General features: G+C 45.4%; 2 protein-coding genes across 2 annotated transcripts; one reads left to right on the top strand and one right to left on the bottom strand.

Moving 5' to 3' along the window:
• The first annotated feature begins 13,127 nt into the window (after positions 1–13,127).
• PARP12 (poly(ADP-ribose) polymerase family member 12) lies at positions 13,128–52,275 on the top strand. The gene is made up of 12 exons (XM_070616623.1): positions 13,128–15,030; positions 19,213–19,348; positions 22,133–22,433; positions 23,682–23,783; positions 27,261–27,384; positions 34,757–34,952; positions 38,618–38,759; positions 41,555–41,651; positions 46,725–46,800; positions 48,638–48,768; positions 49,663–49,814; positions 51,108–52,275. The coding sequence occupies exons 1-12, from the start codon at positions 14,252–14,254 to the stop codon at positions 51,428–51,430; spliced, it is 2,559 nt and encodes an 852-aa protein (XP_070472724.1). The 5' UTR covers positions 13,128–14,251; the 3' UTR covers positions 51,431–52,275.
• A 3,552-nt stretch (positions 52,276–55,827) lies between these two features.
• TBXAS1 (thromboxane A synthase 1) lies at positions 55,828–198,451 on the bottom strand. Its single transcript, XM_008528330.2, has 13 exons — positions 198,187–198,451; positions 169,122–169,215; positions 166,339–166,391; positions 136,263–136,359; positions 123,941–124,057; positions 111,809–111,897; positions 109,932–110,080; positions 108,055–108,185; positions 103,659–103,973; positions 63,963–64,054; positions 60,048–60,185; positions 58,433–58,595; positions 55,828–56,073 (listed from the first exon to the last, which is right to left on the bottom strand). Exons 1-13 carry the CDS (start codon positions 198,273–198,275, stop codon positions 55,999–56,001), a joined length of 1,602 nt encoding a protein of 533 aa, XP_008526552.1. The 5' UTR covers positions 198,276–198,451; the 3' UTR covers positions 55,828–55,998.
• Positions 198,452–208,635: the final 10,184 nt, after the last annotated feature.

The following is a 208,635-nucleotide window of genomic DNA, read 5'->3' as shown; positions in this document are numbered from 1 at the left end:
AGTGTACCAGTGCTGTTCTAGTGCTGGAGCTACGGAAGTAAACAGAACAAAGCCCCAGTCCTCCAGGAGCTTCTGGCAGAGGTGAGAGGTGAGGGAGAGTAAGGTGCTGCCATGACCTGGCCACCTAGAGTGGAAGTGCAAGTTAGGTGAGAAAGACGAGTTCTGTTGTGGACTTGGTGCCTTGGAGGGGCCCAAGAGCCAAGTCTGGTATGATCTGAGTGTGGCGAGGCCTTGCCTTGGGCAGGCGAGAGAGGAGCCGTGGACCAAGGAGGAAGGAGCACGGGGGCAGCACCTCTTGGCAGGAGAGGGCCCTAAGGGGGCAGGGAGTGGGCAGAGTCCACTCTGGAGGAACCCAAGGGCAGATTCATGGAAACCCTGGTGACAGAAGGACCAGAGGCTTCTGCTCTTCCTATACCTAAATGCACTCAGCTCTTCCCAGCGTGTTACCCAAAGCACAGTTAACCTCCTCCTCCTCCTTACTGGACTGCTTTCGTCCAGCTGACTGAATCTAAATCGGAACGAGTCTGTTCTTTTGTAAAAATCCATGTACTATCTGTAAACCAAAGGGATGCTGACCCTTCTTCAAGCTCGTCTGTTATAATGCATTAATTTTCAGGACCTGACTCTCCTCAGACTTTTGGCCTGATTGTTTTGTTTCCACCAAGTAGTGAGACTGAGCTACATCCGTCACTGTGGGATGTGGGGTGTTCCCCACCCCTCATTTTAGAGTGGGAAGAATCGGGCTATGCTGCAGGCAAGGTTTTGAACAGAAGCCCTCATTTTTTTAATTTTACCCCATTTGAGTACTTACTGTACAAGGCATATTTTCATTTCTTCCTCACAATAACCCAACAAGGTAGGTGCTATGCTCCCCATCCCATAGCTGAGACTGAGGCCAGAGACAGTAAATAACAAGATGAGGTTCACACTGCCAGTAAGTAGAACTGAGATTTTCAGGGAAAGCCTAACTCTAAAGGCTGTGTTATTTCTTCTGAATTGTCTTTCTCTAATTATTTTTAATTATTATATACTTTCAATTATTAAAAAGGAACAGATGACCCTTAGGAATGTTTTCTGTTCTAAAAATTCTTTTGTAAGCACCCATTTTGGATTGAAAATATATTTTCTTACAGAAGTTTTCTGTGCTCAACTGAACTTTGAGTCTGTACTTTCCCAGGGACTGGGCACACAGGAAAGAATGCTGTTCATCGTCTAGGATCCCACTTTCTAGTGAAGACCAGGATGTGAACTAGGGACATGCGATACTGTTAACGATGTGTGAACCTAACATGAACTCCCAGACGGAGTTCACAGAGCTGGCATATGAGTAGAGGCTGTGCCAGCCCAGCCCTGGAAGTGGCTTCCGCGAGCCAGCACAGCCTCCTCTCTGGCTGCCTCTACCCTCCCCACTGAAGCCCCTCCTGCCGTCATTTTCTGCCACTCGGCTCTGGTCAGTGCCTTGGTCCAGGTAAGGAAGGAGAAGGAAGAGCCCTCTTCTGCATGCTGTGCACTGACACTGAGGCTCTGCCTTCCAGAGCCTGGCTCCTCTCCCAGCCCCCAAAACTCCTTACCACCCACCTCCTCATCTTTCACTTCTGGGCTCCCCATTCTTCCCTTCCTTGCTTGGGCTCTCTCCACCCTAGGTCCCAGAAATACCCTATACGGTTTTAAAGTGCTGATTCTGAGGGGCTGGCCAGTAGCAAACTGGTTAAATTTGCCCACTCCACTTCCTTGGCTGGGGGTTTGCTGGTTTGGATTCTGGGCCCAGACCTATGCCTCTCATTGAGCCATGCTGGGGCGGCGTCCCACATAGAAGAACTATAATGACCTACAACTATGTACTGGGGCTTTGGGGAGGGAAAATAAAAAGGAGGAAGATTGGCAACAGCTGTTAGCTCAGGGCCAGTCTTCCTCACCAAAATAAATAAAGTGCTAATTCTGAAACTTTGTAAATTCTTCTCTTTTATGCCAGAGTTGGAAAAGGAAGAAAAAAATGAAGGCCCTAAAAATAGAAAGTAACATCTGTAAATTCCATAAGTTGTTTTTTAAGGCAAATATAACCTGGGACAAAAGATTTGCAATAGTAGTAAGAAATGGCTTTTGACCTTCCCCTAAGCATTTATTCTAGAAGCTGCCCTACCTAGGGAACTTGAGATACTCTTCAGTTTCTGGAGTAATACACGCAAAGTTAGCGGTGGCTGGTGACCTCTGGGGAATGGACTTGGAATGGTGACATCACTGAGGCTGGGCCCTTGCACACACTTCAGTTTTACATTTTTTGGATTTGTTTTCTAATTCAAATAGTGTGTCAATTTTGTAATTTAAAAAGACAAATGCATTCTACCCTCGGGTATGGTTTACTGCCCCAGGGACACACTGCTTACACCATGTACCTATTCACACCCCTCAGGAATCAGGCTGTCTGGCTCACAGTGCTCCATTAGTGGCCTAGCAAGGCGGGGTGGGTCAGGGATGCTGAATGGGACACAGATCAGGTCACCCGGGGCTCTGGCTGAGAAACACCCCCTCCTCCCCTGCTCTCTGCCTTGTCTGTGTTTCCATTGCCACACTGCTCTCTCTGCAGCATGTACTTGTTCCTTGTTCGTTTGTCTGAACCACTAGCCTGAGTTTAGGGCTAGAACTGTATATATTACTCTCCTATCATGAGCACCTCCCAGAGTTTAGCAGAAATCTCACTAAAAATACATTGAATAAACACTAACAAACAAGGATATTCCTCATTGTCATGATTCTTTCTTCCTCTCTCTCTAGCTGTAGGACGAGATAGGGAGGAGGTAGAAGAGAGTAAAAGAGAAATGCAGAACAATGGGAAGAGAACCCTATACGATTTTAGAATCCTGTTTCTGTCAATTATTAAGAACTGTAGAAACTCACTGATATGGTGTTATAATGAATGGATGTTTCAAGTTTCTTTACAATAAGAAAAAGAAGGTAGATGAGATTTTTCTTGAATAAGATAAACTGTGTGATTACATAGCTCACTTAGGACCTAAAACTTAAAATTTTATTGTAATTGCTTTGTAAACTTTAGTGTATATAGGTGTGCCTTGCTTTGAAAATATATAATATAGTAATGGTTAATGTGGAAAACTACAGATTAATCAGGTGGTACCTAAATATGAAAGGATTTTTTTTTTTTTTACCTAAAGGAAAGGAAAAGGTGCTTTCTGAAAGAGTTACTCGATTCCACAAAGATTTGAAGCAGGAGCCTTCATAGTGCTGTTGCTCTGCTTTAATTCCTGAGCAGTGTGATGTTCAGGGAAGGAATCGCTCAGGGGTTCAGCAGAGCACGCCTTGGAAGACAAATCACACAGCTGGCCTGAGAGTCGACAAGCACATCAGTACGCTGAGCAGCGTAGAGTCTTTGAGCTGTAAAGGTTTCCAGTCAGAGAGGGGATCCTGGCCCAGAGCAGGGCGAGTGGAACGGAAGTTCCAGGCTTAGTTCAACTCCAGATCCATGTGTCCTGCTAGCTGGGGCCACCTGGTGGAGACACCTTACAGCTCTATATCAGATCCCAAATCCCCACGTTCTGTCCCAAACATGCTTCTCTGTGAAGGCCTCACAATCTTCACTTGTCCAAACCAGATTCCCATGTGCTGTTCTCCAATTGTCCCTCTCCTCACGCCAACCAATGATTCACAGAGCCCTGTCCATTTGTCCTAACACCTTTAGTCCACCTTCTCTTGATTGCTACCACCAACCACAGCCTCACTGCAGCTCTCATGGGAGCTCTTAGGATTGAGACCAAAATTCTTGACGTGGTATCAGTCAGATGTAGATTCAGCTGCAAGGGAGAGAAAACCCAAAACACGAATGGCTTGGGTAAGATAGAAAGCTGGAGGTAGGCATTCCAAGACTGGTGACTACTACACGAAGTTGTCAGGGGCCGAGATCTATTCTATCCTGCTGGCCTGCCATCTTTGGCATATGGCTTTCACCTCATGATCCAAGATGGCTGCTTGGATCCTCCAGCCAGCAGAGGGGAGGAAGGGTGAACCTGTAATCACTTTATTCTATAATTTCTTTATTCTTAAGAGATCTACAGCCAGGACTTTGGAGGCCTTGAGAACTGAGCCACCTAATGTCTGGGTGACCTTGGGCAAGTTGCTTAATCCCTTTCAACTGAGTGTCAGTTTTTTCAGCTCCGAAATGGGTATAATAGTAGCTTCAACTTCATATGCTTGTTAATGAAAAGCAGACGAGATAACCCATGTAAAGCATTTAGCATTGTGCCTGGCACATATGTGCTCAATAAATGTAGTGGTAATTGTTATTATTGTCTCCTTTTTTTCAAGTCTGTTAATCTCTTAATTACATCAGAATAACCCTGAGGACAGAGACCAGAGGTCCCTGCTTTTGGACCTTGTATGTCTTTGCACAGTGCTAAGCACGCAGTGGGAACTGACTGAGGATGTGCCACTTTTAATATTTGTCACCGTATTATCAGTCCGCGTCCCTTGGAGCTTCGCTGGGCTGTGATTGATCTGGAGTGAAGACATCTGCCTCACGTCTGCTCCTGAGTCACGCCTTGGCAGCTGTTTCCTGTTGCTTCTGTGGTCACCACGCACTTTATGTCAGGTCTCTACCTAGATCCCTAGGACTCTGCTGTGCTCTATAAATGGTTCCATCAGCCCATGCTGCCTCAGCAGAGGGAGGAGAGACATGGGAAAGGCTATACTGTCCTTTACAGACAGTATAGCCTCCCACAGTACCACACCTGGAACTAAGAATGCTACTAGGCATTACCAAAGGGTTTGGGTAGTTGAAAGGAATTAGGAGAAGACTTTTAATTTGTCCGTTAAATATGATTATCCCTCACAGCCCGAGGGAAAATGAACCATTTTCAGGAAGACCCTATTCTCTGGCCTTGCTTCTGTTTCAAGACCTACTTTTTCCACGTCCCTAAGAGGGGACATCTCCTCAGTATGTGTTGTGTTGGGGTTCCCTGGAAGATGTTAATGTTACCCTCAAATTGCATAATTGGGAAGAATTTAATAAAAGGACTATTTACAAATGAGCATGCAGGGATGAGGGAAAGCATCAAGGAATGATAAGGTATCTTGGGGGCTAACATCAGAGAGGAGGAGCCATTACCACTCCTGAAGGATCAGGGAAAGGAGAAGTCACTAGAACGCAGAGGAAGAGCTGTGTGGAGAGGGCCTCCCACAGGAGCTGTGGCCTCTGGCACAAGGATATAGTGAACTACCCAGGGAGGTGAGTACCCCAGCCTCATTCTCTGATCTCTTTCCAGGACCTTCCACTGGTGGGTCCTACTGGAAGCTGGACAGTCAAGAAGCCTTCTTAACTTTGTCCACAGAGGTCAGCCTCTGGGAGCACACAGTAGGGTAGAGGAGAGTGGAAAGTGGACCTGGAGGGGTAAATGGAAACTAGCACAAATCCTCTACTCTTCAAAAATTCCACACCCACCTCGAGAAAAGCAACCCCTTCTACCGAGAAAGGACCAATTTCACCCCAGGAGGTAGCCTTCAATATCACAATAACCACCAGCAGTGATTCTCTCAAAATCTGAGTTATTCTGTCAAGAATAGTAATATTGGGGAGTGGATGGTACAAAGGTGGACTTTGGCTAATCTGTGGGGTTGGGGAAGACTTTTGACACTCTAAAGACTGGTCTCTTCTGAGGTTTTCTTGCCTACGGGAGGTAAAGGTGTGCCCATTTTCTTTCGTTTGGGGGCTACTTGTCTAAGTTTTCTAGGGCTGATGTAACAAAGTACCTCAGACTGGGCAGCTTAAACAATAGAAATTTATTTTCTCATAGTTCTTGAGGCTAGAAGTTTGAGATCAAGGTGTTGGCAGGATTGGTTCCTTCTGAGGGCCAAGCAAGAAGAAAGGCTCTCCTCCAGGCCTCTCTCTTGGCTTGTAGATGGCCGTCGTGTCCCTGTGTCTCTTCACACCCTCTTCCCTCTGTACATGTCTGTGTCCAAATTTCCTCTCCTTATAAAGACACCAGTTATATTGGATTTGGACCCACCCTAATGGGATTGGACCCACCCTAAGTTAAACCCATTTTAACTTAATTACCTCTTTAAAGACCCTATCTCCAAATATAGCTACATTCTCAGGTACTGGGAGTAAAGACTTCAACATACTAATTTTGGGGGGACACAATTCCACCCATAACACTGCTGGATCAAGTCATACACATACAAACAATAACTCTCAAAGAGTAAAGTTTAAAAAACCATTTTTTAAAAAAGGAGAAACATTTTTCTTACCACTACACTATCTACTTAGAGTCCCCTGATCACAATAGTGGTGACCAGTGCATAAGAAATGGGACTTTTTTGGGCGGGGGGAAGATTAGCCCTGAGCTAACATCTGCTGCCAATCCTCCCCTTTTTGCTGAGGAAGACTGGCCCTGAGCTAACATCCATGCCCGCCTTCCTCTACTTTATATGGGGGATGCCTGCCACAGCATGCGTCCAAGTGGTGCCATGTCTGCACCCAGGATCCGAACCAGCAAACCCCGGGCCACCGAAGCAAAACATGCGAACTTAACCACTGTGCCACCAGGCCAACCACAAAATGGGGCTTCTTACAGAGTCATTGGTCTGCTCACAACCCTTGAAATGATCTCTTTACCGTAGGTCAGATGAAGCTTTGGCACCCTACCCCTGTCCAGAGGAAATCCCCAGGCTTGAATACGGTTCCATCTGGGTGGTGGGATTATGGGTGATGAGAGCTGTCTTTATTCCTTCCTGAAACATTTATGGAATATCAGGTGCTGACTAGGCTCTGGGGAGGTCAATGGGAAAAAAACAAGGTCCCTTCTGTCAAAGCAGGGGTGATAGCCAAGGAATAAGCAATGTATTAGTCATTGAGACAGCACTGCAGCCTGGTCCGGGGTCACACGCTGCCCCACGCCTCGTGTTGAGTCTGGTCAGCAGTGCAGACTTCCTCTTCCTCCATGGGGATTATCTCTAACCCTCAGTGATGTTCACATGACCCAAACCACAGAGTGTGCCATGGACACTGACTCTTCTGCCCAGATGCCCTTGGATCCTTTTTCCCCCGTCTGTGCACTCATCTGCAAGCTTTGCTACTGGAGCCACTTTGCCCAGGTGCTGGTGCAGAGACCCAGAGGGCACGGGGCTTTACTCCTGCCCCTGAGCCCATTCCCCACAGGCCTTAGCCAATGCTGGATGGATGATGGTGCAGGAGAATGATAGTCCACAGGAGGGACAAACTCAGAGGAGCATTTATAGTTGACCCTCCTTATTCACAGATTCCGTATTGGCAAATATGGAGAAAATGCATGTTAGGTAAGCTTCATTCAGGCATGAGAAATAGTGCTGTTGGCTACGAGTTCAATGTTAATAAATCAACAATATATATTAGATAAGGTGTCTTTAAACAGAGATACACATAAAACAAGGTTGTGCATTCATCAATTGCCAAAAATGTGAACAGAGGCTCATAGGAACCTAACCCTGTATTTCCCCCAGGAGCCATAATTCAGTACGCACGAATTCAGTGTTCATGTTGACTTTATAGAACATAACTCCCATGAATAATGAGAATCCACGGTGCATTCCAGACTCCCCTTTGTGTTCAGGCTGAGGCTGGCTTCTCCCCATTACCTCTCTGGAGTCTCCCAGTCCTTTACCAGTTTCTTTTGGGAGCACTTCCTTAATAAATTACTTGCACAAGAATCAGTGTCTCAGGGTCTGCTTCTGGGGAACTGGACCTGAAACAGAATGGCTGCACTCTTATCTCTTTCCTCCCTGGCAGTTCCTTAGCCCCTGGGGAAATTGGTCTCCCCTTCCCCGCAGAGAGCAGCTCTGTGTAATGCAAGCCATTGGGAGGGCAGCGTGGTCAAGCCACAAATAAGCAGGTCTTGTCTTGTAGTTGCTCAGACAATGGACTCCCAAATTCCCTATAATAAACACTAGAAAGGCGTCACACGGTGAGTGTTCCCAGAACAAATGTGGTCTGCCCAAGGGGTCTGCTACTGCCCAGAAACAGTATAGGGATATTTCAAAATAACAGTTTCACCTCCTTACGTAAGGATTTAATTTCCACATAAGCAAGCCTCTATTATGTTTCAAGTCACCACTTTCCAACACCATCTTCTCTCCTCCCAACTCTTACTTTCTATGTCTTCACTGTTATTTATATTATTTGTTTATTGTCTGTCTTTATTATGTATGTATTTATTTATGTGTCACATATTCCCCCCTTACACTCCCTTCACCTTCACTTTCCTTCTATACCCAGATTGGTTTCCATGATCTATCAAGACAATTTCTCCTTTGCAGAGGCCCTCAAAAACTTGCCCTGATCTCTCTCCATCGTATTCAAAAGGCAAAACCCCAATCCAAGTTGAACTCAGCTTCTTTGCAGCTCAAAAGCAACGAAACTCTTGGAGAGAACCAATCACGTAACCATGTTGACAGGTTTAAGTTTAAATTTATGATCCTCAAACTTCAATGGGACTCGAGACTGTCTGGCAATCCTGTTTTCCTGGTAAATTTGCTCTTCCATTCTCTGAAACAAGATACGATCCCTAGGTCATATCCCTCCCTAGCCCCTGCTTTAGACGCACCCTCTGCTGTAATCCTCTTCCACATCTCACTGAGAAAATAGAATTTGTGTCCTAGGGCTGCCCTAACAAATTACTGCAAACTGAGCTTAAAACAACAGAAATCAGGCCGGCCTGGTGGCGCAGCGGTTAAGTTTCCACGTTCCCTTTCTCAGCGGCCCGGGGTTCACCAGTTCGAATCCCGGGTGTGGACATGGCACCACTTGACACGCCATGCTGTGGTAGGTGTCCCATGTATAAAGCAGAGGAAGATGGGCATGATGTTAGCTGAGGGCCAGCCTTCCTCAGGAAAAAGAGGAGGACTGGCAGTAGTTAGCTCAGGGCTGATCTTCCTCAAAAAAAAAAAAAAAAAAACACACACACACAACAGAAATCTATTCTCTCACACTTCTGGAGGGTAGAAGTCCGAAATCAAGATGTCAGCAGGGACATGTTCCCTCTGAAGGCTCTGGGAAAGAATCCTTCCTTGCCTCTTCCTAGCTTCTGGTGACTGCTGGCAATCCTTAGTTAGCGTTCCTTGATTTGTATGCATTGTTCCAATTTCTGCCCCCGTTGTCATATGGCTTTCTCCTGTGTCTATGTCACTCTGTATCCAAATTTCCCTCTTATAAAGGCACCAGTCATTGGTTAGAGCCCACCCTCATCCAGGGTGACCTCACTTTAACCTGATTATATCTGCAAAGACTATTTCCAAACAAGGTCACATTTACAGTTTCTGGGTGGACATGAATTTGGGGGAGACACTCTGCAACTAAGTACAAAGCCCCCCCTCATCTTCCCACAAGGCTAGATCCAAACACACCCATGCTACGCCCTTCCTTTCTGTCTTCCCTCCCGATATGAAAGAAGTGTCTTTGTTCCTATCAAACAGATCGCCCCGTTTCTGCACTGTAGGCTCCCTCCTTGCTCCTGCAGTTATTCCCTCACCTGACATCGGCAATCTCCCCACTGCATCATTTACATCAGAATAAAACTATGCATGAACTATGATTATCTTATCTTGAAATAAAGATAGACAGACAAAAAACTTCCTTGACCAGACATCCCCCTCCTCTCTGTAGCAGGGTCAGCTGTGACCACCACCTTCCTCGCTTCCCTTTACAGCAAAACTTCCTATAAATATTCTCTCTGTTGTTGTTTTCACTTCCTCATTGTTCATTCACACTTGAACCCACTCCAATCTTTGTTCTTACCATTATTCTTGACAGGTGGCATTCACGGTGTGCGTATCTTTTGTTTAGGCCTCCAGATCCATCCTTTTCTGCTCTGCTTTATGCCCCTGAAGACTTGTATGGAGTAGATCAATGGGCTTCCTTACCCTTGGCCTCTGAGTGGGTTTAGCCAATGGGGAGCTCCAGGACGTCAGAGGGAGAGAGGAATGTAAGGCCTGGGAGTTAATTCCTCTGGCTTTCTTCCTGCTTCTTCCTGCAAGGCTGATTATGTCCTTTGACTGAAGGTCATTGCTCCTTTCAAGGTGTAGGGAATTACAAATCTTAATTCTTCTGGGATCTAGTAATTGCTGCCTCCTTTCATCCTTACAGATGTTTGAGTGGTAACTCCATTGCCACTGGGCCCAGATTACTGCATTATTCCTTGTGGTTCTCCTCAACTCTGCCCCTACTTTTGTAAATAGTCCCTTTAGTAAATCCTTCTTGTATTTTCCTATCGGAATATTTCCTTTTGGGACTCTGACTCTTATATCCACATCACTGAATCCTTTGGTCACCTGTTGGTAGCCTTCAGTGAGCCATGCCTTCCGGGATTCCTTTGTGTAGTCCCCTTCCACATTGACTCTCGGATTGGTCATGTGACTTTTTTGGCCAGTGGAAGATTTGCAAGCATGATGCAAGCAAAGGTTTGATAAGTACTTGCACATTGGAGCTTGTTCTCCTGGAATGCTCCCTCTTAGAAGCTGGCCACCATGTTGCAAAGAAGCTTAAGCCAAACCTCTGAATGATGAGAGGCCACGTGGAGAGAGAACCTGGAGGATGAGGGACCATTTTGTATGTTTCAGCCCCAGCTAAGCTCCCATTAAATGTAGCCACCTATGTAGGGGCATTAGCTGGCGTGCCCCTTTAACGGCCATGTGTCCTTGAGGCTTCTTATCTGGGCTACACACCAACACTCACGGTGATAGCAGTCCTGGGCTTGGCCGACCCAGCTGCTTTCTCGTGGGATAATTCACACCAAGACCCTCAAGGTCCCGAGGAGGGAGGAGGGGGAGCTCTGGTCCTTGGAATGCAGGTCATACAGGGATGATCTCCCTTGGCAAGCATGCAGCCTTTGTTCCTCCGCCTACTTAAACAAGCTTCTCTTAGGGGCCGGTTGTGGGTGCACACTTCCGTTCAGCCAGCCGCCACTGGACACTCTCCCTGTAAGTCAGTCCCAATAAACACATATGTCTCCTTTGCAGTCTCCAGGTCGTTTCTTCAGGCTGTTGGCACGATACCCCGCCACCCTAGCCCAGCTGGGCTTGCGGCCATATACCTACTCAAGGAGGAAAACTCTCAGCTGAGCCCTTGAGTTAACTCAGAATTACAAGACATACTAAATTGTGGTTATTTTAAGCTACTAAGTATTAGGGTGGTTTGTTACACATCAAAAACTAACTGAAACAGAAGTTGGCATCTGAAAGTGTGGAGCTGATATAACAAAAACCTACAACATGTGGCACTGGTTTTAGCACTTGATAGCACTCAACATAGCTGATCGTCCCTGCTTGAAATATTTAAATAGCTGGCTTTCATACCTCTCTATTTGCCTAGTTTTCCTCCTACCTCACTGGCTGCTCCTTCTTAGCCTTCTAAACTCTAGCAGTCTCTTCTTCTCTGTTAGAGGGGCAGGTCCTTGGAATTCTTTTCTTCTCAATTTACACTCTCTTATCGGGTCATCTTATTCTGTCCTGTAGGTTTAAAAATCATCTATATGTTCACAATTCTAGTAATAACTTCTCTAAATGCCAGACTCACTGATCCGAATGCCTGCTGGGCACTTCCACTGGAGACTTCGTAGGCGTACTCTAACTCTTCTTCTATCTTAAAACCCTTCATGATCTATGTTTTAAAAGGGTACCCAAGATTTGTTTTAATCAGGTATGGTAAGACATGCAGACACAGAAATGACTGTTACGAAGGAAGACATTTTTATACTCACCGACTCCTAGAAACAGGAGGCTGAGACACCATGCAGGCCACACGAGGAGGCATCAAAGTTGGCCAAGCGGCACAGGGAGAGAGGGGAAAATGTGGGGCAAAGCTTTTATTGTGATTTCCGAGGGAAGGAACCAAAGAGGCATGCGTGTGGCCTTCTAGATTCCTAGAAACATGTTCGAGCTTTTCAAAGCCCCAATGGACATCTCTTTCTTCAGGTTTCCTTTTGAGCTTTTTGGTTAGTTTATTGTTTGCTCCAACTGTTATCCAACGCCTCAGCCAGTCCTGATGTTAAGACATTCAGCAAACCACGACTGCCCCAACCCCCACCCCTCCCACCTCCCCCGGGGGCAGAAGCCATTGGGATTAGGCTAGTTCCAGTGAAGTTGGGTAAATACAAGTCTTTTCAGGAGGGGCGTGCAGGGAAACACTAGGCAGGTCAAATAATGACTTATTTGGGACTGAGGCTCTGAAAGAGCTCCAGTCCTGTTCTGCTCTCTTTGGTACAGGTACCAGGAAGGTGGGCTATTTTTCAAGGCTGCCATGCAGCTGGGGAGGAGGAGCTAAGACTAGGGAAAGTTAGAATGCTACGAAGTTTTATGTTCTTACTTCGATTAAGCCATTTTTCTTGACTAAATGCTGTTGCTGCAAGACTTTGGTTAATTTCCAGAGCTCTGAAAGTGTTGATTCCGACCATTTTTGCCAGTTTTTCATTGCTTGTATGGAAGGGCAAACTTTCTGAGGTCCTTATTACACTATTTTCACTGACATCACCTTTCCTTTCTTTTTAAAAAAAGTGTTATTTTATTGCAAGACAACGTTAAAAACATAATTAAAATTAATTATAATTTTATTTTATTTTTTATTATTATTATTATTTTTTGAGGAAGATTAACCCTGAGCTAACTGCTGCCAATCCTCCTCTTTTTGCTGAGGAAGACTGGCCCTGAGCTAACATCCATTCCCATCTTCCTCCACTTTATATGTGGGGTGCCTACCACAGCATGGCTTGCCAAGTGGTGCCATGTCCGTACCCGGGATCTGAACCGGCAAACCCCGGGCTGCCGAGAAGCGGAATGTGCACACTTAACTGCTGCGCCACTGGGCTGGCCCCCTAATTATAACTTTAAATTAAAAACTAATTTTTTTCTTGGTAAAGAAAGTTGACCATGAGCTAACATCTGTTGCCAATCCTCCTCTTTTTGCTTGAGGAAGAGTGTCGCTGAGCTAACATCTGTGCCAGTCTTTCCCTATTTTGTATGTGGGATGCCACCACTGTATGGCTGATGAGCAGTGTATAGGTGCACGCCTGGGATCCAAACCTGCGAACCCAGGGCTGCTGAAGCAGAGCATGAACTTAATCACTATGCCACCAGGCTGGCCCCCTAAAAATTAAATTTTTAATGCAAAATTCACTTTTTACACAATTAAGTCTTTCCAAAAACCACAGTTGAAACCCAAAAGCAAATTCTCCTCACCCCATCCCCTAATTAATTCATTTTCATTTGTCCATGTTACTGTCTGCTCTTCATCCATCCACTTAATAGACTTTTACATTTTTGTAGTCGTATTATAAATAGAATTTTATGTTCATTTTAATATAGTACTCTACGTATTTTTTCCCACAATCTTTCCGCCTCTCATCTTCTCTTTTCCACTTTCCTAGTTCCTCCTACCCCATACTTCCTACAGCCAGTGCTAATGCCAACAGCATAGTCTGTCCTTCCTTAGCTTTCTCCATGCTCATTCAAAAATATCTTGCGACATTCACACACAAATAGCATTCTCTTTTCGCTATTGATTTAGACGTTTCTATACACCTTTCTTTCTTCATTGAACAACACAGCATGGCTTTCCTTCTAGGTCAATAGACAGAGATTTAATACATGCTTGTTAAAGCTGTATTAAAACTCTGGGTAACGACTCACCACGTTGCTCCCAGCACCCAAACTCCTCCACATAAACACTTTTGTACATAACTTATTTACTGTTCCTTTAGTTCTAGAAGATTCCTAGATGAAAGATCGTTGGGTCAAAGGTCACGCACAGTTAACATTTTTATAGCTATTCCGGGATTACTTTCCCAAAGGGTTCTAACAATTCACAATTTCTATCATCAACGTTTCAGAGCGTCCCCAGGTTCCGAACAGTCTTTAAATATCTGTTCAACCTTTATTCAGCCGGGGCGGGGGGGGGGGGGCAGGGGGGAGGGGGAGAAGGAACGGATTTGCTTTTTGAAAGGAACACCCCTGTATATTTAAAAGAAGAGATTCGCTGCTCGCACTGAAGATAAAGCAGCATTTGAGCCCGTTTGGCCATTCGGAGCGATCGGCTTCACCTGGGCGGCCCCAGGTGCCCTGTCCCGGTGGACTGGAGGGAGCCGTCGGGGCGGCCGCGCGGGGCCCGGGCGACATTTTGGCGGGGTCGCGGGTGGGCGTCCCAGCCTGCACCGCACGCGCGCCGGCGGAAGCGCGCGGGAGCTGGCGGGAAGCGCTCCTGCTGCTCCGCCTGAGGAAGATGCGCCGGGCCGGGGCTGCCCCACCTCAGCATCTGGGTGGAGGCGCTCGGGGCCGCGCCGGGCGCTGCCGCCGGGGAAGCGACTGCGACTCTGTCCAGCGCCCAGAGAAGCACTTCTGGGGCCCGGCGGATGGGTCCGCGGGGAGCCGAAGCAGCCCGTGCGGGCTTCCGACGGGCCGCATGACCCCTGCGGCGGGCGGGCGGGCGCGCACAGCTGGCGGCCCTGAGGCCGGAAGGCGCCGAGCCCCGCTCAGCTGCGGGCCCGGGGGCGTGGCGAGGCCGCCCGGCTTCTGTTTTACCCCGAGCCTGGGCAGCTTTCGGTTTCGTTTCCAGCCGGCGTCTCCACCCCTCGCCAGCCGCTCAGCCAGCCCGAGTCGGCCGCCGCCGCCGTCGCTCCCGTCCGCGGCCCGCCGGCCAGCGCCCCCCGCCGCCGCGGCCATGGCCCAGGCCGCCGCGCTCCGCGAGCTGACCCAGGTGCTGTGCGCGGCCGGCGGCGCCCTGGAGCTGGAGGAGCTGCGGCGTCGCGTGCGGGCCGGCGTCGGCGCGGACGCGCTGGAGCGGCTGCTGCGGGAGCGCGGGCGCTTCGTGGTGGCGGCGCGGGCGGGCGCGGGCGCGGGCGCGGGCGGCGCGGCGGCCACCGAGCGCGTGGTGCTGGCCGCCTCGGCGCTGCGCCTGTGCCGCGCGCACCAGAGCGCCAAGCCGGGCTGCGCCGGGCTCTGCGCGCAGCTGCACCTCTGCAAGTTCCTGGTCTACGGGGCCTGCAAATTCCTGAGGGCCGGGTAAGGCGGCGCGCCCGCGGCCCGACGGCCGCCCGCGGGGTGTGGGCCGCGGGACGGGGGCGGGGCCCTTCTCCCCCAGCCGGTTTGGGGCCCTCTTAAATTCTGGCGCGACAGTTAGGTGGCCGTTCCCTGGCCTCTCCGCCTTCATTCCCTTCAGCGAACATTTATTGAGCTCCCGCTGAATACCTGCCACTGTTGGAGCGTCTCAGGGTCGAGCGGTGTTCTCTAGGCTCTCAGAGTGACCTAGAGCGCGGTGCCGGGTGGGACACCCTAGGTGTGGCAGTATCGGGGTGGGGTGGGAGGAGGGAAGGACTCTCCAGAAGAAAAGGGGCTGCGTCTGGCTTCTTGGAGCTCCACGACGCCCCGGTCTCCAGCGCTTCCTTCCAGGGCCGCTGAGCCCAGGGCTTTCCCCGCCCAGCAGCGGGAAGGAATCTTCTAAAACCTCTTTTGTTCACCTGCTTACAAGCCGGCAGTGGCTCCTGCTGCATTTGGGATAAACCTCAAGCTCCTTTCCATTACCCACAAGGTTCCTGGGGAACTGGTCCCAGCCGTCCTCCAGCCTCGCCCCCTCCTTGAGCTCCTGGAACACACTCAGCCTTGGCTCATCTGGCGGCCTTTGCTCTACCTGGAACACTTGTCCTGGTTTGCCCCCGAATCCTGGCCTCAACTCAAATGCCACTTTCCTTTTGAGCTTTCTTCCTCCTCCTCTCCTCACATCTTCCTGTTTACTTTTCTCGTAGCACCCATCACATCCTCCCACTCCCACCAGTGGAACTAGACTCTGCCAGGGCAGGGGCCCCAGCTGTCTTGGCCTTGGCTGGCTGTCTCCCCAGCGCTTACCTCTGTCCTCTGCACTTAGCAGGTGCTCAGGGAGATTTGTGGAGTGGATTGATGAGGCTTATGTTAGAGAATTTGAACCTCACCCTGAAGGTGATGGGGGCCTGTCAGATGGCAGGAGAGAGCAGCTGTCAGGTCTGTGTTTTAAGAAGATATTCTTAGTGGTGTGGATGCTGATTTAGAGGAGGATGGGATGGGGACCTGTTCGAAAGCTAATCTGGTTATCTAGAAGAATTAGCTCCTTTTCTTTTTTTTGGCTTGAGGCAGTATATGTTATTTCTTATTCATGTCAGGTATGACAGTCAGCATGGGGTAGGGGCCTTGATCCATGCAGTCGTTCAGGGGCCCAGGCTGGCTGACCTAGACTCTGCCCTCCTCAACCCATTCTGGGTATCAGGTCCCGGGCGCAGGTGGAGAAGATGCACATAGAGGGTTGGAGGGAGGTTTTTACGGGTCAGGTCTAGAAGTGGTAGATAACCTTCCACCCACATTTCCTGGACCACAAGCTGTCTCATAACCCTGCCTAGATGCGGGGCGGTGGCAGCGGGGTTTGCTGGAGAGGGGCTGGGAAATGTAGTCCCTGGGAAACAGCTGCCCAGAAATGTCTAGATTAGAATATTCCAATGCCCAGATAAGGCTTTAAGAAGAAGAGATATATCTGTGAGAAATTTGGGAGAGATGGGGTGTCGGTGAGATGGTGACAGAGTATGAGAGAGGTGATGACTCACTTTTCTTTCTTATTGTTGATTGAGATGACTTTGTTTTGTGTCTTATTGTTGACCGAGTGATGACTCTTACTTTTCTTTCTTATTGTTGGCTGTGAGAGTGGGAGAGGATTTTGTTTTGAAGCCTGCCCTGGGGGGTAGCTATCTGAGTCTGAAGCTTGAGAGGATGATCAGGGCCCTGAGGTGCTTGTTTGGGAGTTGTTGGGTGGTGTAGGCCATGGCTCCAGGAGTGGGTCAGATCCAAAGAGGAGTCTGGGGGTGGAACCCTGGGGAAATCAGGCCTTCGGGGACTGGTGGAAAGTGGCATCTCAGGGGAGAATGAGGAGCAGCAGCCAGAGAGGAAGGCAGACACAATAAATGGTGGATGGATGGATCTAATGATGAGGATAACTGTTGGATCTTGTTAATGTCCGGATTTGGTAAAATAGAGATGGCAGCCCTATTCTTAGGCTAGTTCCCAAAATTTGGGGGTCAGATTTTATTTGTCTCGGAAGTCTGAGCATCTGGTGTTTACTCACCTACATGATTCTGAGTTTTCTTGTTCATTCTTCGCCTTTCCCTTTTCCTTGTGATTTACACAGGAGAGTTTCTTGAACCTTCCTTCTCTGACTGTTTCTGGGTGGCATAAGGGAGAGTGGGTGTGGTTGGCTGCATTTTCTATGCTTTTTTCCCTGAGACTCTCCTTGTCTTCATGAACCGCAGGGTCACTTGTTTCAGAAGTAGCTCATCACTGTTGCTTTTTGCCCATTGGTGACAGCTGGGAAGGGTCCCAGGTCCCTGACTTCCATCCTGTGCTTAGGGGACAGTAAGCACTGTGATCAACAGCACAACCCAGGACAAGCCTGTTTTCTTTCAACTCTGGCTCTGCTTCTTGCTAGCTGGGTGATCTTGGGCAAGTTACAGTTGTCCCTTGGCATCCCTGGGGGATTGGTTCCAGGATCCCCTCGGATACCAAAATCTGGGGATGCTCAAGTCCCTTATATAAAATGGTGCAATATTTGCATATAATGTACGCATATCCTACCATATGCTTTAAATTATCTCCAGATTACTTATACCTAATACTATGTAAATAGTATGTAAATAGTTATACTGTATTGTTTAGAGAATAATGACAAGAAAAAAACTCTACATTTTCAGTACAGACACAACCATCCTAGTCCTTTCGGTCATCAGTTGCTTGAATCCTCGGATTTGGAGGGACAACTGTACTTTATATCTGAGCTTTAGTTCCATCATCTGCTAAATGGGGATAATAATATCACCCACCTCCTAGGCTTGTTGAGGACTGAATGAGTTAACTCACAAAACATTTAAGCAATCCCTGGTTTGTGGTAAATGCTCAACAAGTTTTAGCAGCCATCATTGTAATGATTAGATATATTTGGCTCTGGCGGCACCAGATTATTAGCCCCTCTGCCTAGAATGTTTTTCCCTTCTCTCCTTGCCTGGATCTTCCTCAACCCTATTTGGCTCAGGCTTTATACATTCCAGGGACCCTCCCTTGATTGCTTCCCCACTTCCGTCAGGCTCAGGTGCCCCTCCTCTCCAGGCTGATGTATTCTGAGCACAGCTGACCTTGCACTTCCCACTCCATTTTAGAGTCATCTCTATGTCCTTCACCTCCACTAGATGAGAGGAGAGGAGTCAGAATGACTCCAAGGTTTTTTGATCAGTCCAGTGGAAGAGGGAAGTTGCCTTTTACTGAGATGAGGGAGCCGGTGGGAGGTGCAGGTTTGAGGAGTTAATCAGGTGTTCGGTTTTCTTTTGAGATGCTTATAATAAGCATGGCATGTGAGGTATGGCAGTGACTGAGTCAAGCAAATGCTATTTGCCTAACTCTTCCCGGTCCTGTTGACCTGGGCGATTATTTCAAGTCTTATCTTTGGATCATTGGGGCATAGTGCCAGGGCCTGGCTCACAGTGAGGCCTCAGCAGGGGCTTATTGATGGAAAAAATGAAGGGGAGGAAGCAGAAAAAAGGGCTGGGCCTCAGAAGTGTGTATGGGTGTGTGTAAACACCTATAACCATAAGGCGTCAACACTCATTTATTCAGCCAATGTTTAAGTGCCTCCGAAGTGCCCAGTGACTGGTATGCTGTGACTCATCTTGTGACTGGTGAGTTTGTAAATAAGCATTATGTTTTATCTTTGCATAGACATACTGCTTTTTCTCTGGTGCTTCTAAACAATGTCGGGAACTGTTCCTGAAAAATTTATCTTAAAGACTGATGTTACCATCTGTTTTAGTTTGCTCAGGCTGCCATAACAGACTGGGTAGCTTAAACAATCAAATTTATTTTCTCATGATCTAGAGGCTAGAAGTTAGAGATCAAGTGTTAGTTATTTCTGAGGCCTCTCTTCTTGGCTGGTAGATGGCTGTCTTCTCCCTGTGTCCTTAACGTTGTCCCTTTGTACATGTCTGTGTCCTAACCCCCTCTTCTTTAAGGACACCCGTCAGATTGGATTGGCCCCTCACCAGTGATCTCATTTTAACTTAATCACCTCTTTAAAGACTGTTTCCAAATACAGTTACTTCTAAGGTACTGGAGTTAGGACTTCAACATAAGAATTTTGGGAAGATACAGTTCAGCTGTGACACCAACTCTGCTTTTTTTCAGGAAGAACTGTAGGAACAGTCACAGCTTGACGACCGATCACAACCTGAGTGTGCTGAGAACTCACGGTGTGGACCACCTCAGCTACAGTGAGCTCTGCCAGCTCTTGTTTCAGAACGACCCCTGGCTTTTGCCGGATGTGAGTGCCAGGAGGGGGTGGGTGGGTGCGCAAGTAATTGAGGAGAGGTCAGAAGGTTGGAAGATGGGAAATATTATTGCATAAGAGAAGCTAGGACCCCATTGTGACCACTGGGGTCTGCCTGATGGAGCTCTGGATTGAATCCTGCACTCTACTAATTTTTAGACCTTTGACCTTGGGCCAACCTTACCCCTTCTTGAAGCGTCCTTTCTGTGTCAGTTGGGCTAGTACCTCGTTTGCAGGGCTTCTGTAAGGTTGAGGGAGTCTGCTTGTCCAGTGGCTGTAGCAAGATGTTATTTACACAGAGCTGAGGGGATGAGAGACTCCAGGCAGCCCCTCCCTGTCCAGCAAGACTTGGAACCATGCAGGTATCACTGGACCCAGATGGGTCTGTGGAGAAGCTTCCCAGAGCTGCTGACAGGCAGGTGATGTGCTCTCTACTAATTCGGTCACACCCATGGAATTTTGAACTTTAGTTGATGTGAATTCTCATATAGCATTTCAGATGTTAACCACTTGTTTTGAAGCTTCCCACAATGATGATGTACTAGTTTGGGTCCTTAGAGAAGCAGACACCAAGGTGGGGTTAGCAGTGCAAGAGATTTATTGGGGATGGAACAGAAGAATGTAGGAGAGCCTTCAGCAGTGATGCAGGCCTGACCTCTGTGGCAGGAGAGAGGGAAAGAAGGGGACTGGGTCAGAAGAGATTCTGACTGCAGCACAACTCCAAGGAAGCTTCCACCTGGCCAACAGGAAGTTCTGAGGTAAAGTTGATGTTGAAGGCATCCTGCATCTCCCCAGAACATTGTGCTTGGTCTTTGCTGGGAGCAGCCTGTGGGAATGTGGTGAATAAGGTAGTGGCTCCAGAGAGCAGCAGCTGGGCTGAGAGTTAATTGTGCTCTGCAGCAGATCTGAGTGATGCATTCCTGTGGCCAGCACAGGTTCTATAAGATGCCCTGGCACTGTTTCTAGGATGAGGTAATGGAGATTAGATTGGCATATTTTAATGAAAATTCTTCCACATTACTCAATTAAAATTGCCTATTTGAGAAAGGTGCTACATAGTGTAGTGACTGGTGCATAATAGGTAGTAACTTTTTTCTTTTGCCTTTTGAAAATGAGTATTGATTTAATTAAGCTAACCTTTATTGAATATCTACGATGGGTTAGGCACTGGTGATAAGGAGATAAAAGACCCCATTTTGCCCTTCCGGGAAACACATTTACTGGGTGAGACAGGTCAGCAGATAATTGCAAGATGCTGTGTAGATGCTCCGATTGAAATCAGTGCTCTGATCTTGGGGGCACAGTGTGGACACTGGAGAAGGCATTCCAGAGTGTGTGGTGCCTGCTCTGGGTGCTGAAGGTTAAATAAAGGTGTGAAGGTCTGGGAAGGGGGAGCTGTGCACACAGAGGAGGGAACCTGGCATGATCAGGGGACAGCAGGTAGATCTGTGCAACCTGGCTTTAGGATGGGAGACAGGGAGAAAGAGAAATAGGTGGTCAGAGGCTCATCCACTCAGCCTTTTGTATCACAGGAAGGAGTTAGAGGGGAGTTGTGTTTGGAGAGTGGACATTAATGTTTTAGAGAGACGGTCTTGTCAGGAGAGTGAGAAATGAATCAGAGGTGACCAGTCTGGAGCATGTGTAGCCTCTGTCTGCTTGGGTCTGCAGGTTGGCTCAGACCATGGTGCCAGCAAATGGGAGCTGAGACCGTAAACTTGGATCCAGTGTGGCTTTCCTGCCAGGATTTCTCCTCTCAGGCTAGTCCCCTATCAGATGACCACTTGGGGGCTTCCACCATGAATCAAATACCCACTATGTTCAGGCATTGTATTAGCCACTTCATCTGTTTCCCATTTAATCCTCACAATAGCCCAGTGAGGTAGGTGGCATTATTCTCATCTTAGGTATTAAAAAACTGAATCTCAGCTGATGAGTGGCTTGCCCAAGGTCACACAGCTTGCAAATGGCAGAATCAGGGTTGGGTCCCAGCCTCTCTCGCCTTTCCCCTCAGGGCTTCCATCTCCAGAGTGGGGTTCCTGCTGTTCTAAGTCTGGTTTCCACAGCCGTCTGCTACATTTCTATATCTTGCTCAAAATAATGCCTGTAAATTGATGGTTGGGCCCCTTGTGGTCTTGGGCCTGGTTCCTATCACCAGGAATTTGTGGTGTAGAGAAGGAGCAGTTGATTCAAGTTCAAGTCCCAGCTTTGCCAACAAAGTTCAACAGATGTGCCAGATGTGGTAGATAGCTCTGTGAGCTAGATCAGGCCGGTTAACTTCTCTGAGTCTCAGTTTGCACTTGAGAAGTGAAAAGGCTGTATTTGGCCTTCTCTCAGATGCTCTAAATCCTCAGAGGCTCTTTGACCCTGAATTGTAGAAAAGAGAGTTGGGAGAAACTGGGGCCTGGGTAGGGGAGAGGCAGAGAATCATTGGGGGAAGTGTGTAGGTAGTAAATAAGTCTTGTTAGGATGCTGCTATGTGATTTACATTAAAATGTCTCATGTGAAGGGAGCCACTCTGATCAGGTTGAAGTTCTTTTGGATTTTGCCGGTGGAGGGGCTTGTTCTGAGCAGTCTGCTGTCCACTCAGTTCCCATTTTAGCCAACAGCATATTAGCAGCCGTCTGTGCAGAGTGAGGGATGTTCTCATAGCCGTGTGGATGACGGAATCACAGCTTTGGCTGGGTCTCTAGAGGAACCTCTTCTAACCAGTGGACTGGTCAGTAGGGATGTGGTGTCGCGTGAGGCCTTCCTAAACCTTTTTCTCTTCTCTGTCAACAGATCTGCCTTCACTACAACAAAGGAGATGGACCCTACGGCTCTTGTACCTTTCAAAAGCAGTGTATCAAACTCCATGTCTGCCAGTATTTTTCACAGGGTGAATGCAAGTTTGGCACTGGCTGTAAGAGATCTCATGATTTCTCTAATTCTGAGAATCTGGAAAAATTGGAGAAGTTGGGTATGAGCTCGGACCTGGTGAGCAGGCTGCCTTCCATTTACAGAAATGCTCATGACATCAAGAATAAGAGCTCTACCCCCAGCAGAGGGCACCTTCCTCCCCCGGACCCACAGGGGACTTCGGGTAAGGCCCTGGATTCCAGCTGGCCATTAAATGGAAGTGTGACTTTGGGCAAGTCTGTGCTTCTTTTAGTAAAACACAGTTGGTGATCCCTTCCTAGGGAGTGGGGGTTGTGACAGGTGATACTAAATAGGGAGGGTTTGTTAATGAGTTGTACATGCTTATATGGTGGTAGGTGTGTGTAGGGTAAATGTAATTACTAGGTAAAGGATCATTGGAGTGCTACTGGTAAAGGTAAACTTGGAAAGCAACTTAATGCCCTTTTTATATTACAATTCCTATAATTAACCTAAAATTAAGGAGGTTTCATTTTGAGATGTAGGCTTTCTACTTATTGCTTTTGTTCTTGCTATTGGTACCCAATTCTAGTAGTTCATTAACAAGTACTTGCTATTAGAATCAAATCTAGTTTGTAAGACGTAGCCCTCCACTCACCCGCTGGGGTCATCACAGCCTTAGATACAGAAGGAATCTCAAGCCATCTCTGGGGCTGGCCCTGTGGCCAAGTGGTTAAGTTCATGTGCTCCACCTTTGGCAGCCTGGGGTTCTCCAGTTTGGATCCCGGGCACGGACTTATGCACCACTCATTGTGCCATGCTGAGGTGGCATCCCACATAGAAAAACTAGAATGACCTACAACTAGGATATACAACTATGTACTGGGGCTTTGGGGAGGAAAAAAAATAGGAGGAAGATTGGCAACAGATGTTAGCTTAGGGCCAATCTTCCGCACCAAAAAGCATACCTTAAAAAAAAAAAGAATCAATTCTAGTTTGTAAAATGTCACCCTCCACTCGCCCTGTGGGATCATCACAGCCTTAGATATGGAAGGAATCTCAAAAGCCATCTAAATGAGTAGGACAGTGGTCCTCCCTTTATTAAATAACAGGTGTCCCAGGTATCACACCTGGAGATTCTGATTGAGTCACTCTGGGGTAGAGCCAGGCACTTGTGTTTTTAAATGGGTCTCCTAGCGAATTGGGTGCACAGCCAGAGCTGAGAAGAGAGCCCTCCATGGTGTCCTGGATTTGGCTTCCTGGCTCCTCCCTAAAGTGCAGAGGGCCCCCCTGCATGTCTGAGGGTTGTTTCATCCCGAACGTTATAGGATTTTGTGAGGTTGCTTTGCCCACTTTCATCTTGTGTAGAGAGATGAACGAATCCTTTTTACTCTCCTCTGCACCTTGAACTACTCCAACCCCATATCAGAAGCTTTGATGGAAGTTGATGTGTCTTTTTGGTGTTTCTTTGTAGAAAAAAGAGATAGTTCAGGTTCTGTGTCCCCAAATACTATGAACCAAGAGGAGAGCGATCAGATCTGCTTGTACCATATCTGGAAAAGTTGTAGCTTTCAAGGTAAGTCAGAGGAAACCCCTTCATCCACTTGTGGGTGGGATAACTGCTTCTCCAGGTCCCCTCCTCCATCCAGAGGAGTCAGGGCCTTCTTAATCCTGAGCTGGAGAGGCACTTTGGCTGCACCAATTCTGAAGCAATTTTGATGGGGAATTGAGGATAGTAGGTATTACTTGAGATTCTAAATTGCAGATGAGTTTTTGGAACATATCTTTGATACATGCAGCAAGTGAGTGTCAAGTGTTGACCCTTGGTCAGCTTAGCATGAGGTCACAGGCCTGCACAAGACATGGATGCCCAGTCTAGTGGGAACAAAGATAAGCATCCCTCATAAAGGTGGTCATAGACTTAGAGATGCCTTAGAAACTGGGAAGGCCCTCCCTGAGGAGGAGACACCCATGTGTGCTCTTAAGGGACAAGTAATTGTTTAAGTTGGGGGTTTCTCGCCACAGTTCTTTATCCAGAGGTAGCAATTCTTGTGTGTGTGTGTTTGTATTTTCACTAAACCTTTGTTTTCTTCTTACTGCTGTCCTGGGCTTTGACTGAAGAAAAATTTCTTCTCAAATTCGGTGACTCCTTAAAAAACAACCACCCAAATTTCTTGTTTTGTTTTCAGTCTTTAAAAGGTACTCAAACAATTCATGAATACTTTCACTTTGTAAAAGAGTCAAATAATACAGAGTAAAGTCTGAAGTCCTCCTTCAACCTTCCCTGAAGGTAAACATGTGCTGTGTGGTCATGCTATTTGTTTTACATATTTTTCAACAGAAGGGAACATGTGATATGTATTACTTAACCTGCTTCCTTTACTTAACATCGTGTCTTAGAGATTTTTTCCATGTTAGTATGTGTAAGTCCACCTTGTTTTTAAAAACAGCTTTGTTGTATTTGATTAGAGTAATGTTCCCTTGAGCATCTGAGTACACATGTGTATTTCCATAGATAGATTCCCGGAAATGGGGTGCTGGGTCAGGGAATATGTGCTGTATACACATATATATGCATGTTTTTAAAGTCGGCATTATTGAGATATGTTATACACAATAAAATGCACCCATTTTAGGTGTGCACTCAAGTTTTGGTAAATATGTGTGCCCATGTAACCATCGCTACAATCTAGATATGGAACAATTTCCTCATTCCAAAAATTTCCCTTGTGCCCCTATACAGTTCATCGTCACCCCCCAATTTCCCAACCCCAGGCAATCCCTGATCTACTTTTTGTCCCTGTAGATTAAATTTGTCTTTTCTACAGTTTAATATAAATTTAATCATAACACATGTATTCTCTTGTACTGTCTTCTGTCACTCAGTGGGTTTTTGAGATTTGGTCATGCTGGCATAGCCATAGTTTGTTCCTTTTTATTGCTGAGTAGTATTCCATTGCATGGATTGATTACAATTTATTGATCCATTTATATGTTGATGAATATTTAGGTTGTTTATAGTTTTTGGCTTTTACAAATAAAGCTTCTATAAATATTCATGTACAAGTTTTTGTTTGGATATATGTTTTCACTTCTCTTGGGTAAAGACCCACAAGTGAATTACTGCATCATATGATAAATGTGTTTAACTTTATAAGAAACCGCCAGACTGTCTTCCAAAATGGATATAATATTTCACCTTCCCACCAGCAATGTATAAGAGTTCTGGTTGCTTTGCATCCTTGTCAATGCTTAGTATTGTCAGTCTTTTAAATTTTAACTATTCTAATTAATGAGTAGTGATATCTCATTGTGGTTTTAATTTGTATCTCCCTGATGATTAATGATATTTAAAATTTATTTTCATGTGTTTATTGGCCATTTGTACCTCTTCTGTGAAGTGTCTGTTTAAATCTTTTGCCTATTTTTTATATATAACAGCTTTATTGAGATATTGAGTATAATTCACATACTATACAGTTCACTCATTTAATAGTTTTTAGTATAGTCACAGAATTGTGCAACCACCATCTCAGTCAATATTAGAGCATTTTCATCACCTCCAAAGAAACCCTGTAGCCATTGGCAGTTACTCCCGATTCTCCCCTCCCCCCAGCTTCTGGCAACCACGAATTTATGTTGTCTCTATGGCTTTACCTGGATATTTCGTATAAACAAACTCATACAATATGAGGTCTTTTGTCACTCTCTTGCCCATTTTTTGTGGATTGTTTGGTCTCTCGTTATTGAGTTGTAACAGTTTTTAGACATTCTTTTTACAAGTCTTTGTCAGAGATAGGTATTGAAAATATATTTTCCCAGTCTGTGTCTTTCATGTTCATTTTCTTTATGGTGTCTTTTGAAGAATAGAAATTTTAATATTGATGTCCATCTTAATAATTTTTTCTTTTTACAGTTTGTTTTTTCTGTCTTAAAAATCTTTGCCTATTCCAAGCCCACAAAAATGTTTCCCCTATGTTTTTTTCCTAAAAGTTTTGTAGTTTTATGTTTAAGTCTAGCTGTTACTCCTGATCTGTTTACTAATTGTCTCCTTAGGTATTGATTCTTCTGTGTGAGTAGCTGCCTGTCTGTGTTATTTTTCCTATGTATTGAGTGACTCTTGGTTGTCTACTCGTGTTGGCTCTTGAGAAGCCCTGTGCCTGATGGAGAATGCTGATTCTGATTCTAGGCTTAATGTCGGGGGGAGAAACAGTACATCTTGCTTGCTGGGGTGGGTAGTTAGTGTGTATCCTAGGACTGGGGTGGGGACTTTGATGGCTCTCATGTGCTTCTCTCTCTCTCCAACCCTTGTATCCACACTCATGTTCCATGGGGCAAATGACAAGGTTGCCCAGCACAAGCAAGGCACTGAAGGAGTGCCTGCTCCAGTGGGTTCCAAGTATCTTTCTAACTAATAGCATATATCTTGGAGGTAGGTCTGTATCAGAATGCAGAGAGCTTCCCATTGCCTGCCTGTCTTTGCTGTCTTCCTTTCTTCTCACAACATTCCTCTGGACGGATGTACCAGAACCTCATATAGGATATCAAAAGGTAGAGAGAGAGTATGGGCGGCATTCCAGGTGAGGGGCCAGCACGAGCCAAGGTGAGGCAGGTGGGAAGTGCAAGGGAGCAGCTGGCTGGAAACCGTAGACCTCAGCTGTTGTGTGTATATCAGCAGGGGCAGAGTAGTGTGTGTAAGTACCTTCAGGCACGTGGGGATTGCTGAGGAGAGGGTGAGTGTGATAGCAGCCAGAAAGATCAAAGTGGGCTGGAACCATGCCGTTGACCCACCTGTGGTCAGATGTTTAGGGTTGGGATGGATTTCTAGTTGAGATGAATCTGGCTCCATTTCTGGTGACCGCTACCCATCCACATGCCACATATATAGCAATAATGCTTAGTCAGACTGCCCCGTGCAGGGGTGGAGCCTTTGACCTTTTCATGAAAACATTCCCAGGTCAGTGGGCAGCACCCACACCCATTGAGAACCATGGGGCTAGGCCATGCTATGTATTACCAAGATGTCTTATACTTCTTTATATTTTTATTTTAGGTAAGTGCAATAAAGTTCATTTCCATTTGCCATATCGTTGGCAATTCTTGGACAGAGGCAAGTGGAAGGATTTGGACAAAATGGAGCTTATTGAAGAGGCATATAGCAATCCCAGGAAAGACAGGTATGAAATACGTCACTTGTGTCTGCTTCATGTCTGACTTTTCTGTGCAGTGCAGGAAGTTTAGACACAGCAGGATTTAGTTTTGATTGCCTACACACACACACGCACACACACTTGAGCAGCCTGGTCTGGAGGTGGAAGCTCTGGGCTGGAAATTGGAAGTTAATGTTCATACTGTCAGTTTGGTGCCTCTGTTCTCCCACTTTCCCTCCTTTCGGGGAGGAGCTATGGGAAAAAGACCTGGTGGTAGCAAGTAAGTTCTCAATTACTTGCTGCTAAGGTTGATCACGTACATATATGCTCACTGATTAGTGCAGAAAAGTGAGAGGCAATCATTTGTGAAATTGTAGCCTTTGCTTGTAAAGTCATACAGTTATTTATTGTTCAGCCTTTAACTTTTTAACTTTTCAAAGTTTGTCCCTGTATTTTCAGAAAGTCCTGAGTAGCCTTATTTTCAAATACTATATTTTGGATTGAACTTGCTTTATGTTGCCAATAAGAGAATTTGAGCCTACTTTTTGAGTGGATAAAATAAATTTGTGCTTAGAGTGCAATTATGTGCAAATTGCTACTGATAAAGTGTCTGAAACAAATTGTCCCCCTTTGGAAGATTAAACGGCTCACACACCACCCCTTATCTTTCTCTTTTTTTTCTGAGGCAAAATTTGCACAGAGTGAAGTGCACAGATATTAAATTCAGTGAGTTTTGACAAATGCATACACTCATGTAGCCAACACTCTGATCCAGATCATTTTCATCACCCTAGAAAGTCCCCTTCTAGTGAGTGCCCACCCCCATAGGCCACCACTGTTTTGACGTCTATCACCGTGGATTAGTCTTGCCTGTTCTGGGACCTCATCTGATGGAGCCATAGCTGTACTGTTGGGCCTGGCGTCTTTCTCTCATCACTCTGTTCTCGAGACTCATGCAAATTGTGCTTGTCTTCTGGTGCACATGCCCACAGGCGTCTGTAGGGTAGCTGTTCAGGGAAGAAACTTCTGGGAGGTAGGCCGGGTCCATCCTCAACTCTGCCAGGTGATGCCAGGTTGTTTTCCAAAGTGGTTGTACCACTTTCCCACCCCCATTAGCAGCCTGTAGTGACACGTCTCCCTAATGTTTGATATTGCCTGTCATCTGAACTCTTGCCAGTCTGGGGTGTACAGTGCTATCTCAGTTTGCGTGTCTCTGATTCCTAATGAGGTAAAGTGTCTTCATGTGTTTATTGGCCATTTGTGCTTCCTCTGCTGTGAAATGTCTTTCCTTGTAGTTTGCCCGTTTGCCTGGCAGGGGAGGTTATGTTTTTAGCTATTTATTTAGTTTTAGGAATTCTTTAAATTTCTGGAAGTTAATTGTGTGTTGAAAATGAACTCTTCCTGTCAGCTTATGGTATCTTTTAATGAAGAAAGGTGTTTAGCCGTCTTTTCCATATGGTTTTATACTTTTTGTGCTGTAAGAAATCCTTCCTTATCCAAAGACCATAAAGAAATTTTCCTGAATTTTCTTTTAAAAGTCTTAACATTTTAAGGGCTGTATTTAATCTCGCCTTGCATGTGGTGAAGTATGGGTCCAGTTTCATTCTTATGCAGATGAATTACCAGTTTTGCCAAAGATGACTTTTTAAAAAATTATTTAAAATTTTTTAAATTGTGGTAAAATATACATAACTTAAAATTTACCATCTTAACCTTTTTTTTTTTTTGAGGAAGATTAGCCTTGAGCTAACTGCTGCCAATCCTCCTCTTTTTGCTGAGGAAGACTGGCCCTGAGCTAACATCCTGCCTATCTTCCTCTACTTTATATGTGGGATGCCTACCACAGCATGGTGTGCCAAGCAGGGTGCCATGTCCGCACCAGGGATCCGAACCAGTGAACCCCGGGCGGCCAAAGTGGAACGTGCACACTTAACTGCTGCTCCACCAGGCCGGCCCCCATCTTAACTATTTTTAAGTGTACAGTTTGGTGACATTAAGTGCATTCACATTGTTGTGCAGCCATCGCCACTATCCGCTTCCAAAAGTTTGTTTTTAAAGCCATCAAGACTGAGCCAAATTTGGCAAAACGTTAACACATTTTATAGTTTATCTTCAGACTCAGTTGCCCAACACTACTTTTTAAAGTAGGCCATCTTTTTTCCACCTATTTTCAGTGCCACCTGTGTCAGGTGCCAATTAGCAAACACACCTGAGTCTGTTTCTGGCCTCTTCTGTTTCATTGGTCCGTTTGTATCAATACCACACTGTCTTACCTTGTAGATCTTTTTAGTAAGTTTTGGTATCTGTTAAGGCAAATCCGCACCTTGTTTTTCTTCACATTGTCTTGGCTCTTCTTGGTCTTTTGCTTCTCTTTAGAAATTTTAAAATCTGGCCTATGGGGGTGGGCACTGACGAGTTTTTCATGAAAAACTTGGTATAATATTTTAAATTGGAACTTGATTGACTGTTGTCAGTTTGGGAGAGTTGACATCTTTATGATGCTGTACTTTCTATTCATATACCTGGTAGCATCTCATTTATTTAATCTTCTTTAGTATCTTTCAATAGTTCTATTATTTTCTCCATTGAAATCTTGTATATCTTTTGTTAGTTTTTTTTCCTTTAGGGATCTGTTACCTTCTTCACTTCCTTTTTCAAAAAAATATTTTTTAAAGTTATATTTTCCGTCTGCTGATGCATGGAAATGCAATTGGCTTTTGTAGAATCTTGTTTCCTGCATGTTTACTAAAACATCTTAATTCAAATAAATTATCAATATTCTTTTGAGTTATCTGTATAGTTATCTATATATTCTTGTTATATAGAAATTAATATAATCTGTGAATAGCGTTTTTATTTCTTAAACATTTGATTTCTTTTTATTGACTTATTGTAGTGCCAGGACCTTCTGTATCATGCTGAATACAAGTCATGATAGCTGGAATATTATTCCTTTTTACTTTCTTTCGTTCTTAATTTTAAAACAAGTAACTGTTAAATGTTTCACCTTGAGCATGAGTAAATGTTGGAACCTTTGGCCTTGTTAAGGAATTCTAATTTTGTCCCTAGTATGCTAGGAGTTGTTTTTTTTGAAATTGTATATGGAAGTTGAATTTTATTGAGTGCTGTTTCTATATTAATTAAGAGCTCCTGTTTTGTTCTCCTTTACTTGTTAATGCAGTGAATTACGATAATTTTCTAGTACTGTCTACCACATTCCTGGGCTTAAAGTCATACTTAGCTGGGATGCACAGACACACAGACAAACACACTGCTAAATTTAGACACCAGTAATTGGTTTAAGATTTTTGCATTTATGTTTGAGTAAGATTGGTCTATAATTGTTTCATATTATCATTGCCTAATTTATATCTTAAGAAGTTTCTAGCCTCGTAAAAAAGAGGTTGGGATGGTTTCTTTTTCTGTTCTCTGAAAAAATTTACATAAAATTAGAATTGTTTTTTCCTGAATGATTGATCATGTATCCATAAGAATATCTAGGCCTAATGTTTAATTTGTGAGAAGATTTTAAACTGCTGACCCAATTTCTTGTAATTGTTATAGGACAAGTCAGCTTTTCTATTTTTCTTTGCATTGATTTTGGTAAGTTTATGTTTTTCTCCAGGAGTTTGTTCATTTTCAAACGAATTGTCATAAAGCTGCTTGTAATATCCCTTTTAGGTCTATGGCATCTTTAATTTTGTCACCTTTTACATTTGTAATATTTTTCTCCCCCCTCCTTTTTTGTTGAACAATCTTGAAGAGATTTATTAATTTTATTAGTATTTTTCTTTTTTTTCATAAGAACCAACTTCTGTCCTTTTGATCTCATATATTAGATGACCCATGGTTTATTTCTAAAAGCATTTTAAAATTAGTTTATTTAATTTCAAATGAATTGCATTGTAGTCAGAAAGTATAGACCTAATAATAACAGGTTCTTTGAATTTTATTGAGATTTGCTTTATGGTGTAGTATGTGGTCAGTTTTGGTAAAAGTTCCATGTGTGCTTAACGTCAGTTAATTTATATTTATTGTCATTACCTATACATTGGAATTTATTTCTACTGTCCATCTTAGTTTTTGCTATTTGACCTTTTTCTATATTTCTTTTCTCTTTTTGGTCTTCTCTTAGGTTTTTTTTCCCCTCACTTGGTTTTTTTTTTCCTTATCTACTAGTTTGGGAGTTGCATACTCTTCTAGTGGTTAGAAATCTAAACAGGTTCTTTAAGTTAGCAACCTTTAGCCTAAAACTTAAGCCAATCATTACTTTTTATCATTCTTTTGAACAATAGAAGAGTCTTGAACTGACTAGTTCCATTCAAACTTATTTACTACTTGTATGAATTTGGGCAAATTACTTAACCCAGCCTCTGTTTCTCCATATGTCAAATTAGATAATAGTTCCTACATCAAAGGGCTATTTTGAAAATTAAAAGAGTTAGTATATGTAAAACACTCAGAACAAGGGCAGGCACATAAGATGTGCTATATGTGTTGCTTCTATTGTTTATTTAATCCCACAAGTTAGAAATTAGTGTCAATCTTTGCTTAAATTTACATATTTATCATTTGTTTTGTGCTTACCATTCCTTTGCTCCTGTTTCCTCCTACGTCCTTTTCCTTCTTTAAGTTCATCTCCTAGAAGTTGCTTTGGTGAGAGTCTAGTGACAGATGTGTTTTTTGTTTGTCTGAAAGTGTCTTTATTTCATCCCCTTCTTGAAAGATAGTTTTATTGAGTATTTTCTTTTAGCTCTTCAAAGATGATTCCATTGTTTTCTGGCTTCCATTGCTTCTATGTAGAAGTTAGCTGTCAGTCTAAATGTGGCTCTATTAGTTTCCTAGGACTGCTGTAACAGATTACCGTCAACTTGGTGGCTTAAAACAACAGAAATTTATGTTCTCACAGTTCCAGAGGCTAGAAGTCAGAAATCAAGGTGCCCGCAGGGCCCCGCTCTGTCTGAAGGCTCTAGAGGAAGATCCTTCCTTGCTGCTTCCCAGCTTCTGGTGGTTGTCAGCAATCCTTGCTGTTCCCTGGCTTGCCTTGTTTTGTAGCTGCATTATTCCACTCTCTATGTCTGTCATCACATGGCATTCTCCCTATGTGTCGTGGTGTCTGTATCCAAATTTGCTTCTTCTTATAAGGACACCAGTCATTGGATTAGGGCCCACGCTACTCCATTATCACCTCATTTTAACTTGATTACATCTGCAAAGACCCAGTTTCCAAAGAAGGTCACATTCACAGGTACAAAGGGTTAAGACTTAAGTATATCATTTGAGGGGATATAATTCAACTAAGTACAGTAGATAATCTGTTTTTTCTCTGACTCCTTTTAATATCTTGTCATTCTTTGGTGTTGTGCAGTTTCACTAAGATCTGTCTATGTGTGGATTTATTTTTATTTAATCTACTTATAATTTGTTGTGCTTTCTGAGTCAGAGGCTTATGTTTAATCAATTCTGGTAGCTCCTTAGCCAAGATCTCTTCACGTGTTTGCTTCTCTGGACTTCTGATTAGATATATAAGATCTTCTCATGTTATCTTTTATGTCTGTTAACTTCTCTTCCATCCTCTATGCAGCATTTAGGGAAATTTCTTCACCTTGGTCCCTAAATTCACTGGTTCAGCCTTGTCTGAGATACAGTGTGTCCCATCTATTGTGATTTTAAAATTTCAATTATTATTTACTTCTAAAGGTTTTATTTCTATTTTTTTTTCAAACTTACTCAAATAGTCTTATAGTCTCTTGATTCTTACTCATACTTTTTTTAAAGATTGGCACCTGAGCTAACAACTGTTGCCAATCCTTTTTTTTTTTCCCCTGCTTTATCTCCCCAAACCCCCACACATAGTTGTATATCTTAGTTGTGGGTCCTTCTAGTTGTGGCATGTGGGACACTGCCTTAATGTGACCTGACAAGCAGTGCCATGTCCGCGTCCAGGATCCAAACCCTGGGGCGCTGCTGCGGAGCACGTGAACTTAACCACTTGGCCACGGGGCCGGCCCCTGATTCTTACTCATACTTTTCATACTCAATTTAGTTGTTTTTTTTTTTAGGGAAGAGTAGCCCTGAGCTAACTGCTGCCAATCCTCCTCTTTTTGCTAAGGAAGACTGGCCCTGAGCTAACATCTGTGCCCATCCTCCTCTACTTTATATGTGGGACGCCTACCACAGCCTGGCTTGCCAAGCAGTGCCATGTCCACACCCGGGATCCGAACCGGCAAACCCCGGGCTGCCAAAGCGGAACGTGTGCACTTAGCTGCTACGCTACTGGGCTGGCCCTCAATTTAGTTTTTAAAACACTTTATATGTATTTTATATTTGCATCCAAGATTGCTAATGTTTGTTGTCTTTGGTGGACTGATTCTGTTTGTTTTTGCTGACTTTTACTCATGGTATCTAATTTCCACATGTGTTTTGTGATTTATTTGATTGTGAGCTCATGTTTGCTGAAACTATCTGTGGAAATTCTTTTGAGGTCTGGGTTGAAGGTGAATTCCTCCAGAGAGAATTTGTGTTTGCTTCTCTGGGAGCTGCCTCTGTGGGGCTTCTTTAAAGTTAATTCTCACACAGGAAGTGTGAATCAACTTGAAACTTTTGTGAGGTCTGAGTGGTTTATAAGTTCTCAGGGCAAGTTTTTTCTCCTCCATCCAGAGCCAACATTGATACAGGCAAGTTTCCTTACTGTCTCCCCTCGTAAGGCAGATCCCCTCCACCCTACTTCACTAAGGATGTGTAGTCTTTAGGATCTTGGTTTTATGCAGAAGTCTCTCTTTACCTTCCCTTGGCTCTTTGGGCAGTACATTATTTGGAAAGGGAGTAGATCCTGGTGGCTCACAGTACATGCCATGTAGCCAAACTGTTTAACTTAAACCTTAGTTCTACTGTCTGTTAGCTGTTTGACCTTAGACAGGTTTCTTAACCTTCCTAGGCTTCTATTTTCCCATCTGTGAAATGGAGATAACAGTCTCAACCTCATGGGGTTATGAAGACTTAATCCCTTAATATGTATAGAACACTTAATACAGGGTCTGGCTCACACACTAATCACTCAATATATGTTAACTTGTTATTTTTAGCTTCTAGGGATTTCACTTTCTTGCTAGCTCAGGAATGCATTTTTAAAAAGAATATTTTAACTAACATTTTCTGCATAGTGAATGTCATGATAATGTGGCTCCATATTACCCTGATTTTATTTTTGCACAGCAAAACTGATCTTAAAAGCAGTCCTCCCCTTCCCACCTTGGAGACTTTTTTTTTTTTAATGTAAATGTCCCATTTACATTCATATCTACCAGCTGGGCATCTAGAAGACCACAAGTGGAAGCTGAGGGACCTGTGTTCATTTGGCTGGTGGAATTTTCAGTCTACTTCTCATGTTCTTTTGCAGGATCCTGTGTGCTGAGTCGGCCAGTAACTTTCACTTTGATTGTCTGAACTTCGACTCCATGATGTTTGGCGCAGCCCGGGCTCGTCGCCTCTCCACAGCCTCCTCAGTCACCAAACCTCCACACTTCATCCTCACCACTGACTGGGTTTGGTACTGGACCGATGAGTTTGGTTCTTGGCAGGAATATGGAAGACAAGTAAGTGTCATGGAAAGAAGGTGAGTATTTCCTCCCAAGGATCAGTACTAGAGGAGCCGTTCCAAACATGAGCACAAGGATTGTTCCGAGGGGTCGTTTACAGCACCAAGAATCCCCAGATCCTTGTATGACTCACGGGTTTTAAGGGAATTATGGCAAAATTAGATCATTTGGAGTTCATTTGTATGAGGTTCCATCTTTGGACGATTGGCTATCTGTTGGCTCATGAGAACTGAATGAATATAAGTTGTAGTGAGATCACCTTTCTTCATTGGTTTTGTTAAATGAAGTAGAAAGATGCCTCTCCTACTGTTGAATGGGTAACTGGAGCAAGTGCTGTGTGTGCAGGAGTGTTTGTGTAGCTGCGGAATAAAGTTTAAGGCTTTTCAAAGTAGGCTCTCTGCCTTCCCTCTAGCAGCAACTTTACAGAAGGGGGCAAGTATAAGAAAATTGACTTATTTCAGGTATTGATTTGGAATCTGGATCCAACAACTGTTACTATCAGTTGTTTGAAGATGTTCATTGATGGATCAGATTAAAAGGAGCCCCCTGGTCACCTGTAGAGGTACAAGTACAGGGAGGTCACCATTTCTATAGGGACAGCCTCTCCAAAATGAAAATTGGGATGCGTGGTCTGATAGACATTTGTACTCTTCTGGGTTGTGAGAGGCTGTATTAAAGCTTTAGTTTCTTCCTCTTATCTCCACTTAGAATATCTTTTTCTCTGGGGATACTGTCATGTGGGCTGCATGAGGGCAGGAGCTTTGTCTCTCTTTTGCCACTGATGTATTCCCATGCCAAGGACAGTGCCTGTGCCTAGCAGGTCCTGAGGACATAGACATTGGCTGATTGAAGGACAGAGATACTGTTGCCCTGTGCCAGCTGGTCAGTTGGACCTGGTTACTCTTGGTGGCCTTGAGACCTCATCCTTCTCCTCCGTTTCTTCCAGCACCAGCCTTTCCTCGTCGGCTGCTCTATCCACCCCCTTCCCCACCCATCTCCTCTTCTTGAGCATCCTGGGATTCCTTCCGCCTTCCCTGCCCTGTAGATTTGTTTAGGGAGGCTCTCTAGCCTTGCTCTCGGTTTGGTCAGGAGCAGGAGGGGAGAGGATGACGGGCTGGTCAGGCTCCATGAATCAAGCTTAGCTGGTGACAACATGGCAGGCGAGAAGCACTTAGCAAATGTAACAGCCTCTGATGATCCCTCTGGTGGTTTGTCCCTCTTCTGGGGGAGACAGGCTCCCTGGGCTCCGAGTGGGATGACACGGGACCCTGGGGGCAACACAAGAGAAAGTAAGTTTCCCTGGGTGACTTTGCAAACTGGGTCATCACAACTTTGGGGACTGGAGGCCTTTCTCCTCCCAATACCCCACACTTAGGGTTTTCCCCTTTTTTTAATGCTGCTACTCTTTTATTAAGCAGTATAGTTGGAGTGCATAACCTTGTTTAGAACAGGGGAGTCTCTGGGGATGACCTGTATGTGGGTATTGTTGACACATCATGTACTGGTGGGTACGGATGTGCATGTGTGGACTTGGTGACTTTCGGCTGCGTGGTCTCATTTTGTACCATTGGCTGGACCCCCTCATAGGATGACCTGTCCATTCTAGCTCTTCCTTTCCTATACACTTCTGGTGTCACCTCATATTTGGATTTCTATCGTAGTTTTCTGCTAAGGTAGTTCAAGACTGTTTTCTGTTGATTCTCAGAAAAGCTAGGTTCTTTTCTGCCTGAGCTTGGAATGTGCCCCCAAATTTCAAGTCCAAATTGCCTCCACTCTCTTAAGTTCCTAGCTGCCGTAAAAAAAGTACCGCAAACTGGGTGGCTGAGAACAACAGTGATTTATTGTCTTTCAGCTCTGAAGCTGGAAATTGAAATCAAGGTGTTGGCAGGGCCATTCTCCCTCGGAGACCTGGAGGGGAATCCTTCCTTGCCTCTCCCTAGCTTCTGGTGGTTTGCTGGTGATCTTTGGTGTTCCTTGTCTTGTGTTTGCATCACTCCAGTCTCTGCCTTGTCATTGCATGGCATTCCCCCTCTGTCTGTCTGAATGTGGTCATTCTCTTATAAGGACGTTGGTCATTTGAATTAAGGCCCACCCTACTCCACTATGATCTCATTTTAACTAATTACATCTGCAATGACCTATTTCCAAATAAGGTCACATTCTGAGGTCCTGAGGGTTAGGACTTCGACATATATTTTTTGAGGGGGGAAACAATTTAGCCCATAACCTAATCTTGTTTATAAGGGTATTACGGTGCTTGGCGCACTGAGTTTTCCTGCGTTAAACTTGACATCCCTGAGGTATTGGGCTGCAGGAGGCTGCATTACCCCAAACTGTATCCTCTTTAGATTATTCTCAACAGACTTCTCAGGTTGATTTACCTTGTGCACCTTCCCCCTTTCCTGTGAACTCCTTTGCCGTGATCTAAGAGCCCCATAGTTGCCCTCACCCTTTCATACCTGAACAACTCATCCATCTCTGCCTGGAAGAAAGACCCCTGTTAATTCCACCACTCACCGGAATCTGACTTCTATTCCCATTACTTGTTTGTCTGGTCAGTATTCATGGTGCACCTGCAGGAGGTGGGACCTGGCCAGGCACAGCCCTTGCCATGCCGTAGACACTGGCAAAGGGCCAGGTGCCAAATCCTGTGGCATTTCCAGTCTGTTGTCCAGTCCTTCCTCTCCTGGCTTTCTTGCTCCTCCTCAGGCTTCTTTTTTTCACTCCCCTTTGTGAATATTGGAGTTTCCTGGGGTCCAGCTCATACTCCCGTTCTGCTGACAGTGGTGGCCACTTTGAGTGATCTCTGCATCTCTGTCTCCAGACCAGATTTCTCTTCAAACTTCAGACTCATGTATCCAGATAACCCATCTGAGATTTCTGAAACCTTTGCTTTTTGTTCTAGACACTATTCTAAGTGCTCTGCATGCCTTATTTTAATTATTTTCCCAACCCTTTGAGGATGGGATGGTACTGTTGTGTGATGATATGAGGATGATTTAAGTTGTATCATTATTCCTGTTATAGAGTTGAGATAATTGAGGTTCAGAGAGGTTAAAATAACTCACCGAGGTTATAAACAGATTTAGGAGCCAGAATTCAAACTCAGTTATTCCATCCCCAAATCTTAGATGTTTTGTAAGTAATTGAAGAGAGAACGAGAGATCAAAATGGGTAATTGGAAAAAATAGAAGAGCTCTCCAAGGGACCAGAAAAAGAAAACGAGGAGAAGGCCTGAGCTCTGATTCAGGGATGGTAGGAACAAGAATAGGTGGAGAAGAGGCAGCATTGCTCAGGCCGCCAGTCAAGCAGCATTTGAGAGTTTAGTGTCGGTGTTTCACCTTCATTTGAATGGTTGTATCATCCATTTTGGGTAGTCTGAATGCCCTCTCTTCCATTGCTCCCATCCCACTTATCCTGGTTGGCAAGACCCATATTTACTGTCTTCCATTTTCCCTGGCAGCTTTTAGGAGGCAGTCGTGTCAGCTTCTCTTCCATGCCTCCTGCCACACCCCTGCTCCCTGCCTCTTCCCTCCTCCGCCTCCTCTATGACATGAATATCTACTGTGGACATGTCTGTGGTGTGGCGTGGACAGCACCTAGCGTCTTTCTTCATCATCATCTGTTCTTGCCTTCATGAAGTATCTGATTTTTCCTTGCAGGGCATGGAGCACCCCGTGACTAACGTCAGCAGCAGCGATTTGGAGAAGGCCTACCTGGCCTACTGCACGTCGGGGTCTGACGCCCAGGCAGCCACTCTGAAGTTCCAGGCCGGAAAGCACAAATACGAGTTAGACTTCAGAGGTACTTCCTGACCCACTGCCCTCTCCCAGCAGGGCCTGGCCATCTGTTGGCTCTGCCTTTTCCACATTAACCCTGGAGAAGCTCTGTATACACATTGAGGGCCAGGAAAGAAGAGGGAGGGGTGGTCCCTGCTCCTAAAGTACTGCCCCTCTGGAAGGGAGATGGCCCTGAAAACAGATGATGCCAGCCCAGTGGGATGGAGGAGAAGCTGCCTGGGGGAGTGAGAAGAGAGGACCCTTAGGAGGGGATAGGAGCCCAAAGCGTGGAGGGTCAGCACGTGCGCAGTGGTGGTTGTCCTTTAGGCCATGGACGAGTCTCTCTGTGTCTGAGGATTAACCTCAGTCCCTGACAAGTATCAGCAGTTCTGCTGTGCAGCTCAGGCTTGTCCCTCCCCACGGGACAGCATTAATATCTTTTCTGTAGGCGTCTTCGGCACAGATGGACTGCCAGGTTAAACACGTGGTATACACACGCTGTAATTAAAAGCTGCTAGGGAGCGGATTTTCATGTGCTCGTGGTGTCTTGAAACTGGGCCTTAAATGACTTGTCCTGCTTGCCTTGATAGACAGACAGAAACAGGCCAAACACCCTTTGGCCAGTTCTTCCAGTGACCAATTTGTGAGGATTTTTAAGTTTTAGTTTTTCTGTGGCTTCTCTTAAGCCGTTTTCACGTGGATTTATCAGTCCAGTCTTGTTCCATTCAGTTTTGCCTTTAAATTCACATGGAATCCTTGTGAATGCTCAGCACTTTTTAAGGGAATTAAGTGGGCCTTCCTTTAAACCCAGCTTATTGTCTTCTCTATTCCTGGGGACCTTCTATTTGGAGGGCAGCAAAGTGTCTTTGGTGAATTATCCTGAACCTACTTTGCCTGCCTGCTTTTAGCCAGTTGGTTTTGCTTGTGGTTTTGCTTAATGTGGAATCACTGCCCCCTCGGTGTGCCCTTCAGAGAACCTGGAATTTCTTCTACTCTGCAGTGAGAGCTGCCTGCCAGCCTTCAGCATCTGCTGGAGAAGGCCAAGTATGTGTGAGGTGGTTTGCAGTCCACAGTCTGATAAACGCAAGTGCACTACAGAGGACAATGAGGGACACATGAACTAATGACCTTCAGGGCAGTCCTGAGTTCAAGTGGACATAACTGGCACCTATCTGACTGCTGCCGACAACAGTTAGAAATATTTCTTTTAAGTATGTGGCAAATATCAAAACAAATAAACCAGAAATGTCGTATGCAGCCTTTACCATTCTCAACCTAGACAGCACCCCCAGGGGACATAAGTCAGGAGGAGGTTGGGGAAGAGCACACGCATGCAGTTTACTGCAAACTGCAGGAAATGTGTGTTCACCGCAGACAGACCTACCCTTGGATGGGCAGTTCTTTTTTTGTTGGTGGTGGATAACAGTAGCCACAGAACTAGTTTGAGATAAGTTAGCTTCTTTTCTCCCAACTTCACTACTAGGTATAGTGACAGCAAGTCTCAGACCCAAATTTGCCACCCACACTTAGTAACTAAATATTTATTAAGAAGTAAGTACAGAAGCACACAGAACAGGCCAAATGACTTGTTCTGTAGGATTGGGGAAGACTCAGCTCTGTCCTCTTAGGGCTCTTGTCCCAAAAGAGTCATTCAAGGCAAATGCCAAGATTCCAGAGGCAGAATTCTGACATCTGTTAGTTGGCATCAGAGGGGCAGAATCCCCAAGGTCAGGACTTGTTTAAGGACTTAGCCTAGTGTATCTTCTTTAGGGGGAAGTTAGGGAACAAGCTTCGCTTTACCCTGTCCATGGGAGAGTAGGGAATGGGTCTCACATACATTTAGCCGGTCTATATATCTTGAAAACTTTTAATTTCACCAGTGAGAGCCATTTGAGATTCATCACAGTGTTAGTGAACAGACCAATAAAAATCCATTAGTATGCTAATTAGCAGAATATTGATGGGAGGTTGAGTGGTGGGTAACAGAAGGGGTTGTGGTAGCCATGTCTGGATTATGGGCTCCTGATTAGAATGTGGAGGACCCCCCAGGAGTGCCCATTCTTGTTGACCATGTGGGCTACAGCACAAGATACACCACCTAGGTGATCATGAAGTATATGCTCAAATGCAGTAAGGTAAGTTATAGACGTCTACAAATTAATATGAAAATGTTTTTTAAATAAAAAAAATTTTTATACTCTAAATGCAAAAAAGTAAGACTTGACAAGGTCTTCCTGGTGGTTGGGGACATGTAATCTAACTTGTGGGTATTCCTGACTTTTTAACTTAAGGGGCAGTGTTCCCCCCCGCCCAGGATAAATCAGAGGAGCTTGGGAGTGGGTGTGGAGCAAGAATTTTGTTTATTAAAGGTGGTGCAGGTTTAAAACGGTTGAGAAATACTGCTATAGAGTCAGCTTAGTGAAACTAAGAAAAAAAAGTCTTAAGAGTAAAATTATTATATTAACTCTAAATCCCACTAGCTCAAGATGTGGTAATTTGGTCTCAGACTGGGCTGAAGCTTTTTTATATCCAAGCTGGGAAAAATTGCTAAGCAAAATAATAGTTTAAACAAGATTGGAAAGAACAATTTAAAAGCGCTCATGTATAATTGATATGTCAATTACTAATCATTCATCTATTCATTAAACCCAGTCTCCTAAGGATACCTATTTTCTTTATGAATATTTGAAATGTGTAAAACTGCCTTATGTTTAGCAGACTGATTCTGGGCTTCACACATTTGGATTAGATTGCCAGCCCATTTAATTTGTGTTTATAAAACATTGTCATCCTGTGCGTGTAAATGGTTTTTTTTCTCAGCCTTCATTCAGAAAAACCTGGTCTATGGTACAGTCAGAAAAGTTTGCCGAAGACCCAAATATGTGTCTCCCCAGGATGTGAAAGTGAAACGAACCTGGTAGGTGTCATTTGGGGCACGTGTTACTTAGCATGTGTGTCATTTGGGATGTGCTCTGCTGCAAGTACAGAAAACCCACCCAGACTGGCTGAAACATTAAACGGGGTTTGTTGGCCGTGTAACTGAATGCTCTAGCACTCTCTGTCTCAGAGTATTTTGTGCCCCGCCCTCCTCCAGGTATATCTGAACTTTCCTTCACTCAACACCAAAGTGCTGTGTTAATATCCGTGTTCTATAAAGGGACTGAGAATTCATGAGACTGGAAAATCAATGTACACTTACCACATTTCAAATAGAAAAATATTAGCATGTATTATAAAACTATGAAATATAATGTAAATTTATAAAAAGGTGTTAGATGTATTATCATTCTGATGATGCAGATGCAATTAATAAAACATTAAAGTGACAAACCAAACACAACATAAAGGAAAAAAACACCAAGACACTGGAAAAAAAAATCACGTAATTAGATATTTTAGGTGTGCCAGTAGTGTTACTGAGTCATGAAGATGTTCTCGTGCTTTTTCCAGAAGCCAAAAAAGTTGTGTCTGACTTTAGACTAACTTAGAGAATGGCAAGGAAATAGTAATCATCTAAGTCCTAATATTCTCCCTCTGTTTCCATCTTCAAGTGATTGTATCTTTTGTTTTATAACTTGGAGGAGATCTTTTAAACAGTTCTTTGGGTTTTTCTATTTGTTTGTTTGTTTTGTTTGTAGAGTTAGATTTTTTCATGCTTTTTGGTTGTAACAAAGCATTTTAGGTTCCTCTTTGCATCATGAATGAATGATAGTTCCAGTGCAGTCTCATCTGTAGCAATTTGACTACTGTTATTCACGTTCCATTAGTTGGGAAAGGCTTCTGACCAGGGAGAGAATTATTCCTGTGGGTGGAAGCTTTGTAATACATAATTATAAGGCTGCTTGTGATCTGCAAGCCAGGCTAGACCTGAAACCAGCTTATCAGTTTATGTTTTCAGGTGGATAATTGAGTCATAGACCTAAATTTTTTTAAATGTTGAAATAATGGAATTACACCAATAAAAACCCATGTATTTCAGTACTTGAATATCATGGAATACTGTAAAACCAAAAATGGATGCTGCAGGCACTCATGGGCCAGCTTCATCCTTCCCTTATGTCACAGGATGGCTGCCAGGAGCCACTAGGGTAGGGCCACTAGGGTAGGCCTTGTAAGCATTTAGGAGAGGGCCCAGGCCCTTCTGCAGCTGATGAAGACAAATTCTTGAGCTTTGCATTAATCAGACCCCTTCTGAACCAGGAGTGTTTCAGGCTTGGGGCAAGAGTGATGGGGTTGGGGCTGGGGGAGGGGTCAGTTCCCTCCAAACCACACAGCCACGTAATGGGGGAGGGCAGCCTGGGTGGTGAGAGATACCAGAGTGCCCGTTACAGTCCTGTGTGACAGCCTGTGCTGGGCTTTAGCCAGTGTTGCTGTTCGCCGGCTATACCTTCCATTAGCTGGAGAAGTCTGGCTCATTTCTGTTTCACGGAGAACTGATAGTGTTGCTGCTGGTTCTTTTACAGTTTCACAGAGGGACTTTAGTGGCTGTGTTTGTGGAGCACGGCAAGGTCATTTAAAGAAGAGTTGGTACAAGCTAGAGGGGAAAGGTATTATCAATCCAAGAACATCAAGTGCCTTTTGAGTCAGGTCCTGGGGTTGCCCCTCCCTGTTTCCTTGAAGCTAAATATGTCTTATTTCTCTTTTTAATTAAAATTTAATTTTGACTACATATAAAAAATTTACAGATTTGAATGTCTCAACTATAGAAAAAGGTATACTCAGTAGTCAGTATCCTCCTCCCTGTTGGCTCCACCTGGTTTCCATGGTGGGTGACCATCTTCATTAGTTTCTAGTTTATCTTTACTATGTTTCTTCTTGTAAAAATGAGCAAATGCATATATATAAGTGTTTTCTTATTTCGCTTTTCTTGCACTAAAGGTAACATTTATATGTACTGTTCTGTACCTTTTCTTTTTCACTTAAAAATAATTACGCCATTTCAGTATGTTGAAGTCTTCAGAATTCTGTTTCTGTTTTCATGGTTCGGCATCACATGTCCATCCCATAGTTTATTTAATTTGTCCCCTCTGGAGGATGTTTTGCGTTGTTTCAGTCTTTTGCTGTTACAAGTGTAATGCCACAGTGGGCCATCTGCTGTCTGTGCTGTTTCACATTCGTGGGGGTGGGTCATCAGGTTAGAGACCTAGAAGGTAAGTGCTGGTTCCTCTTCAGGGGTCATGCACATACCCCAGGACGCATGAGGTGCCTGTTTCCCTCGGCCTTCCTGCCAGAGCGAGTCGTCAGGCTCTTGGACTTTTGCCGTTCTCATTGGTGGGAGAGGGTTTCTCAGTGTATTTTAATTTGCTGTCTCTCATGAGTGAGCTTTAATGCTTTTTCCCCAACATGTAACGGCCGTTCGCTGTTCTTTTTCTGTGGACTGTTTGTGTTTTTGTCCATTTTTCTATCAACTTTTTGGCATTTTTCTTATATATTAAGAGCCTTTCATCGATTAGGGAGATCAGCCCTCGGTTTCTTATATAAATTGCAAATATTTTCTCTTGGTTTGTTATTTGCCTTTTGGTTTTGTTTATGAAATATTTTGCCATGCAGAAATACTTGTTTTTTATTTTATTTTTTTAGCTAAATGTATCAGTTTCTTCTATGTATTGCTTCTGGATTTAGAGTTTTGGTTAACTGTGACTGCTCCTACTTCTGGAAGTTATTTTTGATTCTTTCTCTATCCAGAGCCTAAACTAGGCACAGTTTGGAAAAATCTGTCTGTCGTCTTTATGAGACTGGATCTCTTCTCATCTCTCTAACTTAGACTTCAGGGGACCACAAGCAGATACCATACATCAGAAATAAATGTGATTATTTTGGTCAAATTCAGACTAAGGTATGAGTAACTGAGGATCTCCCCTCTCCGTAACCTTAGAGTCGCACGTATTATGTGCAGTGAAGTGCTCGGTTCTTCCCTCTGACTCGTATGGCAGTAGCTGGTTGTCATAACTCCAGCAGGCAAGTCTGCTTGGGCCTCCATGGCCAACCAGGACTCATAGGGTGGGTCACCTTCAGAAACAGCTTCTCTCTTTACACAATTAACAGGGTCATAGAGTATGATTTCCATGTTCAGAAGTCATAATACAGGAGTTTCATGTAAAGTTTGAGACAACATTTACACATCACGTATCTGGTTTAGTTCCTTACTATCATTCCATCCTCTGTGAAAATGTTTTATTCATGTGATTGGGTCGTATTTTTTCTTTTCTTACCTTCTTGTAGATATTTTTTGTCATTTCATTTTTCCCCCCTCTACTTGTTTGGCAGTTAGTATTACTATTTTTTTAAAAGGCCACACTAGAAATGATAACATGTGTTCTTCACTTAGGTGTAAGTCAGTCAATATCTTTGCCCTCCTATCAACTAATATAAGGTCCTTCATTTACTTTTATTCCATTTACCTTCCTTGCAACTTGTTTTTTTTAACTTCACGGGACCCTGTTATTTTATTTTAAATTTACTCACACTTTATTTTAAAATTACTCACATCTGTATTTTGCTGTCAGTCCTGAAAGATATTTTCACTCTTGGAACACTGAAGATATCACTCTGCTGTCCTCTGGTTTCCATTGCTGCTTTGGCAAATGAGCTGTCTGTCCAACTGGTGCTGCTTTTCTAGAATCACTCTTTTTTCCCCCAGCTACTTTTTAAGACTTTCTCTTTGTCTTGGTGATATGCACTTTCACTGTGGTGTGTCTGGGTGGGTATTTTTGTTTATCCTCTTGGAGAGTCTTTGGGCTTCTTAAACTTGTGAGTTGGTGTGTCTCATTAGTTCTCTTTGAAAATTGCCTCCACCCTGTTCTCTCTCTTCTTTTTGGAGCTTCAGTTAGGCTCTGAGCAGATTCAGGCCTTCTTACTCGCTTCTCCACATCTCAGCTTCCTCTCCACGTTTTCCATCTTGTTATTGCTGTGGGCCACATTCTGGATAATTTCACTTCCCATATCTTTCAGCTCACTCATTCTGTCTTCAGGTGGTCTGATCTACTAGTAAGCCTGTCTGTTGATTTTTACTATCAAGGATTGTGTTTTTCGTTTCTACAAGTTGTATTTGGTTCTTTTTCAAACCTTTCAGGTCTTTTTATAGTTTCCTCTTCCTTGCATATGTTTTAAAATTTTTTCTTTTATTTCTTTAAACATAGAATAGTTGTTGTTTTATAATCTGCCTGATAATTTCAGCATCTTAAGTCTTCATGGGTCTGTTTCTGGCTGTTCTTGCTTGTGGGACCTTGCTTAGTTATTTTTAAACTGTGCCATTTTCCTAGGAAAGTTATTTGTGGGAGTTCTTTGAGGCTTAGGATGAAGGTACATGTCTCATGCCAGCAGAAACAGAAGGTAGATCTAATGTAGGAAGAACAGAGCATTCTGAAAGGGAGTAGGAATGATTTGGAATTACAGCTTCACAGTCTTTGTTCCTAAACCTTTTGGGCCACATATCTTTTAGAACTCAGTTTATATTTATTTATTTTTATTTTTAGAAAGATCATGTGGTGTTTGTATTATATGACACCCTGTAATTGAACATGCTAATATTTCTGCAGTAAAAAGTATACGTAGTCACTTTAAGAAGGATATATAATGATCACAAATAGCCTCTTAGCAGTTTAAGTCAAATTTATGTTGCCAAATGAGTTTTGACATCAATTTTATGTTTTTAAAAATATTTTTGAATACAATTACACTTCATCGAGGCTGTTTTTAATAAGATTGTGGATAAGGGTTTGTGCTACTTTATCAGATGCTCTCTCCCTTCTGTGCAGGAAATGGGATCCAGGTGAGAAAGGGATCCCTCATGCCTCATTGTTTCAGTGTTGGCCACACAGGCAAAGATGCAAGTGCTCTCAGGTGGCAGCTAGTGTGGTTATGTGCTTCCTTGCCTTTTCCCCACTTTTGCAAAATGATATGCTGAGACTCAAGATGTGGAGGCCACCCATGATAGATATGCTTATGTCTGAGAACAAAACGTCTCAGTGTTTTTGCTTATATCCTGTAGCGGCATCAAGCTTCCAGGCCCAAAGAGCATCCCAGCCCACTGGGACCCCTCGGCCCTGCCGGACCCCGGCTTTAAGGTATGGAATCACGCTGCCTCAGGCTGGGGAGGGGGCTTCTTAGACAGAGGTGAGTGTGAGCAATTGTGCTGTTTCCTCCACCACTGAAGAAGCTGTGCACTTGGGGCTCAGGGAGGAGGGCAGAGGTGTTGGGGGGGTTTTGCGTTTTTTCAGGTCTTGGGGATTTTAAGCCTCGATGACCACACAGGAGATGGCTGTGGCCCTGACGGGAGAGGATGTATTGTGGATGGAGGACAGCAAGCTGGAAGTTTTCTGGAAAGGGCAGAAAAAAGGAGTTTAAGAGCTGCTTACCCAATAAATATTAGTTTTACTAAGCAAGGAAAGGAAAAGAAAGCAGGGGAGGATTTGAGTATGGTGAGGGACATCTGGAGGGGGAGGTGCTAGATACTAGATGACAAAAAAAGGAATAGTCAATTGAACAGTTCATTTAGCCTCTCTGCCAGCTGATGGGAGCTATACTGAGTTTGGTAGAATATTCAGGCCAACGTCTGATGCTGCCCGTCTGTGTGGGGCTCTTGGACTGACCTCTGACAGCTGGCCTCCTGCCCGCCACTGTGCAAACTGGTTTTTACAACATGACAGTCTCTGCTGTGGGAGGACTCATCTTGTCAAGTTGTACAAAGCACACTCACACCCCAGCAGTGCAGCAGGACATGCGAAGGACTGGGCAGGTTCACACAGCAGCCCTCAGGTTTCAGAGGAGGAGGCGACCATATTGAGAGGATCAGGGCAGGTGTCCCTGGGTCCACACCTAAATGATGGCTGGTGCTTGTACAGGCGGAGATGGGGGAAGAACATACAGGTTGGTAGAAACCAAATGGGGAAGGAGCCCAGGTCAGGACACAGGGTGTCTCAGGTACATGTATAGATGCAGGAGAGCAGGCGAGAGGTCAGGGCTGTGCTGTGGAGCGCCGTGGTCATGGGCCAAGCTGCAGGCTGTGATGGGTGTGGGAGCCCTTGCCAGTCTCTAGTCTGGGAGGGGCAGGGCTGGTTCCATACCGGAGGGAGAGGAGCTTGGGGGTCTTCTGTGGGATGGGAGCAGGGAAACCAAGAGTCAGAACTTGAGTTGCAGAGACCCATGCACATTCACACTGAGCCCTGATCATTTAGAGTCTTTGGTGGGGTGGTGAGTTGGTTATTATAAGGCTGTGCTTTGTGTGGGGAAGGAGATGGTATAGAGGGACTCCCTAGAGATCCCCAAACAGGCTGTCATTGGGCCAAGCCTTCTGGAGCCAGGAACAGGGAGGCTGGTTAGGTGCGGGCTGCAGGTGTCCTGTGGATTGTCACTCTGTGATGGTCAGCTGTTCTTGGTCAGGGGCTTTGCCGTTTCCCAGAGTGAGACACTGAGGAAGATGCGGGCTCAGCTGGGAGGGACGCAGCGGCCAGGCTCCTGAGTTGCTGCATTGCCCGTCTGCCAGCCTGGCCTCTCCCTCAACACTGCTGCTCATGAGCCCGAAGCTGCTTTGACGGCTTTGCCCCTTCCCCACCAAATGTGTGCATTCCGTATTTATTGACACTGACTCTGTGGTCTTGTAGACTATGTGATTTGCCACCTGTGTGGTCAGAAGAAGGGATAGGCAGGATGGTACTGGCATAAGCCTCACATCCTGTCCTTCCAGTGGTCTCACAGTGAATAAGAAGGAAGTGACTATAGATTGCACACATCCTGCTCCTGGAGACAGTACACCCTGCAACAAGGGGGAGGGTGGTCATCACTGTCTGGGTTTTCTTCCTTCTGCAGTTCTAACATTTTATGAGCAGCCTTGGGAAGGAATTGATCTTGGGAAGGGATTCCATACTTGGATGATAACATGGTAAAAATATTTGCCCCTTGCAGAGGATTGCCCTCAGTTCTTCCTCAGAGGAGTATCAGAAGGTCTGGAACCTCTTTAACTGCACGCTGCCTTTCTACTTTATTCAGAAGATCGAGCGAGTCCAGAACCTCGCCCTCTGGGAAGTCTACCAGTGGTGCGTTGGGGGCTTGCTGTTGGTGGGCTGGTGACTCTGTCCCCTCAGACACATACACGGTAGGCTAGTTGCTTACCAAAGGTGCCCTGGGCTTCCGGGACACCCTGAGATAGCAGCCACTGCTTGCCCAGTGCTGCTGCAGTCGGGACCTGCGTCCTTGCTTTCCTGTCCATCTTGTCATCTTTTTAGCTTAGTCCTGACATATCCCTTCAGAGGGAACTGAGGCTTCTCTAGTGACAAAGCCAGCACTCACACTTCTGCACTCCGCCTTCCCACCTGAAGATCAAGGAGATGGGAAAGTACAAGCCACCCACACCCTTAGCCCTGGGCACATAAGCTAGCATCCTGACAGCCAGAGAACAGGGGCCTTATTTCTGTGCCTGAAGATTGGCATGTGCTTGGGTACCCAGGCACTTGTCCATGTGGGGAGGACATCCACAGCAGGTCATGGCGGGCCTGGGGTTCTGTTGATCTGTCCCCACAAGAGGTTAGAGCAGTGTCATCTGTACTCTGGGCCCAGTGATGAAATCAGGGTAACTTACAGGAGAGGGGAGAAGGATGGCCCCCACCGACAGCATCCTCCAGCTTCTGTGGCTAAGCTCCACATGGGAGTGTGGTGGTTGGGAAGAAACACCCTTGCCTTCTAAGGGCTCATCTGCTTTAGGAGTTCAAGGAGCTGCTGGAGGCCTAGAGCTGTGGAAGGAAAGGCTTCCCTTTGCTTTTCTCCACCTTCTTTCCTACTCCCTGGCCCGTGGCTGGAGTCCCATGGGTCTGGACCCACATCTCCTAGTGTCATGACACTTCTAATAAAATGTGTTTTCTTGGGTTGGGTAGCCTGGATTTGGCAGCAAGCTCTTTCTGCTTCCAGCACACATTCCTCTCCCATGATTCTAGGCAAAAAGGGCAGATGCAGAAGAGAAATGGAGGGAAAACTGTGGATGAGAGGCAGCTGTTCCATGGCACCAGCGCCAGTTTCGTCGACGCCATCTGTCAGCAGAACTTTGACTGGCGGGTCTGTGGTCTTCATGGCACATCCTATGGCAAGGGTAAGTGTGAGGGCCAGAACCCAGCCTTGCTGCCCGGGGCCTGGGAAACCGCTTTAAAGGAAATGGATGGAGGGCCTCAGGGCAGCCAGTATAAGTAATGAGCCAGTTCAAACTCAGTGAGGAATGGCCCCCTGGCACTCTGCGGGGTGCCGGCTGGCCACACCCTCACTCACTCCTCCGCATGCATTCAGGAGCCTGCCCCAATGTCGGAGCAGGGGTGGCCCTGCTTACGCTGGGGTTTGCTTCCCTGATAGGGCCTGTGTCCCTGTGGAGAGAGGCCCTGGGAGATGGTGAGCACGGGATGGGCGAGGAAAGGGGTGCCTTTCAGCCCTGTGCCAGGTCCCCAGACTGTGCCTGCACTCTTTCATTAGAATAGAAATCCGAACACCTCCGATAACATTTATGTGAATATGTCATGCAGGCTGTGAGTTATCTGAGTGTTTTCCTGTCTCTTAATTTTAAATTTTATTTAGAAATAATTTCAAACTCACTGGAAAGGTGCAAGAATAATATAAAAAAACTCTTGCATAAATTTTACCTTGATTCATCAGTTTTAACATTTTGCCACATTGGCTTTATTACCCCCCATCTATTTTTTCTGAATCATTTGCAAGTAGGTGGCATATATCCTGCTCCTTCACCCTTTAGCACCTGCTAAGAACAAGGACATTATCTTCTGTAACCATGACATGGTTACTAAATTGAGGAAATCTCATAGTGATGTGATACTGCAATCAGCAGTTCCTATTCCAGTCCCATCGCTTGTCCATCAGTTAAACTTGATCTGATGTGGTGATGGCTGTGGGCTCCAGATGGACAAGAGCCGGCAGTAGGTTGTGAATCCGAATGTATAGGTGGCAGCTTCCAGCTCAGGTTCCCATTTGACAAGGTTCATAATTCTACACATTGGGTTGCCAGTTCTACAGTGATTCCATAAATGGGATCTTAGTCACTTTCCATTCCAACCCTATGAGGTTGGGCATGACAGCCCCATTTTATAGCTGAGGAAGCTGAGGTTTAAGGGGTTAAGTAGTGAGATGCCCAGAAACCATTAGGAATTGAGTGACAGATCCGGAACTTGAAAGGAGTTTTCTGCCTCAGAGTTTGGTGTCCCCTCTGATGCCCTTCACAAGGGAAAGGCTGGAGAAATGGGAGGAGGAGGAGGAAGGGAGATACAGTGATGGAGGAGTGGAGGCCATTGGCATTGCCTGGTTCACAGGACGGTGGAGCCTCCCCTTCCCAGCTGTGAGCTGTCCTCCCAGCGCCCAGCTGAGCCCGTGCGTATCCTTGCAGGGAGCTACTTTGCCCGAGACGCCGCATATTCTCACCATTACAGCAAACCTGACATGAAGTCCCACTTGATGTTTCTGGCTCGGGTGCTGGTGGGCGAGTTCACCCGAGGCAGCTCCTCCTTCCTCCGCCCCCCAGCCAAGGGAGGCCAGAGCAATGTCTTCTACGACAGCTGCGTGAACAGCATGTCTGACCCCTCCATCTTCGTGGTCTTCGAGAAACACCAGGTCTATCCGGAGTATGTCATCCAGTACACCACCTCCGACAAGCCTACGCCTGGGGCCTCTACCCTGCTCTCCTTGGCATCTTTCTTTGGTGGCCGGTAGTGAGCACCGGAGGATGTTTTTTATGCCTTTCAGGCTTATCTTCCTTGAAATAGCTATTTGGAAAGGGTTTTTTTTTTTTTTTAAACGAAAAACTTTTAATGAACTGTTTGTTGACTTCTCGATGAAGTTACATTCTTAATCTCTCGCTGATAATGGTTTTCACTTTTAAGTCACTTTTGGGCTTGCTAGTGGACTACTAACTAGTAGTGATTATACATGAGCCTGTTATTGCTTTTTACTAGTGGGTTGAAATTTTATTTTTTACTCTCTTTGTTGACTTTGCTGCTGATTGGCGCCAGGCACAGAGTTTTCAGGTACTGTTTTATGGATTGGTTTTAATTTTTAAGAGTTTGTCTCTCCAGTGATTTGGTTTTTCATGGTCTCCATGGCATCTTGTTTTATTTTCTTGTCAGAATGACACAGTTCAATCAATCCAGGAAAACCTATGTCATGGGCCTAGGGAGGCACCATCACTGTGGCTGTTGCTCTGGCTCTGGTCCAGGCAGCTCTTCTGCCGCTTCTCCTGGGCTTCTGGCCTTGGAATTGGCCCTTATATCACCTTGTTAGAACATGTGGCTATTGTGTGATGTCACTGAGTCCTTGTTTGTTTCCCTTTGTCCTTTTGGGGGTCAGTGTAACCCAGAGGAAGCACATTCACCCTGGCCAGTGACATGGATGAGTGGCTCCCCTGAGGACCTCTGGGCTCGGCCCATGAATGCCATTCCTGCATCTCCTAAGTGCACTGGATACCCTCTGAATATGGGTTTTATGTCCCTGCGAGACTTGAATACCTGTGCTGCAAATGTCACAACAGAGTATGGAAATAAAAATATTTATCTGAAGTAGGTGATGACTGCAGCTCATTCTTCAACATCTGTTTATTGAGCACCCACTACCCAGGCACTTTTTGGGTGTCAGGATATAACAGAGCCCCCTTTACTGCCCTGGGGCTGAGTGTGAATTTATCATGAAGCCAATGAAGCTGAGGGTTTAGGGCCCCTCACTTGTGGGGCCCCTCCCCCAGCCCTAGGAGGGGCCCTAACTATATGGCCACATGATCATATGTTTCAGTTAGATTTGCAGACATTACATATTTGTATTTTTTTCTTTCCCCCAATTCATATAAATTCTAAGCCCCACAAAACCCAGGTTCACCGTTGAGCAAAGTATGTTGTGCATACGGAGGGGGTGGATGTGTTCTGTGCATGTCTTCCACCCCAGGAATTTATTGGAATCTCTCTGCTGGGCCTTGGTAGGCTCTGGACTGGGAGCAGAGGGGCTGGCACGGTGGCTTCATGTTATGAGGCCGTTTGCTCCCTCCCCAGTGGCTCTACCTGTTGGCCCTGGGTTTAGTCCTCAGCCCCAGGCTTCTCTCCTCACCAGCAGCCTTTGTGCCCATCCCCCCACCTTCCTAACAGTGTGTCCACTCTCCACTCGATGCCTCCACTTCACTTGGTTTGTCCTGTAGTTCTCAGATCCAAGGCTGTTTAGTTTTTCCATCTTTGGAACAGGCGTAGGGAGTGATCTGGAACCTTACACAAGGTCAGCTAATCAAGCCAGAGGAGAACTGAGTTAAATGACCAGAAAAATGAAGAAGCAACAAATACTACCTCCCAGCAGGGCTGGTCACCTAATTGTATATGGTATGATTTTTCAGAGCCCCCAAAATATTTCTGCCACATCCTGATACTGAGATTTCATTCATTGCTTTTCAGTTAAGTAATTGGTCCTACTACAGTGTAGGTGGGGGGCAGAGGGGTGTCAGAGAGAACCGTTAAATCAGGTGCTTGCCTGCTAAGTCTTAAATGTAAGTGAATGGATCATATACTTTTTTTTTAACTTTTTATTAAGATTATGATAGTTTACAACCTTGTGAAATTTCAGTTGTACATTATTGTTAGTCATGTTGTAGGTGCACCACTTCACCCTTTGTGCCCACCCCCACCCCTCCTTTCCCCTGGTAACGACCAATCAATTCTCTTTGTCTCTATGTTTAACTTCCACCTATGAGTGGAGCCATAGAGAGTTCGTCTTTCTCTGTCTGGCTTATTTTACTTAACATAATACCTTCAAGGTCCACCCATGTTGTTCTGAATGGGACGATTTTGTCTTTTTTATGGCTGAGTAGTATTCCATTGTATATATATACCATATCTTCTTTATCCAATCATCAGTAGATGGGCATTTAGGTTGCTTCCATGTCTTGGCTATTGTAAGTAATGCTGCAATGAACATAGGGGTGCATGGGACTTTTGGAATTGCTGATTTCAAGTTCTTTGGATAGGTGGGATGGCTGGGTCATAAGGTATTTCTATTTTTAATTTTTTGAGAAATCTCCATACTGTTTTCCATAGTGGCTGCACCAGTTTGCATTCCCACCAGCAGTGTATGAGGGTTCCTTTTTCTCCACAACCTCTCCAACATTTGTCACTTTTTGTGTTGGTTATTTTTGCCATTCTAACAGGTGTAAGGTGATATCTTAGTGCAGTTTTGATTTGCATTTCCCTGATGATTAGTGATGGTGAGCATCTTTCCATGTGTCTATTGGCCATCTGTATATCTTCTTTGGAGAAATGTCTGTTCATCTCCCCAGATCATATACTTTTTAACCATCTGGCTGCTGGGAGCTGAGAAGTGGGAAGCAGGAATGGTCCATTTGGGAACATGGATGGAAGAAAGGCAAGAGGAACCTGAGGTGGGAGGTGATCAAATGCTCCAGAAAACTCAAGGAAGCTATGAAGACTGCAGAAGTCCCTGGATTTGTTGACCTTTGAGAAAGCAAGTCAGGAAGAGCAACTATTTGGACTGGAAATTTGAGAGGAGAACAGGGTTTATGTGGCCAGGGGTGGGGTTGCAGCAAGTTGTTCCTGTGGGTGCGGGAGGGCGTGGGCATTGTGATGAGGAGAAGTCAAAATGACCATAACTCTCAGAACCTTGTGTGCAAAGAGGTAGTGGGATCCAGGGCAAGTGTGTGGGTGTATAGTTGACAAGAAAGTTATGAAGACCCACTTGGGTTACAGCTGAAGTGTCTGGTGGAGGACCCTGTCAGTGCAGTTTCCTGCCATTTCCTGCCCTGTATAGTTGGTGTTGGGCATGAACAGTGGGATTTAAGCAGAGCTAAGGATTGTGAGTTGAAACTGGAATGGCTGGGAGCCCAGCGAGTCTAGTACATGAGGAAGCCCCACTGCTGTATTTGAAGATGGTGGCCACCCGGACCAAGAAGGAGAGGGAAGCCAAGGGGCTAAGAGTTGGGCCCTTTTGCAGGATGAGGTTCTGTGATGGCCATAGCGGGGTCAGGGATTGGAGGAGATGGGCGGGGCAGTCAGGGGAGGCAGATGGTCACCAGGAAGAGGAATGTATAGTTTTCTCCAGTGAGTCTGAGCCCCAGGGCCAGGCATCTGGGAGGGGCTGGGTCACAGAGATGAGCAGGTGGCAGCGGTAAGGGCGTGGAGAGGCTATGCGATGGGCTGGCCAGACCTCTCAGAGGTCTGGGACAGTGCTGGGGAATGAGGCTGCCCTCCTCTGGGGAGGCCAGAGAGAGAGAAGGGGGCTCCGGGAAGCGCTATGGGGGAAGCATGGGATGCTCTGGGCTGCAGCGGTGGAGGATCAAACAGCAAAAGCAACATTCACAGCCGTGGATGTGTGGAAACCTGTTCTGCCAGCTCTCCTGAAAGCCCAACTTTCTAAAGGTGGGTCAGCCTCTGGTATCGCATCCGTGTCCGTGCTCACAGATCCCTGCTCTGTTACCTCTACGACATTCAGCCCCTTAATGCTGCTCAGATGTTGAACAGAGGAAGGGGTCTTTGGTCTAGGTCAGCCTCCCTGTTTCACAGATGAGGAAAATGAGGCAGAGGGACGTGGAAAGACCAACAGCCACATGGCTGCTGGTGGCGGATTTGGGATTCAGTTTGCAAGTTCTTTGTTGAATTTGAACTTCTTAGTGACACAATATTTACTTGTACTAAAATTCACCTATTTTGATTCTTTGCTCAAAATTGAAAGATATGATCCTCTTTAAAAGAGAAAGTACATTTCAGCCTCTCTCACTTTTCTACACATTGGAGCTTATTATAAAGTTGGTATTACCCTACCTAGGAAAATCAAAGCATGATAAAGCTTTTGAGCCACTTTTGAAGTTGAGCTTCTGATGTCATTAAGTCAAACACCACAATGCACCAGAAGCTGAAAAGGCCCACGAGCTGGTGCCATCAGGACAGCTCACCTGAGTGTCCTTGTCTCCTGCCCTATATATAGATTCCTTCCATCCACGGCCAGGACTTCCTTCAAAACACCAGCTTCTCATATGTTTTGTCAAAACTACATTTTTGCCTATTTATCAGCAATCCCTTATTGAGAGAGGTGGACCTGTGGTTCAGACACCATTGGTAAAGTCAAAGTTAAGTGCAACAGCCATTTATTAAGCATTTAGGAAGTGTTACGTAAATGTCCTCTTTTATACTTGCATGCCAGGTATCCTTTCAATTGCTTCAGTGATGTTTTCCAAAAATCTTAATTTCCACATGAAGGTTTTCTTTGAATTAGGGAGTGCCCTCATAACATGGACTGTGTCAGCGAGGGACAATCTTGATGTAGACGCCATTTTTTGGACCCAGGGCAGATTTGGATTCTAGCTGCAGTGGTACCTAAAACAGATGAAATTAAAATATTTGCCACAGTTAACCATACCTGCAGCAAGCTTCCTGAGAACTGGGCCTGAAGCAGAGTTGTGGAAATTGGGCTGAGGGATGGACGGGCTAGGAATGAGCAGAGGCCTTCCACGGGACCCTGAGAAGCCGCAAAGCTGCCCCGAGGGGATTGGGTGTGGGGGCCTCACCAGCTCGCCCCCTCTCCCAAGTCAATAAAATCCTGCAGGTGAGGTCCTCCCAGGAAGCCTGTGTAAGAGCTGGAGCCACTCCCTTTGCAAATGAGAAATGGGGGCTCAGAGTGGCCAAGTGACTTGAACTCAAGTTCACATGACCAGGAAGTGGAGAGCAAAGCCTCAAACTCTCAGTTCCCCTCATCTCATTCCCCTGTGCCCTGCCTAACTGAGCAGGCCCCTCTCTTTCCAAGGGGCTTTGGGGAGAGCGGCCCCATGCTGTTCCCTGCTCATGCATGCTGTAGTCTGGCCTCGCTGCCATCCAGAAAGCTTTCCTTAGGGCCAAATTACAAGGCAGATGGATGGTGGACTGGGGACTTGGAAGAAAAACCAAAGAATTACTCAAGAAGCAGTGTGTCCCCTTGAGCTGTGTGTGACATAACTGCTCAGTGGCTGACGTGAACCCTTTAAAGGAAAGAAGAATCACCAGGCCTTGGTGCTGGGGCCTTGTGGGCTTTTCAGACGTCGTTGAGAACTATGGTTCAGACGGGAGACAGTTATACAACTAAGCAACATGCTGGTCTAGATCTGTGCTTTCCCATGGGGTAGCCAGAAGTGCGAGGCTGCTGAGCCCTTGAAATGTGGTTAGTGCAAATGAAGGGCTGAATCTTTTAGATTTTATTTGATTATCATTAACATATCAATAGCCACACATGGCTACTGTATCACACACCACAGATCTAGACAAACTTGAAACACATTGGACTTCAAAAAAAGAAGTCAATGGGGCTGGCAAAGTCAAGGAGGGCTTCCTGGAGGAAGCGATAACTGGGGTAGGGCTACAAATAGGGGAAGCTGTGTGAACAGGACTTCTTAGGGGTCACTTTGGGATATGAGGGAACACCAAAGGAATTGAAGGATGGGATTAGACTGGGGGCGGGGAAGTGGGAGGGAAGACATTCCAAGTAGGGGCAGCAGCCCGAGCAGGCAGGGAGAAGAGCAGGCAGGGAGAAGCAGATGAAACGCCCTCCGAGTGGGAAGTTGGAGTGGGGAATGCAAAGTTGGCTCAGATGAGCTCTCCTTGGACCCAGCAGGCTCAGGGACTCGCGGCTGGTTCTTGAGCAGGGGAGTGCCAGGCATAAAGCAGTATTTTGGGACATTGGTCTGGCTGCTGTACCATGTCAAGATCAAGGGTAAATGAGACAAACCCCGAAGAAGAGTCCTGCGCCCGTGGAATACCTACGGCAGGGGACCTGCTCGCCTCGCTCGGCTCCTTCCTTGTCTTGGTTTGGCTCCGTGCTCCCACTTTGCCCCTCCCTGTCTCCAGCCTTGAACCTCAGAACTTGGCAGACATTTTCACAGCCAGTACCTCAATCTTTTGTACTCCAGCCCAACTCACTACTCCTCCCAGACCAGCAGCCTGCCCCAGCTCCCTGTTTGCCCAGAGGCAATGCCACTCTGAATCTAGAAGTTGTCACCATTCGTCACTGTATCCTTATCTCTGCCCCCTTACGCCCTCCTATCCAGGTCTGCAGCTGTGCAGAGGGGTTCCTCAGAGGCTTGGAGGGGGGCAACGTTCAGGTCGTGTGGGGAACAGCTAATACTGTGCAGAAAGGCTGCTAGACGGAGAGGAAAGAGGGAGGGCTAGGGAAGGAGCAAGATCTGCTTCGAACCCCAGTTTCTTCACTCTCGGGCTCTTCATTCATTTATTCATTAACGTCTGTTGAATGAATGAGTGAGTACTTGCCAAGTGCTCGGCATTAAGCTGGGCGCTGGAGGCTCCAACAATGAATTCCACAGACTTTTGGTCCCTGCCTTCATGGAGTCCGCAGTTCAACTATGTGACCTCAGGCAAGTTACTTAACCTCTCTGAGCTTTATTTTAGCTCCCCATGTGAGGAATGGGAATAATATAACCTACTCTGCAGGATTACTGGGTTCTCTTTGCGGGAGAAGGAAGAGCTACAGCATCGTGAGGCGCAGCCCTGCTGTACAGGGAACAATACTAATAGCTAACGCAGACTCGGGTTATGCGCCAGGCGCTGATCTGGCACTTTCGTTGGCTCGTTTAATCCTCCCACGGCGTGAAGAGGTAGGAGGTGTTCTTGTTATTAACCCCCTCTTACAGATCGAGAAACTGAGGCCGAGAGATAAAGGAATTCGCGCGGCGGGAGCAGCGGGGCTCACCTGGGTCTCCGCGCAGGCTTCGAACCGGAACTTGCGCAGCAAGTGGAGCAGCGTCAGCTTGACCTCCAGCAGCCCCAGCCGCACCCCGAGGCAGCTCCGCGGGCCCGCGCCGAACGGCAGGTACGTAAAGGGCCGCTGGCGCCGCCAGGCCTCGGCCGTGAACCTGCGGGGCAGCAGCGCGGGCAGGGTTGGCCCGGGACCGCCGCCGCTGGGCCTGGCGGAGGGACCCCTTCACCCGAGGCCACGCCCCCCGCGGGCCACAGAATCCTGTTTTCTCGTGGGCGGGTCCCGAAGGCTTGGGAGCTGGTGGTTGCTAATCCAGGAGCCTCGGTCCTGCCCGCTCCTCCCGTCCTGCAAATCTCCGAAGACTCGGCTGACCGACCCTGCCCCTCCTGGGGACTTCATTGTGCTGTTAATGAGCCTGCAGGCTCACTGTGATCCAGGATAAAAGAGTCATAAAGAAACACCGCCCTCACCTGCGCCCAGGGCTCCAACTTCCCCGTTGGCCAGAGGGTGACACCCGCCATCGCCATCACCAGCTTGCAAAGCAGAGTCCCCGGGCACCTGCCCCCCTGGAGGCCATGTCCTGCCAGTTTGTCTCTCGATGCCATGCGGGGCAGCCGTCTCCCCTGCCCGCACTGGCCTTCTGGTTCAAGCAGTGAAACTCGAACCGTTGGGGGTTGCTATATATGAACCGCTGGGAGGAATTGCCGCTTCTGCTGTCAAATGGCAGCATTTGCCACGTGTTTTCGGTGACAGTAAAGCTAGGTGACAACCACTGTTTTGTAATAGCCAGCTCACTTCTTACTACCTCTGGACTTTTCAGTGCCCAAGGAGCCCTTGACCTACCCTTTTCAATATCATACTAATGCGCTTTTTGTTTTCGAAGGTCGCGCAGGAAGCCCTGCAGTGTTTATAGCGCTTGATCTTTCCCGTATTTCCAGGAGCTGCTGCGCAAAGGAATATTATTTATCTAGGTTCCACTGCCCGTGGTTTCCCAGTGACCGGGTTGTAGAGTTGGGGCTGGTTCCACAGGAAGTTGGAGGCACCAAAGGTGGAAACACAGCTGCTGCCTGGCTGGCCCTCTCCTTGCCAGAGCACGCGAGGAAGGGATATACATGGATTCTGATGAGAAGGGGCTGTGAATACCTGCTCGGACATTTTCAATTGGGAGCCTAGACAATAGACCAAATCCATGTAGGGGACCGGAGGGGGGATCCAGGTTGCCCATGTTGGCCTATCTGGATCTCTGAGAAATTTAGGCAATACTCCTGTTTTGGAAAAGGTGCCAATTTTTAAAAAAGGAAATGATGTTTTGTTACTTTCTAGTGCACACCCCAAATACAATCCCGTGTTCTGTTTCTTGGCTTGAACAAACAGAGGACACCCATTTGAAATGTCCTTGTTACTTGCATGTAGTGCTGCTGAAATGCTAAATCTCTGGATTCCCTCGGGGCTTTTTAAAATGGTACAATTGTTCCCTTCAGAAATTATGCCTTGCGAAGGTCTGATTGCCGTGACTTTTGAGTTTTGAGGACAACTTTACTAAAGCTGGTGGCCACCTCCAATCCCCCTCCGTGTCCCTCCGTGGCCCATTCGAAGATCCAGCGCTCACCTCTCGGGGTCGAAGGCCTCGGGGCGCGGCCAGTGCTCGGGGTCGTGGTGCAGCGCGCCCACGGCTGTCTCTATCACGGTGCCCGCGGGGATGCGCTGCCCCAGCAGCTCACAGTCCTGCACCGCCTCCCGTGTGAACCTGCGGGGACACACGGGTCACCCCCACCTTGATGCAGAGCAGAGACGAGGAGAGCTCACAATGTGGTGGGGCAGATGGAGTCTGAGTCTGAAGTGTGGAATGCAGCTTGAGACAGAGGGACAGGAGGCCCCCACCAGCTTCCCAGGGTGACCCGGATGGTGACCAAGCCCCACCCCATTAACTGCCCAAGACCCTGCAGTCTCTAGACTTTTAGACTCGCTTGGCCCTCAGTGAAAAGGCATTCGTCCATCCCTTGGTCCATCCATGCATCAAGCCTGAAGGGCCATCGTATGCCTGGCATTGGGGGCGCACAGGTGCCTTTGAAGGCCTTACTTCTGGCCGGGGCTTGCTTCCCTGGCCGCTCTGGTCTTCCCGGCCACGGTCAAGCCTCTTTAAACTGCCCTCACCGCCCGCCCCCCCCCCCCCCCCCCCCCCCCCCGCTTTACCTCAAGGAAATTTGGGTGAAAACCTGTTCCCCACTCATTGTCTGCATCACCATGGATAACTTCTAATAGAGAGGAAAATCTCTGGTCGGATTGTTTATTTTCCAAATGGCCATGGAATAATCCCATTTGTGTTTTACTTTTAAAGGCTAGACTATATATGTTTGCATATGAATATAAAATTTCTGGAAGAATATCTAAACTCAGACCATTGTCTCCCCTAAGGGATGGGACTGGGGTGGAGGATGGCAGGGGACCAAGGGTATCAACTTTTTCTTTGGATCCTTCTGTATTGTTTGATGGGTTTCTTTTTTTTTTTTTTTTTTTTTTTAAGTATAAGCATATCATTTTGGTAAAATAAATAATTATTTTAAAGATCAAAAATAATCTATGCTGGCTTTTACTTTAAGCTGCAGGACTGGGCTTCCCTAAATATCTTAGGGGAGATAAAATTATTACACTAATTACCATTATACCCTGTTCCCACTTGTAAAAGAAATTAAGAGCAACCCATGGGTCCTTGCAGCATTCGTCACTCTGTTAGGAACCTTTCGTGTAACAGTCAGGAACGTGAAAGGCCGGGGCTGTAGGACCGCCATTCAGATCCCAAGCTATTAACGCAGTTAATCTGTGCGTGGGGCTGGCAGCAAAACCCCAGTGCTCAAATCAGAGCAGGCAGCTGGGGGGTCTGAGTTCACAACCTCAGTTCTAAAGGGATCAACCAAGGCTAGGCCTGACATCCCTTCTTTCCCATTTTTTGCTGGATAGATTGGTCCTGGATGCCAGACCCCCTGAAAGCCGGAAGGGGAAGGGCAGACACTTCCCTTCTGTGCGTGGCTGGGCTGAATACAAGACCAGAAAAATCTGCTGAATTATGCTGCACCGAATCCTGATTCACATTAATAACACTTCAACAGGAATTGTGGTTTCCACGAGGGCCATTCTGAGTTTTCTTTTATGGATAAGACTGTCAGTCAAGCTGTGTCAAGGCTTGGGAGAATCCAACAGGCTTTTCTGAGATTAAAGTCATGACAGAATAAAATAAAAAATAGAATAAAATAAAACAATAAAATCCTCACTTTCTCTCTATTCCCCCCCTAATCCTATGAGTGGGCTGAAGCAAATTGGCCTCCTGTCTGGGTGAGAATCCTGATGGCTTGCCTCTCTCACTTCTGTTGTTTGATACCAAAATCAGCACAGCTGATATGATTGAAAATACCAGTGGAGCAGATGCTGAGGGAGGTGAGGCCCGGGAGAGCGTGGCTTGCCCAATCCTGGAGCTGCGTTCGCCTGGGAGCTTGGCACTCCTTGCTCTTCGCCTCGTACCTTAGACAGCACGCTGCTTAGAGGGTATGGCGTGTCCACACACTGTCTCCCATGAGTCTCCTCCACCGCTTCTGCGGGGCAGGCGGAGCAGGCGTGCGTGCCCACTGAACACACAGGAAACAGCAGCACAGCACAGCACGGAACTCACCAAGGGTCACACAGCAAACTAAAGCAGGGCCGAGACTGTCTTGCTTTCTGTCTAGACCCATTCCTTCATCATCTAGCACTGGAACTACAGTGACTTCATGAGGGAATTCTAATAAATTCATCCAGGTTCTCTAGTTCTGTCTGCCCTTGAGTGAGATCACCAGCCTCCTGCTTCCCCAGAGCAGTGCCTTCGCGGCCTGCCTTTTCTACGGTGCTGGTTATGAAGTGTCTGAGGGAGAACTGGCTGCAGCATTTGGTGTTGAAGAGTTTCTCCACTTTGTCACTCGACACGTCATCTATACAAGGTCTCATGTGGTGAATTCTTGATTGAGTTTAGATCCAGGAAAGCATGTGTCTTTGAGCAGTTTCTACACTTTCCTCCCACTAGACAGCACAACGGCTTGGCTCAGCTGGTTTCCCTCTCTGCCAGGAGCCTCAGCCACCAACTGGGGCCTGACCCCAGCTATCGGCCATCTCTGGGGGCCCATGAAGGCTTCTTCCCTTTAGATGGCCTTTGTGCTGTTTATCACTGAATGTCTTATTTTGAACTTCATTTTAACATGTATAGCAGCTGCCCACAGTTCCCTTGGAAGGAAGCTGGTTATAAATCATTTAAAAACAAGGACTGGATGACAGTTTGCTCTGCAGCTCCCCAGGAAATCTGGGAGCACCCGCAGTCAGGCTTCCTGGTGGCGTCCGGAGAGCCACAACGCAAGCCCTGGCCCCGCCGGCTCCTCCCAGACCAGGAGACCAGGACGGTGTAGACCTGAGATGATGTAATTTGACTCACGCTCCTGGAATTCTCTATATTCGCTCTGGGTCTGAACATTTTGGGCAGTATCTACAGTCACACTTTCTGTGATGTTTTTGTTTTCGTATATAATTTTGAGATACCTTCAAATCATTCACATTTTCTCTTGTAAAATGGCAAAAAGTATCTCCATATGGTTTATGTGGTATATTAATTTATAGAACTGCAGAGTGGAATTTATGATACACAGTTCAGTGCTTTGTGTTGCTTCTGTTTCTGGAGCCTGAAATCTGGCCACTGTTTCATTCTCTAAGGACCCGAGTTCAGATCCCATGCTCTGTGGGATGCCTCGTTTCAGGGGAGTTTGAAGGAAGCAGAAGAGCTGATTCTTGCTCTCGAGGCACTTACGGGTTGGTGTGACTGGATGTGCATTGGTGAAATGTTGCAGAGCAGTTGAAAAGTGTCCAAAAATAGACAATGAAGCATAGTTAGTTAGAGCGAAAAGTGCTGGGAGAGGAGAGGCAAGGAGGAAGAGGCGAGGCATGGCCAAGTCAGATGCCTGGAGTGCTGAGTCTTGGCGGAATTCAGAGGACTGAGGATGGGCAGGTGTGGGCTGTTGGAGAGCAGAGAGGAACCTCCCAGGCCTTGAATGGTGCCCCTGCTGGACTGTCAGCTGCATGGGCCGAGGTTTTATCTGTTTTGTACATGGCTGATTTCTCAGTGCTTGGCACAGAGTAGATGCTCAATAAATAGTTGCTGAATGAATGAATGAACGGGCACGGGGAATGGCAGAAGCCATCTATGGCTAGAAGGCCAAAGAGATTGGCTTGGGTTGGGGAGGAAGGTCATGTTAAGAAAAGACCAGTGGCGCCTTGAGAAGGTGAACATATAGGAAAATGGGCCAGATGTTTACTGCTCTGGTTACTATATGGAAGGCCTTATGTCCAGTGCCCCAGGGGACACAAAGAAGCCAAGACCTTGCCCTCCAGGAGCTTGAGTCCAGCATTAGTGATAACATAGGTGGTGACAGACTGAGGACCAGCAAGTCCCCCAAGCAATGATGCTGAAGGGACCCTGGGGTGCAGGGCAGGGCAGGGGCTGTGTGCATACCTGAAAGCTGGGGGGTACATCCTCAAGGTCTCTCTGATCACCATGTCCAGGTAGGGCAGTCCTTCCTGGAGGCTGCAGTACTCCGGGGCCGTCTGATGGAGGGGTGGTGACAAAGGAAGAATGTCGGGTTAGCCCCAGTCACACAGCATTCTCTCTTCCCTTAACTTCAGAGTCCTGCTCCGACTTCAGCAAACACTCAAATGGAGACCCCGCAAATTGGAAAGTCGATGCTACCCCAATTGTCTTCAATTAGCACTGCACGTATTCTGTTGTGCTGAAGTTTCACGGTGTTCTATGTTCTTGAAGACAAGCAGGCCTGGCCTGGGACTTGGGGGTCGTTGAGTGTCACAGAGAAGTTGGGTTATAAAACAGCGCTGGCATTTATTGATGGCTGATGATGCGCAGGCTACAAACAGACACTACCTTATTTAATCTTCCTGGCAAACCAGTGAGACAGCTCTCCCCCATCTCTTAGAGGAGGAAACTGAGGCTCAGAGAGGTGGTCTCATAGGTAGTAATTGGTACATCGTCAAGTTAAAAGACAAATAGTAAAATAACACAAAAAGGTTTTGCAATGTCTATAAAGGATCAATGGTAACAAAAAACCAAAGAGCTATGATAAATCAGTAAGGAAAGAAACACGTTAGAGAAATGATCAAAGGAGATGAAGAGGCAAAACAGAAGTATGAGTTGTCAGGATGAAGGATACAGATGAAAACGATGAGGTTCTATTTTTCACCCATCACATTAGGAAAAGTTGGAAAATATTGATTAGATGCCAGGGGGTGAAGGTATGGGGACAACGGTACTCTGTGTTGGGGACCCTAACATGCCCTGGACGACTTCCACTGGAGTGACACTGTCGCCCTCCGGCCCTTACCCCGAGGCAAGAGGAGGAGGGACTTATCTGCTGGTGAGCTGGGGAGCAGGATGTGGGTTCGCCCGTGGGGAGACGGCCGAGGGAGGGGTTATGGAGGCTTGTTTGCCGGTTTCCCTGAGGAAGGACTTTCCCCAAATACCCAGGGCCTCTCACCCACTCCCTACAGAGCTGGAGTGAGTTACCTGATTGGCTGGTGTGACAGGCTCGTCTTTTTCAATTAGGTAATGCTAATCCCAGAGGAGTCCTCAATCTGGAGGGGTTTGCTCTCTTCCGTCCTCCCCTCCCAGAGCAGCAGGGGGCAGCTCTCAAGGGTAGTCCCTTCTGCAGCCTCTTGCTCTCCGTGGATGGGCTCCCTGTGGTCTTGCTCCGCCTGCAGGGAGCCATTCACAGGCCTGCAGCTGACTGTGTGGCCGACTGGCATTGGATCCCAACCAGTGGTTCTCAAGGAGAGCTCCCTGGATCAGTAACATCAGGGACACCTTGGAAATGCGGATCCTTGGGCCGAACCACAGAACAGAAACTCTGGGGTGGGTCTCGGCAAGCCCTCCTGGTGAGGGAGGGGACCATGCTGGCAAGAGCATGCAGACAGCCCCTGTCAGGGGCTGAGCTTAGTTTGCTTAAAGAAGATAATGAGGCCAGGTGGCTGGAGAACAAGGACAGAGGGGATGGAGGTGGGGGGTGGAGGGGGAAAGGATGGTGTCAGGGGCCAGGACACATGACGTCTTGAAGTCCATGGTAAATATTTTAGCTAATCTATTATGGTACAGCCGTTCAATATAATGCAGCCATTTAATCATGTCCATAAAACATTGCTGAGTAAAAAAGTCAAGTTGCAGAAAATATATGTAGTTTAATGTCTGTGCATTTGGAGGGCAAGGGGGGTATTTTCCCTTTGTAATAACAAATGAAAACAACTTTTGGTTTTCCCAACTCTCTCCCATCTTCATTTCTGGGAACTGTTCCTTCAGACGGTTATTGCCCGACCCCACACTTCTACCTCCAGCCCCAGCCAGCAGGGCCAGCTCAGTCAGCACGCAGTCCGTGAAAAGGGCCCTGTGCTTGGGGTTTAACGCTCTGTGATTGCCATCTTGAGAATCTTAATCATTTCATCTTTGAGTCTGTGTTTTGGAAGTAGAGTCTGAAGGGACAGTGGAGCATGTGCTGGGGGCTTGGAGCCTCGCTCACACGTGGTCCCACCTTGGCTGCCCCCGCAGGATGAGTTCTCAGCTGCCTGCTCTCCTGTTCCTAGTGCCCTGGGCCTATCCCAGCCTCCCTTTGCCAGCCTTGCCCTCTGACCATGGTTGCCATCCACCCTCGGCGGGGGCCTGGGTGTAGGCACAGAGAGGGCAGGGACAGGATGCATGTACCCCAAAGCATCTTGGAGTGAGCATGTTGGCGGCCATCCCTGCCCCAGGCTGGCAGCACCATGGTGTATGTTGTGGGACTGGCCCAGGTAAACCTCTGCCCACCTCTGGTCCAGGTAGCGAGTGTGTCCTGGCACAGAGGTTTAAAGATCTTTGGGGAGGGTCATATCCTACTGCGGATTTAGGGGGTGGGCCTATGGAAAGGGGAGATACCCAGCTCAACTTCCCTAGACCCTGCCCCAGGCTGGGTCACGTGCATGGGTTTGGTGGTGGCAAGAGGGAGAGGGCCCCTGGGCACCAGTAAAGGACTGAGTCCCCCAGCCCATCCAGTATCCCCACACCAAAGGGAGGTACACCCTCACTTCTTCCCTCCAATCTTCAATAGCTTGGTTTGTGCTTCTCTGTTCTGGCCTTCGAGTCACAAAACACAAATTGTGTAATTTCCGTGATTCTGCATGTGAGCTAAATGTTCTGATATTAACATTTAAAACTGGCATTGCATGATCTAAAGATGAATGGTAAAATTCACGCCAACAATTTAAAATTTAGATTTTTCTTTACCTAGAATGACATTAAATAGAAAATGAAAAACACCACAACAAATCAAGAGATCTTGGAAGAAAGGAAGAACTTCTATACGTACCGTGAATGGCACTTTCCCCTGCTTTTTGAATTAGAGGCCCCATATTTTCATTTTGCATTGGGCCCAACAAATTTTGTAGTCGGCCTTGCAGGCCGCAGTTGATTGGCCCGAGAGTGGGCCTCTGACCCGAGGAGACCGATCTGAAAATTTGGATCTGGGGCAGAGAAAAAGGAATTTTTCTCCAGCAGGCGAAGCTGAACACAGGTGCCATGATCTGCTGGCGGTCATATTCTGCCGTGTGGATCGATGAGGGGAAACATCAGTTGGCCACGAGAAAGAAGAAATGAATTAGATGTGCAGAGAGAAGCAGAGGAAAAGGACAGAGAGAGACCGTTTCCCGGTGTCCCTAGGGTTCCAGTTCCTGTTTGCCATCTGCTCCTCGCAACAGCCCTGCGGTTGGCATCTCAGGGCCTTTCCGGCAAGTTCTCATTTTGGCCTAAGTTAGCAACAGCTGAATTCTGTTATCTGCAACCAAAGCAGTCTTAACAAATGCAGAAATGTAAAAAAAAAAAAAAGAAACGGTGGTACTGAGCACCAAAATATAGGACTATATCTCAAAAAGAAAAAGAAACCAGATCTGGAAGCAGTGTCCCTAACGGGTAAATGGTATTGGTTCCCCAAACAAGACTGCGTGGCTGGGAAGCTGTCAGCATCTGAAAGAAAACTTTTAAAAATAGGCTAAGGGAAATTTACATTATGAACTCAAAGTCTTCATTTGTTCTTTCCCTGGATGAGCTTTTTAATGTACTTCTAAGCTTTTGGCTCAAGATACCCATGTAAAGATTGGCTTGGTCCAGGAGTTCTCTGCGTGGCCGAGCACCCGAAGCATCCGGAAGGCTTTTAATATACGCGGACGCTTGGGACGCGGGGTTCGGTTGTTGGTCTGAGGTGGGGCCTGAGCACCTGTTGCTCATTTGAAGCCCCCGCCTGGCGGTTCTAATGGGCAGTCAGGGAGTGAGGCCACTGTGTTAGTCTTTCTGTCTGTCTGTGACCTCCCCAACGGAAGTGTGGACAGATGGGGTGGAGGGAGGCTCAGCCCTCCACGTTTTAATCGAACCCAGGAGAGGCAACTCTATGCAAGTCCCCATCCCAGCTACAGACCATTCACCCATTGGGACCTTGTTTTGCCGGCCTTTAGTTCTTTTAGGAAAATTGGGGACGAAGGGGTCCTAAGCCAGTCCCACCAGCAGAGGGCAGCAAGTGTATGGCAAATGGGGACCCCACGGCGAGGCTGGGCCCCTACTCAGAATCACAAGTCCTATCCAAAAGGACCTTAGACATGCTGAATCCAAATCCTTCACTATAGAGATGAGAAAACTGAGACCCATAGCGGAAAGCCTGCGAACCCAGAGTCACACAGATAGAACCTGGAGTAGAAAACCCAAACGTCCCTGTTCCTTCAGCAATCCCTCCAGGAACACCTCCTGCGTGTCAGGTGCTGGGCTGGACGCTGGGGATCCAAAACCGATGAGGTCTCTGGTCTACGGGGAAACAGACCTCTAAGCAAACTTCTACTGAATGTGGAGTGTCTTATACACGGGCTCAGGCGGAGTGGGGAAAATAGCGTTGTTTGGGAGCTCACTCATTCAGCACACAGAGAGTTGGTGTGTGCCAGTGACCAGACTCTGTGCTAGGCACGGGGACCTGAATCTGAGACACACAGACCCTTCTCGCCCTCTTGGAGCCTACAGTCTGTCTCAGGATGCACATGAGTGGTGAGGGTTACAGAGAGGTGAGCACAGGTCCTGTGGGAGAACAGACGAGAACAGGCATCTGGGATGGGGAAGCCATGAGGAGGAAGCGATGTCAGAATTGAGATCTTTATGGTGAGTAAGAAGCCACTGAAAAGTGGGTGGGCTTGTTTGGATGCTGGTTCAAACAAACCAATCTAAAAAAATATTATAAGTCAATCACGGGACCTTGAACCTTGACTGGATATTTGATGCTCTTAGGAAATGATGATGGTCCATTTTGGTTTTAGTATGAGGATGGGATAGTGGTCATATTTTAGAAAAGAGCCCTTTTCTTTTAGAGATATATAATGATATATATACAAATGACATGATATGACGTCTGGGATTTTTTTTTAAAAACTGGAAGTCTGCTTGGCCTGGGGCGTCAAGAGAACCTGGGGGGGTCTGAGCAGAATATTCTCTTATTTCAAGTCAGGAAGCACTTGAAGTGTCTGTGTTTCCACAGGATAATGTTAGAAAGTGATCCCCAAGGGGTTGCCCTGGCTCTAGTTGCACAGGCCAAACTACTCAGAGTTAGAATTGGGATGGCTCTTAAAGTCACCCTTCCTGCCTCCCACCAATGAGGAAGGCCCTGCAGCCTCTCGCGGACCTTGGCCGTCATCAGGGCAGCCACCAGGTTCAGCCAGGGCTTCTGTCCTGGATCCATCGCCCAGCAGCCGTGACCTCAGGCCAGTCACCAAGGCAATGTCAACAGTCACCTGGTCTGTAAGTCGGGGTCATGACATTTCCCCACCCATCTCACAGGACAGGGCCGACGAGATGGTAAAGGTGAACGGTCTCTGGAAGCCAGAAGGTACCAGACAAGCAGATAATGCCTCTGTTTGGACACATTTGCTGGCAGGAAGCTCATTCCATCATGAGGCCTTCTGTTGTATGGACTGAACTACGCTGTAAGGACGTGTCGAGGAAGACAGCAATTCTGACATCCTCAAGAATTTACTTCAGCTGGGACTTCAGTCATAAAATAAGTAACAAAGTTGAAAATAAATAGTAAATGTTCATATTTAATATTGAGAGATATTGATTAAATGGTAAATATTTAGCTATTAAATATTGGGAAAAATGGAGATTAAAAAAATAAACTGAATCTTTGCCTTGTGGTTTACATCCTTAATCCAGATTACCTGAATTTTCAGGGACACTTTTTCATCTATATTTGATTTTCGATGGGCAGTAACTTCTAATTTTATTTCTAAGGTTCTTGGTCTCTTAGTCTTTCTATCATATAGTTTGGAATCTGTAAAGCAGTATTTAACTTCAATAGATAAACCTGATCGTGAAGGGAACTCTATGGAAAATCTATTGATAAATCCTTCTAAATAGGAAATAATACACCCTGTCCTATCAATCTCGCTTTGCTACATTTAGACTTTTGTGTACCATTTTCTCTGAAAGCTAGACACACACGCACATACACACACACCTCCCCTAAGTCACTCACACCTACACATACACCACACACTGGGTGTGACAAATATGATGTGGAGTATAAATGAGAAAAAGAAAATAAAAATGTCATTGCTTTCAAAAAGAATTTTCCTGGAGATTCAGGGACTTAATAAGAAAATTAACATTTTCCTATTTTGCTAGAGGAAACAGAAGTGGGGGCAGCTTCAATTTTGTTCCTCCCGAGCGGTGGCAACAGCAGCATCGAATAGTATTGATAAGTGCCCACCCACATGTCGTTGGACTCGGCATTATATAAAGTGGGCTAAGTTGTGTCAGCCCTTGCCCTCTAGAAGCAGGGGACTTGAAATCCTTTAAGACCTGGCTTTCTAGCACAGGGACAGCCAGGGGCAACGCAGCCATAGGAAGAATAAAGATTCCCATTTGAGCTCATTCTCTGGGGAACATAGACTATAATATGAAGCCAAATTGTGGAAAATGTGGCAAGCTTCGCCTTGCCTTTTTGCTCACCAGCCCAGAAGACGAGCCCCTCCCCTTGGGGCCCATCTGGAAGATGAGCACTGAGTCCCCAGGGTGAGGCCTGAGCGGGGCCTGGGCTCCTCGCTGACCAGCTCTTTAGACTGGGGTGCCGGCCGAGCTCCTTTCAGCTCCGACTCTTCAGCTTTGAGATTCCACAGATGTGTCTGAGGGAGCTGTTTCAGGCTTGGAGTGAGAAGCAACGGGGGAGGGGGTGGGGGGGTTCCGAGGAGGGGAAGGGTCTTTCTATCAACATCGCTGGCTTGCCTAGCCAATGCCCAGAAAGTCTTACGTGCCAGCTTACAGAATGTGGCAGATTTAGACGTGCATACCATAGACATGCATCCATACCTTAGAAACGGTAATTAGGAGAGTGTATCCAGCATCTATTTATATCCACTTTAGAAGGAAAGAGACAGAACCCATCTCACTTAAGCACATGGATTATTCCAGGTGCTCTGGTTCTCTGAGGCCCAGGCCATTAAGGGATTAGGTGAGGAGATGTAATGAAAGAACATAAACCAGCCTGTGTGTGCACTCACACACACTCACCACCCCCCGCCACAGGTGTCAGCCCGCACCGCCGACGGCCCTGGGTTGAGCTTTATTGATAGCGCTGACCCTCTGCGAGGATTCCCGTCTTCAGACATCTCCGATAGTGCTACTTCACCTCCTGTGGTGCCTTGCTGCCTGCCAAGGATTTTTCCATCCACACATCATTTGGTCCTCACAGCTGCACTGTGAGGTAGGTAGGGCAGTGTTTGTTGCCTATTTTATAGATAAGACAAACAGAGATTCAGAGAGGTTAATGACTTGTCCAAGGTCACACAGCTAGTAAATGGCAGAGTCAGAACTAAATCCGGATCTTCAAATTCCAAGGGTTTTCCATCATGCCGTGCTGCCTAGGCCTCCCTCCCTCTCTCTTTCTTCCCTCCCTTCCTGCCTTTCTTCCTTCTTTGCCTTTTGTACATTTTATGGAAGAATAACATGCATACAGAAAAATGTAACAAACAAAAGTGTAGAGCTTAATGAATTTTCACGAAGTAAGCACGCCTGTAACCAGCGTCCAGATGGACACACAAAACACTTCCAGCACTTTTGAAGCGCCCCCATGAACCCTTCCAGTTGCAGCCTGTGCAGGAGTAACCATTGTCCTGACTTGTAACACAAGAGATGACTTTTGCCTTTTTTAAAACTTCCTATAAATGGATGGGGCCAGCCCAGTGGCATAGTGGTGTAGTGGTTAAATTGTGTGCTCCCCTTTGGTGGCCCCAGGTTCACAGGTTTGGATCCCAGGCACAGACCTAGGTCTGCTTGTCAAGCCATGCTGTGGTGGCATCCCACATAAAATAGAGGAAGATTGGCACAGATGTTAGCTCAGCGACTATCTTCCTCAAGCACAAAGAGGAAGCTTGGTCACAGATGTTAACTCAGGGCTGATCTTTCTCACAAAGAAACAAACAACGACAAAAACCTTTCCATAAATGGATATGCAGTACGTAGCCTTTTGCATCTGCCTTCTTGTGTTCAGTATTGTGTCTCTGAGGTTCATCCGTGGTGTGCTGTGGAGTTGTGGTGTGTCTCTTCTCATTGTGTGGTGCTCCACAATCTATGCATCCTTTCAACTGTAGATAGACACTGAGTTGTTCCCAGTTTGGGGGCCTTTCTGAATAAGAGCGAGCATTCTTGTATGTGGCTTTTGGTGAATATATGTGCACATTTCCGTTGAGTGTATACCTGAGCATGGGCTTGCTGGGTCCTGAGGGATGTGTATGGTCAGCTTTAGTAGATATTGTGAACAGTTTTACAAATTGGTTGTACATACTGCCTAAAATTTTAACAGCACATCAGTTAAAAAGCAGCTTGTTGACATCCCTGCCCCTCTATTTACTGTCTCTGTGGTTTCCTCCCCTCTTCCCTCTGCCTGCCCCCTCCAACACGCTGAAATCTAACTACCATCTCTATTCCAGGAAAGGTCGAGAGGAAAACTAGTGTATTATTTTGGGAGCTGAGTTATATATTCCTATAGTGTGTATGTTGGGGAGTGGGTAGGAAGAAATAAGACACATTTAATCACCTAATTTAAAAAAATTGTCCTAATTATCAGACACTAGCACTCATAAGCATAAAACACATTCCAAAATCAACTAGATTTGATTCTTGGAGTTTTCTGCTGTTTTGCAATATTTAGGATTCTGTTCTCTCCATAAGCATGGATCATTCACAGTTGACTGTATATGAGGTTTAAAGACATAAGCCCCTAAGTGAATGATGGGTAGATCACCAAGCCCACTTTTTCCTCACTGGGGAGAGTGCATTGCATTTAATTTGCAGAGAAATTCTTTTTGTTCACTCTCTCCCAATAGGCATTGAGTACCTGACGTGCACTTAGCAGAGTTGAAGGGGGAGGGGAGAGGAGATAAGATGCAGTCACATACCGTACAACTTATTACGTACTTGGGAAACCATTACTTATTCATTCAAATATTTGTTATTATGATAATAGGGAGCCCCTGAAGGTTTTTGATGAGTAGAGGTAACATACTGAAAATGGTATTTTGTGATCTGACAATGACATGTAGGATAAATAGTTGGATGAATTGGGAAATGAGGCAATAAGATAGGAGACTATTGCAACAGTCCAGGCAAAAGTGGTGGGCTCCCACTACAGTGTCAGCTGTCAGAATGGGAAAAGAGGTTGAGAGAGCAATATAAGCAATGACTCTCCACTTTGGCTGCTCCCTACTGATGCCAGGGCCCCACTGCAAAATATTCAGAATTGATTGGTCTGGATCAGGGTTCAAGAATTGGTATTGTTGTAAAAGCTCTCTAGGAGATTCTCACGTGTGGCCTGGATGTAGAGTCATTGTAATAAAGGAAGACTTGCCAGGGGAGCTCAGTCTTTGAATACAAGAGCTCAGGGAGTAAAGAGATAACAGCAATTTCTAGGTTTCATTCCTGCGTGGCTAGAAGAAAGACGAAAACAAGACCAACCTGGGTGGGCTGCTCAGCTTTGGCAGGGTATGTTGGGGGACCAGGGGGAAATGGTGTCCGGTTCAGCCCACAGAGGTAGATAAGTCCTCTGGGATGGGAGTAGGAAAGAGAAGCGTGATGCTGAGGCCTGAACCATAAGGGCTGCCCAGGGAAAGGTGGCAGAGAGAGTGGGAAGGAAGGGTCCCTGGACAGTGTCTCCGATCTCCTGGATACGTCCGAGGAGATTAAGGACTCAGTCAGCTAGGGGAGGGAGGTGAGGCCAAAGCCAGCATCAGTGGAGCTAAAGGATGAGTAGAGAGAGGATGGAGAGAGAGGGAGTGAGGTGGGACTGACATACCACTTCTATGAAGCACACTGCAAGAATGTGCAGAACAGAGCAAACCAAGGGGAGAGATGAGGGCATCGTCACATGTCTGAGCAGCAGGCATACGACAAAGGAAAAGGATGTGCTGCTTCCATAGTTACTGAGGGCAGCCCCAGGGCCAACGGTAAGTCCTAGAGAGAAAGATTTTGACTCAGTATAGGGAAGGATTTTCAAATGACTAGAACTTAATGAATTGGGCGAGTCCCATGCCCACTGGAGATTTTCAAAAGCTATTATTGAGCATCTGAAAGGGTGGCTGTGGGATATTCATGGATCCCTCATCAACATGAGATGGACGTGGGCAACCCCATGGTGCCATCCACATCTGGGATGGTCTGATGCATCAGGACCATCCCCCATCCACCCAGGGACAGCCTGTGACATCAGCTGATCCCAGGTCACTCTACCAGGCCAAGTAAATGTCACGTGAAGGTGGAGAGTGATCAACTTGCTCTATTTAGTCCCCCACCGCAGCCCTCACATTCCCATCCCTCATTCCTGTGTGCATCTCGCTGATAATTCAGTCTAAAAGTCGGAGCCCAGGTCACTTTCTGTTTGGGGAAATGGTAAACAAAGATAAGAGCTTTAAGCACTGGAATTTATTTTTTATCCACTTGGCCTAAAAGCAGCTGCATGTTAAATTTAGAAGGCTGCTTGCAGACCCCTCACCGCCCTCCTGTTTCCTTCCCCGTCTTTACCGCCCATGCTTAGCATGCGGTCTCGCTGACCACATGAATCTGAAACGCTTTGGTAAAGCCCAGGAGTCTTTAGGGGCTGCTTGCCTGGATGTTTATAAAAACGTATCACCTGAGGGCCTGGAAGAAGGGGACGTTTCCTCAGATAGCCGGCCCTGCTCACCATTCCAGCAGCAGCAATCTCTACCCAAATATTTACCCAAACACCCTCCCCGGACAGGGCCCTGGTGCTTTGGTCTCCTCTTGTCGTAGGTGAGACGCTCCCCAGGGAAGCAGCCGCATTTGCCGCAGACCACCTCACAATTTATTTACAAAGGTCTCCCCCACGCCTGGGAATCTATAATTGAACAGCTCTCTTTTCTATGTAGGTTAAATCCCTTTGCAACCAACTCCAAGAACCTGTAGAAATCCTTTTGTGGGCCTGGAATGCTGTTGTATTGAATATTGTTGGAAATAAATGAGCCATTGTCTGGCTGAGAATTTTCTGGTGAGATAGAGATCTCCACTGTGATGCGATTTATTGTAGCAGGATTGTTTTTTTTCCAGCTCATTTTAAATTCCCTCTTGCCTGCTCAGTCCATTTTCACATCTCAGGATAAAAGTGGGGAGGGCTGGGCCCAAGCGGAAGAAACATGAAAATAAAAATCTCCTTTGCCGAAGAACAATGTCCAGAGGCCCAAATGGCGTCTGCTACCAGATTTTGACGAGTGCCGGGAAGTGAGGTACCGCTGTTGGCCAGGTTAGGGGAAGGAGTCGGACCGCTGCTCCCAGCTGGCCTGTGACTGGGAGGTCAGTCACAGGACGATAGAAAGAAGAGCGCGGGGTCAGAAGTTACATGAGTTCACCCTCCCGTTGTCCAGATGAGGACCCACGGCCCAGAGAGCTGACCTGGCTTGCCCTCACAGAAATTCTCACTTATTACACAGAAATGCTAACTTATTCCTCTTTTTTTTTTTTTTTTTTTTAGAAAATAATTCCATTAAGCCAGCTAAACTTTAAAATATTCCCAACTCTAGTTAAGAGTAAGCTTTGGAAGTTAAAAAAAAAGTCTAAAGAGCAATTCACTGTTTTTCTCTTTGATAATTAACTCCCGAGATTTTGAATTTCATGATCGGCAGGCAGAATTGTAATCGGAAGAGCGGAGATGTGGAATTTGTCAGATGGAGCTGGAAGACACTGGGCAGATTATTGAGGCTCACCAAGATTCGGTTTGCTCGCCTCTACGGCGGGGAGAAATCATATCTTGAAGGGTGGTGGTGAGGATTCCTCGTAAAGAGCCACAGGGGGCTTTTCTTAAGAAGCTCTGTTTGTAAGTCTTCTGCTTTGAGACATGACATGAGGAGCATAAGTATCGAATCTATTTCTGAAAGTGCTGTCTAGAGACTCTGTGAGTCCATGGTAGCTGCAGGCATGCGGTCATCCCAGGAGAGACAGAAACAATTGTGCCAATGAGAATTAAGTTTTCAGTTGGGGCCGCCTGGGGGAGATGCTGGTGAGAAGTCCCCTCTCCTGTCATCAGAAGAGGGTGGAAGATGCTGGAAGAAAAACCCTAGACGATGTGGCGGGGGCTGCAGCTGAGCTACTGCTGGTCCTCAGAGACCTGCCTCAACTCTGCTCCACTCTTGGGGCAAGAACGAGCTCAGGGCCACCCGGCCACAGCCAGACCCAGGCCAGCCTGAAAGCATGGTGTCTACCCTGCCGCTCGGGGCCCAGGCACAGCCTTTCCTGGAGCCGGGGTGGGCCACACTGGGAACCCCCTGCATTACCCAGTGCCTCCCAGGAAACCGGTGCTTGCTCACAGGCCTGGGGCTGGATCTTCAAGTGAAGAAGGAGGGAGCAGTGACATCCTGTTAGCTCCAATGAGGTCTGGGGCTTGGGCTGCAGCCTGCAGGGGGGCCAGGGACTCTGGAGAACTTCAGAAAGTGGGTCCTGCATTGGAGCACAGGGGCCTGCCTGCCTGGGGCCAGACCCTAGGCTGGCAGAAGCAGGGAAGAGCTGGCAGACATGGGGCTTCTCCACTGAGTCCTCAGGACGGACTTGTCCTTCTTCTGACTCACTTGGCTGTTAACCCCGAGCCTGCACAGTGAATGAAGAACCCACTTCTGTATAGCCTGCAAGAGGAACCTGATCCACGGCCACTCCCAGCAGGCGCCTCTCTCAGTCGGGCCCCCAGTGCTGTCACCTCCCCCCTATTTCTTGCTGTCCTAATCCCGTCCTTCTGTTTCATTTCGACCCTCGGGGAGAGAGGCCTTCAGCGGCTTTTCTGCCTCATGTGCCTCCGTGGAAACCTCTGGGTTTGTGCACAGCTGACAACTTCCCTTTGCCAAGTGCGGAGCAGAGAGCCTCCCGTCGTCTTGTCTGATCCTCACAAGAGCTCACTTTGCACAGGAGGAGACAGAGTCTGCCCAAGGCCACACAGCCCCACACGGGAGAGCTGTCTCCAGGCCCGCCTCTTACTCTCCGTGGTATCGGCCTCCCACCTCTCCACCTGACATGATTTTAGTTGTCACTTTTTCTGCAGCCTTTAGTGAAAAGGCTTCCTCGGCAGGAATGGCCTCGACAGTGGCAAAGCTGAGTAAAAACGGGCCCAGAGTAATGGTTGACATGAGCTTCCCCACTGCTGTGGGCCCGTGTCCACAAAAAAGTGTCCCTCCCTCCCCTTGGAGCCAGAGGGGTGGGTTTGGATAAATTAGAATGAGCTTTTGGGGACAAAAGTTGTGTTTTTTTAAAAAAAATTCAATTTGGGGATAGAGGGGATTTACTAAATCACAGATAGCATACACCTCAGAGCCTTGAGAGCCAATTTCTGCTCAAAGTAGCTGGGACACTAAATTCCACCTCAGCCTTTGGTCTGCGGGGTGCAGGCTGAAGGGGGCTGCTGAGGCCCAGAGGGCAAGGCTCCCGCCAGCTGGCCTGCAGGGGGTCCCCACTGGGCCGCTCAGGAGTGGCCTGGCCAGTCCTCCCCTCAAACCATACTACCAGACGTGGAGGGCTCGCCTCCCTGGGGCGGGTGTGGAGGGAGCTAACGGCCCCTCCGTGCAATCCTTCTCCTTCCCACGTGTGCCCCCGAGCTGCAGGTAGGGTCACAGCAAGGCTTCCCTGCAAATGAGCCCCACATAGTCCATCCCCCATGGAGTGGAGGCTGAGCGCCCCCAGCCAAAGCCCTCCCGCACCTGCTGGGCAAGCTGGGCCTGCGGACCCCACGGCATCTGACACAGGCTTCTGCAGCCTGTCGCCTGGACAGAGTTGCCAGACCCTTGGGGCTCTAAGCCGCTCACCCTGGGCCCCACATTGTTAAAACCTTTTCCGGTTTTCTCATCTGTGCTATTGGCTGTTCCTCTCATGTGGGACAAAACCCCCAAATGGACACTATGGCCACGTGAGGGCAAGTCCCCACTTCCCCTGCCCCCATGAGAAAAAGTTCTCTGTGTATGTGTTCCTATGTCTTTATGCGTTTATTTTATGTATCTATTTATTTAAGGAATCTCTCTAACAAGATCTTTTCTAACAAGAATTTCACCTGTCCTACAAGGTCGCCTTAGCAACCTCTGGGACTTCCTTCACATTCACAGACTGCCTCTTCCATACCCTGACAATCATTCTGCTGGGCCAGGTGTCACCTGGTACCTGCTGTGTCCCGGGGTTGTTCTAGGGAGGGGTGGAGGTGGGCACTGCCGGCTCCCTGCAGGGAGAAGCCTAACGGACTCTGGTGCTGAGGCTCTGATGGAGGGAAGCGTGCGCCCCGGGGGAACACGGAGGCGGCATCGTGGGCGCCACGGAATCTGCTCCGGGTGGGGGTTGGGCGCATAGGAAAGACTTCCCGGAGAAGGGGAGGCTTATGCCAGAGCAGTTTTCACAAAGCACTTGTGTTCTTTCACACAGAAACAATAAAGCACTTAAACAAGGTTTTGGAACAAAATTGAAACGAGCTCCATCCCAGCCGCACCATTTATCGCCGTCTTGATGGAGCGCGTGCTCTCTGCGGTTTATGCCTCCGCCTCACGCCGACCGCGTCTCAGCGCGTCTATGGTGGCGCTGGCACGCGTTAATTGCGGCAATTTGTTTTGGCCGTGGACCTTCAGGAACCGTTTGTTTCTTTTGTCTTCCGTGTCTGCTGCTCCCTGGGACGTACCTCGCGGGACGGCTCACTCACGGCCTCGTTGCATTTCTCCCTGAAGCCTTGAGTAGCGAGGCTTCTCAAAGGGACCTAACCATAAGGCGGGGGCAGACTGGGGTCCCTCCAGGTGCCAGAGGTGACTGCGTCACACCAAGACGCCTTGAGGGGCGGGACCAGCTGGCCAGAGGGATTTTTGCAGGATCATAGGTCCAGGCAGGCAGGGGTCAAGACCGCAGCCACTGACCGAGAGGGTCGGTTGTGGGGGCGAGGAGAGGAGCTCCCGCATCAGGGGGACAGTGAAGCAGCTGAGCGGATGGGCATGGCTGATCTGGGCATGGGCCGTGTGCAGGGCCCTAGTTCCTGCCCATCACAAGGTGACGGGCGCATGTGGATTGAAAGCCTCACAGCCCTGCAGAGTCTAGGACACGTGGCCCCAGGGGTTCGGCCCGAGGTGGTAAAATGACCTCTGGGCAGACATCAGGAGGCTGGGCTCCCAGGGAGACACGAGGGTCAGGTGCCACCACACAGGAAATAGATCTGGGAGGCCAGCTGCCGCCTCCAGCTCCAGGCTCTCAGTGCTGCCACTTCCACCAGGAGGCACAGGCTGCTGGCAGCTTTCATGCTGCAGCTGGTGTATCCTGTCTGTAAATGCTGCATCCATTTATGCGTTGGTGAAAGAGGAGAGTTAGGCGGGGACAAAGCACACCCCTGCGCCCCCCAGATGCAGCCGCTGCCCTTGCTGATGTCTCTGCATCTCCTCTTAGAGCCAAGGCCCTGAGTGACGTGTGTGGGAAGGGGAGATGTGAGTGCAAGGTGGGGAGGAGGGAGAGAAAGCCTGGCCTGGGGGAAGGGGCAGAGAGCGAACCAAAGATGTCTTTACAAGAAGGGAAGTTCTGCAGCTCCCTTGAGTGTTTATTGAGGGAGTCCTGTGGGGCAAGCCCAGCGTGACTTTCCCTTGTATCATTTCATTGAGTTTTTTTTACAGCTGAGAAAACTGAGGCTCAGAGGGATTTGTGCATAAGGTCAGCGAGCAGACACAGTGGAGCCTGGCAGAAATAGGGGCTCGGAGGGGCGAGTGAGTGAAACCCAAGTCTGCCCAATTCCAAACTGTAACAATGCCAAGCAGAGATGAATAGGAAAAGAAGCCTTTTCTCTTCCTCGTTCAAGCAGAACGTGCGAGGATGTGCTCCCCACTCCAAATGCTACGTGACTGCAGCATAGGAGCGGCCGAGGGAACAGTCAGAGGCAGGTGCTTCATAAGGCGCACATGAACCCAGGCAGGAGCGGAGAAATGGGCCCGCTTGGGACCAGAGAATTCAGGAAGAGGGAGGCTCTGGGGTGGCAGGGGTGGAAGGACTCTGTGCGTCCTGAGTGTTCATAGCCCAGGCCCAGGAGACGGGGAGGGTGCCGTGGGGTCTCTGCCCAGCTGAGCTGGGAGAAGCCCTTGCAGGCACAGTGGTTGGGCTCGTGGGGGCCAATCTCCTCCTAGATAGGCAAGGGCGTGGGGTGGCTCCTTGGGAAGGGAGAGAAAGCCGAGAAGAATTCTGTGGCACCTGTTCCTGGAGTGTTAGAGATGCAGAGTTTCTGCCTTATCATGGTCCTTCGCCTCGGATCTTCAATCTCCCTGAGCACCTGGGGAGGTCGCCCCCACCGGGCCCACTAGACGCCAATGCTCTACTCCACGGTCTCTGCAGTTGAATTCAGAGGGCGGCTCCCTAACCCAGGCTGCTCACCCCTCTCCTCTTACTGCCCTCAGCTGGCCCTGGCTCCTTCTCAAAGAGCAATCGCTCCACGAACTGTCCCCGGGCCAATGGGGGCCACCCCTGAGGGTCCTGGCCAGACCAACCAGTATATTTGCAAAGTTTACTGAAAATAGCACAGTGCCCAGCTGTTCTTAATTTCTGCTGAGAGTGGGGCAGGAGGAAATGGACTTAAACTAGAGCAGGAGGAGGGGCGCCCGCCGCTTCCATAGAAATCCTTCTGATGTCGCTTGCTTTGCCCAGCCCACAGGGTGCTGGTATCTTTTCCCCAGTGATTTGAGGAAAGAGAGTCCTTTCCAAAAACTTAGACCAATGGTAGGTAGGGCTGGGTGTCTAGTTTGGGTATCGAATTTTGTAAAACTGGTAAAATCTGCCTGATGAGAAAATATCATTCCTTTATGGCAGTGACACTGCCCTCTAAGCTCTGGGTCCCGTGACCCATAAAGTCCTTTAGGCCAGGGCAGAGGTGGCCTGTCAACCTGCCGGGATCTTTGGGATCCCAAACTACTTAGTGTCCCGATGGTTTTTTTAAAAGATCAATTAAAAATAGGGCAACCATCATATGGATTTAAAGCAAAAACGTCTGGAACTCATTTCAGAGAGCTCTTAATATCCCTGGGCATCACCTTTCTTTCTGATGAGTCGTCTTAGTAAAAGGATCGTGTTATAATCGAACATGTGTTTTCTACTTAGGTGACTGTTTCAGGCTCAGAGGCCCTTTTAACTGATTTATGGTGAGCGAAGCCGGGAAGCACCAGGTGAGGCTTTCCATGTATATGGCCAAGGAAAGTCCTTCGGTCCTGAGTGTTCCTGTAGGAATAATGGCCAGGCAAATTGAAAAGACTGAAATGCAGTCCAACGAAAGAGCCACGTCCAGTCTCTGTGCCCAGTTACCAGAACTGCCCGTCAGTCTTGGCCAGAGCACATTTCCTCCGGCCTGACCCGTTCTGACCTCTCCCTCAGAGCATGTGGACTGGAAGCTCCAGTTGGGGGAGTGGAAGTGAGACTCCCGTTGGGGCTCCCTGGGCCCCTGGGCTCCGCTCTGGAGAGGGCAGGGGAAGAGCAGCTTCCTCTTGTGTTTTGATTCACAGCACAGCTGCACCCCCCGAATCACCCAGGGACCTTGAGACATCCCTGCCAGAAGCCAAGAGGGAGACCGGGGCTGAGTGTTGGCTCTCGCTGTACCTTTAAGCTCCCAGGGTGTCACCAAAGCCCATGGTTTTGGAATGTTATATAAAGTCCAGCTCTGTACAGACAGCCTGGGAGATTCTTCCAGGGTCTGCCCCTTGCTTTCCACTTCAAACTTCCGCCTTGGCAGTCAATGTCACACAGTGCTTACAGCACAGCAGTGACTCTGCCCAAGTTCGCATTCGCGTCTCAGCCCTTACCAACCATGTGACTTTGGTCGGCTTAACTGTCAGCCTCAGTTTCTCACCCAGTAAAATGAGGACAATACTAATCCTCCTCCATAAAGTTGTAGTTGGCAAAAAGCCTGGTGTGTGGACAGCACTTGACAATGTGTGGCACACACAGGGTCCTCGGCCAGCCCTCTCTGCTCCTGCAGTTGCAGCCTTGTACGGCCTCCACATGTCCATCCTGTTGGCTGCTGCCCTGGGTTTCCCCTCTGACCAGCTTGGTTAGATTGACCACCTCTCTGTAGGTCTGGCCAACTCTCTGACCTAGTTTCTCCCTGAAGATGCTCTTCAAACACCTACTTGTCATCTCACGCCACACCTGGGGACCAGGCTCCACCATGAGACCATGCTGGGAACAGGCTCCTGGATGTTGCCCCATCCTGGACCTCAGTTCTAGGACCCTCGATTGTCCGGCACACGACAGGGAGGGAGTTGGCCCAGAGGAGGTGGGTCAGAGTGTGTAAGAGTGGTCCACCTGCTCATGCCTCAGGTGCTCATTCCCCAGGCACCCCAGGTCCTCTGCTGGGCCTTGGGGCTGCCATGGGGTGTCCCGCCCAGCGTGGGGCTTCTTATCCAGTGAAGGAATCAGACTAGTCCCATCAGTAAGTGTAAACCACAACAGCTTAAGTGTTCTGAAGGAAAGATTTGAGGAGAGGAAATTATGAAATTGTTTTCCAAGCTCCAGAGTACGTGAAGGAGTTAATTTTTGGGCACAAATAAAACGAATTAACTTTTTCAACCAGTATATTTTAAATTTATAAGGCTTAGTACTCTACAGGGTTATAATAATTGAGATAGATTTTGATAAATTCAGGGAAGATAACTTGATGATGGGTTATCAATGGGGTTACCCTGAGGTCTCTCTGGCCTTGGGAGGCGACTCCCATGGAAGCAGTTACCATGCTGTCCTTCGCACCATCAGCCCACACCTGGGGTCAGCCTCCACTCCAGGTGTGTCACCCCCTAGAGGGACACAGCCAGTCAGATGGAGGGGGACTTAGATGGGCAGGGGACGTGAAACTCTGCCACACAGGGAAAAGTTGCAGAAACCGGAGAGTATAGTCTCCAACTTTATAAAGGGTTATTCCCAGAGTTTGACCCTATGGGTGGAGGCTATAGGGAAATGGATTAATGGCTCAATGGATTAATGGTCAGGTCCAGCCACGTGAAATAGAAGAGGTGAGCCCCTTATTCCTGGAGTGGTCGGCTGGCTGACTGATGTCCAGCAGTGGCCTAGAAGAGGGCATTCGGGCCTTGGTTGCTGGGATCAACCAACAATCCCTGAAATCCTTCCAAGTCCTCAGATCCTGGTAATTGGGTCATTATTTTCTTGGCTCCTAGCAGAAAATAGTGCCTTGGGGCAATGGGATGTCAAAAGAATGAGTTTTGTTAGAAGGGAAGGAGGATAGAAAAAGTTCTGAGCCAAAAGGGAGGGCAACTCTGAGGAGCCATGCAGGGGGTACCCAGGAGTAGCAGGGAAGGGACCCTGTTTGTGAGGGGAGCAGAAGGCACAGGCTGAGACCCTGGGGAGCAGAGGCTCAGCAGCAGGGCGAGGAGAGACATGCGGAAAAGTCACGTGTCTATTTAGGGTTTCTGAGATGATTGGTAAAATGGAAATAACAGGCAGATTTGAAACAATAATGGCAAGATAAAAATGAATGTTCTGGAGATCCACTAGGTGCCTGGCTCTGTGCTAAACACTTTGCATATTTATCTCATTTAATCAGCCCCAACCTAACAGAGCAGGTATGGTTATTAACCCCTTTTAACACTTGAGGGAACTGAGGCTTGGGGTTACGCGGTCGGTTCAGGGGTTCAGCTTGGCTTTGAGGAGGGAGTCTGATCCCAGCCCGTGCTCTTGGCCGTTGGCCTAGCTCCGTCCAGGGTGGGTGAAGATAAAATCAGTGAAAGGGCCGTGGGACCTGCCAAGTGCCGCCTGTGAGTCTCGCTGTGTGTCGTTGCTTCGCCCCTCAGTGAAGAGGCGGCTCCTCTCTGCGGGGCCCTGTGGGGTGGCACAGAACCACCTTGGCCACCACTGCTCTGGCAGGGCCTGCTGGCGCCAAGAGGAACCAATGGCGAGTTCCTTCCACGGGATGGAGGGAGAGCGCCAAGTCGACTTCTCCGTGTAACTGATTGACTAGTGAGCTCATAAAAATATTGGAAGGAACCCCTGAATTTGGATTCTGCAAGCCAGGACGCACTCTGGTAGACTCATGAGCGGAGGAATGGGACAGGTGCTCTGGGGACCATGCATTTCTTTAAAATTTGTCTATCATACCTGGAGAAAAGTAAGTATAGAGCGGGGGGCCATGCAGAGGATCTAGAGGAGAGTAAACGGAATGATTATAAGATTCCAGAAAGTTCCATGTGTGGTTTGAAAATCTAGACTTAGTATGTGAGAAAAATATATAAAATACATAGATATCTCTTGGATTGATGTCTTTTTCGTGCCAGTGTACTTGTTCGCAGGCATCTCGGCTCAGCAGCCCCCAGGTCCTAATGCCAGAGCATAAGAGTTACAGCAAGAAGACTTGAGTTCTGTATTTGCTGTGTGACCCTGAGAAAGACACTTTACCTGCCTGTACCTATGTTTTCTCAACTCTAAAAAAATATATAATAAATACTCTGTCAACTTCATAGATTAGGGAGAATAAATGGTAACAAATAATAGTTACCGTTCCTACGTTTTTCTTACATCTCTGACGGTGCCAGTATCAGGGGAGAGCCATGGAAGATGCGTTGTACAGATCTCCTGGGGCACCAAATAGTGAGACAAGGTTGGGGGTAGGGGGTAGGAAGATGCTAAAGATCAAAGGGTAGGTACCAAGATGGATTAGTCTAAATGCTGATGCGGGCCACGGGGATGCCATCAGCAATGATTTAATCAGTTTAGATCAGAAATGATATAAATCTTGGAAAGTTTAGAAGAATACGAAGTGATGATAAAATGGTATAGAAGTCATATCATTATATATAATAAAACAAAAAAGTGTAGATCCCAGAATGTGTGTTATAAGTCGGAGACCAGGAAAATGGGTACCAGAATGTGTGGGAGAACGAAACCCAAAACACAGGCTGGGGAGTTGAGAGGCCTGAGTTTTATTCCTTTCCTAATTTGGCCGCAAACTAGTGAAATGGACTCGGAAAGTCCCGAAATTGATCTGACACGCTTCCTCATTTGTAAAGTGGATTTCTTAAATCTCCTCATTCACTTTCCTGAGCTGTAACCATCTAACCCACTGTTTTTCAAAATGTGGGCTATGATCCTTTAGGGAATTGTGAATTCAATTTACAGGGTGAAGACTAGCATTTGAAAAACTGAATTAGAACAGAATGGAACACAGAGTGTATTACACACAGAAGACGACATACTGTTTTATAAAATTTTTGTTTCAGTTACGTAGGTATGTGTGTACTGCGTTGAATTATAAAATGTATTTCTTACTATGGGTTGTGGTCAAAGAAGTCTGAAAAACATAGCTCTAACACCCCCAGTGCTGCCAGGAAAGTTCAGGTGTATTGCCTGCCTCAGTTTCCCCCTTTGCGCTGGTGCCTCTATAATCTGATCCTTTTAACTCTGTATAGAGATACCAAGGTCCCAGCAGGTGGTGCCCTTCCCTAGACAACAGCCCCTCCCCCCGCCCGCAAGGAGCCAGTCGGGCTTAAGGTGTTTACGAAGCAAGAGTAGAGTTACCAGATTTATCAAATAAAAATACAAGCACCCAGTTGAATGCCAATTTCAGATATACAATGAACTTTTTTTAGTATAAGTACATCCCAAATATCGCATGAGACATACTTATACTAAAAAATGCTTCCTTGTTTATCAGAAATTTAAATTTAACCAGACACCTGCGTTTTATCCGGCAGCCCTTAGTAAGTAATAAACAAACAGCAAGCAGAAGGGAAAGTTTCAAAAGATTAAGACTTTTAAGTGCCCCAAACTACAAAACTTTTTGCTTTAATATGATCATAAATTAACAGCTGTATTGTATTATGCAAATTTATGTTAAGTTATTCACTATCTGTCATCACGCTCCAATAAAAATTGTATATATGACATTTAGAAAAAAATGACACCTTCTGATAAGAGTTTTGCTCTGCATTTTGGTGGCGCTGATTCGCTTTGGCTCGTGTGAATGCCGCAGCCACAGACACAGACACACAGAGCCGGGGTCTTTGTGAGTGACTCACTGAATTACTTATGGTCTGTCTAAAATCCTCAGGAACAATCCCAGTGAGTGGCCAGAGGCTGCTTTCTCTCCATTTTAATGCCTTTCAGAAGAAACCAGGTTGGCAGTGAAATACCAGGAGGGAACGTCCCCGCCTTTCAGCCAGAGGTTAGCAGACTCCCGCCAACAAACACTGTGCAATATGCAGGTTAGTTTGACTGGACAAGCGAGAAGGGAAATCATTCGATTTTTCTTCTCTGTGCCTTCACATTTCTTGGTGATTATAAACAAAGAGAAAAAGGCAATTTCTGCTGTTATCTTCTATAGCTCAGCCATAGAAATGTCTGCCAGTTGGCTAATATAAAATTCAGAGCATAATAGATACGCCTTATCTTCAGGCTGATTTGCTTAATTTTTTAACTGATCACTGTCATCCTTTTGGAGGCTCCTGGGACACCACCAGTATTTTTTTTTTAATTTTTATTATTATTATTTTTTTAATTGTGGAATACTGTTCATGGAAGAGATGCCAGTGCCCGTTGTGGGAGGGAGGGGTAAAATCTTGCTAAGGGTACAGTACATCCTCCGAAGTGGTACAGAGACCAGAAGCTTCGAAGGGACAGGGAGCCAGATGGCTGTAAGGAATCTTTGAAGAATGCCAGCCAGGCTTGGAAGACAGGCTGTGGGCAGCGGAGACCACAGGGAGGAAGGCAGATGAGGCCTAGACAATTGCAAAGGACTCTGTTCATCCCGAAGGGAAAATGCAGATGCTGAGGAAGGAGTCAAAGTGGCTCCCCCGTCACAGGTGCAAACTCTCCCTGCTCTGAAGATGGAGCCTCCCGGCCAGGGCACCCTGTCTACGCTGGGTCTTACGAGAGAGGGTGACAGGCTCCAGAACACATGGAGAAATGAGCATGGGTCTGGGAGTCAAGACACCACACCAAAACCATGTGATCTTGGGTGGTGTCGTTTGCCTCAGTTTCCTCATCTGCCAAAAATAAAGGGATTAGATTGAATGATCTTTCAACTTTAGCTTTCATTCATTCATTCAGCTAATACTAGGCACCTACTGTGTGCCTGGATGTGATGACAAAGAGGACCCTGCGCTCATGGTGTCAACAGCTGAGCAGAAGCATGTCTTTGTGCCTAAGAGAAGGAGAGGAAGGGAGGAGGAGGGGAAAGAGGAGGGGAGGAGGGGAAGGGAGAGGGGAGAGAAGGATGAGGAGGAGAATGGAGAGGAGGAGAGAGAGGGAGAAGAGGAGGAGGGTGGGGAGGAGGGAGGAGGGGAGGAGAGAGGGGGGAGGAATGAGAGAAGGAGCAGGAGGGGGAGGAAGGGCTGTGATATGAAACTCCTTCTAAGGTTGCTGACTCCAACGTTCAGAAATGACTAAGGAAGACAAATTCCAAGGGGGGAAATCTGTTGCTTTCTTGGTCACTGGTTCTCCCAGCTGGGGAGGGAGAGCGCTCTACTGACCTGGCATGGACAACTGGGAGGTGCTGATTCCTGGAAATTTCTCTCCAAGATGGAGCACCAGCAGGGATGGGATTAAACCTGTGGACCAGTTCTCAGCTCGGCTGATTCACGTGGAAAAGAATGAACTAATCAGAGGAAACTTGTATTGCACCTCCGAAGGCTTTGAAGTTCGACATAGGAAATAAGATTTGGGGGTGTGAGTGGTGTTTTCATCCTGCCCTCCAGTTGCAGAAGAGAAAGGACACATGGCCATTTAATGGGATATTATTTAGATGCCAACGATGGACAGGATTTATTTTGCTAGATTACGGCTTATATCACCAGGAATCTCATGGAGCCTGAGAATGATGCTTGTCAGGACACCTACAGACCTTATTAAGTGGGCTTTAAGCTAAATTTTGAGGGACAGGGAGAAAAATGCTACTAGACACAGTGATAAATGACAGATTTGACATACGAATTATTCCCAAAGGAAGAAACTGTCTGTCTGAAACCCAAGGGACAGAGTGAATAGAGGAATTCCTGATATGGTGCATTTTACACAGGAAAAAAATTTTTACATGGAAATACTGATAGAATTTTATTTTAAGACACCCGAGAGCAGACAAGGAGAATGTAAATTTGTCAAACGTTAAGTAAAAGGAAATAGTCTACTTTCTGGTTTAGGGTTTTTTCTTCCTTTCCTATGGATTTTTATGTTTGATCTGTTTATTGGTTGTTGAAATAAATTATTTTTTTTATGCTTAAGACTGACACATCTTGACTTACTAGAATTTCTTAGTTTCTCGAAGCCAAAGATCCAAGTTAAAAATACCATTTGGGGGTCTGGCCCCGTGGCCTCGTGGTTCTGTTCGGTGTGCTCTGCTTTGGTGGCCCAGGTTCAGTTCCCAGCCGTGGACCTACACCACTTGTCAGTGGCTATGCTGTGGTAGTGACCCACATACAAAATAGAGGAAGATTGGCAGAGATGTCAGCTCAGGATGACTCTTCCTCAGCAAAAAAACAAAACAAAACAAAAACCAAATACCACTTGGAAGGGGACAGCCAAGAGAGGAGGAGAAATGACTTTGGGAACTTCTCAACACCCTGACAGAGACCTGGCTATCACGGCGCTAACAAAATGGTCATTAAAGTCTCCAGATATTTGCTAAACCACTTTGGACAACCATCTGCTCTCATAGAACAATCTACCACAGACCTCATGCCATTCCCAAGACAGCACCAAGGAACTTGGAGCTAGTGGATCTGGGTTCAGACCTAGGCTCTGTTTCCACCTGGAGCCAGTCACTTAATCTCTGAGTTTCAATTTCAATTTCTTTTTTTTTTTTTTTTTTGAGAAAGATTAGCCCTGAGCTAACTACTGCCAGTCCTCCTCTTTTTGCTGAGGAAGCCTGGCCCTGAGCTAACATCGGTGCCCATCTTCCTCTACTTTATATGTGGGAAGCCTGCCACAGCATGGCGTGCCAAGTGGTGCCATGTCTGCCCCCGGGATCCGAACCAGCAAACCCCGGGCGACCGAGAAGCAGAACGTGCAAACTTAACCACTGCCGCACTGGACCGGTCCCTCTCTGAGTTTCGATTTCTTAATCTTTAAAATGGGAAATATTTTCTATATTTAGAAAATATCAAATTGGTTGTTAGAATTGCTTGGCCCAGCACCAGGCACAGAGCACGTGTTCAATGAATGGTAATCCTTCTTCCTCCCATCATAATTATTATATATTAGTTATATTGAATGCTTGATCCCAAAGGATCACTCCTTGATACAAACAAGTTGGAAACGGGGTATTTCTGTGGCACACCTTCCCAGAGCCCACGGAGACAGCAGAGAGTTACAACTGCCACAGGCCACAGGCTGAGAACCGGGAAGACGGGGCATTGCCCCCTGAAATGGTACAGGTGACCCACAGTGAATCAAGCCCAGAAACAAAACTGCCGAATGGTACGTGTGTCCTGGAGCTTCTAGGAGATTTCTAATTTATGTATTATTCTTGTTTACAGGGCCTATTTCTTTATAGAGTCAGGTCAGAGTTATTTAACACATAAAAATTATTATGAATAATTATGGCGCTCCATAAATGTTTACTGTTCCGATGATGAGGGTGGTGGCCACCATCATTAGCATCTTTCAGGTCTACAAATCAGTAATTTGCAGCCAGGCTGGAGCATGATTAAACGAGCTTTCCAGAGGAAGGAGAGAGGATGAGACACATTGAGAGAGGGAGAGAGGGAGCAACTGAGAGAGAGAGACAGAGATAAAGAGAGAGACTGATACTCTGATACTCTGGGCAGCTAGAAACACTCCTTGAATTCTGAGTGAACTTACAGCCCATGAGACCCTCCCTAGGCCTCAGTTGTCTTGTGTGTAAGATGGAGAAATAGCCCCTCGTGCTCCTGGAGGTGGAGCACAGACCACATGACCTCTTGGGTTTAGTCTCCTCCAGGTTTAAGGACTATGATTCCAAGAGATGCTTTCAGTCAGGCTGGTCTGCTGAGCATCCCCAGAGTGGTCACCTCGGGGGGCCTGCCAGGCGTCTGTTTCTTGGCTCTCTGCTTGGGCTGGATCTGAACCACAGCACAGTCACAGAAAACCCACTACTTCCTGGAGACCCGAGGAGTAACTTTTCTAAAAAGCAAAAAGCAGTTCCAGTAATTATGCAGAGTATTTATAAAGTTAGCCATGTTGTTAATAAGGCAAATGCAAGGTCACTATTAAAGTTAAGTTTGTATATACACCTCGAGGGAGTATGGCAATGGTTCCTCACCCTGGCTGCTTCTTAGAATCACCCCAGGGGCTTTTAAAGAAGCACAATACCCGGGCCTTGCTGCAGGCCAATGACATCAGAATCTCCGGGGGTGGATCCCAAGCATCTGCCATTTTCAGAAGTTCTCAAGGACATAGGAAGACCCCTGGCTGCACGTGAGCACTGATTGGCATGTGGGCCCTTGGTCTGAGTGGCAAGTGGATAGGAGAAGGAACTGTCAGAAAGTCTCTAGTTGCCTGAAGTCAGAGTCTGCCTTGAGGTGGGCTGGGGTCTACTCTATGAGCTCGCCTCCTTCAGTCAGAGACTCTGGGAATTGGGGGAGGGCAGGTGGTCCTGCTCTCATGGCCTCGGAGGGGAGCAGCTGCACGCAGTGGAGCTGTCAGGAGGAGTCAGGCAGCATGAGCGTCTTCCTGGCAGGAAGGACAGTAGCCCCCCTGCAGTCTCAGGATGCAGGCTGCTCCCCGCTCCCGACCATTTCCCAAGGATTTTTCTAAACTGAGATGAAGATGACACATAGCAGCAGTTGAGAGCATCAAACCTGGCATCCCACAGAGACACAGGGAGGGAGAGGACAGTGCTTGCTCTCCTCTGTGGCCCCAGCGATGAAGAGGGGGGCCAGGCTGGCAATTAGGCTGCAAGACAACTGTCTCAGATGCACATTTCACACTCTTCATCAAAGAACACAATGGAAATGAACTACAAGGAAGTGCAACTCGTGAAAAATTCCAAGGACATGGAACCCGAAGAGAAAGCCTGGCATGGCTGGAGAAGAACTTTCTACAATGAGTGAGACAAGAGCAGCTCACAAAAAAGTGCGAAAAGCACCCAGATGGGTGTCTCCTGAGGTAGAGAGCATCCCTGGGGTACGGTGTCTCTATTTCAGGAATGTTCCTGCCACATAGGGTAAGGGTCCAGGGATGTAGAGGCATCTGCCCATGTATTCTTCATCTTGCATCATGTGGGCCATGAAGAAAGAGAATTCAGAAACTCAGAGAATGGACCATAAAAAGTCACGGAATGAGGGGAAAAAGGCACAACAAACCCAGGAACTTCCAGCAAAACATATTATCTTAGGGATGACAAGTCAAAGATGGTGCCGGCAAAGGTGACCCATGAGGATGTGTGCCCCCATCCGCCTGGACAAATGGCATTTTCTCAATGCCATGAAAGTGTGGTGCAAGCACAGCTTCAGGCTCCCCACCCCACAAGGCAGCCCAGGAACTCCCCCCTCCCACCCCTCCTAATAGAAATGCCAGAGCCGTCATTGAGCCACCAGTCAGGCAGGACACCACAGCATCCAGGAATAGCTTCAGAACCACCGCATCACTGAATATTAGAGACAGTGCTGAAAAGAACACAAACTAAGTGGTCGAAAAATGGGAGTTCCAGTCCAAGCCAGGCCCCTTCCAAGTGCATGACCTTTGACAAGTTATTTATCTTCTCGACGCCCCTGTGATGGTTAATCTTTTGTGTCAATTCGGTTAGGCCATCGTTCCCAGTTATTTAATCAAATGCTAATCTCGGTGTTGCTGTGAAGGTATTCTGCAGATGTGACTGACATCTACAATCAGTTGACCTTAAGTAAAGGAGATTGCCTTCCATAATGTGGATGAGCCTCATCCAGTCAGTTGAAGGCCTTGAGAGCCAACATTGAGGTTTCCTGCAGTCGAGAAAATTCAGCCTCAAGTTCGCACCGAATCCTGCCTGAGTTTCCCGCCTGCTGGCTGCCATACACATTTTGAACTTGCCAGTCCCAACAACGGATTGAGCCAATTCTTAAAAGTCTCTCTCTCTCTCCTATTGGTTCTGCTCCTCCAGAGATCCCTGACTAATACAGCCTCTCTCTGCGCTCTGATTAAATGGGGATGTTGACAGTTCCTATTCATAAAGTTGCTGTGAGGATCAAGTTAACTTTTGCAGGTGAAGTTCTGAGCTGAGGGCCTGGCATATAACCAGCCAATCAGCAGCAGCATCGTTATTGCCAGCAGAGAAGAGTCTAGGTTGATCCCTTGCTTTTACAGATGAGGAAACTGAGGCACAGAGCGGGGGACCATAGTAGAACGTGTACGCACACCAGCACTGTGCCCAGAACCAAACGTGGATTCACTCGCTTAATCCTCATGACAACTTTATGAGCTACATCCTGTTGCTATCTCCAATTTACAGACAGGAAAACTGAGGAACAAAGAGATTATACCTGTCATCCATGTCACACCGCCAGAGAGTGGCTGCTCAGTGTCCCCATGTGCGCCATTGGCAGGGCTGGGCCTAACATCCACCTCTTGGGGCCCCCTCTTTTGGGTGGCAGTGCTCCTGGGTCAGAGGGAAGTCTAGGTTTGGTCTGAGTGTGATTGGGAGCCCCTCCCTCAGCGAGAGCTTCCTGTCTCTGCAACCAGCAAGAGGCAGTGCCTGCCCCCAGTGCTGTTGCCTTTGAGGAGTGGGACCCCAAACACAGCGGAGGAGGAGGCCAGGAAACCGGCTGTGCCATTTCCACGAAAAAGTTTGTTGTTTTTCAGGAATCATCCTCCCTCCGGAGCTCCCTTCTCCTCAGCCACTTGAACCAGTTTCTCATCGAGTTGACGTCTTGCCTATAGCTAAGGAGGTGCAGAGTTTATCCTCTTCCTTCTAGTCTTAAATTGCTAATTAAAATGTCTTGGGGACTAAGCCCGTTGCAGAGAGAGCCTGGGTGGCTTTCTAAAGCTTCTTGTTCGTAACCAGAGGGAAATGGATTCTCTTCTCGTCTGTGTAATAAGGATTCTTTGCGCAGGCTATCTGTTTTACGCTTCCTACAGCTCTGGCCCCAGTTTGGTCCCAGCAGGGGGAGGCCAGTAGAGTTTAATTACATTCCTCCTATAGGGAACATCCAAGGAATGAGGCTTTGAAAAACAACTTGTGCTACCAAAAAGAAAAAAAAAATCAAATTAAGCGAGTGAGAAACAGGCACTGCCTTTTGTGTCCTAGAGACCCAATCTAAATATTTAAATTTTAAAGACAGAATTCTAAGTGCTTAACTTCATAAACCTCACACACTGCAATTCATAGGGGAGCGAAACATCCTTTCTGATCTGGCAGATTTGTATGCCTGGACTAACAGGCTCGTGTGGTTGATATTTTCACACATACCATATTTAGTTATAAAACATAATGATAAATATATATACAAGGCTGCCCACAGTCCTGGGGCAAAACAGACTTACTAGAAAACTTAGAGTAAATGGAGTGTCTGGGTCACAAGCAAACATTTTAGGAAGGTTGCTATTCTCTACTGACTTCCCAATTTCCCTTCCTCTCTCTGTCTCTGAGATGCCCAATGACTCTTACCCCGCAGGCAGAAACTACTAGTTTTCTGAATGCTAGTAGACAAATATCATGAACTGGGAGAGAAGTAGAACAAGGGTGTGTGTGGACAACGAGTAAAGGCAGAATTCAACTCGATATAAGGAAGAACTTTCTCAAGGATAGGTAGTGAGTTCCTTGTTCTTGGGAACATTCAAGTGGAGCAGCATGATCTCTCCAATATCTGTCCTGGGTGGGAGGCTGCCCTGGATGTCCCCTAAGATCCCCTTGGAGTCTAAGAGCCCAGGTTCCCTCCTTTCCTTGGCATGACAGGTTCTGGCCCCCATGGGAGGCCTGTGGGAGCACAGTTGTAGGACTGTGGGAACCACTGAGTGCTGCCTGCATCTCCCTCAGCATAACCTTCTCTCTCTGACTCCTGTCTACTTCCTTCCTTCCAGGATGCTGAAACCATGTGTTTTCTCCTACGTGCCTTCCTACGCTTCCCCACCTCAAATTCGCTTTCGGTTAGAGAAGTTCCAGTTAGAATAGAAGGAGTGAACTAACGTTCATTCATTCATTCAACACCCATTTGTCCAAGCCTCCCATGTGCCAGGCACTGTTGGAGGCCCTGGGATGTACGAGCGTGCCAAGCAGACGAGAGTCCCTTCTCCCGGGGGCTCACATCCTGGTGGGGACTGATTATACGGGTCCTCCCAAGAGGAACGGCATTTTAATAATGGATAACGTGTTGAAGCAAAGGAAACTCCTCGTGGTGAAAATTTAAGCCTAGTGCTGGGCTGATGGAGAAAGGTTTTCAGGGAGCAGGAATCTTTGAATTTGCACCAGATGACACCATCCTGACGTCCCCACTCCACGGGTATACAAGTGGCTTTGCTCAATCGAGTTCAGTGAAGTTAACAAAAAGAGTGTGTCTGTTTATTCTTTTATTCCAAAAGCTAATTGTTGGGGATAAAACCCATATTTATGTTATTTTAAGAGCCCACACTTTGAGCAATAGTTACATAAATGAGCCACTTGGTTGGGAGCCTAGCTCAATGTGGAGTGGACACACAGAAGGCCTCGTCTGTGGAGCTCACTCGCCCAAGTTTATTTTCAATTCTTGCTTTTCTGGATTGATGTGAACTGACCCCACCAGCTTATTTGCTTGGCAAAGCCTGGCCCCTCCAGAGTCCCAGATAGTGAGTATGAAATACTCTCAGTTGCCACATGAAAGGCACCAAGTACATGCCGATTGGTGTGGCCTGTTCCCGGGAGGCACATCTCTTTGCAGGTCACCTGTCCCTCTGTCGAGACAGAACTGCTCTGCAGGGACTCGAGGGGGACTCAGAGCGTTAATTGCTAAAAATTCAAAGTGCTGAAGTGCTCCACTTGATTCAGCCAGGCGGCCCAGAAAAGACGCTTGCAAGTCCTTCCTGCTCTTCAACTCGCCTCCCGCTTGACACTCTCCCTGCACACACGTGGGACGTCATTGTGTGAAATTGCAGGTTTCTGGGATGGCCAAGGGCTCCCAGTGGGCGGTGGGTCATAGGTGGAGCAAGGAAGCCTCCGTGTCTCTCTAGATCTGGGACTAGAACCAGAACAAGAAGAAGGGAAAGAAAGAGGGCAGGAAGACTAAATAGTGCTGTGAACATTGAAGAGAGGAGAGAAAATCGAGAAATGGGGCAGGACAAGCAGGGAGAGGAAAGAGGAAGAGGCAGGGGTCCTCAGCAGAGCGCTGAGTTCCTGAATGGCACGAGGACTGGGGGTGCGGCTGCCACTGCTGAGGCCCCTGGGAGCAGTTCAAAGTCAGGGTGGGTCACGTGGGCACGGGGTCTGGATGCCTCCAGGCAATGTGGAGGAGTTTGGAGCCCTGGGTGGTATGTGTATTTAATAATCACATGCACAGTTAAAAACTCGAGCTCTGCCACCTGATCCTGGTTGACTGGTCACCTTGCTTTGGGGATTCTTGAGGTGTCTACTGATGGGGCACAGAGTGTCTAATATCCTGGCTTCCTTCTTCCTTCCTGGAGTTGGTGCATCGGCAGCAGTAGGCACCAATCATAGCTTCCAGGATGGAGTTCCAGGTGCGCACCCAGAGAGGCCTCCCGTAGGCTGTCAAGACTTCTCTGCTCTGAGATTAGTTGTTGGGATGCCAGGGAAGGGTGACAGGGTCACTTCTCTGGGACAGACACTTGCAGAAAGGACAGAAAGTGGGCATGTTGGACACATTCCAAGCTTCCCCACTGCAGCTCCTGCCCCCATAGGAGCTCTAGGCCCCAGGGAAATAGCATCAGGGAAGGTCTCTTTGACCACAGTACTTTGACGTGGCCTCTCAATTGGTCCTAAAGCTCCCGGATACACTAAGGGCTCATTAGGAGAGCTTATGGTGTCGATGGAGCTCCCTGCCTAAAAGGTCGAGCCTGCGTGTCCCTGTTAGATGTGATTGGTCCCTCCTCTACACGCACATCCTGAGAGAAGGCTCTGGTTGCTACCTCTATCTGCCTTGAAAACGACTTTCTTTCTTATTTTATTTTTTGAGGAAGATTAGCCCTGAGCTAACATCTGCTGCCAATCCTCCTCTTTTTGCTGAGGAAGACTGGCCCTGAGCTAACAGCCGTGCCCATCTTTCTCCACTTTATATGTGGGACGCCTGACACAGCATGACTTGCCGACTTTCAATCAACTCAAAAACTTCCCCTTGCTTCCCACCCTGGAGAAAATTATTTAAGGAAGCAAGATGATTTTAGGATTACGGGCAATACGCTTCTAAAGACACACCTACGATTGGGTAATTCCTGCATCACTTTATCCCTCACTCAGTCTAGCGAGAGCAGCAACATTATCCTTGGAATAATTTTGAACCTGTTTTAATTTATTAACAAAAGGTAAATCATTGCAGGACGTCAACACTTTAACTCTCATTAGGAATAAATACTTGCAACATACATCACAACCGAGGGAGACGCAGTATTTAAGGTTTAGAACCTGGCTGCTCACAATGTCGGCCATAAACTGGCAGCATTGGCATCCCCCGGGAGCTTGTTGGAAGTGCAGAACCTTAGGCCCCACCCCAGACACTGAGTCAGAACCTTCAGGGTGGCAGATCCCTAAGGGATTTGCATGCACATTAAATTTTGAGAGGGCCCACCGGGTGGCTGGCACCACAGTCTCTTGCCGCTCATCTTACTCTGCTGGTGCCCCGGTTGTTGCATTTGTTTCATAATTTGACTTTAGGGCTGTAGGTTGGTCTTTGTTCCTATCTCTTTCCTTGTACCTCATTGCTTTGTGCTCTGTTGTACTACCAGGGGATCTGTAGGAAAAGGAAGCATTCAGAAGAAGCACGAAGCCTCATGAAGTGTGGCTGAGTGTTTGACCCAACAGGGAACACCTGAGCTTGCTCCCGCTAAACTTTATACAGCAGGACCCCAGCAGGCCCGGGCAAAGGGGAGGAAACCTTCTCGATGGGGAAAAACCCATTTCCAGTGCTTCACTTGAAGCTTAGAGTCAACTATGCCTTACACCCTGTGTGAAAATGACCCTGAAGATTGACCCTGAGTGGAATCCAAACTGGGAGATATTTCTTTCTTCCATAATAAGGATGAATTTGTGGTAAGCCAGTCACATTTTTTCCCCCCAACCCACCCCCTGTGACAAAGGACATATATTTATGAAACAGCTGATTAGGGGCAAAATGGCTGGTTTTGTTTTGTGTTTTTGAAGCCACAGAATATGCTTTTTTTTCCTTTGAGATTCTCTGGCTGCTTCAAGGAGCAAATCCTCAACCTTGCTCACATTAGCAGCATGAGCTAATCAGCTGAAATACTCAGCATGGAATGGTCTTTTATCCTTAAGAGAAAAAGAAAGAGTAAGTTGTATTTTAATTAGATATTTATAGTGATTAAAAAACAGCTCTTCAAGAGAAGGTCTAAGAATTTTGCCTTCCTTCTAAGGCATAACTCTCTTCAAATTATCCTAAAGAGAGCCTGTATATCAATCTAGTCCAATTTGTGATAAATTTACAACTGGGTTCTGCACAGCAGATTTATAACAACAATTAAGCAGAAGGAAAATGGGTCATAAATTTTGGCTGGCACAGTCCGGCACCAAAGAGAAGAAAAGAGAATGGTTTAGCCAGATCAAAAGTCAATAATTTCAATGTGAAATGCTAAAGCTATAGCAAAAACAATTTATATGGAAAGAAGCCATTTTTTCCCCTCTCATCCTTTTCAAAATTAGATATTGGAGAACACGATGAAACATCCACATTACAAAAGTCTTATTAAAATAATTTTAATTTAAAAAATTTTCTCAATTTTACAAGTAGTACAAACCTTTCCCTGCTCTTCCACTGTTGAATTTAATGACTGTACCTCCCCTTCAATACGGCTAAGGAAACATGGGGAAAAGAGAGAGCTCTCCAAGAGATTGGATGATTTGAGAAAGAAGCTTTTGAGCTGAATTTTGACGGTGGGGCAAGAGGAGGGGAGGCCAGACACAATTCCAAAACCAGATAATTTAGAAGAAAACATATGTGGCCTAGAATGAAGTAGTCTGGAGGCATGAAGAATAAAGTGGATTATAACTGTATGGTAAAGTGGAACAGAAATCTATACCCTGAAAGGAGAAAGACCTTCAAAGCCACGTGGGTCTAACAGGTGGTGTGAGACGGGATATTACGGGACAGGATGGGTGCGTTGTAAAATTCGTATCAAGATAATCCCTAACAGTGAAGGAAGACCTTCGAGTATCCTTATATGTGCCAGGAGTTTAGTTCTGCTAAAAGCAGAGCACATGAATTATTCACATTCACCGCTGACAATTTCACATCTTGCCTGGTAAAGGATGCAGTAAGGCCGCAGCTTCCTTCTGACCAATAAGGAATGATTGGCTTTGTGCAATCACAGGACACTTGGTATGAAGTGGCCACATCATTTACAAGAAGTCCCCGGGAGCAGGCCATGCGCATCATTTCGGATATCAAAAGAGAAGGCAGTACTAGGCACTGTTGGACTTAGACAGACTTGGAAAGCTGGGTTTTAAAAGCTCAGAGGAAAGGTGAGCGTGAGAGCATAACGAGAAATCTTAAAGTGAGAGTTTCTAACCTGGGGACCACAGATTCTATGTACACTGTTTTCTGGCCACCCAGCAGCAGTTCACCCCACTTCCGTAACAGAGGTTTGGGGATCCACCCCACCCCCATTTGAGTTCTGGGTGGTTCAGGTGAGGCCCCGCCTAGGCACCAGCTCCAGCAATGGGGCCAGTGACCCAGGTCTAAGCCAATCAGGGCATCATATTCCCCTCAGCCCTGGTGATTGGTTGAGGGGCAGGCTCACGACCCAATCACCATCAACGAGACGCCGTGAGACTTTCTGAGACTTCGGGAAAGAGAGTGGGTTCTTCACGCTGGGCCCGAACCTACCCTGCCCACCCCAATCCTCAGCTTATGAAGAGAAGAGAGAGAGATCAGGAGAACTTGTCAGAGCACGGAGTCATCAGTGTACGAAGAGTGTCTCCCTGCCCCGAGCCAAGGAAGGGGTCTCCGATAGAAGCGCTCAGAGAGCAGGGGCGGCTGCCTGAGCCCGGCGTTTCATTCTCCTGGTGATCATCTGCTGATGCAGCAGAATTGCTCATTTGCCGTCTGCAGGCTCAATTGTCATCTACATCTCCATGTCCCTCTGCCTAACTGAGCAAAGGAAAAGTAAGCCGAGAGAGATGTTAGGGCGGAGAGAAGGGACAGCAGAGGAAGCAGCCATCATGGGTGTGGCCAAGATGTGTGTCTCCCGCAGGCACATGGACACTGTGAAAGGCACTGAAGCTGCTCCGGAGGACTGACTGCCACCAGGAGACACCGGCACCAAGAAGCTGTGGGGCAGGAGCTGGCGGTAGAAGTGGAGCCGCTCCTCATCAGGGAACTGTGTGGTGGGGAGGTCCCAGGAACCCTCTCGATAACTCTGGCCTCTGCTCCATTCCAGAGGCCAGTGCAGCAAGGCGCTGAGAGAAGCCTCCGTTAGGGAGGATTTGGGGGCTTGGTTCAATGGCCCTAACCTCCTGGAGAAGAAGGGGATCCAGAGGGGCAGGGGAGGAGAGGAAGGAGGGTGAAAGAGCGGACAACATGGCCTCCCCACGGAAGCTTCTTCAGGCCACAGGTCAGCCTGAGTTAAGGAGATGGAAGAGCATTAAATTGGATCTAGGACTGAAGTCTTAAACTGGACCAGACTGGTCTGGACTTTTTCATGCCTAAAAGTGACCAGAAACTTTTGAGATCAGTCTCAAGCTATCATCAAGGAAACGGAAAGGAGATTCATAGAACACATTTAAAAGAAATAATTGGAGAAAACACAAAACGTTTCCATATTTGTACCTCACTTAGTGCAGACTGCTCAACATACTGGTTACACAGCTGTCTTGAGACTGCTAGAGGAGATCCTGCTAGGGGAGATCCTGTCTGAGAATGGAGTATGCCCAGGGCGACTGGAACTGAGAGACAAGGAGAGAGAACCATCTGGGTCCCAGTGTCAGAGTCTGAGCCCCTGCATCAAGCCATACCTGAAGGCAGCACTCCTCTCTGGAATTTTCAGTTATGTGGATCAATAAACTCACTGAGCCAATCTGGGTTGAGTTTTCTATGGCTGTCAACAGAAAGAGTCCTAACTGATACAGTACAGATACTTTTTTTCTTAGGGAGAGGGACATGGCTTTCCTCAGATTCTCATAGGCATTGCTGTAAAAGGATATGGCTCAGGGAAAAGAAGCTCTAGAGCTCAAATCCTGTGATCTCATTGAGAAGCACAAGGGAAGGCCATCTCTGAGGTGTGTGGGGCTCCACAGGGATGTCATGGAAGAGCTGGGTCAGAACAGCCTTGGGTGTAGGATCTGGAGCCTGAGTCTGGCATTAAATGGCACTCAAGAAATATTTACTGAATGGAAACCAGCAGGAAAATTATAACAAGTCATACTTTACATGCAAAGTTTCAGGAATATTTTCAGGAAAATATCTAATGTGTGAACATCTAATCTGCATTTCCATGTCCTGACAGATGGCCCATATTAACAGAACTCTGATTATAGTAAAAAAAAGAAAGAAAGAAAAGAAAAGAAGAGAACATACAAGTATTCATTGGTTGTGTACCATGTGCAAGGCCATACACTCATTAACACTATTGTGATTACCAAATTTATTTCTTAAAAAAAGACAACCTCTATGTATTCCCATTTCTCAGAGACCATCCCAATTGTTACCTAGAGAAAGGAAATGACCTGGGGGTTTACATGGCTGGGGCAAGACTTTGGAGCCTGTTTCCTCTTAGGAGAGGGGTCTGGACCCCTCTAAGGCTGTGTTCTCAAAGAGAAACCAGGGACCACCTGTGTCAAAATCACCTGGGATGTTTATTAAAACTGCAGGTTCCTAGGCCCCGCCCGAGAATTATGCAATCAGAACCTCTGAGGGCAGGGCCCTGGAATCTGCATTTTAAATAATTTTCCTGGATGGTTTTATGCACATTAAAGTTTGAAAAGCTTTACCTACCAAAATCTGTTTACTTGCCCATGGAATCTCAGTGCCTTGCAACATTCTGCACAGCCCCATGGGAGGTGGACCTCTGGAGAAAGGCCCGCCCATCCTTGGCTGGAGGATCTGAAGGAGGCCAGGGTTTGGTATGACAGAATCATCCTCCTTGAGGTCATGGTCAGTTCAGGCTGGGTCACAGTAAGGGGTTGTGTTCGTGAGGGCTTTTGAATGGAAGCCTATGGAAACACTCCTTGGGTCGTCCTGGTAGATGAACACAGTCAGATGTAATTACGGTGCTGGTGGGACAGACTCCCAGAGCCCCACAGCTCCTTAAATGACACCACACATGTAGACTTGATTATTTGCTGCCTTCTATTGTCCTGGAGGGTTTTATTTGGAAGGGACGTACTGTTTTATAGACATTACTTACTATTTTTCACTTGGCGATTAAATTCCCTGAAGGTGAGGATCATGCCTCGACCTCTTAGAGCTGTGGCCCCCTCTCCAACACACTGCCATTTCTACCAGTGCTGACCGCTCTCTAGATGCTTAAAAGTCTTTAATTTGACCCGCTTCCCGGTTTATCTGAGACCAGGGGGCTGAATCCCCTCTATCGCCTTTACCACCTTCCTGGCATAGCAGCTGGAGCTTCGTTTGGGAGATGCTCTCGCAAGTTCTCAGTCCTATGACTTGAGTATGATTGACCCCGGGGGTGGAATTGACCGGCATAGGCCCATCGGTGCTCGCATTTCTCTGGCTGTGATAGTTGGTTCAAGGATGGGCAGTAGCCTAAGCATTCTGATCAGAGGGAACCTCATGACACTTTCTGAGACTTTTGGGCCACAGGCTCTCTTCTCCTTTGGTTATGAGCAAGGAGGCCTGTAGTCCCACGGCCTTGGCAGGCTGCCTGGGGCTTCGAGAGGAGATCAAGACTGAGAACGGGCCAACACCAAGGAAGCACAGCCGAGAACTGGGGAGAAACTGGGACCTGAGCACATCTTCGAGACCTCATAAAGACCTGCCTGAAGCCACATCTATTCCTGAGTTGTTCAACGATCTTTACTAAGAAGTGCCCCCTCCTCCACCTTTTTTGCTTGAATCACTTTGGGCTGGGGTTTTCTTACCCGCCACTAAACGCATCCTAATAGACATGCCCTTCAGCTCCCCTTATTTCTCTTGCAGTAATGTACCCCAGTCATCTTCGATCCCTCCCCCTGCTCCTCAATTTAAAAAAACGCCGCAACAACTACCATAAAACAGGATAAGATGGGTGGTGGGAGTGGGTAGTAGGTTATTTGGATTCATGGCTTGTTGAGACTCCATGCCCAAAGAATATTGATTAATGGATCAATGTCAACCTGGAGGGAAGCCCTGTCCTGTTCAACATTTTAATCAATGGCTTGGATGAAATAGGAGACATGCTTAGCAGGTCTCAGATGACACAGAGCTGGAGGAACTGCTGATATGACAGATGGCAGAAGCAAGATTCAAAATTATTTTGACTGACTTGAGCAATAATAAGGATAAATATAAACTCTTGCATCTAGGCTCAAAAAATCAATCGTACGAGCCGTGGATCGAGGAGACCTGGCTGGCAGATGTCATAACGTCGTGGGGCTTTAAGTTGACCGTGAGCTCGTAATGAGCCAAAAGTTGAGGCAATTAGTAACACAGCTAACGCAGAAATATTGGAAAACTGCATTGGAGAAGAAAGGCTAAGCTTGCATCTACTTTCCCAGAGAGATAAAGAAGTGGAATTTTCTGAGAAGTAGTTTTCAGTTTAATATATGAAAAAAATTCTAATGGTTCCAATAACAGAATAGGCCATCTCCCCAAATTGCAAATGCACTGATAATTATATCAGAATGTAATGGAAAGGATTCTCTTATGGTGGTCTTCCTTTATAAAGCACAGATTTTTAAAATTATTTTCTTTGAAATCTCATAAGTTGAAGTAATACACGCAAAAGCTTCCAGAAAAAAAAGAAGTGATAAAGTAGCCTACCTCAGCTCCCTTTAAAAGTTTGCTTCAAGTCCACCAAACAGGGGCCCCGTCTAGAAGGAACATCCAGAATGTGGACTTGGCGCTGACTGGCCCCATTTCACTTTACTCCATTTCCGGCCCTCCTCCTCAGGGCTCACCCAATCGTCGTTCCTACTTCACCTTGGCCCATCCTTCTGCTAACTCCTGCCTTCCAACTCCGCTCCATTTTCTAGCTCACATCTGCCTCCCGGAGCATGGCGACTCCACAGTCAGAGCATCGGGGAAACCACACCACCTTCCCACCTCTGTCCTTTGACCCTGACTCTTTGCTAAGACTCTACAGCTTTCCCAAGCCAGGCCTGGTTTCAAGGACAGCCCCAGAAAGTGAAGGTATGTGCACTATTTGTCTTTTTCTTTTCTTTTTTTCTGTTTTTCTGAATACTCCGTTTTCCTTGCTAACCCACAGAGACGGAGAAGGTGGGCAATGGCCCTATTTCATCTTACAAACTTAGAATATGATTTGAGCAAGGCAGTTACCAAAAAATGGTTTCGCTTCTATGAACACAAAAGTCAACTGTGCTGTGGATTTCACAAGGACCACTGTACTCACATGTTTCTCATTAAAATGGTCCACCTCTCTCAGAAGCTTCTCTTGGCAGTCAGGGTTGGTGGCCAGGAGGTAAGTGGCGAACGAGAGGGTGTTGGTGACAATCTCGTAGCCAGCGATGAGGAAGATGAAGGCCTGGCCCACGACCTCGTCCACAGTCAAAGGCCTGGACAGGGGTCTGGGCTGGTGTCGCTGAGAAGGATTTGCTGTGGATTTGGTGGAGGAAAAGACTTGTCTGACGATGTCAAAGTTCTCCACGCCCACAGAGGCGGCAGAATGTCGGGCATCCAGGACCATTTGGAGAAAGTCTCTCCGCCTCTGAGGGACGAAAGAAGAAAACGCACATTTTGGTCTTCGAGTCACATAAGTGAGACTTCTGAGAAGACAAAAGAAGATGCGAGTGTAGCTTTTAAAGAGCTCAATAGGAACAAGGATCCTGATCGTAGGTTACTGAGATGGCAAAAACCCGGAGTTGCCTGAACGTCCCTCAGTACGGCACTGTCAGACGGATCCGGGGCAGCCACCAGCGAACTGTGACACTGCCATTAAAATAGCTGAGGCCTTTCGATCTGGGCTGATTCGGAAAGACCTTAAGCCACTTTGATAAGTGAAAAAAAGCAAGTTGCAGAACAATATGCACAGTAGAAGCTCACTTCTGTAAAAACAGTAAATGCACTAGATAGAATTATGTAAGTTTGTCCACGCATAGAAAACATTTAGCAACATGTATACCCAAGACTTCACAGTGAGCTGGCCGGAGTGGGAGACCACGGGGGCTTTTATCTTTTACTCTCTCCATGTCTGTACTATTGGTAGGTTGGTTGGTTTTCCAACAGTAAAACATCATATAGATTTAAACCAAAGCACATGCTCCATTTTGCCCTTACGCGCAGTTCAGGACTTACATGGTGGCCATGTTTTTCTCACACGGCAGGAAGTTAACAGAAGCAGGGGCCTAGCTTCAGTGAAGCTTGCCTTTCAAGTCTCCCATAGCCTAGACTCCTCATATCGGTCCTTTTTTTCTCAGTAATCCCCTACCCCATGTAAGTAGTTAGAGTTTTCTTGTCATTTCCTCCTACCTTGCTTATCAGCAATTTGCATATTCTTTATATTTTGACTACCACTAATTGTAAGAATAGGAGTGTTTACATATTGCTTCAGCATTGACAAAGTGTATCCCTGGCTCATCCTTTCTTTGAAAAGCTCTTTAATGTGATGAGTGACAACCCATATGCTACTGTTTTCTGAAGTTTATGGGACTAAACAGTAAAAAGAGAGTATCCAAACCGCCAGCAGAAAAATATTATAATTTCAAAGTACTTGGCTTGTTGCAGCATTTTCTTAATTCGTTGGCTTCTGAATTTCTATTTCATTAATAATCTATACCACGCACATCAGCACTTAATTCCGCCCTTGAAGATTGTTGTTATTTCACATGTGGTTGCTTTTTCTCCTCCACAAGATTATAAGCATCTCCAGGGCAGGACGCTGCGCCCCACGCCCCACCCGTGCCTGGTATTGCACTGAGCACGTGTTAGATATGCAGTAAGTAATTCCACAAAGGAAAAAGCAATGCAATAAATGCATCTTGGAGAAGGCTGTGTTGGGTGTGCTTACAACCGCGTGCTATTTGGAGCAGGAAGCTTGGATCCTGACACCTTTGCAGCTCTGCTGCTTCCCAGCTTTGTGACTTTGGAAGGTGTCCTCTGGGACCACAGCAGGCCTCACAGCTAAGCCTGTGGGCATAGAGAGCCTGGGGGGGGGGGTGGGGAGGGGGGGCCAGGCCTCAGCGTCCTGCCAGCCAGCTCAGGTTGTAACAGCTGAGAAAGTGGCAAAGGGTCTGCCATCATTGGCTGCCTCTTTCCAGGCTGATCCTCCTCATTCTCCTTCCAAATGGCATCCTCAAAGGCTGGCTTTCCTCAGCTTCCTTCCTGTTGCTTGGTCATATCTGGGTGGCTTTTGTGGCCCCACTGCGAGCCTTGTCCTCTGGGGCAGAGCTGGGGCAGGGCAGGGCATGATGGCACATGTGGGAAGCGAGCACCCTCTGCCACCTTGGCTCCTGGATGCTGCCTCAGAACCCCAGAGCATCCCCAGGCCTCTCAGCTGGCACGTCTGAAACTCCTCAGGGTGCAATACGGTTGTGGTCCCTGAGGCTTGCTTGTGGTTTTGCTGGGGTGGGATGAGGGCAATGGTGGAAGGGAGGGCACAGCCGCATCCACACAGTTGGATTTTTTCACTGCAGAACTGTACCTGGCATCGTTTCCTCTCATCCTGGCTCAGACAGGCTGCTACAGGGCCATTGAGCCTGGCAGAGATCTGCCTTAACCTCCAGCTACAGAGGCCAGAGGAGAGGGCTGCGCTCAAGGCCCTGTGCGCGGGAGAGGAGCATTAGTGTAGATGGGTTTCCTTGATCTGCACTGCATCATGGAGGCTATTTGAACACTGCCCATTTAGGACTGAAACAGAGCTGGTTTATGGTCATATCCAAGAAAAATACGCACCCTGATAGATGTAGGTGTCTTATCCACCCACCGGCTAGAGCTTAGAAAAATATTTACCTTTTAACATCTGTGCTGCATTTTCTACTGCGCAAACACACATCTGCTTGATGGAATGTCTACAGAGTTTAGATGGGTTTAAAGCAGGTTTTCTTAGTAACCGTATAGCCCTGTCCTGACACAAGCAGTCCTGGATTTGTGCTTGGGAGGTTTTTCTCAGATCAACTCATTGTTTGAAACAAATAGCTCTCGAGTTTATAAAAGGAAAAGCTCGAGGCGATCCCAGTAATTGGATCTTTAATAACCCCTCACCTCTTAGTAAGCCATTCGGTGCAACAGTTTTAGAATTTTCAGCCTGATGCCACAGCCAGTGGGTTTCCGGTGGGGGTGGGGTGGGATGTGTGTGTGATTAAACTTTCGGAGGGAAGCCCCTCACAGCAGTATCGAGGTTTGAAATGGTGCTTTCTTCATCCCTTCTTGCCCAGGCTCCATCCTCACTCTGGAGAAGCATGAACTTGGATAAGAACGTTCTGTCCTTTCAGGCCAGGGTGAGCTGATTCTCCCCACACCTCCAAGGGCGTCCAGTTGAGTTCACAGAGGTGTGGGCCAAGGGGCTGTGAGCTTGTATATACCTTCCACCTGCCTTCCGGACATGGACACCTTTGCTGCACCGTCTCCAGGAGATGAAGCTGGGCCACTGGACGAGGCTGCCTCTCAAGGCTGCTCTGTGCATCCAGCCACTAATTGACCCCTGATTTCATTCTCGGCTATCGTCATGATTGGACCTCATGTCCTTTCCTTATTAATCCCTCTCAGCCACCTAATCATTGAGAAAACCCTTTTAAAGCTACATCTTGCACAAGGCAGTTGAGGAAAAGCTATTTCAGGCCTGTTATTCCTTTTAGGCGACTTTCTTGAATGCTACAAGGCCCTTAAGGAGTAGCATTGTACATGCAGGAGCATATGCAATATTGAAATTCTTTTTCTTTTTCTTTTTTTTTTTTAAGATTGGCACCTGAGCTAACAACTGTTGCCAATCTTCCTTTTTTTTTTTTCTGCTTTATCTTCCCAAACCCCCCATACACAGTTGTATATCTCAGTTGCAGGTCCTTCTAGTTGTGGGATGTGGGACACCACCTCAACGTGGCCTGACGAGCGGTGCCATGTCCATCCCCAGGATCCGAACCCTGGGCCACCACAGCGGAGTGCGCAAACTTAACCACTCAGCCACGGAGCCAGCCCAGAAATTATTTTTCTTAATACTGAAAATTCCTATTTCTATTCAATCAGCAAATATTTACGTGATTCCTACTATGTGCCAAGCATAGGGCAAGTCTGTAAGGAGGAAAGAAATCTCCGGGTCTCAGATGAAGCATGAGAGGGCCCTCAACTACAAATTTCATAGCAAAATCCTCTGTGCTGAGAGGGAAGGTCGGATTGGTGACAGCTCCCTAACTCCTCTCTAATACCCATGCTGTTTTTCCTGGAAAACTCCATCTTGCTGCTTTTCGATGTAAAGCAGATGCTGATGAAAAGTACATGTGGGCACATTTTCCTAGAAAATTCTTTTGGGGCTGCTATAACCTATGCTGGGGGGATACTTGAAATAGAGAGGCCCGTGGGTTTGAGGGGGCGGCTTTAATTTCACTCCCCTATGTCAGAGTGTGGACAGATTGCTCTGGGCTCCTCCCCACCATCCTTCCCACCTGCCCTCACTTTTCTCTTTCTTCTTTGCCTCTCCTCGACCTTTCTTCTTTCTCTCTACTGCCCTGGAAAGCAATAAGTGGTAGACCAATAAAGGTGTGGTGTGCAGGGTTGGGAGGGAAGAGAGAGAAAAGAGACAGCAATGCCAAATTAGGTTCCATTCCATTTCAACGCCGTGTCCTATTAAAATATGTTACCTCTTCTGCTGCTTGCTGGTCCCGCAAGGCAATCACATTCCTAATGAGTTTGTTAAAAAAGCCATTCAGTTCATCTCGGTTCTTATTGGGCAAAATCCGGGCCAGTGGGACCATTATGGATGGAAATGATACTTGAAAGAGAAAAACAAAAGTGGCATTGAAAAGAGGGTGAAAATCAACCAGGCTATTAGATGCCTGTTGCCAGGAAGCAAACCCTGCCCTTGAATTAAAGTCATTTGAAGGCCTGTCTTCCCCTCTGAATTGCTGCTCCTTAGAGCAGGGCTTATGGCTTATTTCCCCTCTAGACTCCTCACCATTCCTTGCACATCGTGAGCACTCAGTAAACGTCTGTACAATTGAAACCCCACTTCCATCTGGCCCCCAAGAATCAGTGTCATAAATTAATTTTCTGGGTCCTAGATATGAGGGCCCAAGGTCTTTGTATTTGATCAAGAAAGAACAGATGACAAGCCACGTTTCTAGTCTTAGCAAGTAGTAGAAGCTGATCTACTTTCTTAACTTTCTGGTCATTTGCATTTTTTTCCACTGGAAAATTGTCCCTAGAGCTACCATCTGAATGGTCCTTAAGAGCGGCCACGGCAGCAGCTGACAAGGATGCTGGTCCTGTCCCTATGGGTGCCTCCCTTGCTGTGCCATGCACAGCTAGGGCTCTTGCTGCCATGCCCGTGGGACAGAGTTAGCTGGGTCAGGGACATGGTTCCCCTCCTGGGCAGTGGCCTGGGCCTAGGCGCTGAGCCGGCCGAGGCGGAGCTTGGCTCAGTTCAGCTTCTCAGCATTCACGGTGGGCCTGCCACACACAGCGTTGTGTGGGATCTGGGCTGGAGAGGACAGCTTGGGACCCGCAGAGGTCTCAGAAGGCTCTGCCGTTTTCAAGAGCTGGAGCTCAACCAGTGTGACAGAACAGGGAGGCAGGCTCAGAGTGGCAGAGAGAGAGAGACGTAGCAGCCGTGATGGGACAACAGAACCACTCGCCCCACAGGATGCAGGACAAGTTCATGGTTGATGGCAGGAGGAGCCCACTCAGCTGGAGCAGCTCCCCTGAGGGTGGAGGGGGTGAGGGGTGAAGGAGGAGGCTGCCTTGACCCCATAGCAGCTCCTCCCACAGTTTCAGTGCCCAGCGAATGGAGGTGACAGAGGCTTCCGTGGAAAGTGACTCAGAAACGGGAATGAATTTACCAGCCCAGCAGAATGGTTAGAAATTACGGTAATAATTAATAACAATAATAACAACGCCTCAATACTTCCAGAAAAGCAGGAAGATACTGGAACTGGCCAGAAGGTAAAAACTCACTTCTAAACTAAAAATAAATCAACTGGCCTCCACAGCATCGGGTAACCTGGCTAGTCACTCATCACGTGTGATTTCTAGTTTACTCTGCACGGAGTCTCAAGGGGAGGGGTCTTCTGAAGAGGATTTTGCTGGAGGGGAGAAATATGCCCTAGAAAAGAAAAGGCTTTCAATGTCAGTCTTGGCTGTGCCTTTTGAAGCCTCAGTTTTCCCATCTGTTAAAAGGGAATGAGAATACCTTTCTCACCAGGTAAATACAAGCACTAACTCAGGCAAGGCACACAAAGCACTCAGCAGGGGGCGCTGCGGCTGTTCTCACGACATGGCCAGGAGAGGCCAGGGCTCCCTGTGTTGATATTAAGTGGCCCCAGGCTGGTGATAAGAGGGGCCCAGGTGGCTCCAGGAAGACAAGCCCTCTGCAGGGCAGACTCCATGGAGAGACACCCTGAATGCCCTTACCTGGTGGCAGATGCTGAGCCCTGGAAGGGGCCTGGGACCACCCAGGTGTCACAGGGTCTGCCCAGCTAGCATAGCCCCCCTTACTGCCCTCAGCAGGAGCTGTACTTACAGATTAAAACCAGGATAGGTCTGGGGATGGAGAATGCAAAGAAACGCCTGCAGTGCTCCACAAAGGGGTCCTCGGGAGCCGTTTGGGAGTCCACCTGGGTGCCAAAGGCGATGCTGGCAACCACATCTGTGGTGTAGCAGCAGTAGCACCTGTGGGAGAGGGAACATTCGAATGTTGAAAGGACTCTGCCAGTGGCCTACCCATCACACTCTCCTGAGGAGGCGGGACTTCCTCATTGTCCACCTGCTCGAAAGGGGTGCTTCCTGCACATCTGGAGTGAGGTGGTCGGAGAGGAGGCAGTGGGATTAGATCCTTTGAGCGTGATGGCAGAATTCAAGAGGACACACAAAAACATAACAGATAACTGATCTCAGCAAAGACTGGGGGGAGGAGAGCATCACCTCCTTGACTTTCCGGCTTCAGCAGCCTTAGTTAACCAGACACAGGCAAACACCAAGGGCTACACTTTAAATTTTCCTCCCGTGAAGGAGTTGACCCAAAGCCGGTGTGCATTACCCCAAAGCTGAGCACAGCTCGTCCAAAGCCAGACTCGAATGCCTAACTGATAATGTAGCAAATTGTGATGGATGAATTAACAACCTGATCGTCTAGTTTTAGTGGTTTTGTCCCTACTTCCTCCTAATGATTTTACAGTTTTCGTGAGAGCAACAAATGAAAAACCAGGACCCTTCACACTCAAATAAACACAAGACAAACTCTGGGACCAACTTCAGGAGCATATGTATATTATTACAGAAAACACATGTTGCACTTTAGAAATAAACAGAAAAGTGTCTGGCAGTAACTCCAGAAAAATTAACCTCTCAGGCTCTAGGAAGCCTGTTCCCCAAATGGCCATTTTAAACTAGAATGATCGTTTCTTGTTATCTTATAGGTGTAGACAAGTTATTTATAAAAAGGCTAACAACTGGATGTTCATATCCTTTTATAATTAAAAGGTCTATTTCCGTGGCTTGATGTAGGCACACGCTTAGTTCCTCTTCAGAAATTCTGTAACCAACAACTCATCATTAAGGAAGAAATGACATCTCCAGATGACTTCTTTATATATTTTGACTGCTTTTATTGAAAACATTTCTATAATTGATTACTTATCTCCCCGCTACAGCAAAAACAACAGTTTGACTACTGAATATCCTGATTGCATCTGATCCTAATGGTTGAAGATTTAAGGATTTTAAGAGCTATTTACTTTGCTTTTATAGCTGTTGAGCCCATCTTATCTTTAGCCAACGCATGTATCTCATGACCAGAGAGAATGTGTATGAGAGGATTTTGTGAATAATATGGCAGAATTTAGATGCTGGTGATGATTATGCTATTACTTTATTAACAACGATAAGAACGAGTTGGCTTCTGGCTGATCTGCCACACTACTCCTAATCTGCTCTAAACCATAATTTAGCACAGGACAACGGGGAGAAAACCCAGATAATCAGTCATTTAAATTTGATGTCCACCACTAAGTCGTGGCTTCTAGGCTGAGGTCCTCCACAATATTTCTTGAAGTAAAAATGCCTGGACTTTTCCCCAGGACCCTGTCCTTTCTGCCCAGGTGTATCCTGCCCTCTCCTGGGTCTGTAGAGGTCGGAGGGTGAGTCCACCTACAAACCACTGCCCGCTCGAGGCTTCCCTCAACCTGCCACACCTCCCCTGGGCTTTGCTCACATCCACTTCACATTTCATGTGGGTTTCATTTCTTCTTATTAGTCAGTCCACCCATGCTTTTATGAGCTTCCAGCATTTCCATAGTTTGCTGGTCCCGAGGTAACTGTCCGGTAATTGTGTACGTCACAAGAAGCAGCAATTCAAAAATGCAATTTCTCATCTGTAAGGTAGCCCTGTAGCGCCCTCACCTCTGGATGTTGCAAGCATCTCCTGATTCTGCATAGCGTTGTAAATGAGCCAGGAGCAGGTCGCAGGCTTGGCTGATCAGGGGCATCATCTGAGAGTGGATAACAAAGGTGTAATTAGGACACCATGCAGGGAGCACACCTAAATTAGCTGTAGATAAAGAGGTTATTGTGGGGCTTCCTGGGAAAATGGACATTGTTTTGAAGGCAACTTTTACACAGCTAAGATTCAAGAGGAAGTTTTAAAATTCACGAATATCGTAAAATACAGTAGCTGTAAACGTCTATTTTAGCTCAAGCAATCTGGTTATTTTGGAAGCAAAAAGAAGAAAGTGTTTAGAGTAAATACTGTGAAATAATTATGAAAATGATCATTAAGTGCTAAGACAGAACGGAGAATCAGTACTCGGTTTCATGACGTGGTTAACATCAGAGAGTAATTGAGCACGATCCATATGTACTGTCCCTGGAATTAGGCCAAATCCGTGTGTGTTTGGTTCCAATCATACTTCAGACCTTTGCTAGAATGTAGAATCTTAGTATCCAAAAAAACCTAAGCCCATCCATTTCAACTTCTTATTCAATATAAAAATCTTTTTTCAAGCATTTCTGATAGATGGTTATTTATTTCTGCTTAAGCTGCTTAAAGCTTCAAATATAGGGGAACCCTTGACTTCAAGAGGCCTCCTATGCCCACACAGGACAACTGCTGACTTTCTTTTTTTAATACTAAAACATTTTTATTATGGAAAATTTCCAGCATACGCATAGAAAGAGAGAATGGTATCGTGATCTTTTGTGTAACTATCATCCAGCTTCAACAAATTTAGATCTCACTTTTGGCCACCCACCTCTTTGACCCTAATAGGCTGGCTGCAGTGGGCGGACTTCATTGTGGAGCCTCATGGCCGCCCACATGACCTTTCATTCTCTCCTATAGGTTTGAAAAGCCAAGCTGGAAACATCAAGGGGAATCATTTTAACCAGAGTGCCTTCTAGAATAACACCACAGCTGAAGCAACACGCAGCAATACGTTTCTCTGAGCATTTCTTATGGCAAACGTTTTTTGAACTGTTACCTGTGTTTAGATTGTACTACTATGACACCAGAATCTAAGTTCCCGAGGGCAGGGGAGACTTTTTGTCTGTTCTTTTTTGTGTCCCAGCACCTAGAACAGTGTCTGGCACACAGGAATTATTTGTTGAATGAATTGAATTTTTTTTTTTTTAAAGATTTTATTTTTTCCTTTTTCTCCCCAAAGCCCCCCAGTACATAGTTGTGTATTCTTCGTTGTGGGTTCTTCTAGTTGTGGCATGTGGGACGCTGCCTCAGCGTGGTCTGATGAGCAGTGCCATGTCCGCGCCCAGGATTCGAACTAACGAAACACTGGGCCGCCTGCAGCGGAGCGCGCAAACTTAACCACTCAGCCACGGGGCCAGCCCGTGAATGAATTGAATTTTAACGAGTACATAAGACTCACTCTTTGCTCTTAATGTCTTGAGGCCTTGGAAGGTATAAAATGTTAATCTACTTGTTAGAAGCTATGTGGTTGTATTGAGACAAAATCTGACTCCCTCTAACAACCTCTTGCTGATTTCCTTCCTGTCTTCTTCCGAGTGACAGTGCTCCAAACGCTAGACAGCAAATGGTCCTCCTCCTCTCCTAGACAATTGTTCCCCATCCCTTCAGCTACTCCTGGGACCACGTGGTTTACATACACTTCTCCACTCTTATTGCTCTCTCTCTCTTTTTATTTTTATCAGCGTCCTTCCTGAAAGATGGATGCATACATGGAACACAGCATTTCAGGTGCCATCAGGCAAATCGTAAATGGATCACTTCCACACATGTCAATAACAACAACAACAAAATCACAAAAACCAGGTTGACTTTTTTTAGAAGACACGTAGCACTCAAATATTGCAGTTCAGGTCAATGAAAACCCCAAGGTCTTTTTCCATGAATCATCACCATGTGCAGTTGATTGTTTTGACCATTTAGGATCCATTCATTAGAAAGGCTTTATATTTACCTTGCATTTATTGCTGTAAAAAGTTGTCCTACCGTGTGTTCTGAGCAGAACAACCTCTTAACTGCCCTAAAACGCTCAGGTGATTGGAGAATCCTGGCAGAGTGGAACAGCCTGGGTGGCTGTTGGTTGGATGTCGGAGGGACACATGGCTTTGTTGAGCTCCTCCCTCCCACAGCTCGCTCCAAGCCAGCCACATGTGCTCTGGGGTGTAAGGAAAGAATCGTGTCACCAGGGCCCAACTGCTTGCTGTGGGAGCCCTCTCTGAAGGAGTTGGTCCTGTGAAGCAGAGGGGGCGTTCCTGATGAGTGACACTGAGTGAGCTGTGGTCTGAGCTCAGGTCTGCGTGGGTTCCCAGGGCAGAGACTGTGGCCTGGGTGGCACCAATGGGCAGCCGGACAGCAGGCCAAGGAGCAGAACATACCACACACCCAGTGGAGAGATGGCAGAGCATCTGCGACCCTCACCCTGTTGTTGGAGGGAGTATTTGGAGAGGGAAATCCTGGGAAAAAGGATTTTCTGCCCATCAAGCCTCAAGGGCTTAGAGCCCTGGGGTGTTTGTACTCTGCTGGCTGGTCCAAAGAGTGTACTCACACATTCAGATCTCATCACCTGTAACACTGGCTGTTCCTTCTTGTTCCATCCGAAATTTGCTAAGTCCGCCTTCTAAGCCTTCGTTTGGTTTGTCAATAAATGTACAGGGTCAAACACAGAGCCCGGGTCCCTCTACCTGACTGCTACTTTAGGTAGCCACAGGATTGGTCATCATCACTGTTTCTGCCTCTTCAGCCAGTTGTGCATGAACCTAAGTAAATATTCACCCAGGCAGCATCTTATCAATAAGTCACCTAGGGAAGATCTTGTCAAACGATTAGCTGAAACAGAAATGTAATTTGCTTCATCTACCTGTCCTGAAGCCGCTGTAAGCAGAAATGAGGATGACTCTCCTGATCTATTCTTGGTAACTCTGAGTGGACTCTTCATGACTACTGCATTCTTTTCTAAATTCCCACAAACTATCAATTTACTAATCCATCAGTACAAAAGTGCACATAAATGGGTCACTTATAATGGCCTCTGGGCCATTACTCTCAAGAAATCTCAGACCACCTTAATGTTCAGGGACCTCAGTAGCAACTAAGCCACATTTCTATACCCGGCTTCACTAGTTACATTCTTCCACTGTTTTAATAAACTTAGTGGTACAAGTGCACTCTACTTGAATAAAATCCTATATACCAAAATATGTTTCAGGTTTATTTCAGAGGAATAGCAACATGGTAAAAAAGAAAAATACTGTTTGAAAGGAATTCTTTTTAGATAGCAAGCTTGAAGCTTCCTTAATGTAACAAAAATGGGATGCAACATAAAATTTGATTTAAGCACAACTCTTCCGAAGCAGGTCCTGTGTATAAAGAGGGCTCCCCCCTGCATACTGAATCCAGTTGTGTGCCTGGACCGTGCAAAGGAGGGCTGGACCTGATGCCACCATCAGCTCCTCTACACGCTTGTGACTAAAATGCTTTGTTGCTGGCTGGCATGATTGTAAATTTCTACCATACTCTGCCTGCTGTCTGTCGAACTGAATGGATAATGACATTTTTATTTAGGTTAATGTGATATGAGATGGGGCATGTAATATGAAAAATGTTTTAAAAAGCAATGCAGAGAAAATATTATAAGACGGTGGAGCATGATCTGTATGTTGGCCAATAGCCATCGTTTCAGGTTTTCTTCCTTGTATTATACACAAGCAGTTATGGAATATTTACTCTTACACGAGTTGCATACAAACAAAAGCTCTCTTTGATGGGCTTGCAATCATCTTTATACAATCCACATACCCTGCAGTTACTCCTCTAGATTTGCAGACAAGCAGGCATAGGTGGCTTGTGCAAACATACATGCGGATGAACACACAATGCCATCATCACCCAGATCTTAATAAAAGACTCTCATTTGGTTTTTCTACCTTTTGTTGTCTTCATAGGATAATGAGTGATTTCTATTTTTGTTTTCTCACATTTTTCATAATGCACGTATGTTACACTTATAATCAGATAAAATATTAATGTTATTAGGTTTTTAAAGAATGATTTCTTCTTGGGGGATACAGTCCAGCAACCAAGCCTGGGGAGAAAGTTCTCCATTTTTCTCCTCCCACCTCTCACATTGGTTGTCTTTGTTATAGACGGTGCTGAGCGTATGGCTGCTCAGCTATTTGGTAACCAGCAGTGACCATCGAGGGTAAAGCATCATCCTCAGCCTGGGAAGGAAATTCCCAAGGAATGAAGTGCTTGTTCACCTGGAGCTTAGTGCCCAGTAAAAAGAAAAATGGATTCTTTACCAACTGTGTCTGAGGAATTCTGAGTCAAGGTATAGACAGAGGGCAGCAGAGTTAATTCAAGAAGGTGCAGAGGGCTTTATGAGTGGGCAAATAGACGACTTATGGGGTAATGATAAGGAAGGGCTAAGAAATTCTTCTCTTTTTAGGTGATCCCCAGAATTTATCATTTGAGTTTCTTTCCTTGAGGCTGAGACTCTGACATTATTAAAAATACTTGGCCTGGGGAGTGCAAACATTTGAAGCCACTGCCAGTTATTAGGTTTTCTCTCCTTGGCATTTTTTAGCCGTGTGACCTTGGGCAAATTGCTGAACATCACTGAGTCTATTTCTTCATCTGAAAAGTGGGAATAATAATACCTCCCTTGAAGAGTTGTGACAAGGATTAGAACCACAATATGTGAAAGGCTTAGCACGAGAAGGCAGTGAGTGTTCCACGCACAGTAGCCATCCTCTGGAGGACTCCCATGCTCCCAGATTGGTGTGGATGCCTAGTTTATTGTCTCTTCTCTGATTCCTCACAGACAAGCCCTTTGGATCCACCTATTCTTGCCTCACCATGATAACATCACTTCCTTTCTTGTATCTGCCCCTTCATTTTTATTTCCCCAGTGGCCAATCTAATTCGGGCTTTGCTACCTGTCACCTGGAATATGGCTGGCATCCTGCTTCATGAGGGCAAAGACCATATCTTAAGCATCTTTGTAGTCTTAGTACCTTGCCTGGCACACAGGTATACAAAAAGGTTTTTTTTGCAAGAACCTCTTGGCGTCCTTGCCTTCTGTCTTTTCTCATCCATCTTATACTCAGTCACTAGATTGGTCTTCTAAAACTACTTGTTATCTGAACAATGTTTTGCTGAAACCCTTTGGAGATCCCCACTGACTGAAGGACACAGAACAAGCTTCTCATCTTATTTTCCAAAGCCCATTAAGAACTGAATCCTGCCCATAACCATGTGAGTAAACTCAGAGGCAGGTCTTCCCCTGTCAAGCCTTCAGATGAGACCACAGCCCAGGCTGGCAGCTTGAGTGCTGCACAGAGAGACCCTGGGACAGAGGCACCCAGCTAAGCCATGCCCAGATTCTGACCCACAGAAACTATGAGCTAATAAAGGCTTGCTGTTTTAAGTTGCTAAGTTTTAGGGTAATTTGTTACACAGCAAGAGATAACTAATACACTCTCAATGTCACTATCTTGTGGCAACTCTTTGTGTGTTGTCATGTATGATTGAAGTTTTTGGTATTTGTTCTATCAGGAATGAGCACAGTATAGCACATTCAGTTGATTCTTTAGAAATATCTTTGTGATGACTGATTGACTGAATGTTCCTTGATGGCCTTGACATAAAAGGTATCCAAGAAACATTAAAAGATTGAGGTGCTCTATCTTAGCAGGAATGCAGTGCCATTTGCTGGGAGCAGGCCCGGAATGAAAGACCTAAGATCCATGCTGGTTTCCCTCTTACTTTGGCCAAGTCATTTGAATCTCTCTGAACTTGAGTCCTCACCTGCAAATGAGGGGCTAATTGTAATGAGCTGTAAAGTCCCTTTCCATGGACATTCTGGGATTCCAAGGAGGTCACTAAGCACCAGGTTGAGACAATTGCTTGGGAACCATGGAAAGAGCAGGTAACTTCCTAGTTTGGGGCATTAAAAGGCCAGATCAGTGGACTTCCAACACATTTGCTCCAACACATCCCATCCCTAAGAAAGCCTTTTTGCATCTCTTTGACGCATTGACTTCAGAATTACATAAGGACCTAAAAGGCAGAGTCTGGTTATTTTTATGTTCAAATAATTTAGTAAAGGTGAGAATTAGAACTCCAGATCCTCTGACTCCCGGCTTGTTGCTTTTTTCTCCAAAATCAGGAAGCACATTCCTTTTGCTCCTCAGTTAATTAACTTCTAGGCTATAATTTCACTCAATGCAGTTCTGATGCCATGAACTTGAAAAACAAACAAACACCAATAGGCCTTTGGAGCTCCTACAAGTTTGGCGAATGGAGTTGGCGTGAGTGCTAGGGAAGAAACATTTCCTGAGCAGGGAGAGGGAAGGGGAGGGCCTATTCTGCATGACCTTATACTTCTAAACCGAGATGATCCCCACACACTGATGGGGTGTAGCCCGGGTGACTCATTTGTCCACATATGTCAAGGGATTCAGAAAAGAGACTGAGTAGAGGCCGCCACCCTGAGATCAAAACGTGGCCCCTGGGAGCCACCCCCTTGGGGCCGTGGCCAAGTGGAGACTCCAGAGGGACAACTTGCAGTTCCCCTCATCTGCTCCAGAGGTGTTTGCTCCATGGACCCGGGCATGTCTGGCATCTTGGAAGCTAAGGAGCTGAAATGGAAACCCTCTCCTCACTCTCCCACTTTCAAGTATTTAATAGCTCCTTGCTCTCCAGTGAAGTTTGCATCGAACACTCCCCGTGGCACAGAATGGCAAACTCTATGTGCCTCAACCTCCTTTTCCAGTTTTCTCTCACTAATCCCTTACATGTACTCTGTGTTCCAGCCAATTTGTACTCCTCTATTCCCCGAACACATCTTGTACTTTTTGTCCAGATGCCTTTGTTCCTGCAGCTCAGCTCATTCCACCTGCAACGCACCTTCTCCCTCTGTCAAAATTCTGCAAAATCTTCAGAGCTCAGTTCTAATGCTACTTTCCAACCCCCACTCCCCCCAAAGTGGTTTCTGATGCTCCAAAGAGGACGTGAGCTCTGTTATCATCTTCCACTACCTGGTAATAATGTAGGAATTTATGCACATTATTGCCCTTCTACATTATAGACCCTTTAAAGACAGGAACTAATAAATATTTGTTGAATTTTATGAATTTAATGTTTCATTCTACTTGGCACTCTTAGACCTATGGGCAATGTTGTTTGGGAGCTGATGGCAGAGGCAGATTTTCTGAATAAATAAAAGCCAGGTAATAGGGATGGGAGATGGTATTTAAACATATTGTTGGTTTAAAAAATAGAAAAATTAATACCTGAAAGTGCTGTAAACTGGTGACTAACAAATGTAAAATTAATACCAGCTAATGAAACTTATAACCTCCTTCTGCCACCCAGATATTAAAAAATCCATGACTTATTTTTATGCAAAATTTCCTGCTGATAAGTATCAACTCTAGCCATCTAGGTGAATAGTCGAGTATCATTTCTAATAAGTCAGTGGCTCCTGTCAAGAGTTGTGACCAATTAGAAGTCACCCGATGAGGAGGTGGCTGCTGGTGTTGCCAAGCAACAGCTAAGCTGGGAGGCACATTTAGATGCTCTTTTAGATTTAACCAGCGGCAAGTCGGAGTGACATTATGATTCTGGCAAAGGAAAGCCAAATTATAACCCAGGATGGGGTACCCATGATGAGGAGTATGTTTTCTTTTAAATGCAAATGGAAAAGGAACATTCTAACCAGAATTTAAACAGTCCATTATTATACTGATTTTAATTAGGAGATTAGGTGTCAGTGGAATACAACTGTGTCGCAGGATAATGGTCTCTTGCTGCTAGATAAATACCCAGACATTCTGGAAAATGGGCAACTGGTCAGGCAGGGACAATGTATTTTTGGACTCCGAAGTATTTATTACCACAGCCACACTTGCTTATAATGACTTTCATTTTTATTGTTTGGAAGGATTAAGAAATAAAAGCAAATATTAAAAATAGACCGCTGGAGGCCTCATGCAGCTGAGAGAAAGCTGCGTGCTCCAGCATTATTGGAAGACTGGGTTCTGTTTTAGAAGCCCTTGTGCGTGATTGTCGGAAGAGTTTACAAGGAAAATTTAAAGGCCAAACTAAACCGTGCCGGTGACTGTAACTCGGCAAAGACTTTCGCCCTGAAATGTCACAGCTTTGCATTTACTCATAAGCTGACTATATCAACTTAAATTTTTTTAAATTGTAGTCATTCTTGAATAATATGTCTTCGTCAAGGCAGGAAAGGCCTAGAGGGAATAATAACCACATCTGCCTCCGCCTTTAAGAATCATACATTATTGACTGTGCCTTCCTGACAGGAAACATCTGGATGAAAGTGAAAAATTAAGCATCGAGCTGGATTCTCAGTGACTGTGAGAGAGATAGCCTTCCCTGTTGGTCTGACCTTCCTGTAACTGAGTCCCCATGCACAGAGATAGGATTGGCTCATTTGCTCTTGAGTGACACACACCCAGCCTTAGGTTCTCAAGTATGAAGCTGTCAGGTCTGTTAGATCTGCTCAGTGGGTCACCATCAGCTTAGTTATCTGGGTGAATGAGGAAACGTCCATCACTGCTTTTGGGGTTTGAGGACTGAGAAGACACAAGCTGCCATGTTGGGTGGGATCCATGGTCTATCCAATTTGGAACTTGGTCTCTGCTAGAGGCACTTGACAATGGAGTTCCCCACAGAGTCTCCCTCCAAAGACGTAGTGCCCAATGGCCTCATTTCTCTCAACAGCTGACTATGACATTAATTACCCATGTTTTCACCTACTGAAAACTTATTCGAGCCCCAAATAAACAAAGTTAAACAGATTTCTTCACTGCAGTTCTCTCCCAAGGCTTCAATATGCTAAGCTACATAGTGAATCACTAAGAAGATGGTTTGCAATATTTTACCAAATTGTATGACCACGGAACCTTTTCGATCCTCGATGATTTCACATTCTTTTCCTTGGTAGCAATTCATAGACTGAAGTTCATCATCATATAAGTACAGTTTAGATGCTTTTCTCCTAAACGTATTATTTTATTCTTCCTTACACTGAAGGTCAGCTGCCACTTTTATACTGATTTACACAATCTTAGAAGAGTCTTAGAAACTTATTCCAATTGATTTAATATTTTTCAAATCAGAAGAGCTTAGAGGAATATACAAATGTATAGATTTTATGGTGTTCTCCCTCTTTCAGATGAATTAGAAAATTTAAAAATAAAAGTTGTGCTAACCTGGGTCCCCAGGGAATCCCATTATTTATATGCTTCCCTTAGAGAAGAATTAATTTAGCTTCAGTTTTGTTTCCTGAAATTAAATCTATTTACTTTCTGACCCACAATAAAGTTTTACACAACCCCAGGGTTACCGACTAATAGTGTTTGGTAAAGACTCTAGTGAAAGACTCTGTAAAAATCTAAATAAATCTACCAATTGCCTCTTCTAAAAAATCAATCCTTTAGGGAATGGGGTGAAAACTCTGGCAGGTTAATCCGGCAAAATTTTCCCCGATATAAAAGTCAGTTGTTTTCCCAGCAATTGTCAGCCATCTTTTAATATAAACCCCAATAACTTGTCTGTCACTGGACTCAGCTTCTTCCGGAATCAGGGATGCATCAATCAAATTGTCACTCGTTCTCTATCTCTCTGTATTATCTCTGGTAAGACTTAAGACAAAAACCAATTTTATTTGAAATAAAAATGTGGATTCATAATATAATGCTGGTTTTAAAGTAACTTTCAAGCATTATTGACCAAGGCAGCCTAACACCCACACAAACAAAGCCAGTGCCATCCAGAGCTTCTGAATATTAAAGACGCTTACAGACCCAGGTGGTAAAGGACTTGGGCTGCCAAGGTGCTAAAAGAAAAAAGCCTTAGAATTCCAATGGAAAACAAATTTTTATTTCAAGAATAAATTCTGAAGGTTGATAATAGAAGCCCAAAAGCTACTTACAATTTCAAAAAGGACTGGAGGCATTGATATTTCAAAGCTATTTCCAGGAAAACTGACTCAGGCGCCCGCAACCAAGGGGCATGTAGGCTCCTGTCGGTTCTCCGAGCTTCCCCGGCTCTGCCTCCTCCACCCCACGTCACTGTGTGCCTCATTCTCCCCTTTGTGTCTTTGTGACCTGCTTTTTCTATTTCTATATGTATATACTTGTGACTCTCTAAAGAAAAAGCCAACAGTTAGCCGCCTCCTCTTATGTAATGTTTCCTTGTCAAAATCATTTCCCTTTTATGTTTCTTTTATCTTAGTCTTAGCATATATCCTTACGTAGCAGCCTTCCTGGTTCTTTGGTTCTTCATCCATCCATCCATCATCCATCCATTCATTCAGCAAATCATTACTGAGTGCCTAGTGCCGTATAGTTAACAAGAATTTTGTATTTCCTCTGTCTAAAACCTGTTTCCATACCTCAGTTGGTTCCAAACTTAGGCAGAAATTAGAGGAGTGTTACTTCTGACCTCCCTTGGCTTCCTCAGGGACCCCACTTGCCCCACTTCCCTTCTCCCCCAACTCCAGACAGCCCCCGGGACTGTCCTAGGAGCCTCGGAACTGTCCTAGGAGCCTCGGAACAGCGAGTGAAAATCGCGTGGAGGTAAGAGAAGCGAACAGAGAGGTTAGGAGTATTCTGGAGCTGGATTCTAACCTTTACTCTGTTGCTTACTAGCTGTGTGACATGGGACGCGTTACTTAATCTCTCTGTGCCTCGGTTTCCTCATTTGTGAAAGGAGAGCAATAATAATAGTATTCCCCTCACAGGAATGTGGTGAAGATTAAATGTGTTAATACAAATGGGAAGCCCTTGGAGTAGTCCCTGACACAGAGTAGGAGCTGTGGGGTGTCAGTTGGTGCTGTAAACCCAGCTCACCCTCGGCCCTCAAGTACCAAAGGCTACTTGTGGAAACGTGAATCAAAACCTCATGGAAGGATCACTGGTTTCTGAGTGGATGGGATTAATTATGAAGTGTGGGACCTCTCCTCTTCTGGGGGACTTCAGAAGATTTATAGGAATTAAGCAAGACTGTATGGGGGAGCGTCTTGAGTTTAAGCTAAGTGTAGCTCTCACGTATTGAACTCAAGACAGGCCACTCCGAGCCCAGGCATTCTGGAACAGCTAGACATGGTGGATGGCTCTGGAAGGCACACTGGGAATCTGGGACTCAAACGGAAGCAGTCCCTTAACCACTTCACATCAGGAGGGCTCAAGTGCCCACTCCTGGGTTGTTCGAGAATTCCGAACAGACAGCAAAGCCAGACCAGCAACTGAGGCGTCGCCAGTGAGGATCAAGGTGTGGGAGAGCTCGGCAGGGAGGCAAACAGCAGGTTTTATTTGTACAGCTGGTGGAGAAGGGAGGGTCACTGGGTGGGGGAAGGAGAGCGCCCAGGGCCTTAAAGAGCTTCTTGTGGATGAAGCTCTTTCCTCTGAATCAGCTGCAAAGATTAACCTGGGCTTGCCTGCCCACCTAGAGTTCTGCCAGGAAGATCCCTTTACTCCTCCCCAGTAACCCACAGCCATCTCTTCCCTGTTCCAGGCTTGACTCACAGCTTGCCTTAGTTTCAAGCTGTTCTCTGGTTCCTTGCTATGTAAAAGGTGCTTCACTGTTCAGAAGCATCCTCATCACCTGTGAGGTCGTCAGAAATGCAGAATCTCAGGCCCCACCCCAGACCTGCTGAATCGGAATCTGCATTTTAACAAGATCCCCTGGTGATCGTTATACATGAAACGATGAGAGGAGCCCCTCCAGTTTCTCTTGGGTGCCCCCAATGACTCAGGTAGAGTATCAGGACAGAGAGGGAATGCCATAGTGGTTGCTGACTCACAGGTGATTCCTGGCAGCTGGGGATGTAGGAGGCTGGAGAAAGGGAAGACACTCCAACACAGTATCCTATGCTTTTTGCATAACAGAGAGGTTCGAAGCCCTCTACGGGCAAGGCATTTTGATGTGCCACTTGCGTTAGTGACGCAATGTGAACCAGCCCTCCATCACAATTTGGAGAGAAGAAACCTGCTCCTTCAGGAAGACAGTCTGCATTTCTTGTGTCTTACCTCATTCAGCTTTTCAGGACTCAAAGCAGAAGTCAGGACGCTTCTGACCTCTTCCCATCTTTTGTCACGTAAAAACAGGATGCTGTTGGCTACCGGCTGGGACTCCAAACCCGATGCCTGGTGGAAAGTGACAAGCAGAGGGTTAAGACAGAGGAGAGCTACAGCCAGCTTTTTTTTTTTTTAAGATTGGCACCTGGGCTAACAACTGTTGCCAATCTTCCTTTTTTTTTTTAAGGATTGGCACCTGGGCTAACAACTGTTGCCAATCTTTTTTTTTTTTCTGCTTTATCTCCCCAACCCCACCCTGTACACAGTTGTATATCTTAGTTGCAGGTCCTTCTAGTTGTGGGATGTGGGACCCCACCTCAACGTGTCCTGACGAGTGGTGCCATGTCTGCGCCCAGGATCTGAACCCTGGGCCGCCGCAGCAGAGTGCATGAACTTAACCACTCAGCCACGGAGCCGGCCCCCAAAAGCCAGCTTGATGGCAATATAGGTCCATGACAAACACTCTGATTAAAGTCCACCAATGACCAGCGAATTAGGAGGTTTCTCTCGCAAGGACGCAGAAGAAAAATGTAATGGCTCATGGGTACTGATCTAAAGATTCATGGCTGAGGACCCAGAGGGAGCAGGTGGGTAAGCTCTGCTGGCCCGGTTCTACCCTGTTACAATGTGGTCACCACTGTATAAATAACTCAGCAGCTTCTGTGTGTTCTGCAGCCCCTCTACTGAGTGAGGGTTCCCCGAGGACCCAACAGCAGGCTTCTGGGTGTGGGCTAGGCTTGCCTGGGCTGGAGCTTCACGTCTGAACTTTGTAGCAAGAGGTTTTGTGTGGCTGGACGGGTCAGGTTGGTCCGGGAGCTAACAGACTATATGTCTGGGTCCTTGGTGTGTGTGTGGGGGGGGGGGGGTGGCAGAAAAGGGGGAGAGTTGGGGCGGAGGGGTAGGGGGACAAAGGAGAGTCCTTCGGAAGCATATCCCAACAAAGCTTCTTCCAGGAGAACTCCTGTCAGGATCTTTCTGTGTTCTTCCATTCATTTATTCATTCATTTTTCTCATTCAACAAACATTTGCTGAATGTCTAATATATGCTATGTAGTGTTGAATAAAGAAGACATTGCTTTGGGCTGCATGGAGTTGATGGCTGATGGGGAAGCAGACAGTAAGCTCATAAACTAGCAAATAGATATCATTACCGTTCATGAGAAAGTGCATGTGTTATGAAGGAAGAAATAGGGAGAAGTGAGACAATGATAGGGGACTAAATGGTCAGGAAGCATCTCTGAGGAGGAGATATTCAAGCTGAGTCTGGTAGACTGCAAAGGATGAGGTCTCCTCATCTCTTCTTCTCTGGCCATTCTGTTCCTTTCTGAAAGCAGCTACTCCCACCAAGAGGTCAAAACTGGGGCCCCACAGCTGGTGGGAGCACCCCCAGCCCCAGGGCTGCAGGGTGTGGGGAGGCAGGGAGGTTGGAGCACCAAGCACCCTTCAGAACCACCTGTGATGTACGGTTTCGCTATTTCTTTTCACTGCTTTAATTATAGTTGAAACATGAAGCCAGCCATCATAATTCAAAAGCCTTGTAAAAATTCCTATTTAGAGGAAAATTATAATTTTCTGATAAAATATGAACACTCAAAATAAGCTATAAAACATAACTGCAAAGTATCTACGGGGGATTTAATTATATATTATAACCAAGTTGCTGGGATATTTTTCTGCAGAGGAGTACTTCTCTATATATAGAAAGAAATGCTTTAAGAGTGCCATGGTCACTATATAGAATTGTAGTTTTATGGAATTTTTGGAACATAACCCATTTGTTTAGGTTCCAGAATCAAAGGAGGAAATCATACATTATGTATATTTTATACTCGCAAACGCCCTGTCTTAATGCCATGCTATGTGTAATAAAGCATTTCACTCCAAGGAAAGCTGGGTGATGGTTTATGGGGTTCTGATGACACAGAATAAATTAGAGGTAGGAGCAAAGATTGGCTGGATTTTGTATCTGTCCTTCAGACCTAACTATTGGATCCCCAATATTTTTTATCTTGCATCTGGAGGATGAATCTAGCCTTCCATGCAATACGTCAGCAGTGCCCTCAGATGTCCCCCTCACCAACCTGCCATGACAGTGCTCTCCCTTCAGCCTCCAACTTCCACTAGAATTCTCCATTTTTTACGGGAAAATTTGAGGGGCATTGGGTAAAATAATGTTTTCCTTTCTAGATGGTTTAAGAGAGAGAGCAGCAAATTGGTCATTTCCGAAGAGCAGTCGGATGGTGAGAGAACATGACATAATATCATAGAAAATAGTTGTCAGATTTCAGAATGTTTGGCTGGGAAGAGAAGACTTGGAAGATCAGATAATGGCACTAGTATGTGCTCAAAAAATATTTATCGAATGCGTTACGTGGAAGAGGGAATTAGGGTGTTTTTGTGACCCTGAGGGGTAGAACTGGGGTCAATAGTGGAAGCTACAGGGAGAAGTCTAGCTCATCGAAAGGAGAACTTTCCAGAGTCAAAAGTAAGAATTGTTCAAAGATAAAATAACCTGCCTTGAGTGATGAGCTCCCCATCGCTGGAGACCATACCCCACTTCTTGGAAATTCTGCACAGGAGACTTGGGCACCCAGGGGGTTTGGTCTAAATGTCCTTCAAGAACTCTTCCAACCCTGGGACTTTGTCTCCAGGAGACTACTCCAGGTATGTTTTTTTTATTAGTTTGTCTACACATATATCTATTTTTAGATTGTGGCAAAATACACATAAAATTTACTATCTTAGCCGTTTTTAAGTGTACACTTCGGTAGTATTAAGTACATTCACATTGTTGTGCAGCCATCACCACTGTCCATCCACAAAACTCTTTTTCTGTCCCCAAATTGAAGCTCTGTGCCTATCGGTTACTCCCTGTTCCCCCTCCCCCAGCCCTGTCCACACATAATAATTGATTAGATTCACTGAGTGATGCCTTGGAAGGTACAGATGACTCTCCTCTGAAGGACAGAGGGACGGGACTGGGAAATTTGATGGGGACCGGACTGTGGGTGTTGGGGCAGGAAGGGAACACTGGTCTCAGGAAGGAAGAGCCAAGGAAACAGGGCTTTACTGGTCAGACTCTGGTCAGCCTAGCCCTGTGTCCCGCGTCTCAGAAAAGGGACCTCCAATCACTCTCGGGCTGGGGGGTTCCAGGCTGCAGGCCATAGCCAGTCATGAAATCAGTGTAATGGGTGGTAATCAGCACTAAAGAAAGAAAAGAAATAGAAACAAGAAATAGAATGGAGTAGAAAATACAGAAGAGTGTTTCACAAAGTTAGAGTAAGTATTTTGTTATTAAATTTTTGTTCAAGATAGCGGGGTGTGTGTTAGAAAGAGTGTGTGTATGTGAGTGTGTATGTGTGAGTGGATGAGAGGGTGTGTGAGAGTGAGATCACGTGTGTGTGTGTGTGTGCATGAGAGAGGATGTGTGTGAGAGCATATGTGTGTCTTCTGTGTCATGATGTGAAATGTTTCTTACTATAGGCTACAGTCAAAAAAGTTTGAAAAACCTATTCTAACGCACACCCCAAACCTAGGAGTCATCCTCTCACTCAACTAAAATCCTGTCCGTCACAGTGTTAGCAAGCTGTGAACATTTATTGAGCAGCCACTGTGTGTCAGGCACAATGCTGGCACTGAAACTATCAAGACAAAGAATGGAATTCTTGCCCTTAAGGAGCTCACAGATGACTTGGAGGGCGGGAATGGGGTGGTTTACAACCAACATTTGTTGATCTTACGACTAACAAAGTGCCTTTCACATTAGTCCATTAATTTTTTGATAACTCTTCAGTAAGTAGGAAGCACTGTCCCGATAAGCAGTGATGGTTCAGGAGCAATCTCGTGGCTCCCCTGCTAAGCTTCCCTTGGACAGTTGAACATGTCTGTCTTTTCAATTAAGATCGCTTAAAATAGAATCTAACTTCTTATTAGACTAGCTAAGCATAAACTTTAAACTTTGAAGAATTATACAATCCTGAGGAGCAAGTTATTAAAGAAAACCAATACCTCGGCATTCTGTGCTCACATGAAGACAGCAACCATTTACTAGGTGTTTATCACAGGCAAAACCAGTGATTCTCTGCTGACCTGGTGGAGCCACATAGAACCACTGACTCTTCCCAGCGTGCTGCAAAAGGCATGCAGAGCATTTTTGTGATAACTGAGTATGCATGTTGTTATGAAAAAGGCATAAGAGGCATAAAAGAATATGAAGCCGTGGCCAAGAAAAGTTTTCTTGTGTCCTGGAACATGCGAGAGTGTTGACTCAAGAGCTGTCTGATCTCTATGATGCCTTGGCAGGGCAGTTAAGTTCTCCTCAAACAGCCACACAGAACTGCAGGTAAGAGGTCTACAGAGAGAGGTGCTTTTAAAAACTCTGAGAGACGCTGTTATAAATCGGTGGTCATGATGTGAGGATTGCTGAGTATGTCAAGTAGGCTGCAAAAATATTAATATCAGAAAGTATGCAGTGATCACAAAGAGGCCAAGTCCGCTGTTGCAAGCTTGCTTTCTGATTCTCACTCAACCTTGCACACAGGAGGAAGCTCCAGGCACCACCTGTCTCCCTCCTCACCTGGGTGTGTGAAATGTCCGGCACTGCCCCTCGTTGTATTATAATCAATGAAAACTCTAGAATTCTATCACTTGGATAACCCCAAATTCTATACTTGAGGACATATGCTATTTTCAGCATATAACTATTGCTCTCTGGTTGTACAAAGATTTCAACCAAGCAGGGCTTATATTTTGGTGTTTTGAAAGAGTAAAATTGTTCTGTCCCCACTGGACAATTTCCACCCATTCACCTTTGCGCTTAGAAGATGATCATAAAAATCATACAATCTTCCCTTCCCCTCCCAAGTAAGGTGGTGTGGCATGTCCGTAGCTCAAGGAGCTGGCTCAGGGGGCCCATAGGGGCTAAACCCAGCTCAGGCTCCGTCTGCCAACTCGGCATCAGCTGGTGGAAGGGGGGCCTCTTCTGATTTGGTCAGAGGCGTGCAATGTGCTCTGGCAGCTCTGCCTGAGAGAGTGCCCAGCAGCTTACCCACCAAGGAGGAAGGAAGCACAGGCTTGGAACTGTGCTTCCATCCCAGCGTGCCTGACAGCGTGGGTCCTTCCTTACGGGGAAGGGGGTCAGGGGCCTGGTTAAATCTTCTGGAGAAAATCTTCAACAGCTCTCAGCAGAGTTTCTTGCCAGAAGCAACAGTCAGGAGGGACAAAGGTGTCCCTGATATAGTGCCTGTCACTCTTAGGAGAAGAAATTCTCCTGATGGGCCCCAAGAGGGAGCCTTGCATCTGAAGCTGAAAATGGCTCTCTGGGATGCTGGTGGGACTCCATGGTTTACCTGTTGGCACCGACTGCCACCTGAACTGGGAACCACGTGGTCAGCTAGTCTGACGCTCATATTTTACACAAGAGGAGATTGAGGCTCAGAGAAGTTCAAGGACTGGCTCAAGTTACACAGCTAGTAAAAGGGAGCAAATCTGGAATCTGGTTTCATTTCTTTAAATTTAAGCCAAGTGCCTTTCCCACACTGCTGGGCTGTGACTTATAAGAGGGAGAAGATGGAAATGGAAAGGGTGTTATAAAAAGGAGATGAGAAGGAGAGCTGTCACTTGACTTCCACGGAATGGTCAGGATTATAAGCATTAAGAGACCAGAATTGCTTCTATGGCTCATTTACTGTCCTGTCCTCAAAATTCTAGCGGTTAATCTCCTAGTTGACACACCTATTTCCACTTCAGCCACCACAAGAGTTAGGGAGAGGAGGTATAAATATAAGAACAAGATTTTACTTATTTTTTTTTAAAAAAATATAAAGATGGCTTCCTGCTGAACCAAGGGTCTAGGAAGACACAAAATATGAAATCATTTTCAACAAGATTTTGAAGTTTAAAACAGTTCTGCCTGGCATTGACAGAAGAACGTCTGGGCAGTCAGATCAATACCACTTAGCGCTATTCCTGCTTTCCTAAGGCTTCCCGAGGCCTCCGGTGCCTTTCAAGATGTTAGAGTTCAAATTTACCTACAATGTCGAAAAGGGGAAGCGAGGTTTTTGTACAGATCAAATGCTCTTCCTGGGATCTAGCTTTTTTAGGACCAGCCAATATCCAGACATGGGAAAAGTAGGTGAAAGAAGAGCCTGCGGGGGGCTGGTATCCCACCGTCCTGTCACTCGGGGACTGCCCTGGGCAGCCCATCCCAGGCTTAGAAACTTCCAGCTTAGGCTGGAGGGTTTCCTGTGCAGAGCACAATGTTTCACATAGAACAAGGAGAGCTGCCTCCAAATAGGAGGCAAATGCGGTTGCACTCCTGAGTTTCTGGTTCTCTGCCGTCTGCATGTTAAGTAAGAACCCCCGCCTCGCTCAGAGCTGTGGACCCATCCTGTGGTTGACCCTTCTCAACAAACGCAAAGTTAAAAAAGAATTCAAGGTTTGACGGAGGTGGCTAGAGCGTCCCTAAGTCACGCACGAAAACGATTCTCGCAACGTTAAGTCTTACTGCTCACATTTGAAAACCCGCATGTTTTAGTTTACTCAGTGTTTTAGTTATATCAGAAACTCTAGGTGAGCAAGTTTTCAAAAGCTGTCGGTGGATGGGGCTGGCCCCGTGGCCGAGTGGTTAAGTTCGCGCGCTCCGCTGCAGGCGGCCCAGTGTTTCGTTGGTTCGAATCCTGGGCGCGGACATGGCACTGCTCATCAAACCACGCTGAGGCAGCGTCCCACATGCCACAACTAGAAGGACCCACAACGAAGAATATACAACTATGTACCGGGGGGCTTTGGGGAGAAAAAGGAAAAAAATAAAATCTTTAAAAAAAAAAAAAAAAACAAAAAACAAAAGCTGTCGGTGGAGAGGTACCAGCTACAGGGGTAGGGGGACAATTTTGTGGCCAACCTGCCGAGGCCCCCTCTCTCCTCAGTAGATGCCAGCAGGCAGGTCCCTGTGGCCCCAGCACAGGTGACCCGACCCCCCCCCGGGAGCTCTGAATGGAGTCTTCCTTGCTGGGGAGCTCTGCGATGAGCTGATACATGCCTGTTCTTCTCCGCAATGGGGTGCTGCCACACATGCAGACGGTAATCAGGTTTCCAGTGACTAATTTGCCTCAGAACTTTTCTTTGCCAGAGCTGAGGGCTTTGTGGTTCCACAGGAACTCGTCCTAAGATTCCAACAACCATGTGGTGAGAGGATGAAGGCAGCCCTTGGAGGGGCTACATGTGGGGCAGCCAGGCACTGGGTTTTTTTTTGCTTCTGGATAAAACCACGACCGAATCCATCACATGGCTTTAGATGTGACTGTTGTGAGTTGATGGAGTGGCTGGACCTGTGCCTGGAGAGGTGACCCCTGTGTTGCCTGTGAGGACCTGAGGGCTGGCACCCACACCCCACACACATACAGCCACTACCACCTTCCACCTCCACTCCACGTACAAGCGGTGGAACCTGGAATGGGCATGCCTGCAGCCTGACCCACTCTCCATGCTGTTATTTTGGACCAGAACTCAGAGCTCCCCACAGCAGGTTTAGTGACTGGACACATCCTCTCCGTGCCCCCATCCAGCTAAACCAGTCTGCCATGGGCCTGAGACCACTGTCCCTCTTATCACCCTTCCCACAGCTTCCCTGACTCCCGGCCTTGAGCGGAGGCTGGGAATCAGAAGTCCTACTGCTGCTTATGACCATTTCTGCTGAGTCATACGGACCCGGCTCCTGTTTCCTCAGATATTAAAAAAGGAGCTGCCCCCATGGCTTCACTGAGAACCCAATGGTAACGGGAGATAACTAAAAATATCTAAAGAATAACCAAGTCCTGAGATACTGGGACAACTGAGGTTCTGTGAAGGCTAGGAAGACTGATTTGGGTTTAACGGTGAACTGTGGTTGCACCACCATGAAGGGACTTCAGGAAGTGCTGAGGGCCCTGATGGAGGCTCAAGGAGTCCATTGGGAAGGTGGGCAAGCAGGAGCAGAGATGCTGCACAGAATGGAGTGCTTCAATAAGTGTGGACAGGAAAGCGTGATGTTAGAACTGCCACACTGGATCTGACCCACAGTCTGTTCAGCCCAGTGTTCTGGAGTTTGAAAAAATACTTCATTCAACAATTTTGTGTGTGTGTGTGAGGCAGATTGGCCCTGAGCTAACATCTGTTGCCAATCTTCCTCTTTTTGCTTGAGGAAGATTGTTGCTGAGCTAACATCTGTGTCAGCCTTCCTTTATTTTACGTGAGATGCCTCCACAGTGTGGCTTGATAAGTGATACTAGGTCTGCGCCCAGGATCCGAACCTGTGAACCCCAGGCTGCCAAAGTGGAGCATGCAAACTTAAACACTATGCCACTGGGCTAGCCCCTTGTTCAACAACTTTTGAATTCAAATATTTGCTCAATACCAATGTATGTCAGGGAGTTTCCCGTGGTGTCACCCTACCTCCAGCCAGTGTGCTCCGTCAGTCCCTCATGGGATGCTTACAGCTCACATCAAATTTCAGAGCTGAACCCAGCTTCCCACAGGACAGCCACTCTCCACGAGGCTGTCAAGGACACCCATGCATCAAGCCTGGATTTGTGAGCAGAGATGGGTTCTCACAGTCGGAAAATGAAGCCATGCGTTATTTAAGTTCCCTCTCACTTAATGTATCAAACTAATATGCTGAGGTATTTTCTGTATCACAAGGGACCATTTGGTAAAAGCTTGCATGGAGTAAGCGTTTAATGTTTACTGAATGAATGTATAATAAAGCCTAATCGCGGAACACTTAAGTAAACACGGCTTATTAGAGGGAAGGCCGCATGGAGTTGGTAAGGAGAAATCACGCCTCACTAATCTCCTTGAGTTCTTAGAGCAGATAAATAAGCATATGGATAAGAGGGAACCACAGAAACCAATTTAATTTGACTTTCAAAAACCTGTGAGAAAATCCCACTCTAAAGAGTGTTTTTACAAAATTGAGTCACTAAGGATTGTTTTATCATGAATATGGAATTGGCTTAAAGACGATAAACAAGGGTAAAGATAAATGGATACATTCCCAGATGGAAGATGATAAGCATGGGGGTTTCCTAGAGATTTTTGATGGGTCTTTTTATGTGTTTATGAATGACCTGGAAGAGGGAGAGTATATTGAATCTCCAGGTTCAGGTAATACCCGGTTCTTCTGGGGAGAATGTCAAGTTGATGGAGATTCAATTCAGTTTGAACAAGAATATACTAGATACTAAATGGTAGTTATCTGTTTGGCCCACGGGGTATAAAAAAGAAGTACAAGCCTTAAAGAGCTAATCAAGTTAGGGTGAAAGGCATACCTTCATTTAACTGTAAATAGTAGAAGGCACAGTGGGATCACTTGTGAAAATAAGTGATGCGATGATAAATGCTGTAAGAGTTCAGACAGGGGACAGTAAATATGGATCGAAGCTTCACGGATGAGGCAGAATCTGAGGAGAGCCTTGAAGAACAGCTAGGGTTTAGATGGGTGTGGGAGAGGTGGAGGATCTTGTTAACAGCAGCCAAGGCACGTTGAGTGCGTGTCTCTCCCGCTTCTAAGGCAGGGCTTGTCTGCGTGATCTCATTTAGCCTCACAACAGCCCAGTAAGGCAGGTCATATCCTCATTTTCCAAAGGAAGAATGAGAGGCTTCAAGAAGTTAAGTAATTCCCTCAAGCTCATCTTGCTAGTAAATGCAAGACCCACTGTCCTGCTGCCTCCAGTTCTAGTGGGAGTGTCAGCGTGAGCCAAGGCACAGGGGCAGGGCTTTCCAGAGCAGGTTACAGAGAGAATGGAGGGGCCTGTCCAGCTAGAGCGACGCTTATATTGGGGAGCAGTGAGAGCTGAGGTTGGAGCATATGTAATGGATCTAAATAACAGATCCCCTTAAATCTCATCTGGAAACTAGAACTTTATCCTGCGGGTACTGTGTTGAGTGGAAGAAGGAAATTGGAACCATATTCTGGAGTTTGGGGCCTACAGATTGTCCAAGGGGTGGAGAAAGTAAGGGAGGACAGACAAATGGTTTGGAGGAGAAATTGACTGAAGCTAGGGCAACTTTGTTTTGTCTCCCCTGCTTGAACATGTGTGTTGAGTATATGTCTGCTCCTACCTAGCACGTTAATTAGAATGCAGCCCTCTTCCAGGTCAGCTGTTGGGGTCTCATGCCCTGGTGACATCCTGGGTGTCATGTAAGGAGACATACGGCTGCCATATCTCATCTCACTGCCCAGGGATTAAGGCCTGCTCAAGAACCATGGCAGGTTCTCCGAGTGCCTTTGCTGCCCACTCGGACGCGGCTTGGTGGTCCAGGCCCTTTGACTCACTGGCTTCCCCCACTGCTTTCTTTTTTTTTTAAAGATTTTATTTTTTTCCTTTTTCTCCCCAAAGCCCCCAAGTACATAGTTGTATATTCTTCGTGGTGGGTCCTTCTAGTTGTGGCATGTGGGACGCTGCCTCAGCATGGTTTGATGAGCAGTGCCATGTCCGCGCCCAGGATTCCAACCAATGAAACACTGGGCCGCCTGCAGCGGAGCGCGTGAACTTAACCACTCGGCCACGGGGCCAGCCCCTTCCCCCACTTCTTTAATCAAAATTCCTTGCTGAATCTGCTGGGGCAACAATCTACAACTGCATTTAATGGTCAGACTCAGTCTCTAAGACTTCGACACCACACAAAACCTTTAGGGGCCTTTGAACAGAAGAATAACATAATGTTTGGGGAAGAGAACCTAGAGGCAGCAGAGAAGTCATTAAATTTCTACAGTTCCTTCAGCCCTTCTGACGTGATGGAGTTAGCAGGCGAGGCAGTCATCCTTCTCCAGGTCACCTCTTTGTGGTGGTTATGTGGTGTCTGGAATTGGGCATGATGCTCTGGAGCTGGAAGATGAGCATGTTTTGGGTGAGCAACTAACTACTCAATGAAACCTTGATAATCTAGAAAGGTCACCTGCGGCAGTTGTTATAGTAGTGGCAGTAAAAAGAGCCCTGGACTTGAGTTGGGAGATGAAAAATGAACCCCTGCTCTTCTTCCTATTAGTCGTGTGATCAGCGTTGTTACTTAACCTTGCTGAGTGTTAGTTTCCTTGTCTGTAAAATAGAGGTGATAGCTGTATCAATCTCATAAGTTCTCGTGAAATTTAACGAGAAAAAGCCACTCTGGGTGGCTCAGCCAGAAGAGAGTGCAGGGGGGCTATGCTAATTAAGACAGCCCCAGGGATCTCCCATCTAATAAGCCGTCCTCTGTCCCCATTCTGGACGGCGCAGTGTCTCCCATCATAGTAGCACTCACCACACCATATTGTCCTGTCCTGTTTGCCTGTCTGCCTCTGTCACTAGACTGTGAGCTCCTTGAGGGCAAGACTGAGTCTTCTTTCTCTTCATGATCAGCACCTAGACAGTGCCTGGCATATGGCAGGTGTGCACAAGTTTACCAAATAACCAAGAAAAGAGCGAAGACATTACCTACTATGCCTTTAAGAATGGAAGATGAGTTTAATTTGACCAAAAGAAAAAACAAAGTTTGGCACATAGTGATTCTCTGAATTCTCACAAGCAAGTGCTTATTAATTCACTTTGGACTCTTTCCAAGAATCAAGATAGAGGTTATTCTTCTGCTTTGCTAGAATTCCTATCTCCCTATTTTTGGAAAATATGGACGACACTGTCCTCTGCCACTTGCTGTCACCTCTTCCATTCTTTGGGATTTCTCATCAAAGATAAAAAGGATATGTACTTTCTAAAAAAGATGGAATATGCACATCCTCTAGTGGAGTGGAGATTTGAACTGACATAAGGGACCCTCCTTCAGGCTCCTCCTGCTACCTTGGGACGCATTTCCCTGTAATATGGTTTGTCTTCCCTTTCTGGCCTTAAGACTTTTATACTGTCTGGGAAAGATGTAAGTGCAAGAGGCTCAAAATGTTGCTTTCCCTTTGGCATTTATTAACTTTGCTCAGTCTTCCTCAGTCACTTGACCTGTGCCCTCTGGATTCCTCTGGCTTTGAACACAGCTTTAAAAAACCCTCCTGGTTTTAGCGTTTTTATTAGCCATGACTTCTCTTGAGCTTTAGCTTTCTTGAAGCGTTTCTTAAATGTAAATGCTGTTCTTTTGTACCAGTCCTGTACATCTCTTTTGAAAACCTGAACTCACTGGGGAGCTCAGTTTTGAGTTGAACTGATCTAACCCCGATGAGAGGCCCAATCACGTTCCTGTTGGATGGTATCTGTGGTGCTTGCATCTTAGAATGATTCCCCATCCATCCATATGCAAAAAGAAAACTACATACCATTCTGTTGGTAAAGTTACTGAAGTTCTCAACCAACACCTGCTTGATCATGTCTGGCTCAGAGATGACGATAACCATGCGACGACCAAAATAGTACCTGGGAGGAAGAAAAAAAATCACTTTAAAATGTGTTGTATTTATCTACCCATTTCTCCTTTCCAAAAAGAATTCACAGTGGCCTAGAATGAAGGATAAAAGATGAAGAGCAAGTAAAGATGTGGAGAAGAAGAGGAAATACATGTGCTGATCATGAGAAACAGTATAGCTGTGATGATCTGACATCAAATTTCATTCCACAAACATTTATGGATTCCCACCTTGTCCCTGGAGACTCTGGGATGAATAAGACACAGTCCCTGCTCCTAAGGAGCTCGAAGCCTGATGGGAAAGAGATCTGTAAATGTAAACACAGTGCTAAGGAATTCATAAGATCCAGTAGTAAGACCAAGAAGGAGAATGGCAGAGGTCAGCATTGTCCATAGTTTCCAAAAGTGGAGAGAAAGACATTCTAGGAAGAGAAGACTCATAACTTTTGTATTGATTCTTAGAGAAAGTCTAAAGTGAGTTAATAAACAGATGCTTGCGAGAATTCAGGAAAGATTAAACCTGTTGGTGAAGGACTGAACATCTCGTTGCCACACCTATATCTGAAGGAGCTCTGTGGATACTGATGACATTTATGAAGAGATGGAGGAGAAGATGAGCCAGTCAGCTGGTGGTGGTGAGCTCTAACCAGAGGCAATGCTTAAGGACATGTCTTGTTATATTTGTTAAAGTACTGAGGACATAAAAGCAGCCAAGACGTAGTCACAGCCTTCAAGGGTCTCACAATCTGGTGGGAGTGACAATTGGAAAATCAGCATACAGTGTGACATCTGGCAAGCATGGGTGACATTGGAGGCACATTCAACTCAGTGCTTGGAGAAGAGAGAATGAAGGCTTCCCAGAAGCTACTTCCCAAACTGAGTTCTGAAAGATAAACTGGAGTTAGTCCTGGAGGAGGGTGTACCAGGCAGAGGAATCTACTGTCCAACTGTCCAGGGATGAGCCTGCTTGAGGAACTAGGAGTCCTCGGCCATCAACTGCATAAAGCAAACCAGAGTGATGACCAGTGGGTCCACTGCATCATGCCATGTTTTTAGTGTGTGAAATTATACTTTCAGGGTGTAATTTGACGGCTGCCGTATCTAGCTCAGAGCAGTAAGGGACAGATTTTAAAGAGTAAAGTCACAAGACATGAAAACAACAAAGTTTACTCCGAATTCCTAGTTACTCGGAACTTTTCGTAAGCTAAAAATGGCTTTAATTTTATAACTCCTTTCCTTCTCACTGTCTACGGGAAAAATATTTGTCTGGCGCATATTAGGCACTCAGAAAATATTCGCCTGAGTAATCACATTTTCCAAAGCTGTTGGGGGAATCTTTGGGATACAGGAATTCAATGGAAGTGGTAGAAGGAAAGAAATGATACTAACTAGTTTTTTACTGGTTTTGACCAAGCAGACCAAAAAGAACCCAATGAAGCCATAAACCAATGCTTCTATAAAATTTGTGAGGAGTGTCATGGAATCTTTTGAGAATCTAGTGAAAGCTGTGGACATTCTCCTAAGAAAAGTGGACATTGGCAGCATTTTGTATACAATTCAAGGCGTTCTTGGACTCCTGAAGCCCAGTCTAAAGTAACACTTCTCAAAATTAAAATATGCTTAAAAGTCACCCAGGGTTTGAAGAAATAATGGCTGAAAATTTCTCCAATTTGTCAAAAGACATAAACTTACAGTTTCAAGAATCCCAAATAGGAGAAACTCAAAGAAATCCATGCCAAGACATATTATAATTAAACTTCTGAAAATAAAAACAGAAAAAAATCTTGAAAGCAGCCAGAGAGAAAAGATGTATTATCTATGAGGAATACCAATTTAAAGGACAGGAGATTTCATATCAGAAACCAAGGACGGGGCTGTCCCCGTGGCCGAGTGGTTAAGTTCGTGCACTCCACTTCGGCGACCGAGGGTTTCGCCAGTTCTGATCCTGAGCACGGACCTTGGACTGCTCATCAAGCCATGCTGAGGCGGCGTCCCACAGAGCAGACCCAGAAGGACATACAGCTAGAATATACAACTCTCTACTGGGGGAGCTTTGGGGAGAAGAAGGAAAAAAAGAGGAAAAAAAACGAAGATTGGCAACAGATGTTAGCTCAGGTGCCAATCTTTAAAAACACACACACACACACACACACACACACACACACACACACACGGAAGCCAGAAGCAATTGGCACATATTTCACATGCTGAAGAGAACTGTCAATCACAAGTTCTATATCTGGTGAAAACATCCTTCAAGAAAAAAGAGGAAATAACAACATTGTCACATGAAGGAAAACTAAGAGAATTTGTCACTAGCAGATCTACTCCTTAAGAATGGCTAGAGGGGCTCTCCAAACAGAAGGGAAATGAGAACAGAGAAAGCCTGGAACTTCAGAAAGGAAAGAAGAACAACGGAATGGGTAAAATTTATACATTATCCCTCTTATGAGTTTATTAAATTACACTTGATGATAGAAGCAAAAATTATAACACTATCTAATGTGGTGTTCAGTATACTTAGAAGAAATACTTAAGATAAATATATTTAAAAATTAATAAAGGAAAAGGGATCAAAATGGAAGTAAGGTTTGCCCATGTCACTAAAAGGGATAAAGCATCAATATCAGTAGACAGTGACAAATTACAAATGTATATTTATGCAACCACTAAGAAAACTATACAAAGTGATATACAAAAAATTTTTAATGTCAGAATCTAAAAAATGTTCAAATAATTCACAAGAAGGCAAGAAAAGTGAAACAAGAAATAGAGGAATAAAAGAAAACAAACACATTACTATATTATAATTATAAATATAATGAAATAATTAGATAACATATCAAAATTGGTGGTTGCTGGGGCTGGCCCCCGTGGCCGAGTGGTTAAGTTCGTGCGCTCCGCTGCAGGAGGCCCAGTGTTTCGTTGGTTTGAATCCTGGGCGCGGACATGGCACTGCTCATCAAACCATGCTGAGGCGGCGTCCCACATGCCACAACTAGAAGGACCCACCACGAAGAATATACAACTATGTACCGGGGGGCTTTGGGGAAAAAAAATAAAATCTTAAAAAAAAAAGAAATTGGTGGTTGCAGCTAAAGCAAACAGTGCTGAGAGAGAAATTTATAGCACTAAGTACTACCCTAGAAAAGAGGAAAGATCTTAAATGAATAATCTAAGTTCCTTTCTCCAGAAACTAGAAAAAGAAGAGCAGAAAAGCTAAATCAAGAAGAAGGAAGGGTATAAAAAAGAAAAGAACAGGCATCAACGAATTTGAAAACAGAAAAACAATAGAAAATTAATGAAACAAAAAACTAGTTCTTTGGGAAAAAAGTCTGTAAAATTAATAAACATCTAGCAAGACTGACAAAGATAAAAAGAGAGAAGATACCAATATCAGGAATGAAGTAAGATGTCACCACAGATCATGCAGCCATTAAAAGGATAAGGGACTACTACAAATAACTTTACAGCATTAAATTTGACAGCTTGACAACTACAAACTACTGAATCTCAAACAAAATAAAATAAACAACCTGAATCCTGTAACCATAAAAGAAATTGAGTTCATAATTTTAAATTTCCTGGAAAAAAATCTCCCAGCTCAGATGGTTTCAGTGGAGAATTCTACCAAACATTTAACAGAATTAACACAAAATAAAAGAAGAAGGAGCACTTCCCAACTCAATTTGTGAGGCTAGTATTACCCTGATATCAAAACCTGAAAAAGACAGTACAAAAAAAAGAAAGCCATAGACCAATATCCCTTATGAACTTAGGACATGAAAATCTTCAACATAATATCCGCAAATCAGATCCCAAACTCGATCAATATAATCTGCCATATAAACTGCATAAAAAAGAAAAGCTGTATGATCATATCAGTTGATGTAGAAAAAGCATTTGATGACATCCAGCACTCATTCGTGATAAAAATTCTCAGGAATGGAGGGGAACTTTCTCAACTTTATAAAGAGTATCTACAAGAAACCTACAAAAAATAACTAACATTATAGTTAATGGTGAAAGACTGAATGCTTTCTCCTAAGATTGGGAACAAGGCAAGGATGTCGACTCTCACTACTCTTATTCAACATAGTACTGGAAGTTCTAGCCAGGGCGACAATAAGTCAAGGAAAACAAATTAAAAGCATATAGATTGAAAAGGAATAAATAAAATTCTGCCTAATTTCAGATGACATGATTGTCCACATAGAAAATCCTAAGGAATAAAAAAAATCCTGGACTAATGAGTCCAGCAAAGTTGCAGGATTCAACATCAATAAACACACATATTTAGCATTTCTATATACTAACAATGAACGTGTGAAAGCCAAAATTAAAACAGAATTCCATTTACAACGCTGATGGAAGAAATCAAAGAAGACCAAAATAAATGGAGAGATATGTCATGTTCATGGATTGAAAGACTCCACATTGTAAAGATGTCAGTTCTCTCAAAACTGATCTATAGGCTTAATGCAATTCCTATCAAAGTCACAGTAAGAATTTTTGCAAGCCTAGAAGAGGTTATTCTAAAATTTATATGAAAAGGCAAAGGACTTATAATAACTAAATCAATTTTGAAAAAGCAGACTCAAGCAGGAGGATTCATTCCACCAGATTCCAAGACTTGGCTACACTAGTCAAGACTGTGTAAAATTGGCTGAGAGATAAACACATAGATGAATGGAACAGAATAGAGACGCCAGGAATAGACCCACACAAATATCCTCACCTAATTTTTGACAGAGAAACAAAAGCAAATCAATGGAGGAAGGATAATCTTTTCAACAAGTGATGCAGGAGCAATTGGACTTACATAGGCAAAAAATGAACATCACACCTTATACAAAAATTAACTCAAGATGGATCATGGACATTAAATTAAAACACTAAACATGGACATTAATTAAAACATTAAACTATAAGCCTTTTATAAGAAAATCTTTGGGATCTAGGATTAGGCAAAGAATTCTTATACTTGACACCAAAAGTATAATTCATGAAACACAAAGATTGATAAATTAGACTTCATCAAAATAAAAATATTTTACTCTTTGAAAGACCTTCTTCAAAGATAAAAAGACAAGCTATATACTGGGAGAAAATATTTGCAAACCACATATCTGACACAGGACTTGCATGTGGAGTATATGAAGAACTCTCAAAACTCGACAGTTAAAATACAAACAATTCTATTAGAAAATGGGCAGAAGACATGAACAGACATTTCACTGAGCAAGATATACAGACGTCAAGTAAGCACATGAAAAGGTGTTCAATATCACTAGCTATTTGGGAAATGTAAATTAAAACCACAATGAGCTATCACCAGACATCTATTAGAATGGCAAAAATAAAAAAAGAAATCAAATGCTGAAGAGCGTGTGGAAAAACTGGATCATTCATACATTGCTGGTGTGGATGTAAAATGGTACAGCCACTTTGGAAAATAGTTTGGCAGTTTCTTATAAAACTAAGCATGTACTTACCGTATGACCCGCAATAGCACTCTTGGGCATTTGTCTCAGAGAAATGAAAACTTATGTTCAACCAAAACATGTATGTGAATGTTCATAGTAGCTTTATTCATAAGAGACAAAAACTGAAAATAACTCAAATGTTCTTCAATGGGTGGATGGTTAAACTACGGTGTATCCATACAATGGAACACTATGCAGCAATAAAAAAGGACAAACTGTTGATACATGCAATGACTTGGATGAATCTCAAGGAAATTATTTGAGTGAAAAAAAAGCCAGTCTCAAAAGGTTACATACTATATGATTCCATTTATATAATGTTTTTGAAATAACAAAATTATATAGGTGGAGAATAAGTTAGCTTCCAGAGGTTAGGAATGGGGTTAGTGATGTGTTGGTGTGGCTATAAAGGGTTGCTCTAGAAAGCCTTGTGGTGATGGGACAGTTCTGTATCTTGGCTGCAGTAGTGGTTACACAAATCTACACATGTGATAACATTACACACACACGAATGATAAAATCTGAATAAGCGTTGTGGCTTATACCAATGTCAATTTCCTGGTTTTGATAACGTACTCTAGTTATGCAAGAGGTTACCACTGGGAGAAATTACCATTGGGTAAAGGGTACACAGGACCTCTCTGCACATTTTTTCTCAGCTTCCCGTGAATCTATAATTATCTCCAAAAAAATTTTTTTAAGTTACCTGGGAGCTTAATGAACTACGGAGTCACAGCTCTGCTCCTCACCAAGTCAGATCTAGGAGCTTAGGAGTCTGCATTTTGACAGGCTTTCCAGATTCCGACGCCAGAAGACTAATCCTGCACTCTGAGAAAGGCCGCGCCAAGGCAGGGGCTTTCAGCCTCAGTGGCAGGTCAAAACCATCTTTCGAGCACCCAGAAAATAATGATGCATGGCCCCACCCAGACCTACCTGATCAGAGCATCTGGGGTGGGACCCAGCCCCCTCTAATTTTAACAAGATCCCCAGGGGGATCCTAATGTAATTGACGGTAACCAGGTTGGGGACCCACAAACCTCAAATTAAAAACCCTGCTCTATATTTAACCAAAGTGCATGCCCATTCTCATTTCCCTAAATTCTTAGATCTAAAAGGAAAGCGTTTCCACTGGGGTGCCAACATATTTTGGTAATATATTTGTATTGATTTAGTTATTATCAAAATAATTTTATACATAACCTGGATTTTCAGAAAACCAAAATAATACTTCTACATTCAAATGAAAGTTGTCCTTCCAAGTGGTCACCTTGGGAGTCTTTGTGCTTTTTTCTAGTAATATTGCTCACGCTAAAAACAATTTTGTCACAATTCCTTTAGAATTGCTTCAGAGCTGGTTTATGAACCTCGTGAGAAAACTGGCCCCATTTTACATGTAAATTGTGTAATCTTGTGAATTTATATTTACACACACACTCATAGTTTGAGGAGCTCCTGGAAATATCTTGAACAGAGAAACATGTAAATGAAGCTGTTTTTTTCAGGCCTTCCCTTTGGGTGCGGGGGATGGCCCCACTGGTTTTGTCTCCCTGGCCCTCCTTAGGGAAGCACCCTCCCCCATTCTTCACAGTTCTTGAAGATCTGTCAATGATAGCACCCTGTCCTTCTGGTCATGGGGATGGACTCACCATCCAGGCTTGGCCAATCCTAGTATCTCATCTCCTTGGCAACAGTGACTGGTCCACGGGGTGGACACATGACCCAGTCAGGGTCAGTCAGAATCCTTCACTGGATGTATACATGGAGGCTGTGAGGGGGTAGGGGGAGAGCTCTGTCTTTCTCCTGGAGCTGCTGAACTAGGAATATGTGAATCCAGGGCTGTTCGTGGCCATTTTTCTACCACATGGTGAGACCTGTCTGCAGAAGGAGCTAACAGGGGCAGGCAGATTTAAGACATCAGAGAGAGTGTTGAGGAAATACAAAGTCTGGTTCAAGGCTCTACCTCCTGCATCTTCACTGGATCCTCCAAGCTAAAGTTAGTGTGTGTGTGTCAGTTCGTTTGAGTCAGGTCTCTATTATTTGTAATCCAGAAGTTCTAACTAATATGGTCCCCCTTTTCCTTCTCAACCTTGTGAATACTGGATGCCATTCTGCCTCTCAAAACATCCTCCCCCAAGAGGATCTGATCTCAGTTTTGTACCTTGGTGTGAATGTTTGGTGATGTCTTACTGCTTCCTGAGATGGAGTGGTATACTGCAAAGCAATACGCACTAGAGCTCAGGAGGCTGGATCCGGGATCGTCCAGCCCTGCACCTCACTCAGACAGCCCTCGGGGGCAGGTCCCGAATGCCCTGCGCTTCAGCTTCCTCGCCTCTGAAATATGCGAGTAAACTAGGCAATCTCTGCAGTTTGCTGTAGCTTTAAATCCTATAATTGCTGTGAATTAAGAAGGAGATTAAAGTATGATATTTGAATTTTAAGTCTACTCTCCACAGGGTGTGAAGGAACTTCCTATATCATTGAAGTATTTGAATGGGTCGAGGACCCTTCTCAGAACCTTTGAAGTGACCGCAGTTATGAGTGTTAATTGAATGTTTCCTGCCTGCCAGGTCTTGTGCTAAGAGCATTGCCTGGATTATCTCACTTAAGCCTCATAGAAAATGGATGGGGTAGTTATTATACCCACTTTTCAGAATAGGAAACTGAGACTTAGAGAGGTTAAGTTAGTTGCTGGGACTTGACCCCAGTCTGACAGCTGCCAAAGCCTGGGCCCCTCACTGCTAACCACACTGCCATCTACTCAACAGACACTCTTCTCCCAGGTGGGCCCTGTCTGCGGAGCAGCTCCAGTGCTGAATAGGCGTGCAAGAGAAAACAGCCCGACCTCCAGCTGTGCAGACTGTGTCTTTTAAAGGTGGAAATTCAGAGCAGCTTCTTGTTTAATGGACCAGAAAGCCCCAGCCCAGTTACGAAGGTAAATTCTTGCTTCCCTCTACCCCAAGTGTATACATAGTCACCTTTTGGGACAAAAAATTCTTAGCCAGTTATTCATTTAAATTTATTTATGCACATAAGAATTTGTTTATCCAACTCCAAAGCACCTGGTTGAAGAGGAAATTTAGGCAAATCAGTAAAGTATTGTGCAGACAAAAATAACACTTGCTTGACTTGTTTAATTAGCAGTTTTCTTTTTGTAAAAAAACCTGACCAGTCAGTTCAACAAAAATAGTTCACAACTGCCTTCCAGGAACCAAGGCAGGGTAGACTGCTGGTACTAGCCTATGGCTGGCCCTGTTCCAGAGGGGCTGCCCCTGTCAGGGGCGAGCGAGCTATAAAGGCTGTTTACTGGGAGGCACCTACGGGCGCAGCCACAGAAGGATGTCCAAGCTACACAGTGGAATAGAAAAGCACACTGTAACATAGCACGTATAGTTGTGGAAATAAGTAATAGTCTATCTGACTATTACTTCGTTCATTCAATAAGCATTTATAGAGCACATACGCTGTGGCAGGCACTGTGCTGGGTGTGTTAGTAACATCCCTGGAAAAAATCGAGAGGAGTCTAGAGGGAGATGTATTAGACAGGGCGCATATCTGGAGGACTAAATTGTGGGGGACTTTGACTTGTCATGTTGTGTGTTTCTTTAATGTTCCAGTATTTTATAATGAGCGCATGTGACTTTTGTAATAAGAAAAAGAAAGAAACCAAGGGATTTCTCAGTGGATTGGCCTCACAGACTGGTCTGTCAAGAGTCTGGGTGGGGGTTGGCCGTGGTGCAGCTGCCAGGGCTCGGGTTCAAGGTCCTGCCCTGTGATTTAACAGTGGTGTCCCCTTGAGCAAACCACAACCTTCCTGAGCCCGTTTCTTTGATGTGTTCCTTTGAGGGTCAGATGAGAAACACGAGGATGATTTGTCCACAGTGAAATTTTAGGCAAATGCTGGTCGTGATAACCTCCCCATCAGAAGTGAAGGGCCCTGCACACCCCGGCAGGTGGGCCACACTTGAGAGGTCATGCTGACACCCCCCCACAGACACACACATTTGCAGAAGGGGTCTGAACGTACGTCTGTCTGACAGCGCAACGGAGAAGGTACAGCCTGTGGAGTCCTGGGGATCTGTCCCTGCTCGGCTCATTGAGGCATCTTGCTATCCAACCTGTCAGTGGATCAGGGGCAGCTTCAGTTAGCTGAGTGGCAGAGCAGATTCCAGCTGCTAGGGATACTTTTCTTGAGGAGCCAGTGACGGAGTCACAGGCCCTTGGAGTCTGGAGGTGCCTCCTCCGACTCCCATCTGTCACTCCGAGCAGGGTGTGCCCTTCTGCGTGGGAAGCCTCAGGGCGCTCATGCCTTGGGGCTGGCCCTGAACTCACAGAGCTCTATAGAGCTTGATGGACTGAAGCAGCCCTGTTTCAGGCCTTCTCCTCTCTGGGGTGCCTGGGGTCTGTTCGCCTCCTTTCTCCTGCCCTAGTCAGACTCCGGCTAGGAGAGTGTCTGGTCCCTCACTTCGCAGATGCACTTTGGACCTCTCACTTAGAGATTTATGTCTCCATCATTCTGGCTTGCCTTCCTGACTTGCTGCTTGTCTACACACGGGCCCCGACTCAGTTATCTGCCTAAGACTTTGTAAAATACAAATCTGATTGTCACCTCCTTATTTAAAACCTTTCAGTGGTTTGTCACCATCAAGGCCAAAGCCTTTGGGAGTCTTTAGTATGGCATACAATGTCCTTCACAACTAGCCCCTGCCTTACTCTTTGGCCTCGTCACTTCCTATTTCCCATCACCCCAAGCGCCAGTGCTGACGATCAACCTGAGTTACTGAGACCCTCCATCCTCCCTTACCTCCATACCTCTGCACATGCTGTTCCCCCTGCCTTCCTGGAACAGCACTCCTTTTCCTCTTGCCTGGTTAACTCCTGATGGTTCTCCACGAATTCTAATTGTATGTTTTCTTGGCTGACTTTTCAGTTGACTGTGACTGCTTTAAACACAGGACCCTTGTCTTATTTACCTTTTATGTCTAGCATTTACTAGTATTGGGTGTGCAATAAAAATTCCATAATGTTAATGGGGCATGCTGTATTCCAGTCCCAACCTCTAATGCCGCTGGGTTCAGTTCCCGTCTCTCTCACCAGGACCACTGCAGTAGCTCCCAAGAGGCCTCTCTGCCTCCAGACCAACTCTCTGCTCAAGGCCAAATCTACCTTTGTGAAACAGAAGCTGACTATGTTGTCCCATTCATGCTAAACCTCTAACGGCTCTCCATTGTTTGAAGCGACAGGTCCAAGCTTATTGGCCTGTAATGAGGGGCCCAGCAGGAGCTCCCAACCTTTCTCTGCCCTATGCCTCTTCCTCCAAGATTCCCAAGCTTTCTCAATTCACAGCACTTATGACAACCTTAATGACTCAGTAATTTTTCATATTCCCCCAAGGCCAGAAGAAGTACATAACAGTCTCATTTTTAAGCAGATAAGTCCAAACAACTTAATAATTATTCATGTTTTAACAACTTAGAGGACATTTGAAAAATGAATACACAAAAAAATGAGAGTAGTTCTCCCAGTGACCAACAGATGTCACTGTGTTCTCCATGAATATTTAGAACATCCCAGGAAGCCCCTGTGGATTTCCTGTGGCACCCTGGGATGCCTCGGCACACAGTTTGGGAACCAGCCACACACTGTTGCCACAAGAAGCTATTTGTGGTTCCCCAAATTTGCAGTACCTCTCCATGCCCAATTCCTTCCCACTCGATAGTCGCTCTAAAGTCACAGTCTGCATCTTGTTAGGTTGGAAAACATTTCTGACAGTCCAGTCACCTGTCCCCTCTTCTGTGGAGCCTTCTCAGACCCTTCCATCCTCACAGTTTTCATAGCACATGGTCCATTCTTCCACTGATTTGCATCTCACTCTTTTATTTATTGACAGGCTCCTGACTACTCTGAATTCTTTGAGGACAAAGCCCTATCTTATTTTCCTTGCATCTTCAAGAAGCTAGCAGAGTGCCTCACACATAGGAGTCAATGGAAGGATGGTTTTGAGTTTTCCTTTCTAGTTCTGGGAAACCACTTCTTATCCTCCTGACTTCCCAGTTTCTGCTACTGGCAGATTTAAAGCCAGACTTGAAACCTCAGAGCTTTGTTTCTCTTTACGCACCTTTATCCTGCATTCCAAAAGTCACCTGTTCCATGTTCCTTCTAAAACTTGTGGCCCATCCTTTCTGTTTCTCTTCCACCCCTGTGGCAGAGGCGTCCGCCTGCGGGTCCGCTGTACTGACTTTTTCGCCTGCGTGCCTACCTCTGTGGCTGGTGCTATGAGTCTCAGGTCCGGCTGTGCAGGGTCGCCTGTGGGGGAGCTGAGTGTGCAGAGCTCTCAGATCCGCTGGCTCTACTGAAGACTTCATTAGAATCAAAGTTTCCTTGACATGGTGACACCAAGATGGGCCACTCAGATGCCCCTTCAGGAAGGACTTTTTTCCTTGCTGAGAGTGTGGTCAGCAGAGAGCCTCCAGCCTCCCTTCAGGGTCATGTGATGGCAACTGGCTGATTCATCTTTGACTCTGTGTCCAGCTGTCAGCTTCTTTTGCTCTAACCATTCCCACCCCCAGGTCTTTCTTTAACTGTTCTTACTGAGTAGAACATTCTTCCCTGTTCCTCTTCATCTCCCTGTTGTTCATCCTTCAAGACCACGCTCAAGTACTGCCTCCTCCTAGAAGCCTTCTCTGCCTTCACTGGCCCGTGGTTCTACCCAGTTCACGGCCTCAGGTTGTCTGTTTAATCACGTAGTATTCAGTCTCTGACTCCCTGGCATTCCTGTGCAACTTGGCCCATGTCTGTGTTTTTCTTCTAAATTAGAGGCCAGATTTCCTCAGGAAAAGAGAAATGAGTGATCCATTTTTTGGAAGAGAGGGGTGGTCTCTCCCACTGCCATCAACTCCGTGCTATACACATGGTGAAGACTGAAATATCTGTTGAGTGGACAGTGTCTAGGGTGGAGCCAGTGTGCGTTCTTCCTGATGTAGGGGAAAACGTCCCCTCTGACTTTGTGCCATTCGAAGATATGGACACAGACCCTGAGCACAGTCTGGGAAAGGTCATAAAGAGGGGAGAAGGGGACATCCCTCCCAGAAAGAGCTGACAACTGATGGTAGAAAGAGCAATGCATTAGGAGTTGGAACTTGGTGACTCTGGGCCAGTCCCTTGAGTCTTGGGGTCACAGTCTCTACATCTGGTAGATTTCCCAGCTATCCAGGCAGAAAATCAGATCTCACTACCTTCTTGAGGGACCTTCTTAGCTACTGCTGGGCATATGCTCAGTCAGTCCCGAGGTGGGTTTCTAGGTGGTAAGAGTAGGGGGTCAATGAGGACTCGGGTCCAAGATCACACAAGTCAGCCCAGAAAAAGCCAAAGAACCACGACTCCACCAGGGGAGTCCAGGAGACAGAGGGCACCCACCTGTGATCTGCCCTGCCGCCATGCCATCTCCTGAGCTTCCCTCACCCAACTTATCCCAGCCACACCCATGGAAAACATGCAAATACGTGCTCCGTGATAGCCCCCCGACCACAGCAATGGCTTGGTGTGTGGATGGTGGCAGGGTCCTACCAGAGGGCCTCATGCCCCCGAGCAAAGATCCCAGGCCTGGTGGCCAGCAGACACGGGTTCAAGCGATGCTCCACTTTCCATGAGTTCATGGCTCACAAACTTCATAGCTTCTCCCCTGACCCTCAGCTTCTTCATCCGTAAGAGGAAGTAGTGCTTCTACTCCTGACGAGTTACGACTACGACAAGCTACAGTAAAGCTTTCTCAAACAGAGCTATGGCTAAAGGAGGGAATTGGGTGGCAAGGGGGAAAATTATCTGAAACAAACCTAAGACGATAAACCTCTCTATTGAATAGACTGCCCATTTAATTTATTCACTTAATAAAACTTATTCCCCAGAGGCAGACAGGCAGAGGTAAGCTACAAACCAATCTGCCTGTGTGAGCATGAGTATATATGTATATCTCATAACAATAAAAAAAGAGTAATTAAGAGATGTATTGAAGTGTATAGAAATCCTGAAGGACACTGAAGAGTCCAATTCAAGTTACCATTCTTGGTGCAAATTTAATTCAGTAGGGAATAGATAAATAAAAATAAAGAAAAAACAAATTCAGAACAGTTGTTAGGCAAGCAATTTTTTTCACAGTAAGAATCATAAACATGAAGAACAGCCTATAAGGCAAAGCTGTTGATGCAAACAACATCAAGCTACTAAATAAATAGTTAGATGGCACCGCAGGGACAAAGAAACATTAAAATAGTCATTTGGCTGTCCCTGAATATTTGCGCCCACGCAGTTATGCTCAGGCACATAGATTCTCGGGCATTGGAGGGAGCTGTGTGTGTGTGTGTGTGTGTGTGTGTGTGTGTGAGAGAGAGTGGGCGTGTGTCCTCTTATGTAGAATACACGCAGGACGTATATTTGTGTAAGAGTGTATGGCAAAAATCTCCTTTCCCCAAATGACGTGTGGACTCAGAATATGAAGAGAGAGGCTTGACACAAGATAGCATCAGCTCTGAAAAGGCCAGGAGGCTGGAGCAGGAACCCCAGAGCAGCTGTCCTGGCCTAGGTACTAGAGAGCACAGATGTGTGACTCTGAAAAGAGGAGAGTTTAACGGCAAAAGAGTTTTAGACACAGCTGGGGAGAAACAAGAGACGGGAGAAAAAAAATTAAAGCACAGATCATAGTATTTTAGAGAAGGAAGCTTCAAGATATCATTCTCCTCATTTTATAGCTAGGACAACAGAGGTCCAAAGAGGTGAGATGTCTGGGTGGGCACAGCTCGGACATGCGCCATGGCCCTAAAGCTGCCCCTTAGCCTGGAGGAGGTGATGGGGTCAAGATTCCCTGGGGAGGCATGAAAGGCCAGAGACACTCGCCCCTAGGTTTTCTGAGGACCTACGTGCAGGAACTAGTGAAGTTTACTCCAGAGCTGGCTAGGGACAGGCTCCTGAAGTCAGCACTCCCTGGATGCCAGCTGGCTGCAAGAAGACCTTTCCAAGCCTGACCTGAGGAGCAGAAGACTCAAGACTGGCGTCCCTGTTTCTCTGAGAGCACTGATAGTTCCTTTGACTCTCACATCAGACCAGTGAGGTGGCAAGCACTCAAGAATTTTGTAAAGCTGAGGATGATGGTTAAGTCATTCCTTCTGGTCCCGTGGCTGGGAACAGCTAAGCTAGTACCAGAGCCCGATCTGCTCCCAATCCAGTGTTCTTTCTTGTACCCTAGGCAGACCCCCCAAGAGTTGGGCTTGGGGAGAGGGAGAGGTGAGGTAGTAGCCCCGTAAGAGCTGAGTGAATGACCTGAGTGAGTGGAGCCCAGCTAGTGTGTTGTGAGAGGGGACCCTTCCCTTTGTCCTGTGGATCTCAAGATGGCCCGACATGGTAGTGAATCAATTTTGTACTTTTATGGGCTTCCTGTTGGATTGCTGGAGCATGGGTCACTGCTGAGGAAGGATTACAGATCCCTCCACCCAAAGTCTTGATTTTAAGATGAGAGACTTCCCCAATTCCTTTCATTATGGCCCCAGGAAATAATACTAATTACCGAAATCAGCAAAATAATAAGACCTTTCTGTTTGAGGTTTCCTTGGGCACAAATTTGTCCTGGAAGACACGTGCTCAGGGGCAATTCCTTCGGTCATTCCACAGGTATTTCCTGAGTACCTTTTATGTGTCAGGCACTGTCAGGCACTGGGAATATCAGAGAAAGAAGAGACAGAGTGCCTGTCCTCACGGTGCTTGCGTTCTAGCAGGAGAACGGGACAGAAGACAAAGAATTACCTGGCCTATTATTAGGGCCAGTGTCCTAAGCCAGGAGTGTTTGGAGTGTCTGAGGAACAACAATAAGGAACAGTGGAACAGAAAAGGCTTTGGATTAATAAGGGAAACTCGTACAGCCCTTCACTCACCTCTTACTAACTACGTATCATTCTCATCTTAAAGTCACTTATGTTTCTGTATAAATTGAGGATAATGCAGTCAGTCCAGCCAAACTTGCAGGTTGCTAGGATGGTCACATGAGATACTGTATTGAAAGGGCAAGACCCAGATAGAGGACTAGAAGACTATTATGGATTAATAAGATTTACTATATAAGTGGCCCCAGGAAACAAAGATATGAATCTTTTATAGTCATAAAAGCAAGATACATGGCCCGTAGAATGTGTACATGGGTCCATAAAAGGCCCCAGGAAAGGATGTCTGCTGCAGTGTTGTTTGCTGGAGGCCCCTGAGTGTCTCCCTCTGGGTGAGCAGACAGGGTAGGATGGATAAGGCACGCTGAGGAGGGATAGGCCAGCAGCTAGAAGCAGTAGACTTGATGCGGACACGGCAATGTGATGGATCTTCAGAGCATAGTGCCTGGTGAAAACACTGAAGAATAGAATGAGATATATGACACTACCATTGGCATAAGCTAAAGATAATACGCACAAAACGAGAATACACAGTTTGCAAGAACATGTACCAAAAAGAAAATGCACATTAAACACAATGGAATGGTTGTCTGCTGGGGATGGGAAGGGAAATGAGAGAAAGTATGAGGATAAAAGGGAGTAAATAAACAGGCAAAACCTGTGACGGTGTGGTCCTGGTTCTCCTTAGCGCTGCAGAGTAAACACACACACACACAGCCTTGAAATGGAGGTGATTAGTAATTTCTGGTTGCAACACTGATAATTTATAATGGTGAAGTGAATTATTCTTATCAATGGCTGTTTTTTATGTGGAATTCTTTAGGAGTAAGATGCTATTTATTAGATCAGTGTTTTCTCTCATAGCCTGGTCTTCATATTCTAATCCCAAGAGATATTCTGGAAAACAGAAAAAAGTTCTGTGGTCAGATAAACACTGCATGCTAAATTTCTCACTGGGATATTTTCCAAGCATGTTGTTACATGGAAGGTTCTGAGAAGTCCTACAATAAAGAGACCTGTGTTCCTTTGACTAACCCGATGTTTCCAGCATTTGACCAAGGGGAACTCCCCCCTCTTATTTTCCGTGTAACAATGATTATTCTCAGTGGAAATGGTCCAAATGATGCACTGGGGGAAATTCCACGTTAGGTTGTTAGAGGATGAGAGGCAGGAGAGTCCAGATTCCAAGCATAGCCTGGGACTCCCATCCTCCCCTCTTCTTCCTAATGTGCCTGGATGATCCTTAGAGTGCTTTGTTCTTCAGCCGCCTTGGACCCAACGTCTCATTCGTAGCTCCAACTGATTGTGGCAAAGATGGCACTACCTTTCCCACGGCCATGTTCAACCTCGTCACCTAGTGGGCGTGACCATTTTCTCTCCAGAATTCGAAGCCAGCATCAGTGATTAATGTTGAGTAGTCTCTTATTCCTTATAATCAGCCAGTTGTTCAATTCTGCTGCTATAGGACATTTCCTATATAAACTTCTCCTTCTCTTCTCCTTACATTTCTGCCAAATCACTGTTACTACTCACCTGGGCTATTAGAATGGTTGTTGGTTGGTTGGTTTTTTATAAATTCCAACCTCCCCCTCCAGCTCTCACCATGCCCTTCTCTGCTCTGAGTCTATGCACAACTTCTTTCATATAACCCACTTCCTTAGCATCATTCCTTAGGTCTATCTGCTCTCCTGTACTGCCAAGGTTGTCCACTCAATTGCCATCCCAAACATCACATTTTCCTAGCACACCCTCGGTATCTACTGTCTCTTTTTCTATCTCAGGCAAAACCTCTAAAGTTTCTCCGAAGCTTATATGCCTCAGCATGTCCTTCTCCACAGGCACATACTCTTCTCTACAGGCCACCGGCCATCTCTCCTTTATTGGGACAGCTATGACGCTAGTTAACCTCTCTCGTTAGCACACACTCAGTGGAGAGACTATGAGGACAAGGGGGGAATTCAGCGTGTCTCCTCCAGCAAATGGTCACAAAGCTGGGACACGTGCCTATGAAATAGCTAGAAGACTGTGTGAAAGAAACACAGAGAAGGAAAACTAATAAGCTGCAAATCGCAAGGACATGATCTTGACGAATTACTTGAGAAAGCAAGCCCAGAGATTGAGCGGCTGGTGCCAGGGAGAGGAGAAGGGGAAGTGTAGGCCCAGTAAACAAGAAAGTAGAAGTCAACAAGAGTCCCAGGCAGAGAAGACTAAATTTAGATGGGACACAAAGTCCAGAGAGACCTGATGGGAAAGAGGAAACCTGGAGAGAGCTGAAAGCAGAATTGAAAAGCAAACACATAAATTGTAAAGGGTTTGGCAGAGAGTGAGATAAGGGGAGAAGGGACTCCAGGGGGAACTACTGGGAATTTATTAAAACGAACTGACTTTATGGTGCAGTAGAAACGTTTGTTGATAATGGGGCTGGTCTGGTAAAGAATGTGCTGCTCACTGGCTTACAGTCAACAGGAAGCTGGGGCAAATCACTGTGGCCGTGCATTCCCGCCAGAAATGTGTGGTTCACGTTGACCACTTGGGTTCCAGAGCACAAGGAGAAGTGTGAATTTCTTATGGAGATCGCTTCCAAGGTTTGAAGGCAAGAAATAATGGCCACTCAGTCATGTCAAAGGGAACAATAAACCATTGCTATAAGATTTTCTCCAAATGTAAAATGGTGTAGTTACTTCCGAAAACAGTATGTCACTTCCTCAAAAAAATAAAAATAGAATTACACTATGATCCGGCAATTCCACTTTCAAAAGAATTGCAAGTGAGGTCTTGAAGAGATATTTGCACACCTGTGTTCATAGCTGCTTTGTTCACAATAGCCAAAAGGTGGAAGCAACTCAAGTGGCTATTGACACATGAAGGGATAAACAAAATGTGGTATATACATACAATAGAATATTATTCAGCCTTAAAAAGGAAGGCAATTCTGATGCGTGCTACAACATGGGCTAGGGGAAGGGGAGAATGGGGAGTTATTGTTTAACGGGTATAGAGTTTCGGTTTTTCAAGATGAAAAGAGTTCGGGAGATGAATGGTGGCGATGGTTCCACAACAATGTGAATGCACCTAATGCCACTGAACTGTACACTTAAAAACATTGAGGATGTTTTGTGTATTTTACCACAAAAAAAAAAAAGATGTCCTGCAGCCAAATGTCCTTTATGCCATCTTCAACACCTGGATCTGACCGGAAAGCTGGGCACCCATCAATTCCACAGCCATGGGTCATAGAGTTCCTCCTGCCAGCTATGATGTAGAAGCATGAAGACCCATTCCACCAACTCAGATGAAGTCTTTATTCTGTGGGTATCGGTTGTGGGTTCTTGGACCCTGAAGCCTAGCGCTTATTAATAAGTATGGATTTGGAGGAGGGTGGAACGGAGGATGCTAAGTGTCCATTCAGGGTTGGAGAGAAAGCATCATAGTGGGCTTGCAGGCTGAGGACAAAGAACTGAGGCGTCTTGCTCATGGAATGGTCTAGGGAACCCAAACTCTAGCAGAGAAATCTAAGACTTTGGGGAAGCAGTTAAGAGTCTTTAGGCTTTTGGAAGGATCCGGGGGTCATGTCAATCATATGGCACAAACTGTGGTCTAGCAGTGAGTCAGAGAAGACAACTTGAAGAATTGCAGACAACCTTTGAAGGAAAGTGGAAGGTCCATTCAGCAATTGCCTCTCTGACGGAATATGTACCAGGCACTGTGTTAGCAACAGAGAGGATGAAGAGGGGATAACCCAGAGAGGACTTGGGTTTCCCTCCCCTGGAGGTTCTGCTGGGAAGGGCAGGAGTTTTCATCAATACCTAGATGCCCACTTCCCCTGCAACCTGAGTAGTATCAAGAAGTGCTGATGGGTGTTGTAACACGAAAGACCACACTCACCACATCCACCTAATATACGGCAACAGGCCATAGACCCCAGGGCAGAGGTTAGTAAGTTCCTCTTTAAGCAGAGGTGAAAATAGCATCATCTGTTAACAGTGCCTCGTTGGTGGTTAGTGTGGGGAGCCCAGAGAAGTGTCAGAGAGTCAGGCCTTTGTAAATAGGCCAATAAACCGAGAGCCTTACCCAGAGTGGAAAACTTCATCTAATAGATTACAAAACTCTTGCCGTTTGGAGGTGAGATGGGGGAAGAAGTTGTTAGAAGCACGGTCTTGAGACGTGAAGAATAATCAAGGAACTTATTTCAGTAGTTAACTATGATCTGCCCTAGGCATGTAGGCATTGTAAAACCTGGCGGTGCCTTGCTGGTGAACTACTTCATGTGCACAGCCTCAGCATCGTTACACGTAAGACTGACGAGGAATAATTGGAATGCATAGTAAACAACCCAAACTCTAAAAGATTCAGCATCCTGAGGAAGAAAAGAGAGTATGTTCCATTTTAGAGACAAACTTCGACTATTTGAAATTTAGTGGAATTTCAAATGTATGTGTAGTGAAAGTTTGCATGGTATTTCTAGAGTTAATTCGGTTTAGACATTTCGGTGCCGTTGCCTTTTGCCTTATGTGAGTAACAAGATTTAAAACTGTCATTTTAATCATTCAAACGTTCTGAGGTCTTGTTTGGAAAAAATTTCTCTGCTCACAAAAGAGTGATCAAAGAGGAACTTTAAGTACTATGTGAAGTGGGAATTAGTTGCTGCTTTGAATTTAGTAATGTTTTTTTTTAAAACTATGAAATCAAAGATGGTGTCATTCTTCTTTTTGGATAGAATAGGAATGCTATTTGCATTCTCAGTTAATTAGTGTTAACAGTCATAAGAATTGGGTAAATGTGTGCAATTGTTGAGATTATCTGTGCAAAAGAGTTCTTGACAGTAGAGACATGCGTAATGCCGTGTGGTATCTGGCCCTGTTTCCAGATGGGAGAATGCCTTGGCAAGCACCACAGTGATTCATGACTATGTTACATAACTCTATTTTGCATCTTGGGTTGAACAACTTGGATTCGTTGCAGGTACAATTCAATTAAATATGGAATTTGTTATTTAAAAATATTAGCTAGAAGTAGAGCTTTTATGCAACTTTAATTTGAGACGTTCTATTGTTTGGGAACACATCTGTGCAGGGCTGTCATTTAGGGGATAAAGAAGTTATGGATGCCATATTTGATTGTCACTGATGGAGAATGAGCTCCCTTCCACCCTGAACCCGATATAATGTGGATTTTGGAAACATACATCAAGGAATGCAAAACTGAAAGTCAGTGGCTGACTTCCCAGCCTCTGTGGCCCTCTGCTCTTCCAGCCGGGGCTTGTCCCCACCTGCAATCCCAGCCTGTCCCCAAAAGTTGGACAGCCCCCAGCATCCTCAGCCTCAAGCTGTTCCAGTAAGGATGGACCTTTTGTCCCCAGCTGATAACAGGGATTGGGATCTGGTTTCTGAGTCCTGGCCCTCACATGAGGCTCTCTGTCTTAGAACTGAGTGTCTGAATGTGATTTGTCCCTGGGCCACTCCCGCTAAGGCCCTGCTTGTGTTTTTGCCAGACTCTCTTCTCAGGGCCTGGAACACCCTCTAGTTGGACCCTAATGTCAACTGACAGGCCTTCTTGATTCCTGCTTTACTGGATGCCTGACTATTGTCCAGCTGACACCTTCTCTGTGGGCAGCTTTCTCCTGAACTGTCCAAGACGGCCAGTGTTTACTGGCCAGCATTTCAATTAGCAGTTACCAATTTCTTGTCTTTTAAACACTGCATTTTGCTCATCAGCTGGAATCTGCTCTCCAGCACCCACAGCCTGGTCAGTTTTCCATACTTAGCCTACCCAGTGAGTGGGGCTACTTCCAGTTTCTAGGCCATTCCCTCCTGCTTCCCCATCCCCTGGAAGTAAGCAATCCATTGGCCGTACCTAGCTGAGGTGGGATAGCCACACAAATTACTTAGATATTTACACTCAGTGCAAAAATCTTACAGAGATATGTTTTAAATTGTCAACTAATATGTTTTGGTAAGCTTTTTAGCTTGAAAGATTCTTGGCGAAGCCTGGGAAATGATTTTTAACAATGCTTGACCTTGTGATTTTAAAGAAGAAGGAGGAAGGTGCCATTGGGCAGCAAGTGCTGGCCCCAGGTCTGCGGCCAGGCGCAGGAGCCACATCTCTGGAAGAATAGCGCTTCAGCTTAGATTCTGCCTCACCTGCCAACAGCGGGCTTTTACTGATTTGTCAGCGATTTCTCAGAATCTTAAGCCACAATGGGGCAAAAACAGGGGCTTATAAAGTTTTTCTAATGTAGACTGTCGGGGTTGAGTCATTGGTTTGTAGTCATCTCATTTAGAACTGGAAAGGACCTCAGATATCGTCTGGCTCTTTGTTTTTCAAATTGCTCATCTTGACTCACTAGTGGCTATGAAACCAATTCAGTGGGTTGTGGCCAACTTGTATTTGTTTCGTTTTTTCATGAAAGAGAATTAGAATAGAACAGAATAGATCAAAGTGGATCTTATATAGTAAATAAGATATTACTTTGTAAAACTTTTATTTCAGGGGTGTGTGTGTGTATTGGATCACAATGTAAAATATATTATTTACTGAGGCTTATAATTAAACCAAGTGTCAAAGTCATTGATCTAGTCCAAACGCCCTCCTTTTACTTCTGAGAAAACTGAGGCTCTGAGAGGGGAAGGGATTGGCCTAGATCCAGTAAGCTCACAAAAGGCAAAAAGAAAGAGAGCTGGAGCTGGAATTTGAACCCGAGTTTTCTATTTTAAGTTGGCATGCTCTGTTTGATGTTTTTCTACCCAAACTAGAGGAATTAATATAGGCTCTTGATCTTTAGGAGTGTGGGCCACAAAGACTTGGATAGCAGTAGCCATGAAAATATGCGGCAACTATCACCTATAGGTTGTCATAGAATGAAGATGGGGGAAGTGGTATGAAATAACAGGTAAAAGAGGAGGTCAGAAGTCCAGAAAAATGGGTAAACTTCAGAAGGGTGTTTGGATGAAGACTATGAAGAAAGGTGGTCTTAAACCATAAGGAAGAATGGAAGTTTTGTAGTAACTCACCATTTGGATGTAACTAGAGAACATGATAAGGACAGGCAAGGTGAAGAATCTATTAAAGCTTAATTCTAGAAAAGTAGGACTCTAATAGAATTTCTCAGCCCCCTTTTGGTCTAAGTTTCCTATTTATCTGAGGACAATTGTTCCTTTGATAATTCTACCATTTGGATTGTTGGTAATTGTCATATATGTTCCTGCGGACAACTTTCTTCCAGTTCTTAAAGGCTGCCTAAAAAATCGGTCCATTATGTCAGGGTATTTGCTTTTATAAAATAATGCACCCCCCCAAAAAAAAACAATAACTGTTAATAAACATTCATTTAAAAATGTGCACTTACGGGTCAAATGTTAGTGATTGATCTGTTTTGACCAGCGAGAATATTCATATTTAACTCATTGAATGAATCTCAGTGATAATAGCACACAGACCATCAGGTCTCACATTAATTTTGGTTCCAGACTCACATTACTTGAAACTGGTGATTCTAAGCTTTGCTTTCAACACTTTTATGAAAGATTCAACTTTTGCCAAGCTAGAGGACCCAAATATTGCCTTCAGTCTGGTCTCATGGTCAGAAATATCAGGATAATTTGGGATTTCTGTACTTAACCCCATAGTTTCAAGGAGACTGTATTTTCTTAATGATCATAGTATGTTTTCATTTTTATCAATTCCTCTTAAACCTGAGTTGCATTTTTAGGTCAAACATTTAGTAATTGAGTCTCGTTCTGAGGCATGCTCCCCACATCAGCAGTGGCAACTTCAAGTTTGCCTCCTGCGCCTCAATGTCTCTGAGGCTCTTCTGCAGCTGTGGCTTCATTTCCACCTAAGAGTTCTGCCATCCTCCAATATCTATGATTCTGTTGAGCTCAGTACAGTTTAGAAACAAGAACGATCTCCCCATATCATCTGTCAGCGTGAATCTGAATGCTTGTATTTTCTTGAACAAGTCAGCGATAGTTTCCACCCCACCCCATTCTCTGCCATATTTGCAAGTCCAGCATATTCAGACGTCTTGTGTCCTCTAAGGCAAAGGACAATCACATGACACAGGGTGAAACAGGCTGAGTCCTTCAGAGCCCCTGAATTCCCTGAGTTCTTGATTTGTGGAAGTAGGCCAGCAAATCTCCCACACGTTGATGTCATAGCCATCTGACTGCATTAAAGTAAATGATCTCTATGCTGCTCTTCAACCTCATCTAAATAGTACATAAGCATCACAAAAGCGAAGGGCACTTACATGAGGAGTTTTCACACCTTGTCACTTCCAGAGCACACTCTGCTAATGGACAGCGCAATGGAATGTGAGCTTTAAAAAGCTGTTGAAACAATCTTACTGTTTTCATTGGTGATGCCACATGCTTTTCCATATGTATCCCAAAGTTCTCAGCTTCCTCCACTGCCTGGTGACAAGGTGCTATTAGTTCATGCATGCCAGCTAATTAAATAAAACATGGTGCTAAAAACCTCCCAGTTGGAGGCATATGAGACACCTCTGCCTCCTGTGGGTGTGAACTTTGCGTCTGAGTGCCAGGTCCTCTATACTGAAGGCGTATTTGTTTGCTAAATTGATTTTTTTCAGTGCAGGGACCCAAGGGTCCCTGGGAAATAGATTGCTTCAGATTCTGATACTTGCAAAGATGTTCTTAGAACACTCTACTGCTGCTAGGTACAAGAAGGGGCTACACTTGTGATATCCAAACGAGGTGCTTCAGTGCAGCACTGGCACATGATTAGGCAGAGGAATGGAGTAGAGAAGTCGGAAATACATGTAGGAACTAATCAATGATAAAGTGACATTTCAAATCAGCTGGAAAAGGATGAATTTCCAGATGAAACACCACCATTTGGAGAAAATAAGGGCGGATCCCTACTTCCATGCTTACCCTCAACTGGATTCCTGCTGTACCAGTATCTAAATTTTTTAAATGAAATAAAAACACTAGGAAAATGGAAGTTAAAAAAAAATATCCTTGGTAGAGAAAGCCTCTCTGAGTAAGATACAAAATGGAGACACCATTAAAATTGATTAAATTCAGCAACCCCAAAACAATGTTTTCTGATTGGAAAAAATACACAATAAACAAAATCAAAGACAAATGATAGAAAGGAGAAAATATTTGCAACATATATTAAATATAAAGGGCTATTTTCTTTAATGTATAAAGAGCTTCTATAAATAAATTGGCAAAAGATCACTAACTCAATAGAAAAGTGGCAAAGGATTCTTAAGAAAACAAAATACAATGGATTTTAAACATATGAAACGATGCTCAAACTTGCTCACAATTAGAGAAATGCAATTTAAAACAACAGTCAAATGGTAAAGATTTAAAATCGTGACCACATATTTTAGTGCAATCATGTGAGGAAACTACGTACTCTCATGTGCTTATAATGGGAGTGTAAATTGATATAATGCCTAGAAAGAGCAATTTAGTAATATCAAAATTAAAATGTAGATAATCTTTGACCTAGTAATTCCATTTCTAGGAATCTATCTTACAGATATACTAACACAAGACAACGATGATGTATATACAAGAATATTCACTGTAGTATTGTTTATAAAAGCAAAAGGTGTTCATCAATTAAGAACTTGTTTTTAAAATTAGGATACATGCCAATTGTATGGCAATGGATGGTAACCGGACCTTTAGTGGCAATCACTTTGTAGTGTTTACAGATGTCAAATTATAATGTTGTACACCTGAAAACTTATGTTATATACAAATTTTACCTCAATTAAAAAAAATTAGGTTACATCCGTACGATGGAATCCCTAAAAAGTAGAATAGCATTTAACAAGAATGAATGCATTGAAATGGGACAATTTCCCAAATATCATTAATGAACAAAGCAAGGTAAAGAATGGCAGCTATCATATATTATCCATTTGAATTGTAAGAAATTGATAACAGAAGCTGCTCTGAGGAGGAGTTGCTAAGGATCCAAGGTGGGAGTCAGTTTTACTTTTTTCTGTATACTTGCTTGTACTTTATGAATTATGTACAAAGTGGATGTTTACCCACTTACAACTTAATGTTCTAATGAGAGTATACGAGATTATTCAACAAGTCTGGCTTGATGAAGGGGTTCAGGAATCAGGGCCACTAATCAAATGGAGGGGCATAGTTGATGGACCCCAGAAAGCGTGCAAGTCAAATCCAACAAGAGGGAGCTAAGTTTATACTAGAAATCAAGACTAAAGTGATGTGGAGGCAAGAAGAACTGGGGATGAGGCTAAATAAAAAAATAACTGCAGAGCTATCACCTAAAAGACAGATGAGATAAGGGGAAAAGAGGCTTTGCATAGGAGGCTTGAGGAGTTGCAGATGAGCTGAACTTAGGGTGCTAAGTATTTATAAGTAAGTAACAGTAATAGCATAATAAAGGCTTGCCATCCACTGGATTACAAAGTCAGTTACGAGTTGGAAGGGACATAATCTGTATCCTGTTTGTATTCAATCACAAACGTATGATGATCATGTTGATGCTGTTCTTTTAGGATTTGGGGAGGAATATAAATTCGACTTGGGGCTCATTCTGAGACTAAAGGAGATAACCAGTAATCATTAATTGACTGGAGGTCATCTAAAGCAATAAAGCCTTGACTTCTTCATATTACGCTGTCAAGGATACTTCTGTGCAATTCAAAAGAATTCCAATCAAGTATAATGAATACAAACTGTATAGGTATGAATGCCAGTCCACCTGCTTTACATTCAAGTTCAAAGAAGGCAGAGACAACATTTGTAGTTCTATTTGCACAGAGCCTGGCAAAGCAGCCTACATAATTAGCCACATGGTAAAGACATTTTGTTCTTGGTGGTGTTGGTGGTGATGGGTTAGTGGTGGTGGTGGTGGTGGTGATGGGATGGTGGTGGTGGTGGCGACGGGATGGTGGTGGTGGTGGTGGTGATGGGATGGTGGTGGTGATAGGATGGTGGTGGTGGTGATGGGATGGTGGTGGTGGTGGTGGTGGTGATGGGATGGTGGTGGTGGTGGTGGTGATAGGATGGTGGTGGTGGTGGTGGTGATGGGATGGTGGTGGTGGTGGTGGTAATGGGATGGTGGTGGTGGTGGTGGTGATGGGATGGTGGTGGTGGTGGTGGTAATGGGATGGTGGTGGTGGTGGTGGTGATGGGATGGTGGTAATAGAGGTGGTGGGATGGTGGTGGTGATGGTTGGTGATGATGATAGTGATGCTAGTGGTAGTGGTAGTGATGGGATGGTGGTGGTGGTGGTAGTAATGGTGGTGCTAGAGTGGTGGTGGTGGTGGTAGTGATAGTGGATGTGGCGGTTTTGGGATAGTGGTGGTGGTGATGGTGATAATAAACACTGATGTTGTCAACCCCTCTGGCAGAAAGCTTCTCCAGCAATATCATCCCCATAGCAGTGAGTGGGAGGGAAAAAGGAGAAGGAACCAATTTCCAGTTTGGGGACCCAAATTCTGACTGAGTTGCTACAATGACAACCAGATAATAAGCATAAATAATCATCATATTTGGTTTTCACGTCCAGAACAGAGAGGAGATCCTCTGGCATCAACAGTGTGGGGTTTCACTAGTCAAATGATGAATCAATCTATTATTTCAACTTTTAAGGGGACCTATCTGGGATTGATAATATTTTCTAAAGATAAAGGTAGTCTAAAATTTAACGTATTTTAAACCAAATCGTTTCCTAAAGGAAGAGTCTTTCATTGAACACAGTCCATCCTTGATATTGCTAATCAGTGAAACCATTTTGCTAAAATTTAAGCAGTAACAAAATAATTTTTAGGGCTACAAAGGACTTAAATATTTTAGTTCAACCCTTTTATTTTAAGGTGAGCACACTGAGTCACCTCAGGATTACAGAGCCCAAACAGGACTGTACCCCATTACTCTGTTGCCTCTAAATCCAGGAGTGGACGTGTTTAAAAAGAAATCAGCATTTTATGGATCATCTTTATTCTAAAGCAGAGAAAGTTGATAGCTTTGTATAAAGAAATTATGCCATCACCTTTCTTTTTCTTCCCTTTCACCAGAGGTGGGAACAAAGAGTGGAGATGATACTGCAATTTCTATCTCTACAACCTCATTTGAAATCATTCTCTTTGATTTAAGTTTTCTTGAAATGAAAAGGACAAATTGTGTTAACTTAGTTAAAGTTGGGGGAAAAGTTGATTGGACATCCTGTTGTCAAGGAAACAAGTTGTCTCACTGTCTTTCATTCTCTCTCATTCTCTCTCTCTCACACACACACGCACACCATACCACACCAACCACCAGTTAACACAGTGCCCTTTAAACTCTTCATCTGACATTTAAAAATTATTTTAAAATACCCAAGGGCTCTACTCTGAAAATCTGTACAAGAAGTACTCAAGGGAAGTGATTCCTAGAATTCAAACTTAGGGTGGCCTTTTTCCAATTCTGGGGAAGCTACTGTCATTCTGAATCAGTGCTATGTCTCAGAAATGTATGGAGACAGTCTCCAAGGTCAGTGTCAAGTCAACTGCAGAATGACACTATTAGAAAGAGAGAGCTGGAATGAGAACTTTTAAAAAGCAACAGAACAGCACAAGATAAGAGAAAGATAAACAGTTCAATCTCTTGAGCCTTTATTGAGTACCTATCATGCTTAAGGTAGCTATGCACTAAAAAAAAAAACAAAAGTGAGGACCAAGCTAAAAGTGACCTTAGAGAGTGGAGTAGGGTTGCTTATTACTGAAAGAAATACACATCTCCCCGCCCTTCCATCAGCGGAATACACCTCCCTACTCCATCATTGTCAGGCTTGGCCCAGTGACTTGCTTTGGCCTCACTGTGGGCAGACTGTGCTTCCTGCCCTGACTTCGAGTTTGGCCATATAACTTGGTTTGGCCAATAGGGTGTTAGCAGACATGATATAGCAGAAACTTGAAATGTTTTTGTGCTGTTGGGTTTGTTCTCTTGAACTTTTGCCCTTACCATGAGAAGAGCCTGCCCTGGCTTGCCTCTTGTTCCAAGGAAGGTGAGAGACAGGTGGAGCAGAGCTGCCCAAGTTAGGCATGGCCTAGATGCGCTGCCCCCGCAGCTGACCTGCAGGTACACCAGGAAGCCCAGCTGAGCTTCCCAGCCAAGGGTGGCTTAGATCAGTCAGTTCCAGCCAACTCTTAGACACATGATAAGTAATTTGTTGTCTAAGTCACCGCATTTTAGAGTAGTTTTTGATGCAGCAATAATAAACTAATACAGAGAACATCTAGTATAACATCTTAACTTATTACTTTTGCAGGGTCACATAGCAAACTAAAGAGTGGCTAGAAGAACTCAGCCAAAACTATGGGTCTCCTGGGTAGGGCCATTTCCGGAAAGAGTACAAGTCAATCCCTTTCAAAAATCATCACTGGGAGAACAAGTGTCACATATCCTATAAGGGCTCACAAACCACTGACTCTGTTAAGACGTACACGAGGAACACCACAGAGCTTTACTGAACCTTTATCACAGACCCGGAGGCCTGGAAAAGAGCTACTGAAAATCACCTCGTTCCTGAGGAGAAGCCATGTGAGAACAGGGTAAAATGGTTAGGGCTCCAGTGTGGAAAGACACATGCTGAGAATCAATATGATTTGGCTCTGTTAAATCTTGAGTAGGATAAATGGTCTGAATGTGGGTTTGTTCACCAGATTCTGGAATTTTATTTAAAAAAAAAAAAAGCATACTCTGAGGGGCTGGCCCCGTGGCTGAGTGGTTAAGTTCGCGCGCTCCGCTGCAGGCGGCCCAGTGTTTCGTTGGTTCGAATCCTGGGCGCGGACATGGCACTGCTCATCAGACCACGCTGAGGCAGCGTCCCACATGCCACAACTAGAAGGACCCACAACTAAAATATACAACTATGTACTGGGGAGCTTTGGGGAGAAAAAGGAAAAAAAGAAAATCTTAAAATAAAAAAAAAAAAAAAAAAAAAAAGCATACTCTGAAACATAAAAAGGAAAACTTCAGAAAAAACAAAGGGAAGGGCTGTGTTGCTTTACATGGCTGAGAACTAGGGTGACCACATGTCCTAGCATATCCAGGAGAGTCTTAGTTTCCTCTTTTGTCCTGAGTAATTATTAATAGCACCCCTTTTCACTCTCAAAAGTGTACTGAATTGGGTGGTAGATGATATGCTCATACAGATGACAGTATATTTTACCCATAGAGTTGAGCAAAACACTTCCAGGTGAGGTTTAGATAAGTTCACGGGGAAAGACCTGCCACGGGTTATCAAACCAAATTAGACTGAGGCTGGAGGGCCACTGTGTCCCATTGCAACATACCCTTTGGCGCAGTAGTGGGAGATCATCAAGGCACCCAGGGCCTGACCCAGCTGGTCAGGGTCTTAAAGACTAGGAACCGGCGCTCTGTCAGGCTAGCACAATGCTCACTTGGGGAACCCTGGGGTCTCCTCCAGGAGCCTCACCTGTACTGCTGGGCACTGTCTTTGTGGACCCTCCAGCGATAGAAACGCATGCCGTGTTCCCATTCTTCTCATTACTTCTATATCAATACAACACGCAAAGATCAAAATGTATGGTAGAAGAACGGAGTTTCCCTCTTACCCACACCGAGGTCCATATAGTTTTCTGAGCTCCATTTGGCTTTCCCAGAAACCCTGCAGAAAACACAGCACTATAGTCAGAATAAGATTAAACGAAATTTCAAGTATTCAAACTTATTCAGAAAAAAATCTGGAACAGTGAGAACACAATTACATAAACAATAAAAAAGAATTGAAGTATATTGCTTTCAAGTATTTTGGAGTATTAGAATAAACTAACAGCTTTTAAAAAAATATCGCCAAGGGGAAGTCTCAGCCAGCTCTGCTTTAACGGACAGGAGCGATCATCTGTATTTAAACTATTTGTGTATGATTGCTGCTAAAATATTTGAAAACTGTTTGCCTTCTCAACTATGTTAACATTCCCTTGTGCAATTTGGTTTATATTATTATTATTTTTGGCAAAACCTCTTTTCCCAGCCACTATATGTGTAAACGTCTGCTGAGTCTATCCAAATTATCATAAATTCTGAATTATCATCACCCAAGTTAAAAATGAACTAAAATCAACATATTCAAGACGTAAGAACCTTAGGGTAACTTTATATAGGACAAAACATCAGACACATTTTTGTAGTGGGAAAGGAGTAGACATGGAGATGTACAGGGGGTGGAGTGAGGGTGGAGGGTCAGAGAATGCTAGACCCATCGTGCTGTAAGGATGGAGTCGTGTAGTGGGGATGGAGTATGTGTACAGATATGCGTAGAGGCTGGAAAATGCTAGATCTGTTGTGTTGTGGGAATGATGTATATATGAAAATATGCATGGGTTGGTATAGGGGTGGGGGAGTGGAAAATGCCAGCTTTGTGTTGTGGGAATGGAGCACACGGGCAGATACATAAGGGGTGGGTGAGACTAGACAGTTGAAGGATGGAAGAGGTAGATATCCTTAGTGGAAATAAATCCCATTGTCCTTAAATCTACTTTCACGGAAAGTCTAAGCTTGCCATAAATGAAGGAAAGCTTATATGCATATAAAAATAGTCACTGAAATTACTATGTTCTAGAAAGAACTTGGCAGGATTTGTACATATAAGGATGATGAGCTGAAAAGGAGCATATGTGGAAATTATCCAGCGGCAGGAGCACAGTGTTCTCACATCGACAGTTATGCTGTTTTCCTCAAAATGTTAATACTAAATTAATTACTCAACTGAATGCAACTGATCATTTTCCCCAGAAATACGTAAAATTCATTTACTTTAATTTCCTATCTGGTTTGTTGTTCTATTCTGACACTTGTAGATTTCTTCACACTTGCTTCAAGGATCTCACAGGAAGCCTTGATAAGATAGCTGTTTTGTGGGCTTAAAGTTGTGAATTGGCCACCCCTGGGATAGAGATGAGAGAAGAAGATGTTTAAAAAACGCTAGGAAGAGAGAAACAACAGCAACAACAAAGAGTGAAAAAGGTTGTTGCACAGAGAAACAGACAGAAAGGAATAAAAAAGAAACCGAAAAGGGGGAGGAAAAAGGACAGAAATAGCCTCTGTTACTGTTTATCTGGCCACAGCCAGCCCTTCTGGGGGAAGGGGTGGGAGAAATCCTGGAGATCTTAAAGGCTATTATCAGGATTGGCCCAAGTTTAGTCCTTCCTGCCTTTGTTTGGCTTAGTGACTCTTCACATGCAAGATCTGCTGGCTCCTGATGTTGGGTCTGGTGGCAGCACCCCCATGGGTTAGCAGAATAAACCATCTGGCTTCTGAGAAAACCCAAAGCAAGGAAAAAAAAAATAACCTTAGAAGATAGAGCCCTGGGCCTATATCTACAAATGCCTACTGGCTATCTCCACTTGCATGTGCCTCCAGAAAGTCAAAGGCATCTCCCTGAACCAGCTGCTCTCTGGACCTTTTATTTCTGTCAACCCATGGCCATTCTCTCTGTTATCCTGGCTCAAGGCTTAGAGGCATGTTTGGCTCATTTTGCCTTGAATTCTCTATACTGAATTAGTCACAAGACGTACAAATTTTGCCCCCAACATCTTCTCTTTTCAGTCTCATCACCACCCAGAGCCAAGCCTTCACCACTTCACACCTAGACTTCAACAACAGTTGGATTCCCTCCCTTAGAGTGATCTTCCACATCAGTGTCCCTTTCCTACTCACAGATGATAGTACATGGATGACTGGTTCTTCATGTGCCTTTCTAGACCGTCAGTAATCTAGCCCAGCTATCTCTCTCACAGCTGCATTGCCCCATGCTCCTCAATCTTTGGCTTCAGTCAGTCCAGGCTGCTCATCAAGCTGTACCATGGCTCTCGTGTAGGTGCAGTCACACACATGTTGCTCCCCAACTGGTTTGTGTGTCCTTGTCTTTGTTTCTGTTGCTCCTGTAGGACCCCCTTCTCCAGGAGGTCCTCCAGAATGATTCTGGCCCTGACAGATCTCCCTGTCCTTCAAAGGATGACCACAGCTACCGTCTATACCACCCAATCTAGCACTAGAGTATATCCCATCTGGTGTGGTACACCATTATTTGATCTGTGCCCTTGAGGGCATAGGTAACTTCTACTTCTTCTGCATTCCAGGACCTGGCACATTTAGCTACTCACTGAATAGATGAATGAACGGATGACAGGACTCAATATATATTGATGAGTGGTAAGAGATGGATCATTAATATCACATAAGAATTCATTCAAGTGGAGGAAGGCTTATCACATAGCACCTTCACATGTAGACAACCCCAGGTGTGAGTGACCTAGATGGGAGCAATGCTTCATGGGTGAATCTACACTAGGCTCAGCATCTCTTATGCTGGAAGATGATGGAAGACAGTCCTTACCTGGCGGAAAAACATCAGGTTTCCAATAAAAGGAGAAGGTTTGGGATGTCTGATGCCCAACTTCTCCAGTCTTGAAAATGCTGACATGGAATACCTGAGGGAAAAAGCACATTTTAAACACCGAGAAACTAAAGTTTGCTTTCATGCTTGTGGCTCTATTAGGAGTCAGAATAATTGAGTCCTCCAGAAGCAAGGGTAGAAGAAAGACTTTCCAGCTGATAATGTCTGAGAACTGAAGAGGTAAAGGCCTGGAGGTGAGTGGGTGGAATAGAGCTCAATCAATTCCTCCTGAGTGAGTGACAGGGTAGAGATCAAGGAATCCTAAAATCTCCCTATTGGAAGATGCCTTAGAGATGATGTAGTCTAAACATCCCTTGCCCACGTAAAATTTCCATCAATAAATTGTTTTTAAAATGCGCCTCTCTCCATTCAGTTCCTGTGCCTCTAAATCTACGGTGAACAATTGTGTCCAAAGACAAGGCAAAAAAGTAACAATGGCAAAAATAAGTTCCCTGTTCAAATCTGTGCATTTTCTAGGTCAAAACTGACCCCTGCACATAATTTGTTCCTCATCCCATTCCATGGCCTAATCGGGAAAAATAAAAAATCAGGACAGAGGGGACACACCATGGAGACAAAACCTCATCACCTACCACTTACAACCTCTTTAAGTCTTTGTTTTCATGGTCTGAAACCATATGGGAAGCATATTTTCTTAACTAAATATCAGGAAACGCGGCCCGACAGATTTCTGTGCCACTTTCCAGGAGAAAGCGGCAGTCTGAGAAGTGCAGTGTGGCTGTCACAACATTGGAATTACTAGGATATTTCAACAGTTTACGGGAACAGAGGGATAACACAGTTAAAGTCGGAACTGGCTTAGAAAAACCTGAACATATGGCTGTAATCCCTAATCAGCCAGCCAATTAGGTCAAAAGTTCAGTTAGTTCAAAAAAATTAATGAGTCAAACTGGGTGTTTAGCATCTTGCAGAGATCAGCCAAATCTCAATTTAGGGGCAAGGAAAAAATAGAGAATATCACTACAGACAGGCTTCATAGGAGTACTGGAACTTACAAAAACAAAAACAGAAAAAACCACGGCTGTGAGAATCACTCACTTATCGTTAGAAAGATGGAAGGCTGGCTATAATCTTTGACCTTCCTCTTTCCTGCCCATGGTCCAATAAGGAGCACCTAAAATAAGAACATTTCACCAATACTCAAATATTCAGAGAAGGGACAACCCAGGTTAACTGTAGATTTGTGTAATTCTGAGCAATGGGTCTACTTTTAAAGTGGCCATGGGGAGAACCACACCAGAGCAGAAAGGGAAGGCGGGTTCTCCTGCCAGCTGTCCTGACCAAGGTTTGCACCGTATGGCTACATTATCAGGTTTGAATGAATCCCCAAGGACATCACATGTAAGTTCACGTTCAAGCGTAATTACAAACCGCACTCAAGAGCCACTTGTGAATTACATGGGTTAGTCATGCCAAAGTTCCTCTTCATTAGCATGTGAACCAAAGGTTGACTGTACAATGTGTAAAAGTAATTCTTTCAAGTAGACTATGACATTTTAAATAACTCCCCTTACACTTAACGGAAAAGACCAAAGCAGACTTACTAGTCCGCTTAACACTTCCCTCAACATCCTCGAATCTGGCTTCTAGGTTCATTTCTTCATCAGTTTTTGTGAATTATTTTCTAAATGTAATCTCTAATGGGTAGAAAGAAATATGTCGATCTTGGGCCACGTAATTACATCTTAATTTTGTAATTAGATGTCTTGATTGTCTAATTAAAGGACAAGAAGTCTGTGGCTAATTACACATGCTAATTATTATGCAAGTCCATGCCCTAATTATGTAACTCCACTTATGAAAATACTGCTGTGTGTCTCTGCACAAAATCCAGACATTTTCAAACATATGGCAGCAGCAGAGAATGTTCTGGACACAACCATCAACTTCACTTTGCAGCCTGGACTCAAGTGTAGAACTTGAGCGTCTTCAGCTAGGAATTGGCCATATGTTGCCACGAGTAACTAGAGTCCTTGCACCAAAATCAGCAGACAGAGATCACTGCCCCTAGACTTCTAGGCAGAATTGCAAAGTGGGTTCCATTTGTCTCACTCTCTCTTCCTTCTCTGCTCCCTTGTTTCATGTTCTCTGGTCCCATTCTGTCTGTCTCAACAGGCTCTTAACTCAGAATCCATGGGCCCCATAGGACTTGACTTGTGTCACCCCCCAAAAATAAGTTGAAGTTCTAACCCCCCAGTACCTCAGAGTATGACTTTATTTGGAGATAAGGTGTTTGCAAATGTAATTAGTTAAGATGACATCATACTGAAGTACAGTGGACCCCTAACCTGTTGTGACTGATGTCATTATAAGAGGATAGGCACGTGAAGACACAGAGACACAGGGGAATGCCATGTGAAGACAAAGGCAAACACTGGAGTTACGCAGCTGCAAGCCAGGGAACGCCAAAGATCATCAGCAACCTACTAGAAGCCAGGAAGAGGCAGGTTTCAGAGGGAGCAAGGCTCTGCAGAAATCTTGCTTTCAGCCTTCTAGCTTCCAGGACTGTGAGACAACAAATTCTAGTGTTTTAAGCCCAGTTTGTGGTACTTTGTTATGGCAGCCCTAGGAAACTGATGCACCAGGAATACTCGTAGATGAATTTTAGAGAGTCGTTGAGAAAAAGATTTAAAACAATTTCCTCCTGTTACTTTAAAACTTGTCGTTGTGGAAGAAATTTATTTTTTATGTCAAATTGTGCCATTAAGTCCTGTGCCATCGAAAAGTACAGGTGGCCTCGGATGCTGCTGTGTAAAACAGATAATACGCAGCCGTCATGCGGTCACCATGTTGTGATATTTAGAACAGCTTCTCTTTGATGGGAATTAGTGCAAATGGATCCCACAATTATGATTATGGACATCTATCATTGTTGACATTAAGAATACTTAAGTTGGGGGCTGGCCCTGTGGCTCAGGGGTTAAGGTCATGTGTTCCACTTCAACGGCCCAGGGTTTGTCAGTTCAGATCCTAGGCGCGGACCTACACTGCTCATCAAGCCATGCCGTGGCCCCATCCCACATAGAAGAACTAGAATGACCTACAACTAGGATATACAACTCTGTACTGGGGCTTTGGGGAGAAAAAAAAAAAAAGAGGAAGATTGGCAACAGATGTTAGCTCAGGGGCACTCTTCCTGAAAGAAGAATACTTAAGTTGGAAAACGACAACAGGAAGTATATGTGGAAGGCTCAGATAGCATTCTCTGGTTTTCCTTTCACCACTAAAGCAATGGTTTATTGCTACAGGACACAAACCTTACAGTGCCAGCGGTGCACCTTATTCTGTCCATTCTCAAAATAAATTGAACCATTCAAAATAAGATTCCATTTTTAAAGCGTAGAAAATCCCCACTATTTTATTCTCCCCAGGACAAAGCCCTCTCTTGATACCTTCACCAAGAGCGGTCAGCCCATTGTTTAGCCACAGAAGCCGCTTGCAGTAAATTGGGGGCTATTTTGATAAATCATATGTTAAAGAGATGATTAAACTGATTGAGATTTGGAGCAAAAGAAGAAAACAGTCAAAGGATGGCCTGCCCTCCAAAATTTCCCTCCTTGCGTATCTTAAGCAGCCATAGAGGCTTCTCTCTAGTGTGCTTCTGGGAAGAGCCAGTTCCTTGGTTCATTTGTTACATCCTTACCGTCACTTTCAAAGAATTTCTACTTGGTGAGCTCCTTTTGAAAATTTCAGAAGCCCTTGATGTTTTTCAAGTGGTGAAAGATTCCTTTGGCAAATAGCACTTCTCCTGGGATAAGAATCGTGATGCTCCAGAAACAGGTGAAGCCCGGGGGTACCAGGTAACCTACTTGTCCTGCTCTTTGGAGAAGAGAAGTCCTTTGTCATGGTTCCTTTATGCTTGTGACATGCACAGCCATCAAAGGCTTTGCCAGCAATTCCACAAAAAGTTGTGGCCATGTCAGAAACTTTATTAGAAACAATATCTTAACTTGTTGCCCTTTCAGAAGGTTTTAAGACATGGGAGCAGGACACGAGGGACAAATCTTGAAATGCTTGACAGAAATTTGGGTAAAAAATCCAGAACTATCAGGGAGAAAGCCTACTCTCATTTTATTATAATTCTTTCTAGTTTTTTTCTTTGAGTATTTTTTATATGTTTGTGATCATATTCTTTACAATTTTTTCTATTTCTATTTCTCTATACTTCTGGTTTTTCCATTTAACATAAGGAGAAAAATCTCCATGTTATCAATCCTTTGTGAATATTATTTTTATGGCTGTATAATATTCTTCTTGAGGACATATGATAATTTACTAAACTATTCTTATTGTTAAATACTTAAGATGTTTTCAATTTTTTTAGCTAATTTAAGTTATGCTACTACGATGAACATCTCTTTGCATCAAGCTTTTCCGGCACTTCATGCATGAAGCTTTTCCAGACCTGAAATCCATGAGTTGCTGGTTTAAAAGTTGGTGTACAATGCCAAATTTCTTTCCAGAAAGTTGGTCCCAGTTAGTCTCACTGTCAGTGTATCCATTTCACCCAATACTCTCATAAAATTTTTCCTAATTTTGTAGACTCGTCAATGTATCTTGAGGTCTGTGTTTCTTTCATTACTAGAGAGAACATTTTTTTGCCATCTCTGTCTCTCTAATTTCAAAAATGTTTCCCAACTTTGAAGTTATTCTTTCTTTTTTCCCCTCAGTCTCCTCACAGCTTATCTAGGTGGCAGGTGGAATCGTGCTACACCAATTGGTTAAAGAATTCGTTGGAAAATGAGCAGTCACTGACAGGCGACTGCAAGCTGACTCCAAGCGCACACAGTTGGGCAGGGAGAGGAAGATAAACAGATGAATTCTGAACAGCTTTCATTTAGAAAATACCTCACTCAGCCTAGTTAGCTGACTTTACATTCTATTTCCTTCTCCTTCCTTGCCCCATTCTTCCCCAACAACCACAACTAGAGAAACTGTAAGAATAGAAATTTCTTCCATTATGCCTCAAGGCAGGAGCTCCCTGAATATGCAGAGTTTCTATGTGAGGTTGTCTCAGTTCCCCTTTCAGTCCCTCATCTCCGTTTTAGTATCCTCATGTTCAGTCCCCTCTCCTGTGACCAGTTCCCTCAAGACCTTGCTCTCAGCTTGCCCTCAGGGCTGGAAATGATCTGCAGTACATTCACTCATATGTCAATTAGTAGGAGTTAGGTTATTTCTTAAGATATAACCTGCAAACCAGAATATCCACTTACTAATTTATAAGAGTAAGTGTCCTTTTCCAGGAACAAGAATATGATGTTGTGTCTCAGAGCACCTCCTTTCCAGGTACCCAAGAGGCCAAATCAATCATCAGAGGATGATTGCTGAGCCAGGCTCTACAATGAGAGGTGGCTTATCACAACATCTATGTCACCAGGACCCTGGTGAAATAATCCTGCCCCATAGCTGACTACACACCTATAAAGGGTTGGCAAAGAGATGGTGTGCTTGCTGCCCCACTCCTCTTTCCCTGCTGCTTTGTGATGCTGCCTCTGTCATACACCTTAGCGACATAAGTGCTTGGGTCTGTTCTGATGCCTTTGTCTGGCTTATGCCAGTGCCTCACTATTTTAACTATTATAACTGTATAATATTTTTAATATCTTACTTTCTCATATAATTTTAGAATTAATTATCTTGTTTGATGAAAATCCTTTTGGGATTTTTATTGGAATTGCATTAAATTTATAAATTAATTTAGAGAGTACCAACATTATTATGACATTGAGCCTTCTCATCCATGAAGTTGTTACATCTCTCCATTGATTCTGTTCTCTCTGTCCTTCAGTAACATTTTATAATTTTATGCACAGAAGGAAGGGTATCTTTTTGCTATTTACATATATTGGTTATTGGTATCGCTCATGTGTAGGAACACCATTTGTTTATTTATGCCACTCTTATAATCAATGATCCTTCTAAACTTTCTTATTAGTTCTACTGGCTTACATATGGAATCTGTGTGATTTCTTATGCTGACAGTTACATTTTATGCAAATAATATCAGTTTGTTCTCTTTCTAATCCTTCTGTCTCATTTTTTCATTTTCTTTTCTTATTACATTGGCTGGTACCTCTCATCCAATGTTTAAAAGAAGCAGTAAGAAGGAGCATTCATTTTTTTATTCCTGACTCTATGGGAATGCATCTAATGTTTCAAAATTGTCAGATTTTGCTGTAGATTTTTGATAGATATCTTTTGTTGGGTCAAGGATATTTCCTTTTATTCCTAGTCTGCTTGGAAAAGTTTTTCTTGGTTAGTCTTGCTACAGGTTTGTCTATTTTATTAATCTCTTCAAAGCACCAACATTTGATTTTGCTGATCATTTCTAATTTTTTGTTTTCTATTTCATTAATTTATGCTCATATTTTCATTATGGACTTCTTTCTAATTCCTTTAGGTTTACTCTTCTTTGATTTTTTTCTTTTAGCTTCTTAGCAATTTAGCTCATTTATTTTCAATATTATTTTATTTTTAATGAATGCATTTAAGGCTATAAATCTCCCTGTAAGTACTTCTTTAGCTGCATTTCACACATTTTGACATGTAGTGCTTTCAGTGTCTGTTGTATTCTAACAGGAAACTTCTGAATATAAAATGTGCTAAATTGTTGATTCCTTAACATCTTACAGTAGTGACACATATTTTTGTATCATTATGAACTCATGGATTTAAATTTATGGATATGTTTCAATCTATTGCAATTATTTTATTTATCAAATTTGCCCGTCTTTGGCTAGTTGGGCACATACGTTTATTCCTGAGTACTTTTGAAAGAAGAATTTCCTCACTTTCTTAAATGACAAGATGATCCAGATTCATCTTGTACATTTCTTTCCCCAAACCTGTTTCAGCAGTTTTTCCAAGGACCCTGGTTCCTTTTGGTGGAAAATGGCATCCAGGGACCATAATAGGAGGAAGACTTTTCACTGTATTTCTTTGGGGCGCTTCATGACACCATGTCTGATTCTTCAACCATGTGAATGCCTACTCAATAACTTAAATAGATTTTGAAACTTATTAGTTGAATCCTTTGTAATTAGAATTGTTTTAAATGTATAGTAGCGCCTTACATAAAAGATCAATATGGTGAATCCTATCAGAAAGTGGAGGCATTTTTGTAAATATACTAATCTTTCCCAATTGTATTAGGTTCCCATTGCTGTTGTAACAAATAACCACAAATTTAGTGGCTTAAAACAACACAATTTATTACCTTACAGTTCTGGAGGCCAGAAGTGCAAAATCAGTCCCACTAGTCTAAAGTGAAGGTGTCAGGCAGGGCTGCTTCCTTCTCGAGATTCCAGGGGAATATCAGTTCTTTGTCTCCTTGGCTTATGGCTACATCACTCCAACCTCTGCTCATCACATGGCCTTCTGTGACTGACTCCTCCTGCGTCCCTCTTATAAGGACCTTCATGATTACGTTTAGGGCCCACCCAGGTAATCCAGGGTCTTCTCCCCACCTCAGGATCTTTAATCACATCTTTGAAGTCCCTTTTGCTATAGAAAGTGGTATTTACAGGTTCCAGGGACTAGGACGTAGGAATCTTTGGGGGCCGTTATTCAGCTACCACGCCAACTTATGTTGTGTTATAGATCTTAATTTTGTTTTGGAGTGCGCCTGAAAAGGAGAAGTGACCGGGGTGGGGACTGTGAGATTGTCAGAGCTTCCTGTTTAGGGAGAACTGGATGGCACAGCTGCTGGGGGGTGGAGAGGAAGAAAGCACAGAGCTTGCACTACGCTCGGCCTCTGCATCGCGCGCCATAAGGCTTTGGTGGCCCTACCACCTAAACACCAAACAGATAAGTATTTTAAAGAAAATACTACAATTAAAAATAATAATAATAAGTCACGCAGATGATGGTTATTATAGTGCAGAGAGTGAACTAACTTGTCCATTTTTGTCCCAGCTTTTCAGGGCAGGAGAGTCCCTTGAGTCAATAAATCTCAACTGGTATTAAGACATTAATCTTCTAAATTCAGTTATTCATAGAACATCTTGACAATTTTTGCCATATCTGTAGATTGCCTATGCTATTACTTGCTTTCTGATTTCCTTTAAATAAACTTACATGCATTTATTTTAAAAGGAAACTTTATGTCATGGTCATAAATGAAAACCATTACCACTTCCATAAAAAAAAAAACTAATGGTAAAAATAAATGCTTTACAATGGAAAATTTTAAAAGTCCGTGAACCCCCCCCTAAAACGGTCTCACCTCCATGGATGGATGGTCCATAGGCCACCGCTGGGAAGATGCAACTCTGCAGGATGGTCCAGGCAGGCCACAATTTACAATGTACTCTGTCTAGGTTGCCCTAGCTCTGCTGATAGTTTGACACCATGGCCAGAGAATGAGGAAGGAATCTGAGTCCTTTCTCAGAGTCCACGTGGAGAATTAGATCAAATGAATCTTAGTGTGCTGTGTTTCATTTCTCAGAACTAAGAAGAGCTGGTCTGCATTTGACATTGGGTTTATTCCAAACTATGATGGTAGTTTACCTTCATGAAGGGAGAAGTCCTTTATCACTGTTAGGGCTAATGTTAATCAACCTGTTACAAATGCAGAGAATCATCTGGTCAACACGTATTCAGTGCATGTCTCCTACATGCCAGGCACGGTGCTGGGTGCTGGGGCTGCTGCAGGCACATGGCACTTACAGCCTAGTGGATTAGACAGACATGACAAGCAGTTCATTAAGCATTTACATTATGATCCTTGCAGCAAAGAATAATCACATGCCAGAGGATATGCCAGTTGAAATGTATGCTTTGTATTTTGATCACTTAAGAGCACTTTTCTCCAATAATTTGATGGTATTTGTTGAATTTGAAAAAAATGACAAGTGGTCCTTATGCTTATTATTTCCCCCCAAGGCTAGTTTTCAAAAAACAGGGCCTTCCAAAGAAGACCAGTCTCCAAAGAAACCATTAAACTGAGGACTGGGTGTTAAACAGCAGGCGAAGGTGCTGGCAGGGGTGCTGCTTTGAAAGTTGTGGCGTGCCAGCGGGGCCCTGCCCCCTGCCCTAGGAAGAGAGAGTGGGGGGGTGGGGCTCATGGGCACCTGCCTTAGCACTGAGTGTGCCCTGCTTTTTCAGGTGTGCTTTCCAGGGCCTTCCTGCCACAGAAAACCAAGTGATACCTTCTAGGACCGACGGCAGCAAATGGTGCGGAGTGGGAGTTGATGGTTAAGAAGGGAGGGGACTCAGAGTAAGGCCTCAGCCTTAGTTCCCAAATTCTCTGCCATGTCACGTGGTTGGTCACGGAAGGACTCCGGAGCATGCCTTGCCCTTTTGTGAGAATTAAAGGAGAAGAATGTTGGAGGTGGTGCAGAGAGCAGTTTCACAATATAAACACACATGCGACCTATCTTTCTGTTTTAAAAATAGAACAAAGCAATTGAATTATGTCGTAAAACCAGTTAAGTGGCTGATATTTATGAAACCCTTCTGGATTTTTTTTAAAAGTATTTGTTATTTGACTGAGTTTAACTGGACTGAGCTCCCTGCCCACCACCAGAAAAATCAATAATGTATATAAATGTAAATGCAGCATAAAACCTTCCCCCAAAACCTCTCTTCTAGGATGGAGATGGGAGAGAAAGAAGGGTAATGGTTTGGTCCATTTAAAAATATATTTATGATAAATATTTTTAAATAAAACATTTAAGAATACTAAACATATTTAAATATAATTTATATGTTTATATATTTAAAAATGAAAGGTTGCCTTTTGTAACTGGGCCTCGAAATCCTTATGTGTCAGGGGACTGCAAGCCCAGACGTGGCATCCTACACCAACACCTGCCTCATCCTGCTTGTCCCCGGAGCTGGAGAATGGGGCTCTTGAGAGGGAGAAAGCAAGCCAAAGGATTTCTTACAAACTCTCTTCGAGTAAGAATTTTGTTTCTGTGAACTCCTCTCTTCCACATTCCCACCACACTGAGTTTGCAGCCCTGCCCACGAGAAAGAGGTTCTCATCAGAGAGTACAGGGAGCTGCTGGGTTCCAGAGACACAAGGTGCCCAGGATGCATGTTGGCAGAGGCAGAAAAATAACCAGGTCGCCCCAGCTCAGCAGGAGCATCGCCACAAGACAGTTTAAAGGGCTCCTGTTCCTCCTGGACAGGTGAGGGTCCAGGCCAGAGCCGAGAGTTCATTTCTCTCTCTCCATCTGCCAATCAGTAGACCGGGGCCTCACTGATAATTGCGCTCTCAAGGTAATGGCTTGTTTAAGTAATTGATGATGTTTGTCCTCACTGGGGAATCTTAGTACATCAAAAGATGTTGAGAAAACCAAAATTCACCTAGAGTTTGAATTAATCACTTTGTCAAGCACAACAAAGGCTGTCTTGCTTTGCTAATAATCCCAAATGAGGCAGCAACCCTTAGTTAAATAAGGAAACTATGGTGTCTTTAATTAATCTTTCAAAGAGCTCAGATTTGCTTTATTTTTATGAAAATATGGGGAAATGCATGCAGAGCTGGTATTTTCCAAACTTCTCAAGTGTAGGAAGGGTGAGACCTGGCTTCACTGAAGTTCATAGAAAAGGATCTGAGGGCTCTAACTGACCACAAGGTCAGCGTGCTTGTCTGTACCTGGGTCAGAGGAAGTTAGAGTCAGTCTGCGCCTCCAAATGCTGCCCTGTGGCCCCAGCACCTCCCCTGCCCCAGGCTCGGGGTGCCGCTGAACATGGGCCCCACCTCCGGGACAGCTGCCTCAGCCTTTCTGGGCTGCACCTCAGAACCCAGCCACCCTCCAGCTTGCTCACCGGCTGACTTTCTGATTCCAAATCGTCTCTCAACCCTCTCTTCACCAGGCAACTCCAGCTTCCCCTTTCCTCCCCCTCACCCCCTCCCAGAGCCCCAGGCCAGTCTGAGTCCTTTGCTGACACTAGTCACACTGCAGGGACTCAAGAACACGCGGGTCAGAGCCCTGGCATCCTGCGTGCCCAGAACGGGAGGCTGGATGTGTGGCTGTGTTGGTGTGATCCCAGCAGCACAGCCATCTTTCAAAGAACTTTGTCAGCCCTAAGGCCACTTGGAAGCCAATGAGCAGGATGACGGGATGGAGTCTGGAAGCCACTCAGTTCAGTTCAGCGATACTTACAGAGCGTCGTTACCCTACAAAGGGCGAGACACACCCCCGAAGAGTGTATCCTACAGGAAACAGATGGGGAACGGAGATTTCCCTTGCACTTGAGAAGCCCAGATAACTGCCTTCCGTGTACTTCTTATCCGACCTAGTTACTCCCCATGGCTTCTAAAATGGGCCACGTCTGACTCTTTCCATCAATCCTCATCTGCAATCGACCACCAAGTACTGTCAATCCTGCCATGAAAACGTCTCTCCAGTGAGTTCTCCTTACTTCTGACTGGCACTGCCCGATTTCAGGCCCTCAATGTCTCTCCCTTGGGCGTGGGCTCTTCAACATGTCCTAAACTGGCCTCCCAGCTTCCAGTTCATCCCCTCATTCAGCGATCTGCTGTCTACGATAGTGCCAGAATAATCTGGCTAATGAGCAAATCTGACCATGTTGTGACCTGATTCAGAATTCATCATTGGCTACCTGTCACTTTTAGACCAAACACTAAACTCCTTTATTTGGCGCATAGGGCCCTTTGATGGTCGACTCTGGCCTGCCTCCCCAGCCTCACTGCAGGTGGTCTCTGTCCCCCACCTTAAGACTCTGGCCATCTTTCTTGACTTGGACATTTCTAGTTATGCCAGCTTGTTTCACTCTTGCAGCCTTTTATCCATGCTCTTCTCCAGGGCCAGGACTAAGATGAGGCACGTGAGGCACCCAGGGCACAAAACTGAAGGAGGCGCTCACTGTCAGGGATGTGCCTCCTTTAACCTTGCACCCCAGGTACCTGCTCACCTCACCCTGGGCCCAGCACACTCTTTTCTCTGCCTTGTGTGTCCACCCTCTTTCTCCACCTGGCAAGTCTTGGAGGCAACTCCTCCAAGAAGCCACCCAGACTATCCTGGGCACACGGAGACATTTTCCTTGGCCACTGGCTCCCTAATGGCAGAGGGATTACAAACAAAGAGTAGGAGAGCTCAGTGTATTGTTTGTAGGAATATAATCCTGTCTAAGTTCATTATTTACTGTACCTGGTTCTGTTTCCATCATGTGGGCTTAGTCATCTGTAGTTAATCCTTTTGTTTTTATGAAGTCCTTAAAAAACCCTTTAGGCCTTGTTGTGAAAGAGAGACATCTGCCTAGAGTGAACCCCAACAGACAATTAAGTTAGGGCCCAGAGAGGGCAGAGGGGGTTACTCCTGCCTCTGTGTCTTCCATAATAATAATGAGCAGTTACAGAAGATTTCCCAAGGGGCAGAAGCTATTCTAAGTGTTTCCCACATATTAACTCATTTATTCCTCTCCCTACTCTGGGTGGAAGGTGCTATTATGATCGTCTTCATTTTGCAGATGGGAAAACTAAGGCTCAGGAGATTAAGTAACTCATCCAAGGTCACACAGCTGGTAAGTAGCAGAGCTGACATTCGAACCCTGGCTCTTTGGCTCTAGAGTCTGTGCTCTTAGCTAGCAACTTCTACGGTCTCTCATTTTACATTTCCAGAGATGCACATGGCCTACAACCCAACTGTCTACAAGACAAGGGGCGCAGAAAGCCGTGCTTTGCTCACTTCTGTGGGTTAAGGGCTCTGAGGTCTCCGTGAAAAGGGAGATGCCATTCACAGGACTCTATTATCCCCTGGGACAAAATCAACTGATCAGATTAGCCACTGAGTCTGCAGGGCCCCAGACTTGAAACAAAGACAGGTAAATTTGAAGTGAAGACCCTGCCTGTGCAGCGTAGAAGGACTGTTTCTTTGGCCGGTAGAGTTTCATCATCTCTGAGTAGCACGGGGGCATTGGGTACTTGTAGTAGGTGCAGAGAATGATTCTAAGTTCTCTTGCATCTAGCCTCGTAGGTGTTCAAAAAATATTTGCCAGTTGGATGTGAGGTTATGTCTTCATAAACCCAGCCAATATTTCCATCTTTCTATTGCACCATGACTGACCCAAAAGCCTGGAACAGGCCTGGGAGACCCAATTCTGTCTCCCAGCTTGGCAGATGACTTAAAGAGCTTGGACAATCAAAATGACAAAAGAATATTGTGACTGTTTCAAAAATATTTATAATCCCACTGCATCTTGTTTGTTACTGTAATTCTCAAATCTTTGTGTTGACCTAGTTCTTGGCAAGTTCACTCATTGGCCTTTGATTACCTCTTTACTATAGTGATCAACTAGGGGTCCAACTGGAAATTGTATAAAACAAGGTCAGAAGGCATTAGCTCCAGTCTAAGATCACGAAAAGTCTCAGTGCCCTGTGCTCATCAGCGTGGTTGCTTCTGGGTCTCGCCCCTCTGGGTGACCAGAACCTGGACCAGACACACAGACCCGCAGAACCTGCCTGACCTTTCCCATGGCCGACCCATCTGGGTTTTGCGTCTTGCCTGCCTCCCACACTTTATAATCCCTTGTATAAATATTATCCCTTTTCCTAGTCCTGGCTCATCCTAGCCATTCCTATCTCGTCACCTGTATTAGTTATCTACTGCTGTGTAACAAATTATTCCAAAACCTAAGTGGCTTAAAACAACAAACGTTTATTATCTCACACCATTTCCAAGGGTCAGGAATCTGGGGGTGGATTAGCTAGGTGGTTTTGGCTCAGGGTCTAGCATGAGATTCCCGTCAAGCTGTCAGCTGGGGCTTCAGTGATCTAAGGCCTGCCGGAGCCTGGAGGGTCTGCTTCCATGCCCACTTTAGTAGCCCTTGACTGTCTTCACAATGTGGCCTCTCCCTAGCACTGCTCAGCAGAGCAACTGGCCTCCCCCTAAACAAGCAATCTGAGTAAGAGAGAGAGAGAGAGAAAGCACAAGCCCAAGATGGAAGCCTCAGTCTTTTATAACACAACCTTGGAAGTGACATACAGCATTCTACTGGTACAGTGGGAGAAGGGACTATGCAAGGGTGTGAATATCAGGGGACAGGGATCACTAGGGACCATCTTGGAGGTGGCCACCACATCACCTATGCCCCAGTGTGGACAAATTTAATTTAAGTGTATGCTCTTCCAAAGTTTCACCTTGGGTTTTTCAAGTTGGTAACTAAGCCTTGTAAGGTCTATAAGCTGTTACCTTCTATGATGTGGTACTGAAACAAGATGTAGTTGTTCCATTCGTCATCCCATGAAGATGTATTTGGTGCCTACTCTGTGCCAGGCACTGTGCCAGACGCCACCATACTTCAGTGAGAGAATAGATAGATAGGGTCTACTTGGCTTTCACTGGAAAACTAAAATCAAGGAAACTCCAGACTAGGGTAAATAAAAGTGGATTTGAAGCCTTCAGAAAATCATATGGTTAACAATAGCTAACATTTTCCAAGCATTTGCCATGGGTCGGGATCGTACCAAAGACTTTATAAACAGTGTGGCCTTTAATCTCCACCGGCATCCTTGTTATGTCTATTAAATGATGGGGACACTGAGACTTATAGACAGGCCCCAGGGACTAGACCACTGGTCAGTGGCCAGGCCACAGCTCAGACCTGGTCTGTCTGAGGGAAGGGCCTGAGCCTCTAGCCAGGCCTCTGACGGATCTGTCCTGTCTCAGCAAGGCCAGTGAGAGGAAGGAGACTGCACTCCTCTCCTAGTGCCACCATAACGAAGTACCACGAGCTGGGGCCTTACAGCAATAGAAATTTATTCTCTCACAGTTCTGCAGGCCAGAAGTCTAGAGTCAAGGTGTTGGCAAGGCTGTGCTCTCTCTGAGCTCTAGGGTAGGATCCCTCCTTGCTCTTCCAGCTTCTCATGGATGCTGGCCATCCTTGGACTTCCTGGCTTGCAGTCCCATCAGTGCAGTCTCTGCCTCCATCATCACGTGGCATTCTTCCTGTGTGTCTATGTCTTCATGTCATCTTCACTCTGGGTGCCTCTGTGTCCAAGTTTCCTTCTTCTTATAAGGACATCAGTCATGGATTAGGGCCCACTATAATCCAGTATAAACTCATCTTAACTTGGTTACGTCTGCAAAGACCCTGTTTCTGAGTAAGACCACATTCTGAGGTGCCTAGTGGACGTGAATTTTGGGGAGACACAACTCAACCCGCTACAAAGACCATCAGAGCTGTCAGCAGCCCTGGAAAAGACCTCAAGAAAATAATCCATGTGAGTATATTAATGGGAGGTATCTTCCTGACCACCCTGGGGACAGAGAAGGCAAGATGGAAAGAAACTGACCCTAATGAAAGAAAACACTAATTCAAAAACATTTTTTTTCCTGGCTCACTCTGAATGTTGTGCTTTTTTAATTTTGTCGAATGGGTTTTTGGGTTTTGGTGGGTTTTTTTTTTTATTATTTATTATTACTATACTTACTAATCTATATTTTACTTGTTTTAGTCAGCACTCCCTTTTCATAGGAAAAAAGGAAGTGACATTTTGTGGTTGATTTTGGATCGCAAGAGCACCTCCCTGTTCAGACTCGCCAGTGACTTCCTGGAGGGGCCTGTGTACTAGTATATGGAAGTGAGATCAAAACCTCTTTTATCTTGGAAAGAGCAAGTTAAATTCATCATGTGTAACAGGCCTGGTGTTACTGGGACACACCCTTTCTTCTTTCATCCACTAGCCAGCACCAAGGGGTAGGTTCTGGAAAGGCAAGAGATCCTAAAACTTATTTCTTCTTTAATAACCCACTAGGGCTCTAGCACCCATGAGAATATTTAAAACAATTCTGGAGCTATTTATGTTTTCAGCCATGGCCATTTGTTGGCATAACAGCATCCATAAATTTACTGCCCAGTGTAGAACAATGAAATTTGTCCTAAACCATACAGCTCACAATTTACAAGGGTGTCCCCTGGTTGTTGTATTTCAGGGAATGGTGACCACACTGTGCTTTCTGCATTCAGGCTTCTTCTGGTCTTCTGGACTTCAGAAATGCCTCGCCTCAATCCTGCTTTTCCAGACTGGAGTTGGATCCTTTTTGTGGCAGCTGCTTCCTTCCCCACCTCATCCCCCGAATCAATATTTACTCTTCTCAGAGTATGTTCTAGCTCCATCATCGCTCAGCCCTTGACCTCCATTGCTTATTCAGCTAGAAATTCCTGGGTACATCCCCAGACTCAGGCCAGGTCCAAGCTGAGCCCCTATACTGAGCTCGTGATTCTGCTTTAGCAATCCTGGTGCTAGTCCACCATTCCATAGCCAAGACCCACCATGACCCGCCATGTCAGTGTCTTAGCGGACAAATTCTGCATCAGCATCTGTTCTTTTTTTTCAGAGATCATTGTTTTCATTTACAATAAAAATCCAAATATCTATTAGCTTTAAATTTTTGTTTGTTTTTTCTTTGTTTTTGTTTCTTGTTTTATTTTGTCTTGTCACTCACGGCCACTTTCTGCTTTGCATTCCTGTGATTTTTCAGGAGTAGAGCTTTCCCAAAGTATCCTCTTCAGCCTGGGCCCCATGACAAACACATGTGGAGCAGATCTGAACCTACCCGCAGCCTGCAAGAGAGCTACCCCAGCTGACCCACGGACTATGAGAGAAATCAATGTTGTTGTCTGCCAGTGAGTTTGGTGTTGTTTGTTACACAGCATTGTTGCAGCAGTAGTTGACTAACACAGGTCAATTCACTGAACTTCTCTGGACCTTCACTTCCGTCTGTAAAATGAAGCTGTTGGATTGTAATCAAGGTGCTCACCTTTTTCCTACCCCTCCACAACTAAGGGCTCTAGCATATACCCAACAGTAACAGAGACAAAATATACCAGAGTCAAATATTGCAAAGCACTAAAGCACTATTGAGAAGGGCTGGGATGTTCATTCCATTTAGGAATTAGGGACTTCTTAGGGCCTTGGAGAGCGTTATTTCAGTGGACGATGGAGCAGAGGCCCCATTGCAGGGCTGAAAGGTAAATGGGAGGTGAGAAAGTGAACAAGTATGGGGTCCTCTCTCAGGTAACTTGGCTGGCAAGAGAAGGATAGGTGGAGTGGTAGCTGGGGTGGAACATACAGTCAAAGAAGAGGTGGTTGGTTAGTTGGTTGGTTGGTTGACTGACTTACAGTGTTTTAAGATGGAGACAATTGAATCTGCAAAGAAGCATTTACAATGTCATGGTTAAGGGATAACGAAGGTAAGGGCTTGGACAAGAGTGCGGGAAACAAGAGGTCTAGTCTACCAGAGAGAGTTGAGTGAGGCTCGCCAGGATGTATTTACTGACGTGATTGATATGCATCATTTACATGTCAGATTCTCAAACCAAAGAGCAAGGCAAGTGTCAACCAACGAAACAAAGACCAAATGAAACACAGAATTGTGCTGTTACTGTTCAAGTTAGGGGATAAATGTAAATTTTGTCACAGGAAAATCTGAAAGATGTCTGGAAAGTAAATTGAGTTTAAAGCTTGGTTTATTGAGCACTTTTCAAGAATTAGATTTTCTTTTGTTTTTAAACACCTACAACTAAGACATAAACAATCGTCGTCAACACACTGATAATAATATATGTTGATGTAAGATTTACCATTCACAAGTGCTCATACTCCCTTTGAAGGAGACTGGAAAAGCATGACTGTCTGCACTTCACCATTGGAAACTGAAGCTCAGAGAGGCAGCTGACAGCTCAGACCTTCTTCCTGAGAAAAATCCACTCTTCTCGACTGCCTTTCTTCCCATCTCTCCTAAACCTGCTGCATTCTGGCTTCTGTCCCCACCACACCATCAGTGACCATCTCCATCATCACCTAAGACTTTTTAGCTGCTAAATCCAATAGATATTTTTTAAACCTCATCTTATTTGTTCAAAGCCAAAAGTACTTACTTTTGGTATAAGCCCAAGGTCATTCAAAATGAGGCTACTTGTTCAAGTAAGGCTCTCTTCCCTTTTTACTTCAATGCATTTCTGAAGATCATATAAGAATTCCAAATGGTGTTAAAAAATAGATAAATAAAATAGAAACAAAACCGTGATCTACCTACCTAGCATCTATGCAATTATGTTGAGTACAGCCTGCAGTTACGGAGTAATAATAGCTAACGCTCATTGAACACTGACTGCGCCCAGCACTGCTCCAAGTCTGCCCCACGTTTTAAGTCATTTAATCCTCCCGCCGCGCTATGAGGCAAGTACTATTATTATCCCTGGTTTACAAATGGGGCAACTGAGACACAGAGACCTTACAAACATGCATAAGGTCACAAAGCTAGCCAGGATCTGAACCCAGGCAATTCTGTTCCAAAGCCCAAACTCTGGACCATCTTACAAAGTTGGCATAGGCAGCCAAGATTGACGTGTTTTTAGCGTCTTTTTAAAGGCAGTGTTGACCAATTAACATGCAGCCAAAGGGCTCGAGTGTGGTTCTTTTCCTAACGGGGTTCAACAGTCACCTTTGCACCATGATTTTGTTTAGCAATCCTTCCTTCCTAAGTTGTGCAGAGATGAACTTTAACCCACAGCCCTGTCTAGCCTGAATTATAAAGACAAAATCTTTTATTAAGATCCATAGTTCAATTCAATGAAATTCGGTTATATAACAAGTGGGGGTGGTAGCTGGTTGCGGTGTATGGAGCCAGAAATGAATGGAAATTCTGTGATGATATTCATAGTAGCAAAGAACAACCAACACGTATTTGTGTCTACATATGCCAAGCATATTCCACACAAAATCCTACATACTATCTCTTTTCATTCAATTTTGTTTGACAAATACGCGCGTGCATATTACCCAATAGAAATGTATTAAGTGCCTCAGGCACAATGCTGGGCACTTAAGGCAAAAGCCAAGTAGACCCAACCCTGCTTACCTTCTAATGTGGGAGCCAGGTAAGTGGTCAGAGAGAGAGAAGGTACCAGGTGCCGTGGGGCCAAGAGCACAGGGGATGCAGAAGCTGTTACCTGAATGAAGGGGTAAAGGGCGTCCCAGTAAAGGGAAGGAAATTGGTGGTAAACAGCATGGTGTATGAATGAACTGTGAGCACCAGAGAGCAAAGTGCCAGGTGAGAAGTGATGGAAGTTGACCATGCAGAGGTGGATGGGACCAGCCCAGAGGGCCTCACATGCCAGGCCAGGGAGACTTAATTCCCTAGGAGGGGAGGGCCATGGAAGGGTTTTGTGCAATGGAGTGGCAAGCTTCTGGTGTGTTATTCTGACTGCAGAGTTGGAGGACAAATTTGAGGGACACAAGACAGCAGGCGGGGAAACCAGTTGGGAGGCTATTTCCAGCCTAGGGATGCTATTGAAATCCTGAACTACAGCCGTAGAAGAGCAGATAGAGAGGAAGGGGTATTCAGGGAACACTTAGGAAACAAGATAGGCAAGACTGTGGGTTGGTTGACTGTCAGGGGTGAGGACAAGCTGGCCTGGGTGGGAAAGTGCCATATGCTGAGAGGCAGGGACTGCCATCCCTCTCTTATCTAAGGAAACCAGCAAGGATGGAGTGACTTGCCCAAGATGCAAAAGTCTATCTGCTCTAAACTGTAGAGGCCTAGCTGATTTCCACAATGCCACATGTCTCCTGAGAACTTCCCAATCACCTCCCTCTACCATCTCTTATATCGTGAGATGATGGTACCAATTTTGGTCACTCTCTGTGTACAGATAGAGTTCAAACCCTTCAATGTATAACTGGCTGTGCTTTACAATGCTTACAGCCTGCGGGCCCCAGATGCCTATTGATTTGCAAAGGTAGGGAGGGGGTACATGAGATATTTTCAACATTTCAAAAAGCCTGATGTAAATTGCACATTTATTGACAATAAGATTGTGCAGGTTAACTGAAATGTCAAGTTTCTTTGCTTTGGAGTGGAATTATAACTTGGTACACTAGTGCTGGTTATCTCATTGATCTGCTCTCCTCATTGGCAGAGCTTCCATCAGCTTGTCTCTGAATAATTAAAATGGGAAAATAAATCAATCATTACTTAAATATGCATTGTTGTTTGGACAATAGAACATGGGACCTGTGGGGGAATAATATAAACAGCGGATGTTGTTGGAGAGTTTAGATAGCATTGCATGAAACTATGGGGATTAGGGATCAATGGAAGAGTGAAGGAGGAAGGGTTGTCCTTTGATGCCTCTCTGCCGGGGGTGGATGCCTCCTAGCTCCCCATACTATTGTCAGTATACCCAGCTCAGACCCCCCGTGCTCTGTGCTTCCCACTTATTACGTCTTCTAAATGACTGGTCCTGCATTCTATCCCATCCCCTCCTTCTGCATCAGAGCCTTGCTCTTCAGTTTCTAATGTGACTGTTGCTCCACCTCTCTGAATTTGTGGGGATGCTGTCTACTGCACAGCAGCAAGGCTGAACCAGCGCTCAGCCTAGAAGACTTTCAGCATCCAATGAGAGTGTGAACTAAGAAGTCATTGATTCACGCTTTCAACGAGCCGTGTGCAAGGCATTCTGCCAGGTGTGGAGAACACCATGCCACTAGTGTGCAAGAGGGAGGGAGATTGATCCTACCCTCCCCTGTGCTTGCACCCACACACGTAACAGTAACCATTTGGAAGCAGTGCTGCTATCTCAGTCACCTGAGGGATGACTATGATCGTTAACATTTAGAGAGTAGCCACTATGCACGAGGTACTCATTGGCTTAAGATTCAGCCCCTGCCCCCAGGTACCTATAGTCAGGCTACAAAGATCAGACACGTGCACAGACAATAAAATAATACAGTAAGAGCCAAGATGGCGATGGAGGCAGAAAACACTACTGGAGTTCCAAGGAGGCAGGGCTCGTTGAGGACTGGTCTGGTTAAGGATACCTTCAAGAAGAGTGACATTTGGACAAGATTTTGAAGGATGGGTAGGATTTAGTTAAACAGAGAGGGGAGGGTATGCAGGCAGCAGGGACTGTGATGTGCAAAGTGTGGACAAGAAGGGGCATATTGTGTGCAGGCAGGAGGGAAGCGCACAGGAGGACTGGGGGCGCCTTTCAGCTCCAAATGTGGCGGCAGCTGCTGGTTTGGGCGCACGGCACTGGTTCTCCCCAGGGCATGGATCTATCTGTAGTGCTTGAGAAACAGGGTTTTCCTTGAAGCTCCTATTTGTAGAGGTTGGTCTTGCTTTCGGGCCATCTCTGACACCATTTTTCCAGATACTTTTGAGCAAAAAATGGCCATCCTCTTCCTGGGACTGTCTTCAGGAATTGCTGTCTGCTGAGGCAAAACCTAAGAAGCATACCTTTGCAAGGACAATGGGAGGTTTAGGATGGCCCTGCAGCGTGGCCCTGCGCCAGAGTCTTCAAGGAGGCTGAGGACAGCTCAGGAGCAGGGCTCCCAGGGTCTCCCCACTCAGCCCCCAGGAAGTCGTGCAACATCACTTATTTCTGGTAAATCAGGAACAAAGTGGCTCATAGTAATTGAAGCACCAATGCACAACAGCATGAGCACCTGCTCCTGTCTCTTCTCTCCCCAAAGTCTCGTCCCCATGTCCAGAGGTACGTTATTTTTGCAAGCAAAAACAAGTCTCTGTAACACTGCTGAGGTTCCCAGAGATGGGACACTTATCCTCAAGGGCAAATGACGGCCTATTAAGTTAGTGGTTATTATGGCATTCAAGGGTAGAGGGAAGGGTTCATTCTACAGCTTTATTTCTGGAAGAGCCACTGTCCTTGAAGGAAAAGTGCTACCAAGCGTATACTCAAGCAGCTCAGTGAAGCACTAACATAAATCCGATGATTTGCTTTGTTTATGGAATGAATGAGATTCTTCTTTCATTTCTGCCCAAGAGTAGATGCTACCAGAAGCCTGAACTCCTTACTAGATGAGAGAAGATATGATCATAAGTATTAAGACTATGGCTATTGTTTTCTTTAAAAAAAACTAAACTAAACTAAACTAAGAAAAGCTCATATACCTAATGAGTGTGGCCCTTCAACAGACTTCTCAGGCTTCCAGAACTAGTTCATAAACCTCTGAGTAAGTAACAATGAGTCTTCTTGTTTTATACTCACATTTTGTTTTGGATTGAAAATCATATTATTTAGTCTAATCGCCTATTTGCCAAAATTTGGGCTGTTTTAAAAAAATCAATCCATTCTCAACAAAGATGACAATTTGTTGCCTTGAAGGCTGTCAAAAGACTACATCTATACACTAAGGACCATTCCCAAAGAAAAGTGTTAAGAATGAGCTTTCTGATAGAGGCATTTCTGCAGTAAAGGTTTAGCCTATCAGGAAAATGCCTTTGAAGGTCATAAAATTCATTTGGCTGTATAAGTTCTGGTGTGTATGCTAAAATAATCAGTCACGTTACTTTATAGTCACACCTCGTACTCTCGTTCTGGAAAATCAATAAAGTGAGGAGAAGGCTAGGGATATTGTATATAACTATTTAAAAGAGAGAAAACAAAAAATAATATTCTGTGAAAATGGTCCTCGAGGAAGCACAGACCTAGTTTTCATAAGCAGGCTCAATTTTATCTCCAAGCTCATCGCTGAGTTATTAAAGCAAAATACCTATCATATCCTAGACAAAAAGACAAAAAATAAAAAAGGGAAATAGCATGCATCCTTCTCTCGATGCTCTGGGGCACTGGAAATTATCCGTGGCCTTTAAAATGTGTTTCCAAAATGTGTCCATTATTCACCCTCTTAATGTTTTGTTCCACCACATGTTACAAACCCTGATGTTGCCCTCACCTGTGCTGCTTCCTCACCTGAAATTTTCTCCTTCCCCTCGTCTGCCAAGTCAATTCTTGCCTGCATTTCAAGACGCTTCTGTTTTCCAAAGCCACCTCTGACTGGCTGGCAACCCAGCAAGGCTGAGGGACTGGGGCTGGAAGGTGAGAAGCATGAATCGTGCACAAAGCTACAATGAGGCCCCTAAAAGCTGCTTCTAGATTGTATTTCCAGGCCTCCGGGACACTCTGTCAGTGCCATGGGAACTGCCACCGAGGATGAGGAGGGTGTCCAGGTGAAAGAGGGAGCAGTCACTTGGGGACCACTTGAGCTTTATCAGGTTTGTTTTTACCAGCAGCTGCTAGGTTGAGCACAGACCCGCCGTAGCATCAACAGATGAAGCAGTCATGGAGTCCAGATCTAGAAGGCGCTCGGTGGCCTTTCACTTTGTTGATAATTTCCTTTGCTGTGCAGAAGCTTTTGTTTGATCTTGTTCCACGTATTTATTTTTGATTTTGTTGCTGTGCTTTGAGTGCCATATCCGAAACATCATTGCCAAGACCACTGTCAAGAGCTTCCCCCATGTTCTCATCTAAGAGTTTTACAGTTTCAAGTCTTACACTTACATCTTTAGTGTATTTCAAGTTTATTTTTGTGTATGGTATAAGGGTTCAATTTCATTCTTTTACATGTGATTATCCAGTTTCCCCAACATCATTTATGAACAGACTGTCCTTTCCCCATTGTGTATTTTTGACTACTTTGTCAAAAGTTAATTGACTGTATATGCATGGGTTTATTTCTGGATGCTTCATTCTGTTCCATTGGTCTATGTTTCTGTTTTTATGCCAGGACCATACTGTTTTGACCTCTGTAGCTTTGTAAGATAGTTTGAAATCAGAAAATGTGATGCCTCCAGCTTTGTTCTCCTTCCTCAAGATTGCTTTCGCTATTTGGGGTCTTCTGTGGTTCCATACAAATTTTAGGATTTTTTTCTATGTCTTTGGAAAATGCCATTGGAATTTTGATAGGAATTGTGTTGAATCTGTAGATCATTTTGATTGGTATGGATATTTTAACAATATTAATTCTTCTGTGAACGTGGAATATCTTTCCATTTATTTTGTTTCATCTTCAGTTTCTTTCATTAGTGTCTTATCATTTTCAATGTACAGATCTTTTACCTCCTTAGTTAAACTTATTCCTAAGTATTCTATTCTTTTCTTTCTTTTTTTAGTATTCTATTCTTTTTGATGCTATTGTAAATGGGATTATTTTCTTTATTTCTTTTTTCAGATAGTTTCTTGTTAGTATACAGAAATGCAACTGATTTTTGTATGTTGATTTGTATTGTGCAAATTTAATGAATTCATTAACTAGTTTTAATAGCTTTTTGGTAGCATCTTTAGGATTTTGTATATATAAGATCATGTGATCTGCAAACAGAGACAGTTTTACTTCTTTTCTGATTTGGGTGCCTTTTATTTCTTTTTCTTGCCTAATTCCTCTGGCTAGAACTCCCAGCATTGTGTTGAATAGGAATGGTGAGAGTGGGCATCCTTGTCTTATTTCTGATCTTAGAGGAAAAATTTCCAGCTTTTCACTGTTGAGTATGATGTTAGCTGTGGGCTTGCCATATATGGCCTTTATTATGTTGAGGTACATTCCTTCTACACCTAATTTGTTGAGAGTTTTTATCATGAAAAGAAGTTGGATTTTGTCAAGTGCTTTTTCTGCATCTATTGAGATGCTCATACAATTTTTATCCTTCGTTCTCTTCATGTATCACATTTATTGATTTGCAGATGTTGAACCATCCTTGCATCCCAAGGAGCAATGGTTTATTTTATTTTATTTTATTTTATTTTATTTTCAGGGAAAGATTTGCTCTGAGCTAACTTCTGCTCCAATCTTCCTCTTCTTTTTTTTTCCACCCCAAAGCCCCAGTATGTAGTTGTATATCCTAGTTGTAAGTCCTTCTAGTTCTTCTATGTGAGCCACTGCCATAGCATGGCAACTGAGATACAGGTGGCATGGTTCCACAACTGGGAAGCAAACCCAAGCCACCAAAGTGTTGGGCACCGAACTTTAACCACCGAGCCATTGTTGCTGGCTCAGCAATGGTTTCTTTTAAATACAGCCTTGGACTAAATGTGGATCTAGAATTAGAATCCAGTTCTTCCACATATAAAGCAAGCTGTCTGAGAAAGAAACTTCCAAGTACAGTGATGAACTTTTTCATTATAGTCTTAAGTCTTAATAATCACCAATCACATTTTACTTTAACCTGATCTTAGAACGAGACTTGATCAGAACACTAACTCACCCTGATTCCTGTTTTAATGTCCAATTGATTCATACCTCTGGGTCTTGGGCTCCCTGAGCTTTAAATGCAGCTTGGCATTCAAAGTCCTTCCACCTTTCCAAGACAGCTCTTCTCAGCCTCCACCATCTCCCTATATTTACCTGCTGTGACTGTTTAGCTACTTAATGGAACAGCCACAGCTTACCTTTCTCACTGCCCCATGAGCCGATACTGTCTCTCATTACTCCAATGTCCCCGGGACATTCTTCTCTGCTGGTAGAAATAGTGACATTACAACCCTAAAACACCCATCCCAAAGTATAAAACTGCTTTCCTCTTCACCGCTAGAGAAGAGTAATTTCCTACTCTTTTTAGAAAAGTTTCTCGTTTTTCGTTCTGTAATTCATACTTATTAAAGAAATATGGAAGATGAAAAAAGACTAAAAGAAGGAATAAAAATAATCCCACCACTGAAAGAAAAGCACTTTTAATATTTGGCTATTTCCTTACGCTCTTTCAGAAAGAATAAAGAAATCTTTATCTTACCAACAGGAATCCACCTACCAATTCTTAGATATGCTTGTAAGTTTAAATACAGTAGTGCTTAAGGTGCCTCGAGCAATATTCAACCAGTGCAATTTATCTCGTACATCAAATCTTTTCCAGAAGTCAGAATTTCAAACAATTTTATACAGACAAATTAGTTTTTAAAATGTCTTATCACGTGTGTTAATCACTTTCGCCTGTGCTTCAAGTAACTTCTAGCTAATATATTCTCCATCCGCAGCGGAGCAGCTCCCATCCCCACAGACACCAGTTCACGCTGCTCAGCCATGTAACTGTCAACTTAAGTGATCGTCGTTGAAAAATTGTGTCAAATGCAGTTTAGGGAAAACTGTCAAAATATACTCAGCCTATTTTATAACGGTCTCTTTTTAAATGAAATTAACTCTTTTGTCTTCTTTCCAAATTCGCACATCCACTTGGTAATTGAGAAGTGTTTATTAAGCACACGCCATGGTTTCTGCTCTGCGAGGTGAGTGGGGATGCAAAAACAGTGCACCTGCAACAGTTAGAAAAGTGGACACCAAGTTGGTGCAAACTGAAAACACAATGGGCTTTCAGGAAAGGGAGTGATTCACGAGGGCAAAGGAATTAAGATTTGTACTGAACTGTGAGGGCTAAGAGAAGAACCAGCAAGAAAAATACCAGCAGAGAGTCGAGGCTGGAATAGCCTTCAGCCAACCCTTATTAGGCACCAACTACATGCCAGGCATTGTGAGAGATACGGGAGGATGAGAGACGAAAAGCAGCCCTGAGTGGGGGCTTGTAAGTGCCTTGGGAAAACAGGAAAAGTTTTCCTGAGGAGACTCCCTGAACTTAGCATTGAAGGAAGGGGAGGAGGAAGGGAATTCCAAGAAGGGCGCCTAGCAAAGACAAAGATATGGATACACGCCATCACGTGACCATTCACAGAACCACATACAGCTCAGAGTGTCAGGGAGAAGCGGGCCAACAAGGCAACTGAAAGAGACAGGAGCCAAAGCCTAAGTCCCAGGTCCTGGGCTGATGAACGTGTACTTCTTAACTTGACCCCCGTCAACCACATGCTAGGAGAACACAAGTTTCTGGAATTGCAATGAGATATGAGCCCTCACCTCTGCCTTGAAAGAACACACAGGCTGGTTGGGGAGGCAAGAAGCAGTCCTCCTAATCTTACCTCCTCAGAGTTTAGGCTCTCCAAGGCAATCTTACCAGGCCCAACAGCAGGGGTAACTTTTAAAGGAAAGACCACAGAGTTTGAATGTTCAGGAGACGCCACCCTCCACAATTTCTCCTCAGGAGCCAGATGCCTGTGGGGGTCTCTCCACCTCCAGCTTTCCCTGAGCACCTCTCTCTCTCCCACATGTGTCTCTCTAGAGAATGAAGTGGGAGGGAGGCCCCACCTCACTCAAGATAATGTCTGTTGCTCAGAGGCTGTCTGGAGTCTTGCCTAGAAGATGAGGGTGGAGACCCAAGGATGGTTCCCTTGAGCTGGATCCAGGGATAGACCCAGGCATGCCCTCCTGCTGCCTCCTCCCCTTCAGCGTTATCTTTTCCAGACATGCAGCTCACCCTAGAACCTCCAGGTCTCCTCCTGCCTTGGGCGTCTGATCCAGACCTCCTGTCTCCTGACCTTGTACCAGGACTTCACTCCATGCCTGGCACACATTAACAGATCAATAAATATTTTTGTGATAACAAATGGAAGTCAGCCTTCACTTCCTATTCACCACCTCTGGTTCATGCCTTTATCTAATCTCTGTGTCTTTGGCCCAGGTTATTAATATGGCCCCGGGAATAGGTTACAAATGCACAGCTGGCTTGCTAAATGGTGCAGGGTTATTGTCTGTGACTCTCTGATCAATGCTGATTATAAACTCCCAGTTATAGCAGCTTATCAGTCAGGACATATGCCCCTTTCCATGACCAGAGCAACATTAATGTCTGCAGTTCACTCATTCATTCATCAAACATTTATCAAGGCCATACTATATCTCAGGCACTGAGCTAGGAGTTAAGAATACAAAAAGAGATAATAAAGACAGAAACAAAAGTGTAGTCAAGTATGTAATATAAACATTGATGCTGTGAGACCACCATGACGACTGAGGTGAGACACGCTTTGAGAATCACAGAGCATAGCTATAGACGAGAAATTAATATTAACAAGCATATTAATAAAAAATTTAAAATATACCTAAAGCACTAAAGACTTCTTTTCCTCTGCATTTAGGTTACATAGATGATGGTTAATTACAGTGGTTGACACCTACTAAGCACCTACTATGTGTCAGGTACTGCTGTGTGTATCACTGAGCTCATTGAGATGGCTGGATTAATGGAGTGGGGGAGCACCATTTGCTCCTAGTTTTGCATGTGGCTAGTTTTAAGGCAAGCTAAGCTACACTGAGAAAAGTTCAAAAGATAATTAAACCAGTTAAAAAGCAAAACAGCAGTGGGACTGAAGCTGGGTTTCAGAGCCAATTTCCGAGAAGTAATTTCATCATCATAGAACATCAAACGCGAATTCCATTTTCAGCTATGCAAATTCCAAAAGAATAATACCTCATATTTGCATAATGCTTGATGCTTTTCAAAGTGCTTTCCCAGTTATTAATCTAGAGGAGACTTTATTACCACCGGAAACACAAATTGAAATTCTGTTCAAACTCAAGTTCGCCATTATTTTTTCCACTTTCCCCTCAAAAGCCAGGGCTGCCTAGATCCAGGTGCTTTTGATTGAGTAACTCTAAGAAGTTTAACCGACAGGGTGAATATGCATAAATGTCACATCTTGTGGAGACTTCAATCTGCAGACACAGGAACTTCAACTGAGCCAGACTTTGGAAGACCCCCTGTGAAATTAACAAAGTCACAGGGAGCTACTCTCAGTTCCAATTTGAGATCCTTTCAGGGTCTCAAACTTTGTGGGCTCTGCATGTACTACGTTCATCAGAATCTATTCCCTTCTATCAAACATTGGGAAATTAGTTGCACCTCTTTTTCCAGAAACCTACAGAAATCCCAGCGACTTTGCACAAAGTGGCCCACGATGCCAGACAGCTTCTATGTCTTTTTTGTTTTTAATGTACTGTGAGCCAAGAGGCTGAATCCGCTGTAAATCCAACAAGGGGAGAGGGTCTTAGGAAAACGAGGTGAGAAGATATGACAGAGTGCGAGAAAATACTTCTACTCAAACCTTTCCAATTTGTTTCTTTTTCCATCTCTTTCAAACTTAATTATGTGTAGCGTTCTCAGTCACTGAATCACCAACCTTTCCTGACACCTCAATCTCATGCATTTTAGCAAAAGATTAACCTGGCTGTTTGCTTTTAATTCTGAAGCTGTGTTAATACTCAACTCCCTCTAGATTAGAAAAGAAGAAAAACACACTCCCACATACCCCACCTGGCTCCAGCGAGGCTCCAGGGCTGCTATTTCTGACAACATCACAGTCATTGCAACGTGCTGGCTGCACTTACCATTTCAAGAGGGCCAAGAGGACCACTGACAGGGCCACCGTCACCATGAGGCCATTCACTTCTAGTTGGAGAAAGCTCAAGACTTCCATTGTTCCTCAGAGACCCTAGAGGGGTGGTCCTCCAGAGGAAAGAGGGAGGCTGGGAGCCCTGCTGTTACAGGAACCAGATGGAAGAAGGAATGGGAGACCAAGAAAACATCACATCAAGTGGGTCCCCCAAAATGTGCTCTTTCTCAGAGTGTCTCCTTATAAAGAGGAAGGAAGAGGAGGGGAAAACAAAGGGTTTCAGTGTTATGCAATGAATCAGCAACTTTATTTTCTCGATGACTATGCCGTCAATAAACATTTATGTTAACTTCCCTGGGAAGCAGCCGTGGACCTGGCCCCATGTTTGCTGAGAAACAAAATGGTTGCAACCATAGATTTCTACTTTGACAAGTGGTCCTTAAAAAAAACTCCTCTCCAAAATAATAATAATTCTTCATAATTAAATGAAGATACGGGTCAGGAGACTCTGAATATCCCATAAAAATATAGGACCAGACATTAGCCTGATGAAAAATACTGGCTCATGGAGGACATCCATCCTACAAAATTCATTGATTCTTGGGGTCTGATGACTCTTCTGGAGTCAGAGGGATCCTTGGTGACTGGCTTTTGGAACAGACCAAACTCTTGCCTAGGTCAGTGCTCTCATCATGAGTGAGAGAATTTCTTAAATGTCTGAAAGCATATCCATAGGCTTATGTGTGAGTCCTTTGTTTTAGCTCTGACCTTATCTGACTAAAGTAGACTGAATCATTTTTTGCTTATTAGTCAGTATACCACACCTTTGGTGTTGGGGAAAGTGTATGAAAGAGGAAATTGTTCACTCTCTATGACATTCATCCATCCATTCAATGTGTATGGGCACCAGATTCTGCGCTGAGTTTACAGACAGTGTTTGGAAAGTAGAGTTAGCACTGGACTCTGGAAAATTCTCTCTGGGGAGAGACAGACAATAAACAGGTAGACAAATAAATAAGTAATTGCAAGTTGAGAACAGTGTTGTGCAGGTCATGAACATGGAGCTGTGATTGAGAACAACTCGGGTGACCCGTTAAGAGAATGTCGTTGTGGAGCTGGCCTTATGGCGTAGTGGTTAAGTTCGCACACTCTGCTTTGGCGGCCTGGGGTTCACGGGTTCCAATCCCGGGCACGGACCTACTCACTGCTCATCAAGCCATGCTGAGGCAGGCATCCCACACATAAAGAAGAGGAAGATGGGCACAGATGTTAGCTCAGGGCCAATCTTCCTCAGCAAAAAGAGGATTGGCGGCAGATGTTAGCTCAGAGCTAGTCTTCCTCAAAAAAAAAAAAAGAGTGTTGTGGGGAAATGTGTCTGAAGAGGAAAGCTTGAAGCTGAGATTTTCAGTTGAGGAAGAATCTGTCATGTAAAGAGCCATGGGCAAAGCCTTCCAGGCAAAAAGGGGGACAGAGGTAAAAGCTCTAAGGTGGGGAAGAACTTCCCATGTTGTGGGAACTGGAAAGAGGCCAGTTCTGCTGGAGCATAGTGGGCCAGCTGGGAAAAGATGTAGACATGGCTAGACATGGACAGCACAGAGCCACGGTGAGAAGCTTGGGCTTCATTTTATGTGCCACTTAAGGTTTTAATATGATTGTATTTACATTTGTTAAAATCATTCTCGCTGCACTTGAAGAATTCATTGGAAGGGAGCAAGAAGAAAAGTAGGGAGGCCACTTAGAAGACCATTGTGTTCATCTCGAGATGAGGCAGCTCAGACTAGAGTAGGGATGGGAGGTGGAATGAATTTGAAAGACATTTTGGGGGTGGACTCTGCAGAATTTCCTGGTGGATGGGACGTGAAAGGGAAGGGGAAGGAGCGAAGGCGCCTGACACCCAGGCTCCTGACTTGAGCTATGCGTGTCTAGGGGTGCCACTTACTGAGACGGGGGAGACAGGGGATTACTGGGAAAATTAAGAGTGCAGTTTTGGTCCTGTTAAGTTTGAGATGGCTGGGGGACATCTGAGTGGAGCTGTCAAGTCAGAGGGGAGTCTTGGCTGAAAATATAAATAATAATAATTAATAATGACAATGCCATTTATGGAGTACTCTGTGCTAGTTACTATTCTAAGAGTGTTCATATGTGTTAACTTATTTAATCCTCATAAACACCCCTTTGAGGTAAATCTTATTAACCCCATTTTATAGCAAGAGAAATTGAGGCATGGAATATATGACTCCAAAACCCATTCTCTTAACAAAAGATTATATTCAAACATGGAAGGCCTCAATATACAAATGGGATTTAAATCCGGAGGACTAGATGAGCTCTAGCCACAAATAAGACAGTGACCCACACAGCTACCAAGTACTTTCCCAGTTCTTCCCTTCTCTCTGACCATTTGCCTACCTCCCTGTTCTGCATTCCTGCTAAGGTACCCCCTTGACAGCTGCACCCCATCGGGACCCAAGTGTGCCAGGCTCCAGCCCAGCCCTTGCGGACTTGCCCTCCCCTCTCCATATTCTTTGCCCCCTTTGTTCCATTTGATCACTACCGTACCGAGACATTAACGGATCTGTGTCTTCCCGCTCACAAAACAGAGCTACACTTCAACAAGGGGCATCTGAAATACGATATATAGGAGCCACTGTGTGGGGTGTGGGAGGATAGCAAGCTGGTGTGGAGAGAGCAAGCTCATCATGGCCACGATTCAGAGTTGGAAGGACCTCAGATATTACTTAGACTGGTGTACATATCAGAAAGTTGCTCAGAAAAAAAATTTTTTTTAAGATTCCAAGGTGAAATAAATGTGCAAAATGCTGGTGTAAGCCTCAATGAGTAAGTTTGTTTACTTCAGACCTCTCAGAGACTTGAACCTGCGAATGCGCCCTGGGAAGCTCTGAGAGTGGGATGCAGAGAGCGGCATTTCATAAGCATATCTGACCACAGCATCCTTCGTAAAGGAACATTTATTAACACATCCAGGATGTAGTGTTCTTAGGAACATGCTTTGAGAAATGTGGACCAAGCCCAACTCTTATTTATAGAAGAGGAAATGGAAACCCAGAAAGAGAAAGTGACTAATGCAAAGTCCCATTGCTACCCGGTGAGAGAGCCCAGGTCTCCCATCTCTTTCCAGGTTCTGCGTCTCGAGTATGCTCCTCACGTCACCCATGGACATGTTGCCCACGGACATGTCACCCATGGACATGTCGCCCATGCACTATGTGCAGGCCCCACCCTGTTCATGGAGACGCCTTTCAATGTTGGTGGCCAGCTCAGAGATGCCTGACTTTCTTGAGGGGTTGCCAGCTCCCCTAGTGACGCTGAGTCCACTCATTCATTCCTCCAACAAATATTTTTGGAGCCCTTCCTACGTGATTTGTGGAAGCTCTAAATGCCGTGGAAAGACCATCACAGCCTTTCTACACTCACCTCAGCGCAGAGATAATACTTAGTGAACTATGGACAGTAAATTAACCAGGATGGAGTGGAAGGGTCAGATATTTGTGATATTAAGGATTTTCATCAGGACAGTAATATCATTAAGGATGTATTACAATTTTATACCTATGATGCAATACAGGGGCACTCTGGCTGGGATTTTTCTGGGATGAAGGACAGACTGTTGTCATGATATTTACCATAATTAAACATTAGGCCTTTCTTCTCTGGATATTTTCTTTCTTTCTTTTCTTTTGGTGAGGAAGATTTGCCCTGAGCTAACATCCATTACCAATTTTCCTCTATTTTGTGGGTGAGTCACTACCACAGCATGGCTTGATGAGTGCTGTAGGTCCACACCTGGAATCTGAACCCGCGAACCCAGGCTGCTGAAGCGGAGTGCACTGGACTTAACCACTATGCCATGGGGCAGGCCCCTGGATGTTTTCTTTTTAATATATATCTACCAAAAACAATCAATTATACAGAACTGTATAGAAAATATCCTATATTCCGAACTCCCAGAGACAAACTCTGTTAATGAATTAGTATATATCCTCCCATCTTTTTTTACGCATATACAAACATAGGTATATTTTTAGTTTATATGCAAACGAGATCATGATATCCATTCCATTCTGCAACTGGCCTTTTTCACTGACTGCATCGTGAATATCTTTCCACATTCATGCCTAGAGATATACGTCATTTGCTACTTGGCATGCCACTCTACGGCTGTGTAATTTATTTAGCCCATCCTCTACTGAATGCCATTTGTCATTTCCAAGTTTTCCCAACTACACAGGAGGCTGCAGGGAACATCCTTGAACATGTCACGATGTCCTTGTGTGAGGCTGTCCTGAGCGACCTTCTTAGAAGTGGAATTGCTGGCCCAAAGAGGGGCTTTTCAAAAATGCCAGTAGGGGCTGCTCTCCAGAAAGGCAGTTTCGATTTCCCCTCCCTCGAGCTGTGGCTTGAGATGCCCATTTACCCCACTTGGTAGGACACCCCCTGTGCCCCAGAGCTTTTCCCTTCTGTCTCAACCCACTCCAAGTCTATCTTTTTTTTCTCCTACATCCAGGCAGACACCTCCCCCAGAGTTGAGTCAACTGTTTTGACTTAAGTCTTGTGTTTCTTTTTAAAGCTTTCACTCCATAAATTCTGTGGTATTTCCTCCATGTTCCCTGTGTTTAAAAACTGCCCTGCAGATGTCTAAGTGGTGCCTTCCTCCTCTGCCGAAGGTTCCCAGCTGGCCTGCTCAAAGCCTGGTGTCTCTGGCGTGGGTTGATACATGGGGCATGTTCTCTCTGCCATGCAGGACCCCCAGGAAAAGGAAAATGGGGCTTACTCAGCACCACACAAGTTCAAAGGACGTTTACCTATCACTTCATTTCAGCCTTGGAGCAACCTGGGGAGTAGAGGAGCAGGACTTTTCATTCTTGGGTTCCAAGCTAAAGACACTGGAGCTCAGAGATGTTACATGACTGTCTGAAATCATACACTGAATAAATTCTAGAGGCCAGGCTCAACTCCCAATTTCTGGCTATAAACCCATTGTTTCTTCCACTAAATCTAAAGTCACGTCTTGGTTTAAATAATAGTTTACTAAGCCAGCCTACAGTTGTGCTATAGTTCATTTCTTTGTTTACCGCCCTGGGGTGCAGAGTTGCTGCAGTTAAGGAAGATAGAAGGATGGTGTGTGCCTGTGGACAGCTTTATGTCCTTGCAGAAGATACTGGGGCCCCTTTTGAGAGGGTGAAAACCTCAGCTAGCCCCAATTCAGCCCAATCTTCTCAGCATCGTCCAATATCTTAGGGACTGTTTGTCCAATTTCTGAGAACATGGGGTCAGATTAGCAGGGCTCATCTGTTCCTTCATTCCTTCAGTCAACAAACATTTATTGAACAATTGCTAGGCACTAGGCACCAGGAACAGAATCCCAGCATATAAGATGCAGGTCTTGTCACCAAGGAACTCAACTTCCAGGATAGGGAAGCAGACATGTAAACCTAAATACCATCAGTCTTGTTGGTACTATGACAAAATACGTACAGGGCACAGAGGGAGCAAAAATGGGAGGGAGGAGGGGCCGGCCCCTTGGCCTGGTGGTTAAGTACCATGTGCTCCGCTTTGGTGGCCTGGGTTTGGTTCCCAGGCACAGACCTACACCACTCATTGCAGCCATCCTGTGGTGGTGACTCATGTACAAAATACAGGAAGACTGGCACAGATGTTAGCTCAGGGCAAATCTTCCTCAACCACAACAACGACAACAAAAAATAGGAGGAAGCAGATTGGTAAGAGGTTTGAACAGATGACGCCTAAGTTTAGACTGGACAGATGACTTCACCAAGCAGATGAGAGTTGGACAGATGAGCTCGGAGAGGGAGCACAGCCAATGCTTGCTCCAAGGCATCAGAAGCTGGGAGTGAGTGAGGAGGATGGGGAGATACTCAGATGCCAGGTTCTGTAGGGCATTGTGAGCCATGCCAAGGAGTTTACACTTTATTCTATGATCATTGGGAAGCCAGAGTAGGAGCCAAAATTGAACAGCAACATGATTAGATTTGCTTTTGGAAATTTCCCTCAGGAGGCAGATTGGATAGGTTATACATGAGATGGCAAGACCAATGAAGAGGCTGCTGGTCATCTAGGTAAGAGATGATGGCCTGAATAAAGCAGTAGACTTGGAAATGGAGAAGAGAGGACTGGGTTTTGAGATTACTGGGAAAGTAGAATCAACAGTATTTGGTCATTGATGGAGTGTGGGAGAGAAAACGCGGAGGTGAGGGTAACTCCTCAATTTCTGGCTCTGTTGATTGAGCCCAAATGGTGCCATACACCACAACAAGGACTTGGAAGAAGGAACAAGTGGAGGGAAATTATCGCGGTTTCAGTGGTGAGCACACTGAGCCCCTGGTGGTCACACAGGTAAAGATGCTCAGGAGGCAGCCAGACCTGGAGCGGTCAGGAGAGAAATCAGAAGTAAGGAAGTAGTTTTAGTTTTAAGAGCCATCTGCATATGGATGAGGCAAAGCCATAAGGATAAATTTGGCCACAGAGAACAGATAGAGCACTGGGAAGTGGACCACAGGAGAGAACACTAACAAGAGCAGGCTTGCAGGGCAGGGGCAAAGAGGAGCCTGAAAGGAGACTGAGTTGGGATGGGCTGAGAGAGAGCAGGAAAACCTGCAGAGGGGCCCTATTTTAGTGCTTAAGGACATAGCTTTTTGTTTTCAAATGACCTGGGTTCAATTCCAACCACTTTCAGTCCTTGAGCTTTGATGGTCTTGGAAAGCTGTTTAACCTCTCCGAGCCCCAGTTTCTCATCTATAACGTGAGCATAAGTGTATGTACTTCACAGGGTTGTCGTGAGGAAAATGAGGTGCCTGTGCAGCGTGCTCCACAGAGCTTTACATAGCAAGCGCTTTTACATGTGGTCTGTCACCGTTCTCACCAAAGCCACAGGTGGACAGTTGTAAGAAACAGGAAATGACCAAGGGTGTGAATGTTACAGAAACACCAAGTGAGGAGGACACCCAAGCCACTTTGGATTTGGCAGTTCGGTCGTTACAGCCACCCCCAGAACGGCTTTGGTGAAGTGGTGGGTGTGGAGAGGCAGAACCAGAGAAAAGGAGGTTCGGAAAGGACTGATTCAGCCTTCTCTGTCCATCTCTTTGGCCCCATGGCTGAGACATGGGAGAAGACAGAGGTTTGGACTGGCTAGAATAGAATTTCCCGGTGCCACTGTTTGTGGGACCCACATGAAGTGATAACATCTCCCATGTTAGGAGACCTGCGGGAGATGGCAGCCATCTGTGTGTTTCCCGTCCTACGATAAGGACAGAACTCTCTCTTCTGTCAGGGTTGCCATGGAGACATCGATGGGTTTGTAAACAGTTTTAAGGTCTATGTCAAGTCTTGATTTTATGTTGGTTGTGAGGGCAGAGACCATATTTTATATATCGTCATACAACAGCACTGCCTGTCACACTGCAATTTCATCTCCTCACTTGGCTTTAATTAACGTCCACAGGCTGATCATCCCCAAATCTGTTCTCTGCAGTGCAGTTCTCATTCTTGAGTTTCAGACCAATGTGTCCAGCTGCCCACTCGACCTCTTTTCTCAGGTATCCCGCAGATCCCGCAGATCCCACACATTCCAAATGTCTACAGCTAGACTCATCACTGCAGACTGCGAGCCAAGAGGGAAAACGTGTTACCTTCAGTCACTGGAAGAACACTGTGGTGAAACCGTCTTGCTCCTCACTCTTTAAGAATATCTTCGTATAACACTTTTCAAACGTTTCACTACAAAGGGGTTTTTTGTGTAACATTCATTCACTGAAAGACCACTGTGATTAAACCCCCTTCCTCCACTAACCTCCTCGTCCGTGTCCCGTGTTCTCCAGCTCAGTAAATCATACCTCCTTCCGCTCAACTCCTAAGTCAACTTGGGCTCATCCTTGACTCTTCTTTCTCTCCCAGCTCCCCACCTCCACATCCGGTTAACCAGCAAGCCCTATTGGTCCTGCCTAAGGTCTACTTAGAGACTTCTGCTGAGTCTCTCTCATTCTGGCCACTACTCCCTTTACTCATTCAGTCTCTCGTTCATTCCGCTTCATTTCATTGGTTCAATAAATGTATCAGCATGTACTCTGCGTTAGACGCCGTTCTAGGCAATGAGATGTCGTTCTACACTGGGGCAGCAAACAAGCTGGGTTTCTGCTCTCATAGAGCTTGTATCTAGAAAGGGATCCACTCAAATCACAGCTCCATGATCTCTCACTAGATTACAACAGTCTCCTAACAACCTCCCTGCCTCCTATTCATTCATCAACATTTACTCGTTGAGTTATGGTAGGTGCCTGGGAACATGTTGGTATGCCTGAATTTCAGAATGTAGAGAAGACCAGCATGGCTGGGAGGTCCCGAGCAAGGGGAAATGCAAGACTGAATGACGTAGAAGGATCGGTAGGGGTCAGAACACCTAAAACCTGGTGGGCCATGTGAAAAATGTATATTTCCTTCCAAAAGGAAAGGGGGGCCCTTGAAGGAAAGGCTTTAAGCAGGGGCATGACATGATGCTATCTAGGCCAACTATATCCCGTCTGGTTTCATTATTAAAGTGAGTATGGAGCTCATCAGGTGATGGCCTAACATCCACATGCCAGCATCATCCAGGTGCCCTGGCCGCACAGTGGGGATGCTGAAGCAGTGCTGCCATTGAGACCTTGGCTACACGTGTCGTCAGAAGACAGGAGATGGACTTATCATTACAGGCTGCTCTTGATATTAATCAGACACGGCCCATCCTATTTCCTTCACATTTCAACCTCTCTATCAATTTATGTCACCTGTGATCCCAGCTTGTCAGATGTTAGCACTTTCTAAACTGTCTTTGCATCTCTCCTGGTGCTCCGGTTGGTGGAGTGTGGCTACGTGTTGATGATTAGGCATAGTTTTGCTTATGAACGTGGAGAGTCAGCAGATGACTTGACTGCCTTAAGGCAAGTCTTACAGTTTTCAGGCAAGCTTGTGCCTGGAACAGCCATTTTTCACCTCCCAGTCACTGGGGGTGGGACAGGCATTGCGGGACAGACTGCACACCCAGAAATCAGAATTCAGAACCCGCGGTTTGACAGCTGATTGCAATGGTATTCGAGGCAAGTTGTCAGCAGCACAAATCCCGACCCAGAGTTGAAAGGGCACTGTGCCATATGCATAGGGCCCAATAATGGGGAATCCCAAAGCAGAAGATAATCAGAAGTTTTGGCAGCAGCTGACTTCAAGGCAATATGTATGTCAGTGGGTAGTAGGGTCCCAGTCCCCAGAACAGCAATATGGAAAAAAGGATTGAGTCTTGGAGGGAAGAATGGATAGAATAAGTGCTTTAATGAGCAGTCTCCAAAATCTCAAGGGCTTAACACAACAGAATTCTATTTTTCACTCACCTAACAGTCCAAATGTGGGCGCTCAGCAGACAGCCTTCCACACAGTGATCTGGGGACTCAGGTTGCTCCGATCTTGTGACTGCTGTCTACTAACCCTCAGATGCCTCTGCTGGATCTGCAACCAGCTGGAAAATGGGAAAAATAAAAGAGGAAAAAGGTGAGAGGAAGGTGTCTACAGGTCAGGCCTGGAAGTGGCATAAATGCTCCCAGCTTCGTTTCCTTGGCCAGAATTCAGACCTGGGCCACACTTGCCTGCAAAGGAGGCTGGGAAATGGCGTGGGCCCAAAGGGGAAGAGAAACAAGTTTGGCGAACACGTAGCATTCCTGCTACAGGTAGCATCCCATCCTGGATGTGTTCTTAATTCAATGACTCCTGCATAGGAAACAAGCCACTAGAACAGGGTGGAGGGTGGCAACTGAGCCCCCTCGCACCCAAACAACAAAGCCCGGTAGTCAGTTCTGGGATCAGGGATAAAGAGAGACCAGCGTTTAAGACGATGAGGCACTGACATCTGACCCCGTTTTCCCAGCTCTCCCCTGGGAGGCTGAGCCTACTTCCCGTAGCCTCAGCTGCTAGCTGAGGTCTGCGCTAACTTCACTGCCAGGAGCCTGGCCTCAGCTCCATGAAGCCATTGGAGCCATCCATGTGTGACACTCATCAACACCCAACTAGACTAGAATAGTCCACCCAGCTAGACCAGACTAGTCCACCCAACTAGATCCTCTTAGACTACAGCACGACTTGAATCAGCCTCAATTTTGCACACCCCAGTGGACAATGTGAATCAGAAACATTTGCTCTGCCTGAAGAAGTCAGCCTTGTACCTTGAGCATTTTGGCAAGCCCTCGTCTTTATAGGTCCTAGCTGTATCCCCGTCTACACTGGTCTGTGTACTGAGGTCTCAGCCTGCTTTATACCTGTGCCCACCTGAGTTATGACAGGCTATGTGTCATCCTACGTCCTCACCTTCCCCAACAGGCCAGATTCCTTCCTGTGCATTTTCAGGACTTAGACTAGATGTCACCTCCTCAAAGAAGCCCTCCAG

The sequence above is a fragment of the Equus przewalskii genome, chromosome 4, assembly GCF_037783145.1.
Source record: "Equus przewalskii isolate Varuska chromosome 4, EquPr2, whole genome shotgun sequence".
Classification (NCBI taxonomy): domain Eukaryota; kingdom Metazoa; phylum Chordata; class Mammalia; order Perissodactyla; family Equidae; genus Equus; species Equus przewalskii.
The sequence above is the reverse complement of the archived record's forward strand: the minus strand, read 5'-3'. Positions and strand labels throughout refer to the sequence as shown.

Excerpts from the sequence above, each read along its gene's own strand:
- PARP12 (XM_070616623.1), top strand. The coding sequence starts at position 14,252 with ATGCGCCGGGCCGGGGCTGCCCCACCTCAGCATCTGGGTGGAGGCGCT. Across the intron at positions 22,434-23,681 it reads GGACCCACAGGGGACTTCGG|AAAAAAGAGATAGTTCAGGT; the intron begins GTAAGGCCCTGG and ends GTTTCTTTGTAG. Across the intron at positions 48,769-49,662 it reads CTCTGGGAAGTCTACCAGTG|GCAAAAAGGGCAGATGCAGA; the intron begins GTGCGTTGGGGG and ends CCATGATTCTAG.
- TBXAS1 (XM_008528330.2), bottom strand. The coding sequence starts at position 198,275 with ATGGAAGTCTTGAGCTTTCTCCAACTAGAAGTGAATGGCCTCATGGTG. Across the intron at positions 136,360-166,338 it reads CTATATGGACCTCGGTGTGG|GTACTATTTTGGTCGTCGCA; the intron begins GTAAGAGGGAAA and ends TCTTCCTCCCAG. Across the intron at positions 58,596-60,047 it reads GAGGCCTTCGACCCCGAGAG|GTTCACGGCCGAGGCCTGGC; the intron begins GTGAGCGCTGGA and ends GCTGCCCCGCAG.